Source organism: Rhea pennata, chromosome 2, assembly GCF_028389875.1.
Source record: "Rhea pennata isolate bPtePen1 chromosome 2, bPtePen1.pri, whole genome shotgun sequence".
NCBI lineage: Eukaryota > Metazoa > Chordata > Aves > Rheiformes > Rheidae > Rhea > Rhea pennata.
This window is the reverse complement of record NC_084664.1, coordinates 88,041,095-88,279,057: the sequence shown is the minus strand read 5'-3', so window position 1 is coordinate 88,279,057 and position 237,963 is coordinate 88,041,095. Positions and strand designations below refer to the sequence as shown.

At 40.9% G+C, this 237,963-nt stretch overlaps 2 protein-coding genes across 2 annotated transcripts; one reads left to right on the top strand and one right to left on the bottom strand.

Moving 5' to 3' along the window:
• Positions 1 to 6,836: 6,836 nt before the first annotated feature.
• LOC134136594 (MARVEL domain-containing protein 3-like) lies at positions 6,837 to 36,804 on the top strand. The gene is made up of 5 exons (XM_062568510.1): positions 6,837 to 6,916; positions 18,554 to 18,721; positions 19,582 to 19,737; positions 23,313 to 23,482; positions 36,113 to 36,804. Exons 1-5 carry the CDS (start codon positions 6,837 to 6,839, stop codon positions 36,802 to 36,804), a joined length of 1,266 nt encoding a protein of 421 aa, XP_062424494.1.
• Positions 36,805 to 48,353: 11,549 nt separating this feature from the next.
• PHLPP1 (PH domain and leucine rich repeat protein phosphatase 1) lies at positions 48,354 to 200,563 on the bottom strand. The gene is made up of 18 exons (XM_062568509.1): positions 200,502 to 200,563; positions 198,402 to 199,927; positions 113,730 to 113,926; positions 111,337 to 111,462; positions 96,933 to 97,099; positions 86,221 to 86,367; positions 85,459 to 85,689; positions 82,647 to 82,849; positions 80,905 to 80,965; positions 78,912 to 79,007; positions 75,042 to 75,197; positions 65,976 to 66,176; positions 64,813 to 64,975; positions 59,689 to 59,819; positions 55,992 to 56,096; positions 54,875 to 55,069; positions 52,434 to 52,662; positions 48,354 to 50,407 (listed from the first exon to the last, which is right to left on the bottom strand). The coding sequence occupies exons 1-18, from the start codon at positions 200,561 to 200,563 to the stop codon at positions 49,283 to 49,285; spliced, it is 5,121 nt and encodes a 1,706-aa protein (XP_062424493.1). The 3' UTR covers positions 48,354 to 49,282.
• Positions 200,564 to 237,963: the final 37,400 nt, after the last annotated feature.

Here is a 237,963-nt window from a genome sequence, read left to right as displayed (position 1 = left end):
AATCTGCATTTGTTTTAAAACGCACTCCTATGCTAAGAGTTAATGTAGCTTCATTCCACAACGAAAACTTTTTCACCAATTTATACAGCATTAAGAACGCCACACAAAAAAAATGTATATTTTTATAATTTAAATAGCATATTTTTTTCTTTTTCTTCTGAATATTTGAATTTTAATTATCACCAGCATAAATGTACATAAGCAGATATCGTTTATCCAGTACTTTTGGATGATGTATGTATGGTAATGTAGTTTGTCAGTTTATCATCATTTAATATGATTATGTTGTTCTTTGTCTTTAAAGTGTTATAAGAACATGCTGCCATTAAACTTTCCATGTCTGTCTAGTTAATATTGTGAAGAAATAATAAAGCACACTGTGAGTTACTTGCCTTGCATTTGAATTGTTTAGCATTCCTTGATAAAAATCGACGCAAGCATCAGTGAGTGTAATCCCATAAACAAAACGTAATCGTTCCTTCCTGATCATGCTATTGACACGTTCTACTCTGTATTAACATCTTCAAGATACAGTGACTCTGTAGAAGTACGGCTGATCCATTCTTCTCTCTGCATCAAAATACAGGATGATTTTTGTAAAGCCATAGACTCTAGAACTAAGTACAATCAAGTCTGAGATTTCCTAAAAAAAGAAAAAAACACTCCACCTTTCTAATCTTCTTGGTAGCAGAGATGTTTTAAAAATAATAATAACTTACATCTTTAAGGTTTATGCAATAGAAACAAAATTTTAAATGTATGGTTTTTTAAGCTGTAATACTTTTCAATATAATACTTAAATAATTTAATACTTTTCAAGCTAATATAAAAAAATTTTAAAGATGTGATACATGTCATCAGATAGTAGGTGGAGACTTGCACTCATACTAGGTTTCCATTAAACCTAAGGGGCCCTGAGCAGGAATGTAATTTTAACATTTACCTGTACCAGCTAGCCTCCACAGGCTACTTATAATGTCAGTGGAGGGATAGCTCTTTGAGGGGGTGAGATTAAGAGTAGCTAGAGCTGGTTTTTGCTCTGTCTGGACCAATGAGATAGAAGCTGGAAGAGCTGTATCCTTGCTTTGACAGACGGGAGACTGGTTGAAATGAAGTGCTCAAGGTTTCATAGTGTGACTACCCCTCCCAGCACCCTGTCACACTTACTACAACATTCAGGGCGGTGTGTTGACAAGCCAGCAGCTCCAGTTGCAAGATTATTTAAAGACCATGGTTTAGTCTAAGCTTCTTTTTTACGATAGCTTGGGCTCCCAGGAATCACAGATTTAGTAAGTCAGTCAACTCACATCTCACCCTTTCCAGGTCGGTTTGCCAAGTACTGTAGGTTCCAAATGAGACGCTGGGAAAAATCACGTCTAAATGGAACTTACTACATGCAATACCTGGAAGAACACCAATAAGAACTTTCTATAAATACAATGTAAGTTGTGTACTAACTCCATGCAGAAAAAGCACTTACGCTGTTGGCAGCCAAAGAAGGACAACACTTAGCTTCCATTCAAACACTTTAGTTCTGCTACAGTCTTTCCTCTTTGTCTGGAACCCCCAAAAGATTAGTCAGCATCATGGCTATGGACATGACACAGAAGGACTGTCCTCTATACTGATTCTGTAAAGTGAAAACCTTCAGAAAAAGTCATAATCAAAGAGCTAGCATTCTCCGGTGTTACTCAGAGGCCTCCGTGCATCAAGATGGAATAACCCGGGCTTGATAAGCTGCCGCCATGTGACATACGGCAGAGAGGTGTAACATACACTTCAGGACCTGAGAACAGTGAAGGATCTCATCACAGAGCTTAGCTTACTGCACTCACTTTGAGTGCAAGTACTGAAGACATTCAAAATGGTTTTCTAAAAGCTCCGAGGGATGAAAATGCAAGTGAGTAAAAACCATCAGCATCCAATTTCTTCAGGACTTCTCAACATTCAGGTATACTCCTTGTCATCTTGACATGTACTGAAAAGTGTTTCTGGTTAAGTTTAGCCACCGGGAAGTGCAATGTCTTGATTTGAGTCAGAAACTTTGAAATCACCTAATTCAAACAAGGTCATGGTAATGCAAACAAAAACATGCAGCTGAAGCAGTACTGGTTCAAAGCTTTATAAAAGCCACATGTGACAGAAATGAAATTCAGTCAATCTAATTATTCAGTGATCAAACTGAAGAGTTGCTACCACCCAAGTGGTAACAACTTTCTCTTTCTTTATCCACTCGGTGAGCCACGGGCAGTTACCTGCCTACGTGGTCAGAGATGCTCCTCAATGCCTTACTCAATCACTGTCTTGAGGTTCAAACCTCTCCCCACCTGCACAGTCCCACCATAAAAAGATCACTGCTCCTCAATTTATCCAGTTAGTGAGTTCAAAACGTTCCCTTTTCCTACCTGTGCCCCCAGAATATTAATTGTTCTCACCCCTCCAGGAGGACTAATGTTCCTTCAGTGAAGGAGGTGAAATAGGCTGATGGCACTGTCAGCAGATCATTAACGCAGGCCAATGTGCACGTCTGTGGCCATGCTGCTGCGGTCATAAGCCCTGGCCCTCCACGTTACTTGACCACCCAGCTGTACTAATTTCATCCATATCAGGCAGAGACACCTGATCCCATTTCTGTCATGGCAGCACGTGGCATGTGTTTACTGTGGCGGCAGGAGGACAAATGACACCTGACGCAGCATCATCTACTTAGAATGGCACTAACAGGCTGCAGCTCATTCACCCTAAAACGTTACGGCAGAAGGTTGACTTACCAGAAAAAAAGAAAAGGTCAATTTGACCCAGCAAAGACTACACTTGTGGCGCAGCCTTTTGTGTCCTGCATTTATTTAAACGTGGTCATACAACCACTTCATACTACTTCAAAAAGTATATGAGATCTTGCAAGGGAAGAAAATGGTGCCTTCTGCACTAAAATGAGGAAAGAAGACACGCTGTACATGAGCGCAGCAGCAGAAATAACCATCCATTATATATCAAGAGTTTACACACAAAAACCCGAGACAAACTCATTTGCCGCAAGGCCCCTTGCCCTCGGCGAGGACTCGGCCTCAGCCTCACGAGACCAGTGTGTGCTAACACGTACCTCGAGCTGCCTGAGGAACGCTTAGTGCCACGCCAGCCGCTCTCGTGCCAGCTCACCTTAACATCTTAGCAGCATCTCGGAACCGGCAGGCGGGCAAGAGAGAGGGGGAAAAAATAGTTTTTTTCTTTTTTTAAAAAAAAAGGACACTGTGGGATAGTTTGGACAGGAAGCAGCGGAAGGCCGGAGAGTGAACCAAGCACCGCAGGAGGCACGCCGGCGTTGTGCATGGCAGTTTGCACCTACGCGTCCTTCGGGTCAGTCCCTCTCGAGAGGTCCGGCGCCCGCCGGCAGACCAGCGCGACGCCAAGCCGCCGTCTGCAGCGCGCCGGGGCTGGCGTCCCGCAGCGCGCGGCGCAGAAGGCCGCGGGGCCGCGCTGGCCTGGAGCTGCGCGCGGACGCTCTTCCCCGGGGAGCCGGGGCGCGGGCGTACGCCGCGCTCCCCTCGGGGCGGCGAGCCCCCGGCCTCGCGCCCAGCCGGCACGGCTCCCTCGCGGCCCGCAAAGCCGCTGCTGGCTGCACCGCGCTCTCCCTCTGGCAGTTTTGCTCGGAGCCGAAACCGGCAGAAAACCACGGTGTTCTCTCACGAGGCTCTGAATTCATGTTGCCGAAGGAAACCAGCCAGAGGTTCACGCGGTTCGGAGTTTACTTTCCACCTGGTGTCTAACTCCGAGCTCCCTCTCCACCTGGGAGCAGGGCAGGCGAGGTGTCTGCTCCACTCAGCGCTCTCCACACGCTGCTCATTTCCTCCCATCCAGCCCTTAAAAAAAAAAAAAAAAAAAAAAAATCTTGCTACAATTTTTACAATTTTGAAATGTTACAGTTTTTTTTTCTTTGTCCTTGCAAAAGCAGCTGTTACTTCTCTCCAGCCTTTGCAAACCTTCTTCCCGTTATGTAACTCATTTACTGCTAATAGAACACAGCTTTTCCCAACACGTAGCTCTAAAGGAAACTGGTATATTTTACACTTTACAAAAATGACCGTGAAAAAGAAACAGATACATGTTAAACAAAGGAGCTTACTTTTACCTCCTCCTCCTTCATTATCCTCACAGACGAGGTACCTAGCAAAGCCTCCACTGCAGCTGTGCACCACCTGCGCCATCCCCACGTTGAATCGTCCCCGTGTTTTAATTAGAGGCATAAACTCAGTCTTTAACCGGGGACAGATAGGCGTCATATCCGAGTCACGGCTCCCAGTTCTGGCGTTAGTTTTCACTGCGGCTGTTTCGCGTCAGCTCTTCCATGTTTGCAGCCAGGATGGAGGGGGGAAAGGCAGGGCCAGCCCAAGGGCCACGAAAGATATTCAAGAAACATAAAAGGAAAAAAAAATCATAGGGCTACCTCTGACAAGAGGTGAGACAGCATCAATGGTTCAGACCGGCCCTGTCTCCTGCTCACATCAAGCACTCTTGAAGGCATGATGCTAACTTGATATTAACTGTTCCCACCATCGCCTACTGCAAAACTCCCATTAATACCAGTCGGAGCTCAGGAAGTAGCTACATTTTAGTGCTTGCACTGTAAGGAGGGTTACTGATCACACTGTCGCCCTGGGGTTATTCAACTGCCGGAAAAAAACCAGGGGATTTCTTCAAATATCTTCTCTTCAGTTCAGAATGGTTATGGTGGTGGACTTGGAAACGTCAGTGCACAGGCCCCAGTCCCGTTCATCCCTCCTGCTGACAGAACCCAGCTGCCCCTTTGCAATACTTGTAAGCCCCTTTGAAAGCAGCCCCCAAAAACCACGATACAGTCACGAAGGCATTAGGAAAATGGGACACAACGCACAGCTGTGACACGTACCACAGGTGAGCACAGCATATGCAGACAGAGATGTACCCCAGCCCAGGCGGCACCAGTTTCTTTGCTTATTTTGCACACTTGACAAGGGACATTTTACCTCAGACTTTCCCCCCCAGTCTTTAGGGAACTCATTTCTTCATGCATCTGTAGAACGCCATCAGCAAGGCCAAGATCGAAAACGGCTTCTCTTGTTTTAAAAAAATCAATTTCTCCCTTGTAGGAGAAAAATTAAAAGCACAAAATCCCAAGCTCCTTTTTTCTTTTCCTCCAATTTAGTAGTTACTTGGAAAGAATCCCTGGTCAGAAAATATGTTGCTTTTGGCAAGCAGAGGTATACACACCTACATAAAAAAAATCCTGCCTTGTATTTTAAACTGTACGTCCACTGCCGAGTCATCCTTTTCTTTAATTACAGCTGACAATTGCACAGATGTCTCTAACACAGTTTGCTCATAAAGACACATTCATTGCAATGAGATACATGACAGACTTCACACTTAACAGTTGTCAACATAACTTCATTAATGTGGCTTGAGCATCCATTTGCCCACCCCCACCCACTTCAAAAAACCAAAATTAAAACACGTTTTTCCTCTGTCATCACATCCTCCAACAACTATCACCACTAATTCAAGTGTTGGGAAAATAACGCACCGCTTTTTCCTTAATCTCCATCAACTGATGCTACTTTGAGCAAAAGCAGTGTACAAACAAGCTCAAAACCACAAATGGAAGAAGTCACTTTCACTTCCCAAAGACCACATCTATTTATCTACTTGACCCATCCAGTTAAAGGGTATGATTCACCAATGACTCCTAGACCAAACATCTATTTGTGTCTTGAATACTGTCAAAACACTACCAAAATACACAGCACGGAGCAGCTACCGTTGTCATTTTAATGACGTGCCCACGATGACTGTAGTTGGCAAAACAAATGTTCTGGCGCTGTATGAGCCCCTTTAATACATAAAATATTTCCTCTAAAAATAAGCTTGCATCTTTGGAAGACACAGGATGCTAGAAGTCACTTATAAAAATTATCTTTATTGGGTAGGAGAGACCTAAATGTTCTCACTTATAAATGTCAAGCAAGCTTATCTAATGCACGCTTGGGGCAGCAGCCCCAGATGAAAACAATGAGAGCTGCTGGAAGCTAAGCAAGAAGAATAACTGTATTTTATATTTGTCCAAACAGGAGCTAGGCACGAAATAGTCTAGAAACAGAACCAACTATCCAAAACCAAAGAGATGTTAGCAGGTTTCATTCTTCTAGTGAAGGCATTTATTAGTCAAAACTACTTGTGAGTCATGCTGACATTATGTTTTCTATTGAAACAGTCAATTATTAACCACCTGTTTGAGTCATCACTGAGAGGAACCACAATCAATCTGCATGCGTGAACTTTGCTCTAAAGGTCTATTGACAGCGATAACCAAGAACTCAGTTACAAATGCTGCTCGCTTTTCACACTGTGGCAGGAACAGAAGCAAAACATTCAACTCCAGTACCTTTTTATGCTCACGAGAATTGAGTGAGGACTACACTAGGACAGGGAAGAGCAAGTGCAAGTAGGATGCAGATGTGTGTATGGGGAGGGTCCCACCTTCCTCCTACCTCCCTACTCCTGTGTGGGCTTCAGTTCTGCACAGTTTGCATCTTAAAATCCTGGACAGAGCTAAGGGTGCTGTGAAGCTTGTAGCAGTCAAGCCTTTACTGACCTTCTGAGCAGGGAGAGCACAGCAAACCAAAGGGGACAGAGATGTTGGGAGGTGGTGCGCCAGCAGAAGGAGATTTTCCTTATTGCTGGAGTTCGACTTAGGAGTGAGTCCCTTCGGATCCTCCCACTGATGTCTCACTGTGCTCTTTTTCTGCCTCCCCACTTGTGCACAGCAGATCTCTGCACACACATAGCTATAACTTAAAACCATGGAGCTGATGAATGTCCTCTTTATCGTCAGACAGGTCTCCCTGCCATTGAGCTATACAGACAGAATTTACCATCAAAGGTAGGTGCCCTCACCAAACAAGTAATGTTGTGGAGCAACTTTTTCCCCGAGTTTCCCACCTCACACAGCTTCCCTGCCCTCATCTGGTGGGAAGGTGGAACATAGCAAGAGAAGGACATGATAGACCTGGAAGTTCGCTAGGAAATCTCAGAATAGCTCTCTAGTAGAAGAGGAAAAAAAATCCACGGAAGTTACTGCTTTTAAAACTGGTGTGTCTGTATCACAGAAAGTCTGGGGTGAATCTTTCTTCATGAATGTGATGTGACTATATGTAGGCAATAAATTGAGACAAATTCAAGTTCTGGAAAATGGAGATTTTCTAATATTTTGTATATTCTATTAAGTACCTTCAAAATTACACACGAGATCAAGGAAAAGAAAAGTCATTCCGAAAAAGGTGAAAACTTTGAAAGATTAATTTATTTTTCTAAAAAAGTGCAGTCCATCTAAATGCAAAAGCTTGATACAATGTTAACTATGGTGCTGCTATTCTACCTGTATAACCAGGTTAATGTTTGCAAATTTGAAGAATAGTGTAGCAATTATTGGATGGTGCCTTAACTCCAATTTTAAAATGAAGCCAAAAAAATAGGTTCTGTATATGTCACAGAAACAACTAATTTTTTTAAACTTTCATCTTCCTTGAAAACAAGCTGTAAACTCTCAAATTTCAAAACAGGCAGATGAACCCCATGTAATTTGTCTGCTTTCTAATTATTAAGATAATTCATAATAAAAACTTGGAGGAGGGAGAATTAGGTGCTAAAGAAAGAAGTTTGGGCATGTATCAACAAAATGGACCAAGATTAGATGAAAAAGAGAGAACAGAACTGCTATTAAACTTCTGCTTGGTCTTCACTGAGGCTGTTGTTATAAAACTTTGAGTACAGCTGCATTTAATGAGTTTGTGTAAAAGCAGACATCATACAAATGGGAGAAAGTAGGAACTTCATCCAATTAGATAAGAGAATTGGCCAGCAGCCTTCAATGAACTGAAAAGCTCTTCCAACTTTTCGGATGAGAGCTAATTATAACTCTATTTCTGTGCCTGTGTGATGTTATTAAATTATTAAGAAATATTGCCCTGTCAAAAAAATATGTCATATGCACTGACTTGATTATTATAGATAGAGTATTTGCCAGAGCCAGAACTGGAGAATAATTAACCTTGACAACACGAGAAGTCATTCTGCTGTCAAACTTCAGGGTGCAAATGGTTTCCTTTCTTAAGTTTGTCCCAGAAATATTTCTTTAGTTTAGGCATTTGGGAAACAGGATGTAACAGCAAGAGTTTCTATACTTTTTTTTTTTTCTTTTTGGTAGCAAGAATGCAATGAAGATATATTGACCTGGATAGTTTTACTGAGCGTGTCTGTTTGAGAAAGGTAAGAGCATGTTATTAACGTGTAGCTTAAAATGCATTCACTGTTGAAACTAATTCATAAGGCAAGCTATTTTTTCCTTTTCTGTTTTTGTTAGCACACAGTAAGATGAAGAATGTGATGAAGCGAGCTAGGCATGAATGGAGCCTCACAGCTGCCTGAAAACAGTGAGCATTTTGCAATACCTAGAGTTAGGACTAAGCTATGGAGGAAGTAAGGAAACCGCGCTGCTTCCCCTTCTCCCCCAGCACCCCCAGGACGTCTCCTGCAGATGCTGCACTCCCTGGCTAGTCACAGGGTGACTCCTAGCAGCCATGGCCCAAATAACCTTCTCAGCCATGGCCTGGTTGGTGCCCCCAACACCTCCTGGCAACACCGCCCATCAAGTCAGGCATTTCATAAGAAACAAATGGCATTTTATGTAAGGAGAAAAAAAAAAAAAAGACATAAAAGACATAATATGTGCTCATTTAGTGAAAGTACACACTCAGGGTGGTGGAGGGGAGCAGCGAAATAAGAGACTGTATCAATCAAGTATTAGAAAACAAGTTCATCCCCTGAAGCCTGTTATTTCACTTCAGTAGTGTCTCTTCTTGAGCAAGTGCTTAAGACCATGGTTAACTAATATTCCTTCTGGTAGCCAGACTCCCAGATTCTGTGCTTGCTTACAACCTGGGTAGACAGGCATTAGGTGAGTATAAGGAGTAGACTGTTTTCCTTTTCAGGAGACAGTGAAGCCACCAGCACTCCCTGAAATAAGCTAAAAAAAAAAAAAAAAAAAAAAAAAACGAAAATAAAGAAAACAGCAGACCGAGCACACCAAAAGGTTGAGGCTGCTAATAGGACAACTGTAAACAAGAATGAAAGACTTAAAAATGTGATTAAGAAAGGCAGTAGTATGAATCTTGAAGAGCTGTGTTAGGAAGTATGGTTCAAATAGATTCAAATTAATATATTTAATTCAATTTTCTTAGAAGCAAATAAACTAATTAACCTAGATTTATATCATCAGTAGGACAACAGAGCAAGTAACATCTCAATGGACTTAAAGCAATCTTTTGAACTCTGAATGAAGGCTAGCAGTACAGCTCCTAAACTAATTCAGCAAAAGAGAGGCTTAAAGCTTCTAAACAGAGATTCAGCATTTACAGACAGCAAATAAAAGCAGTGGTGCCTTATTAAATGAAAGGCAAATCACCAAGAAATCAGCTCTCAGTGATCAGCTGAACTGCGGCATTGTAGTTGCATGGAAAATTACCGAGCAGCTTTGTCTGAACTGAGAAACACAAATCAGTTTTGCTCAGCAAATGCATGAGCCAAACTCTTCTATTGTGATGGTTTCAATAGAAGCTCAAATAACTTCGACAGAGTGTGGGGGAAGGGTGTCTCTGACCCAGTTTCTACGTTACTGTGTAGTTTGGGTGATGGTGGGGTGAGTGTTTATGGCAGAACCTCTTTTCTTTAGTTTTCTTCTCCTGCTTGCCCACCATGGCTTTGTTTAAATAACCCACAGCTGTTATTGAGGCCTCAAGAATAAGACTGATTGAGCTTAACGATTGCTGGCGACATCTTATACGTGTTCAGCTGGTGATGTCTTCGGCGTAGAGCCCCTTTACACTGTGCAAGAGGAATATTGGCCTGATCATTTCAAATCCATTTTGAAAGTGAGGTTCACATTTCTTTCTAACTTCTTTGCCCCAAACCTCTCAACACGCCATGAAAAATTTTGAAGGTCAGACACTTTTCACCCATGGAACCTAAGTGATTTTCATTTTTTCCAGGTTCTTGGCCAGAAACCTTCTTACTACTTCTCATGCCTCTGATTCAGTAGAAGATGCAATCTTACTTTTTTGTAGAATAGCATGTGGCTACAAAGGCAGAAAACTGGACTACAAACCAGTGGCATAAGTGACTGAAAGGCTGCACACACACAGAGGTGGCAGGGGAACAGGGATGCCACACATGCAAACACACAAGAGCAGAACGGAAAGTTGCCTCCAGGCACCCGGGCAAGGAATGTGACAGATGAACAGGAATGAAAGCATTGAAAAAGAAAATCGGAGTAAGAGAGGCAAAATCCAAGGGATGCATGTGAAGCTAAAACAATCCCACAGCAATGGCCAAAATACGCTTGTGAGTCTGAATACTCACATTAATTTTTCCTTTCCTTAGAAAGCCCTTACTGTTAACCATGTTTCAATCTTGCTTTCAACAGGCCTTGAACTATTAGGAACTCTCACTTGTCTACTTTTCTATGTTACAAGCCACCAAAAACCTGGCAGGTTTCTGGCAGACTTTCAAGCATCTTCAAAAAGATGAAATCAGTTTCTGCTTCCCCCACTTCCAACTTCTGGAACCAAATCTAATGCAGGGGCTTAAAAATGGCAGAATCAGAAATAAAGTTCACCAACATCCCAATAAAGAAAGTTGAGAAAGCAAAAAATTAAACAGATAAAAGGGGTGCCATAAAAGAGGAAAAGAAAAGCAGAAGCAGTTTTATGTCAGCCTGGAAAACTGTGTAGAAGTGTATATCGCAGCAGGAGTAACGAACCCTAATTGTAGAGGCACGCAAATAATACACGGCACATTCCTGCAAACATTTGCGGTGATCTGAAAACTCAGGGTTTTTTTTAAGAAAATGCTGATGATTAAAACTTGTGACAATTTCTAGTGATTATTTCTTGATGTGAATCCATCCCTGTCCGAGAACATGTTAATGCACCAACTTTGAGACTGTGCTGTTCACTTGGGGCACCAAGGCATAACTCCCCGTGCTGCCACACGCTTCCGATTTGCCACTGGGCAATTCACTTGGCCTCTACGCTCCTCAACCCCCGCTATAAAGTGGGTATTGCAGTGATTTGTACCTTACAAAAGCACTGTGGACACAAAACCACCCATTGCTTTCGTGTACTGTGGAGCAAGAAGGCATAGAGTATAAAATGCTACAGAGGATGACGGACATAACAGAATTACGATGCACGAGTGAGCAAAGTAGCGTTCTTTCCAGAACAACTGAAGCCTTAAGACACTCCTACTCCTGCAAACAGTACCGCAAGATCTCTAATGGATTACAGAGAGGAGGACTTCTGTTTTATATCTCAGTCAGAAGACAAGAATCATTCTGCTGCTCAAAGGGCTAAAAACATGCAGTGGGTCAAATAGACCAAAAGGGAAACAGCCTACACTATAGAGTCAAGACCTATGGAATAAACATCATTATTCCTAAAGCACTTTGATTTTATCTATGGTGGAAAAAAACAGGCTCAGCCTTGCTTTGCTAATGGCATATGGAGTTCACTGCCTGACGCAGTACGTCTGTGCCTGAGCACCATTTGTAGGTCCTCTAGTGCAATTTAAAGCACGTTTGCAGAACACGGCCTCGCTGAAAACCCTTTCCTGGCAAGAGCCAGCAACTAACTTACTCATTGCTCTTTGAAATCTTTCATTTAGACTTACAGTGGTTTAAGTGTTTTTCCCTGGAGCTTCCCTCCCTTTGCACACCAGCGCCCGGCCAGGTGCGGCGGGGCAGGTACCAACCCGTCGCATACAGCTGCAAACAGCAGTTCAGCCACAGAGATACGGGCACTCGGGGACTGAAGAGAGCCCTGCGCCACCTCTGCGGCAGGTTACCGCCGGCGCCCGGTGTCAGAGCCTGTGGGGAAAGGGAAAAATTAGAGAAAAACCGAGCAGAGTGAAACGAATGATTAAGGAGTAAAGCATGGCAGATGAAACTAAAAATAGCCCCCTTGGCAGTTATAAAGGAAATTCGTTTGACAGGAGGCTGCTTCTTTTGTCGAGAGCGGTTTGTTATGCAACAGATGATACCGACACCGGCTCTTCTTATCTTCGTTGTCAGTTCAACTGACAAAAAGAAGTATAGTTTAACATTGCTGGAGCCACGGCGAGGCTTAACATTTGTTTGTTTTCATGCATGTGCGTGTTTTAAGAGACAGCCCAGGAATCAATGCTGGCAAGGATCCGTGGTGCAAGCTCAGTGAAGCAACTGGGAGTTCTCATTTGTTGTTAAAGGCAACGAGAAGGCCCCTGCCCACTGCTGGTCCTGGTCCCCAGCCTCCCACTCCAATGTCCCCGAGAACAGGATCCAGCGGACTTTACTGCACTACAGAAAACTTACCGCCCGCAAGTTCTTCAACACACAAGTGGCAGGAGGCAACTTTGCCCGTAACCCGCTTTTTGCTTCCCAAGGTAGATTGCAAAAAAACATACAGAGCTGGAGCCTTCTGGACACAGGAGAAAAGAGAGAAAAAAAAGCAAAATCAAAACGGTGGAAGCTGGGTTCATTCCCTGGTGAGGTCAGTTTTCCCCCCAGTCTCTCCTAGTGATGAGCGTTCAGTAACATTTACACCTCTAAGTCTGATGTGGAACGCAAGGAGGAGGAAGGAACAGGCTTTGAGACCCCACCTCAGCACCAGAATGGCAGTCACTGTAGACTGGGGAAGGGAAGAGAAGAAGAGCTGCTATCGGCAGCTTCCCGGCAGGGACGATTCGCTGCAGGGCTCCCAGTGAGCGCGTGGGCTCTTCAGTAACGTGCCTGCTGGTGCACCTGCAAGTTTTGAGAAAGCCTGTTGATGACCGCTGCCATCACCTGCAGGTGAGGGGGCAGCAAACACGGTCTGTCTCGGTTAAACAAGGAAAGGAGACAGCTTTGGGAAACTCGGAGACAGACACGCACAGACGGTGTGTGGCAGGAGTGAGCACTCGGGTGCGAGGAGGAAGCGAGGGAAAGCAACCCTTATTAGTCTTTCCTTAAACACTGATTTCTAGGCCAAGTGTACTGCACTGAACAGTGGGTTATTTGTAAAAAGGACACTCTCAGTATCTCCTCTATTCCTCTTCTTACGAGCAAATGTTCAGCAGAACAAAGACTGAAACACCTCAGTCCTGTCTCCTAGGTGAGCAGCCTAGGAGTAAGTCATCCTCTTAGTCCCAACTAACACCTAAAGATTTGGAATGAAAAAAAGCAGCAAAATATAAGGTAAGTTGGTGGTTAGACCACTTGCTGAGTAGAAAGGTCCAGCTGGAATCTGCTTTCCTATCCTGAGCTAAAGGAAAAATGAGGACAATGGTATCTCCTTCAACTTCAACGTTAGCAGTGCTAATGCCTCATGCTCTCTGCTCTCCTTACGCATGAAGAGCATTTCTTCTCATACTTAGAAGCTCTATGTTAAATATACTTTTTTTTCTTACTATCATTTCTGTGAGGTTTCCTTCTTCTATCACTTCAGGGGTGGGGAAGGGAGGGTGAGGTTGCTACAGTTAAAGAAATAGTATTTACCCAATCCAAAAACTATGGGAGGTCAAATGCACTGTATGATGGGGGGGGGGGGGGAGGAAAGAGAGAGAGAAAGAGAGAGAGAGAGAAACACTCAACTTCAAGCGAAAAAAAACAGCAGCTCCTCGTTTTGCACTTCAAGGTGAAAACGCGTATGGTGCATGCATGAAATACTACGCACTTCTCTCGGAAACTTTCTTAGAAAAGACTTAATCCATCTACCACTCTCTAAAAGAGCTCAGTGACAACTTCTGCCCTATGCAAGCCACACCTGTCATGAACTGTTCAGGCCACAGGATGCCAGTGTTGCATTTCTCTATTGGAAGGTCAAACTAAACTGAGACAAACTCCTTGTGTGAACTGGACACCTAAATTTAATGCCTCTTTTCCCTTTTTAATGCACACAATTGCCCATGATGCAGCTCCAGACAGATCAGATGTAAATAACACAGAGCTTCACAGCATAAAGTGTTTTGATCAGGAACAAAATGTTTGGATACCTTTTAAGGCTAGATTACTGAACCCAGCATCTCTGCATGCTCATAAATTTTCTGTGCACAAGAAGTCTTTCCAATGACTGTCAAGAGTGTTGACTCCAACCTTGATAGGTTTGTTTTGACCGCAAAACAAATGTCCACTGTTATTGGATTTTGTCTATGTCCAGATGAGAAAAGAAAAACACTAGATGGAAGAGCAGATTAAATGAGAGAGAAGGCAGACTGCTCATAATTCCTGCCTCTTGAAAAGGAGGCAAGAGCTGCTACCATGTTAATAAAACTTCAAAAATATTTTACTGATATAAACTTTCATATAAAAGTCTAGAATGTGATGTATTCATGCTAGGAGACAGCAAAGTGGCTTGAACTCACAGATAGCTCCTTTTCCTGCAGTTTTTTTGCAATATAAAGGCTGGCACCTGGAGTCAGAGGTCCAGGGCCATTGGGACTTCACATAGGTCTACTAATATGAATTTTACAGAAAGTTGGATTGCAAAGATCTAAAAGGGTTCAAGATACCTTTGAAAAGCAAATTTCAGTCTTGAAATACTTTTACATTTCTGTGATAAAATAATACAGGAAACTTCATGTATGGGATTGTAGTTATCAAGTCTCCGAGATGTATTAAAAAATGAGTTCTTCCTCCAACTTTGGCACAACATAAAGACAGAATTTTTGACAGAGCACGAATGAGGGAAGAAAGGAGGGAGAAATTTTAATGCTAACACTTTCTCAGATATCAAAAGTTGTTTTATTTTTGCTCATCATTTTTGAAAGGGAAAAAAAGCTTCAGCCTACTATGACTCAATTTACAAATAGGGAAAAAGAAAATGAATGATAAGGTTTCAGATGCAGCTTAGGAAACCAATAAAAGCAGAACTGAAGGAAAGCCAGCATGAAAATGGCAGCTGTGGTGATACAGAACACTACAGCAGTTGGTATTACAGTATTACATACTTTAAGTTGATATAAATGTGTTTCCAAAATATGTGAAGGGGCCCGCAGACAGCAGTGGCTTTGGATTCAAGGCTTCAATGGAAACATTCTCACTGCCTTCATTCAGCCTGGTTTGAATGTGTCCCAGAAGCAGGCTATTCCACAGTCTAGATCTGGTGCAGTAAAATCCTCCTTTCCAGAAAATCACTTTGGAAGACCTTTAAATTAGAACCAGGTAGCTGCTCAGGAGACATTGGGAAGGACCCAGCCTTGGAAAAGAAACAACTGCCAAGCAAACAAATGACATGCTACCATGCACAACAATAAAAGAAGCCCAAGGATGATTTCTGTTGCTTTTAAAGATGAATATTTGTAATAGCACACACTAAGGATACAATACTAACATAAAACCACTCACAGCTACTTGCATTTTTTTTTACTGATGCAGTATTTGGTGGTGATGTTTTCTTTCCACTCTGACAGGAAAAAAAAGAATGACCAACACATAACCAATTACTTAGTTTAAAACTCAATTTATGTCCCATTCCAAAGACTTTGAGGATTTCAAAACCTCTTTTCTTAAGGAAAAAAATAAAAGACATAAAAGGAAACCTTCAACCTAAATTCTTTTGCCAGCATTTATAACAATAAACAACAGATTTAATGTAAAAGCAACACCAAGAAGGTAGAAGGAAAAAAGGCAAAGAAAAAGAAAGAGGCAAGAGGCAGGGGCAAGAGGCAAAGAAAAACGAATGTTCCAAAGTTAATTTTAGTCCTGCTGCTCTCAGGAAGCCAGTGTGGCTGCCAAACAGAACAGGCAGCAGTGGTGCCCAGCCTGCCTGCAGAAATCTCTCCTTGGAGATCTGGTGGCTGCACCTACATCTAGATTGGTTTGGGGTTTGGGTTTTTTGACTGCATTGATCCAAGACACAGATGTGACTGACTTAAGTAAATTACCAGGAGAAAAAAAAACATAATGGTTAACACTTCATTTTCTGCAAACCACTCCTTCTGGGCTTCAGCAGTTGGCCAAAATTTGGTCACAACAGTTATTTCTAGTAAAAAGAGGAACTGATGACAGAATCAGGTGTATCTTTGATACAAAACTATTTGTTTACGTACCTCATACAGTTCTTCTTCCTGCAACAGGTAAGCACAAACAATGAGACTTTTTTTGCCCCTTAATGGTTCTCATCCACATTCAGCTGGTACTACAGCTAATCCCTCCAAGGATTCTTTCTATTTTTTCCTCCTTAAAGACATATTTCTACAACTACCACCTCTGGGCTGTTTCTCCCTCATCAGCATCATTTTCTAAGGGTTGTTTCACTGGCTCTTATATCATACATAAGAAACTCCAGCAACGGCCACCTCAACACCCTATGTTTGTTTACAAGTTCCCAGGGAAAACCCACCTGGTCACACAGTTAACTTTTTGATGTAAATCTTACCATGTAATTCTGGATAGATTGTGGCCCTGTTACTTCAGCTACCTGGTTCCACAGTGAGTTTAACCACTTTTTAAACACTCCTTTTGCCTGCCAGCTTCACTGAATTTTGCCTAGTCCAGAAACACTGTCGCTTCAGTCCCAGCAAGTCTTCCATCACACCAAAATGGCAAACTCTTCAGTTCACAAAGAGAAACGCTTTAACAAATTACTGCCAAGATACTTTCATATTTCAAATCCAGCCCCAAATTCTGTCTCCAGCCAAGCCTCCGTGCAATTTTTCTCTCCTCTGGCTAGTTTCTTTTTCTGCCACATCTTCATATGAAAGCTGCTTGCTAGAGTCAAAATTCCTCGTGCCCCAGGGCAGACACCCTCTTCTGACCATGGCCAGAGAGTACTTCCCAAGTTTTATTACCTAGACAGCAGGGCAGAACTCATAGAGGCACCCGGATCTTCTTCACGGCAAAACCTGCCAAACGAGCCTAAACTAACTTTGCTTAGAAACTCAGATTAAGAAGCTCTAAAACACTCCTCTTGTTTCACCATCTCAGCTATGGGGATGACAGCTCCAAGAAGGGTACGAGTAGCAAGTAACTGATAAGCAGTAACATCTCAAGCTGCAACTTCACATTAAGGCTTGAGTTAAATTAACTGCTCATCACTGCCAAGACAGGTACCTCTCTCCTCTTCTCTCTTTTCTCCCCTCTGGGACATGTGCTTCTGCCAAGGCCTTGCTCAAGCACACATTTAATTGCAGCACAAAGTCAATTCAACTCACTAAAACAGCAGAAAGAAAATTATTTTTGGCTGGCAGGCAGACTGAATTGGCTTAGCATGTCAGAGCAGCAGAGCTGGTGCAAGGCAGAGAGAAGAGGAATCGTACAGCTGGGAACAGGAACAGTAGCAGAGAGGCCCGGGTGAGCTGGGAATGGGAACCAGCAAAATAAGTGGTACAGCTGAAGTGGAGCAGGGAATCACACAGTCTTGCTGCGCTTTAGCTAGTTACAAAATGCATGTCTAACAGTCAGTTCCTGTAGAAAGCTCCTCATTTCAGGGACAGCAGGTCCTCAGATGAGGAACATATTTCTTAAAGAGGATTTTGAATTTAGGCCTAGAATATGATTACACTGTAACAGTTGCATATCTTAAACCCAAATCCAAGAGGCACTGGTACCAAGGCATGCTGCTGTGCAGGCCCTAGAAGGAAAGGGATTTCCTGGCCCCAGCACTACAAAGTGTCTATCTCTGTAGGACAGCACCATGGGGCTAGGGAAGCTTTCCAAAACTCAGATTAGCACTGCACTGTGCCACATCCACGCCATCATCCTGCTCTTGAGACCCACATGACTTTTCTGTATGAGACGGAGCAATGAACAAGTAGTTCCTAAGAGTACTGGCTCGTGCGTCTGCCTCAGGCTCTGTGCAAAATAGATTTATCTGCAAGAGCTTCTGAAAAGCATTTATGTTTAACCTGTAGACAGTGAGCATTCTGAGGGGACCAGCATCTCATTCCTTCACTTGGGAAGCTGCCCTGTTTCTGTTCTCCCACACCACAGGCTCACCAGGAGATGAGACCCCCAAACATCCACACAGGCTTCATCAGAGCATGGGCTCTGAGCAGAGCACCAAGAAACACCACAGTCTTCGTTCAAGTGATCAGTTACCTACAAGCCAGCTTTATATTGCAGGGAAGTTGCTTACGTCCCTTTCCAAACCATTAGCTGGATTAACTGTCTTGAAACAGCCTGTTCCTACCCACTTGCTTCTGGGGACAAGTTTCTTCCTTTTTTCTTTTCTTTTTTTTCTTTTTTAGACTCCCCTCCCCATCTTCTATCCTCCAGCTGTTTTTTCCATATGCTCGAACTTCCAACCCTAAGCACTGCAAGTAGAAGAGACTAATTTTGAAACGAAACGAAACAAAACAAAACAAAACCCCTTCTAGTTTCATGTTGTTGCAGACTCGCATTTATCAGATTCTTCCTCAGCAGCCAAGAGGACAGAGGCCTCTTTTTATTGAAAGAAATCGTGTTTCCCCCCTCCCCTCCCTTCCTCTCCCCTCCTGTGCGGCGCGGCCGCAGGCAGCACCTGCGCCCGGGGCCGGCGCGCACCTGGGCGGGGAGAGCCGTGGAGGGGCCGGGCCGGGCCGGGCCGGGCCGGGCCCGTCGCGTCCGTCCGCGCTGCCCGGGCGCGGCCGAGCCGCGGGGCTGCGCTCGGGGACGCGGCGGCGGCGGCGGCGGCTCCGCGCGGTGAGTGCCGAAGCGCCCGGCGGCTCCGCGGCGCGTTAAAGCCGATCGCGGCCCTCGGACGTGGGTGTCGGGCTGCCGCCGTCAGCGCGCCCGCCGCTCGGGACAGCGGCTCCGCCGGGTGCGCAGCCCTGCCTCTGCCTCGTAGCCGTAGAAAAGTCAGCTGTGTTTAGTGGCACCCTGGGGAGGCAGAGGGGAAGTCCTTAGGCAAGGCCTTAACTTGCTCGGTGAAAATCAAATCAGCTACTGGCACTTCTGCAATAATCGAAAAAGAAATGACCGACGATGCCTCTGCCCACAAACTCAACTGCGTCGCCACGTAGTTTTGTGAGATCCAGATCACAGGCTACCTTCTGTCCGTGCTGATGTGTGCCCTCCTCTTAGGAAATTAGAGTAAGGGCCACATCCCGCATCCTGAGGTTTGCCCTAGAGCTGGTGGCGATTACATATATGCATGCTTACGCAATGAATGGGCATTTGCTGTGTTTAAGGTTATGTTTAAGAGACAACATTAGAGAACTCTAGATTTCATAGTCTGTACGGACAGCGTATGTTGTCCTTGCAGCAAAGGTGGTGGTGGGGGGAGTAAGAGCAGACCTCGTAAATAAGTTAAATGCATTGAATGTTGAATATAGAAAAATTATGATTACTTGGTGAATGAGAAAAAGTAGAGAAAAAACTTCCTTCTTTGATGAAGTTACTTTATGAGTAGTTTAAATGCCTTTACTTCCTTCTCTTCTTAAGGAAGCCTTTACCGAACCTTGAATCAACGTGACAGGGATGTGTTCTGCAAGTGCTGGTCAATGAATAACTTAAATTAGAGCTATAAAATGAACTTTTTTTCCCCTCCCCCAATGGCTCAGAAAGCTATTTCAGCAGGAAGGAATACGTGTAAGAGAGGAGATGTCTCATGCTGGGGGACAATACAAAGATAAGCGCTGCTTGAACCGTGAGAATCATGGATCCGATCGATACAAGGAGGACAGCCGATCACGGAAACCCTACCCATGCAGTAAAAGGTATGTCTTTACCACCCTAAAGAAACACAAATCACAGCAGGCCTAAAACGTCGGTTATTTTGTTTGCTGTTTTTAAGTAACGTTCATTATACAGTAGCAGAGAAAGCATTATTCAGCCTTGAAATCCTGCAGCATGATCACACCACACTCAGAATCGGGGAGCTATTTTGTACTTCCAAATTTTAAACGATTTTTGACCTTTTTCTTTGTAGTGAGTTCCAGGGTAGCAGCAGACTGAGAGGAGGGCAGACAGATAGGCAGCCTGATGCAGGCAGAGGTATGAATTTCACAGGGTTGCCCGGGTAAAGGTGGGTCACAGGTATTTAAAAGGGTGGCTGCATTGCCTTAGCACGTGTCCCGAAGGGGTTGGTCAGCAAGTGACGGCAAGTGAAAGCTTGCCAAATTTGCACTGTTTAAGTGAGGATGTTTTGTGACGTACGTTGCATGGCACAGAGACTTGCTGAACTCTCATGTTGGTCTAGCTCAGCTTCGAATAAGTCCATGCTCATCCAGAACAAACGTCCCAGTTTGTCCCAGTAAATCATCCCAGTCAATAAACTAGTACCTGTTTTAGTGTCTAAAGCAGTTTGTGCTACTGGAGAGCAGGGCAGGTCCTGTCCGTACAATAAGCGCATGGACAAATAGAAGGGTTGGTGTGAAAAACAAACTCTCGGGTTGTTACCCTCTCCCTTGCAGGCTCGCCAGCCTGCGGGGTGTCAGAACTGAGTTGAAGCTGTTTGTATTTTCCTCTGGGGGCATGCTAGGGACTGCTGGGTGGGAGACGGGTAGCTTTAGCAGCAAGCTCACTGCGGCCATAAGGTAGTCAGCGCCCTCGTTCAGCTTCTGGAGGTGCGACGGCGATGCAGGGCAGCTTAAGGATACAGGCAAAGATGGGGAGGAGATGAATATCATTAAGATCTGAGAAAAGCTGACATACTAAAGTCCTCTCTGATAATATGCATTTAAGCAAGAAAAAAAAAAGGCCGAGAGTAGAAGTAACAGTAAAGAGCATTGTGTGGACTGGAAGGCGTACTTACAACTAAGTATAAAAAGCTTGGATGATGGTAATGCTAGTGTATTATGAAAACTACCTAATGATTTTTTCTCCTATCTCTGAGTTCATAAAAAATTAGAGAAAAATAAGAACAAAGGTCAGCCTAAGAATCATTCCCCAAGGCTGTCCTCAGCCTTAGTAAAAGGAGCAGTCAGGAGGGGATGTAGTTAAATTATCTTGCACAGATTGGAAGTGAGAGCAACAAATACCAGAGATATGTTAAAGATACTTTTCCAGAAAAGGGACTGATTTTATAGCATGACTTAAGCAATGTATGAAGGATAGCTATAAATTAAGTGACCATTTCTTAGCAAAGCCACCTCTGTTTTTTTTTTTTTTTTTTTTTTTTTTTCCTATTCCATTAATTATAAAGGACAGAGGTCTGGGACAGAGGCTGAAAATTGGTGGAAGGACCATAAAGGCCAGTAGACAGCCCCTGTATCCACCTGGGGCTTGAGAAAGGGAAGCTGCAGCCACAGATTTAGGATAGCCATGGAGACCGTTCTGAGTCGAGTCAAGAATCTGGGAGGCGCCAGCCCTCACTACAGCTGGTCAAAAAACTTTTCCATCAATTGTTTTGACGGAGTTTGGCTTACCCTAGCATTTCCCTTGCTTACCTCCCATGAAAAAAACAGCTGCTTTTGTAAGGGAATTTCAGTATTTTGTTGAGGACTTACAGACATCTTTTTGGCCAAAAGACCTCCCAATACTGTAATTGAAGAGCTGGGAAGAGTTTTGTGGGAGCTGTAATTTGGGTGCCTAGAGCTTTCATCATCTACAAGCAGGACTCTAACCAGAATCTCTCTTTTTCACAACGCATTTGTACCTGAAACTCCTACCCCTCCACCGTGCCTTCTTTCGTTGCAGCTGAGGGTGGAGAAGGAGTTGTGTTACTCTGAACTGGAAGGTCCTGGAGGAAAACAGGAGCAAAGGTGACCAGAAGAGGCAACTGTGAGGAAAACACATCTGAAAGAAAGTTTTTTTCTTTTTTAAAATATCATATCCAGTTGTTGAACATCAGGCTTTTTTTTTTTTTTTTTTGCTTTTTTTTTTTTGGCAAGTAGTAGGACACAATAGAGAGAAGCAGCTGCATCAGAAGTACCAAAGGAATTGCTTTCAAGTTAACTGGAAGTCTTATAAATCACATGGCTTATTTAATTTATGTGACACAGCTGTGCAGGATGCTTTGGTGGTTGCACAAGACCCAGGACAAAGGTCAGAAAAATCAGGAATGTTTCAGCCAAAACAGAGATGTTGGCAACTACACATGGAGATGTTAGGTTTGGTCTTATTATCGAATGTCTTAATTAAAATATAAAAACTACAAAGAACATGATTTAATGTGGATGAATAAGATAATATGCACAGACTGAATCGGTGGGATTGGATGAAGATAAACCTTAGTGAATGCAATGAAACTAGGAAACAAAACTACAGTTGAGGAGAATGCAGATCTGTGGTTAAGTAATTCAAGATAAATTCAACAGAAATAAAAGAAATTTAAAAGTAATAATGCAGAATGAGACTTAAAATACCCTTTAATGAGAAAATCTTCCAGCTGTATCTTGAAAAATGCAAGTTACAAATCTCCTGAAAATTAGGAAGAATATTTAGATTAGACCAAACATCTACAAACCGATTTACGCCCAGTGTTTCTCAGGTTAAAAAGAGCAACTTCTATTTCCCTCACAGATTAACTTAGAATCTCAGCCTTTTCATTTTTTTCTGTATTCTTAAGGCTATTTTTCCAAGAGTTCCTCCTTCCATTTGGGTCAGTCTCTGACATCACGCTGGAGGGTATGGGCTTGAGATGTGGAGCCGTATGTCGTTGCAGTAAAATGGACAATTCAGTTTTGGGATACACAAATGAAGAGACTAATGAGAGACAGAAACCATTCCTTTGTTTGATTTTAAATTCCTCTTTAAATATTGTCAAACTTCAAGGGAGTTCAGAAGAAGAAAAAAAAGAGAAAGATCTAAATAGGCAAATATTTTTCCTGCTTTTAAAACCTTTATCTGTTTTTTTAACAGCTTTCATCCCTTTAAAAGACATCTTTGCAAGACACAGTAATTGGAAATACAAATTTGATACAATATTTACCCATAAAATAGATGTGCTACTTTACAGATTTATTATGTGAAAATGTCATTTTTATTCTCTAGGCTGCTGTAGACTAACTAAAATGCTTATTTTTCATGAAAAATCTGTTTTTCCATGCTTATGGACAGGAGCTCTCCCCACACTCTTCTCCTTGCTACCTTTTGCAAGTTCAATTCAACCAGCCTACCCAGTTAGTACACAACTTTTCGAAACAGCAATGAGTGATCAAGTGAAGACGTTCTCGTGAACACTGATTTATGCAAGGATTTAGGATATTTGCTTTTGAAGCATGCAGCCAAAAAAGATGTGAAGCAAGCTAGGTGATTCCAGTAACAGGAGTGTCTGCCGGTTTTTCTTGTTCAAATATTCAGGAGAAAGCATGACCTAATTGACGTACATTACCCTTTTACGCCATTGCAGAGCAACAGAAGACAGCCGGGGTGGTCAGTATGCAAGGGCTTCCACCGTTTCCTCGGACCCTTACCATAAAACCTCAGGAGCAGCACCGGAATATTTTGACCCACCTCCGCAATGTTATCCTTCCAAGGAAACCTTCTCGATGAAGTGTTCAAAGGTGTGCACGACAAGAGGTATGTGAGATACTTCCTGCTTCCCGTCCGCTCCTCTCTTTACAAAGGCTAGTCTCGGCACTGGTCGTGTGTCCAGAAGCCCCACAAAGGAAAGCTAGGGAAATATTTAAAAAACAAACAAACAAAGCCAGGAGAGTTAAAATTCATGAATGGCATAACTGCAGGATAGCAACTAGTTTTAGGCATCTAAAGACCAGAATTACAGAGGTGCTTAGATGCCTGATGATGCAGCCAGTAGGTTGACTTCCTAGAGCATCTGAATGGGCCAGTGCCTAAACTCTTGGTTCTTGCAGCAAAACTTAACCTGTGTCGCTGACTGGTGGGATTCAGGAGTAAAATAGTCATTTGCATCTCTAGGCTATTAAATATGGCTGCTAAAGCTTTGATGCTAATTCTTGTCTGACACATTCTCCTCAGACCGCTTATCAACTCTTAATTTAATCTAGTCATCACCAATATATCTTTATAAATCAACATTGCAGGAGGCAAAACCATTTTATGGATGTGAATCTGATGGAACAACTCTTGAATAACAACTCTCGTTTTTTCCAAGTGACTACCACATGTGGAGAAATGAACATTAATGGGGGAGGCAATCAGCTCTGGCACTTAATTAACTCATTTCCGTAATCTGAAAAAAAAAAAGAAAAAAAAAAAGCATAGCTAAAATTGTTCACGTTTAAAAGCTTTCCTCTCCCAGGAGAGGCGGTATTCTCACCTGGTTTGTAGGCAGAGCCCACTGCAGTCCATGCTGAAACTTGCAGCCAGGTGCAAAGTCACTGGTCAGTCTCCAAGCAGCCGTACAGTGTTCTCCAGCAGAGACAGAAGTTAAGAGTTTAGTTGTTGGAAGTAAACTGGAATACGCAACATAGTAATATTTCTTTGTTCCGTGAAGGAAAGATAAATGACACGCTCAACTTGATTTTAGTATTTCTCTCTTTGTGAATAAGTGAACAATTTTACAAATCAGTTCGATCCATTTTTGTCTTGTAAATATGTTGTAACTGTGTACTTGTGTGCAGTTTGTTTTTCAGTTTGAGGAGATTTAACTCCAGCAGTTCAGAGAGCATATTTACTGATCCAGAGCTGAGTATCAGCAGTTCCTTCTTCTACAGTATTGAATCATTTTAACCTGATTCAGAGAAGCCTTAAAAAACTCCAGGTCTTAATTTTTCTAAAGCTATGATAAAATAAGTGGCAAGTTATTTTTAGCTTTCAGTTTCACTAGCTGATTAGATTGGTGGATAACTTAATGCAACTGTTTTTTTTCCCCCAGTTTGCTTCCCATTATTTCGGTGCATTAAATATCATTAACATGTTCAAAACCTCTTAGTTTCAGATGCATCAGTTGAAAATGATGCTTTCGTTGCCACTTCTCTCCCAAATATCACTCAGTATTTTCCAAAAGTTTAATACCTGAGCTTGCAGTGGAGGCAGGGGAGATCATGTACGTTATTTTAGTAGCTGTTTTATTTCAAAAACCATATATAATTTGAAGGTTGATAAAATTACGAAACTATCCCCTCCTAATACACGCGCGCGCGCACACACACACACACACACACACACATTTCAACATTTCAGTTTTTTAAGTACCAAGATTTAGCTGAATTTCCTAGAATTGTTTTGTAGGCTTCTGTATTCCCTGCAGTCTGATAGTAAATTTTATAAATGAAAAGCTACACAAGTTGTTTAATAGGAAGTCAGCTACATGTGAGTTACAGTTTCTTACAGCACAAAAATTCCAGGAAGCATCTATTTAACCATCTCTCTCTTCTGCCAATGATCTAGCATTGCTCTGATGAAACCCCCCTTCCTAGCCCCTCCTAATCCCTCCTAATTTCAAAATAAGTAGTATCAAGCATGGTAAATCAAGTGACCTACCACAACCTCCTCCAAAGCAACAACTGAAAAGTGAATCTTGGTCTCTTAGTATGTCTTTCCCTATTTATTTGTCTTCTTTTTGGCCCAACAAATATACTTAGGCTCTTTGCACATGTTGGCCTGCCTGGGAAGTTAGAGAACAATCCTAAACACTGAGAGCTCTAAATTGTTTGCCTCACCCATGTGTATTCTCTTCATCCATCCTTTTCCCCAACAGTATTACAAAAAGCTAAAGCTGAGTTTCAGAAATAGGCAGTTATTTTTGTAGGGATCTTTCTAACACCTGAGCTGCAAGCAGCGGCAGCAGGAGAAAGGAAGTTGTTCTCTATCTTTTGTTATTCTCTCCCTCCCTCCTTCTTTCCTCTTCCCCCCCCCCCCCCACAACTGCATTAAGAACTTAAATGCGACACTAATGCAATGGAAAAAAATACAACTGGTCCCATTTTCCAGGAGGGGCATTCGATACCATCTCTGAAACTTCAGGCTGTTCTGCTCCTTTTTAATCATTTCATCCTGAAAACATAGGGAAAAAAAAAAGATTAAAACATTCTAAGAGCAATACCTGTTCCAAGCGATTTGAGTAGCAGGACACCTAAATAGGACATATGCTTTAGCAGATGTCCTCATTCAATCAAGTTCAAGTCAGGTGTGCACTTCTGAACCGAGGCTCTTAGGAGTCCCCACTTACAGCTCTTTGGGTCATGCTGCAGAGCAGGATGCATGAACAAGATTCCCTTCAGATCAAATTAAATGAGAGGATGGGCTGTAACTGCTAGAGCAGGTGCTCTGTTCTTCGGGCCAAACTAGAGCTAGAATTAAGTACTTCTCACCCCCAAAATGCAAATAGTGTGGGCCCTAGGCTTTCACTCCAAGGGCTTCGCTCTGCAGATCTGCTCTTGTCACACTGCTGATGTGGACGTGGCTAGTGACCATCAGGCAGCACAGGACTAAGATTTGAAACTTCACATCAACTAAGGAACTAGTGCTTGCAATAACCTTTTTCTACAGTTTCTATACATAGCGAGTGTCATTTAAAGCAGCACGGGTTGAAAGCTTGATGAAATTTTTAGCCTGGAGATATTTAAAGAACTGCAATTCTTTCAGGAGAAAACTTCCAGCTTGCTGTTCACAGTTAATGCAGTTAAAGTTTCTGATGTTTTCTCCTCAGAGCAGGAAAACTAAACTAGTTATCACATATTTGCTTAGTGAAGTTCAGTGCTTTTGGCTACCAGAGGGAGTGAGAAGTGATCGAGGCTGGCTGCCGAGGTGCTTCCTTCACCTTAGAGTAAGCAAAATCTGAGCCAAACTTGAGAGGAACTGCTGATCCTAAAATCAGTTATAGACGGTTGGGCAACTGACTTCACAAAAATAAAACCAAAGTTTTTTGATGTGTATTGGTGAGAAAGAGATGGAGTAATGCGATTGCATGACACTGCTTCCTTTAATTTTGCTTAAACAATCAAATTAAACTAAGTTTCTACCATCTTTGGTCAGTATCTGATTCAAAAAACGCTTGCATTTTCACCTTGTATAGAATTGTACTGTGCTAGTCATAATTTCTGTACTACGTAACTTATTTTTTTAATTCTTCAACCCACTTGGCATTAAAGAGAGACAGCACTAAAAAGGTTAGAAAGAAGTTTGAGGGGGAGCAAGTATAATTGAGTCCCTGTTCTTTGGTGCCATGAATATGGCCTAAACAGGCACCATAAACAGTGTCAGATTTCTTAAGCATATTGTAGGTGCTTCCAAACAATCATGTCTTTAACCTACTTTCTAAAATCCACAGTTCTTATAAAGCTTTCAAACCAATTTCCTCTCAGAAAAAGACAACATTACAGTCTGTAACAAGAAAAGTCTCTGATTTCAGTCATAGCCAGGAGGAAATATCAAACTAAATTCATCTGGAGAAGGAAATAGAATTAGGGAGCAACAGTGACTTTCTACAGGATATACTCATGCTTTAACAAGCCAACATTAATTCAAATGTAAACATCCATAAGCTTTTGTTTTCACAAACAGTCCAAGTCTTTTCCTGTAGCCATGCATGCTGGCAAATACTCATAGACAGGAAAAAAATACTAAGGTGAAAAGTCACCCTGAATGCAGAGATCAAACTAGTAGACAGAGGGGTTGAGTTGTGCCCTAGTTCATAGCCATTATACTGATACCACGTTTCAGTATTATGTCCTATACCATTCTTCGTGGTCAGTCTGACATGGGGACGGGAGGGGAAAAATATTTTACAGAGCACTTGAGTCACTTCCAATGCTGTGGAGAAACTGAGGGAAAGTAGTCTGTAAGAATCACTGGGCTGAAGTAGATGACCTTCTGTAATTTCAGTTGCCTTCAAAGGCATTGAAGGGTCATTAAATGTATGTAATACAGGTAACGGTGGATGGAAACAGACATTTGAGAAATATGCTCAGCAGTGAATGTTAGATCTTTACAGCAGTGTGGTCAGTAGGATACATTACATGTGTGTGGAGGCGCCCAACAGGATTAAAAGCTGCTGTATTTTTCTAGTCACCATCGGGAATTTCTTCCCTGTGAGAGTGACAGAGCACTGGAACAAGTTGCCCAGAGAGGTTGAGGAGTCTCCTTCTCTGGAGATCTTCAAGGCCTGCCTGGATGCAACCCTGTCTAACATGTTCTAGGTGGCCCTGCTTGAACAGGGGTGTTGGACTAGGTGATCTTCAGAGATCTTCCAACCTTACTGATTCTATGATTCGGTGATTCATGGTTTGCCTCTAGAGTCTGCTGTTCTTAGCTTTTCTATATTGTACTCAAACCTGTCATGCAGTGTTCATGTGGCAGTTAAATTCAAATTAGTTCTGCTGTTAAAATGCAGGAATAAGTTTCTGTAGCGTCTCATTTATAATTAGTCGGCTTTCCCCTCCTATCTTTTACAAAGCATATTTTAAATACAGTGTGACTAACAGACTAAATTTGCCATCAGATTTTTTAATCCTGTAATTGGGAGGACATTATGCCAAGTAGTGGGAATTGGACAGAGCTGTGCAGATTAAGCTAATCCAGATTATTCAAATTGCTTAATTAAAATTGCCCTTTAACAAGATCCAGCACATAGGTAGCCTTCCAGTTGTGAATTTGCAAAGCATTTCGTTTGGAGGTAAGGCTCATTAGCTGTGAAATAGCTCTGAGCATTTAGCACTACAAAAAGGTGAAGGAGGGCTATGCTAGCAGGAGATGCTACGTTACCCTAGCAAAGTGGTGTCTGGCAGACGTATTGTGCCGTCAACATAGGGGACTCGCTCTGCCTCCACCTCTGCATGAGTTGTTGCATCCACCTTTGAGGGCTGTGCTAATGTATGCGCAACTGCTTCTAGAGAGGGGAGAACCGCGGTGGAGACGCCTTGCCTAAGGCAGTAGGCAGAGATACTGGAAAAGTTCGTGCTAGCTGCTGGGTCTGCATTTGGCACCATGGTCCATGGTACCATTCACTGCTGGGAAACCTTAGTCAAGTCTGGGGTCCACGAGCAGAGAGCAGGATTGCACAGTGATCACCAACAAGGCCGTTCTTCTCTTTAAAAGGCAGCTCTTGAAGCTAATCACTGCAGCAGACTGACTGGGAGTTTTCCTCTTTTACATCCAATGTAGCTGCATTCCTTGAGAAGGTGATCTTAGCTCACTTAAAGGAAGAAAAAAAAAAGTCAGGAATGTTGTTTGCCAGGTGTGACGACCCACAATTTATACAGTGCATGAGAAGCCCCAGCCCTCAGGTTCCCCCAGTCTGGCCTAGCTTCAGCCAGGCAGCGCTCACCGAAAGAGCAGCAACTTCCCCGTCTTTGTACTTACTGAAAGCGGTTCAGTTTCAGTTCAGATGGAAGGAGTGGCTGTGGAAAGTTGGCATGATACCTTAGCACAAGAGTGTTTCATTGTTCTCTGGACTCATTTATTTATTCCTTTCTAAAGAACTCTTGCAAGTTTGTTTCGGTACCAAGGTATTTAATTACTGCTTGAAAGAACTGTGGGTACATGAGGAAGAAAAAAAGATCTTTTCCTGAGATGCAGAACATAAGGTGACCTACTGCCATTTCAAATACATCTGAGGGCCTTTTACAACCATTGTATTGAAATTAGTATGACTGAGAACTACAAGTTAATGCAAGAACTTTTGCTTCCCACCTACTCCAAAATTCTGGAAGATGCCTCGTGCCAGCCTAACAGGAGAGAATCAAGAACGTGCTTAGAAATGATGACTCCAATGAACTGCTAGAAAAAAGATAGACTGGATCTACTGTTCCAAGGCAGATTGCATTAAAAGTGCATCTTGATGGCAAGTAAATCTTACAGTACCACACAGTAATGGGAAACTGTCTGGGGCTAGAGGCTGATGGACTGGTTCTACAGATTAGGTCCAGTGTTTTCTATGAAATTGGGCAGCTCTGCTTGGAGGAGGAAGAGTTTTTATTAAATGGAAGGGGGAACTGCCAGAAGCAACAGAAAGGGTAAGAGATCCTTGTTCTCCAGAGGGCTGAAGTTACTGCCCTGGGGTTCACTGCCAGCACAATGCAGCTGCTCTCAGTGATCTGGCACTGAGGCATGTGCAATAAATATCAGAGGTAGCACCCCTGTGCCCCACAACTTAGGGGTCAGCTGGCAAAAGGGCAAGAGGAGAAGGTTGTGGTGGTAACCATGCCCGGCGTTGCCATCTGAGCATTCCCAAACGTACCATTCCAAGATGTAAATACAGCCTGCCAGGCTGCAGCCAGCAGGGCTCGTGGGCAGTTCTAGAGCGGTACGAGGTGTGGGCCTGGGAGGACCAGTGCAGGTGGGACAGAACAGTAAAGACAGTGCAGGGAGCAACCAGGACCATATGTCTGGATTTGAGCACTTTGTGAACTTAAAGCTTCTCTGACTCACCAGAAACAAGGCTGATCATCCTTTGAGGTTTCCCAATGGAGCAATTATCTTTATTAACAAGGGACAGCTTGTTAAAATATAGTACTAGGTACTAGTACTTCTTTCTAGAGCACATAAATCATTTAGTTTTCTTAATTTTAGACTATTTTTTCAATTGATTTCCAGTAAGATGCATTTTTTTTTAAAAAAAATAAAACAACTAAGCATGTGTTAGGTACTTATGTGCCATGTAAATTTAGTTGGCTCTGGGTATATAGCTCCCTTGGGTCCTTTGAAAAGCCAAGATTCAGTGAATAACTGGTAGTGTTGCCTAACTCACTCTTGTGTTTTGGGATTTTTTTTTCCTTTGAACATTACTCCATTAGGGAGATTTTAGCAGAACTTGGTGGAAGCCTAAATCCCACCACTGGGCTCAAGAACAGAGGTCTACACAAACAGCGGGGATACAGGGGCTTAGCGGGGTGGTGGTGGAGGGGGGTTGTTCGTTTAAGATAAATTCGTCTATTGCCCTGATCCTGCATCACTGAAATTGGCTGAATTCTTTTACTGTTTCCGGTAAGAGTAGGCTCTTACTTTGTGCCTTCATGCATAAGGGGAGTAAAACCATCAGCAAGACATTTTATTGTAGTACTTTGCATCCAGACTTAACGTTTTTAGTCTGTTGCGACTGTTGTCTCTACTTTGTTTCCCTTGCTTAGTTCTCCCCCGTTGTCCTGGTTCCTCCCCACTTCTGCCACCTTTTTGTCCCCTTCTAGAAGCAGAACAACCCTTCTTCCTCTGACATTTTTGTCTCCTCCCATCCTATTCCTCCTTCTAGTGCAGCAGTGACCGACACTGTGCATTGAGCTGTATCTTTACTCTTTCTGGCGTGCAATATCTGCACTGACAAGAGAAATTCTGCATGCAAGATCCTTTTCAGGACTGGCTCCTGCTTCTGTAGGTCACTATATATGGTCAAAATACTTCTTTGCTCCTTTGGGGGGGGGGGAAATTGTCAAAACAGAAAGCTACCCAAACTGAGGGAAAAAACAAAAAGATCTTTCAGGAAGAAAGGCTGGGAGAATTTCCATCAGTCTGTGGCCGTAATTCCTCTCTTCCCTTCTCCTGTAGCGACCCCTAATGGGGTGTGAACCGTGCAGGTTCGCGTGGTATGGGGGCTTGGCTGGGGCGGGGTGTTCATTTAGGATAAAGTTGTCTATTGCCTTGATCCTGCCGGGCATCGCGGGGGCTCCCAGTTGGGCGCTGCTGTTCCCAGGAGTGTCCAGCCTGCAGAGGAATCTCAGGGAAGAAGTGAGCCAGGAGCCTGGAGAAAAAAACAAGCACAAAACATCTTAAAAGCACATAGCAGTGTCAGCTCGAGAGGAGGAAACAATAACAAACAAGATTGGGAGTCCATGTGCAGTTAAGAGAGGAAAAAAGCACCAAGCCACAGTGGAGAGGGACACTCTGAAGGCCCCATCTGTCAGTCAGATACAGTCACACCTACCTGTCCTACAGACAGACCTTTTTTTTTTTTTTTTTTTTTTTTTTTTTTTCTTCTAGCTGCAGAAGCTCAGGAATAACCATGAATTGACTATTTCACTTTACATACATACCCACACTGAGATCCTGATGTCATCCTGCCACAGTGCCTGGATGAAGATGTTTCATCAGAGCCTCCAACATACAGGGCGTCAACACACAGCTGAATTACTGGTTTTATAAGGCAGGCTGTGCAGATTTAACAGGTTGTCTCTCCTGAGCAGGAGACTTTCTGGTCCTTCACTGGCCCTAGCTGTGTTATCTCCTCTGCTAAACTATTGCTCATCAGATCCTTTGGTGACTCACTCTAACTTGCTAAAGTTGCAGGAAAAAACAGCACACAAAGAACAAGTTGAATACTTTCCTGTTATTTTAGTTAATAACAGCTTGTAGAAGGGGCTAATCTTAGGCCAGAGTGATCACTGGCAAGGGGAAGAAAGTGCTGACTGTGCAGCCAGGAGTAGGAGCCATCAGATTAAGTTCAGCTGCGGGTGGAGCTGTGCTCTTACAACCTGGCAGGTTGCTCTGCTGTATGTTTGAGCTCAGCATTTGACAGAAGATGAATCTACTGATCAATGGATTAGTACCATGGCAATAGCGAAGCATGCACCCTATATCAGAAAGAAAAGAAAAACACTGGATAATAAATGATATAAATTGGGAGGCTGCATTTGATAGAAGGTTTGGTTCAGCAGGTTATCAACTCACAGCAAAAAGGAATGGATTTAAATAAAGCTAACAAGAATGACACATCTAAGTAATCAATCAGTCACTGCAGATCTGGATTTTATGGAATGAATGAAGCAGTTCTGGCACCACCCACTACCTTCCAGGTTGCATCAACTCTTTTCACCTTCAGTACTGAAAAGCAGTGCAGGAAAGAAGCATGGGAAAGCAAAAGGGAATCCAGGGAGCCAAACTTGAGTTTTACTACTTGACAAGTGTGGAGAGGGTTTGTTACCAAAGTCACCTGTTCACTGCATTAATTTTAATATAAATCAGGAGCCCAAGATTTTGAACTTGAGAAAGGGAGGAAAAAACCAAACTGGTGGAGCTCTGAATTTTTCAGACCTTCTGACGTTTTATACTGAAGTCTTGCAACATAGTCATTGTTGCATGAATAAAAGACTTCTGCTTGGAAAGAAGCTTTTGGCATAGTAGTTTCTGCAGCTGTAACTCTTAAGATGAAGCGTATAATCAGCTTACGAAAGAAGAAATAACAGTGTAGACTCAGAAGCATGGATTTGAACTCAGCCCTTTTTTGCCTACAGCGCACTTCTTTATGCAGCTCACCACCAGAATGCATTAGTTAGCAAGCCCTGACAGTGTTATCAAATCTTGAGTCTTAGCTGTCCTTTTAGGCTTCACTTCAGTCTGTCTAGCCTAGTACTAGTACAGGAGATTGCGTATCAGCTTTTAACTAACATGGATCAAGATCAGGCAAGGCTTTTGGGGTACCCAGTCAAGATTTGAACATACTGAAGGACTTAATATTTCCATCAAAATCCTAATGATTGCAGAAGACTTTTGAGATTGCCATTAGTTGTCCGTTACTTTCACAGACCCTGCTGGCTCTCGTGATAGGCTTGTAATTCACAGCTGCCCACTTTGGTTGACACGGTGTTCATCATTCAGGATTTTTTTAAAAGACGAGAGTCTTAGTTATTGCACCTTCTTTGTAGGTCAGCCTACATGTTGCCAATAACTGGAAGGGTAACTGCTAATGAGGCTCCCTCTATTGCTAGTCATTTTAATCAACTCTGTAGCAAGCTTGTGCCTGTACAGTTTTTGCACATGTAAAATGTGTCCAACTGAATACCCTGTCTTGAGGATTTCTTTAAGGCATGCCATAAAGCAGCTACTGCTGCAGTTAAAAATACAGTAAACCCAGACTAATCATTTTTCTCATCCTATTGGCAAAGATCCACAATCTGCCAGCCCTACTCTCTTATTACCAGCAGTAAACTCACTGAAGTCAAGAGACTGCAAACAGATTTTGTGTGAATACATAGGAAGTTTTAGAGTAGTGTCATTGAGGATTGAGGTCAGTTATTTTCACACTGTTATAAACATAGGGAGGTTAGCCGCAGGCGCTAGCCACCCTGACAAACAGAAAATTGCCTTTTCTGAAGCTCAGCAAGGTGACGTAGAGCAAAAGGGGTTACTCAGTGGCACAGAGTGTCGCACTAGACGGTCATGGACTAGAAGGAGGTTGAGGACAGAGGAAGGGAAAGCCAACTTGACAGGAATTCCCATCTTTCAAGTTCCTAAACAGACTTAAAAACCTTAAAAAGTGTGTTTCCATTGAAGAGCCTTTCCTCCCTGTAAGTGGTCCCAGAACCACTTCTCGAGGGAGCATCTATGCAATCAGTAGTGACACTTAAAGAGGGAAGCAGCCTGCTGCCTCCAACACTGTCCAAGGGCCCTGAGGTCCTAAGGTGAGTCCGCGTATTTGGAAGGCAGATTGTACAGGTTGAGTGGTGTAGACACAGGATAACCAATCCAGTTCCCATCATTGGCCTACACTGGAGTTTCAGAGTGTTTTGAACAGCCCTGATTAAGTGATGACTCCACACGGTGACACCCTACCTATTAAAAATTCGCATCTTCTGGCTGCATGTTTTAATTTGGTATGAGGAGCCCTGAATCCTGTCTCATAGAACAAAATTTAAATTTCTCTCTACATTAAGCTTCACAGATATTTCCTTTGGGAACCTAGCAATGATGTAACATGCTGAGCCTCGGCTATTCCCACCGCCCTCCTTGCTCCTCTTTGTGTTATAGGGCAGTTTGCAGAGCGAAGCTGTGAACGGGTGCGGTACCTACCACCAATCCACTGGCACAAGGGGAGAGGTGAGATGTCCTGTGGTTGCCAAAGGTCACTGTCAAATCACCACTTAGGCCTTCCAGTGTGGAGCACCAAGCAGCAGCTGGAAAGCATGAGCTACCTCAGCCCTGTGGGGAGGGAGCAAGGACAGGTGGGACGGGAACATCCGAGAACCCATCATGGTGACTGTCACCAACTTTCCTCAGTCAGAAGCTCCTGGCAGCAGGAGGGATGAGTTTGTCCACTTCTCCCATATGCTGATTCAGCCCTTTCTTTTCAAGCCTGTAGAGCCTTGACAGCAGCTGAGCCCTCGGTCAGCAGGGAAGTGCCGTGCGGTGGCAGCAGCAGAAAGTGGAAGTCTGTATGCAAGCCACGGATCCTGCCCCAACTTAAAGCCAAGTAAATACAGGCCCGTTGTGCCAGGCTTCCCACGTCCTTGTGTGTCAGACTGCAGTGGATAAGGCTCACAATTCAGAAATTAATTTCAGCACTTGGGGAGCAGCATGTGTGATGCACTAGAGGTTCTCATTTCCCAAATAAGCATCTCTAGCTTTGCTAAACTTCAACACTAGTCATATTTACTAATCTTTGTCTGACCCCTAGTGAGCTGTCACAGAATAATCAGTTTTATCTATAATCCACGCTGCTCCTGCCTGACAAGCAGCAACTAGAAAAAGATGTCTTTTATCCAGATTCTTTTTTAAACCTTGCTTAGCTTACTCATAGCATAAGAAAAGGAGAAGAAGAGTCAGCTCAGAAGCCATAAGGCTTTTTCTTCTTGAAGTGGACATGGGTTGCGAACCCATAAAGCCATATCAAATTCACTTCACATCTTGACTTACTGCCACGTATTAGGGTTTTTTGTGACTCTCTTTTTTCCTGGAAGTAACTGCTTCTTGAGATGTATTTTCTCTGAAGGAGATAAAGCAAAAGTTGAATCTGTTTAGATAACTAATTTAACAAGCACGTAAAAATACACGAAAGCAGATGTGTAAGTTAAAGCAGTGAACGCACTTTTAAGGACCTAAATAACTTGCACAATTTTCCAAGCCATTAGAAGCTTCTAGGTTTTTGTCTGCTTTAACCTCAGCATTTTGTTCATACTGGATATTTCTTGCTCAGTATATTTATGCCAAGTAGTTACTGGCCAAAATACAATCACTGTTCGCTTTCCTTGGCAATAACACAAGCACAGTAAAATTTTTTATGGATTTTTTTTCCCCTTTTAGAGATCCATTTATCAAGAGCACCGACAAATTAAAAAAAGTAATTTGCCCAGCCTTTGAAATGTACCCAGGAGAGAGCTCATGCCTTTAAAAAAAAAAAAAAAAAGAAATCTTTTTTTTTTTTTTTTTTTTTTTTTTTGAGGCAGGCTCTTCCATGGCTATAGCCAAGAGCACTATCTCAGTAGTAGTTTCTATTTTGCTTTTTAGGGTTTCGGTGCACTTTTACCACCCCCTGCTTTGCCCAGGACGCGCGTGTGACGGCTATTCCCTTCTTTCCCCTTACAGGCATTTTGAAATTCGTGGAAATCACGGTTAACCTCCTGGTGCTGATTTGCGTGGGTGCTGCCCACGCCGCCGTTGCCGGCTTCACGTCCCTCGGGGGCTTGGGCTCCTTCAACCTGAACTCGGCCTACAGCCCCTTTGAGGGGACCGAGCTGCGGGAGGTGAGAGAGCTGGACATGCAGTTCACCCAGATGAGAGCCCCGTGCGTGTACGGCGGAGTAGCCTTCAGCTTAACGGCAGCCTCGCTCACCCTCCTCTTCCTCGTCGCGGGGGCAAAGCCCATCCAGCGCCTCACCGTGGGGCTGCTCGCAGGCGAATGCGCCTTCAGCCTGCTGGCCGCCCTCGGGTACGTCGCGGCCGTCGGCCTCTACTTGCATTTCGTCACGCAGGTGAACGCGACGGAGGTTTGCAAGAGGCGGGAGAGGCTGTACGCGCGCCGCGGTTACACCTCCATGAGTTGCGCGGTCCAGGGCGGCGACGCGGCCGTCGGCCTCTTCGGCGTCGCCGCCGCCTGCCTGTACGCGGCCAGCTCCGCCGTCTGCGTCCTCGCCGTTCGAAGCGTCCGGGCTTTCCGGAGCCGCGCCGCCGGGGCTGGGGGCGGCCCCGGGAGAGACGGCAGCGCCCGGGAGCGCCGCCCGGCCCGCCACAGCCCTGAGCCGCCCCGCCGCCCCCCGGCTCTCGCCACGCTGGTGTGAGGTCGGCTGTAAGCGCCCGAAGACGGGGCCGCCGCGCGGACGGCACAGCCGGCGGGGCCGGCCGCCGGCGAGCTTCTCGTGGGAATGCTGCAACGGCGACGAGAGCAGGCGCGTCCTTCCAGCACCGAAGCACGAAAAGCCCGAGCGAGCGGCAGTAATTGCATGCCCCCGGGGCTGAGAAAATAAATTTAAGAGAACATCTTCCACGAGCCCTTTATTTGAGGCAGATGAAATACATCACGGGACTTCATAGATGACAGAGTGAGAAAAAAAGACTGTTGTTGAAGTACATCAAGATCCCCAGGGTTGTGGGGAGGGGAAAGGCAATTTTCATTCTAGTTGTGCTCTTTCTTTTTGGTTTTGTCTGGCTGAGAATCATTACCCAGATGTGGCTCTTTTGAACTAGAGTAAAGCTTTTTTGTTCTCATTGTTGTGCTAAAAAACCACCCATATATATGTGTATGTATATATATATGTGTGTGTGTGTGTGTGTGTATACATATACACACACATACATATATATTCCTGTCTCTCAAGGAATGCTTGAGATAATATAAGCCAAATGAGGATATTAATATTCTGATTAGATAGAAATGATTACATGAGCCTTACAGGAGGTATTTATCATTTATATAATACTTTAAACAATACGTTAAGCATCTCATTAGTGTTTTGAACAAGCTTCATTAGCGTTATCCTTCTTATGCAGAGAGATGAGTGAGAGCTTTTCCAAACTTGCCATGACTTACCTTACCACCAGAGCCATAAAATTAGGGCTTTTCAGTTTCCAGCTCTTTGCTGAGAACCAGACCTTCACCGCTGTGCTGTAACAGATTGTGATCATCCAGTTGCAGCTTTAGGACCTAAACGTTTATGTTGGGCTGCACCGGATTCAGCTGCCTGCGCCACGTCTACGTCTTGCACGTTTTGAGTGCAGGCTTCCTTACGCGATCACACACACTTACTGACTTAGACAAAGAAAAAAGCAATAAAGTGACACTTTTGGAAAGTTAGAAAAAACTATAGATAAGAACATGTAATTTTTAACCTCGGTCCTTAAATGTGTATGCATTGTGAATTTTAATCACAGGACTTCTTACCCCGTCCCACTCATTCCTGAATGCCTGCTGGTTGTCGCTGATGCAATGGTGATGGCACTCTGAGCCTGGATTCTGTATTTTAGGGTTTTCTGGATTTTTCTGTAGTGTTTCTCCCTTGGACATTTGGGTTCTCCACAGTCAGTCTATTCTAGGTACCCTTCCTGTTGGTTTTGGAGCAACTTTACACGTTTTCCAGGTAAAGTCAAAAAGCAGCCGCTTTGTATAGATGATCAATTAGAGACTCCTGGGACCCCTTCGCCGCCCCAAGCATCTGGTCACCCTCTCCCAGCTCCTCCCTCAGCCTGCAGCCCCACGTTTCTAACCTCCACAGACTCTCCAGTTTCAGCTCCCCTCTCCAGTTTCAGTTCTTCCCTGCTCTAATTCCTGCATTTTCATCTTCAGCTCCCATCCTTCTCCCTGCCAACACAATCCGATCCCTTCCTGAGGCAGCTTGGCGCTTCCTCAGACCTGCCTCTCCATGCCGGTCTCCTTGCGCATCGCTTCAGGGCCTGCTTGCTGGCTCAATGCTCAACCCGCCTTCTCCGTCCATCCTAACCAGAGTTGCAGTCCCCATTTTCACCATGGGTTTTGCTGTCCATCTGTCTTTTCTCCCAGTGTCCACCCTTACCACAAGCTTGGGACACTAGACTGTCTTCAAAAAATGAAGTTGATACTGTGCTTTTGTTTCCCCCCCTCCTTTTTAATATATATGTACATACAAAAGAGAGAGGGAAGGAGGGAGGTTCACACAGCGGCTGCCAGGTGCCTTGGGCAAGGGAGCACTGGCGGCACCGGAGCAAGGCCCTCTCCGGCGACCTTGCATCTGTCCCTCCGCAAGAGCAGGGCAGAGCTCCCAAAGCAGCAGCACGAGCAGAGAGAGCGAGAGTGAGCCAGAGCCCTGCGGGAGCCCTGTGCTTGCCACTGCCTTCAGCGCTCTGCCCCTCACTCTGCTTTCCTTCCTGGGCTCGCGGAGCAAAATGGGGAAGAAAAACCTCGAAGAGGCAATGAGCCCCAGTGCTGTTTCCCCCGCTTACCTGGGTGGTGGAAAGAGTGGGAAATGCCAGGAATACTCCTCAGAAGACCAAGGCAGGTGGCAAAACCGTGCTCAGGGGGTCTGTGGCTGCCCTAGACAGCTCTGACCACGCATGCTGGGCAGGTGCAATACAGGAGGAGATTGCTGTGGTGCACACAGACAACTTAGGCTGCAACAAGCTGCCACCCCCAGCTGCTGCTGCAGGTGGCCACGTCCTCCGGGCCCATTGCTGTTCACCTCTGCTGCTGCGCCTCGCTGCTACCTCTCCACAGGGACTGCCAGGTAAAGTAAGCGACAAGAATCCACATTTGGACCAGTATGTAAGCAGGGCAAACAGCTCCCATCAGCTCTATCATTACCTTAAGCCTTCCTTTGCTCCCCAGCCTGTGCGCGCAGCCTTGCAACCTTCTGCGTCAGCACCGAAGTCACCCATTTCCCTTTGTTGCTTTGAAGCAGCTTTGCCTGCAGGTACTCAGGCCTTGAGCAGCCGCAGGACCGCACACAGTCACCACCCTCCATTCCTCCTTGATATGAGGGATGCTTAAGGTGTATCCCACCTGCCCTTAGGTCCATCATCAGCTTATCGCCTGCACCGACGGGAACGTTCCTGGTAAAGGTCAAGCCTGTGCTCGTCTGAGAGATTCTGCTGCGGGCACGCACGCTGCGTTAGGTGGCAGCTCCAATACAGCAGGCAGCCTTCTGGCAAGCCAAGCCTCTGCAGAGTCCTCAAAAAGAGGAATAAAATAATCACAGCCCCATCCTTTCAAGATGCTAGGGAACTAGTCTGGGTTGCAGGGCGACCTCAAGCCGTCTGCCAGGAGGAAAGCCCCATACAGACAAGTAACTGGCGCATGGTTCTGGGGACAAGTTCGGTAGCTCATTTATCTCAGAGTTACTTGCAAGACTCTCAGCCAGCCCCTGCTGGATTTAGATCATCGATTTGCACCTGTCTTCCTCCATAGAGAAAGAAATAGCTTTAGTCAGTATGGGACTAGCAATTCCAGCTGAGCCCACCAGACCTTCATTATCTCTCCCTCACGGGGAGAGGGAGACCATCTCAGTTAAAATAAAAAAGAAGTTATTTTGCAACAAGATGTCACTCCACGCCTTAATCTTGAGGGTAGAACAGAAGACATAAGATATTTAGGATGACTGTATTCAAAAGAAAACAAAGAAAACATTGATTCTACATCCCACCTTTGAGTGAACTGCTGTGAAATTTCCACCAAGGTGGATTGTGCATCTTTGAACACCTTTTTCACGGAAAGTCTTTTATCCAAATATTTTATATAACTACTTCAGTCTGGAAAAACATCTCTTCCAGAATAGAAAAAAATTAGTATCCACAGACTTAGGCTTGTTTTGTTCGAATGATTGGAGACAAACAAGTTGTGCAACAGCAGAAACTGAATTCAAAGCCTAGCATTAAGAAAACCTGGGATCTCAGTTTACATGCAAAACTGCTTTAAGGTGATGAGAACGCATAGACGGATTACATTGCCAAAGAACAGTTTGAATAGAAGCTGTTCTTTTCTTAATCCACATCTTTTACTCAGAGTGCAGATTTCTCTTCATTAAGGTTAGTCTTCCGATAATTTTCTACCACAACTTTTTCATTGTAAGTTAAGCTATGACTACAAAACACATACTTTCTGCAACTCTGATCTCTCAATTGAATTTGCAAAACTTAAATGTCCTTTTCTTTTTCAAGACTCAGGTAAGTTATTAAATGGGACTATAACCACGTTGTTTATGATGGCTATGACATTTACCATTACTCATCTCTTTCACAACATCCATCTCCAAGAAAAGGTGGCATTTGATATATTAAAGCAGCTTAATGCCAGCACAGCATAAAAAGTCACAGATGCTCACCATCACTCATCATAAATAAAACATTAGACTCCTTGCAAGGCCTGCAGATTGTCAGTATGTTTGATGTAATTGGTTTTGGCGTGTGACAGTGCAAAACTGGCAAGTCACAGGATGCCCTTCATTACTACAAATGGTCTATTGATTTTTGGCGATGCCATTTGCACATAGAACTGCACCTGCTACTGGACTTTCCAAAGCTCTCAGGACATGTTGAAAAGCTTAAGTGAGGGAAATGCATGCACGCATACATTTGACAGGTGATTAGTTCTTCAAAAGGTTGTAGAAAGGCTCATGAGACAGATATACAGGTAAGGACCATATGTTTTAAATAGGCTTTAGAAAACTCAGCTGTGGCTTTGGATACATTACTTTCAACATCCCAAGAGAAAACTGCATATGAAAAGTGGTTAGACATTTATAGATACACAAAAACCTTAAATTTTTGCTATCCCATTCAAACTTCCAAGAAGAATACAGATAATTGAAGCGGGGGATAGAAAAAGATGCAAGAGCTTAAACTTGCCCAGCTGTTTAGTGAAAATTGGAATTTCATCAGCTGTGAAGATCCTGTGTACACTGCATATACATTACTCATAGGCTTCCCACCATACCCAGATTTATAGATTTAAACATAGCTTTGTACTATCATCTGCACACCCACAGCACTCTGCACCCACACCACAGCAGCCCTTAGCTCTGGATGCGAAGGATCCGTGACAGTGACTTCCAAATAAACATTTTTAGAGCAGGATTTTCAGCACAGAACAATGGAAGTCAGGTGATACTAAGTGAAGAGATGGTAGCAGAATACTGTTAAAAAAAAAAAAAAAAAAAAAAAAAAAAGCACTAAGTGGAGATTAGCCAGCTTTCCTAGTCACCATGGGGGCACATAAACAATTCAAAGGTTATTTTCCTTCCTTTGGATCTCCAAAGTAATTCACTGGCAAGATGGCATTATGTTCTCGGGCAACTTAATGAGATTCAACTATTTAGGCTTGGAGAGTCAAGATTAGGCAATTTATTAGCTCAAATAAATCAGGCCGTTTCAGATCAAGGTCTCATCGCTGATTCACTAGGACTACTGGAGAGCTTGCTAGGACCCACCTGCTTGTCTGGGGCCCACTTTAGATGCTCTTCTGAGCAGCAGCAATTCTATCTTCCCTGGTTCACTCAGCCTGTGTGCTAGTCTATACACGACATACTCATTTCTAGGACGTGGGAGGCTTCAGCATGCATGAGAGTCCTTGGCCTTTTTCAAGAAGATACCTGCTAACTAATGCCAGCGTGGCTGCCTAGTTGCCATTTGTTCAGCTGAACGAAAGTTGCTCTGAATATTGATATGCCTGAATAATTTCATGGGACTATGCAGTCAAGGGTGCAAGAGGCACTAATGTCACCTACGCCTCTAAAAGATCAAGATACAGCAAATCTCCTCCTCTCCTGTGCCAGCACAAGGGGGAGCTCTTGTAGTTTTCAATTACCAGCAACTAGTAAGACACGTTTTTCCACCCTTAATACAAAGGCTCAGCTTCTAACAGATAAACGAGACCCGGAAGCCATTTGTTTTAGTTTCTCTCTTCCACAAAAAAAGACCGTTTCTGGTCCAAAAAAAGTGCGAGCCCGAGGTCACTTGGAGAGGGGACGATCACCAGCTGCTGATCCTGCTCCTACACTTCCCTCTTTCCAAAGAGGGGACACCAGGCAGGACTGACTTCTCTTCTGCCTTGTTTTTCCCTATTATTACCTAGTTTGTTGCTTCAAGGCCCTACAGAAGTCCCGTGAAAAGACTTTGCTGATACCTGAGTTGACTCTGAAGAGCTTTGTGGTCGAATTTGGTCCAGCAAAAATGAGAGGATGGGATCTCTTGACCTCACTTCAAATAACTCTACTCCAGGCGTCTTCATCAGCAGAGCTCACAACGCTCTCTTTACAGAGCGCTGTTATTTTCCTTTTAGGAGAGCAGCTTTAGGCCATTGGGGTGCCCACATCAATTCATTTTCATCTTTAAGACGACACAGCATGTTTTATACTCTCCTGTCACACAGTCTTAAATCCAGCCGAGCAGCACACTTTGCTATGAATTTTATATATACAGATATATGTATGTATGTATGTATGTATGAATGTATTTTTCAGGATCAAATTATAAGCACTAACTGCAAGCGCACCTTTTGCATGATTTTCTGCAAAGTGCTGGTGCCTCCTTCCTTTGTAGGGATTACAGTGAAAAAGCATGTTATTCACAAGTCACTGACTCACATAATTCTGCTATACCAGCCTTCTTTCATGGTTACTGTGTCCCAATTTTCTTTAAAGCATTCAAGAGCATATTTTTACTTAGCAAAACAATTCTCAGTCTGTTCTGTGACTCAGTACTGACAACTTCACTATTTAAATCTGTGTATTTGTCTCAAATGTAGTCGTGCTTAATCTGGCGGGAGAGGCGAAGGGCCTGCTGTGCTTTACGGGGCGTCGTGGCAGGTCTCTAGGCTCCCATCATGGGGCTGCGGGCTAGCTGATGCCAGGGTTACCACAGGCTTTCACAGCCCTCCCCAGCTACCATGGGTCCCGAGCCACGAGTCCCCAGAGGCACTGCCGCAAAACTGCTGCTATCAGTGGAGCTACACCATAAAAAGTTCCTTGTTTTTGTTTACTTGAGTTTTGATAAGGAACTGAGAACAAGTTTGGACAGAAGGATTAAACAGGACAAGTACAGCAATGCTGCAGCTGAGACACTAATGGAGACGGGGCAACAACAGCATGATAAACCTCCCCCGACAGCACACACGAGATCCCAACCTTTGTACCAACCACCTCATCCACATGCCCTAGTTCGTGGTACACAAACGCGTGTTCCTTTTCTCCTACAGCAGAAGACCCGAGGCTAACCTACCCTCAGGTCTCACTGCTGGGGAACATACTGGTCCTCTTTTGGCACATAAAGGTCTCAGTTACATTTCAGGTATTACATGACAGCTTCCTCATCAACACAGTGCTGTCAAGCTTCTGACCAGTTCTGTAGACATCCTGCCCTTTGGTTTACAATATTAAGAAAAATGGAAAAACACGAGAAAAACATGTCTCCTCTGTTTAGATCCTGCCTCAGACATAACTTAAAGGACAGAATTAACTCGCTGCATGAGATAAAAGCAAAAGAGGTGGAAGAGGTATTTGAGTAAACCACAGGGAATTCCAACTTTTCAGCTTGGCAGAGGAAGGTGCAAAGGATGAACTATTGAACTCAACAGGAATGGAAGGATAAATAACAGCCTGGAGAAAAGCAAGGACCGATCATCTAAAACAGAGATTTACAGCAAACAAGCAATTTTTCTTTTACCGTGTCTTAGATAAACAGTTTCCTACTTCTCACCTGTGGTTGCTTTTAACCTAAAAGATATTTAGGTGGTTCTCCCTTGCCCCCATTTTTTGATTAAACGTGTTTGGAATAGTTCTATTTGTTCTCAAATAGGAACAAATTTTAACTTTTATCTTTCCATAAAAGCAGCAGTCTAGTATGCATGGCATTGGAACACATCACCATCAGCACAGGATCCAGCGTAACCTTCACCAAAACCCAGGAAAGCAAGAGGAACACAGTGTTCATGCAGCACTCCACAAAATCCTCACTGCAAGCAAGTGCAAGCATGCAGGTAACAGGTAATTAAAATTAGTAAGCAACAAATCAGTTAACCCAACAATAGTGCAATAAGTTGGCCTCAAATTGAAGTAACAAGGCAGGACAGTAAAGCAGGTTAAGAAAGGAAAGAGTAAATGTTCGGTCATTTAACAGACACCTAAAAGTCTTGGTTCCAGCTGAACCAGAAAGATTTTTTGACTTTTGACTCTTGGCCATGCAGCTCCCTTAAGGCCACAGGGGAGATATTATTGTAGAGGGCAATTCAGAACAGCTCAGCTTAAGACTTCACTCTCAGACACCCTTCTCCTTTTAGGAAAGCTCATCTCTTTGTTGACTGCAGGTAATGTCTAGGGAAATAAGTCTGACTAGGCTAAAGTTACCATTTTGCTTACTCTTTAAAGCTTATTGGTCCGCTAGAATCAATTTGAGCACTCCCACCAGATACATAAGCTGTTCACTAGGTTATTCTGACCAGCCCACTCACATGAACCTTTCCCTGCAAGGCTGAACCCAACAAGACACCATCCTGTGACTAGCGCACCTATGACTAGCGGAGAGGTGCAGGTGCATTAGGAGGTCAAGTATCTGCACTTTCAGCTAACTGTGATCTCAATTTATGTGGAAACCACTGTTCTGTCATGTTATCTCACTAGTGTCAAAATCCTAATTTTGTCTTAGCTAAACCACCACAGCTTTCCATTTGAAAGGGGATGGTCAGATATGGTCATTCTTCCCTGTTATTTTCACCTCTTTAGGATTTATGCTCTAAAACTAAACAGGCATCTGTACGATGGTATCTGAGAAGTCCACCATCCACAGGAATGAGGTTTTACCTGCACTGACCTAAGATGACAGAATTACTTAGCAAGAGAGTATCAGAAGAAATCAGGGATGAAGTATTCCATAAAGACTTCAAAGATGCTTTAGTGTGGTTGACTCAGTATTTTAGGAAACATTCCTCTAAACACAAATGAGAAGTTAACTACTTGAGTATCACTGAAGGACGGCCAACTGCCAGGGAAGTTCTCAGAACTGGCTTCCAATGGTGTGCCAAGTAACTTCATTCATTAACACCTAGCACATGTGCATCCAAAGCGGGGGGGGGGGGGTCATGCTTATTCTATTCCTAAGAAAATATGTATTTCCAATTTGCAAGAAAATTGTTTGTATGAATTGCAAGCAAGATGGTGAGAGATCAGACTGAGATTACTAATAAAGGGAATGCTTAAAGGGCAACATAAGGGGCACTGCAGTAACAGCACATGCTAAACGCAGTAAGCCACAAGAAGGCAGGAGCACCACAGCATTGGTTACCAATGAGAAGATTATGCCATGCTTTGAATGCACAAGTAGAGTGCCAGTGGGTTCTCAGGCACAACAAAATGTATTACCTAAGAGCACTGTGACAGAAAGCAAGATTAAAAAAAGAAAAAAAAAAGTTTTATCTCACAAAAAAGGCTTCCATATACAAGCGTATAAGTAGCTGGGTTACTTAACTCCGTCATAACTATTTAAAGTTATCATCCAGTAAATATTAATATGTTAATTTTTCTGCCACCAATCACTTACCTTCTCCTATTGACGCATTTCTACCTGTCTCAGATATGGCTATGAGCAGGTTTCAAAGGACATAAAGATTTGATTATAAAGGTATTTCGCCTCTAGCTTTTCCTCCAGTTCCAAGCCTTCCTCTTCTTTAACCCCCAACCTTTGCCCCTACAACAGCTGTAAGGTTTTGCAAACAAATCCATTTCTCTGAGTTAGACAGTTTCTGGTTGGTCAAAGTCACATGAAATATACTGCGAACTTAATTGTAAACTTGCGTACGATGCCAAGATAAGAACACACTAACCCTGTTTTACAAAAGATGACAGAGATGCTCAAAAAAGTCACGAGCTGCAAAAACTACTACCTGGTTTGAAAGCTGCAGTTTAAAGCCAGAACAAGGGCCCCTTTGCCCTTGTTCAAAAAGAAATATTAAACTGGGAACAAAGATGTTCCCAGTCAGGCAGCTTACCATCTAATTCAGTATGTTATGGAAAGTCAGTGGAAGGATAAAAAAAATTCCCTATGAACCCTTCAATCCTTTGCATCATGACTTGTTAAAACAGGCTATTAATGCAAATCTGTCCTCTATAGACAGCCCCAAAATCCAAAGGTAAGCTCTTCAGCGAAAATCCTGTCAATTTTAATGCTATAAAAGCCCTGTCTCCAGAATGCAGTTGCTAACTTTTTAAAAGGTGCTATGGTGAAAGTGGCATGTTTTGGTGGGATGTTGATTTTCACCAGCAATTTATGCTTCAAGGCCAGGCCAGGAGAAAAACTGAATTGTTCCCTGTAAGCAGCTAAAGCTACAGCCTGGACACTTCTTGAAATTTGTCCTCTAAATGGTGAGAGGACAAATTCTGTATAAAGCCCATAGGCATCCCCTGTTCCTGTTAGGGAGGGGAGCAACAGGGAGTGTGAATTCAGAAGGCTGCTGGGCCAGAGTTGGGCTCATATGAAATGGTTCCTTTTTATCCCTGGTCTGACCTTCATTTCTCTCTCACAAAAGCACTGCATGTGCAGTGTATCAGAGGCATGCTGGTATGAACAGAGACCACAGACAGCAGCAGCATGACTGCTCTAGCAACAGCAGATTCTACACAGAAGAAATCTCCCATTTTTAAGGTACAGAGAATTTTGTAAGTTGCTCAGGAAACCCTAACTTTGTAATTACCTGCCTAAGCCCTGGCTGTGCCCTTGCCAATTAGCACCTTTAGACTCAAGCAGCACAAGGATAGCAGGCAAAAAAAATAAAGTCACAATGTTATTTGCCAATAAACCATAAATCTATTTTGTTTCAATGCATTATTTAATGAGTTTTCTTTAAAAAAATAGTAGTATTTTGAAGCTGAGTTTACAGTCAAGTACGATATTCCCACAGCTGTGCCGGTCCCTGCTGATCTCATTAAAGATTAACAGGCATGTTCAGACTAAAGTTCTGCAGCAGATCTACAGCAGACAGTGCTGTAAACCAAACCACGTATTTTTGCATTTGCTCCTCTTCTCCCAATTGTTATTATTACTTAAGAAAAAGCAACTCAGAAGCTTATCAAAGGCAATCCTACCAGATCTTGGAAATTTCATCTCGGACAAGAACACAGACAGCAGCCTGTTATCATGGTTCTGTTAAAAAATGCAGACTGAATGCAAAGCAGGAGCAAGACACTTATGATCAGACACTAGTTTTACTTTTTAAAGAATAACTGGTGAAGTAGTTGGAGGTAATACTGAAAAAATGGTATGCCTCCTTTCCCATAAAAATCACGAAAAATGCCATTCTGTTCTTGAAGGGAAAATCTGTTACTAAATTCAGGTTTATTCAAAAACCTTCAACCAAATCTGAGTTTATGTATGTAGCTTTAAGTTTGCTTTTCCACCTTTTCTTTACATTTTCCACCTTTTCTCCATATTCAATGTTTTCTTTCCCCCTTTTCTTAGCCTGTACTATCCCTTCATCATTTCTCTCTTCAATTACTCAGTCTCAGTGGAACAGAGTCAGAGCACAGCTCCTCTTCAGTCTTCTAGCATGGTCAATACTGTGGTAAAGGGCAAATCAATAGTGTCAAATTAGTACTAGGAAAGAAAATAAAAGAAATAAAATGTTAATTCCTCCATCAAAGAGTTGTTCAGTATCTTTTAAAGGACATTCTGTGTTTTGAAAGAATATTGGGTGATTTATTAACTAGAAAAATCTAAAAATATACACAAACATCTGCAATTGTTGTAAAAACATTTACACATTTGAAAAAATTATCACTTCCAGTTTAACTGAGTAGCACTCTGATGAGCCATAGCAAACTACTGTTGAAAAACTGCTGCACAGCTACTCAGACACAAAAACAGACATTGTTTGTAAATTTCATATTTATTATAACAAAAATTATGACATGTTCATTTGTGCATTCTGCTTTAATATAACTCTTGGTATGTAAATGTTCTACAGCAAATGAGCTCTATACAATCATGCTGGTTGTGGCAGCAATAAGGAACACAAAACATGTCTGTAAAAGCAAGGAAAAGAAAGAGATCAGAGGAAAAAGATTTTCTTTTTCTTTTTTTCTTCTTCTTTTTTTAATGGTCTATACCATCTAATTTCTAGCTAACTTGTACACAGTCACTCAGTCCTTTATGTTTCAATGACCGTGGCCCAAACAGTCGCTTAAGAAAAAGATCAGTTGTGTCCTTAATGCCGAGGCTACAAAACAAGTAAGCATCACTATACAACACTGAGCTATTTACAGTAATTTCCCAATCAACTGTTCTCTCAGAGAAAATTAGTGAATCTCAGTGACTTAAGTCACCTGAAAGAGTAAAGCAACTCCTAGGAGTTAGTCTCCATATTCTACAAATGTCTATCATTTTCAAGACCAAAAAAAAGCCTTTTCTCTCAAAGAAATACAGTATTACAATATTACTTAAATCATTTAGCACTGGCTACTGCCCTGCTTTTCAAACAAACAAAACAAATGAGCCATTTTAAAAAATATTACATCATCATCTGTTTCTCAGCAATATATTAAACCTTTTCATTATCTGTATTTTTTTTAAACACTTGATATGTTAAGGGAAAGTTAACATTTTAAACCTTACTAGTAAAGTATCTCTAGAAGAAAGTCCATGAATATTAAACCTAACAAACTGAAAAGCTGCAGTCATCTGTAGTGGCAGAATAAGGAAAAGGAAACGTAAAAAGGAAAAGAATAACCCCTGCTGTAAGGTGAGCCCACTGGGTCCTGCACTCAAGTCTCCTTGTTTATTAGTTTATTTCCGAGCAGTCAGTAGAGTGGGTCATAGCGGTGTATCGTAATAGTCTGCCAGGTGGTCCATCTGATACTGCCTCTGTTGCTGTTGCTGCTGCTGCTGTTGTTGTTCCTGGTGCTGTTTCATAATCTCCTTGACCTCTTCTTCAAGCTCCGGTGGGATGATGAACTGGTCATCTGGATCTGGCTGTGCTGGAGCAGCAAAGTAGCCCCCTGTTTTTCTAAGTGGTGCATCTGTCGCAACTTCAATTAAGTTATGGCTCCTCTCCTGTGGTGCCACAGAACCGTTGCCCCGTCTGCGCCCTATTGTGCCCGTGGCAGAACATTCAACTTTCCTGGGAAGGCCAGATTCATCTTCATTGGCACTGATGACGATACCTTCATCACTGGCTTCCACAGGCATCTGGAGTAGTTGCTTTTCCTTTGCTCGGCTGCAGTGGATGTCCACCTCCACTTCCACGAGGCTGCCATTTGTGAACACCCCTTCAATCGGCTCCTCGTCATCACTGTCAAGGCCATTGTCGGAGAAGGCGCTGGAGAAGGTGGCGCTGGAGAGCTGCCTTTGAAAAGAATTAGATAGGCAGACTGGGTGCAGCATGCAGCGCTGTTCTCCGGGGTAGGCCGGACTGTTCTCATTCATGGCTACCTGTGGAGGCTCATCAGAGGCTGTGGATCCCACCTCACTGCTCATTTCGGAGGTAGAGATCTCACTGCTGATCTCTGAAGCCATGCCGCTGCTTGAGGATGGCATCCCGAGTGCATCTGTTGGCCTGTCCTTGATAACCACATTGACAGATTGGGGGAAAATGCCTGGGCTGGGAGGTGGAGCCCCATTAAGTTCACAGCAACAGAAGCTGTCCTCCGTCACGTTAAGCTGAACCACGACAGCGCTGATACTGTCATTGCAGCCATAACTCTGGGCCAAAGTGCAAAGCTTCTTTGCAGCTGCTAACGCATCAGGCACATTTCTGACTGCTTCCACTGCCTCATCCGTTGAGAGGCTGTCCCACAGCCCCTTACTCCCCAGAATGAAGAACTCGTCTTGTGGAGTTAAGGTAATGGACTGGACGTGAGGACGTGGCACAACACTTGGGTGAAGGAAGGTGTATCCCAAGATTCTTGTTGAGTCTGTCACACCATTCACTTTGCCATCCTGAAATGAGAAATGATAGGAAACTGGAAACAAAGTAGACAAGGACACACAGCACTTGCATTGCCTCGTGTTTTAAACGGTATCCGGTTTTGCAGTACCCCAAACACAGCCATTTACAGATGAGAAGATGGAGGAGCAAAGTGACTTGCAGAAAGCTGAGATCAGGACACAGCAATGGCTGGTTTCCAATCTGGTGCTAAGCCTCCTACATCTGACTGATTTGTCATCTGCATCACCTATGCACAGACCAACAAAGTGGAAGTCTGCAACAAAGAGACATCTATTCTACCCCTGCAGCTGTGAGAACCAACTGGACTAATGTTTTACCAGTGAGTCAGACTTATCCCTCCCCACGCATGAGATTTGGTTTTATATGGGACAAGATCACACATCCATTTGGTATAGTGGCAGGTCATTCGGTTATGACTCTTCTTTTGCAGCTGTAACAACGTAGGTTTCATCTTGGCTCATCACTTTGGAAACAGAAGTTCATTAAAAAGAAGGCTTTAAATGAAGCATGCAAGTCAAATGTAGCAGAGTGCAAGTCTGCATTTCTCAGTCAGCTGAGCTGTAGTGAAATGTTTTACATGCCCCAATTACTTACTACGCTTCCACTTAGATATGACATTTCCAAGAGGAGGAGTAATATCTGAAGGGAAAACACTATTAAAAATGGGCATATTTGAAAAGTAAGTCCCATGCATATCCAAATCCCAGGATCCTGTCCTGCTTAGAATCTGAGCTGCCAGAATAAGCAGAGCAAACATCTGAGACAGTAAGCCTGGTTATCTGCCAGCCTGGTGGGGATAGCTGCACCCCTGCTAATAGGGTATTCAAGAAGAGCAACAAATACAACGATTTACACTCATTTGGTCCAGCTAGTGACAGCAGTGGTCATTATGAAGCAAACCACCACAGACAAGTGAATCAAAACCAAGAAAAAAGCTTCTCCTTTAAAATCACTCAAAAGAAAAAAGAAAATCTTGTTGGCTTGCTAACTTCCTCATCAGAAGCCTGACAGAAGTGATAAGCCGAAGTGCATGAAATCAGTGAGTCATCTTAAGATTCAGCACAGAAATTTCCCTTTTCCTCTATGAAGCAACATAATGACAGCGCCTTGGTGATGCACGCTATGTTACAGAGTGACTCCCTTCAAAATTTTCACATTTGAGATTCCAGGCTTCAACTTTCCCTGGCAAGATTAATAGGCACACATTTTGTTTCTCATGCACACCCCTCTTCACGTGTGTACAGCAGTCAGTTTTCTGCCCCCTTCTCCCCCATTAAGAGGATACAATATTTATTTATTCCTGCGTATGCGTTATACAAGGCAAAGCAAAACTGACAGTGGTGGCTTCAAGCTTGTAAAGGAGCAAGCAGCCTTCTTCCTCTCTCATGCTCTGCAGTCAGTCCCCCATGCTGATGCCCTATGTTGACTAGCTGCCTGCTGGGTCCAGGGAAGAAAATAAACTTTTCCATAGCTCCTTCAGTTCTTCCAGTCTGAACACTGGATGACTTCTCCCTCTGGGCTCTCCTCAAGAGCCACATGTCAGAGCACAGCTCTGGGAGCATGTGAGTTCAGACAGCAAAGACAGCCTGCCAGGAGAGACAGCAAGGAGTCTCCTAAGGGAAGGACAGCATTGCTCCAAGTACTCTGCCCTCCCATCCTTTTGGATTGGAGGGGATCTTCACGACCACACGAACATAGCAATTCCTCTCCCGTTTAGGAGGAGGGTCTTGGCTTCCCTGTTTCAATACATGTTCCTAGTTGCACACTCTCCATAGCTAACCACAATCCAGCATGGTAACAAGAGGGAATAGTAACACGATCGCATGACATGAATCACCTTGAAAGAAAAAGAGCCACTCCAGAATCCAAATTACTAACACCACCTCTTACAATTTACTGATATGGACATCTAATTTCACATACTGCTGTGCAAATTCCCTCAAAGGAAGCTGCAAATTGCAACTCTCTCTCTCTCTCTCTCCCTTTTAATAAAAATTAACATTATAGTTTTCTAACCTCTGTGATAATGGCCTTATGCTGCTTAATCCTCTTCAGCTCTTCTTCACAACTCATCACATAACACCTGGACAACGGCAGAGGTTTCCCATTCCGACAGAGGATGGTTTGGCACTTCCCCACATTTGCTGAGGTTAATGTGAAGCATCCACTAGGGTCCATGGGATCATGTTTTATATGGCAAAGGACAGCAGAGCCTCCGAGTTTTTGTCCAGCTGTTCCAAGTTTCCTGGAATTTAAACAAAACAATGATTGCTCATTCATTGGAACCATGTGTTATGGGTACTAAGGAGAAACAACCACAAGCACTCAGGGCATTGACTCCACTGGATCACTGGGACAAAAAAAACCCAAAAGTCTCCGCTCAAGACTGTGACACTATGGCTGCATTGCAGGGTAATCACACACAACTCTCAGGCAGTGTGCTATTTACATGAAGATGTATGCAGTCAAAACTGCTCAATTTCAGAACAGAAAAATCTTGCATTCCTCTAAATCTTAAAGGATTTTGCTTTAGAGGTTGAATGGAGAGAAATAAAGAAGGTTAGAAAAGCACTGAAGGCTATTAAATGAGTTCAGGTAGAGCTAAGAAAAGGGTCATGTCATGCAGCCACAGCTTTGGCTTCTAAGCTACACATTTTATCATAGCTTTTATATTTACATAGCTAATATACATTTTAGCTTCAGAAACTCTCTATTTTTAGGCAAAATAGTAAGTCAGAGGTTCATCATTTTATAGCATGTTTTATTATAGAGCATTATTCTGAAAAATGTGTCAGAAGAGCAATAAGACACAATAGCTGATAACTCTACTGTAAGAAGGCATGCTTCTCATTTATCACACCAGTTACTAACCTATTATACGTGTTGTTAAAAACAAAGCCTGCTGTTCTAGCACGGTTCACAGTATTTAAAATAAAAAACAAAACCCCTCACAAAAACTCTGTGGATAAAGTTTAAGTTTTCAGAATCTTGTCATTCAATACTATTAGCTGTACTTGTTTAAATTCAAACAAGACTGAAAAACATTTATCCTTCCCAGTACCACATTTGCAGGGGCCTTCTCCTTAAGTAATCTCAAAACTGAACTATAGAGCCTGCTAAAATTATATTAAGGCCAGGTACTGCTGGCAAGAACTTTTGATTCAGAATGCTGGGAAGACAGTGTGCAAATACACTTGTATTAAGGAAAAAAGAAAAAAAAAGCACTCCAGGAATGTTGCAGACCATCTGTAATAACCCTCAAGGAACGGTTAAATGCAACGAGAATTAATACTATTTCTGGATCTCTAAAAGACTGGTTAGCTTATTTTGACTTAAGACATCAAAAAACCCAAAAGACAAAACTTTTTTGCAGGAATGTGACATTCCTGTGAAATTCCACTAACAGTAAACAAACCCAGTTAAGCACTTTCAATATTCTGTTTTGTTGTTTTTAAAAAAAATTTAAGTATGCAACATTCTTTTCAGCTACAGGGATAACTGAAGGAGTGTCACAAGCAACAACGGGAAGGAGGCATTTTCTCTTGTGTTTGGAAGATTCAGTACCACCCTACTTCTCCTATTCCAGATATTGGAACTTTATTATTTTTCTTCTCCAAAAAAGCAGTAATTGAATGACAAGTGATGCTACTTTTAACTTGATCCATTTCCCGAGTTTCTAAGCTGCTTGTTTGCTTTCTCCTTTGTTTCCTTGACCTCTTTCTTCTCTTTTGTTCAACTCCCTTCCTCCTCCTCTTTCACTCAGTGTTTCCTCAGGCACAATTCCTTACTCTGCCAAGAACAGCACACACAAACACACACTAGTTCCAAATCACCAGACACAGCTACTATTACAGTCATAACTATCATATCCTTTTAGTTGGGCCTCACTCAAGTGATAGTCCTTCTAAGGTCGATAGATAATACAAAACAGACATTTTTAAGGAGTCAAAATACATGTTTTAAATAGTCATATAGCTTTACATAGTCTGAATCGATACAGAGAAGCAGAAAGGATCATCCCAGGCTTTGCATGTAGTAGTAGTGTGAAAGTTTAAAAGATGATCTAGAGATTCACACCACTGCCTTGGCTATGGTCAATTCAGAGAAGTAAGACTTAAAGAAGATACTGAAAAGAGTAAAACTTCCATTCACTGCTTAGTCATGAACATTTAAGAATTTTGAGGATGTTTAACTCTGTTTGGGTGGGTGAGGAAGTGTTGGGTTTTTTTCTCCCCTACACACCTGAAAGGAACAGAGGGCGTCAATATTCACCCAAAAAAAAAAAAAAAAAAAAAAAGAAAGCAGTAAGAGAAAACACAGTAGTCATCTACCAAGGCTCTCCCCCACCCCACCTCCCATTTTGGGGGGCAAGAAAATGGCAGGTGTACAACCTGAAAGTGAATAAACTGTTCAGTTAGCATACCTAAGGTGAGAAAAGCTACAACTCCAAGACTCACCTCTGCATAACGATGAAAGTGTTGATCATATATTCCTCTTCATTCTTTGTTTTCTGTAGCTCTTCCGCCAAGATGTCGCTCATTGTGCATTGCAGGAGATACGGTACTTCCACGTTGCGGTCGCCATCAAAAACGCCATAGAGTGCTTCCCGGTTGTCGCAGAAGTTATTGGCTGAAAGTGCTGCCACACACAGCCTAGGAAAACAAAGCAGGACCATATAAAGACTGTTACACCAACTCCTCTTCTTGTCACTCTGGCCAGAAAAACACAACCAAGTCTGATAGGTAGCTTTAACATACTATTCATAAGCTTTTCACTACTGCTTTTTGAGCTGTGGAGAAGAATCAGGCTCACCTAACAGCACTGATAAGAGAAGAACACTATGTTGAAAACTCAAGCCCTAAAGATTTCTCCTCCTTTTCAACATGTGAAACAAGTTCCTCATTTAAAGGAAAAATGCAAGTTTAAGAGGAAAAGTATGTTCAAAACTATATCAACTGAAAGTGCACTTGCCCCTCCAGAAGCCATCTTTATGATTTATCACAGTGATGACTAAGTTAGCTGTTACATTAGCTAACACTAAGTAAAGGTTTGCTGGCACTTGCTAGGAAAACCTTGGTAGCAGAAGATTTCTATAGAGGTATTTAAGGAACAAAGAAAGATTCATCACATAGCCAGCAACACAGAGACTGGCAGACTTTTGGTACATTACTTGTCAAATGCTGCCTTAGTCATAGAAGTTCCACATACTATGAATACTCAAGAGTTTTGCCATTCTACCTCTTCCCTTAGCATCCCTGATTTGCTTGGTAAACATCCTTTAGTTCAAGATAAAGCAGCTTTCCAAGCAGAAAAGGGCTTTCAAACATTCAGATCTTTTGCAAATACTGGAGCCTTGCATAGACAAAACGTGTCTGTTACGCTTGTATCTTAGCAACTCCTCTAACAAAGCAGAAAGTTGAGAGCCAAGCAGGGACCCAGTATACGAATTTAAGTCATGGCATGGCCTTCGTGAAGTCCAAAATCTCTCCAAACTTTCCTAAAAAAAGAGTTTCTTTGAATCACCATAGAGGCTGCTAAGATGCTTGTGTAATAAAAAACAAACTCAGGTCTTACTTGTTCTTAACTCCTGACGCTTCGGTATAACCATGACTCCACACTGCTGGAGCTCCTGAAGCATCACCAGCTGAGGGTTGGTCAATCTTGAAACAACGGATATTGCTGCAAGGAGAAAGGAAAAAGGTGTAATTAAATAAAATGCTGACATGATCTAGCTTAAAATGTAAAGAGCAGTTTTCTTCTTCCAGTTCTATCACAGTGTTACATTTAACAGAGTAAAATGAATTAGGACATCCAGAGTGGCTACTTTTATGCATCTGTATACAAAGAACAGAAAAACAGCAAAAATTGAGCCTCTGTAAGGGTCAGCTGCACTGTTTTGCTTATGTGGCTTTTCTTTTTCCCCACTCCCACCCTCTAGCTATATATATACATATATATTTTTTTTTTCGAACTTGGTCCAGTAGGAATACAAGGCACATTTGTCACTAGCTTGAAAGCTGGAACACGGGAGTCATTTTCTAATTCGTATTTCTCTCCCACCCACTTTAACAACAAATCTCTTGTTTTTTTTCCCCTTGTATTCGGATGAAATCTGTATGACCCACATCAACCCCTACGGGGAAAAGAAATGCCTTTAGAAATAGGATCGTGTAGACCAGCTTTCCACAAAAAACACGCACCAATTAGAAACCAGCTCCATCCTAATCCCCTACTAACTTGCAACACCAGGCTTGCAGGCCACGCAGAGAGCACAGCCATTCTGCCTTCTGTGATTTTACAGTCCAATCTCTAGTTTGGCCCTTAATCGTCTAACGCTCCAATTTACTACCAATATAGCCTGAATCTCAGATATCTCACATAGTAAAGTAAAGGCTTAAAGAGGGACCAACCCTATCTGTTTATATCCTTCCCTTCATACCACTGCTTTGCTGGGGAGAGATGACCTCCCCTGTGCCCCCTATTGCTCTCTTCCAAAGGCAAGGAAAGTGAGCTCCCCACACACTGTACAGACTTCAAAGGCACCAAAGCCTTTCATGGACCAAACGAATCATAAAAAGAAACAAGCAGAAAGGTCTAAGTGTTCACTCTGAAGATTCATTTTTCTCTATCCAAACCCCCACCTGAACTAAACACAGAAAAAGTCTTTTCAGCATCTCATAGCCTATACAGCCTCAGAAACCTTCTGCAGATAACCTGGACTGTCACATGCAGTTCAATTGCTTTTACACTAATATAGCAGTAGTCAGGGCATGTATCAGCTAGAAGCATTAGAAGCAAACAAATTCCATAAATAATGTTAGATCCATTGGTGTTTTAAGGCCAGGGTTTTGCAATTGTCCATCCCTCAAATGGAAAGCAAAGGTCTTACCAAGAGCATTAGAAAAGAATTAGCAGACACCAATCAAATCAAAAACTCAGATCTGTTCTAAAGTAGCAGAGACTGTAATTCTGTCTGCCTCTGCAAAGTACAACACACGAGCACACATACTTTCATCCACAATGAATGAAGGCTTCTCACGTAAGGCACTGGACAGGACAGAGGAACATGGATGAAACATTTTTGTTGTTTTTTGGGCACTGTTTTTAACTGGGTTGACCAACCCCTGGTTCCTAAGCAGGTCAAGAATCCAGATTTATCTCAAGGCTTCCCAGCAGCAATGAAAAAAAAAATAAAAAAAACCTCAATGTATTTACCTTCAGCCTCCATGGTGGTACAATCACAACTGGACCACATTGCCCATAAAGAAACAACATCCAGCAGCAACACATACCATGCAGGAAGGATGTGCTCAGATTTCCAAGCATCAGTACTTATTTCCTCCCTAATTCAAAATGACTGTTACAATTGAACATGATACTACTAAAAGTCAGAGTAGCAGCACTTCTTTTTAATTTTAACTGCTACCAAAATCCTTACTTTCTGTAAATCATCTGGCATCATCCTCATGAGCATGCAAGCCTTCTCCAAGATCTCTATACATATTAAAAAAAAAAAAAAAAAGGAAAAAAAAAGCAGCAAGAATGACAGGTCTTTTCTCCTCCTCCTCACCAGAAGTGAGAACAGATATTAACTTGCTACCTGCTTAAATCCTGGCAGGGCACAGATGGAGAGCTGCCTTTCACATGCAGAAAAAAAGATATAAAAAGTACCAAGTGTACAAGTATTTTTGTGTCTGCCACAAAAAAAAGAAGAAAAAAGAAAAAGAAAAAGAAACACGCAAAAGGAGCATCTTAGCATCTTCTCCTTCGAGTTAATTATAGCAGTATATTGTGGAAGTCAGTGTGGTATATTAACACACACATCCATTAAGCAGCTCCCGAAGAGGCCTGAAATAACTGACCAGGGCTAATGATTATTTGCAAGGAAGAGAATAGGTCTGAGGTCTTAAGTATAATTTTTTGGTAACAATTAGAGCAAAAAGGAAGAAAAAAATCTGTGAATTAAATTCATATGACAGTGAAAATATACAGTGTGTAACTAGGATATACTATTCTTCTACTGCTTAAATTTGTACAATACCTGATGACTGAACACTAAAATGGCAAGAGATTGGCTTGCCTACCTTGTCTGCCTGTCGCACACAAGAAAAGTTGATCTTTTGCTTTAAGTTTAGGTACAATTCAGCTAGCCTTTTGACATTTATTTCTCCCCATAAACCAGAGCAACGTAACACACTGCTCCTTCAGGAAGATTTCCTGTATACAGTGAATGACTCTTAACATAAACGAACACCCTCTTGCTTGTTTTTGCCATCTGTTGTGGAACAGGGACTCTTATTTTCATCTGTGAAAACTCATTACTTGAGCTTGCATTTCAATTTGATAAAATGCTATGATTCAAACTAAAAGGAGATTCATACAGTGAGTTTACCTCACCTGTACAAGAAATTGGATTTAATACTTCAGTGTCTGATCTTAACCATTTATAAACAAACCACAGGAAGCAAGTGCTCAGCCTTTTGAAATAAAACAACAGTTCCCCAAATCATTCAATATTTAAGGATTAAACAAACCTCAAAGAGAACCTGGAGGTGGTTCAGTTCTCTTCAGAAGATAAGAGAGGCCCAAGGCTGCACCACTATCCACAGATTATCCATTTTAGTATAACAGTTTCACAACACATTATAGAACAAATCCATACAAAAACCTCCAAAGTCAGTCCTTACAGGGGAAGTAATTCAACTGGTCTTGAGAGCATCCAGTAGGCGTGAGGCACTTTCTAAATTTCACTTATGGATGACACCTTAGTCACAAGTCAGGAAACAAACAGGTAGATGGGAAAGAAATAGAGGGTCTCAAAGCAAGGTAACCAGGAATAGAAATAAGTTATGGAAAAAGTTATTTATAGACAAAAGCAGAGAAGCACAAGAAGGGTAACAAGAAGCAGTACGTCAAGAGGTAACGAGAAGCACAGTATCAAAGATTGACCCAAGTAATCATACAAACAGATAAACTCGAGTTAAAAAAAATATAGTAATAAACTACTGGTATCTCAGTGGTGGAATAAAGTAAATATTTTGGTTAAATCTAGTGTTAGAAGTAAAAGGGAGGTCAAATTGGCCCAACAGAGATTATAGTTGAAACTTTAAGAGTTACAGTTGAAAGCAATTGCACTGAAGTGGGTAAAGGGGTCCCCTTTTATAAAATATTAATTTCTGAATTATCTATAAAATTGGTTACTATGTGATCAGTTTTATCACATACTAATGGCAGGAGTTATTCTGCCCCTCTCCAATCTTATGTTACTTACTTCAGCAGCTCTAGGGTTTTGTGATCCAAGGCTAGTCTGGGATTTCCAGTCAGGTCCAATTCTTGCAGTTTTGGAGGCAGGTTTTCAGGCAACGTGATCTCACTCAGTTCATTGCAGCTTAGATCCACACACTGCAAAAGGAAAGCAGCCAAATAAGCAAGAGAATTCAACTGTCATTAAGATTCTACAAATTTTGATTAAATGTAGTAATACATGTTTCACAAAAGACAAAGGCTGCACCAAAGACCTAAGACCATTCATTTACGTAAGTGGTTCTTACAAAAGAACTTTCATATGGCATTTAGCCATTTTCCAAGACGTCTGGGACACCTGTGAACGTTTGTTCCATTTCTGGTCAGGTATAATCCTGTTACAAAACTCATAAGGCTTCTCTGCTCTTTATAAAGACAAAGATGAAGAGTGTATTTTCATCAACAGACCACCATTTTAAATGTTTCTAATGCTGCTAATAAAACAGTTGCCAGTCTTTTAATAGCTTAAGAAAGCAGAAACAAGAGACAGTGGAGGCTTCTAAGACACTGGCATAGTAGCCTCTCTTCTGAAGTCAGTTTAAACCAGCGTGGGGAAGAGCACACACTCAGGAATTCAATCCACTGAGGGATATTAAAATAAGCAGCGTTACGTTAAACATGGAGGTGAGAAACATGAAAGATCTATCTAAGCAGTTTCAAACATGGTTTTAATTCAAATAATCTTGGAAGGATTCGTATTTAAATACAAAGCCAGTGAAATGAGTAAACAAAAACAAACAAACAAACAAACAACCCCCCCCCAAAAAAAACCTAAAACTGAAATATTTTGGGAAAAAAAACACAATACAAACATGAAGAGAAACTTGCTTGCTACCCACCAGTTAAGAACAAGTTGGCTACAACAGCGCACTAGAATGATAAAATCCTAATATAGTTAAAGCTGCTTATCCAAAGGAAGATCAATACACAGGAAGAAATACGGCATTTTAGAACAAAATCAACTATTCAAACCCTGTTGCAGCACCACCGGTGTAGTGTGTACCAAAACCAGACAAAAATAATTTTTAGAGGATGGAGCAAGTTGGTATTTAGAAAGAGGACAAGAAAACTATCCCCATATCCTTCAGGAAGATAAGGACAATCTATTTCCAACCTGCAAAAAGTGAAAGACTGAAAACCTTAGTGAAATTGAAGAAATATACTTACAGAAATATATTTAAAGAAATTGAGAGTTTATTGTAAATGTCAGTCAAGAACTGGAAGAATATATAAGACAGCCTAATAAAACTAAAAACAAACAAAAAACCCCAGAAAAATCCTAACACTTTATTAAATATATTTGATGTATGCAATTAATTTTTTGACCCTGAAACCCAAGGTTGCCTGATATGGAGGCCTCATTATCTACAAAGAGCAAACTGCAGACCTTATCTAAGCCTGATAAAGAAATCAAAATTTAAATCCGTTGTGCAAACAAAACCGTAGAAAGCTTAACAGAACAGTTATTCCAATGAGCTTTTTTTTTCTTCAGCACAACTCCCTGCTGCTTCCACTGATCCAGTAATTACTTCTCAGATTAAAGAGCTGCCAGCAGGCCTTGCTGTGTTCAACACCTCAATGTCGCTTTAAATTTGATAGAAGGGAACACTGAAATAAGGAGTACCAAATGGGTAATCCCATCGTTCTCATTACATGCCCTTATGTAAAAAGTAGCAACGCTCTATAGCGGATCCCTTGGTCCCTCGGTATTAGTGAATATATGTTATTCATCAGGTTACGATTTCTGAAATTTTACCGTACTGTTTGAGGAAGAGGTTAACAGGGAGTTTCTGCACAGCCATGTTAAATTTAGTTCTTATTCTATTCCCCAGGCAAACAGGAAAGTGTATTTCCTAACTGATCCTAATTTTCCTCGTGTGTCATTTTAATGTAAGCTGTTTTAGCCCAGTCCATGCAGCATCAGAAGAATAATTACTGCCGCTGCATACAGGATTCTGCTCTGGGGTGGGCCAAGTTGGGACAAAGATTTTAATACTCAGCATTTGCTTACACTATGCATACAGCTATGTAACTGTCCATGGCTGACAGGCACTTGAGTTATCTCCAGCTGTGGCTGAAGGTGGGCACTGATCTGCATAATTAGGAGATAAAGTATCACAGATTAATAGTTTCATCTTGAAGATGCCACTGCTATCAGATCTTCTTTCACTTCAGATCTCAACGTAATGCTCCTGCAAAAGGTAAACTTGACCAGAAATTGTGACAAGAAACCTCCATACAATTTTTCTCTGCAGAAGCTCAGCAGATAACCACGAAGTAGAAGCAACTTAACTACTCATACCTATTAACAAAAACTAGAGAAAAGTAAACGCAGGTCCCAGGCTGTGAAAACAAAAACAAAACAAAAACAAGAATAACCCACACTAGGTTGCTGAGCTCTGCTCAAGCTTACAGGAATATCCAATCATTCAATTAAGAAAGAACACCAAAGTGCTGGATAGTTACCTAAAAGTCCTTTTCTACTTTGTAAGACAAGGAAATTGGAGTCAGACAGAAATGCTGCAAAGAAAAATCTGCTAGGACAACTGCCCAGGTATGCTCGTCTCCTGCTACCTGACCATTGACAGAAGGCAATCCAGTGTGCACAGACAACCCTAACTCAGACATCTCTGAACATCTGATTGCTTGACTTCATATCCTTAATGCACTTTTAGCAGATGAGAGTGCACAGAAAAAGGCAGTCTTTTAAGTACGTGAATTAAAAAATGTGTATTACGTGGTTTCTTAGAGGCATCCACCTGACTCATTAATGCAGGCAAGAATTTCAGCTCCACTGCTACCTCACAGGTTATGGAGATGAAAAGGCTAGACACTTAAGCAGTAGGATGAAAAACCTGCTAAATTAGTTACACACACCCACCCACATACACCCACCCACACAAAGCTTTTCCAAACTTGCCTTCTCTCCAGAATGCATTCATTTTCTTCCTGTGAAGTAAGTCTTTTATGGTAATTTAAATCTTGCAAGGGACTATGCATAACTTCCATAGCCTTGACTGTAGTGTGCAAAATCTGCTTAGAGACAACAGTATCACTATAATGACTTCCTTCAGAAATTCCAGAGTTACTTTGAATGCAAAAATCATCACTTATATTAGTTTTCCTTCTGAAATGATTTCAGAGAGCAAAGTAACCGCTGCAACTAACTGTTCCAGTACCATGGCTCCAAAAATCTAACACCTCAGCCTCTCAGGCTAATTAAATGTGAAAGCAGATTGCCATTACCTCAGGCAACAGAGTTTTGCATGAAATTTAGGAGTATCTGAAGGTTATTCAGTTAAAATTAACCACCAAGTATAACACAATCACAAATGTGACATGCTTGGTTACAGACTAAATTCATGGAATTACCAAATCCATTCACAAACACCAAATTCTAAACTTACTTTGGCACTTTTTGAAGGCTCTCGAATGCTAAGGCTGAGCTCCACTTAAGCTAAGCAATGGATACAGCCATTCAATACAAGCTCAGACTCCAAACTGCTAAAAACTAACCCTGACCTAGAGAAATCACCAGGTCAAAAGAATCTCTAAGCCCACCAAGGCTACAGCCCCTAGAAACACGACACCGTATCAACTATTTTGACTTGTTTTTACCAGTCTTGCAACTAGACTTGCACACTGATCAGGCATTTTTCTTTAGGACTCCACCTTTGCTGAACAACTCTGTCCTTTTAGATGGAGTCATGCACACTGTCCCTGCAGCCCCAAAACGATGAATGACTTTCATGCCTCTTCTGGTAAAGAAAACTAAATAACTGTAAGGAACCATCAAGAAGAGAAAGTGCCACATCTTTCAAAAGCATTTTTCTGCTAAGTATTGTGGTAAAGAGTGGCACTTTAAATACTGATGCTTCTATGGAACATTCAGCTTTCTCAAAAAGCAACAAAAGGAAAAAGTTGTTGACTCCCTATCAGCATGTTTACATTATCCTCCTTTTTTGGCTAAAAAAACACCCTCCTACTTTTAGAGAGATGTTTACTGCGCAGAGCCTCACTCCCCAATCCCAATTCTTCCTCTACGAAAAAAAGCTTTATTTCTAATTGATCCTAAATGGCCCTTGGTTTCCTCTGGCCATTGTTCCAAAGAGGGAGGAGTATTCAAAAATCCACAAGTTTGTTTGAGATTTCCTGGCTAAAACCACAAAGCTCATCTTTACATGTACTCACTGTCCAACGGAATTATTGCTCCTGCTGTTTAGCATGACCCCAGACACCGAAGCACACATACCAGTCTGGGAACTCAGCCTTTTGACTTTACAGAGTATGTGAAGGACACTTCAACTGTTACGATTCCAAAAACAAGTTCTTAAACTCAAAGAACTACAGCTAGCCTTTCCTGTGTTATCACAAGACATGTGTGCTATGAATTAACAGCTCCTACTTTCCGATCTGCTGAAATAGCATGAGACCTGAAATGTTCTGCATTATAGCCTAGAGTGAAGAAGTCTAATTCACAAGAAGCAGTAGTATTCTTCAGCATAGTCAAGCAAAGAATGCCTTCCACAAGAAGCTGCATAAAGTTCAGAATTACTTCCAGAAAAACATGCAAGAGATCAATTAAACATTCTTGCAGTTGTACAAAACATGACTGCAATTAGGAAAATTAAAGTAGCTTTCCTATATAGCCAAATTCTCCACTCCTGGAATTTATTTCTGTCCCTATGGTCTATTCTGTTTTGCAGCTTCAGCAGTTTTTAAAACTATAAGCACGAACTCTAAGCAAAGTCCATTTCTATGCAATCAACCAACTGCCAAGGCAGTAAGAGTTAATTATGCAGAGCTCTTGCCAGATGTTTAAGTTGCATCATAACAGACTTGGTCACAGGAAAACTATTAGCACTTATTTGGCAGAGAAGATGTGATCTGGCAAAGGTGAGCACATAATCAGACTCTGAGGCTCTTTGCTTCCACTCTGAGGCAGCACAAGAGAGCATTTCATTCTCTCCTGTCATTTCAGACAAGAAAGCAAGAAAGTTGCTACTCTGTAGCAACAAGAGAGCTGAAGGGAAAATACAATTGATAAAGTGTGCATTAAACTTACTTCTTCCAAAGCACATTCCTTCCTTACCTTTATTTCAGAAAGTTGCATGACTTCTGGGAAGACTTCAATGCAGTTGGAGTGCGCAATCACAGTATGCATACGTCTACAGTTCATGATGGTTGTTGGAATGGCTTTCAGTTTGTTCCCACTAATATCAATCTCCTCTAACTCCTCCAGTTTGGCCATTTTGCTATGGAAATAAAAAGTTGAGAATTTTTCTTTTAATATACATGCAAATTTTATTTTAAAACGATGATAAAAGTAGTGGTTTTCATTATTTTAAAAAAAATGTACACTTTCACCTTTTTTCACCCTAGTGTCCACCACTTCACCTCACATCAGACACAAATGCAGTTGTGGAACAAAACTTGTGTTTCTTCCGTCAATGTTGTTTTAATGTTACTTTTCAAGTGATTTATTTTCCTTACATTCCCCCTGCCCCACAACTCTTTTGCTCTTCTCTCTTCATTCTTTTTTCAACACTAATTTCTCACTTCCCCTCACTTTCTCTCTTCTGTCTTCTAGCTCAACCCCTACTCCACTCTTTACTTAACTATCTCTCTCCCTCCCCCTTGCCAATGAAGCCCAGCTGCCTAAACAGCACACTAGGACAGATATGACTCTATTTACGGGCATCTCTTTTCCAAGGTTGTACTCCAACTTAACAGTATACCTTACACTTGAAAGACTGCAGATTAAAACAGAGTAACCTTGAAGTAGAATAGTTCATCTGAAATTGCTGTTGAGGGAGAAACTCCTTTTGGAGTGAGAGGATCTTTCCCCCAGCATAGTTTTGTCCACTTCCAAAGGACACTTAGAGACTGTTCTGCTCACAAAGGTCCCATAAAGAGAAGTCCAACAGGTATGAGCAAAGTGACTAAGTCAGAGAAAACAGAAAACTTCATGCTCGACTCCAAAAGCAATCTGGTCATGCTAAATTAGTCTGGCTAAAAAGAATTTCAAGTACAACAGAAGTGCACCAACCAACACATAAAACTCACTTGTCTGTGTAATGCAAGAACATGTAGCAATATGCAAAAGGACATAACAGATGAATCCACCATGGCATATCACTATCTTCGAAACAACGTGTGCCACCAAGTTTCTGTGCAGTTTTAAATTAATCTTACTGCAAAAATCTTTTTATGTTACCCATCAGTGGGCCGGCAGCAGGAAAAACAGTTACTTACCTCGCAGGGAAGCTCTGTAGGCGATTGTAGGCCATATGCAAGATTTTTAGGTGTGGATGGCCTGTTAACAATGGTACACATTTATCTGTGAGATTGTTATTCGTCAAATACAACTCCTGTAAGATGCTATGAGTTTCCTCAGAAAGAGTGGCTGGAGGAAGCATTTCCAGTTTGTTGGCTGAGGCATTAAGAAACCTCAGGCTGCAAAGAAAAGTAGCATAAGAGAGTTAAAATCCTGCAGCCTTTGTCTAAAATATAAATGAAATACCCACATATGAATTAAGATGTTTACAAAACAGTTCTCAGAAGCAGCAAGTTCACAGCAATGGACAGAAAAGCCAGAAGTCCAGTAGTATATAAACAAAACTTCTAATCATGTTTTAAATGAACAAATCTCAGCAAATGGAGATTCCTCTAATCACTAATCAAAAACTCAGTACTTCTAACATTGCTATACATGTATCTTGCAGGTCAGAGCAACAATTTCCAAAAGCATTCCACATAGAGATAAAATCTGAATCCATCACTATAGATGCCCTTCCAATGACTAAAAAAAAGTCAGGGGAAAAAAAAACAAAAAACAAAAGACACACACACCCCTACGAATCCCCCCCCCTCCCCAAGACAGAAAAAAAAAATCATTTTAAATACTAGCTAGGTCACAGGTAGCATTTTTAACCTGCAGATCTAGAAGTATGAGAAGGTACTTTTTGAATATTCGGATTATTAGAGATGCACCAATCACAAAAAGCTGAAACTCAAGTAGTAATTTGCCTTTAGGTTTTAAACTGAGATAGAGCTAATCTTTAATCAAAACAGAAATATTTATATATTTGCTTGCTGATCTACACAGAAAGAAAGCCAGATTTCTATGCAGTTCCTCAGTGTCCTTTCCTATTCCCCAAGTCACAGGTATCTTTGTTAATATTTTCTGCAGACCGATTACAAGCAGCAAGGACTGAAGCAGCACAGAAATTAAGTTATTCCTTCTCTCTCAAGGAATTTTTTCCAGGGTGGGAACAAGGTATGTTGAGGTATTGGCACTGCCCACTTTTGCAAGCAGAGTTCTACATACAGAGGATTCACATTCTCATTGTGGAGTCTGGTGATCACAAAGCACTGGATGAATATACACACTAGGCATCTTGAAGGCTAGGCTTTACACAGACAGTTCCACAGAAATGGAAAAATAAGGTCATTTATCTTCAATATCATAATTGTGGCACGATCATGCCTTTTTAAGAGAAATGAAATCTCTTCCTTCATCCCCTTTTTGGAAAAAGCTGCCTAAGAGAACTTGTCATGCAGAAGTAAATCTGTGCATGCCAGTCTGCAGTGACCACACAGCTGGGCTCAAATCAGGCTGCACTGCTCCTATCAACTAATGGGAAATGACAGCTGCAACAGTCAAAGCGATTTCCAAGAAACAAGACTCAGAAATGAGCTGGCTGAAGCCTACAAAGCCAGTGAACAGGACACAAGAGGTATGCGTTCTCTTGCCGTTGACTGATCTTAAGAGAAAGGTATAAAATATTGACAGCTCTTTCCCCCTTTCACCTACACAAGAACTCACACTGACCTTTAAGATCTAATGAATGAAATGGATTTGCAAGAGTTGCAGCTTGTTGAAACTTGCTTAGCTGCAAATAAGGGTCAGGCATGCTACAAAGAAGTCACATGGCACGCTGAAGGATTTAAAGTATTCCCATTAAAAGCAAAAAAAAAATCCCAGCATTGCACAGAACTGAAACTAGGTTAGCTGGTTTATACAGGCAGAGGAAGCTACTACAGAGAAACACAGCTTAATCCTCAGGCTCATTCATTATTCACAAGAGTGGTAAAACTCCAAAGGAGGAGGGGAGGAGAGGGCGGATTAGTATGGGAAAAAAAGGGAACAAGCAATTGCAAGGGTTTTAAAATTATTTGTTTATTCTAAAAAGATGCTGTTCAATTTCACCCTTTGGGTAAAAATCAAAAACACATTGAGCTCAAAGTTGGATTACTAAATGGAAGCATATCACATCAACAGTTCCCCTATTTAATGAAACACCAGTAAGTACACCTATTGCTAAAGTACAGGCAACTATTGCTTTGGCAAGATCATTCTAGTATGCACGATAGTCTCTCTCCCTACAAGAAAGGTACTTTGATTAATACTAAAGCCACAATATCTTTTGTGCTAGTCAGTACAAAATGACGATCTTCAGCATAATCTGGAAGGGTTTAAGCAGTTCTCACTTAAAAAGTTACCTTCTTGTAATCCAACATTACCACAGCTCAGTCAATAGAAGTATTTGATCTAGGTTCCTCTACAATCCCCAGCCTCTTGAAAGACCCTCTCACAGGGAGTTCTCAACCTGGAAATAAAACACCAGCTGCTCCGAGACAGTTCTGGGGAGATTTCAAAGGAAGACATGAGGCACATCTCCTTGTGCAGCTTTCTGGGAAGAATGAACTTTCACAGAGATACGTCAGGGATGAGGAGGTGGCAGTAAAACATTTCTCAAGAAAGGATATGCTCTACCTTGAAGAAGAATCCATATTTTACATATGGTCCTACAGGCTGCAGCAGAAAAACCTGCAGTGTTTCATGGGCACCTTCTTTTAATAATTAAATGGAGTATAGAAGCTACAGAGGCATCCAGCAGCTGCAAAGTTCTTCATGCATAGCACAAACTAAGTTTGCTTAACTACAGCTAGCCCCCAAAACAGCTGCAAGCTTCAGTAAGAAAGAGTATGTTGCTGTGATAAAGCTGCAACTGATATAATGTAGTAAACTGATACCATTTTAAATTCAAAAGAAAAACGCATCCAACAAAAGCTGTTTTTCATAAATTTCAGCATCGGATGGGAGACTACAAGAAATCTCAAACCGCTCTTTCACTGGTATTAAAAGAGGTTGAAATTCTGCCTACTCCTACCCCCCAAAAAAAGAAAAAAAAAAAAACGTTTGATACATACGTCGTCTGTAAAGGAAAGAGAAAAGAGTCATCCCCTCAGCACCCTCCCACTGCCCTCCTTTTTGCCAGATCTTTCAGAGCAAGTGGTATGGCAATGCTGGAAATAAACCTCCAGCATCCTGTTCCACAGTTCAGTGGATGTTATCACCACTAAGGTGGCTAGTAAAATCTTGTCAATAGTTTAAAGTAGGAATTAAATACCTGTCTGTGCACAGTAACAGCCATGTAACACTCACGTGCAGGTTCAAGATAATCTCCATCTGTAGCTGACAATCCAAACTAAACTAAAACTTCTATAAAAAAATAGGCTGCTTATTTACATGTTCTTTTTGACCAGCTGCTACATTAAAACAGTAGCTCTCAGTCAATAATTCTTTCAATAAAGTCTCTGGATTAAAAGGAGAGAATCTTCTTTGGACAGAGAACAGAACGAACTAGCAGTTTGCTGCTGCATAGCTTTGTTAATTCTTTGCTAGAACCTTATATCTGAGAAAATCTGTACTTGACAATCAGGTTTTCCTCAAGCTGATTTAACACAGAAGTCCTTGTCCAGGTTTTTTTCTGCTGTGCTTCTTCATCCTCTTGCAATGCACCAGATGCTCCCTTAGAAGGCAGATCTTAGAAATGCCCTCCAGAGGGGTGGAAATTGGGCACAACTGCTCCTGTCTCTTGAGTGCTTGGACTGAAAATTTGATTAATGTTCCTTGAAGATATCCCACTCATATTGCTTATCAGATGGAAACAGAACGTCAAGTATTAAAGCTCAGTCCAAAATTAATTGTTTCCTTTTCCAATTCCACCCACATGCTATACCACAAGCTCAGAAAGTACAGCATCATTACAGAAACCTGAATTCAACAGCCCTCTCACATACCCAAGTATAACACAGTGAGGAAAGCATGAATTAACAAGTATGAGAGAGTGTTGGAGATTAAGAAACTCTAAGGCACTGGCAGGGAGATGCCAGCATTCTTCAGCTTTGACAAGGTGTAACCTCTCCTCTGGGGTAATAATATAAACATTGAACTCCGGCTGGAATAAGACACCTTCAGTTTTAGGGGATATTAAAGTACAATCTGTTTATAGATTTAAATTCTCCAAGGCTGGAAGGTGGGAAGGGGAGTGACCATCCCAAGTAATACACTAGAATCAAGAAAATGGATCTACTTTAACCAAATAAATCTAATATGCATATAGCATTCCCATGTACTCTCTATTTAAATCAGGACTCTGATATAAATTTTAACTTCCAAAAGCAGAGGAAGTAAATCATCTACAGAGAGTAGTAAAAAGGTTCAAAAAAAATCTCTTTAACACTGATGTCTGCCTGCAGTATATACAAAGGCTAAATATGGACAATCCCTAGATTTCACTTATATAGCTTTGCCATAACTCACCAGCAAGCCAAGTTTACGAAGCTACCTCAGAAAATGGTGGAAAGAGAAAGCCACCACTGGAAAAATGCAAAGGAGTACTCTAAAACACCCAGGAACATGTAACACTTAGAGTAACAAAGAGACAAGATTAACCAGTGAAGAAGCAGTAGAAAGTCAAAACCACCATGCTTAGCCTGAAAGTATGGATAGACGTGGAAAAGCTAATTCAGCTGCAAAAATAAAATGCATCAAGAAACGAAGATTTCTAGTTTAGCCTATGCCCTAAGATCTCCATCAGCACAGAGCCATGAAAATACAAAATTTCCTCTATAGTCCCTTCTGCAGAGAAAGATCCTCAAATTCTGATTATCTAATCCTAAAATAATTTGTAATTGTAGTAGCGAGTGAGAGGAAAATACTTATTAGATAAGCACGTCTGAGGAGAAAATCAAGCCAGTTTTGCCAGCCCATGTGAAGCTGGTATTTCTGCTCCTTTAGATGAAGATGGAAACAGTCAAGTAAATCTCCTTCTGGTTGAGGGGCAGCCTCCTCAGCTCTTACTTTCTAACCCATCTTCAGCTGTTTCATTAACTGGGATTTCCCCAGTTTCTAATAGAACTGCTTGCAAACCCTAACCTACTAGCAATGCAACAAGCAAGTATACAAATGAAGTTAAATATTTCTGCAACTGAACTGTGCGCATTAAGCATTCACCATGGCTCTCTGCATTCATTTGAATTTATTTCCTCTCTCCTATTACATCCATAATATGATCGAAAACTTACCCCCAAAACAAAACAGCCACAGTGGATGCAAATGGCAAGTATCAAACAAGAGTAAGTTCAATTGGGTCACCTTCCAACTCCACAAAAAACACTACCACCACCACCAAAAATCAAACCAGGTAAGAATAACTGAACAAAGCTAGAAACATAAAACATGCAAAAAAGGGCCTGGAGGATAAGTTTTGAATAGCCAGGACTGCCTCAGCCACCATAGCTGGCCACTGCCAGCCACTACAAACCGACAGAAAGCCATTTAATAAACATTTAATCCACCAGTATCACAGTTACAGACCTTTCCCCTACAACTGCTTTAAACAGCTCAAAGGCTGCTTTAAGGGTCTGACTGTACTCAAGACATTCACATTGACTGAAAAGGAAACTTAGGTAAGAGGCAGACCCCCAACCTTCATCCCTGTGTCTCCACTTCTAGACCCCACCTGAGCACAGCCACAGCTTTTCTATACTTGGCTGTAACTACTAAACTTTTGCCTATGTTATATTAAGAACATTTTGTTGAACTACCAGTGTGAAACTGGCTTGCTGCAAGTTGGTCAAGGAACACAGTATAAGTCTGTACTAGAAACTGGATAGACAGAGAGGGACCTGCCATCGTAACAAATTAAGTCTTGGATAGAAACTAAGGCTGCAGGAATGCAGGTGCACAAAAAAAGATTAAGGACGCCACTTGGGAGTTTTTGCCCATTAGCTATAGTGCTTGCATGAATTCTGCATTTTCACAGCATCTGGTAGTGAGAAATGAATGGATTATCTGGCTGTCTCTGCGGTGCTCATCTTGTCAAGAAAATCCCCACCCTACAAGAGAAATTCTAGCTAACATGATCAGAATGTGCATACTTTTCAGTGGAATAAACAGAACCAAATTCTGTCTTGGTCACAGGAATGTTCTCTAGACAAGTCCTCAATTCTCCTCAACTGAAAGTTTAAAACAGAAAAAAAATGAGATCAACGCACAATATTTCTAAATTACACTTTTCAGCAGAGAATTAAACCTGTCCACCTATTCCTTAATCTGTTTGAAGGATTAAGGTTTAAAAGTGATGTCCATGGATTCTACTGTGAAGAGAACAGAGGTTTTCCAGTATTTTTTCCTTTTTCTTGGTGAAAGTGATATCCCCACTGGGGGTACCAATGCATTGATTGCCCCATCTTTCTTAGGTGTTATAGACAAAGCCAACCAGTGCCTGCGCTAAAGTTTGCTCAAGACACTTCAGATCCACTTAACCAAATATTCAGGACTGAGCAGAAAGTGTTTACAATTCACAGCATGAGACTTTGTATCAAGACAAAGTATTATCTGTCATCTGCACAGACATGTGCACCTTTCCAAAAAAAAATAAACTAATCTTTTCAGGCTCCAAAGAGTTTATAGAAAGATAAAGGTTCTGTAAGGTGAAGTGATTTGTCCAACATTACACACTGGGAAAGATCATGGCAGACCTCATGGGGAAGCCAGCTCTCTTGACACATCTGCCAGTACAAATTGTGCTTCCCAGGGAATGCTTTCAAAACAGCAGCATTTCACTTCTGTCTTTTCTTTTTGAAAAACACTTCTGTCTTTTCTTTTTGAAAAACAACTACAAAACCCCAAACCCTAAATACCTTTCTCTGGCTCAGACTCCTTTCTGTTGATACTTAGCTGCTGACAGATGCAAACATTTGAAAAAAAATGCAAAAATATTTCCTGCAGCAAATTCCAAACTTAAGCTCTCGGGCTGTACACTATCTGCACCAGTATTTTTCCTTCACATTTGTCACTTGTTCAGCAATGACAGCCACACCAGCATGGGCCAGACATTTTACAGCCAAGCCATCTAAACCAATAAAGGGGTATACAAAAAGAAAAAAAAACAAACCAACCAACCAAATCCACACAAAGTAACTGCTTCTGTCGTTCTCACATGTGAGGGAGGCTGCACTACTAATGGTGAAGTGCCAGACTGGGGAAGATCAGCGCATCTCCTGAACACATGACTGTGTTAATACCTGCAGAAAAGCTGGAAAACATATTCCCTTTACTGCTTGAAAACAGCACAACGTTAATGCAGCAGGCGAGGGGGCGAGGAGAGGAATCCCAAAGTCTGATGTGGCTATATCATATCATTATTCTATTTATTTTTAATTCTACCTCTTTTCAGCATGTTTAGTAAACATCTGGAAAGCTATCCTCAGTTTTGATTTTAGCCTGTACTTGCTTATTTTGGTGTCATAAAAAATGAAAGCATCTAAAATTTGGAGCTCAGTTTAAAAAGGTGAGTTGGAGTATAAAAAAATTTTATGCAGCTTGTATCTCCCTACCAAATTGCACTAATCCACATTCTAAACCTATATCCTATAAATCCAATTGAATACAGTAGTTCATTTTTTGCTTTTAAAATACATATAGCTTTCTGAAGCTTGAAAGGTTTCTTTCCTCTCCAATTTAACAACCAGGATTTTCAGCTCAGGACCTGCAGATAATGTTATTTGTTCTGTTTTTAACTGACTTAATCTCACAACCTCCTGTAAAGAGCTTTTTACAAGCTTTACTGTTTTGAAGTTCAAACAATTTAACGTAGTTTGAAAAGTCATTTGCAAGACCATTACAGCTGCTGTAGCTGCTGATGTGAAATATCTGTCAAATGAATAGGCTATTAACTTCACCACTTCTATACAGAAATATTAATCACAATCACTACAAGAGCATTGCTGAAATTCCTTGTTTTTACTGTATTTTATACAAAACCTCACATAACAATAAATTAGCATCAAAAGAACTTTGCTGATCAGTTGATTTGTTCCAAAAGTGGTACCCCTATACAGGGTTAAACATGAAATGATAAGCAGCAGTAAGTTTCAAGGGGGCAGAAGAGAGAACAAAAACCGTTTTAAAGTTTGTATAAAACAGACTGAAAATGCCATGCTAGTTACCAAAACTAAAACCTTGCAATAGTAAAATTCATTCTTTGCATTATAATTTTAAACCACCTCAACCACCAAACCAATTCTACAATCTAAAACACTGAACTCTACAGAATTTAAACAGAGGTTCGTAACAGATGACAGCAAGGTTACCACTCCTCTTGCACCTCCCCACATCTCATGAAGCCCAGAGCCACGCACTACTTTTGTTGCAGTTAAAGGAAATAAAATCCCACAGCACACAATCTCACTGCCTATTAAATTATGCATGGCCCAAACATCCAGGAATCCCACAACCATTTGTCGAAGCTCAGAGGTACAAGGAACACCGGCACTAAGCAAGACAAGACCATCTCCAGACTGTGCTACTAGCCTCTGATATTTTATCACATGCTATTAAACCAGAGCCACCTTACAGAACACATTTATATCCAGGAAGAAAGATTATGAAGACTTTAAGACTCAAGAAACAGTAGTATAAAAATAAGATGACAGAAATTGGATCAAGTGGTAACACTAGGTAAATTAGTGACAAACATTTGAAAGGCATAAAAATTTCACATAGCAGGGACAGGGGAAACTCCTGCAACTGAGTTACTCTGCCAGCCTTACACACAGATTTTGCTTTGTTTGAAAGGTATAAATAAGTTCTGGCCTGCAACTGATAGGAAGAAGCTTTCACACTATCAGACAAGGCTAAAATAAGTAAAGAAACTGCCACTAACCCATCTCAGCTTATGTAGCAAAAAATAGCATGTGCTTCACTTTATAGCTAGATTTCACAAAGTAGGTGTACAGCAGGAGCTTGTGGGGAAAAAAGCAACCATATAAGGGAACAAAATCAGAATAAAAAGATTTTCTGTTTTGGCGAGTTTGGCAGACATCTGCTCATACAACTGAAGGCTTGGCAGTTTTCAGATTCGGGGAACCTCAAATTACCCCTAGTTATTCCTTTCAGCTGAGGAAATAAAACACAAAGCCAAGTTCCTTACACACAAGCTGAGCTCAAGATAAGCTTATATTTACCTGTCTGCTTTCAGAAGCAGGTTAGATGGCAGCTCAAGGAGCTGATTGTGTTGAACATCCAGGACTTCCACTTGTGTTCGTTCAAGCCGATCTGGTAGCCTTACTAACATGTTATGTCCAGACAGCAGCTTACGCAAGCTGCTGTTGTAAAATAACCTTTGAGAAATAAAAACATCCAAAAATAAGAAAAATTTAAGCAAACAGATTTTCGTTGACAATTTTAAGGTGAGATATCGCAGTTTGTTACAAGAAAAGCATTCAGTCAACTGATTAGCAGACATGGTATTAATTACACACAGATCTGAATATCTTCCCACTCTCCACCAACCTCTTAAAAAGGATGAACGTTCAGAGACTGGGAAGGAGATTTAAGGATGATTAAGGACTGAAAGTAGTGAGAAAGGGTTATCTTATTGTACTGTATTAGACATGAATATAGAAGCACGATGGCGAGGTGGATAATTGCTAACAATGGCTGTGGAAAACTGCACCTTGTAGGATCCCTCTAGCTAACAGGAAGATTTAAAAAGCATAGATGAAATCACCAGCCACCCCACAAACTTCACAGTATTTTACTTATCACATGCTGACTCATAATCCAATGCTTTTCCCCCCATCCCCCTTTTCCCTTCTTGTTAATACCAGACTAACATAAAGCCTCCCTCCCCATTCTACCGCAAATGAAATTCATCTAATCCGCTTTATTTTCTTGAGCTTTTACAAACGATAAATGACCCAGAGTCCCATCCTCCTGCCTCCTTTTTTTTTTTTTTTTTGGGGGGGGGCAGGCAATGTAATGACAAAAGAAAGAACTGCTGCTCTGATCAAATAGTAAAGCTAAAATTCACACTGTAAACAACTTCATAAGGACTTCAAAATCTGGACCTAAGGACCTCAAACAAAATGGAGCAAGTCTCAACTTTGAGCAGAAAGCAATTTCAGCAAATTAAAAAAAAAGGTTATCTTCATCTGCCACCTGTTTTGCGTTCTCACTACTGTACTGTTTAATGCTGACCTGTTTAAATCAAAAGATCCTCAAACTACTCAGCATTACAGGAGAACTCTCTTCCCTCTGTTACAAAGATGACCCATATACACACAAAAAGCCTTTCCTTCCCTGCAATACGTAAGGACAAGATGCAGTAACACTGTAGGTCATTGGACTATTGTGCCAAAATAATCAATAAAGTATGCTGAGTTTCTCCCTTGACAGATACAGTCATACTTTTATCTGTGTGCCAGTGTTAACAGTTATCTCAGTTGGATGGATTGTCTGCATTACGACCATGGATACAAGTCAACAGCTAGCTGTATCAGTCAGGAAGGCTCAGCACTGTGCAAAAAGACAACATACAGTGATAAGCACATTTATTATATTTTATCATTTAACCATTTTAGTTTCATTTCACTTGTATTTTAAAATACTCCAGAGTTATGTGTCTGCCTTTCTATTCTTCTCCTTTCTTAGTCAAGACTAGCCAGTATCAAAACAAACAAACATTATAAGAAAAAGCAGACCTGGATGAGAGCACCTACCGAAAAAACAAGCACATATATCTTTTTTTAATTTTTTTATTTTTTGCATGGGGTGGGGCACACATTGTTTTTAAATTTAAAAAACGTTTAGCCTATTCAGGTATTCCAACCTACAAAAGCACCAAAGGAACCAGGCTCCCTGGAGAGAGCTCAAGCCACCAGCATCCAACTAAGCAAGCTCCTGATGAGCCTGGGATACCCAGTTTCCAGAGTGGGTGAGGAGCGCCCAGGGGCCAGGGGCCGCTCTTCCCTATGGGCAGCCGCTTGACTCCCATAAAAAATTTAGATGGAATCAAAAAATTCCCAATATGGTTTGGTGAAAACATTCAAGCAGTTCCTTTTGTAAGCAACTGTTCAAGAGAATATAATGTTGAATACAAATAGATCTTTTGTATTTGTCAATAAATATAGGAACAAAAAATGCATACACTGACATCTCTTCATTGGTGGTAACAAGGTCATTTCAACAAATCCTCAAAGCGTTTTATTTGCTTTGGGATACCTCTGGCAATGCCAATTTCAGAAAAATGAGTTTGTCCTGTATAGTCAAAATATAAGTGCCTTTTTTGTCACTTTTCAGTACTTTTAAATCAGAAATGGCTTTATTACATCCTAACAGTGTACCTAGTTCCCATTTTCTTTAACCAGGGCACCACAGTCCTGTAACTCAACTGATCCTAACTCCTTGGCTTCAAGGATTGCTTTCCTGTTACAAGAGGTAAACTCAAACAGCATCAATTGCAGTTTGTTTTGAGTAGCTATGACCTTCATCGTTCTGGGAAACTTAGTCAAGGCTAGGACATTCGTGGTTAGGTTTACATGCATCTTCTGAGGAGAGTGTTGTTCATCCACTTCAGTTTGTTTTGAGTGCTCTTTCATATAGAATCAAAAGCAAGCAGCAATGCACATTAACACACTTTCTAGGCGCTGGTATTCAATACCTATAACATTTGTATTTGAACTCAGACCTAAATTTCCCTAAAGATTAACAGACGTTCAAAGCCTGAGTTTTGAACTGGGCCCTAAGAGGAACTGACTTATTAGGAGCTAAGTTATCTAGACACATTCTACAAAGAAGAACTTCCAAAGATAAGCCATTTCCTGGGGTTAATGATAAGATGGCAGGAGAGACAAGTGGGATGTTGACTGTACCTTATTTCAGCTAATCATTAATCTCCCAGAGATATCCGGTATGCCTTGAAAGTCCTTGCTATTATGAAGTGCAAATGAAAAGCAAATGAACTTTTGCTCCTCCACCTTCTAGGTGCAGTTTCACTTTGTGTGAAAAAACAGACTGGTATCATAACCAGCACATTAGCTTGTTAGTTTGTCTAGTGTATCATTACATCCTTTTCTGTCTACATTTCCAAAATCTACTCTCTTCCCATTCTCAACATTAAAATTGCCAGTTTTCACCATATTTCTCTTTCATCTGAACCAGACAACTATCTTCCTGGTTTCTGATGTTATTCTGTCCTATTCAGCTATGTAAGGAAAACATTTAGTATCATCATACACTAGTTGTCTCCAATTTTTCTATGGCTCTGCCTATGTCCACACGATTTCACCCTTTCTGCCTGGGGGTGTTCTCCCTCTTTCACAACACCCTTTCTGAAGGGCACAGAGAAGCACAATAGTTCTCTTCCAGGGAAGTCAAGTACTTAGACATCCTCAATACCATCACTTGACCAGTATACTCATCTGAACCAAGTCTCTCTAGAAAAACAAAAATAAAAACAGTAAAAGCCATTCATAATTTAATTCTGATTCCTACCTAAAATCTTTCTTCCCTGTTCACTGGTTTTCCTATTGTTTGTATTCAATTTTAAGTTTAAACTGCTGGAAAAAGAAACTATTTTTCTAGTCAAGGCAATTGCTCTACTTGCAGAAGCTTACTTGATTTATGAGGCTTTATCCTTGCCTTTCAACCCCTTTTCTTACCCAATACTCAGACAAGGCTGTGATCTGGAGTCTCTAGGCACCACTGAACCAGAAATAAGTTATAACTTCTGGATCTCTGAAGCATCATGCAAAGTTACAGCTGTAAATATTTAATATTCAATATTAAAAATGAAGCACTTTCCTCTATGAACAGCAGCATGAACAACTTCAGAACTTCCATTTAGAATTCAAAGACACTATTTTCTCTGCACGAAAGTAAGAGAAGAAAGGCTGCGTGGAAGCTTGTGGCATGATGACACAAGGTAAAAATAAAATCAAACAAAAGATAAAACGGGCCCGATTGTCACTGAAACAAACTAAACATTGAATCAGCAACTACTTCTGAATTGCTTATTCTGTTCCACATTGTGCAACTTCTTCTGCACGACTTACCGGGCAGGCAGCTCACGTATCTGATTGTGGCCAACATCCAGCACTTCCAGTTTTCTGCTGTCACATACCCACTCAGGCACATTTTCCAGGTGGTTTCTATGAATGGAGAACAAGAGGTATGCTAAATCACAATGTAGATTTACAGGTTATTAAAAATACAGTCTCAAGAGAGGTACAGATACCTGCAGAAAATACACTTGCTACCTATATGCTTCCGTGAGAGTGTATATTCCCTCTTCACTAAGATGCAATGAGATTCTGGCTGAAGAGGTAAGAAAGGCTCAGTCTCTTCTCCCTAGATATGCAGCCACTGACCAAGACAGGTAAGGCTAGTGCCAAACTACAAGTGTCAAGAGCATCAGAGTATCAATGATGAAGACGTCTTTGCAACAATGAGAAAGAAGAAAACTGCTCATTTCATCATCCATTTGAGAGACTTCTCAAAAAAATTATTCATGTCCTACACAGTTACAATGTGCCTCTTCAATCCCCCAGAAACTCAATGCTGAAAGCCACTCTACTACTAAACAATCTCACTGAAAAGCATTTTTAAAGGTAAGGGGTTTGTTCTTCTTACATTTGCCTCCACAGAAACTAATCAGTTTAAAAATTGACATTTTTAGAGCTAAGTTTTTCCAAATACTGCACTGAAAACATGTAGTTAGGCATAGCTGGGCACCTGAGCTTCTTCCTGCCTTAAATACAAACATTAGCAGTGCAACACACATGGAGGGGATTGTTGTTTTATGTTTGTGCCATATAAGAATCTGAATCCTGAACTTTAAAATCCACATGTGTCTATTTATGTGATTTGATGTTCAGTTGCGCATCTGTGTATGTTAATTAAAGTAATGGATATGTGCATACACATGCACACATCCGGGCTCTTTCATGCACTTGTATCCTCTGCTTCATTCACACAATAGCCTTCAATCAAAGTATCTGGTAGCAACAAAACCCTTCTTTTCCTGAAATAGCTTCCTTTTCAATCTGAAAAAGATTTCCCGAATTCCAAGTGAGCCAAAAATGTCCAAGAAGCCAAAGACTTCCTATCCAGTTAATAACATGCCATCAGAAAATCGAGGCACAGATAGGCTGATTAAAAATTCATGCAGCCTTTGTCGACATGATCTTTAAGTTAAGAATATAGCTTTACGAAAAGCATTTTTCAGCAAATCACACTCAGCCACACATGTATACTACACTTAGGAGCACAGTGACAGTAACTCATGATTGATGCAACTTATAAATTGATGGCCGCTGTTCCAGGTTAACCCATTAATTGTTATGGTCATCCTCAACAGCTTAGGTGTGTTTTAAGGAGGCTTTTTAATATATCAAATTATCAATCTAATGTGCAGATGAGCAATTCCTTAAATAAGGAAGACATTAAGCATATGTGCAAGGTGTTCCTGATTGAGCCCTTAAATTGTTAAATAAAACCAAAATAATCGCTTTTCCATTTCTTTCCTAATCATGCCTTCCTTTTTTATATGGGATTTATTGATATGTTCTGACAGAAACTGCAGACAGCCCTGCAACAGGCAGGGCATCATGGAAAAAGGATAAGCTGCAGATGCTGCAAAACTGACAAGCAAACTATCAAACCATGACCCACGTCAGGCTTGTGATACAGACACATTCAGAAAGTAACTTGGGTACATGTCTCATATTGGTGCTTATTTGAATAATCCTGTGTATCTGCATAAGTACAGAAATCTTAAATCAGTGACATTATTTTCCATTAACTATAAACATGCATTATGCTTTTCACAGTACAAATGAATTAAAAAGGAACAGGGAAGAGTTGGCCAGTAGAAGAAAGACCGTCTTCTGACTCTGAAAAATCAATCTTTTCATCTCTCAGGATTCAGTTCTGGTCCCAGCTTCCTCTCAGTAAAATACCAGTGAATGTTGTTTTTCATGATCTTGGTTGATGTATGTTCTACAGACCCCATGAATAAACAAAACTAAAATGAAAACATACTCTTACCTCGAAATATCCATATAGGTCAGGTAGTTAGGAACTGGATACACATCAAGGTGAACAAGTTCTAGAGAGTAAAATAGACAGAAATAAATGTGATGTCTCAAATACAGAATAGCCATTTAGGTGCAGATCTTCAAGGGCTATTGTAAGCAGCTAACATTCATAGATTTCAGTACAAGTCAGTAACCTAAAGAAATCTTCTCAGACCTTTGTGAACTGAGCTTTGTTTGTCTATTATGTCCGAGTATATATTTGCTGTATCAGGCTGTACTTGCTACGACGGACACTTCTTAACAGATCAGAAAGGAGAAACTAGAGGATTTGAACAGTTTCACATCAAATTATCATCTTTGTCCTACTCAGAGTTATAACTTAACCTCTGCCAAACTTATTTATCTACTCCAACCAGAAGAATCACACACAAACCGACTCTCCTTTTCTCACCAGTCGCTTTTAGTACAGACATGAAAGTGAGACTCCCCACGCTGAAACAGCAAGTCATGAATAACTCTGGACTCCTCCAGGTCATCATAAGATACAGAATACTTTTCAATACTACAGTACATGAGCATCTGTACTGTGGAAGTTTTTGCTTACAAGCAGCCTTACAGATGGCATAGCTCCTTAACTACAGCTACTAACATTACATTCTGATTTCTTAAATTATATTTCATATCTTAAAGTCTCTAGGTACTATTTAGTGTTAAGGTTGAAAGAAAAACAGAATTTAAGCTTGCAAAAATCCACTGAAGTGAAAATGTAATGAACATTTTAGTCCCATCGTCCAGAGAGGCTGTAAAAAAGTGGCCAAGAGTGCTAAGAAAGGTTAGTCAAGGGGGAAGAAAAACTCTCTTATCTGACCAAATAGGCAGTCAACTGCAAGACCCAGGATGACTTGGATTCTCAGCTCACAGTGCAAAGCACATGCATAAGCTATGTTAACTTTTCTTAGCTGCAAAGATCTTGGCATGAATACTTAAATGAAGGCATAGGCCTGGGTAACATCAAGATGACAGCCTTTTATAGGCACTGCAAACTGTTCAGTAAATTCACAGCTCTCTGAGCTTCTGTTTGGTTTATTCCATAACAACCTACTCCAAACAATAAAAATGGCAGTGAAAACTGAGTATTTCAGTTATATAAGTAATAGCAGCTTCTAGAGACAGATCAAACAAATCCTATTAATGGAATATTGGAGTTATTCAGCTGGAAAAAGTTGCATAACTTTTATTTTAAAATAAAAATGAAGTTACTGATCACAGATTTTGTAGCTTTTTGGCTAGAGTAACTAGATACTGTAGTTAAATATATTGTTTTAGTCTGTCTCACAAAAGGCCACTTGAACAAGCTTCCTTAACTCGAGGGAGAAGCAGTAAATTCCTTCATTTGCCTTGGTAGAGCAATACATTTATGCAGCACAGAGAACTGATGCTTTCAAGACCTCTCCTGGCTGACAGAGAGAGGAATTTCAGTCTAAATTTTAATATTTCCATGGTTTGGAGACCTTCAAGTGAGCAATATAGTGTTATCTTGAAGTTGTATCTGAAACTCAGGGCTACCAATAATGTGACACAATGTACGCAGAACCCTCTAACAAAGCGTCATGCTGTCTGCCCCCTCCCTGACTCCTCTTGATTACGTGTCTTTTATGCCATAGCTGTGCCACAGAGAGCCAGCTTTGAGAATCAGAACCAGGAAACCACCAGGAATCAGATGACAGCTCAGTCATCTGAAAACACTCTTACCATTTGAGGAAGCATAAAGTGCCTTGAGAAAATATCCACTGATTTTGAGGGTCACCAGCTGATTTCGTTCACAGTGTAACACTTCAACATTGTTAAACGCTGTTGCATCCAGCTCCCCAAGTTTGTTGTCTCGGAGATCCAACTGGGTCACATGATGCAGAAAGTCTATTTCATCAGCCACCAACCTCCTAATTGAATTCAATCTTGCAGATAAAAAAATAAAAGACATTAGATGTAGTTCCATGATAGGCGCATACTGCCAACACAATACTCACTCTACAATCAGTTGCATTGCATTGAACTAGCATGCGTCAAAGTTCTGGTCAAGTTTGATTTTTAAGTATTTTTCTCTTCAGAATGGCATTTTAAGAGGGATGGATCAAGTATTTTGTTCTACTGTCATGAAAAAGGAATTGTGATATCAAACTGCTTTTCAAACCACTCTGAAAACTACTGATAAAAAGTTCCAGAAGAAAGGAGGTATTATTATTATTGCATCTATAAAAATAAAAGATGATCTGGTTGTTATTTTTGCCTGATAGTATGGAAAAGAAAAATAAAACCTCTACACAGCTCCTGCTGGGCTTCAAAGAGCTGTCAAGAGCATCTGCTGGAGAAGCCTGACAGACACAAGTAATCTGCAAATATCAGAGTACTGAAAGGCTACATTTAGATTTATGAATTCCCATATTTTCTTCTCACTTCACCATGTTCCACAGTGGGTAAATTCAGAAGCCAAAAAAATGTTGAAGGAAAACAAAACAAAACAAAAACAACTCAAGAAGCATGTGCCTGGAAAATGAAGAGCACAGGCTTTACCACATCTTCACTGCAATGCACTGAAGTGCTAATTCTCAGCAACTTCCCCAGACACTTCAGTTCAAATGAAGTTGATCTAAAACTCACAGCAATGTTTGAGATTCCAGAGCATGTCAAAGAGCTCAGTTTCAAATTCTCAGCTCTGACCATAACACTTTAGAATCACAGCAGTAATTTCTATGGATCCATTAAATCCCCTAGTGAGAATCAGAACATACACCTGTAGTTCTGTCATTGCTTTCTTTTGAGTACTCTGCTCTCTGTATTATAGCTTTATGTCTGCAAATTAACTACATTTTCCAATTATGAGAAAATAAGGAATATGACCCCTCCACCACTGCAGCCTACTTCTTCTATTTTTAATTTAGAAAATGATGTTTATTCATGGTTTCACCGAAGCAAAGCGCTTTTCTGTGCAGCAAATACGGTTTGCAAATACAGTTAACATAAAACATCCAAGGTGGCATTAAAAGGAACCAATGTTCACTGCTTGGTGCAGAAAGGAGATTGCAGACAATGAGAGGGCTCTCAACTGCACAGTGAAAACTCATGGCAAACTCAGCCAAGCTCACAATATTTCACAGCATCTCTACTCTGATGCCAAAAGTGATGGCCTTGGAGCCCCTAATCGGTATCACTACGTTACTAAAAGCTGAACTGCTGGACTAGCTGGTGCAGGCCTCAAGATCCTCTTGCTCTTTTTGAGCTTCAAACCTTGGACACCTGGGAAGCAGAATGTCTTTGACAAAAGCACTGACAACAGACTGGGCCCAGGATGTGAAGACTTCTGTTTCCCTTCTGGGATCAGGGGCTGCTTTTCTTTTCCTCTCCTTCCAAAACACAATTAAAACCCAACAAGTCAGTTCATGTATGTCTCCTACCATGCTCAAAATGAACCAGAGCATACATAGTTGAATTCTAACCAGAAAAAAAGAAGGTAATTTAGGGATAAAAGTCACTATCCAAGATGCTTGTTTTTTCTTCTTCTATACTTTTCCTGACCCTTGACATCAACCACTAGCATCAGGTGCTCTGATAAGTCATACAACCTACTTCTACTGGGTTTCATACTTTCACAATAGATAGCCTTTTGACTTAGCTACGCAGACTGCACTGATAAAAATATAGGCTTTAACAAAGGGGATGAGAAAGCAAATCAACACAAAAGCTAAAGCACAGAGGTTTTGTTGCTGCTAAAAACAACAGATATACTCAAAGACACACATATTTCAAGCCTGCCCAATACATCTCAAAATTCATCAATTTTAGCTATTTTCTTAACTAGCTTATACTTATGCTGGACCCTCCTGCATTGCAAAGGCTACACAGCATTATGGTAGGGCTGCAAATTTCAGCTTCAGTAGCCTAATTTAACTAGATAGTTCTGAAATTCATCATTATATGGACCCCACCATCCAGGCTATGAAATAGCCTAGTTCAGCAAATTACAGGAGCTGACTTCCCTGAAGACTAAGAGAGCCACCTCACACCAAAAGAGCCATTCATAGGGAGGATTGATTTACACTCTGCTGAAGGCATCAAAAATATTACTATTCATGGTGGATTTGGCTTTGTAACAAACATACAACCAAGAAATATGTTTTTCTCCTCTCACCTTTACTGCTCGTTTCTTCACCTCACTCATCTGTAATATATCAGACAGAATCTCTTTGGGTCTGGGACTATAATTTATATTATATTAGTCTGCATCAAATAGAACAAGGAGTCACAAACATCCCAAATACTTTTTCATTTATTCAGTAAAAATCTTAATTTTCCCCAAAACTCATTTTCCCAACTAATAATTACCCTAAACACTACTTCTGAATGCTAAATCACACTAATCACAGAGTTATATAATACAGTCAGATACGTGGTTCAGTGGACTAATACAACAGAGCCATACCCAGGGGCTACTATGATAGCCAAAGAGAAATTGTTTCAAAACTAGTAATTCAGATTCACTTATTTTCCTCCTTTTTCCAATACCTACCTTAGATCCACATGTTTAATATGAGGCATCCTTTTTAACACCTGAAGGTTGAGGGTATCCAGGCAGTTCCCTGACATGCAGAGTTTATCCATAGCAGTTAGTTTCTCTAACACTCCTGGAATGTCAGTGAATTCATTGAAGGACAGACTCACATAGCTGAGCTGATGCATATGCTCCAATTCATCAGGAAGGGACTGGAGAAAGTTACCATCCAGCAAAAATGTCTGCAAGCTATCAAAGGGAGAGGTGGAGTTGGGGGAGAGGAAGGAAACAGAGATCTGTTCAGTTATTACAAAGACACAAATCAACTGTAGTTATGGTGAAATAACAAGTATAAAAGAGTAGAAAAAGGTTATGGAACAATGCTTAAACATCATCTGCTAAAGAAAATATTGACTAAATATTTTTAAAGCCTTGTCAACTATGAAATGCAGAACATAAAAGGTCTTTGTATCACATCTTCAAACACCCCCAGAATTGCAACTTGCATGACGATGACTGACGCACAGCAGCAAGAAGCAGGTTTGAAGATTGTCTTTAGCATGAAGATGACCCTTGTTTCAAATACTGCAGACACAGACCCCAGTGTCCAGACACAGACCATTTTCCCACCACCCGCAACTCACAACTGCTTCAATACAAATCTACGAGCCAGCTTGCTGTGATACAATCCAACAGAATTTAGGTTATGTACAGAGTCATGTAACTGTTTACTGTCTTTATCATCAGGCTGTATACATTAAGTTTTAAGAGAGTACTTGCTTGTGCATATCGCCTACAACTGCTGGAACATTTCTGAGCGCATTGCAGGACACGTTAAGTTCAGTCAGGGTTGGGATGCTGCAGACTGCCAATGGGAACTCTCCTAAATTATTGTTAGAAAGGTTAAGGCTCTTCAATTTGGTGAATCTACAATGAGATAAGGGAAAAAAAAGGGAGAGGGAAGGAAGAGACATTTTAAGGAAACAGAACATAAACATATCAAGTTACTCTACAATAATTATTGCAAGGTAGGGTTGGTTACTTAAATGAAAATGGCAGGTATTTTTATTTTTTGTGCTCAATCTTCAGAACAAGCATGGAAACTATCAGACAAGTTTGACATCACTTGCAATAGTTCATTGATCTTCATCAGGCACAAGAAAAACATGCCCTCCTGAACAACAATTGCTAAATATATTTTCCTATGAGTGTAGCACAGAACAACAGATCCTTGCTGTCCTTATGAAATTTGTCATTTCTAATGAGGTCTTCTGTGGCATATGATCCTGTACTAAAGCACTGCTGTATTTCTGAACACAATACATTTCTTGCTAGTAAGACTACCCATATAATTTGTGACATTAGTAACAAGATGCAGGAATTTCTTAGCATATCTGAACACAAATTTCTCGCGGGTTAGCTCAGCTCCATTTGTGTGAGTAGACACTTCAACCAAAAAAAACTCCTTAGAATATTCAAGTTGGTTTGAACAGAACTGGTAAATATGTCAAAGTAAAGCAAAATTTAGCAAGACTTCTGTAGCAACAGAGGCAAATTCTTAAACTCTCAGTTAGGCAGTATTGATCAGTATGCCGCAGTTTGCACTGATTTCAAAATTTTGTCCTTGACACATCACGGATCTCCTAAAATACCACCTATTTGTCAAGTCATCCAAAGAGGTAACTTGCATATTCTTGCCTCATTGCAAATGACCAAAAAGACCACTTAGGATTTAAAAAAATAAATTAAAAAAAAAGAAAAGAGAAAGAAAAAGAGAAGGAGAGAGAGGACAATCCAATTAGTGAGCCTGCATGTTCAGCAACATTATTATGGTTGCCTAACAACCACTGCGAGGTGTGCCTAAAGGCAAATAAATGGATGAATGAAAAGATCTGTGTCAGATTCCGATACATGGAAGGAAGTTTCTTTTCTGACATGGTTTACGCCAGGGAATTTTATTTGGATTTCATTTTCCCTTCATTAGGTCTCAAGTCCTTTATTTGTGTGAGCAAGCTTTTATATAACGTTAATGTAATGAAGGTTGCTCCTATGAACGTTTACATTTTACGTGAAAGTAATCTCTGACAGCATATGCCAAATGCATCTACATCCTCAGTATTGGCTCAACATGTTCCTACCTCATTCAGAAAACAAAGACAGAAAAAGCATCAGTCATTAAAGGGATTATAAAGTTTGAATGCCAAAAGAGTCTTAAAATAAAGCTCACAAGCTATTCTAATTAACTGACATGTGTCTTCATTATTGCCAAAGTTAAACTCATGCAACTGATCAAAACTCAACATGAAAATACAAACAGTGCCTTCATGCCACATTTGAATGGGCGTTGTAAGTAAAGTATGGTTTTTATCCCAAGAGACAGGCTGCAAATACACTGAATATTTACAAAGATTTCCAGCAAGCACGGGAATGCTATATTCTCTATTGGTGTTCAGGAGTAAAGAAGGTAGGGAAAGCTAAGGAAAAATAATGGCCAAATTATCACAGATTTTGACCACCCTGTGCCATGCTGGAGGCAGAAGTACTTTGGAACAGACTTGTATGGGGACTGAACGAAATCCTGCAATCAAATTACTGCTGCAGGGGAAAAAAATGCTACTGTGCAGAAACAATGACTAATGTATCTCTAGAGGGAGAATTGTAAAATAAAAAGGAGGCTAAGGGTAAACTAGCTGATGTTAATGAGGGTTGCCAGCCAGAAAAAAAAAAGAAAGCCTTCCTGTTCCTCTACTTTGAGAGAAAGGGCTTAAAACCCTTGAACCTAGGTTTTGAACTAAAAATTTGTAACATTGGGTATAAACCACAACTTGGCATTTCTTTTAAAGGTAGCTGGAGACTTAGGTCATAGAGATATTGGCTTGAAATTTGGGGGTCAAAGCCTACCATATGATAGTGTCTGAGTAAAACTAATCAAAATTTCTTGTGAACATCTAACTTTTGCATACACTCAGCTGGGGAAAGAAAAAAAAAAAAAAGCACCCCTACCAACTCCAAAAGGCTGTACTCGAGAGAGAGCGAGAGCGAGAGCGAGAGAGAGAGAGAGAGAGAAGCCTTAGAGGTAGGGTGCATACAAGTGTATGCTTGCACAATGAACCACACAACCTATTTCAAGTTTTCAGCCCTGAAAATCTGGATATCATATGTGTATGGTCCCTTATCACCTTAATTCTCTTCCAATACCTTCTCACTCCTCAACTATCTCAACAAAAAGAGGAAGGAATGTATGCGCAGTACATCTTTTACTACCCTAATGTAGGTTTATTAAGGGTCTTCCGTGAGTTAATTGGTATGTTAAATTCCCAGTGAATTTAATTATAAAGGATAAAATGAACTGGTCAGCAGCCCTATATAATAGGTAAATAAGGATAAGTAATACTTCTCCATACTGGAGATACTCAAATAGAAGCTGAAAATGCACTTAAAAGTGTATGTCAAATAATCCAGAAGAGAGCTTGTTTTTAAGTCACATTTAAGGAGAAGCTGGGAAATGAACACTTTAGTTAGAGCAAATGGGCTAGCTGAAAACAACTCCCCCCTCTTTTGTGAGCATCCTCACAGAACAGCATCAATGACAAAACATTATTAATTAAGACTGGAAGGCATTTGCTCAAAGTTAAGATCTGAAGTCTACTTCTCATCTTTGGTCACTCACCTCACATTATCAGCACCACAAACTGATTAGCCTATCTTCACTATGGAGCACTGCCATGTTGCACATTTAAAATGCTGAATTGCTTATAGTGTTTTTTTATATCTAAATAAATTTGCAGTCAGTAGCACCAACTGCTTTTTATATCTCGATAAATTTACAGTCAGTAGCAGCAATAGCATTGTAGCATCAATATAAATAAATATGAAAGAAATATTTTACAGACTCAAGCTTTCTGTTGCTGCTGTGCTTGCAATGCTGGGCTTTAAATAGGTTTTACAGAATAACATCCCTGCTGTTTTCTCACACTCAGATCTTTACTCCTAGTAGAAGTAGGAGCACACAGATGCTGCCACCACAGCATTTCTGGGAAGAAGAAAAGATACAACACTGCTCATTTGTTTGAGATATCAGTGTAATGACTTCATATCAAGTACCTACATATGTCTCCTTCCTCCTCTCCCACCTTCCCCGGTTCTAGACTTTGCTGTCCTTTAAAAAAAATAAAGCTGAATAGCTGTCAATATGCTATATTCAGCTAGCTTACAAAGCTATTATAATCTATTATAATAACCAGCACAAAAACACTTATTTCTCTGCCCCAAATCAGTTCTACTCTAAACTAGAGCAAAATGTTGACATGTCAACCCTGTCTTTGAACATGCAGTACAACTGAACACTAATTGCCATAATTGAGCCAAATAATACCAACTTACTTAATCCTGAAGCTGCCACTTCAGGAGTGGTTTTAGTTTGACATACGCAAAATGAGGAGAGGGGATAACAAGAGGAGTTTGTATCATGGCAAAGCAATGAACTCACATGCTAACATCAAATTCAGATCGACTTGACATGCACAGCAAAGGAATTTGCATTACACAATACAGCATTTGTGTTCCTATACGTTGAGGAGGGGCAGGCGAGAAAATTAGAGTGGAACCGGCCATACACTGATGCTGGAACACAGCCACAAAAACCTAGCCTGACAAAACCAGGCTTGTTCTACTCTTATCAAAAGCACTTAAAAAGTGATCCTCTACAACACCCAGAAAAGATTATGTGCCTTAATAAGGAGCTCAGCCTAATGAACACTACCATTTTCCCAATGCAGTCCCCAGTGTTTGGAGTATCTCATGATTAGGTGGTGATTATCCCTGAACATTATCATGTCCAACTGCAGCAGAACCATCCCTCAGCTCCAGCACCACTTCCAGCAGAGCAGCATATAGCAGGTAAGTGTTGGAAATACAGTCTGCCACCTTCATAATGCCTGCTTTGGCCACTAGCTCATCATGAAAAGAATTTACTTATATTTACTTATAATCTTGACTCACTAATTACCATCTTTGAAGTAAGTACTCTGATTTACTGCCTTTTTGTGGTCGCATCAGATTCCCCCCCCATCTCCACAGTGTTATTGCCCATGAGAGTAGCTAGCTTAGTGCCAGAAGCAGTTTCATAGCATTTCTCTTCCCAGAAAGGTATAGCTCTGAAAGCTTCCAATTAGTTAGAGAATTAAAAGGAATCATTCCAGTCCTCTCTGCCCTGCTAAATTTGTCAAGACCAAGCTGAATAGGGGTAGAGAGTTTTTGGACAGCTAGGGAAATTCATTTGGATGCTGCAGGTGACGTTTTACCTAACTGAAGTCAGTAACGGTATTTTCCACATCAATACAGAAGAGTTTTTGATACATAGAGAGGAGGAGGAAGGAGTTTTGCTCTCTTCCACTCTTTCCGGGCTGGACTCCTGCTCATCCAGAAACCATGGAGCTTATGTCACACCACAAAAAAAGTGGAATAAAGTGACCTCAAGAGTCGATAACTTATGTTGTGGGCAAGGATCAATTTTAGTCAGCTCTAAAAGAAACTTGAATGAATTTTCCATTCCTTATCAATTTCTCCATTAGCTGAATGAATAAATGAAAACAGTTGTATTGGATTTCCATTTTCTTCCTCCTCTACCCTTTCTTAAACTCCCATGGAAAAAAAAAGGAGACTGATAGTTGCAATTTTGCTATCTTTATTACCCTTTGTGGCAACACACCAGTAAGTCATTCTCATATTTCTTCTTCCTCTTCCCACTTTAAGCTATAAAAGGCCTAAGAATTCTGGACAACAGATTTAAGACTATGTGCCAGAATTAACTGTTAGATTGTCTTTGGGGGGCAGGGGAAGGAGAGAATGGACCACACTATATGAAAAGGAATAAAATTAAGCCTAGGCAGTTATTTTTCAAAATATACAAATAATCACAAATGTCAAGTCAAACAAGGACTATATCCAAACTTCAAGACAACACTACAGCCCTTATGACAAAGTTGGTAAGATGGCTATAAAGACAGGAAAAACAAAAGTATGTTTTGTTAGTGGAAGTAATCTGAACTTAACTTATTTTACTCTGCAATTATCAATTTCTGCATAAACCTAGTACACATTGCTTTAATAGGGGGAAAACACTGCTCTCTGAGGAAGAACAAAATTCCTAAAAGAAAAATGAGAATGTATTCTCCTTCTCTGTATTGGAAATTTATTTTTAAAATGCAAAAGCATAAGCTAAGAGTGGATTACTGAACCAAAAGTTATGATAGACTGTTCAGAAACATTTCTTTTTAAAGCTGAATGTGTGTGCCTATTTGCAGAATAGAAACAGTTACCAGGCCAGCCTTTAATATACTGTCAATCTGCACCACATTCTTCATGCAAGAGGCTGTGCTGATAATCTCCAAATCTTCCTGGCTAAAACAAAACAAATGAGCTTTTTCCTCACGCTGGGTGTCTATTGTTAACAAGCAGAAGCAACAGCCACTGCATCGCCAAAAACAGAAGTGCTGTCCATTGGAGCTATTACATACTGTTACTAAATACATATTTAAAAACATGAAAAGAAAATGCTCACTTTGGAAGCCATATCGAAAAGCAATAGATTATAATAAAGAATATATTCACTATTTTTTAAAGTGGTATTTGCAAGAGTTACTGCTATATTTAGTTTAATAGTTCCACTAAACTGAACCCAATTAAGCATAATAATTTCTATATTTAGAATACATTATTTTTAAAAGTTGTTTTCTATGGCATACTTAGTGCCATCTATTTTTTTTCCTAACACTATCAAGTAGTTCACTGTTTCAGAATGAACTGGAAAACTCAAAGCAATTTTGCAATATGCCTTACTTATTTATTCCAACTCGATTCTGAAAAATTTTTAAAACAACATCCATGAGTTTTTTGGAGTATTCATATTAGGGGTACTTTCTTGATTTCTAAAAGCTATACAAATGGTACATGGAAGACTGGCTGATGATGACACAGATCCTGAAAGATGCATCAACAAAATCCAAAACACTTCCTTCAAATTTACAAGTCCTTTACAAACTAAACTACAAAAAGAAAAAAAAAAGCAGCAGATTTGCATAAGGGACATACTGCAAGCATCGTCCTTAGTATAATAAATGGCAAAAAAATATTCTGAGGCTACAGAGCTGAGGGAACCAATGGAGCACCGGAACATAGCAAACATTGGATGGAGTTTTTTTTTTTTTTTTGTTTGTTTGTTTTTTTTGTTTTTTGTTTTTTGTTTTTTTTTTTGTTACCAGCATACCTCCGGTTGCTAACATCGTGCCAACTGCTCTGCCTTGCTTTCTGCTTAGAGGTCTATGTTTCAGTCCTTGGCTTCAAACAAAAGAGGACAAACAAGTATAAAAGGTCCTGGCTCTTAAACTGTCAGAGAGCGAGAGAAGCCTTCCAGCACCTCCCCACTCCGTGTCACGCAGCGGCACTCCGCTCCTCGTGGCGGCACACTCACCACTTTAATGGATGCATTTAAACAACTGTGTCCATTTGAAAACAGATTTTTTTTCTAGGAGACCATCCTTAAAAAAAAAAAAAAAAAAAAAAAGTGAAGCCAAGAGAAGGAGGAAACTCGGATCATCTCTGAATATAGGAATTACAAGAAACACAAGGGGCATAGGTTTTGCTGAAGCAGTAGCTGGCTCAGTTGTCTTCCTCTAGGACATCTACTGGCAACAACATTTGGGGCCTGGCCAGGGAGGTGTGTATTTGTCAGGTCAGGTTGACTTTATTCACTAGCCTTGGTTTCATATATATGTACTGACAGCAATAACTTCAAGTAGCATTTCATTACACCTTGACACCAGCCAACTAGCAGACTGGAGACTTTAATCCCTGCTCCTGCTCAACCCCTAGCGACAAGCTAGGACCAAATTATGTCCAGCCCCAAGTTCCAGCCAGCCTTATCTATTCAGTTCACACTGGTCAGGTCATTAACACTGCTGCTCATCCCACTTAAGCAGGGCTTCGCTTAAGGATCCCCAAATTACACGTTTTCAGATTAAAATATATCTTTATATATATCTCACACCAACATCTCACACTAAGTCCTCTCACTTTTTCATACCCTACAGAATCCAATTTTAAATTGCTGCTACTAGACTAGAAGCATTTCAGCTAAGATTCCTGAGAAGAGAGAGGATTTCTAAGGAGGGCTCTGGGGAGAAAAAAAAGGTATAAATTGATCTTAAGATAAAAATCCATATAATCACTGTTAAAAATTAACCACCACAGATAGAATAACTTGATCTTTAGATAAAAGAGATGCGTGATAAGCCACAAGAAGTTTATTTTAACAACGAACAAAATGATGCTTGCCAATTTTATCAACCCTGCACTTTATGATATGCTTATGTTAAAAAGTAGCAGTGACATGTAGTGACAATTTACTGTTCATTGACTCTATTTTCAATAATTAACAAATAAACAGCATTCTTGGTATGAGGAGTTTTTTTTTCCTAATAGTACTGACTGAAACAATTATATAGAAATATAAAATGTGCTTAGCCCAATAATATAGAGCAACAGTGACTGGCTCATTCATTGCTTCAAGTGATAGCACCCTGCAAAACTACTAAACCTGAATATCTGTTTGCATTTCAGAATGACAGTTATGAAGTTTCACTGTAAATTAAGGAAAAGAGAAGAGTTTGGAAAGACAATATATATGCAAGTCTCACCTTTATGATTACAAATCTACCAAAGAACTTTAAAAGATGTGAAATAAAACCTGTGGCAATTTCAGACTACAAGTGACTTCAATCTCTCTATTTGCAGTAGAAGGTAGCCAAAATAGCAAGGACTTTAAGGCAAATTCCCACCATATGGGGATACCATCATGAAACACGCCAATTTCTAATACTCAAGAACTAGAGGATCTCTTTCAAGGGGAAAGAAATCCTTCAGCTCCAAGCATTCAGTGGGTAACAGAAAAGCTATTATTTTCTTCTACCTTTGACATACCTTTTGTTTTGGAATCCAGCATTCATAAGCATTTGCTAAATGACCACCTGAAAGTGATTTATTAAAAGCAACAGCTAGCACCAAGAGCTGCTGTTCACATCCAAGCATAATGTTATTTTGGAGTCTTAAATACTTCTGGGCTTACTTCACTGATGCTGTGCCCCAAGTGCAGCTGTATTTGCTTTGAGAATTTGGTATAAAATCCAACAGTATCAAATCAGAATGGCAGGGATTTTATGGCTGCTTTTCGGTGATTCAAATGAAAAAACAAAAACAAACAAAAACACACCACAAAACTCCTGCTTTATCAAGGTACGTGCTACCTCATGTAAACCCCCCAAAAATTTGAAAATGGTTTTGTTAAATTGGATGAAGGAAGGAAAAAAAATTGGCCAAATAACAACCTGTGTCCCCAGAAATGACTGAGTTTCCCTGAATTTGCACATGCTTTCACGCTGGCATTCACCAATAATTTCCAAAAGATACAGTGTTCCCTTTTTGCTAGATATTTTTGCATTTTGCTGCTAAGCTAGATCTACAGCAGCAGTCAGGCTGGCTCAAGCTCTCTGGCAGCACAAGTAAAATTCAGTTTTCGTACCCTAAAGATGAGAAGCTAGAACTGCACTTCTTAGGATAGTAAAGCACGTGGCTAGGGAATGTACTCCAGAGAGCCAGGCTTGTTGCTTTAGCTGCTGCTGGGAGAATAGAGCTGGGATGCTGTTCTTCCCAGCCTGCAGTAGTAATCACCACCTTGGACAGTCCTTTCCACTGGCAGGGCTGTGGGAACAGCAGCAGATGCCAGCTACATACAGCTCAGGGCAAGGCCACCCACGCTGGTTGGAGACAAGGCTGGAAGACATCGGCAGAAGCCTCAGAGACCAGGCAAAGGGAAGGACAGAGCCATGGGGCAGGTGTCGAGAAGACACCGCCCTGATCCATGGCACTGTGCCTTGTAACCTTCCTAATCATTCATTCTCCTGCTCCAAGTTCACAGACCTTCGCTGACTTTTTGGCAAGCTCAAAGCAACGGAAGCAGAGCAGACTATCATCCCCTGGCAGAGTAGGATCAGTTCTCAGAAGAACAAGAGACTTACCTGTTTTACACCACCTCAGGCATAAGACACTTCTCCAGAAAAAAGGAGAAGTTTCATTTGGTGAATTGAACTCTTTCACTATTGCACTTCCAGGCCCAGGCTAGCAAGGAAAATTTTAAGCACTTACTCATGCTGACTTTCAGTAAGGCTCTTTAGCAGTTCCTACCACCGCATCACCAGGAAAGCATTAAATACACAATGATATTGCTATCATGCTATTTTAAAATGCTTTCTAACCCCAGTCAGAACCAACTGTACATACACGGAAAAAATATAATTGTCTCCTAAACATTTTCTGATATTTTAAAAAGGAAAAATGGTTAAAATGATAAAATAAAAACATTCATTATTTGCCCATGCTCATCACTGAACTTCTGCTAAAATTCCACTTGCTATCTGGAGATATTTACTGATATTCACAGAATCCAGTATTTGTCTCCAGGCTGTGTTCATCTGCTCTTGGAACTGCTGCCTGTTTTGTTTGTGAAGCAGGCTTGCTGAGATCCTTCATCTTCCATTATGCCAAATTTTGTTTTTCCAAAAGAAAATTGGAATTATGTAAAAATGCAACAGCCTGCATAATCCATCTTGTATTTTTTAGTTATTTTTCAATGAGGAAAGATTAGAAATGTGGTTTAAAACCTTCCATCTGAAGGGGACCATCCACATATAAAATCTTGAGGTACACTGCAATTCAGTTACCACTGAAATTAAAATAAGTTTCACATTCAGTATGGAAACATTTGTCTTTCTGAATACAAAAAGCCTGCTGATTCCAGTTCTGACACACACACACACACACACACTAAATCATTCAAATCACTGTTACTGCCACTATCTATTCATTTGCAATACTCTTGGATGAGAAGACACTGCAGTGAAAAACAACCACATAATAATGAAGATCAGATATAAACTTGAAGGTCACAGTTACCAAGAAAGAGGAGTAAGGGTAGGACAGAGAAGAAATAGATACCAGGCACAATTTATTAGACGAGGGATTTCTTTGTTTAAGAGTAAAGGAAAACCCTTTAGCAAAGTCCCACACAGTAGTCTCCCTACCTAGAATGCATCTCTTTGATAGGCAGCTCACAAACTCACTCATATACTCATGTAAGTAACAGAATGAAGAAACATGGCCTGGCTTCGGTAGTTAGATGGAAAAAAATGCATTTTGAAAACTGCATTTTGGATTGAAAATAGCCTTCTGTTTAGAAGACAAACAAGTAGCAGTCTGTTTCTAGCATATAGAGTTAATTCATTTCTGAAAAGTGTAACAGCCTGGTCATTCCTTCACAAGAGAAGGTATTAAGAGTTAAACCAGCATTACTTTATTAAAGTTCCTGCAGATCAAGAGTCCTTAGAAGAAAGACTGTACAGGAAGAACAGAAGATAACAACTAGAACCATATGACTTTACCTTTGCAATTCACTAAGCGCTCTACTTGTGGATGGGCTAGGGTTCAGCCTCAGAAAGTTCTGCTTTAAATTGAGATGAGTTAGGTCTTGGCTATAAAACAGGTTGGCAGGCAGATGCTCCAGGCTGCAGCATGAAAGATCCACTGAGCTTATACGCTGTGATGCAACCTAGAAATCAAACAAACCAGTATGTTAATAGTGCAATACAAGAAAATATTTCCTTCACCCCCTACCAGCACACGATAACACTTAATCACTTTTCTTAATCACAGCAGAAGTCAGCATCAGCATGTGAAGCTGATCCAACACGGTTCACATTATTGGTGCAAGTTATTACATGGCTTCTTTGGCTCTGTGCTGAAACTAGGTCCACTGAGGGCCAGCAGGGGCAAAAAGGCACAGATTTGTCAATCTAATTTGTGAAATGAATTCATTTTCATCAATAAAGTTATGCAATACACTAAGCAGAAAAAAAAAGATAGGGCATTTGACATAAACATTTCTGTTAATAAGCAACAGCAACAAGAAGGCAGAGCTGAAGTCCTTTGTTGCTGCATGACTGGTAAACATACCAAGGCAAAAGCAAGTGGAGGTGAATCACCACCCTAGCCCAATTTCAAGAATCAAAAAGATATATAAATGGAGTAACTTTTCATTTGCCATTTAATCTTGGGAGGTGGGTACTTTAGCAGCAACAAAAAGTTAAGCACTCAGTTCTTCTCACTATGAATTAGAAAACTGTCCAAGAATAACCAGTAAAAACATGATAAAGAAACAAAACAGATCTGGGGGTTTAGCCCTGTTATCCAGAAAGCAGGAGATGAGACAAACAGTCTACAGCAGCTGGAGAAATCAGGCTACCTAGCATTATATATAGGCAGTTTGTTTCACAAAGACCATATCAAGTAACAGCAACTCTGTTCCTTGCCACATCTGTTAAGACAGTGCTGAGGGAGTGGACTACATCCCGCTGCCCTTCATTATCATTACTTTAAAAAAGTGATGCAGAGCAGTTCCTTGTATTTTCTGCCCAACACTATTAAAAAATCACTTCATGAAATCTTACTTATAAAGGTATGGAGATACCCACATTACAAAAGCATGATCATAGCGTAATGTAATACAGTGAGGAGAGTGGGCAAGGATGAAGGGTCGGACACCAGCTTTGCAGGAAGAGAGGTGTTTCAGCCTTGTCAGGCTCAAGGAATGAAAAACAAGGAGCTGCGCCCTACTCTCGGGCTCGAAGGGCAGCATAAGCACCACACGAGCAGTTGCAGAATCTGGCAGCTGCTCCCTGCCACGGAAAGGATCGCTTCGTTTGGTCACTGGCACAGTTAGCTGCCTCCGGTGCTAAGACTCCGCAAGCACAAACAGCACATATAAGGGGAAAAGGAGAAAAACCTCACAGCAGCGCATGGTGATGGCATGTAAGAGCTTCTGCGCTCCTGTCAAGGAGGTATCACCCGATCTTCTAGGCAGGAATATAGCCCTGTTTATAGGGTACCCTGAACACAGAGTATTTTTTGCTGACATAAGGCAAGTAGATGACACTGAAAGGAAGGCCAAGGACTCCCCCCACCCCTTTTCTCCCCTTCCTGAGCTCAGCAGTCTCTTTTGTAAACACGCAGCCATACGCTGCAAGAGGAACAGGCTGCACAGTGTTTTTCTCAGATGCGACCGTTAATAATTCAGCTCTCCCACAGTCATTGAAACGCTTGAATTTTGGTTACTCAATTAGTTCACTCCTTTTGTTACTGTTGCCTCTGTTTTTCTTCCCCCCTGTAATACTAGACAAAAAATGTCCACGGGCTATTCTGGGCAGCCCTTTCTGAAAGCCAGGTAACCAGTCTATTCACGGTGCCAGAACCAGCCCAGTATGATACATTTCCTATCACACAGGAAACATAATAGATGAAAGAGTTGACACCTGTTAAATTAAAAAAGAAGAACATGTGGTTTCAGGTATGCTTACATATATTGCTGTTCAACTCCTTGCTTGGGATGCAATTCAAACAGTAATAAGCAACCCAGCAGTGCTTAACACAGCATGTCACGCCAAAATACTGGAAGTATTAGAACGATAAATCTGACAGTGAATCACGATCAAGCAGCTAACTAATTTAAATTTTAATCTGGTCTCAAAAGAAAGGATGGAGATCCTTTCTTAAAAATCATCAAGCCCTGTAAAAATATTAATTAATGGTAATTACCACGACAAGTTATGTCTTTTTTTTTTTTTTTTAAACAAATCACTCTGTTATGTGAGGAATTCCATTAAGGTTTTTATGCAATTGGCAGATATTTAATGATGTCTCTATCATAGAGATAACTGTAAGAGGTTAAAACCATATATTTTGAAAAGGGTTGGTTCTGGAGCCAACTACAATTTTATTGATTTTTTTTTCCAGCAAAACAGTACTCTAACAATTAGTTTCTGAATCCTTACAGGAAATACTCATATAAACAAATACAGTTATTCTCCTGCGTGGAGATAAAGTCTTCTCTCTTTTCATTGCTCAATACTGTTCTGTATCAAATTCCAGGAGAACAGAAGGACAAAGACAAACAAAAAAGAAGAGAGAAAAAGATCATCATCCTAAAAACACTGTCTTTGGTTCACCAGAAGCTTTCATAGTTGTTCTGAAGTTGAGTATTAAAACTCAAATGATATTGTTCACAAATTGAGCAATGAAGGGATACGTCAATCTTGCATTTGAATTGATCTAGATATAGTAAGGACTGTGCACATCTGCTTACTTCTTTGTTTGCTACTGTTTATTAGGAGCAAAGCATTTTTCTAAAACATGGCACAGCTTTTGATAAAGCACTGGGTTTCCTGGACTCACTGGGGGGAATCATCACAGACACAGGCTGATAATGGATGTGATCAGAATACCCCTGACACTTGGAAGAATAAAAAAAAGTCCTGAGGAAAGGACGTATCTGAGGAAGTAGGTCTCTCTAGAAGAGAAAAAATTAAGACATCCCACTGTAAGTAAATACCCCAACAAGTTATCCAGGCTGGGTTCAACAGACCTGTGTTTCAACAAAAATACTGAAGAGTCAATGTGGGTAGCATTACTAGCTAGACTTGGGGGAAACATTTCTTAGATATACGTGAAACAAGCATCAAATTCATTGTACCTTCCTCCCCCCTTCTTGGGAAACTTAACTTTTTTTAAAAAAGTGTGTATACACACATGTACATACGTATGTAAGAACTGCAAGCGTAAGATCACCAGTCTCTCTGGAATGTTATCTAACAGCATCCTACACTGAACACATCCTTAATACTTGTTCTTGCGTGAAATCCTTGGTCTCTTTCCTATATGGAAACGGCTGGGAGAATGACACCCTTGGAAGATGGTGTATGATACCATTCCAGACACTGTAGCTGCACACAGTACGGTGTACAGTTAAAGTCTGGCTTTGCCAGAGCTACAAGACTTGCAACAGTTTCACAACAGTATTGCTCTAACACATAGCAAGTTACCTACTTGATAAGTATCAGTTTTCATTAAGTTTTTTAAACCAAAAATACAAAGGAATAAGATGAAATATTTTGCTCTGCTTCATTTCCTGAATATGATTTTTAAAAAATTGTGCGTTATTTATTTTATTGCCAAGTCTCCCATTGCAATATTACAGAAGTAGAACATAAGGCCAAATACAACCTTATATATCAAAACAGCAAAGTTCAGCAATGGAAGACTATCAGTTCATGTAGGAGCCTCAGTTATGTAACCCAGGCCTGCAAGGTTTTTGGGTCTCCATTTGAGAACAGCATACTGCAGTGCAGTTTCTAAGAAGTGGTACACAACTGCAGCAAGTGCACTACAAAAGGCCCTTTATCTTCCCACTGCAAATATTAAGAAGTTGTCATCATGCTTTTAATTCTTCCCCAACAGCAATAAAATGCAGCTTTATTCTGCAAATACCACTGCAAGTACTAGTGCCAGAGAACTCTCCCTCCCGCAGGCAGTAAAAGTTCTGTTATTCCCCACCTAAGATCTGCACACTTAAAGAATTAAGACTCTCCCAAACATGAAAATTCATTTTTAAACATTATTTGTCCCACGATAATCCTTACAAGTATAAACAAGAATTCACAACAGCCAGTGGTGTTGTAAAAAAATTTCTGGCAAAAGTCTTTTTTTTTTTTTTTTTTTAATATAAAGGAAATAGTATTTCAAGACCAGTTAAAACATGGTACGGGTTCACCATAAATCTTAAGCAGTTAGCAATAAAAATTCAGGAAAATTTTTGTATCAGCAGATATTCCTGCCTCTTCTTGCTACAGAGCACGTTGTTTGGCCCGGCAGAATAATGCCCCCTCTGTCGCAGAGCTGCGCCGCGAGACTGACGACCGCCTTTGTTTTCAAGCCTTGGCTACGCTTCAGAAATGATCTGTTGCTGACAGTGGATGTCAGCAATGGACACAGCTGAACCCAGCTGTACGGACAAGCACAGGCCTTGTTTACACAAGAACATCTTTCTGTATGACCTGCGGTGTGAATTTAAACCAATGTAATTATGTCGTCTTCCTGTTTTCCCTCATCCCCTTCCCTATAGCTCTATTCAGATAAGAGATTACTATTTAGGACTTCAGAAGACAATTAAAATAACAAAGCAGCCCACAACGTAAAGGCAGCCAAATTCTCAGTCTGTCTGAACCGAACTGATGATGTTAAATTACATCTGCTGCAGAAACGTTAATATGAAAGTATTATAATTTTGCTCCTTCTTTAGGATTTGTTTTTAAACTGGGTGGTAATCATCACACCCCTCAACGCGTGCACAAGGCTCAACTAAACACTGACGCTGAATAGTTGAAACATCTAAGCTAGGCACTTAAAGCAAACAAGCTCTCCTCAAAACTTACCTTCCTTCAAATCCTAGCGCTCTTTTCTATTCAAATACCAAAGCCCCACGCAGCAGAGCAGCCCACTGGCTCAAATTTCACAATAAGGCAACAGATCTGAGCCCTAACCCCCTTCAAAAACTGACTCAGACAACATTTAGGGGGGCAAAGGAGCTAATGCCAAAAACCCTAATGCAAGAAGGGGGGGGGGGGGGAAGAGGATAAACAGGTTTTACAGGTTTTAATTTTTGTTGCTTTAAAGCAGTAGTGCATTTTCATTTTAAAATGAACACTCCTGTAAAATGGGTACAGCCTACAGGTGAAAAGGTAGTCTTTCCTCGTTTCACTCATCTTTTTATTTTCTTTTAAATATTACATTAAAGGCATATCAACTCAAGCTAAGGGTCTTGAAAAGAGAAAATAAAACCTGGCAGAGATTTGAAAACATGTCTGTCAAATTCACAAAACCAACAGGCAATCAAACAGGTAAGAGCAGTAATTGCCTGCTGAGACAAAAGGCAATAGCACACGCCAGTACGACACCATTTGGTCATGCTTCTCATCCTGTTTCTTCTCTGAATGCAAGACGTGCCAGGTTACACAATTACGCAGCCGAAAAGTTCCAATAAAAAATGTCATAGCAGTGTGATTAGGGAATACAAAATTATTTAAACTTGTCCTCACTCTCTTCTTCTTAACTCTGCCCAAAGATTTAGGCAGCTTGTAGAAATAGCTAATTTTATTTTTGTATTTTAGGCAGAGCTATAGCAACATAACCAATAGGAGTAGTAACAAATAGGATGGGGGGGATCAGAAATACGCAAAGGTAATAAACCAATTACACACCCTTGCCCTTTGTGGTAAATGTCTAAACGAATTTCCATAGTTATGCAAGTCAATGTTCCATTCTTGGTGTCAAAATCGTGAAAGTAAGAATTTGTTGAAAAGATGACATTAGACACCTATCATCTGGAAATGTCTGGAACTATCCAGAAGAAGTTAGTCCAGACTAAGAATATTCCCTGCTCCCTCTCGAGGAGAGGTGCTCATCTTTCAGAGACCACACTGTGCTACCAGTATGGCAATTGATATCATACAGGCAGTGATCTCAATGCTGCTACCTTGGTGGCAGTCACCTCAAGATGTTCACACTGGTAAGATCCCTGCAAAGGATAAGCCTTAAGATGCAACTCTGAATTAAGGGACAGGAATTAGTTGTAGCATTGAGCTACTTAGAATTCTGGCATGTGAAACTCCATTTGGTGGGAGCAGGTAATGTCCTTAAAGCAACTTGACTGAAAATAATTAGTCTGTTATTCTCCCCAGGAAGTGTTGCCAAACAGGTGACAGTCTCTCAAAAATTGAGAAATATCTCTTTTCATACAACTCCTGGTATACTTAAGATGACAAACAGCTGTACTGCCAAGTAAGCATACTTTACAATGAAAAGCCCTCCAGCAAAGATTTTCTTCCAGTGTTTGCTACAGATTTCAGACTCTATTTCAGACTCTTGTCAGTGGGACTATCAGTCCCTCCAATAATTCTTCCTTGCCTGAATCTCCCCAGGTTTTTTGTTATGTTTTATTATTGTTATTTTGTTATTGTTGTTCCTTTTTAAATGAAGAAAGTACTGCCAGGACTCCTATTTTTGACCCAGGTTCTCCCACACAGCTGCACACTCTGCATTACATAGATTAATCCTGCAACAAGAAACTTCCCATGCCATTATTTCACAGCAACTCAGAAAGGCCTTCTGATCCACGTATTCTACAACACACACACACACAAAAAAAAAAAAAAAATACACACAGCTCTACTGGCCTGGGACCTAAACCTGCACTACAGCACTGATTCCCTCTTCTTCTAAGGGGCCCTCCTCTCTCTCCACTGACTACAGAGAGAGCTAAAGGAGACCAAACCTCCCTAAAATTAGTTTGTGCTAATATCTCCTCTCCTCCCCCCCCCCTACTAGATCGGTTGAAAAGGCTCTCAGTTTCAGCCACTCACTGTCAAGACCGAATCAGTTATCAGCTTGTATGTATTGGAGCACTGTGCAACGCATCAGTCCTTGCAACTTCCTATAGTCTTGTGCGATCTCCTCAACAAAGGCACCTAGTTCGTTTGAACTGCATTAAGAGCAAATTTACATTTCCTTGCTCACTCCCACCCCTATTCCACCAGAGATAACTGAAAATACTTTGGAATCCTCTGGAAACGAGCATATTTTAAAAGGTAACATCTGCAACATCTGACTGAGCTTTTTAGCTGTAAACATGTTTATGTTATCCTATATTATATGAGAACTGTACAAATTCAGCTTCAGTATCAAAATCTGACTTAAAGGCTTCAAGTGACGTTACCTGAAAGCTATTCCGGATGTGTGGGCAATACCTGGTTTTCGCATTCTCATTCTTGGCTGCAACACTTTGATAACTACTAAAAATAAGTAAGATAGTGAAGCTACAGCTTGGCTAGAACAGAAATTAAAAGAAAAACTAAGTTACTAATTACACACTTTGGAGTCACCTGAATTATTTTAACATAGACAACTAATTACAGCTGAATTCAAGTACAAAGCTTCACTGATGAGCTACTAGGAGACATAGTATAAGGAAACACACGGAAGACGAGTTCATTTCCAAAATGTCAATTACTCTCTTGTGCCTTCTCTTATTAGAGGTTAAGTTTTGCAAGGGGAGAGAAAGAGAAACACTTTCAAATGTTATACTAGAAAGAGAAACAAAGCTGGCCTCAAGTTTGCTTTGCCCATTCCTCTGTTCTCAGGCCTGAGTTGACAAGAAGTTGCCCACACCAGAATGCCAGATATTGCAGGGCAAAGGGGTACCAAACATTAAAGACTTTGCAAATGTGCAAAAAAAGGAAGTCAAGTTCTGTCATTGATTAGAGTATTAGTAATCATTGCTAAAAGGAAGCTGTGGTTTATTTTTAGAGATCTACTTTTAGAGAAGCATTATCTCAATATTGTCTGTTTGGGGTATTAGAGGAAAAAATGTTTTCCTCCTACTAAATTTGAAGTTACCAAATTTCCTATAAGTACTGACCAGCTCAAAAAATATTTTAAAATGAGAGAATCTTTCAGGGGTCTTTCCTTCACTAGAAAATGAAAGATGAAGCAATGGTTACAAACAACGTTTAGTTTCATGAACTTGAGGAAACTTGGACATTTGTCATTCTCAAAGAAAACAAGTTCTTTGTAGAGTTTTGGAATTGATTAAAGGCTATTTTCAAAGGATGCCACCCATGTTGGCATTGTACTAAGCTCATTTCTAGGTCAAACTAGTATATGGACTCATTTTCAAGCCTCTAAACACTACCGATGCAAGAACCAAACCAGCTACTGCATAATCACCCTTTCAGTGATCAGCACGTGATTCCCCCACCAAGCCCCAACACATGCATAAACACAGTAGCCCAGAGTTCAAACACACAGAATAAGACTACAGGTTCTGAGAAAACATCAGAAATGAGTCACTGCAACACGCTTGGTCTGTTTGCTGCATAAAACAGTTTTCTGCAGAATTTCTGATACTCAGTTATAACCTAAGGTAAAAGCAAAACCACGTGTCTACAAATGGAAGACTTTACCTTAATTTCCATTAGATCTGAATGTTTTCCCTCTAGAAAAGGGATATATATTGTATAAGAGACTGAACCGAAACCAGGGGAGAAGATAAAGCATCTAGTAACTCTAGGAAGGCATAAAGAAGGTATTGTAACAAATAATAGCTTGGAAAACGAATTTTACGTTTGCATACAATCTCCTCTCCCTTTCCAGTAGCTCTGCACTGTTGGGCAAAGCTTTTTTTGGGGGGAGGGGGTGGCAGGGGGGTGTTCAGAGCTGGTTCTGACCAGCAAGCACTAGTACAGTCTGTCCTTAACATCTCCAGAGAAAACTGAGGTTTGCTAATAAAATTCCCTGAAAGCATGGAATGGTACAGCTCATTACAGAATCTCAAAACATATGAAACCAAGTCAACCAGGTAGTGGGCAACCCAAGGCAGGTACAAACTAGGGCTAATCTATCCACAAGACTACTGGCTTTAAGCCTCCTTTACAGATTTTGTATTAGACCACAATCTGTATCAGAAGGCTCTGCAAAGCAAAAGTTTTCCATACTGAAGTTTGAATCTGCATTTCAGTCTTTCTGCTGGCTGACCATGCCTAATAGGAGTTGCACATTAATATCTGACAGTATTTGAAATAAAGTTTGAGCTATATGCACAAATGGAGATGGTTTATTACATGTCACTTTAAGGATATGGTTTATTACATGTCACTTTAAGTAACAAGCAGTCCTCTGTCCTGAAGGAAAAGGCAGTTGAGCATCTTTAGCTACCTCAGAGGAAGATGAAGCACAACTGACAAGCAGGTACTTCTCTACTCAGTAACACTCAACAGATTTCTTCACGTCTCCTCAGCACCATTCCTGTGAATCACACAAGCTGATCGGCTTGGTCTCCTATTTTGCAACAAAGCTTAAGAATTATTTCTTAGATTCTACCGAGTTTCCTACATATATAAATACGGTCTGTAACTCCAAGCTACTATGGCTCAGTCAGAACCCAGACAGTTTCTTCCTCAGTAGAAATAAAAGTCTTACTATTAGAGGCATGCATCACCTTCTTCCTCTTCACACAATTCAGACTCACACTGCACAGCTTATTCTCCAAATATAATCCTGAACCTGCTCTATTAAAAAGAGAACTGAAAGAATGATCGAGATAGCTAGTCAGAAATAGGAAACTTTAAAAAGTAAAAGTTAGTTCAGTATTGCTTCTTCTGATAGGTCTCCACACAAATTCAAGGAAGATGGAGCATACTTCTGTAGAGGCTCATGCACTACTTAATTGCATAGTATAAACTAAATTTGCTATTATTTTCCACAAGTTCAACAATGCAAGTAGTTATAAACAAAGAGCTCTGTTCTAACGAGAAAGGAATAAAGCCATTACAACAGCATGCCTATCACCCTTGAAAATGATATTGTTGCTATTTGTAGCGCTTTGTGAACATAACAGACTGAAGTACGGAAGGGAAAACAAAGGCACACAGAAGACAACTCTGAAGTTTGGTAGTTTTTCCACTGTCACTTCTAAAAATTCCTCACATTTTACACAGGAAGAATTTCTTTTTTGTGCGTAGGTGTAAACCCACACAGGCATTTAAGCCCTACACAACAGTTTATTCCCCTCTAACCATGCTATCGCTACAGTTACAGTAGTGCAATTCAGTCTGGGAAGTGTCCAGTGAAGAACAGTGCCCTATGTATTTTTATACATATGTACACACGTGTGGGGAGGTGGGAGAGGGCGCATACACACAGATGCATGCCTGTACATCTGTATCTATCTGTACATAGTATGGCCATGCACAGAGAGCGTACACAAGGCAGTCATGCATTATTTAGTCCTCGTGCCTCATCACCTCTTTCTCTACCTGCCCCATTGAACTGAGCACACAAAAGCAGGAAACTATTGCCTGCAACAAGCCATCACTGCAGCTCTTGTTCTTCCAAATCAGAAATGGGGGAAGGGCTGTGGGAATCAGGTAACTCATCTCAAAGTGCCCAATAACATACACCATTTCCAAGAAGATAAAATTCTGTAATACATCCCTATTTAAGTTATGCAGTATTTCATTTCCAAGACAGGCATTGATGGCCCAATTTTTATTGCATGCCTTGAAGCATGGAGGGCTGATAACCCTTTTATTTTGCTAGCTAAACTGTACATGTCATTAGTGATGTAGTGGCCAGCACTTACGTAGCAATTTCACATATTCCAAAATGTTAAACTCAGTGTGGCTGTTAAAAGTGTCAAACAGCTGAACACACCATCACACCCCAAACATAAGCCTCATGACAGCAAGTTCCACTACTCGGTTACATTTTATACATAAAAGCCCTCCTCTCTCCAGCTACATTGAGGGTATAGCCTTTAGTTCTCTTAAATCATCCACCTTTCCACAATTTTGGAGTGGCAAATGAGGAAAGCCCTCTTCACTGTCTCTTCGCTGTCAACTGCACGTTCTTCTTTGTCCTGCTGCAGCTTACGCTCAAGTAGTCAGCAGCGGCAGTTCAGGATCCCTCTGCAAGTGGCTGTGCATCCTCCAGCACCATCGTGCCAACTTCACACAGACAAAATTCTGTGAAGCCATAAAGATGTCCCTTTCTCTCTCCCTCCACTCTCCCTCCCCCTGATTGCATAAGCTTATTTTCAGCATTTGGCAGGAGAATGAATGTATTAGATCACAAAGGACCAAATTTGTTGTTGTTGTTCTCCTTTTGAGCTTCCTTAATTAGGTCTCCAGTATTTCAAAATTAAAAGGGGGAGGGGGGAAATGCACGATGGTGTAGAAAACTATCAATATTAATGAATAAGCCACACTTCCAGTTTTTAAAAATATTCTGTTTGAGGCTAAATCAGCATATCTAAAACTGACCTATTTGAAGTAAGTATGTCACCAACAAGTTCACAATTTCTAGCTCAGCATTTGTGTAATAATTCTAGTCCGTCCTGAAAATGACTGTTGACCTCAAGACACACAGAAACACAAGAAAACCAAACCAAAAACCTATTCACCACCTCCTCCAACAAATCTATTAGGGTAATGCTTGACAGTTGTCTTGTCAAAGATGTATTTGACTGTTAGAATGAACCAGATTATACAAGAGATGTTCACTTCTAATTAAATCGAGCCCAAGTCCTTGCAAATATGAATTAAAATCTTTTCCCTAGCATACTTTTATTTATTGTAAAAGTGATGCATTGGGATTCATCTCCTCATTCTGGAACACTACTAAAAAAAGGTCCCATTGTAGGGAGAAAGAGTGCAGAACAAGCATTCTTTGTAAAGTCTCCTTTCAAGATTAAGCTTGTTATTTAAAAGCTAAAACATCATCATCTTCCAGCTCTTCTGATATATACACAAGACTGAAACAACAAATTTTTTATAGTTGAAAACTGAAGTGAGAAATTTTAATGAAGTATTTTACCAGTGATCTCCTCCTGTGTTAAAATTTATATTAAAACTTGTACTACCCTTGTAACAGCAGAAACCTGTTTTCAGTAGCGTGTGTCAACAGCATGAAGGATTGCAGAAACAAAATGATCACTGAACATTACTAAGTTATCATGTGTATTAGTTTCAAAATAAATAATATTATATAACAACTAGGTTTAGAAAAAGTTAGACATTGTTCATAATTCAGAAAGATGCAAGCATTATATCATCTACCACCATTAAAATAGAATCTGTAAGGAACATGTGACCAAGCTCATAAAAAACAACTAGAAGTTCAAACTTGGAGAGACAGAACATCTTCCATCCTAAATTTGCTATTAGGCCTACAAAACTTTATGTATTTTCTTGGTTAGCAAGAGCACTTCAACTACTTTGAACTGGAGTAGCTTCCAAGTTGGCAAAATCCAAGGCAAACTATTTACAGAAGGTATTATTTTTTTCCTGCATGAGAACTCTATCTGAACTACTGAACTACTACTGAAACTTTCTATCATTTATTTGTACATGTATACCATGAACAATCCATCATATGTTTAAGCATTTGCACAAGGACAGCATCCGCTGGAAGAAATTTGAGTTACTGCAGCATTACTAGTTTCTCTGTTTCTGTTCTCTAGAAACAGTGTTATTGCACAGTCCTTCCCACACAACTGCCTTGCATACAATCATGTCTGTGTCTGTCTTTCAGTCTAAGGATAGAAAACCCAAACATTAAAAAAGCAACTTGAAGTGGCAATATACTGAATTCAAAACCCATGAATCCATAAAGTTCAGTCTCAGTTTTTGGACTAGAAGAACAGAGTATGGGGAGTGGGGAGATGTGGAAAATTAAATTTCTTCTGTATTTTACCAAAACCAAACATAGCAAGTTCCCTCAGTTCTGACAGTCTGAAAACACATTTTAAACTATGTAGTTTCTTGCTCCTCTCACATAAGAAAAATGCAAAGATATCATGACTACATGGGGACATGTTCTCATACTGGCTATCTTCCCAATGTTGTTAGTCATTTGGGTGAACCAAAGAGAGAAGCACAGCATGGCACAGAACAAGCTTATTCTGCCAGTAATTCAGAAGGACTTTCTGACCATTTATCTTTACTTCTGAAGTTCATTGTTTTACACTGTTTTTCTCCCTCATTAGATCTGTCTTTCATTCATCCAGTGTCAAAGCCTCTGGAGATGAAAGGACATTGCTCTCTCAGAGAGAGCCACAAAGCAACAACTACTCAAACTGTGACAGACCGTACCTTACAATTTCATAAAACACGCACTGGGGATTTTTGCCTAGAGGCTTAGCATACCCAAGCAGGGATGTCAAAACAGAGTCTTTAAAAAGAATTTTAAAATTTCTTACTAGAGAAAACGTAAAAAGTATTTAACATGCTGACGCTGGGAGATGCAGTAGTTATCGCTCAAAGAAAGTGTGACGTAATAATCAAACCTCTTGAAACAAACTCCCATCCTCCCCTCCAAAAAAATCATACCAACAGCCTGTACCACTGGCAATAGGCAGGTCTATACATTACTGCAAATGTAAAACAGATGGTCAGAAAAGATCTGGTGTGCCATATATATCTAAGTAATACTACATAAAGCAAGATGCTTTAACATAGTAAAAAACATGAACACACAGCCCTCTCAAGTGTAAAACCAACGCACAGTTTAGGCATAGCAGATAGTCAAAGAGACAGGTGCCACCTGCACAATAGAATTTTTATGGTAAAAAAAAATAGTCAAATTAAAAAAAAAATCAGTGGTTCAAGACGCACAATTACAAGATGCTTTAGATATCATGAAAATTTATCTTGAAATGTAGTAAAGATTAAAAGGTGAGAGAATTGCAAAAATAATCTTTAAACAATACAAAATGGAATTGGAAAGTCAAATGAACATAATGGAGAACAAATTCTCATGGTAAAGCCTGCTTTAAACACAGTATAAAATTTAGTTTATAAGGCTTTACTAATTAATATAAATGATGGGTTAAAAAGATCAGTTATGAAACTAATGAGAGATTCAGCTATATTTCCAATAAAAAATAATTTCCTTATTCTAACAATTTAATTTTTGGGCTCTGTGTAGGAGATTAATTGAAAAAATCTGATACTATTTTCAGTTTTTATTCATACTGAAACAAAGCTTTTTAAACTGAAATGTTGACACTTATATTTTCCTCCATCTCTGTTCTAATGATCTCACTCCATCCAGCTTTATCAAGATGAGAGAAGGGAGAAGTCTAACACAAAACTTTGCTTACACAACAACAGCAGGACTAAGTCTCAGTATGAACACAGAAAAATTGACCTCACCACCGCCTATTATCAAGAGCTCCCAAACTGCATCCTCTCGTGCACCACTGCAAAGAGCAGCAGCAGTTCTTAACCATGCAAGCCCAGAGGAGGGACTAGAGTACTCTGAAGGACAGAACTGGTGGAAAATGCACAAAACACCCCATCTCACTGCAAGAAAGAACAGGTCAGGAGTTAGCATTCCTCTCACCTTTGACGCTTGTCGAAGCCATCGCAAGTATTCAGTGAAGTTATCAAAACAAATGTAATAGGTCTGGCTTTGAGGTCCAGAGGAGCTAAATGCTAAACAGTGCTGGTGCTTTTTCACTTCTTCCACCTGCAGTAAAGGCACAAAACAGTCAGTAAATACAAATCAAAAGCTCTTTGCTGAACTCAGGGCAAAGTTAAAACATGCCCAGAAGGAGCTCTTCAAACAGAGTTGTACCAACCCTCTCAAGCACTCGAGCTGTATCGAATATTCATCAAACCTATATAAGTAAAGAATCAGAACAACTACAAGCAGTTAAACAGAACTTTAAGCCCACCCACGTCTGTTTTCCAAAATAATAGGAAATCTTCTTAAAAAAACACAATAAAGACAGACACACAGACTTTAAGGCTGAAAAAAAAAAAAAAAAAAACCCAAACCCCTCCTAGCCACGTGTCTTAACTTCATGTCACACGAGCAAGAGATATGCAAACCTGAGATGGTGCCAAGGAATTCTAGTTTGAGTTGACAGTTGTTAAAACTAAAATAAAATCTGTATGTAGCTGCTATTTTCAATGTCTGGAGCCCTCTGAGGTTCATTTCCTTTCAACTTGATCTTATTTTTAAAAGTTTTTATTCTGGGTATTGCAATCTTGTTTTTGCTCACTATCCTTAGTACGGTATGGAAGATGTGCAGAGACTTCCAGGTCTGACGAAGGAACCAAAGAAGGAAAGCACCAAGAACGTCAATATTTTAAGACAGAGTGAACACCATAAAAGGTGTCCTAGGGAGAGGCATTTAAAGCTGTCTTTGGACAACCTAAAGGAGCACAATTTATACTCCTGACTAGCAGCAGGCTATTAAAAACAGGCTTAACAAAATGCTTCTCTTACACCCCAATTAAATTCATTAGCATTTCTCAACTTGCTAAAAACCACCCCAGAATACATCATTCTGTTGCTGTACACGAGGAGTCCCACACAACTTATGGTCTCCGTGTCTCAGCACTGCATTCTGGAATGCCTTCACAAACCAGGAAGTGCAGAGTATTTATGGGGTTGAGGAAGAATATTTTTGAGCGATAATTTAAAAAAACACTTAATTCTGTGCCAAGCATCCTCCACCCAAGCTTTGTCAGTAAAAGCCCTCAGCACATTTTTCCCAGCTCAATTCTCCTTTTCTTTTTAAATTTGCTGTCAACTTTCAGATTAACAATCTGTATGTTTCACATTACAGGAGGCATTTTTGTGCCAGAACAACTTAGAAATTCCATGTTAAGTATTTAAGAAAAAACACACAACCCTTCTTTAAGGCAAAAAAGAAATTTTTTAAAGAGAAGGCCTATGAGGGCCAGGAATACCATTCACTGTCAGAGTGTGTGCACACAGTCTCTACTTCAGTGCATCCAGGAACGAGTTGAACAGTCATGTGAAGAATCATAAAAAGGGATGGGAAAAAACTCCTAAAAGCAGGGACTGCTTTTCACACTGCTAGCATAAAATATTAATCAATCAACTCCAGTCTCTGTATGGAGCCTTACGAAGTTTGTTTCTCTCTCAATGACCCAAGTGTTAAACTTATCAACACGCAAAGTCAAACAACATTATTTCAGGTGTAAATTCAACCTCAGGCTGAGGGAGTAAAATGGATTCTTTCCCCATCACCTTGGGTAATCAACCTGGTAATAGTGATCTGAACCCATATGTAAGCTGAAATTGTTAATGATGCAATCCTACTATCTTCACTGAAGTTTCACAGATGTAATTAATCAGAAAAAATTCAGCTTCAGCTTTTTAGAACTAAAAATGTTTGCTACTGTTCACTTACATTACACCACTACTCAATATAATGCTGAATGTTCAAAAAAATCCCAGATGTTCAAAACAAACCCATGCCCTTTTAGGTTGGTTTTCAGATCTTGCAAGTAACACGGCATGGATAAAAACCAGACAAAGAGGTATACTATAGGTCATACACAATATGCAATATATAAAAATACATAGATACAATAAACTGTGTATCATTTAGCTGTGTATGAATGCACATATAAAATTATTTACCACTGCACACAAGCAGAGGAGACTGCAGTCCATAGAAAACTGAATGCATTTCCATCATTGCTCTTTAATATTTTAATCCAAATTTTGTAAACTGTTAAGTAGGAAGCTGACTACAATCAGAAGTCAGTTATTTGCTCTGATGATCCAACCTGCAGAACAAGTGTGTGTGTGTGCGTGTGTTTTTTTTTTTTTTTTTTTTTTTTGGGGGGGGGGGCGGAGTGGTGGGGGGGAGGGAGGAGAAGAAATCATTGTAATGGAACATGATCTTCTCTGCATAAAGAGACAGGGGTTAAGTGAACAGCATTAGCAACCAAATACCAAAAGCAAAAACTTACTTTTCCACCAATTAAAGGGAGGACATGCATCTTTCCAGTCTGACTTTCTTTTACTGATGAGACAATTAGGCATGTTCCACAAAGGATAGCTTGGCGTCTTGTCCATCTGTTAACTGGCAAATGTATTTTCCCTTTTCGAACATTGTACATTCCTGAGAGCTGAATCCGTTCAGCACTGCCAATGCTGTGGGGCTTTCCTGAAATGGAAACAAAAGCATCTACTTATCACAGAGAATCTTTGCTATATTCACTGAAGTCTTCTGAATACAGTCAACCGTGTGACAAATGAAAATCAGCTTAGGAACCACACAAGCAGATGATAGAATCACAGAATCAGTAAGGTTGGAAGGGACCTCTGGAGATCATCTAGTCCAACCTCCCTGCGCAGCAGGGTCACCTACAGCATGGTAGGCAGGGTTGCATCCGGGTAGGCCTTGAAGATCTCCAGAGAAGGAGACTCCTCAACCTCCCTAGGCAACCTGGTCCAGTGCTCCGTCACTCTCACAGGGAAGAAACTCTCCCTCACGTTCAGGCGGAACTTCCTGTGCTTCAGTTTCTGCCCACTGCCTCTTGTCCTGTCACACGGGACAACTGAAAAGAGTTTGGTCCTGAAATAACGGAGTATCGGCTTCAGTAGTTCCTTCATAGGTTGAAGTATACGAACAAGTTGCTATCATGAAGAGTAGACTAGTCTTGCAGTTCCATAACCTGCAATAGTCACAGAAGTACCAATTAATGGTACCAACCTTCTTTTGTGGGACCTGGCAATCAAACGTTCATTCTCAACAGTAAGGTACTACGCTAGGTAGCTTACTGCTGAGTTCATGCTCACCCTACTGTAACTGCAAAAGGGGGTAAAGTACTACTGCATGTTCACTCATACCTTCGCATTTCACTGTCTCTTTTCTCATTATCCTTAAGGTCACGTTCGAATAGCTTAAATACAACTTCCCATGTAGCATAGTTCCTACTCCCTCCAGTTCACCCTGTTCCATCCAAACCCACAGCAGAAGTGGTGCATTAAGCCAGAACGTAAACAAGAGACAACCTAGATGAAACCCCCAAATGACTCTGTTTCAGTCTAAATGGAGCTCCAGAAAGAGTGAAGTACTTTTGTCTATATTACAATGAATTCACTATTTATAATAATTCAGATAATTAGCTAGACTAACAATTAGACCAAATCTATTAAAAGACTCTTCATCTCTAAATGGCTCAGACTCTACTAATAGGATTGTGCTTTCTACAGAAACAACCATTAACAATGGCAATATGATGAAAACAAGTATCCATCTCTTCCTTCTGTTCTTTCATGGACCAAGTTCTTTCAGGACATAAATGGGAAGAAGCACAATTAGCTCATTTTAATCCAAAGAATGTATCCCCATCAAGTTACCATATCAAATCCTAAATAATCAGGCCCAGATCAGAATTCCCCCCAAAAATCCTGGAGTCTCCTGCAAACAGAGACAAGAGGTAATCACATTTAAGTTAAATGGTTTGAGATTTCTGGAAAAACATCAGTGGCAGTGAACCTTCAAAAGCAGCTCCCCTCAGAGAAGGGATAAAAGCTGCATTACCTCTACAAAGCTTCCTGATCATGACACCCAAGATAAACCACTCATCTTCCTACACTGACCTTTAACAAAAACCCTTCAGAAACAAGAATTATCAACAGGCAAGGACTCTAGAAAAGCAGAAGGCTGAATATCTCTTCTAACCCAGATATTTCAGAACAGTGCCAGTTAAACTGAGGTACTGACAACTGCTGCACACTATTACTCCAGCTTGCTCCTACTTCTTAAATGACAGCTCATTTGTCTCAATGAGTCTGCTCTTCCCTTCAAATTACCTCACCGAAGATAGAAGACACTTACCACATGGCCAGTACTTCTCTGAACCCCTCCACCCCAATCCTGCATTAATTCTTGCCCTTATCTTTAAAAATAGATATCTTGAATCTTCTTGCCAGTTTAATGAGCCAAGACCTGGCTCATAGTTTCTTCAAACCTTGCTCTGCTCTAATAAACATTGGCGTTTAGGCTACCAATGTCTGCCAGGTTGGATATGCAGGAACATTATACTAGTGCTCGTAGCTAAAAGACAAAATAATGCCTACAGGGTATTGGCATTTATTAAAGGAAAAAAAAAAAAAAAAAAAAAAAAACCACAGCTGCCCCAAGAAAGCAATAATTTCACTGCCAAGCAAATTCAAATCCAACAACAGGAACTGTGGATAAACACTTTTCTTAAGGCCAACAGAATAGTGGAAGTGGAGAATATCCATTGTACACAAAGTTACGGAAAGACTGGTAAGAAATACAAGTCAGTAAAACAGAGCAACTCAGCATTAGTTAAATACAGAAGTTGAATCAAATAGTACACTCAGAATATGCAAAATGCTGTTGCAAAGTAACTGATATTTTACCTAGCTTGTGCAGAACACTGATGCAAAGCATTAATGAAAACATTAACCACGCACAAAAGCAGTAACATCTCTGTAATAAAAAGTGCCCGTTAAACGCTAAAAGCATGGTTGTAGGAAAAATGGTTGTTAGGAGTATGGACAGTTTCACCTCAAAAGCAATGTTTTAAGCAAGAATGTCTCCCAGAGTCTGTTTCTGGCTGCTTGCTCTAACTTTATCACCTGTTGGAAAAGCACATCTCATTGCTGAGGGAACTTTTCAGGACTGCAAAGCCCAGTCTGAATCCCTTGGAAAGCCAAGACCATTCAGCATCACGTATTTTAATATAGCTGAATGCAACTTTATCCCTGTAGGAACAAAGAACTTAGGTCACACCTAATACGGGGAGAACTGTGTCCTGGACAACACCGGTCCTCAGAAGTTCTTTGGGATTATGGTGGATAACAAAGAACATGAGCTCTCACTACAGCCAAACAGCCTGGGATGAAACATGAGAACATTCAGTAACAGCAGAGAAGTAACATTATCCTGTCTACTGCACTGGGAAAATGATTACTAGAATACCACATTAGCTGTCTACACTTCAAAAAGGGTGCTGAAAAATTAGAAAGCCTTCAGAAAAGTTACAGGAAAAAAAAAATCAGAAGCCTGGGAAATCTGCTTCCTAGGACAAGACTAATCAATTACTCTCATGGATTAACCCCACAGCTAGAGATACCTGGACAAGTGAGTACTCATAATTTGCAAAAAGGCAGTTCTGCAAACTTTTGATAAATTCAACTGAGGTTATAAATTGCAAATCACAGTAAATTATTATTGTTAAAAAAATTGTAAATTATTATTGTTCTAAAGCTAGAACAGACCTACGACTTAAAATATTTATGCTAGGACTGAACTGTACTCTCTCAAACTACAGGTTTGATGAAACAATCACCAGGGTAAAATCTTCAGATATTCACCCAAAGACTGTTGCAACAGTCAAGTCTGAATGATTTAACCAACTCTAACCAACTGAGCTAAACCTGCCCCCCTACGCAAGACTAGCAAATTCTGCTCCTTGCTACGTGAAAGCTAGAACAATCCTCATGAGAAAGTATAAAATACTGAACCTCTTTCATTAAAACAAGCTGTTTCTATCTTCATATTCTTGCCCACAGCACTACATCACTTGAGAAGTCTACATTTAATATTGGATCACATGTTGCCTGAAACACAATCTCCTCACGTATCATTGTTTTCTTCCTCTTAAGGGTTTCAATGGCTTCCTGTAGCCATTGAAATTTAGTAGTATCACAACATTCTATTATTATGCAAAATTCACCAAATGGCAAAAGCTGTTGACTTATTCTGAGTTTAAATAATGGTTATTCAAGGACATATCAATTAATAGTGGAACCGGATCCCTAAATCCCCCAGAAGTGGTGCAGGTAATTTGGAGCAAAAGCTGTCTAACAGGAAGCAACCCTGCCTACTGAAAGATAAGCTTGAACAGACTGCAGCTTTAAAAAGCTCAGCTATTTGCTGTCAGAAGAGCATAAAGAACAGGAAAAGTTTAAATGACAGTAAGCTATGGAGATATGGCCACAACAAAAGAAGAATGGGAACTGAAAACAGTGCAAAGCAATCCCAACACTTGCTGCTCCTCACTTCACTGCGGAAAGCAGCAGGTGGCAGAGTCGCCCACTGCCCCAGAGCGCAGCTACTGCCAGAACGCACACCAGCGACAGGAGAGAGCAGAAAAAGGAGCTAAGACTCAGAGGTACCCTAGTTCATTTTTACAATCTGGGGGGGGAGGGGGGTTCAAACGAAAAGGCATCCACAATTGATGCAAATGACCTTTTTCTTTTTCAGAGTTTAGGAAAGGGACAAACAATTAAAACCCTACCAGAACTTCTTTAGAATAAGGATCAAGAGGTAACGAAGTGTAGGAATTATTAGATAGTCATAATGTCACCAGTAAAATAAATCAGTTGTTGAGGTAACCTACTAGTGCTGGTAAAAATACTGTTTTCAAGTAAAGGGCTCAGCAGTTCTGAAATTACCTTCCTCAGTCCATCTGACAGACTTCCCATTTGCGCTTGAGGAAATAGCGTGAGATTCACATTCAGATTTTTCTTCAGTTTTTACTATACCCAAAGGGAGCAGATGAGTTTGAGAGGCTTGTGATATTATTTTGAAGCTGACAGTTCTGCAGATAAAATGGTAACTATGATCCTTTGTGACTTCAAACACAAATTCAGTTCCTGCCAAAAACCCAAAGATAATTATTGCTGCCTTGATCAGAGTGGAGGCAAGTATGCCAGAACATCCAGAAGAGCTGCATACCAGAAAATGTTTTTCAAATGTTAAACCCAACCAGAGCAGTTTGAGTGTTTCAGCAAGAAACCATGAAAAGATTATATTTCATTCCTGTCAGGACTCCAGAACTACAGCAACTCCTAAACACAGAACATCCACAACAAGACTTTTGTTCTACACAAGGCATTAGAGGAGATGCCTCAAGGAACTTCGAACAGGACATTCATTTCGCTATCTTGATGTTCATGGTCGAGTTCCTCTCAGTTTTAGTTTGCTTTAAGACCTGGAAGGAAATTAGTGGTATTCAGAAAAAGGACAGAGAAAAGCAGAGTATCTGATTTAAAAGGCAGGACTGTTTAGACCAAGAACCATACTTGACAGGAAGCATGGAAGGGACACCAGTGATCCTTCTATAATGTCAAAAACAAGGTCTCCTCACAAGCAGCTTGAAGCAGCTCTGGGTACACAACATACTGACATCCTGCCTGGTGCAAAGACTTCTTCAAACCTTATTAAATACCCGCAGTCTCTTGCTGTGGATTCTGGAATAAAGCTCTTTATCCCAGCAAGGGAAGGCATATGGAATACATTACTACAAGAAGTTATAAGAGACCAGATCATTATGGGACATAAAACTATTTGAAAAAAAACCTCTGAAGTTATAAAGCTAATTAAGTTGCAAGTACTTATTATTCCACCCTGTTTGAAAAGTACAGCCAATACAGTCTGCCTGTAAAGAGTTATTTAAGACATTGCCAAAATAAGAGTGAGGAAAAGTGTTGACATAAGAAACATGTTCACTTCTGTGCAGTGGGTTTTATTTTTATTACTAATATTGGCCTGACAGAATGAAAACTAAAAATTCTGAGGCTTGTATGACACAGTCAGCCTGGCTAACTTGAAAGATTGCTCTCTCAGAGCTGTCTTAGGTATTGGCTAGCAATAAAATCTAGTTTTGCTGTTCAAAAATACAATTATACATCCTGTCACAGGATGTATTCAGGAGGAATAACGCCTAAGTTTGAGGATTTTCAGAAGTGACAGAATGACTCAGTTTTTCAGTGCCTAATTCAGGAATGTCCTTTTCCAGCTACAGCTGGACCAGCTAAAGAGGTCATCCTTCTCATCTGTTCCTTGTTGGGCCCTTGGCCTGAGGCCCACATTGCATCAACCCTCCTGCATCAGCTGCTCGTGGTAAGCAGCCCTTAAGCCCTTTCAGATAAAACAGGCTGCTTTAGTTCTCGTGTCTCTTTTCAATTGAAAAAGCTGAGGGACAGTGCATGGTGAGTAGTTCAGCATGGAGAACAGAGGGACGGCAAGCAGTGGCCAGAGCTGTAACATGGTAGCTGTGCTGAAGGAGATATGTAATTAAGCCCTCCTGCAGCTTTCAGTGAGTAGTTGCACAAGTAAATCATTTCACACACTAGCACTTTGTGAGCTTCAAGTCTCTTCACAGTATACATTGGACATGGACACACACCCAAACCTACCAGTCAATTCTGAAGACTTTGTTCAAAATCCATTAAGAAAAGTTGAAGTATTTCCTCGCTGACCTGGTGAAATCCATTGAGAGGGCAGAAGTGTCTCAGCTCATCTCTGCAATATCTTCTCAGGCATACCTCTCAGCAGAAATCAGAAGCACTTTACACTGGCCTTGTCTACCACCCTGCCTCCCTTAGGCACTGGTAGGTGACAACTGCACTGACCCGTGTGAGGGCAGGCAAACAAGCCCAATCTAAGGCTTTGTCTAATTACAAGTGCAAACAGGGCTCAATTAACTTAAAAACACTGACAGCCCTCGAATGTCTTTGCCCACCTTCAGGAGACAGCACTGGAATGAATAGTTATTGCTGAATCCATACTACCAGATCACTGTCTAGTTCTACTCTTATCCAAGCTCTTTCAATAAAGACAGAGAAAGCTATGGCCTGGGATATTTTGGAAGCTTCTTAGTCATTTAAGGCTGCTTCCTCCTGCATTCTTGTCAAAGCAAGGACAGCAGTGATGACTTCAGGCAAGGCCTCAACACAATGAGATGTATAAAAATAAAGCAGCGAGTTGGATTAAAAAAGCTGGAGCAGGGCAAAAGCAGCAGAAAAAAAATCATAAGTAACATAATTCTGAAACTGTTGTACTGCTCTCATTTTTTATTTTAAATTCATGAAGAAAGACTACACAGTTACAAGCTTAATAAAAAAAAAGCTTCAAGTGGATTTTCCTTGCTGAAGGTACTACACTGTCATAGTTTAAGAACAAAAGCACAGAATTAGCTATTCTTAAAGTTAACTAAGACAAAGGATTCATCTAATCTAGTATCAGCAATCAGAGGATGCTTTTGCCAAGATTACAAAGTAGTATTTTACCTGGTAAACTATCCTCTTCAAAAACAAGAATTTGCATCTTTGCATTCAAATCTATGTAGATCCTTAAAAATTCATGAGACTTACCATGTGGCTGCTGATTGACTCTGTATTGCTCTGCTGAACAAGGACTCAAGGCGCTATTACACTGGTTTTATGGGGATGTAACTACTAGAATAGACTTTACTCACTCATTACACTCCTCATTTTGTTGCATTCTGTTTTAATTTGGGGGCTGGAGGAAGCTCTAAGGTGGTTATATTTTCTCTACAGATTAGCAGTTCAATTTCTAATACTTGAGGACTTACCTTCTCACCCATGAAATATAGGCAGACCTTAAAAGCTAGATTTTAGAGTTGTGTTACCTCAGCTTTTTCTTTAGAGATGTTTATTATGAGACAAAACAGGAAAGATGGACAAGCTTTTAGTAATTGTGAAGTATGTTCCAACTTTAGAACAAGATCTTCCTTAAAGGGAAGTATTTATCACTACATAATGCAATAGAACAAAACGCATCTATTAGCTTTATAGCAACAATCCTGCCTTCCATTTATATTAAATCCTTGCTGGAAAAAAGGTTTGTGTGCATTTCACAATGCAGAAAGTGTCCCTCTATTCTTTCTTCCATTGAGATTATAGTTCAGTTTTTCTTCACTGGATTATTCCTTTTATCTTGTTCTCACAAGACTCACCACCTCCACAAATAAATCCTAATAATACAGTATTAACACTTGAAAGATACTATAGACCAAAAAAATGACTTTTCAAAAAAGCATTTTTATCAGCTGATATTTACCAGTGGAAAACGGCTGCAATTGCTTTAGTGTCAAAAGCTAAATCAACCTGTGTAAGCCAAAAGCTTCTGAAAAAATTAACAGTGACTCAGCAGAAATCATTATTAAAAAAAAAGTGTTAACCTAGCATGATTTCTGTGCTGACGCAAGTTAAGAAAGGCAACAGGCTCAAGTAGGAGGTACAATATTGAACAGGATGCTGCTTGCAATTAAAAACGTGAAGCACAGTGAAAGGTCCTCTGGATTACTACATAGAGGCAGTGTACCCTAAGTCTTAGCATCCAGTTCTTGTGACCATAACAAGCAAGTTCCAGATGTAGCAGCACAAATATTTTGAAAGCCTTTAGAGCATAGCGTGCATGGGGGGTGGGGGGACAACCCACTCCCTTAAACTCTTCATCTTATCATTCCCTACAGAGCATTCCTGTGGCTGAAACACAGGTCCATCACATTCAAACTCCCAGCCCCAAGCATTCCTATCCCCCTCACTTGTCTGCAGGAAATTAAAGCAAGTTACGTGCAGGCAGTCTGTTCATTTACTGCAGCAAGACAAAGAGACACTCAAGGCTCCCTTGATGTCCTGACTTTCATTTGCATGAGGAATATACGGAGTCCAAGTTGAAACCTATTGTTATGTCCGAATACTTCGGTTTGAAGAAAGCTTGTAAAGGGAAGAGCTCTTCCTGTTCTTCAGCAGTAAATCTCAATACTCACTCCTCTGGAAAATTATCGTATGTCACCACTGCATGAAAAAATAATTGAAATGCAATACAGAGAAGGAACCATCAAGAGAAAGTCTTCTTTCTCCTGTGCTTTAACAAGGTAATAGAAGGTTACAGCATTGGTCTAGAGCCTCTAGGAAGTCCTATCCAGAACAGCTTTCTCATCTTGAATTTAGGATTCATTTAAGAAAGATACTGAAGAAGATTTTTGATTAATCTTCTACCAAATATTTCTGCCAGAATTTAACATAGAATAAGCCTAATATTGAGATTTGTGCCAGTACATGATCACATTTTTTACTAGTATAATTCATAAAAATAATACTCCAGCAATAGATTTCATTTTGTCCCTTATTAAGATGACTTCAGGAAGCTCAACTTCCTGAACAGTTCTGCAGTTGTGTGCACTAATATTAGAGCTAGGAATTTAATGGATGGAGCCAAAAACCTAAGCCTTACAAATACATGACAGTAGTAGTATCCTGATTTGCAAGAGAATCTGAATAATTTCAGTAGGATAGGACCTGATGACTGCTCAAGCCTGATGTTCTCCCTTTCTCTCCCCAATTCCCAATCTCCATAACATACAGCTGAAGAGTATCCTGGAAACATGCATTTATTTTTGTGAAGTCATGCAAAATTGAATTCTACTTATTATATTTCCAACACATCATAAAGCTACAAGCACAGTAAAAGCCCTGGCATCCCAAAGGATACTTACCCTGTTTAATGCAATTACTATACAGGCAAAAGCTCTGAGCTAACCAATTGTTTTAGGCAAAGCTGAAGTCTTGATGGAATTTAAGAGCAAGACTGCACTGATAACTCCACTGAAGTTAACAGCAGCCTTCAGATTTTATCAGTGTTAGATGCTCAACATGAAGTACAGTAATCTAAGCTCAAAATAACTACTCGAACACACACTCCTCTGAGAAGGAAGGATGCCAGCCCTGGCAGTAGTTCATCTGTATGTCTTTACCATGACAGAAAGATGAAAATCCACAAGTTTTGCCAGGAAAAACAAGACATTCCCCTCTTCTCCCCATCCCTGCACCTATCTTGTCCTGATCACAGTAAGACATGGCTGGTCAAATGTAAAGACATGATCAATTTAGCTGAACAGTTCAACTTACAGAGCTACAAAAGTACAAATACTTTTACACATACGAGCTCAAGGATAGTTTCACATGAGCTTCATACATAACACAAATGCCACCTCTCCCCAGATATCCTAGGCTAAGATTTCAGCAACCAGGAGATGATCAAACTATTGTCTGTTAAATGTATTCAAGTTGTTAATATAGCAATTTTCTCCTTGCTCTTGCATCAGAAGAAACCAGACCACCAGGTCTGGTGACCAATTCTGTAAGATTTCTAAATGTATATGGTGATCTAAATCTTTGTAAAAATAAAGTATTTTAGAGTCTAACATTTCCTACAATACATTGCTGTACCAATATAATTGTACAGATCAGAATCTAAACATAAGTTTTATAATAAAGCTCATCTGATAAGCAGTTTTATGTCAAAACAATTTTGTACAGTATTGCAAGGCTATGTCTAGCACAGCTCAATTAGGTCTAGCTTAAAGATCCCAAAACATTTTGAGATGAGACAACACAAAGATGTTACACACTGGTCAAGTCTCTCCAAAGTTTAGCACTATAAAAAGAAAGCCAGAATAATGGATTTAAAACTATCAAGCACCTACAATCAAATGATGCATTATCTAATAAATATAAATAAATATAAAAAGTAGAACAAGTAGGTAAAAAATAGACTGACTACTTCAAGCTGCAGAGACAGAAAAATACAAAACCCAACAGAAACAGCATAAGCACATTAGTTGGACAGACTACCTGGCACAGCCTGAAACACTAAACATTTCAAATTCAGTTTCATTAATACAAGGTTTCCTTGCTAAGATGAGAAAGAATTCTTGCTGGACAATGTCCCTGCAAGACAGTCTTACTCCATTACGCAAGCCAGGCTGCTCACAGCTCGCTATGTAAGCTTGGCTCAGGCATTTTGTATCTATGCCTGGGCTGCTTTCTCCATACAATAGTAGCATGTGTGCATGTGCATATGTGTGCATGTTTAAGTAATATGCTTATATAAACTTTTTTAATTGCAAATCTAAGTAAGAGCCTTTCTGGTTTACAGCTTTGACTTCAGTAAATGGGATGGAGTAGAACTTCAACTGCAAACGAGAACTGCAACAGGCCAAGACTTTCTGGTTGCACCAGTCTCCCCTTCTCTCGCATGACTCCAGAGCTAGAGACTGTTCCTAACACACCCATGACAGCCTTTCATCATCAGTTTGCTCTTAGCAGCTTCAAATAATCCTACAGAGAAGGCTGGATGCTGAAAACAGAGCGAAAGGACCAACAAGTACCTTTAGAAAGGTACTTTGATTTTTGCCTGCTTATAGATGACAAGGTTGTTTTGTTGCTGGAAAATACATGCCCTTCAATTATTCTTAAGTAGAATTATGTTATTCATTTTTTTAATTTACATGACAAGAACTGGGTTATGCTGACATTCATCAAATTTGTCTATAAACACTTGAAAGTATGCAGCAATAGAAGACAACTTATATCAAAATTCTGTAGTTCAGACTAAATTCCAGAAAAAAACAAAGACTAGAAAAAGAAGGCTGGTTACACAAAACACAAGAACACGGAAAGAGCAAGGAGAGGGAGATATGTATCACAAAGACACATAAAAGGGAACATTTTCCCAATGCCTTTCTAGCCTTGGAAAGGGAGGCAGATCAGATTCATCATATGCCCACAGATACCAGATTTAACACTGTTTCTTTTCTTTTCTACCACAGAGACTATAAGGAACTGGATAGCATATGGGAATTGTCTACAAGTGCACGTTATACAATTTTATTACAAAAGGCAGGAGAAAAAACAGAAAAAGAGATCAGCTTTTTCCATTCCCTCTTTAAATTAAATCAACTTTCACACATCTGAGTCATCTCCAAATCCATCAGTTTTCTGCCCAAAACATTCAAAGGATCATCACACCTGCTAGCTAATAAGCCTCACTGAAAACTGTTTCATGTTGTGTAGCTTTACAGAAAAAAAGAAAATATCCACATCCACATTAAGAGGAGAAAAAGCCTGTGCAAAAGTCCAGCTGGACTGCTCACTTTTACAAGTACGTAGTTTGATTTAGAGCACCTTAGGTCAGTGTTAGGTCAGGAAGTTGTCTAAGTTAAATCAAAACAAGTTTGTAAATTCAGCTTTGGCAGGAAAGTAAGTGTGCTAAAAACAACCCAAGGAACTTGAAAGTTCATCAGAGCGCCACATAAAACTTGATTCACAATAATTCTATAAAGAACTCCGTTAGTACTCCCTGTGAATGCTTTCTACAGCACTGATGGAATAAATCTGAAGTTAGGACTAACTGGCAAAGCCATCTCCTCTCAGAGAAATGCCATCACACAAGAGTCTGAAGTGCCTAAGGATGTATCTGAGGCACCCACCCTGAAGGATGGGCACCTTCTTTACTGGTGTTTTAATCCAAGATCTCTCAATATCAAAAGATAAAAACAGTCCAGCTGGACAGAGTTCTACATAACCCACCACGATAAAGTATTTACATATTTTGATCACGGTCTGACCACAGTAATATTTCATATCTTTACCACAGAAATTAATACTTTCTCTACCATGGGGAAAAAAAAGAGTGGCTGAAGAGACATAACGTTTAAACTGTCTGCTTAGAAAAAGCACTGCAACTCAAAGAGTTTCACCTTCAATACCAGCACCAAAAAAAAAAAAAAAACCAAAAAAACAAAAAACGTGACTACATGAGGGCATATGCACAAGAGACAGAGTATATGCAAAAGAGAGCGTATTGCTTGAATTCAACAGGTATTAATCTCAACCAAATCTGCAAAAAAAACGTAAGCAGGGAAAAAAAAGACTAGAACACACAAGATTTAGTTTATTCAAGATCACTATTTTGATCCACCCAATCTATCCCATCTTTTAAGTCTTCAGGTCTCTATAAAGTAACAGATCACATCAAAGAATCACAGAATGGTTGAGATTGGAGGGACCTCTGGAGATCGTCTAGCCCAAACCCCCTGCTCAAGCAGCGTCACCTAGAGCACGTTGCACAGGATCGCATCCAGGGGAGTTGTGAACACCTCTAGAGAAGGAGATTCCACAACCTCTCTGGGCAGCCAGCTCCAGTGCTCTGTCATCCTCACAGTAAAGAGGTTTTTCCTCATATTCAGATGGAACAACCTGCGTTGCAGTTTGTGGCTACTGCCTTTCATCATGTTGCTGGGCACCACTGAAAAGAGTCTAGTCCCCCCCCCCCCCCGCCCCGACACCCTCCCTTTAAATACTTATACACATTGGTAAGATCCGCTCTCTCTTCAGAGGAGATAACTCTTCTCCAGGCTGAACAGGCCTAGCTCTTGTAGCATTTCCTTGTAAGAGAAATGCTCCAGGCCCCTAATCATATTAGCAGCTCTCCACTGAACTCTAACAGTAACATCTCTCTTGTACTGGGAAGCCCAGAACTGGACACAGTACTCAAGATGAAGCCTCACCACGGCTGAGTAGAGGGGCAGGATCACCTCCCTCGACCTGCTGGCAACAGTCTTCCCAATGCACCCCAGAATCATAGAATGGTAATGTTAGAAGGGGCCTCTGGAGATCATCTAGTCTAACCTTCAGCATAGCCCATATAGTGATTGAATCCGTGACCTTGGCATTAGCAGCACCACGCCCTGACCAACTGAGCTAAACCTAACCCCCAAACCATTGGCTTTCTTGACCACAAGGGCACATTGCTGGCTCATGGTCAACTTGCCATCCACCAGCACTCCCAGGTCTTTCTCTGCAGAGCTGCTCTCCAGCAGGTCAGCCCCCAGCTTGTACTGGTGCATGGGGTTATTTTTCCGTAGGTGCAGGACTCTGCACTTGCCTGTGTTGAACCTCAGGAGGTTCCTCTCTGCTCAGCTCTCCAGCCTCTCCAGGTCTCTCTGAATGGCAGCACAGCCCTCAGCTGTCTCAGCCACTCCTCCTAGCTTGGTATCATCCGCAAACTGGCTGAGGAGGCACTCTGTCCCCTCATCCAGGTCACTGATGAAAAAGTTGAACAGGATGGGACCCAGGACTGAGCCCTGGGGGACACCACTAGCCACAGGCCTCCAACTGGACTCCACGCCACTGATGAGGACCCTCTGAGCTCTGCCTTTCAGCCAGTTCTCAATCCACCTCACTGTCCACTCCTCCAACCCACACTTCCTGAGCTTGTCTAGGAGGATGTTACAGGAGACAGTGTCAAAAGCCTTGCTGAAGTCAAGGTACACGACGTCCACTGCTCTCCCCTCATCTACTCAGCTAGTCATGCCATCAGAGAAGGCTATCAGATTGGTTAAGCATGATTTCCCCTTGGTGAATCCATGCTGGCCACTCCTGATCACCTTTTCCTCCATATGTCTGGAGATGACATCCAGAAGGAGCTGTCCCACCACCTCTCCAGGGATGAAGGTGAGGCTGAGCAGCCTATAGTTGCCTGGGTCCTCCTTCTTGCCCTTTTTGAATGCTGGAGTGACATTGGCTTTCTTTCAGCCTTTAGGCACCTCTCCAGTTCTCTATGATCTTTCAAAGATGATAGAGAGCTGCCTAGCAACAACATCCACCAGCTCCCTCAGTACCCATGGGTGCATCCCATCAGGGCACACGGATTTGTGAATATCAAGTTTGCCCCAAAAGATCTCTAACCCAATCCTCCACGACCAAAGGAGTCTTCCTTTCTCCAGAGTTTCTTGCTCACCTCCAGGTTCTGGGATTCCTGAGGGCTGCTCTTAGCAGTAAAGACTGAAGCAAAGAAGGCATTCAGTAACTCTGCCTTCTCTGTAGCTTTCATCACTAGGGTCCCTACCCTATTCAGCAGCGGGCCCACGTTTTCCTTAGTCATCTTCTTGCTACTGATGTATTTGAAGAATCTCTTCTTGCCCTTGACATCCCTTGCCAGACTCAATTGCAAATGGGCCTTAGCCTTCCTTGTCGTATCTCTGCATACTCTGATAACATTCTTATAATCCTCCCAAGTGGCCTCTGTGTACTTTCTTCTTCTGAGTTTTACCAGGAGATCCTTGCTTATCCATGCAGGTCTCCTGCCACCTTTGCTTGACTTCTTACTCATAGGGATGCACCAATCTTGAGCTTGGAGGATGTGATCCTCAAATATTAACCAGTTGTCTTGGACCCCTCCCCTTTCCTTCTAGCGCCCTAGCCCATGGGATTTCTCCAAGTAAGTCCCTGAAGAGGCTAAAGCTTGCTCTCCTGAAGCCCAGGGTTGTAATCTTACTTATTGTCCTACTTCTTCCTTGCAGGATTCTGAGCTTCACCATCCTGCGGTCGAGGCTGCCCCCAATCCTCACAGTTTTAATCAGTCCTTCTTTGTTGGTTAGGACAAGGTCCAGCAGCACACCTCTACTTGTTGGCTTCTCTGCCACCTGTGTCAGAAAGTTATCATCAATGCTCTGCAGGAACCTCCTGGACTGTTTGTGCCTAGCTGCATTGTCTTTCCAGCTGATATCAAGGTGGTTGAAGCCCCCCATGAAAACCAGGGCCTGCAATTGTGAGGCTAGTTCCAGCTGTCTGTAGAAGACCTCATCGACTTCCTCTTCCTGATCAGGTGGCCTGTAGCAAACACCCACAACAGTATCACCCATGTTAGCCTGCCCTTTAATCCCTACCTATAGGCTCTCAAATCATTCTTTATACACTCCTTTCAGAGCAGAGCTTGATACATTCCAGTTGTTCTTTCACATAAAGAGTATCTACACCACCTCACCTTCCTGGCCTGTCTCTCCTAAAAAAAAGGACATAGCCATTCATGACAGCATTCCAGTCATGTGAGCTATCCCACCATGTCTCTGTAATTGTAATGAGCTCATGGCCCTGCAACCACACACAGACCTCTAATTCTTCCTGTTTATTCTCCATGCCACATGCATTAGTGTATGAGCATTTCATAGAGGTAATCGTGCATGTATACTTCCCAGGAGTGGTAAAAGAGGATGCTCCATAATTATGTCCTGTATGCACTTGCCCAGCAGCACGCACCCACTGGAAGCATCCTGACTTGAATCACATTTTGCTGACCATCCTGTGTCTAACCCTCCCCTTCCCCCATCTTTCCTAGTTTAAAGCCCTCCTTACAAGGCTGGCCTACCTGCTGGCAAAGACATGTGCCCTACTTACTGAGGTGGATCCCATCTCTCCTCATCAGTTGTCTATCTTCAGACAGCGTCCCATGGCTGTAGAAACTAAAACCCTGTTGCCAACATGAGTGGTGCAGCCAGCTATTAACCTGGAAAACCCATCTACTCCTCCTCCCATCCCTTCCTCTTCACTGGAAAGATTCAGGAGAAAATTACCTGGGCTCTCAGACCCTTGACCATGATCCTCAGAGCTCTGAAATCCTGTTTGGGTTTCCAACGGTTTCCAATTTGCCCTCGGTATCATTAGTGCCCAGATGAAAGAGCAATAGAGGGTAACAGTCTGACACACAGACAAGCCTTGGCAATCTTTCCATGCCATCTCATATTCAAGCCCCTGGGCTCAAATCACATTACATTTGTTTTACCGAAAATCATTTTGTAGATTGCTCTGATGCAGTGGAATGCAAATGGTTTGTACTTTACAACCACACTAGCTCACAGCAGAAAGTCTCCCCCGTGCTGTCTCACCTGCCATTCCAGTAAACTGAGCAAAGAGGGCACAAGAGAACAGGCACCAAAGACCTCTTCTTTCCTCCCTTTTTCAGAGCTCTGTTCTATTACGGAATATAGCAACACATCTACAACACAAAGCCATTCTTCAGAATCACCACTAGTGTTGATCCCTCTAACACGTATGAAGCATTTGTTAGAAAACTCACAGGAAAAGCTAATGATGATATCGCATTCACACACACTCACATTCACAGGATTAAATTTTAGAAGTCTTTGGATAAATTTTGAAAATAATTCTCCTCCAAATGCCGTCTTTGATTACTCTGTCCGTTTACCTTCCTCGGACATAGGAGAATAGACTCCTAAAGACTTTTTTTTTTTGGGGGGGGAAGGGGGTGCCATGACACTATCTATTTATGTTCCAAATATCTTCATCTCCACCCCAAAAAAAGGGAAGGAAGAGGTCAAGAATATATTATACTTGCAAGCTGTTTGTTACTCCTTTGTGGATTGTCAGTGCTTTAGTTTCATTTATAATACTGTAGAAACAAAAATAAAGATCTATCCAGTGAAGTTTATTATTAGGAGCAAAGAGAACATTAAGATTAATTACATTTGAATGCTTTACTTTGCACAAAGAAAGTATGTTGGGTACAAAATGCCAAACATATGGTGAATATCCAAGTTGGTAACATTCTATTTTATTTCAGATCAGTAGTGTTTGTATTAATGATTAAAAAGTTCGCTATATGGTACTGTCAAGTGAACTGATTAATACACAACCTAATTTTCTGGTGTTTTAAGGATGGAAAGATTTCTTGTAGTTAGATCACAGTTGACTAAAGAACAATGAAACACCATAAAATTATTCAGTGCCAAGTTTTGCCACAATATTAAAGGATGAACAATTCAAACAAATTTTCTCTTGTACTTCATTACTATTCTGGATATGCACACACACACAAAAAAAAAGATACATGCTCGAAAACAGCTTCCCTTAAAGCTGAGGGATCTTACAGAAGGAAGTAAACAGAGAAGAAAATATTTTTGAGAACATACATTGGCTTACCAGAAGAGAGAGTACACTTGGGAAAGACACTCCAAGAGGAGGACCAGACAAAATAATTTTATCAGTAGCAACTGAAATTAAGCCTGATTGGCCAGAAGACTGATGAAACTACTCATGAAATTCTGCTAGATTCAACTTGTTTAAGTCACCAGAGCTGGTTCATCAATCTGCCGATTTAGGTTTGAGAGTTTGTTGTATGGGCATCAGCAAACATGCCTCATAGCATTAGGCAACAGGCCAAATTTTGCTGACCAGGGGTCTTGCTTCCCCAAGAAAATGGGGATCAGCTGCTCAGTCAGCTATTGCTATCTAAATAACTGAATTCTTTCTCTATTATAACTGAGCTTGGAACTGCTACTGCCATCTTCACGTAGGGGTGTGAGGGTGTGCAGATATGTATGGATGTATGGGTACAGGGAGAAGGATTTAGGCCCTAAAGCACGCCATCTCCAGTACAAGCACCAAGTAGGGAGCTGTTACTGCCACCATCAGTAGAACCGATCCTACAGGATTTTGGAGAACCAAGTGCTTGGTGACGCAGCTAAAAGGAAATATTTTGGTGGAGACAAATAGTTGTTTTCTGCTTCAGCAGACATCAGTTGAAGGATTTTAGCATCGCTGTCACATCTGGACTTACAAACAGGAGCTCATCCCTGGAATGCCTGCAATGGTTCAGCAGAACTGAGGGAGCAAAGGAGGGAGCATTACCTCTCCAGTGCAGAAAAGTGAAATGCATTTCTTGAGTCCCCAGTTTGTCTTGCCCAGTCCTATGCAAAAAAATATATTTTATATATATATATATAAAAATAAATGTTTTTGTACTGGTCTCCTGCTGGTTTTTGAAGCAAAGTAAACCAATGACCTGGAATGTAATTACAAGATAGGAATTTTATAGTTTACCTCATCCAATTTGCATTTTGCATACTCAATCAAAGTATAAAAAAGCTGTTTAGACACGCTTTGTCTTGCTGCTCCACTGAACTATTTGTCATTACAATTGTTAAGGTAAAGTGAGAATCCATGAAATGAGTTTAAAACCATTTTTGGCTCACATGTTAATTATTTTGTCTTTTCCCACAAGAAGGTACAGTTGTCTTGACTGTTCAGAAATGAGAGGCTTTGAACAAGCATAGTAGTTGTACTCAAATATTTGTACAACTCCGTATTTGAACAAAAATGATTCCCATAAGTTTCTCTGCCTCCTTTTACAATGAGAGCAAAACCTTTTTCCTACAACTACTTTTAGTTATTTTTTTTTTCATAAATGTTTCTGCCATTGCTTTGACTTGGTGAATTCTGCCCTTTAAGTAGCAAAAACTATTGTCTTTGTAACCTGACTTCAGCACTGATTCATGCTTCTTTGCTTTGGAAAAAAGGCACTAACATTTGTAAGCTACCTCTGAGGAAAGAAGGCTAATATATTCTGCTACTTTGAAATACGCACAGCAAGCCAGCCAGACTTGCTAAAGAGAGAAAACTGACCATTCACCTCCAAAAATAATTTTTGAATGAACTTCTGACTTGGACCTGGAGAGCTCAGCTTCAAGGCGGTGATGAGTTAAAAATCTGTCACTGAGGTTTTGTCTCACTGAATCATCAGATGATCAGAGTCCAAGAATTTCAAGCTGTTTAAAAACAACCTATGACCACCTTCGAAAAATAAACTCAATCTATCCAGAACCTGATCATTAGACCAAACATATAACTTTTTTGGATTAACTTCTTTGCTTCTTAATTGAAGAAGTTCTTTCTGTCAAAATCTAAGCTAAAAGAGATATTGGTAATAGATTCTTAACTTCTCACCTCAGTTTAAACAGTCAAGACTACATAACCCAGTCTTTTTAAAATAAGAGTGTAGACAATATTTGAAACTATACAATAGGGATTTTTTGAATAGAAGTAGCCAGTAATAAACAAAAGTTACTCCTTTCCAATACATTTTAAGCTAATACAAAAGGACATTCTGAATCTATCATGGTATCACCACATAGGATTCAAAGCATGTCAAGCAAATTGTTCCCTTAGTAAACGTTCTTTAGTAAAGTTCACTTGCAGAGAGCGTGGAAATGATCTGCATGCGCTATGCTAGGCCTCAGGATACTGAACTGAAATGCAAACTGCTATCCCCAGCTTTTCTGGCCTCCTAAATTTTATGCTTTATTTAACATTTCAGAAATAAAGCACACAGACAAAATGTTTTTTAAAGCATTCTATACAAGCTGCAGGCAGAGCAACTGTGTTCATCCGATCTCATTAAGGGAAAATCTGTTTGGGAGCAAAGTAAATAGAATTCAATACACAAAGTCAGAATCTCTTCAGAATCTATTTGCAAACTTAATAGACCTAACTAGGTACTGCCACAATGACAACCTCCGTACAGTAGCTCAGGATTACTCTTACATTTCTTGGAAATGGTTGCAACAGATATTTTCCCCATGACTAAATATAATCTTCCCAGAGATGCCTCAGATAGGGTTATAACTCTTCCATCAAAGTAGTCTGCTGAAAGGTAAAAATGGTTCAGCAGCAGTTTTAGAGACGGATCTGGCCAAAAGATTGCAAGGATGAAAAAAGTGCACTCAAAGTCTGTCTTTTCAAAGCACACAGCTCCTTACCAAGGCACCTTCAGCTCTAGCTACACAAGTCTTAAACAATAAGATTTCTGTTGAATATGGCCAAATCCACAGGATTTGGTCTACTCTTCCAGCTTCCTCCTTAGACTACAGGTAGCAATGGTCCAAGACATTGCTAAATTTAATAGAAATGAAACAGAAACAAAAATATATTTAAGGCCATTTCTCCTAGACATAGTACTGAAAAATGGAAGATGATATTTAAATGTAGGACTTATCCACCACGACAGACAGCTTCTTGTTGCTTCTGACAAAAAAATAAAGGCCATATCAAGCAGAGAAAAAAAAAAACAAAACATGAATGCTACAGGCTCCTTTATGCTGCACACTTCCCATCTAACACAAGTCTGCTTCTGGTACAGAGTCTTGTTATGAAAATTTCAAAGATCTCCCCAGTTTCAATAGAACTGGCATAAAGCAACTGTAGCAGTCTTACTGACAAAAGGTAGCTTCAATTTATCAACATTTATTTAAAGAAGAGACTTGATCATATCTATGTGTAAGCTACTTGATCCCTCTTCCTTCAGAGTGAGTTAGCATTGCACAGTAGCACGTCAAAAGTAAAGTTTTAAAGCAGAAAGGCCAACAACATTACAGCAAATTTGTAGAGGAAAAAAAACCCACAGACACATATTCAGTCTAATCCTGTTATCAGAGATTCAGCCTTCTATGTTGCGTAATATGCTAGGAGAGTAGCACCAGAAGTACATGCTTAGAAAGGTAAAAATAGCCTGTGAATCTACAAAATACAGAAATAGCTAACCACTGGATTCATCAGTCTGGCACTAACCCAGATTTATATTAACTCTGGGGAAACCCAGCTACACTGGAACTTACGACTTTTTTCAATTTCCTAGTTTAAAAGTAAGTTATCATATATCTAAACTTTTCAAATGCAAGATGCAAAACTCTCTGTAGGTGGGCAATAGTGGTATTACCTCTTCCCCAACACACCTCTTGTATCACTACGCATCCCCAATCCTGTCTTCCCTTCTCTTCTCTGTCCACTGATGATGCTCCAAATATTTTCTAACCTGGAGTTATAATGAAGTTGATTGGTTCTTCCCCCCCCACACACACTTTTTATTAGTGGACTGCCCCAAGGCTTCTCATCCCACTGTTCTGAAACAAAAATAGTATGCTTTTGAAGAGAACCCAGCTACTTGTTCTCTTAAAAAGGAGATTATCGTGCTAACGCAAAGGTTGTTGTTTCTAAACGAGTTACTCAAGCATCATGCAATAACCCATTCAGAAGTTCATGGTTACTTGTCCAGATAGATTAGTCACGTTAGTGCTGAAGCAACAGCATTATGTAAAAAGCTGCTCCTCTCTGATGTGCTTCATTAGCTCCAAATCGTATTTGCAAAATACAACAGGCTACTTCAGCATGTCCACAGCAATCAGTGGTTAAAACAATTTATTTTAATATCATCCATGATACATGAACACATGAGTGGCCAAAGTACAGCCCACAGGCACTAGGCTCACCCAGCTGCGTACTCACTCAAAACACAAAGATGCAGCCCATGGAGACCATAAGACTTAGCTCTCACCACTCCATCTCAATTTTAGTGGGTTTGTAAAGAGGGGCATCCTAAAAAGATAAGGGGCAGCAACATTGTGCTGCTCCATTTTCTGGAAACTGTGGGTCATTTATATCTGCTGATGAAACAGTGATTCTCCAGCGGACAAGATTTCCATTTATTCAACCTGACAGATTCAAGTTATTTAACAATAGGAGGAGAGCAGGGACAGAATAATGGGACAAGGATGTTAAGTGGAGAAGCAGAATAAATACTAATATATATCTCATTGCACATCTCAAACACACACTATTAAGTGGATCTTTGGTAACTAGGACAAGTGACCCGAATAATGAACAAAGGCCTTCAAAAATATATACTGCCTGCATTTTGTTTGTATTTAAAGAAAGCAAGCTGCTTCCCTGAGCTAGTGAATACATTATCAGACTTCTTCTGTTAAGAATCTATTTCAATATATTTAAGATGGAAAGTTTTCCATAGAAAACAAGCAACAAAGTTAGCCTGGGGCTTGTTTGCTGTGAGGAACCATGCTGGTTATGGATGTGCTTACTGGATGGCAAGTTACAGTATTTAGGCCAGATACAATGAAGAGAAGGAAGAGAAGGAAGAGAAGGAAGGAGAGAAGGAAGAGAAGGAAGAGAAGGAAGAGAAGGAAGAGAAGGAAGAGAAGGAAGAGAAGGAGAGAAGGAAGAGAAGGAAGAGAAGGAAGAGAAGGAAGAGAAGGAAGAGAAGGAAGAGAAGGAGAAGGAAGAGAAGGAAGAGAAGGAAGAGAAGGAAGAGAAGGAAGAGAAGGAAGAGAAGGAAGAGAAGGAAGAGAAGGAAGAGAAGGAAGAGAAGGAAGAGAAGGAAGAGAAGGAAGAGAAGGAAGAGAAGGAAGAGAAGGAAGAGAAGAGAAGGAAGAGAAGGAAGAGAAGGAAGAGAAGGAAGAGAAGAAGAGAAGGAAGAGAAGGAAGAGAAGGAAGAGAAGGAAGAGAAGGAAGAGAAGGAAGAGAAGGAAGAGAAGGAAGAGAAGGAAGAGAAGGAAGAGAAGGAAGAGAAGGAAGAGAAGGAAGAGAAGGAAGAGAAGGAAGAGAAGGAAGAGAATGAAGAGAAGGAAGAGAAGGAAGAGAAGGAAAGAGAAGGAAGAGAAGGAAGAGAAGGAAGAGAGAAGGAAGAGAAGGAAGAGAAGGAAGAGGAAGGAAGAGAAGGAAGAGAAGGAAGAGAAGGAAGAGAAGGAAGAGAAGGAAGAGAAGGAAGAGAGAAGGAAGAGAAGGAAGAGAAAGGAAGAGAAGGAAGAGAAGGAAGAGAAGGAAGAGAAGAAGAGAAGGAAGAGAAGGAAGAGAACGGAAGAGAAGGAAGAGAAGAAGAGAAGGAAGAGAAGGAAGAGAAGGAAGAGAAGGAAGAGAAGGAAGAGAAGGAAGAGAAGGAAGAGCAAGGAAGAGAAGAAGAGAAGGAAGAGAAGGAAGAGAAGAAAAGAGAAGGAAGAGAAGGAAGAGAAGGAAGAGAAGGAAGAGAAGGAAGAGAAGGAAGAGAAGGAAGAGAAGGAAGAGAAGGAGAGAAGGAAGAGAAGGAAGAGAAGGAAGAGAAGGCAGAGAAGGAAGAGAAGGAAGAGAAGGAAGAGAAGGAAGAGAAGGAAGAGAAGGAAGAGAAGGAAGAGAAGGAAGAGAAGGGAAGAGAGGAAGAGAAGGAAGAGAAGGAAGAGAAGGAGAGAGAAGAGAAGGAAGAGAAGGAAGAGAAGGAAGAGAAGGAAGAGAAGGAAGAGAAGGAAGAGAAGGAAGAGAAGGAAGAGAAGAAGAGAAGGAAGAGAAGGAAGAGAAGGAAGAGAAGAAGAGAAGGAAGAGAAGAAGAGAAGGAAAGAGAAGGAAGAGAAGGAAGAGAAGGAAGAAGAAGGAAGAGAAGAGAAAGAAGAGAAGGAGAAGAAGAGAAGGAAGAGAGGAAGAGAAGGAAGAGAAGGAAGAGAAGGAAGAGAAGGAAGAGAAGGAAGAGAAGGAAGAGAAGGAAGAGAAGGAAGAGAAGGAAGAGAAGGAAGAGAAGGAAAAGAGAAGAAGAGAAGAGAAGAGAAGGAAGAGAAGGAAGAGAAGGAAGAGAAGGAAGAGAAGGAAGAGAAGAAGAGAAGGAAGAGAAGGAAGAGAAGGAAGAGAAGGAAGAGAAGGAAGAGAAGGAAGAGAAGGAAGAGAAGGAAGAGAAGAAGAGAGGAAGAGAAGGAAGAGAAGGAAAGAGGAAGAGAAGGAAGAGAAGGAAGAGAAAGGAAGAGAAGGAAGAGAAGGAAGAGAAGGAAGAGAAGAAGAGAAGGAAGAGAAGGAAGGAAGGAAGAGAAGGAAGAGAAGGAAGAGAAGGAAGAGAAGGAAGAGAAGGAAGAGAAGGAAGAGAAGGAAGAGAAGGAAGAGAAGGAAGAGAAGGAAGAGAAGGAAGAGAAGGAAGAGAAGGAAGAGAAGGAAGAGAAGGAAGAGAAGGAAGAGAAGGAAGAAGAAGGAGGAGAGAAGGAAGAGAAGGAAGAGAAGGAAGAGAAGGAAGAGAAGGAAGAGAAGGAAGAGAAGGAAGAGAAGGAAGAGAAGGAAGAGAAGGAAGAGAAGGAAGAGAAGGAAGAGAAGGAAGAGAAGGAAGAGAAGGAAGAGAAGGAAGAGAAGGAAGAGAAGGAAGAGAAGGAAGAGAAGGAAGAGAAGAAGAGAAGGAAGAGAAGGAGAGAAGGAAGAGAAGGAAGAGAAGGAAAAGAAGGAAAAGAAGGAAAAGAAGGAAAAGAAGGAAAAGCATTGTTGCTTATAGTGCAGTAGTATCAAATCTGGGATCCTAAACCTGGGTCCCATAATGTTATATACCGCACAATTTTTTTTAAAAAAAAAGGCAGATTAGGTCTGTGTTGATGCACTATCCGATACTGTCAGGAGAGAATCATGCTCCTGCAACCAGTTAATAACATGCTTGGCTCTGGGCCAGGCTGCATTACCAAATTTAACCAAGTCATTCCTATCCTTGCTCATTTGAGGCAAACAATATTTTCAACAATATTACTGTAAGAATTTCCTCTCAAGGCCACCATGTCTTCTGGCAGATGCAATGAAACACATACTTAAGAGCCTACACTGTCTATAGAGATTTACCTTCCCCAAAGAATCCCTGCTGGCTTTAGAGGAATTAGTTCTACTCTTGTTCCAGTCCTCAAGAAGGTATTTCCCTCCCACTGTTCCCACTTCAGTTTTTACTGAAGAAAAAGCTGTTCAAAGAAAAAGGCTACCGAATAGCTAACACTAAACAACATTTTGAACAAAGCAATGCTCTTCTAGTGAGTTCCACCCTGTAGAGCATTCAGTGCTGCTCCCAACATCTCTATACATAAACATAGACGTCACTGACCCTCAAAAACCCTGGAAGAAATGTTCTACCTTCAAGATCTGCATTTTGATTCAGCATCACTTGGCCTCTTTTAAAAAGGACGAAATGCATAAGAAATAAGACATACAACTTTCAGGATACCCCTTTCTGGTGGTATTAAAACCAAAACAGAACTTGCATACTTACATACTTAGGGCTCGCTCTTTCCACTTAGGATTGGGAATTTCAGGGCAGAACAGGTAACATTAGATTTTGTTAGACACCGATTCAAGACTACAGGAGTAAATATTATCTCATTTCATAACTTGCATACTGCAAGAGAAGTTTTCTGTTCTTCCTTTAAAGTATAAGGCTCCTCAACTTAAGAGCACCCATCTACACATTCAGTAACTTCATCCAGGTTGATATACAACACAAATAGTGAATCGCAATAACTGCAATTATTTAAAAAACAACAAAAAACCCCCATCACTTTTAATAAAAAGAATTCTTAAATTGAGAGCAAAATACCATAAAAATTTTTAGACTTCATGGGAAAGATTATCCCGTCCTCAACTGTTAACTAACTTAAAGGAACATCACACGCAATTCTTTCCTCAGAGCACAAAGACCTACAGATATCACAATTTCTTTACAGATAATATAGCAGACAGGCATCTCAAATACCGATTCTGTGAGCAGCCTGGACTATTTCTGGATCACTCCTTTTGGTATGTTCCATTCTTGTAACCACATAAAAGTACTTTCCACATACCACAGGACACAGCCTAGCACCTAGAATACAAATGCTATGTCAGGCCACGTGACACCAAGACAAAAAAAAAAAAAAATAGTATTACACAAACAAATTTATCACAGTACCCTTCATAGCCACAATTGCCCTGTGTTTCCTTTTTTACTTTTTTCAGCACTAGGTCAGTCACTCACTGTAACATACCATAAAGCTGCTACAGTTTTACAACACATGAGAATATTGCTTCAGACTTAGAGAAACTTGACAAATGCTTCTATATGTGCTTTAGATTAGCTTTCTTGCTTTGTATCTCTAACTCCTAAACAGCAAAGTTTCGTTGTTTGAGATCATGTTGCTACTGTCCTGCATGATCACCAGGAGGGCAAAAGCTCTCAAGCATGCAGGAGTCAGCAACCTTCTACCACATGCAATGGGAGATGCGTGCCACGATGAGAGAAGTAGCGCTCAGACAACAGGTAATAAACCACACAATTTCAGTTATCAGAAAAGCATACAGATAAAGCCCTATTTGCAAAGTCTGTTCTATGAGACATACTAATGTGCTGTTTTGTTCAAGTATATAGGAGTAGAGATTAAACTGTTACAAGGAAGTGAGAAAATGAGAAGAATCATCTGCTTCAAAATAAAGTTCTCCTTGAGACTGATTGCCTATGTCTCTTGCAAAGCCTATATAAAAAGACAAAAATTACACAAACTTAGAAATCCTAAGTCAGTTTACCCACGTACATATCTTGACCAGGAATTTCAAGGGAACAAGTCCATCTTACTTGCATAGCTACTGACTCATTTGCTCTAGAAAAGACAATGAAAGACTCAAGCGTTAAACAGAGGAGCTCCATGCTCAGAAGAAAGACGCTTTTACTTCAGGCAGCACAGATGACATTCCACAGCACATTTTGTAGTTTTGAGGAGTAGAAAACATATCTGTCACTTAGAGACAGATAAGCCCTTCTCCTGCATGGCCTTGACACTGACAAACTTCTGCAGCTAAGACCCAGCTCAGATACTGTTTCTCTTCCTAAAGCAAGCTACCTCAAAATATAGCATGAAGTACATTCGCAACAGAACTTCAAAGCAGCTGTGTAAACAAATTCACTTTTCCTTATCAAAAACAGCCTGCACATAATGCTCACACTTATCCCAAGTTTATGGCTTACATGAGAGCACAGCCTCAAAGCACATTATTTTAAGGACTAGATAAGTACATTTGAGTTACAATACAAAAATAAACTTATTCAGTCAAGCACAAACAAAAAGGAACCACCTGCAAGTCTGAAGTGCTTCAAATAGAGATCTTTGGCTATAGTTTCCTGAATATACATTCTTCCACAACATCCACAAACCATCATTTTGTCCCCAAGCATATGCAAATACTCAAGCCAGAGGAGTAGTAGTGAGTCTCAGCAATAACTTAAAACAATGCTCCTAAAAACATTTTGGTGACTAAAAATGATCAATTTTCATCATTTTAAGGGGTTAGGGCAACTCTAAAACTATTTTTTGAGCCATCTTGAAGTTGGCTTCAGCAAACGCTGTCTACGCAGAGGATAACTGGTCCATACTGCAGAGGAAGCTAAATTCTCAGCTGAGCCAGATTAATAATGTTGCAACCCCAAAACTCATTTGTTTACATCAGTTGCAATTAGAAATTTTAAGAATTTAAATACATACTGTCCTTATTTATGTCCCAAGTGAATGCTACACATCGGGAAATAGGCTACTCTGATGCAAATACAACTAAAATTTTGTTGAGTTTGGGTAACCGATCTCTATTTACCTTTTCTTCAGAATCTTTCAAAAGAATGAATTGGGCATTTTCCAATTTCAGCTTAATTTTACTATTGAGTTTGATGTTAAAAAACATAGCTTCTATGGACTGAAAAGACTTCTATAGACTGAAAAGACTTGGAGGATGTTTTCACATAATCTAAAACCCCATTCAAGTCCCATAGCCTGTTGTTTCCCCATTTACAGCCAAAATCCAGCAGTGAAACACCATGATCAGGGACAGGCTGAACATATTTAATCTTCTAGATTTCTCAGGGTCTTTATCATTAAAGCAACAAAAGGATTGCTGCATGCAAGGACATTCATGGTTGTACTCACACCACCTAAAGGGTACAGAACAGTAGGACCAACTTACCAGTGAAAACAAAAGCCCCACAACTGCATCTCCACTGCGATCTATTTTTTTTTTTTTGTCTAAAATTAAAGTGCAATTTAAAACACAAGTCTGTTCGCCTTTCTCAGCCTTCCTACCGAAGATCTGTTAGAAGAAAGATTTCAGATGCTTTGTCTTCTAACTTTTCTTCCACAATTCTTATTTTAGAATGTAGACAGAAGCAACTCAAGGGAAGTGACATCAATATACACCAAATCAGTGGCATCACTTAGATGCAAACATCAAAAACATCAATAGCAATGAGACACCCTGCACATACAAGGTAAGAAAGTTTTGGTGTGAACCACAATGCCATCTCTCTTGACCTAGAGGTCACTTTCACTAAGTGAAAGGAAGAAAGAAAAAATTAAAAACTTCTGTGATAACAAATTAACCATTCAGCAGCCTAACAAGTATCCACAGCACTGTCAATCTAATTCAGCTTCCTATGTAAGGGAGAAAGTTCGCTTTAAAATTGTTCTAGAACTGATATGTTCTTAACACACTTACAGAAATACAGATTTCTGAAGCAGTCAACTAATAGTGTAGGTAGTTTCATGTTAATGCAATAGGATGTAAGACTAGCTCCTCATTACAACAGGAATAAGCGTTTGATATACTCGGCATCAACCATTGCAGATAGAAAATATTCTAGTTTTTCAAAACAACATGCATTCACATTCTGAGAAGCAAGTGAGTGTATACTTATGCTACTGTATCTGTTAGGCAGTCTGGATTGCTGTATCAGCTGTACGATTGTTTCCTCAACAGCAATATTATAGTATCATATTAATCTTTGCACAATATTTCAGTTAAGCACATAAGCTAGGTCTCAGTAGAGCATCATCAACAACGTTAACATGACTTTCGGAAATTGCCCCAATTGCCTGTATTTATGCCCAGGCAAGCAATCACATAGGCTGTGTGGATAAGTGACTTACGTCTGGCTCTTGCTCTTTAATAATGAGCACTTCAAATGGTTCCAGCACAGAGCTGCTATCACCCAAACTCACTTCTGAAACACTTTCCCATGCCTACTTCTCCTGTCCCAAAGAATTACTAACAGAGAGGTTGCTTCTTGTTACTCATGCCTGACCGCCATGAAATGCCCAACTACTGGCAGCATTTTACTTACCAACAGTTGCAAAGTTGAAGGAGATAGCTAACTTCAACAATATTGAAATAGAACAAACAAACAAGCCTCTGCCAATTCATTTCCTACATGACTACCTTGCACACTGCCTCCATACTCTGACTACAAGATATCAAGCCTCTGGGGTTCCTCCTCAGCCCAGAGTTTCTCTGCATCAACGTGTCTGGTTCAGCAACAAGACCATCTCAAGGTATTCTGATCTCTCCCACCTCTATTTCTGCAACTCTTTTCCACCCTGTGTCCTTTTCCCTTTACCACTCACAGTAGTGACACTACATCTTTGTTGCACTGTGTTGTTGGCCAAATCATGAAACTATCCTGCTATGAAAGAGCATTTCTTTTGAGGTTTTCTAAGTTACTATTGCTTACTGAATTCTTCACAACTCAACACCTTGTTCAACTCCTTCCCATCTTGTGACATCCAAGCTTTGCAGGGGACCTCTTCACATGTAAAAATTCAAGTACATAACAATAGGTCAGGTAGCAAACAAACGAACAGAATACATTTGATCTAAATCCCCAAACAAACTATAATCACTACACAAAATTTAACTTAATTCCTCCCACAGTACAAAATAGTAATGCCACAATCAGTCTGCAAAAGTGATGGAAATTATGGTTAGACATGGTAACACTAGGAGAAGATACAGAAGAAGCTTCCACTAATTGGGCATGTAGCAGGAAAACACTAGGCAAGAAATTCTGGAGCTGTATCTGATGAGTCATACACTCATTTGCATGTCAATATCTAAATCTCTTACAGTTTTCTACAGCTGAAGTAGTATCTTTAAGATCTGGCAACAAACTCAAAATGTAAAGAATAAAAACCAGTTGCACATAGCATACCCAAACCACATGGGCTAAATCTGAACCTTTCTCATGCCAAAATACTGCTTACGGCATGAACAAAGTGCACACTGGTCTCCAAACAAGCACTTCCACAAAGTTATTTCAGATTTAAATGACTTATTTAGAATACAAGAAGATCAGAAAATCTATACAAGACGGTGCTTCAAAAAAGGAATCAGCAAACCACAATTCTTCATTATATTATTATTTCTAGGGGAAAACTTGTCCAACAAGATGCTTGCCTGTGAAACAAAGCACCACTGAATGTAGTAACAGTAAAGCCAGTACATTCCAGACCCCAATTCCAACACAGGTCTCTATTCCTTAGCAACAAAAGTCTTCATGTTGGCTCTCTCCAAACAAATATCCCTCCCAACTGATACTCTCCACCACAGCTTGCTAATTTAAATATTTGTCAAACCATTCTCCAAAGTAGAAAGGTTGCTGAGCTTAGAGGCCACTCTGAGCAGCAGAAAGTTACGTTACATGAGTGCTCTAAAATGAGCTTGTACCCTGCTTTTTGAATACTCAAAGGGCTCTTTGCCCATAGGTTTAGTGCCCTGATAAATGCTGTGCCAGAAAGCGCGCTATTGTGTCAATCTACCAGGAGAAAAAAACGACAACAGTTAGAAAAGTCACTGAAAAGCAAGGTCACGAAAGTTAAATATAACCGTTTATCTACTCCACTAGATAGCTCACAGATGCCTGACAACATTTGGCTCTTTCAGTTAAGTATCAGATACTTAAATTTCAGTTTATATTCTCAGATTAATAAACACTCAGATTAAACATGGACAGTGTAAAGCTCATGTACTCAAAAATAAAAAAAGATGGAAGATAAGAGAAAGAAGTTGGACACACACTCCCATCTAAGCAAAATGTGCCCTGACGTGGTTATTTTTACGCTTCTGTAAACAGACACATTCCATTCCACGTGCAAGGTTAGAGGTGGCATCTTCATGCTCCCTTCTGCATTTGTTTGTTCTATATTTGCTCTGAGTTGGCTTTCATTTAAAACTTCTCACAAAGAATTTAAAGCTTATTGGTCTCAGTACAAAAATGGAAGTGGGGAAAAAAGCAGCAGTCTGCAGTATACAGTCAGATTAACAGTCCCCAAAATGACAGACATTTGTATTGTGGGGTGTTACATTTATTTATTTTTATTTAGGTCATCCAGGAGCAGAACTGTACGGTCTGCAATTCTGTTTTAGTTGTTTCAACTTCAAGCACAACAGAAGGACCAATGGTAAGAAGTTTGTTACAAGTGCTTTTCTTAGAGTCCAGTTTTCAGGTTGGAGAGACACTCCATTGGAAAGGAGGTGGCAGCAGGAAAGCTGTCATTCTTTGCTCTCTAATAAGGAAAAAAAATAAAAGCTAACAAAATGCAGAAAAAAGAGCAAAAATATTAAGTTCTTCATTTTCACTGTAATCTCAAAACAGTTTTCTTATCCTAATCTAAGTGGGTAGGCAATAGCTTTGACAACTTCCTCTACTGGTAGAGTCATCTTACTTCATGCTCATCATTCTGCATGAATCAGTTTACAGAAGTTTTTTAAAAGATAAGTTGCTAAAGTTTTCAGTTTTGAATGTTATGCACAAATAAATGAAAGTATTATAATTTATTGGGTTTTTTTTTTTTTTTGGGGGGGGGGGGGGAGAGGGAGTAAGTCTTAAAGTGCTCCCTCTCCTCCATCAACCACCCCAGAACCTGATGTCTGTTCAAGTGTCCTTAAAAATCAAATGAAGGATTTTCTCTTCCACCTAAATAACAATTTCTTTGTCAAATTGCTGTGATTAGGGAAAAAACTATCACTGGATTCAGCTATGATTTACAAATATTCTCCCTAACCAATGACAAGTTTATCAACTTAAAAAAATTAAAAATCAGTATCCATAAAAGAGTTGAAAGCTTTCATTAATACTGTCAAACCTGAGGCATGCAACTTGCTCCCCCAAGACTCACAAAAGTCTTAAAAATATTGTTCCTCTATTTGTAATTTATTATTTGAGCCCTTAGGTTGCTTGCTCTCAAACTTTTTGGAGCTGTAGAATTTCAAGTCCTATGTCAAAGAGATAGATTGAACAGACACAGCCCCCTACTCCCATCCCATTCCTAGTTAAGTTTATTTTCAAGTATTTAGCTAAGTGCAAACAGAACAACACTCCTGCAATTGAGTTACAGTTGCATTCAAAATTTGGGGCCAATTATACTCTTAATTCCTTCCTTTCAAGGTGCACACAATACAGGAAAAGAACGAAGAAAAACAAAAACACTGCATCAGAGAAAAAAAAGGGGGCTAGCTTTTATGCATACTGAAGGACTCCAGTGTTAGATACTAGACACCTTTTCTACCCTGCAGCACTACTGCTTTGTTAGCACCACAGCACACTTCTGTGCTGCGAGAACGGGGTGAACCTGAATTGGTAACTTCCCTGAAGGCAATACGCCTGAAAAAACTCTCGCAACGCCATCCCCCACATTGTTCATTATCCCCCACATCCTAAGGTGCAAGCATGAGCAATAGTATGGAAGGGCAAGGCTATTAAAGTACAAAGATTCACTGCTTTTGGTAGTCAAGGGCTTGCCTGCTTTCCCTGGCACTGAGCTGCTACCTCATTTTTAGTCTATTCTGGAAAACTACAAAGGGAACATTTGAAATTGTCTCCCTTCCTCCATCATTGATCAAGGAGAGAAGGTGCAACTAAGATACAGAGTACCAGATACAAATGTCAGTTTTCTGGCAGGACAGCAAGGTTACATGTAGAAGTCTGCTCTACCCAAAACACAGTAGTATTTAGTTTTAAAGGCTCAGACCTCACCTCCCATCAAAGATGTAGACTTCTACATAATATATTCATATAAACAGGGAGAAGTATCATGCTTGACCTACAAACCTATTGAAAAGCAAATGACACTAACTAGTCTGGTCACTCTGAAGGGTTGCCTTGTTAGGTATACAAAACAGACTTAGCACAATGCGGTCAGAAAGGACAGGCGTTATTTCTCTGAAGTTCAGTGTGTGCATCTACAGCAAGCGATGTTGTAGCGACTAGGTATTTTGTAAGTTACGGATGATAAATATTAGCATCCCTTTTGGAACAAATAAATAAAATTACCTTAAGACATTTCAACAGCAATTAGATAACATTAGATAACATTTTAGTGATTCATCTTATTATAGGTAGATCACAGGAGAGTAGTGTTCCATCACTAGTAAAGCAATAATGATTCACAATCACCACCAAAGCGACCATTAGGATTCAAATGCTGGCCCGGCCCGTACAAAGAAGAAATGCTCCAGGGAAATCTCCATGTCCCACAGAGCTTTGGTGCTTCAAGGTTCACAGCAGCTTGATGAAGAGGCAGAAGGAAGGGAAAATTTAATTTTCAATCCTTCAGCAAGTCAGTTATTAGTTATTAGACACTGGCCCAACTCCACATTGATCAACCTCTGCCATTTAACGCAAGCTCTTCAGAAACATCCTTGCCACAAATTTGCCATTTGTGAAATAAGCAGGGAATAAGGTATTTATTTCTCAAATATCAAAGAACGATGGAATGAAGGAAGGGTTGGAGGGAGACTCATACGAATAATCAACTGCTTTTAATCACACCAGGAAGTGCATAAGGATAACCTGTTGTAAATAGCATAATCATTGCCTCTGCTTCTCATAAAGGATTAGTTTTTCCTAATTACTGCAAATATTTACATTGTCACAACTCAAACTGAAGTGTAAACGATGCTGGGAAATAGCTTTCACAGTCCAAAGGAGAGAAGGCACATACCTTACAGTGCAGTCTCTTCAGGCTGTAATAAAGCCATGGGCCTCATCAGTTAGTCTGATGCTCTCTTATCCTCCTCCTCCAACTCTCCTCCTAATATACTGACAGACTCCAGTTTGATTCTTAATTACAGTGATGACATCTTCTCCACTCTTTCCAAATCAAATTCCTCCATAACTGACTGCAATATGACTCCCATCCATCTCTTCTGCTCCTCAGTAGCTTGCCTTCACTTCTTTCCATTAAATTACCCACACTCAATCAAGTCCAGAAGGTAAAGCAGCTGCATAATCACCACCTTTACAATTCTGCTTGTTTATGCTTGCTCGAGCTACCTTTTTGTCTTGTCTGTACAAAGATCTCAAAGGCAGTAATTAATATTTTGTACCATGCTTAACATTGCAGGAAGTCAATCCTCACAAGCACTCAAAACTCACAAGCACTTCTGTAGCAGATGTTATTAAATGTCAACTTGCCTATGTATCAATTTTTTCTCCATTAACAGTTAGGCAGATAAAACACTTCTAACTGGTTATTGGATAAGCCAGTTTAGACTGAAAAGCTTTTGAGAAGCCTTTTCTCTTCCCTACAAACCCTAAATTAATACCTTTGCCCCAAAGGTTCTTCCTCTTCACTCCCATTTTACAGCTATTATGATGCCATTGAATTAGCAGCAATCTCACGCCTCTGAGAAATCAGAGAAATAAGAATAGCATGCGGTTTTCCCCCTTTGAACAAACTTCTCACATTTAACTGTTCTCTTCCTCCAAGTCAATAATCCATAGTTAATCTATCCACGTTATTGACTAGGTGTTCATTTGTTTCAGTGCCTAAAATGTCAGCTAGGAGGGTGGGTTTTTTTTTGGGGGGGGGGGATGGGGGGAGGGGGGCGGGGAATGCACCAAGCAAATACACAAAAGCAATGCTAAGTAACTATGTGCTGCCTGCTGTTCAGCTATGGACACCACAGCTTCAAAACTATACAGACAGATTAACCTCTTCCAGACCTGGGGAACTATCCTGACACCAGCTAAAGCTGGTTTATGGAGCAAGTTTATGATTAAACTTTATTTGTTGAGATTAAGTAGTATAAAGGTAAAGAGGAATGATTAACAACATCAGTGATAGGCTTAGGTGCAAATGGTGATGACTTGTTTACATTTACTACACAGGAACTGGAAAAATTCAAGTGAACAAAGGAAGTATTTGATCCTTCAAAAAGACCAGCTGTGGCACTGAGAAATGATGGCACATCAGCTAGAAGATCTTAATATAAGCATACAATAATAGAGAGCTAAGAGTATTTTATTAGAATCCCCTTCACATGCATAAGAAAAACACGTCAGAAGTTAAAGCAGCTGTGAAAAGCCAAAACAGCTGAGAAAGAAGGATGTTATAGAGAAAAAAGTTAGAACTGTGAAGAAAAGGCACACTCTGCAGCGGAAGCAGAAGAATGCCAGTCAGACTGTGGTCAACAGAATCAAATCTCTCAGGAATCTCTGCAATAATATTACACTCTTAGAGGATTCCATATCAGAGGATGGAAATGGGTTATCAACACAATTGCACATATGTTAAATATTACTTGCTGAAGAAAAGCTATACTACATTTCATACTTAAAAAAGAAAAAAGAACCTCCCCCCCAAAAACAGCTCTAAATCAGTCACATCCAAAAGATTTGTAGAGAGCTGGCTGAGCTTTCTGGACTAATATTATTGATTTTGAGTAAATCTACAGGTGTCAGGAAATTTCTTAGAGACTGAAAGCAAGCTGCTGTTGACCCATGATTTTAACCAAATCAACCAGATATTTAAGGCTGAAATCAATAGGTCTCCAAACATGCTGGTTTTGGAGATGGGGGGGGGAAGTCATACCAAATCAACATGTTAACTAAAATGGATGTAAAAAACAGTGTTTCTAGGGGGATAAGCTTATAAATGTATATATTTCTGCTAAAATAAGAGACTCGTAGCAGCCTTCTGACAGACTGTTTTCTGCCTATTGTGCAGTGAGACAATATAAAATAAACTAGTCAAAAGGCCATAAAATACGCAGGAAATTCAAGGTGAGCAATTCCAGTGAGGTTCTGTAGGGGATGGCCTCAGTGACCACAACAAGAAGGGAAATAAGTCAGAGGAAAAAAACAAATAACAGAGGACTGGTCCAACAGAGCTGTCGAGATTAGTCAAATAAGCAAGACAGGAACAAACTATACACCGATCCACAGGCACAATCAGGTAAGTTTGTGTGACAGACCAGCTGACCCCTTTGACAGGCATCAGAGCCCAGTATACCCAAGCCAGCTCTAACACATCCGGCCCACATGTAATTACTTCCCCAGCAACTTCCCAGGTTAGCTAACAAGCACCTCGGAAAGTGCCACCTTCTCAGGCAGTGACAACCTGTCCTAAGGAAAGTGTTTCCAGTGACACATGAGTATGAATTCAGGAAGAGGTGCAAGGAATTGATCTTTTAAAGGCCTGAATACTGTCCGGCCAAGAAGAGAAATGCACTGTCTACGGAAGAACTAATCAGCTTGGGGCTATGTAGAGACCCTGGCTTCCAGAAAGCAATTAACAAGTCTAGATGAAATTCAGATCTCTTTGGATAAAGAATGAAGGCTGACCATCAGCCAGTAAATGAGATGCTTTAAAGCTATTTAGAACAGAAAAACCTGAAGTTAGTTCCAGGCAGCTGCAAGGGGGGTGGGGAAGGTGGAAATCAGTGAAGAATGTACGTGCAATAGCTAACCTCAGAAACACATGGTAGTCTCTCAACAACAGGTCAGATTTACAGGTCTCTCACATCCCAGTATAACAGTTTGGGGCACATGAGTCTGGTCTGTCTTCTCACTTGAACCTGAAAAGCTCCATGCAACACTAAATCAAAGGGGCTAACTATATCCTTGAGAATATAAATAGACAATAGCAAATAGGATTAAAAGTGTTGTATTATTGCTGCAACTGCTAGTGAAATACTACAGTCAGTTCTGGAATCCACAGCTCAAGGATTGAAATGAGATCAGAGTCAAGAAAAAGATGCAAAAATGAGAAGACTGGAAGACAAATCTTTAAGTGAAATTCAATGAGAGCTTGCTTAGGCTACTAAAAGGTGAAAGGGGCAATTTAAACTTAGTCTTCAAGTCTTCTCTATCCTGGGGATAAACAATTTAACAATTATAGTCAAGTCTGGCAAAACGTAAGAAGATCCAATGATGGAAGTTGAACCTAGTATAGCTAGACTAGAAAACAAAGCAAAATGCATGCCATTGAATGAGGAAATCAGTTAAAACCCTTAAGTACCCTATGGAATATAGAAGTACATTCCTCCCTATCCAACTGCAATTTTGATTGGGTACTACGAATTTTTCTAACAAAACAAGTCTTTCAAAAAAAAAAAAAAAAGAAAAATCATTTAAAAGAGCACAACAGTTAAAACAAGAAGCTAGACTAGATGACAGCAAGTTCTTTCTGCCACATAGTTGATAATTTCTTTCTTGAAACATCACAGCAGAGAACCTTGCTTATCAGCAGGGAGCCAAACAGATAGCAAATCTTGTTAATGCAAAAATAGTGTTTGCGTCCAAGCACTCTGCAGATCCTGAAAGGCTGGGCTTTCAAAAACTTATTAACCTAAAAGTCATCACCAGCCAAAGAAACAGTGTATGTTGTCACAGTGATTTTTAACACCGATACTGAAAAAAATTATTGGGAGAATGTACATGTCTATACAAGCGCATCTTACCATCACAAAAGCATCTTTTTGGTTCTACCAACTGTAAAAGTATAAGCATCCAGATGTGCTTTGTTAATAATTGTCTCCTTCCAAGAGTCTACATCATTACAAACTGTAATGACAACAGCAATCACCTACATAAAGCAATGCAAAGGAATGAAGCTGGGAAGTCATTCTGAAACTGGAAACAGTATTATGGTATGTGCCCTACTTGCATGGCTGATTCTGATTTTGCACTTCAAAAATCTTTTCCCTACGATAAGATTTGAACTTAACGCCCTGTTTAATTAAAAAGCTTATCCCTAATTTTAATATTCTCCCCTTTTGCAGCTTCTCAAAAAATACAGAGATGAAAATCATTATGGACAAGATAACACACAGATACACCGTCAGAATTCAAAACACCTAATCTCCTTATTCATCTTCTTACCTAGCCAGCATACAACGTCCTTTGTTTCTTCCAAGATGTGGAAGACAGCAGTACCACCTCTGGTTTCAAACCCCACTGCAAGAAAGAATCCAGTCCTTTTCAGGTATCACGAAAGCAGTTTTTTCATTAGTTAAATTAAAAGTATTTGGGTGTCCACCAGCCAACACAGAGCATTGCAGATTATAATTATTTTGGAATCAGCGCACCACCTCCCATTACTGTAATGGAACTTATATTCAATCTTCCTTCCTTAGCTCTATTATATCAGATACATTGCAAGTTAAAAGCACACAATAACACCAGGAACATAAAAGAAACCTCAAACAGCTTAAGGAAAGTCTCGCACTTTTCCATTTGTGAAGCTAAGAAACAATAGTCTAAGCCACAAAGGCTAAATTTATTGAAATACTTTTTTTTTTTGGGGGGGGGGGGATGTGCATGGTCTGTTCTTCAAAACCGCTGTGATTGTGAATAAGACATCAACAGGGTTTAGAAGGATGTCCCGTCTACATTTGGAATCCCAGACCATTATGTAACTTCAAAAAAGCCACTGCAGACCAGCTCAGAACCCTTCTGATCTCTTTGAAGGAGGAAAAACACACACTGGCAAGGTATTATTTGAGGTATTTCACTACTCTTATCCATCATGCTCTTACCGCATTGCTCCTGCCTTCTCTGTTCTGACAGTTCTCAGCTAGGCCATCTGCTTCAACTGTTTCTGTGTCCTTACCTCTCTCTGTGTAACACCTAGGAATTCTAGTCGTGCCACAGGAACCCACTATGCGAAGTACTATCTAAACACAGGCAAAGTTACACCCACAAAGGCAAAACATGCAAAAGGCAAGTCTGTCCCAAACAGCTTGCTTTTTGCATGCTGCCTCTTCCCCAGCATGCCTCCAGAATCCTGTGAAGAACATGACAAACTTGGATCTTCACAAATCTTGGAACTACCAAAATAATGGTCAGGCAAAAATCAATCCAGCTTGTACGTACTTGTATCGAGTAGTTTAAAACATTCGGCATGTACAGTCAGGCCTTCAGGTTCTTTAAAACTATCAGCTAAGACTTAACACAAGCACACGAGGAAAAGATCAGAAAAGAAAGGCTGCAAGAGTCTTCCAACCTACAAAAGTGTCCTCGCTTCTAAAATATAGCGGATTTTACCTGCGTGAAGTGCTAATCTCAGAAAAAGGGGATCTTGCCCTGAAAATGAGATAAAACTATTTTTTCTTCTTCCAGTTAGCAAACTCTGCCTTGTTTACTCCACAGATGCACCAAGCACTCCATTTCTCCAATACCACATCAACTGTTTCACATGCTAGCAATTACCACCACGAGACAAGTACCTTCCTCCTCATTCTGCAGATGGTTAAGATGAAACACAGCCTCGCCTGAGGCCACAATGAGTCAGCAGCAGAAGCAGGAGCTCTTCTCTCATTCCTCAGCTCCCTCCTTCAGACAGCGAAGTTTTACTACTCCCACTGACTTAATTTGATGCAGAAGTGCATCAAGATTAAAAAACAAAAGAGAGAGAAAAATCTAGAAAGCAAGGAACAAACAAGTGGCTGTCTGCAAAAAACGTGATTTAAGTAACTTGGTAAGTACCTTGAGGGAAAATAAGGATAAGAAGCAAGTCTATAAAATTAACTACCAAGCCACGCTCTTCCTGCGGTCCCAGCATCTTGAATTGCTATCACAAATAAAGTATGATTTCAACATACAGTCTGTTTGACAATATAACCCAATTTGTGCAGTCTTCTGTAGAGCCTGCATAAAGTGGACAAAAATGTTCATTATCACAAATTATCACAATACATACAGAACAAAAAAAAAGTAATGGATGTTGCAGGCTTTACTTTGTTTTCTATGTTTCAAATGCTGACTGCAATAGTAACATTTTTAGTATAACTTATGTAATAATTTCAAGAAAGCTGGAAATTGCTGTGCTACCATACAGAGAGACCTGGAGAGGCTGGAGAGCAGGGCAGAAAGGAACCTCATGAGGTTCAACACAGGCAAGTGCAGAGTCCTGCACCTACAGAAAAATAACCCTCGGCACCAGGACAAGCTGGGGGCTGACCTGCTGGAGAGCAGCTTTGCAGAGAAGGACCTGGGAGTGCTGGTGGATGACAGGTTGAGCCATGAGCCAGCAATTTGCCCTTGTGGCCAAGAAAGCCAATGGTCTCCTGGGGTGCATTGGGAAGACTGTTGCCAGCAGGTGTAGGGAGGTGATCCTGCCCCTCTACTCAGCCCTGGGGAGGCCTCATCTCGAGTATTGCATCCAGTTCTGGGCTCCCCAGGAAAAGAGAGACATGGAGCTACTGGAGAGAGTCCAGCGTAGGGCTACGAAGATGACCAGAGGGCTGGAGCACCTGCCCTACGAGGAACGGCTGTGAGAGCTGGGCCTGTTTAGCCTGGGGAAGAGAAGACTGAGGGGGGATCTGATCAATGTGTACAAGTACCTGAAGGGAGGGTGTCAAGGGGATGGGAACAAACTCTCTTCAGTTGTCCCGTGTGACACGACAAGAGGCAATGGGCAGAAATTGAAGCACAGGAAGTTCCGCCTGAATGCGAGGGGGAATTTCTTCCCTGTGAGAGTGACGGAGCACTGGACCAGGTTGCCCAGAGAGGTTGTGGAGTCTCCCTCTCTGGAGATCTTCAAGACCCACCTGGACACAATCCTGTCTACCATGCTCTAGGTGACCCTGCTGAGCTGCAAGGTTGGACTAGATGATCTCCAGAGGTCCCTTCCAACCTTACTGATTCTATGATTCTATGGCTCTGATAGCAATGGTATCTTCCTGGTGACTATTTATATGCAAGACTGTATATCTAGTTCTTGCACCCTTTTAATTTATCTGCAAAGGAGAAACAGAAGATTGTTTAAAATAAAAACAGCAAAGCCTTGCTCTAGACAAACACCACATTAAAATGAAGTTCTTAATGTCAAATATGCTGTTATTGAAAAAATGCTTTCAACTCTCTAAAGATTACATTCTGATTTGCTCTTTCCAACACACACTAAGATGGCAATTGCTTTGCATATGATGGAGTTGACAAGGCTTTCAGTATCAGTGTAGCACTAAGAGCTTTTACCAACTGATTTACAGCTTTGATGTGGCTCATCAGACTTTATAGGCTTTTCTGACACAGCGCAGCAATGATACCTCTGCTGACAGAAATAGTCGGAGTCTCTTCAGTAACAGACTTTGGATCGTTCATTTTCAACTGCAGTCTGCACGAGATTTCCTCATCAGCAGAAGTCTTTTGCTGGCAACAATCAAAAAAGTGCTTAAAAACACAGTATTTCAGGCAGACTGGATTACTTCTCTCTTTTGAAAGGACAGCATTGAAAATAAGTAACAACTGCTTTCATTATTTCTAGACTGAGAGGAGAAAGGCTGTTACCTCTTTTCCTTGTCCAGCAAAGCACTGCAACTTAGAAGCCTCTACAAAGAGGTCACGTGAGACACAAGACACCTAAATTAAAGCAGTGTTAACAAATACTGCCCCAAAATAGAATCACAGAATCAGTAAGGTTGGAAGGGACCTCCAGAGATCATCTAGTCCAACCTCCCTGCTCAGCAGGGTCACCTACAGCATGGTAGACAGGGTTGCATCCAGATAGTAAGAGCTGCTTTCACAGGTAGTGTAGCTCCATGCTCTGGGAATCAGGTATGTTTAGCACAGGTTAAAAACAAACAAAAAAAAACCCTCTTCTCAGCAATTTGTATGCTTATTCATATTCCCTTCCATCTTTCCCATCTGTTTTCTTCCACACCCTTCACCGCAGCTTTCCTCCTTTTTAGAGTCCCAGCTGTCATGAAGAAACACCAGAAGTTACGCTAGTTTTCCAGCTACAACTGTCAACCTTTGTTTTCCCCACATGCTATCTCTACAGTGTCATGTGCACTGAAGAACACTGATCATTATAAATAGAGGACATGAATTTGACTTGGAAGATTCTTGCTAGTTCTGCAACACAAAACTTTGTTATTTGCAAGAGATAAGTCAAATTATGCATGTTTACAAGCAAGTAAGCTATACAGAAAGTCAGCTGCACTGCTTTTATACTGATTTGCTTTTATACAGTCTATTCAGGTTTTCCTCCACTAAAAGCTACAATACAAGAGACACTACTAAAAAGCCTGTTCCTTCCCCTTCAGTTTTGCCCATGATGATGTATGTGCTGTTACTCACAGCTCAGGAGTAGGCACAGATACACGCACATAGAAACATGCCTCTCCCCATCTGCCAAAAAGCCAGCCCAGCTCAGAGAGACAGCAGGGTACAGGCTAATCAGTGCAGCCCACCTCACCGAGAATTTCTGTAAAAATAGCAGAAGCTTTGCTGGTCCAGGATCCCTGGTGAGAACTACTCTTAGAGGTGTTGGGGCTGATAAGGGGATACTCCCCAGATCAGTAAGCAGCACCAGTGGTTACTTCATACTATCGCTTTAGAAAAATAGTGACTGTTCCAACTCTGCCTACCACATACTAGCGACCAGTTTTCTATTTACGAGCATTTATTTATGAAAATTTTAGAAGTCAGTCAGTGACATACCAAAGCCTTTCACATAAGGCTGTAGAAGATTTTCTACTAACTGATTTCATGACTTAGGTGAAAAAAAGTCTGCCACACAATCAAGGAATCCACATAGATTATCAAAGCACAGAAGCCTCTATTAAAAGTTAACATTAGAAGAGTCAACTAGAGATCCACTGTTTAATAAATCAAAGCAAGAAAAAGTGCGTATCACCTCTCGTCACCCGCTTTGGGAAATCCCTTGGCAAGATGTAACAATCAGTTCTACCAGTTCATGGCTGGGCTGAATGCAAAATGAAGAGACATTTTAAAAAAAAGAAAAAGAAAAAAGAAAAGCAGCACACAGCACAGGAGCAGGCTTAGTTGCACAACGCCTGTAAACTCTCTGGCTTCAACTACAGGAAGCTGTCTTCAGTCACTTTTCCTGGAAAATTTCTTGTACAACTGAAAGAGGACTAGCAAACAGTATAATACTCCATATTCTGAGTGCTCCTCTCCTTTACTAAAAGAATGGTAAAGTTTTAGAAATAGGGACTTATCTCATTAGCAGTTCTGCTTTTGTCCAAAGTTTAGTCCTTATTTCTAAAACTTTACCCTTCCCTTACTAAAAGAAGGGTAAAGTTCTGGGCTCCCCAGGAAAAGAGAGACATGGAGCTACTGGAGAGAGTCCAGCGTAGGGCTACGAAGATGACCAGAGGGCTGGAGCACCTGCCCTACGAGGAACGGCTGTGAGAGCTGGGCCTGTTTAGCCTGGGGAAGAGAAGACTGAGGGGGGATCTGATCAATGTGTACAAGTACCTGAAGGGAGGGTGTCAAGGGAGGGACGGGAACAAACTCTCTTCAGTTGTCCCGTGTGACACGACAAGAGGCAATGGGCAGAAATTGAAGCACAGGAAGTTCCGCCTGAATGCGAGGGGGAATTTCTTCCCCGTGAGAGTGACGGAGCACTGGACCAGGTTGCCCAGAGAGGTTGTGGAGTCTCCCTCTCTGGAGATCAAGGCCCACCTGGACACAATCCTGTCTACCATGCTCTAGGTGACCCTGCTGAGCTGCAAGGTTGGACTAGATGATCTCCAGAGGTCCCTTCCAACCTTACTGATGAGTCTATGATTCTATGGCTGAAACCACAAGCAAGCTTTGGAGCAGCTGTATTTTCATCACATCATGGTTCTGCTTGTGAAATATACTTGGTATTCCTCTTTCACTTTGTAATTACATGCATCTATTTAACTCACAGCGTTTTCAGGCCTAGAAGTTATCCGCTCAAGTTTCCAAACCAGGTCAGATCACTGTAGTTCCTCCCCCCGCCCTGCTTCTCCAAATTAGCAGCCTCCTCAATACAAAATAGAACACAAGCTAAAAGCAAACTTAAAAATTTGTCCAATATTGGCTGAGTTATTTTGATAGGTTCCGTAAAATCTGGTCTTGATATTGTGTCACAACAAGCTGCAGCAACTATGATGGACATGGAATAAAAATTAACCTTAAATGCTAACAATAGGGAGAAAATCTGGAGGAGTTCACACAGATTCTCTCCATTTCATGCTAAAGATTTTGCTGAGACTTTTCCAAGTTTCTCTCACCCTCCTCATAAAATATAATCTTGAGGACTCTCTGCATAGCAGTCAATATGCCACTGTTGGCAAAACTGTCTTGTACAGAAGAAAACTCTATCCCAGCAGCTTAGAGAGTTCTTTAAGAACAGGCAGACATGACTTTGCAATTAAATTTTAAAACCTGTCATTAGCCTCTGCAAACCTAAATAGGAAAGGCACCAGAGTTCCCCATACTCTTTATACTGCTAAATCTGAAAGAGCACACATTACTAAAAACTCCAAGGCACAGATACAACTCTTCTCACTGAAGAGCTCCAGAGAGGCTGAAAGGAGTGATTTTTCCCAGCATACCTCTGTTTTCCAGGATTTTGTGACTCAATTTCTCAAAGCAATCATATTCCACTTTCTAAATTATAGCAGCTACATCTGAAGAGAAACCACACAATTATTTAACAAAAACAGAACCCTATAATCTGCTCATTTTAAGTGTCAAGGAGAGTGTAGCTATATTCTGAAGTGTAATCCACTCATTCTGCGAGTAAGACACTAGTATTTTTATAGGTTTGTGTATGAAGAATCTTACTCACAAAAGTTCTGCTGAGCAAAGTACTACACTATAAACTACACAGAAAACCACGTTTTGTCTTTCTCAGGGCCACCTGTCTTACATTGTGCTGGAATCAACTGTTCTGTGCTTGAAAATTTTGAGATGGCAATACAATTCCTCTCCTTCCTCCCCCAAATCTTAAGACACTTACAGTCTATAGACCCTACAGGAAAATCTTTAGACATAACTGAAGGATCACTATTTGAAATTCCAGCAATATTAAAAACTCCAAGAATAGCCTAACTGAAATGGCCTAACTTAGGAAAAAAAATCTTATTAAAAATTAATCTAAAGCCTGCAATTGACTATTTTTTGCCTATAATTGATTTTTTTTCCTGGTAAATAAAACTAAACTTAATTCTAGTCTTCGAATAACACCAGGGGAATCTTTTTCATAACGAACATCAAGCTCGTTCTCATTTTGTAAGACTGCATGCAAGTATTTGGCCAGAAATCATGCAGGGACTCTTCATCTTGTTTTAGAACAGAAGATCTGTTACTCTATGGACCCCAACAGCTATAGCAAGAGCAAGATTTTATCATTTTGACACTGTTTGAGAAGTGTAAGTCACTTCCTAACCTCAAAATATGCACAACAGTTAATGAGATTCCAATATGGGCAAAACACAGCACTAAAAGACATTCCATCCAAGGAAATTGGTTACACCTCAAAACCTTTGCTGAACATTCAAGTAAAGATGAAAATACAGGAATAGGATATACACATTTGGGAAATGAAGTTCTGCAACCTGCCAAACAGTCTGGCAACAGAATAGTCACTACAGAAAAAAAGTCTCTAATCTAGAGGCAATGCCAAAATTGTTTCTTATCCCCTTTTGCAAGCAAGTCAACATGTATAACCCCCCAGTGCTGACTTTTAAACTGGGACAGGAGCAGGCAGTGAAGAAAGAAAACAAAGGATATCCTGGTTTTCACTTCTTGCATCCTAGAAAAAAGCAGTGCTTTTTTGGATCCTGTGTGCAACCACTGAAAGCCCTTTAGCATCTCAGGGGCTGGAATCTGAATGTTTCCTACAGCTGTTATCTTCCCAGAAGGCAGCTTCCAAACTAAGTTTCCTCTGAGTACACACACAGCAAGATTTTCAGTAACTTGAAAAGCTGTGCAAATATTTGGAGATTTTCACAGAAAGAGCAAAATGAGCATTTGTCTGGCACATTTCTATTTCTCCAGAATAAAGAAGCACTAGAGCTGTTAACTCTCCTCCTCCCACCACACACACACCCCTATCTCTTCCATAGGGGCAGAATTTATTTCCCTTAATCTTTCCTGAAAATGGCTTAAGTATTTTGCTTGAGGTTTCCTAAAAGTAATTCAGCACAAAGCAGACACTCTGTATGGAAAATGTAAGCCCAAACAGTTTGACAACTTACTAGCAACTGCACCAGTTTGTGTTTTAATGGAAAGTTGCCTGACAAACAAATGGAGGAGCACCACCAGTTTTGACTATATTGTACAAGTCATAGAAACAGAAAAGTATTAGTCATTTCACGCGTCAAAGACCCTGGTATTTTCTTTGCTTTCTTAGCTATTTGCTGCAAAGGATGTAAATCCAGACATCATGGCTGTATTTACTAAAAATTATTCTCCAATTTCTCTTTTAATTTATTGAATGAAATCAATGAAAGAAACCCAATCAAAAAAGAAAAAGTACTTAACAATAGGTCCTAAAGAGAGAAGAATCAACCTTTGACTACCTAAAATAAGAGCAGAACCATCTTTTGAGCTGAAGTAGCAGCAAACAAAGCCTTCAGTGTGCTCTTTGGGCAGTACGGAGAGCTCAGATACACCAGTACCTGCAAGGACATCTCTCATCTACCCTTAAATGCTGATCACGAAGAGCTGAACAGCAAAATGTCTACAAGAGGCATTAGAACAGAACTGCCCTAACATAATACCTTCAATTCCTCTCAGAATAGACTTCACACAACTCGACAGTGACAGCCCACGGGGAGGGAAGAGACCTTGTCCAGCACAATCGCCCCACGTTCTCCCTCACGGCCCTTTCATAGCACTTGGGGACAGGCAGAATGCCCCACAGCATGTATTCCTATGAGCATCCTCATGTGACAATGATGATGCTTCCCTGCACTCAGATGTCTCAAGGAAGTAATAAAAAATGAACTACTGTCTCTGTAAATCCCAGTAATTCCTCTGTTTGTGGAGGAAAACAAAAGATAATGTTCTGAAGAACCAGGGAACTGCTTGAGAGCATACGATCACCTATTAAATCGGCTTAGTTGTGAGCCTTCGAACCTCCAACTAGCAGAGACTAGAAAGCCTTTTAATCAGTCTTCAATAAGACTGTATCTGTTTCTCAAGAAACAGAATTACCACCCCAATTGTTATTTACTTAGACTAAGGATAACTAATTGGCATTTCAGTGCTGCTATGACTGCAAATCTCAACCAGGAGAGTACATACCCACTGTTTTCACCCTGTTACAAAGTATCCTAAGATGACAAATTGTCTTATTTGCAAGAACATTTCCAGATTAAAAAAAAAACAACCAACCAACCAAACAAAAAAAACACTATTCTTTTATCTCCAAGTCAGCTCCTGGGTCGTCAACGCCCTGCAAATAAACTACGATCAAAAAATTCAGGCACTGAGGGTCAGATGTTCCCAACCACTAAGCAATATTTTAGAATCAGACCCACAGCTTGACTTGACCACCCCAAATTTGTGAGCAAGAACCAGATTACTGCAGGCAATCAGCTGCAAAGCCTAAAGCTCAAGCCCTCCCTTCCTCCCTCAAAGAGGCAAAGACTTGGAAGCTGTGAAATTCTCAGGAAGCTGAGCTACTTGCTTTAAAAATCTGCTCAGTAGACTACACATTTATCATTTGGAAGGGTGACTAAATATTCGTTTCTGGTCTGTGTAAGGCATCCGTCATGCCATCTGGATGCCTGTTAGTTCTTGCAGGGGGTAACAGCTAAGGAAGAAAACAGAACACTAGAAAGGAGACCTCCAATTCCCAGCTATCAAATGGCCGATGTGAATGCTCTCAAGAATCAATTCCCCACCATCCATACCGCACTCCTTATCTTTCTTCAACTCAAACTAGCATATAAATGAATGCCTAAGATTTAAGGTAACAAAGGAATGCCTTTAGTGAAGACTGCTTCTGAGAATATCATTCTGTCATGCTGTTTGATAGAGTTACTAAGGAAATAGTGACTAAAAACATCCATTGAAGATAAGAAGCCCAAGACTTGATGATCATTTCAACTGTCCTGATGGAGAAGTCTTGCAAGATCACCTTCTCATGTCTTAAGAGCTGCAAAAGGCTGGCCTATACCTACTGCGTTTAAGCAGTCACACAGATTTTCTGCAATTCTGGCTGAAACCAGAAATCAGTAAAGAAGGCACTGAGAAATAGACCCCTTTAGACTGGAGTACTTACTCACTCAGGTCCAGGCCACAGTAAAAGGTAGGGGGCTTTTTTGTTTTGTTTTTGATTTTATTAGCTTACTACATGCAACCCCCCGTCCTCCTCCAACAAACTTGCATGAGGATCCCACTACACGAAGGCCTCTGCTAGACAAACTAAGCAGAATAAACTGGAATCAATCTGTCTCATATTCCTGTGCATAAAATGATGCAACACAAACACTCGGCTCTACAGTCTGGAAGACAGTTATCCTTGAGAGGTAATGAAAGGGATGCAAAAGAAAGAAGCAGAAAATGGCTTACTTTAAGAACTCAAGTGTCCTCTTTTGCCCTACTAATTACAGCACACAGCAGACATTCATTCTGAAGAGCAGAGCACAATAGTTGTTTGTTATGAACAGCGTTACAATCTAGCATTTATCTAAGCCTATCACAAGCAGAACAGACAGCACAAAAATGCCTGAGAAAGAACTGCAAGTACAAGTACCATCCACAAAAAATAACACGGGAGGAGAAAGGAAAAAAAACAAAACAAAACAAAAAACCCAACTCACTACACAGAGTACCACGACTAGGCCCTTTCCACAACTCAATTTAACTATCTGGGAATCTATTCGTTGAGTGTATATTCATCCAACCAACACTAAATGTAGCTGGTTAAGAGTAAGCTGCACAAAAACATTTAAATTACTTACTCTACTCCTAATAGAAAAAAGTCTACAGGTCTGACAGAAGAGAGGCACAACCTGGTTAAGAACACCCCATCTATCTCTAGCACCAGAAAACAAAAACGATTATGAACTCAAATCTACGACCAACAGAACTGAAGTAGTAAGAGCCTGCATTTACAGAACTTTTCAGATACCTCACAAAATCCTTCACATTAAAGTCTAATCTCAAAAGATTTTACAAAGCAACAGGCAATACTCTCCCACATCCTTTGCAGTTGAGAAGTTCAGCTTCTTTTGCTCTCAATGCATCTTTAAGTTGGGACAATTTAGATTTCTCTAAGATCAAAGATTTTTCACTCACACTCGCAGACCTCACACAACGTCCACTTTGTTTTAAAAACACCCCCAGATCCACTTAGTAAGCGAGAGTTTAAATTGTGAAAAGTTGTCATCCAAAAACGCCAGATACGATTTTAGAAAGCACCAGACTGAGCCTTTTGAAATGGCATGTGGTATTTTAATAGCTACCTTGTTTACCTGAGCAAGATAGAAAATTACTATTTAAGCTACTGTGAGCTGCCAGTCCCCCCATTACTTGCACATCTAAACTTCTGTGAAGGACTGCTGTCCCACAACATTGAGGAACTACAAGGGAAACATGAAAAAGCAGCATCTATCCCATACTACAGGAAACACATAGGACTAACATCCTATCTTCAGATGACGACAAACAATGAGAATTTCAGTAATATCTAGTCAACACATCCCTGGATAACCTCTTACCCAGAGTTTCTAAGAAACTCAAGCATTATACTTCTAATAAATGTTCATCCATTTCCTCTATTACACAAACATGCACAAAATTCCTAAGTGCTTTTCTACACAAATTCTGTTCTAAATTACAAGATTATTTAACTGCTCTACTTAATTTACTGAAGTAAGTGTAATTTATTTATTAAGTTACACACTGGCTACAGGAATGCAGCCAGCTAAATACAAATAGTTGTTTCAACTCTTACAGAGCAGCAGCACATGTTTTCAGAAGGACATGCAGGCACATTGGGTTGAACATGTAATTACAAGCTCAACCATAATAGTACAAACACACTAGACTCACACTGTTCAAATTAGTCATGCTAATTTTAAAAGTTTGACCCCTGAAGCCAGATGTACATGCACAAAAGAACCAATTTTTCCATATAGTCACAAATGCACACAAGTTTAAGCAAGCCTACAAATCCTTAACAGTCAAAAAGCACAATACCATTTGTCAAGGCTAATTTCACCATCTGAGAAGTTTCAACTCAGACATAGAAAAATCTTATTACCCTTCCCAGGGCTTATACATCTCAACAGCCTGCTATCAACAACTGCTCTGCTAATAGATAATTATTCCTTTTTATCTCCTTCACTATTTTTTTTTTTTTTTTTTTTTTTTTTTTTTTTTTTTTTTTTGTAACCGGAGCCAGACTTCCTCAGGACCCTTCTCACAGAAGTCCTGAGATAACCTAAGTCACTCCTTTCACAATTTACTGCCCACAGAGAACAGTCATAGCTTCAGGAGACAATTGTCTGTATCTGATTCTTTCTATGAAGAATCAGAGCCAAACCACTTGCAGCTACAGCTCTTACCAGGATTTTTTTCCAAAACAAGTATCATACTTTTATCTAAGGTAAGCCAGCATTTGCAGCAATATACACAGATGAAAGATCTTTAATCAAGTCCACTTTCTGTATGTTTTATTGTAGGTTCAAACCAACCTTATTCTGCACTTAGCAGTAACGTAGCCCCAAGAATTTTTATGAGAACTATAGTTCCGAACTAAATCTGTGCAAGGATTACCTTCTCAGTGAACCAAAGACAAACACTGATAAAATTAGATGCCCAAGAGTATTGCTATTTTGAGTCTTCAGAACAACTACATCTAAAAAAAAGTCCAAGAATGGCACCACACAAGTGAAATAATGCTCAGATCTGGAGACCAGAAGTGCCAAATCCTCAGAAGTTCTAGGTACCAGTAGCATAAACGGCAACAGGCAGTGCCAGGTCTACTGGCAACCCCACTGACATAGACCAGAGGTGTCAGCTGAAACGGACCTCTGGATGTTGCTAGCCCAACCGTCCTGTTGGAATGGCAAACATCTCACACATCTGCAAGAACCACCACAACCCTCAGTCATTACAGAGCCAATCCTCCTGGAAGCCATTTCTGGGTGCATGAAAGACAAGAAAGCGACTGGGAATAGCCAGCACAGTTCTGCCAAGGTTGGTTTGCACGTGACTAACCTGACTGCCTTCCACAATGAGACTGAGTGGGTGCAGAGACAAAGGGAAAGCCACCCATATTGCTTACTGACTTTAGCAAGGCCTTTCATGGCATCTCTCACAGCATTCTCACAGCTAGCTGAGAGACAATAGGTGTCGATAAGGGACAATAAGGTGTTTTACCATCAGGATCAGAGGTTGTGATCAATAGTACAAAGGTCAGTGAGTGGTCATATACTAGTGGAATAGCCTTGTGGAATATTTAATGTCTTTGTTAATGACCTGTACAATGAACGATATGCACTCTCCCAAAGTTCACGGGAAAACTCCAAGTTAGGGAAAGAGTAGTTTGTACACTCAAGGGCAAAGCTGCTCTGAGATGCCTCAAGAGGCTGGGGGAAAGAAAAAACACCAGGCTAATAGGAACCTCATGAAGTTCTGAGGTAAACACAAAGTCCTGTACGCAAAATAGAATAACCCTATACATGAATACAACTGGCAGGAAACCGCTTTGCAGAAGAGGACATGGGAGTCCAGGTAATCAATCTGAGCATAAGTCAGCTGAGTGCCACCCTTGTGACAAGAGAGGCCAACTGCACACTGGCCCATATTAGAAGAGTGCAGCCAGCAGGTCAAGGAAAACAGTTTCTCCATATTCCTCATTAACTGTGAGTCCAAAGTTAGATACAGAATACCAGGTACAGCCTCTTCAGCACCACACAGAGGGACATCCTTCACTCTGCTAAAGATGTTCTTAACAATGTCGCCCATTATGAAGTGCCCATTATTCACAGCAAGAGTGCACTACTGGCTCGCATTCAACTTGCTATTTGCCACAAATTTTAGGTCCTTTTCAGTTTTCAGGACAGGATTCACACCTCTTCACTGCCCTTCCTCTACCCAGGGCCTAGAATCCATCCAGAAGCCAAAAGGACACACAAGATACAAGACTAATTCAAAGTGTAAGTACTAAATTATCCCTACGTGCAAGCCATAAAATAAAGAGTCAGGAAATCTACAAATACCACATTAGCCCATATGGCTTATTCCCTCCCCCCAAAAAACCCATCCTCTTTTTATTTATTTACCCCCCCCAAAAAAAAAAAAAAAAAAAAAAAAAAAAAAAAAAAAAGAGAGAGCGATCTGCTGGGATCTGGGTTTGCTTCAGGTTATGCTCCGATAACTCTGCTACCTTCAGCAGACTAAGTGGATAAAGAGCCCCAAGAGAAACTGGATGAAGAGCCCCAAAAGAAACAGAAGCATTGTGGAGAAAAACAGCAGTTGCTCTGCCTGAAAGATTCACACTTCATTCTGACACAAGCTTTAGTGCTGTATTCCTCAGTAAATACTCTCAAAAGCCAATTCCTATTAGGGAGTAACATGAAAGAAGAACGTAAGAAAAACAAAAAACCCCGAACACCTTACCCCTACGCAGCTGCAGCTGACATGCTTTGAAAGGAGAGAGTACTAAGTTTATTAATGGACTCTTGCAATAAAGCCATTTTGTTAAACATGTTAAATGTATTTAGATTCATAGAGGTGGGGGGGCATACACAAAACAAGGTTCCCAGTCAAGGTTCAACAGTAGAAAAGGCCCCAATGTAGAGGTCATGCATTAATTAAAAAATAAAATATAATAAATACCTTGATTGTCTGCACACCCAGCAGAGATAAGTAAGCATCCTGAAAAGGCACAGACCAAACCCCACAATTTTCCACATTACATTTTTAACCAGCAGCAATGTCTTCTCTGGACTGCTAAACTGAGCAGATACCACTCAGTTCCCCCTCCTCTCTGTTTCCTTTTATTCATGCATAAGTACTCTAATAAAAGATTTAAAGCATCAGAAGTAAAAAGTCATGGCATCATTTGCTGGATGAAGGCCAGAATCTCACATATCCACTCAGGCTCATATCTCTGGAGACACTGCTTGTTCTTACCATAATTGAGTTATGTTCTGTGCAATGAGAAGGTGAATCAATTATGTTCACCACTAAGCAGACAAGCTTAAGTATCCTCACAAAGGCTTAAAATCTGTGCAATGATGCTTCCAAAAAATGTTTTTATATATATATATATATATACACACACACACGCACATACACGTATATACACAAATGTACGTGTGTGTGTGTGTGTGTGTGTGTGTGTGTGTATTACACACACTTTTTTTTTAAATAAAGAAGCAGACTTTGTTTCAATCTCTTGTGGTCCTGGAATTTCCTGAGCTCACAAATCAACAGAGCATATTCAAGTGTTAACCCATTAATATCAGGTAGCCAGGGCTCCCCATTTTAAGTTTATAGTAACTTTCTAATTGATTTGTTTAAGTTAAAGGCAGTATCAGATAAACCCGACACTTCAGCTTTTGCTGAGACATTACAAAAAGTCAAGCAATATAAACAATCATAAGGCTATGTTGCAGGATAAATTACAAATCTTCTCAGACATTAGAGTTCCAGTCAAAGGGAAGGTTTTATTGTATTTAAAGGTAAGTATTGCTCATGTAAATCTAATGAAAATTTATAGTATTAGAGCTTAATCTGTATGTGCAGTAATATTGTCTTATCACTTTGAAATAGCTGTTAATTGGATTAAACTACCATCAGTACTTTAGGTGCCTTCTATCAGGTGTCACTCATCTGGACCTCTTCAGACAGAATACGCAGGTTGTCTCTTACTCTTATTCAGAAATCATTAATTAAAAAAAAAAAAAAAGCTAAATTAAAGAGAGATTTATGTACTTGGACTTAAATAATTAAAATAATTAAATAGTTATTTAACTATTAAGTTTGATTTTTGTTTAGTCACAACAGTCGGTCAGAAGCAACCCCAGTAAATTTCCTGACAGTCCAACAGCTGTAGAGTTAGCTGTGTGTGTTGTAAGACAACATATGCAGGTAGACTTTTTTTGGATCAAATGTTTAGCCAGAAAAAATAGAAGTTTTCAGGCACACAAGCTCTTCAAGCAATGCATTTTCAAGTGTTTTTAAGACAGACTAAGTTCACCTTTATTTGAATTAGACATCATTACTACTCAATTTTCAGAATGGAAACCAACTATCACTAGCATTGCATTTTTTATCCCATTTTAGTAGTTGCTGAAAATGCTACTGGTTTATCTAAGATACTGTTATCACAGCTCAAGGAGTTGAATGCCCTCATCATGTTATCTCAGTTAAGACAAATCCTAGAGAGGTCCTCAAAGACTCAATAACCTCTTATTAGAGATGGCAAGCTGTTTTAAAGAGAGTTTAGATCATCTGTGAGCACAAATCAAAAGTAACTTCTTTGAAGGAAACAGATTATTATACTGTAATCTCCCTAGTTTACTCTCCATTTCTAACAAGGACACAATTCACAGAATTAAGTCATCAAAGTGAATGCCAATTCTCTACTAATCCTGTGTATTACAAAGCACCTCAACAGGGTCACCTAAAGCAGCCAAACATCAGCTTCACAAGATGTGGTGTTTTCTCTGAGAATGCCAAGTGACTTACCTAGATTCTCCACTTCAAGCTTCTGTTATTAAAAAAACATCTCCTGTGTATATTTTTACTACTAAAAATGGAGAACAAGAGCTCCACAGGAAATGCTGCAGGTATGGATGGAGCCATGGTGTTCTTCAATATACAAATGACACAGGATACTTCTCAACTCCTTTACTTCAGCAAAGCAGCTGCAGAATAAGAGAAGACCTACAACAGTTGTCTGCTGGAGAATGAACCCTGCAGTTCCAACTACTTGTCCAAAAGTAGTAGAATGAAACCAGAACGCTTCTGTAAGGTTTGCCAATGTTCCACAAAGTTAATTCAAATCTCTTTGACATATTTGCTCTTCAACTCTGGAATAGTTAATTTCTTTGAAGGCAGAATACCATATTCTAAAAATATCAATAAATTAATCCATTAACATGCAAAGTTTTGCTTAAAACAGCTTGAAGGAAGTGTTACACATTCAAACACATACAAACTATTTTGGAAAGGAAGGTATATTTTCCATGCAGAACTGCTAGTGAACTTTAACTCTTAATTCACAAGACAGTTCATTTCCAAATCATCAACAATAGTGGCAATCTAGAAAGATTTTCTCCATGCAATCTTTCTTTCATAATCTAGGTTAAGATTTTTCTTTTGAACATTAAATAGTACTTAAATGCATACACCAGGTCAGAAGCCTCACCACTGGTCAGTACTTAAGGCTTTTCAAATATACCTCATATCTAGATCTGCCCCATCCAGCATCCTGCATTCCCTCAGCTCCATAGATACAACTGGTTTTCCTCTTGCTTTCTATGCTTGGAAAAGCCTCACAAGTGTCTGTCCAAATCTGCCTCCCCTTCTTTCTGCATTATATTTAGAGAGCTTCCATCTACATACACAGCTGATTTGTAAGGAGTCAGCTGAAAAGTAAGTCTACCTCTCCATTCACAAACCCATCATCCTGCTTATTTCTCTCACACACACACACTTTGATCACATTTACTTCCTCCCAACTCCAGAATTTTTCCATACAACCTCTACACAATAAACTCCTCCTTTCAACTGGCTAAAGGCATCACTCATCTGCCAATTTAAGTTCCCCCTCCCTTAACATAATATTTTGCAAGACTACCAGAAATTTAACAGCCCCAGTTTGGTTGAGGATACTTCTGAGCCCACACTTGAACTGATGGCCTCAAAGACACACTTGATCTGTTTCAATACTAACAAAAAATAACATTTTAAGTACCAAACAAATCCAGCGGAAACAGGACAGTGGAACACTTCTCAATTTATCTGTCTTTGAACAAGAATTAATTTGAGGCCTCCTTAGAGAGAGTTTTACTGTGAGATACCTGCTAGCCGAAAAACTAAGTACCCAGATATCCTTAGAAGCCTTATTTTATCTTTCAATAAAGAGTATCTAGGTAGAAGCACAAAATCACTCAGAGCTGACAGGAGGACTGAAACAGCCCTAGGCATCTTTTCCACAGAAAGAGAGTTTAGAGCAAGAGATAACCTGTATTGGAAGAACAAGTCTTCCCAGCTGTCCCAGCTACACTACATGCAGTTCAGCCTCTCTACTCATAACACTGCAGAAGTACAGAGTCGTGCTGCATAAAGGCCTTTGGGATTAGCAAAGTAAAGAACAAAAAAGAGCCTGCTTACTCCTAATGGAAGGAACGCATGCAAATTTGATGCTAACAGAGATCAAACACTTCAGTGACCCCTGTTCAAAACAGCTATAATGGCACAGTTTGCTTACAAAGTGAAGCAGACGTGACTCAAAAGAACAAGGAAGTTTCACCTCAATATAGAGGTTTCTTTTGGTTTCCACAGAGTTTTGCCTTCTTGCAGCACACCATTTTCTACATTTACAAACCACATCTGTGAGGCTACCTTCTACCAATCAGCGTCCGGAACATCCAGGTTAAAAAGAAAAAAAGCTCTCAGAACAATGAAGCACCTTCTCCTTGCCTTGCTTGAACAGAAGAAAGCATTCTGCAAGATGATAGGTAAATACTGATACTTTTAAAGTGTTTAACTCATGACAAAACACTGGACTGGCAGGAGAGAGAAAAAAAGTGAAAAATGCAAGTCCAAAAGCACTACCAACTTTGTTAAACCAATATGACACCACATACACTCTTTAAAGACCGTGACCTGGCAATATTTTGTTCTCAAGTTAAACTCGTTCTCTGTGTTTGTGTGAGACAGTCAAATCTTCACCTTTGTTCACAAGGAAAATGAGTCTCTATCTGTAGACAATGCATTTGTCTATGTCACCAAACCTATCACCTGCTACAGATAGCAAATACCTAGTAAACCAAATAGAGACAAACTGTGGTATAACATAAAAGCCAAAAGCCACATAAAGTATTAACACCTATAGAAATATCTGTGCAAAATGAACCCTGTCCCCTTTTCAAAAAGGCTAAGGCTCTAGCACCCCTATCGTAAGTCAAACATCCAGGGGGACCTAAGTTCCTTTTTCTGAATATAACTTACTCTTCATAAAAGGCTGCCTCTGCCTTTATGTGCTCCTGAACAGTCAAGTGCTCCTGAGTACCTCAAAAGGTCAGAGATATGAACTCTTTGCATGCAAGAGAGCATTAGTAAAACAAAACATATCAGATTAACATCTTAATTTTATACTTAAATTTTTGTTCCCCCATAAACAATACTCTCAGTGTTGTGTACATTCCCTTTCTATCATCACAATTAAGAAGTTACCCAACTCTTCTTCCTAGCACAGTTCTGACACACTTTGATTTAGTGGCTAGACATTGTCTAAGACATCAAAACCATGCTGCTGATACAGATGCAGTGGATAGCAGGGAGATTTTTGTCCCCATGACACTCACCTGTTAAGACATTTTGTAAGCTACCTGCCTCCTCCCCCAGCCACTGAAAATTAAAAGGCTGATTAGAGTCTTCAAAAATAATCAAGAGAAAAAAGTTACACAAGAGCCATCAAACCACATTGGGGGACACAGGAGAGACAGGAATAAGTAAAACATGAGATTATCACCAATTGCTTCCTGTAGGTATAGCAAAAAAAGCAAAACAAAAAAACAAAACAGAGCAGAAGAGAACTATTAAAAGAATATAATAAACCTACTACAGTATGAAGCTAAACCAGAAATATTCTACAAGCACATCTGATACTCAAATGCTTTCTATGGTGTTTGTTCTAAAGGGGGCATCAGAAACACCCACAAAATAAAATTCAACTTCCCAGATTCAGCCACTTCATGGAAGTTTCAATACACACATTCTTATGTTAAGCTGGCTATTTGAAGTACTGTCAAAGAACAGTTAACGTTTACTTTTAGTTTAAAAATCCATCTTCAAATCCGCTACTAAAAAGTCAAAGACTTGAGTTCACTTAGAGAAACAGCACAGAGAAAATATTGAATCAATTTTCCACCAAACCAGTCACATATGCTCTAAATTATTTAACACATGAAGGGCATACAAATAAGTTATTACATTTATGCAACATAAGTAGTATGTAATCTATTCAGGCTTTCACATATTACTGAAAGCATAGGCATGGAAACTCATAGTACAATAAATCCAGCCTAAATTATGGTCATGCAAACAGTAAGTCTATTTACAAAACCAAGATGCTGTCTAAGGAGGTTTGTTGCTTGCTGGAAGCCTGAATTTCAGATATTGCTGAAGCTCGTCCAGCCCTCAGAGTACTACTCTCCACTACATATTTAGGCAGGCAGTGGTATTTCCAGAGGAGACCTTGTCTAATCACTCCTGATACATACACGGCGGGGGGCCGAGGGTCAAGGTCATGGTGGTCCAGATGTTGTCTCCTCAATCCTGCCAATGAAGGAGAAAGGCTTAGGGAAGAAGTGGAGAGATCTTGCAGGCCAACATCTGGCTGCACAGCTGAGGTTGTTGAGGATGGAGTGCTGCAATAGACAGAAGCACATCAAGGAAGACGGGGGGGGGCTACCTTCTATGCAAAGGAGACACTCAAATGTACAGAGCTCTTAAACAACCACCTGTCAAGTATTTGAGAGCTTGTGAGTCAGAATCCGAGGAGAGGCTTGCGAGGATAACACTGTGGAGTGCAGTGCATTACAGATCACCTGATCAGAGTGAGAAAACGGACAAAACTTTCTTTAAACAAACCTGAAGTCTTTGGATCATGGACGTTCATTAACCTCCTTGACATCTATTGGAAGGGGAACACAGTAGGATGCAAGCAGCCAAGGTGATTTCTGGAGGGAATTAGGAATAATTTCTTAATACAGCTACTAGAGAGACCAACCATTGGTGAGACACAGCTCAATCTGCTATTCACTAACAAAAAGAGCTGCTTAGGCACATGGAAATCAGCAGTAGCCTTGACTGTGATGACCATGAAACACTGGCATTCTAGATCCTGAGGGGAGTGAGAGATTAGCAAAGTACAGACCCTGGACGTCAGATTTTGGCTTATTCAAGAAACTGGTAGGTGGGATCCCATAGGAGGCCACCCTGACAAGCATGGGAGCTCAGGAAAGCTGGCAGGGTTTTAAGGACAGCACCCTCCAAGTGCAAGAGGGGTCTACTCCAATACTCAGGAAAACAAGCAGACTTATTTTAAAATAAGTGGCTTATTTAAGCAGGGAAGTCTTGACAGAGCTCCAGTGCAATGCAATATACATAAGGTAGCAACAGTGACAGGCTATAAAAAAGGAATTTAGAAACACTGCCCAGGCATGCAGAAACAGTGTTAGGGAAGCCAAAGCTGAACTGGAATCGAGACTTGTAAGGCTGCATTAACAGCAGCAAAAGGAGGTATATTGCTACATAAGAAGTAGAAGACTGAACAAAGAAAATGTGGGTCTCTGGAACTAGAAAGGCCTCAGTGAGAAGAGACACAGACCTAATACCACCTTTGTGTCAGCTTTCAGTGAGAAGGTATCTCAGACCTCTGTGCATGACAAAAGGCTTCAAGGAAAAGAACTACCAGGAACAGGAGATGAGGATCAAGTCAGGATTACTTGAGAGAACCTGACCCATGTAAGTCCATGAGACTCAAGACACTGCATTTAACAAAGCGATTGAGAAAATTAGCTGATATCCTTGCAGGGCTATCATCATCTTTGAAAGGTCACGAAGAAGGGTAGGTATCTCCCATAATGGGAGAAAAGCAAGTGTCGCATTCCTCTTCAAAAAAGGCCAGAAGGTCAACCTGAGGAACTATAAACTGCTCAGGCTCATCTCAGTCCCAGGAAAAATCACAGAACTAGTCCTCTTTGAAAACCAAGGGTAGGTCATACCTCAATCTGATTGCCTTCTATAATGAAATGACAATATTTGTAGATGAGGGGAGGAGCAGAGTATATCAGTTACTTCCCCTTTAGCAAGGCTTTTTATGCCATCTCCCACAATACCTTGCATCAAGTCAGGACGCTACAGACTGGATGGGTGGACAACTGGTTGGATATTCAGGCTCAGAGAACAGCAGCTAGTAAGCTGTACGCTACTTAGACCCTGGTAATGTGGGGTAGTCTATCCTGGAACCTCTCCTGTCTAACATTTTTACCAATGACCTCAAGGAAGCAATGGAGTTCACTCTTGTCACAGAATCACATAATAGTTGAAGTTGGAAGGGACCTTTGGAGAGCATCTAGTCCAAACCCCCTGGCTCCTGCAAGGTCACTAAGAAGAGTTTGCCCAGGACCCTGGTCAGATGACTTTTGAGTATTTCCAACGATGGAGACTCTACAACCTCTCTGGGTAACCTGTTTCAGTGTGCACTAACCCTCAGAGTAAAAAGAATAAACAAACAATTTAAGAAGTCCTGCACCTAGGAAAGAATCCCATGCAACAATGCAGGCTGGAAACAGATTGGCTGAAGAACAACCCTGCTGAAAAGGACCTGGGGGCCTTGGCAGGCACAAATTGAATATGAGCCAGTGGTGTGCCCTGGCAGCCCAGACAGCCAATATCATGGGCTGCATTAAAATAGCCAGTAGATGAAGGGAAGGGATTAACCCCCTGCAATGAGGGCTGGTTAAACTGCATCTAGAATACTGCATCCAGTTTTAGGCCCCCCAGTACAGGAAAGACATTGATAAACCAGAGTGAATTCAGCAGAGGGCCACTAAGATAGCCAAGGGGACACTTACTCTGTAAGGGAAGACTGACAGAATTAAGCTTGTTCAGTCTGTTCAGTCTGGAGAAGACACAGCTTCTGGGGGGGAACTTAACAGCAACCTTCCTTTCCATATCTACAAGGAGGCTGTCAAGAAGATGAAGCCAGACTCTTCACTGCAGTGCACACTAGCAGGATGACAGGCAACAGGCACAAGTTGAAACATGAGAGGTTCAGAATGAACATAAGAAAAAGCTCTTTTACCCTGAGGACAGTCAGGTAACAGAGGAGGTTGCCCAAAAGGGCAGTCTCCCTCTTAGAGGTTTTCAAGACCTGACTAAACAAAGCCCTGAGCAACCTGGTCTAACCTTGTGGACAACCCTGCTTTGAGTAAGAGGCTGAGCAAGAGACTTCCCAAGGTCCCTTTATTTTCCTGATAACCACTGAAGTCAACTCTCCTTCTTAAAAAAATAGAAGAAAAATAATCCTCCATCCCTCTCCCAAAAAGGTATGTTTTCCACTAGTGAATAGAAAGTAGTATCATCCTCTTGAAGATGTTCTTTCCTTAAGAAACAGTTTGCAAACCCCAACCTAGTAAGCAGGCTGCACTTAATGGGATAAAACTGAGACCCAACAACAGAGTAATGCCAGCTTCAATTTTTCTCCAGTAGAAAAGGAAAACCTGAAATTAGAGTTCTTAAATGGGAAAGATAGTAAATACTAGGAAGTAGCTAACCTCCTCTATCAGCCCTTTGCATCTCCTAGAGAGCATAATAGGCCCAAACAGATGTATGCCTGTTTTTCTACTGCATAGCCCATTTGTCTCAAAGGCAGGCTAATTCTGAAGATCTCTTTACAAAAAGTGGCTGAGACATGACTTAAACATGTTCCTAAGGAATATCTGCTTTGAGAATCAAATCACATTTATTTTGCTTACAATTAATTTCATCAAAATTCAGAAATGGCTGAAACAATGTTTTATTAGATGGGGTAAGAGCACTAGAGTTTTGGTTTGTGTTCAATCCAATCATCTGAATTTAGATCAACTCTTCCTAAGCTTCCATTTTGCTAACCTCAAAAGTAACAAAGAAAACAACCCCCAACTTCATTAGTTCATTTTCCAATTACTTCAAATGTTCCTTTTCTGTCATTGTTACCCACACTCAGAAAAGAGGCCTGGACCTAGCACAATATGCAGCAGTTCTGGAGGGTTCCACACAGCAGCCAACTCCTTTCCCTTACCATAAATACCTTGCTATCCTAGGAGAGCGCTTGCTTGCAGGCTTTACAATGGAGCTCACAGAGTTGAGTGAGGATAAATGTGCAATGCAACACTCCCACACACTTTTTTTTTGAAAAAAAAAAAAAAAAAAAAAGGGTGTAATTTATGCTTAAGTCCTCTTCCTTCCTTCCTGGTGTCTAAAAAACTTTGGCACAAGAACAAGCTGGTAACAGTCCACCCCCAATTCACTGCAGCTATAGCTTGGAGGAAGGTTTCAGGCAGAGCAATGAAGGTCTGGAAGGGTCTTTTAAACAAACAACAAACTCAGCTTGTTTCAAACTAGTGTCTGAATCTATATAACTCTCCCTACTGAGCAAGTCACATGGTTGCCCTGAGTAGCCTGTTCTCCATCTCACCATGCTTCCAGTGAACTCGAAGCACAGAATATATGCAACTATGCTGGCACAGGTACCCCAACATAGCAGTTTTAGTATCAACAGAGAAAGAAGAAAAGCTTTAAATCATCAGTGATTTAAATTTGAGTAAGCATATCTGATTAGTATAACAACTTATTTTTAATTCATATTTTAAAATTCTCCGAGAGCCAACACTTTCCATTCTAGAAGTGAACTCTCCATGCAAGAATTTCATTTGCATGTCAAAAAAGCTGCTGCAAAAGAGGTTACAAAATTATATTCTACAGCAACACCACTTTGTAACCAGTCAACTTACACCAGCATGCTGAATTTATGATAAACCTTAGAAAGATAACAACAAGGTGAACAAGACTTTTAATCATTTTAAAACATTCCTGTACCACAAGTATCACCCAAATCAAACTACTGGTAAAATTTTATCTTCTTCTAGTTCAAAGTTACAAAGCCATAGAAGTCAAACCTATTGATTTGTCTTGGTGATCCACAGATGACAGCCTAATAGTTGCATGCTACAATATGTACTTTTATGGGGATATTACAGCATGTCCTAGCTGAAATACAGAACTCCAAAAGATTTAACAGAGACATCTTTGCTTCCTGGATCCCAATGTCAGCAGACATGTCAACATGATGTTACCACTGCTGTGCAAAATACCCTAAAACAATTTTCTGATCTGCACCAACAGTGCTACTTTAGAGAAGAGTAGGCTGAATTGTTTTGTTTATTTCTATAACTTAAGTCTTTAAAAAAGTTAGGGCATCCAGGCTTAACCTTCAACTTGTGTGTATAGGAATGCAGCCTCCTTCATTTTAAATTCTTCCACATCATTAGTTCATATATAATTTACATTTAAGTTTGAAAATGTCATCTTTAACTGTAAAGAATTATTCAGTATTCTGCAGTAGGAAAGCCTTCTGCAGACTTAATTGTATTTCAAAAGATAATCACTCACCTAGCAAAAAATCTGTGCAAAGTGACAACACCTGGAGGGAGAAGGAAAGATCAAATTTCTCCTTGATGAGAGTTTCCTAAAAGCAGGAGGACAACTTCCTTTTACTCAAAACACACTGATCTAGTTTCCTTTGTTTTAGAAAGGATATTTTTATCTGCATAGCCTTTACGAAAACTTTGACTCCTGTATAAAAAGTCTGGCTGACAGAAGGGCCTTACATATCAAGAAGCAAGGACATTATGAACTTCACATTCAAGTTTTGCCCCTTTGTAACTCTACAGGAGCTACAGAATTGCATGCAACCCTTGTCTGTCTTCAACATCCAGGCAATAAAATTAACAAAAATGAAGAAGTCTCAAATTGAAAATCTCTGCTCAGCTAGGGCTAAATCACATTATCATACTTAATACAGAATAACTGCAGAGTTTCAATACATTACTAACTATAGCCTGAAACATGTGGCTTGGATGGTATGCAGCAGGAGACGTAGGAGGACACTCACTGAAAAAAAGGTATCATGTAAATATTTACACATTTATTTTTAAGAAGGCCTTACACATTTATTTTTAAGGCGGCCTTAGTTAGAAGCCTGTTAGAACTCAACTGCTAGAGAAAGCCAGCAAACTCCTCACTTTTTAAATATATTTCAAAAATAAGACGTCGCATCGCTTCAGTCACTGATTTTACAGTCTCAGCACAACGCACATTGTACATAACCTTTCTAATAAAAAAAGACATATGCACAAGTGGGTGCAATTAGACACCATTCAGCTATCCAAAAGATGTCCACACATACAGGTAACACAGAGGAGATGACAAGCAGCACTGCCTGCTTCATCTCTGAACACCTAAAATGCTTTTCAGACTTGATGTCTAACAGATCTTAGCATGTATTAACCTCACGCCTTCAAGATTTGAGCACTGTCCTCTAGTGAAGAGTCTATGGAAAGAAATTCTACAAGTTGCAAGACCCAGCAATCAGTGTCAGACCCAAGCAAACGCATAACAGCAGCTGCACCAAGCTCAGCAACAGGCAGCATTTTTTGAGTGGCTCCAAAGCAAAGCTATCTTACTGCAACTGCAATGCACACACACAGCATCTCTACATACACCCGCTTGTAACAACCAAAGATCCTTCTTTCAGAAGGTTTATCCCACTCTTGTGAATTTATGTAAAGAAGTAAGGATCATAAGATTATTCAAGTCACAGATCACATACATTTTAATTAACTATGTCCAGCAGTCTAATAAGCACAAGATAGTGGTGGTTTTCCTTTAGTAGATATCTGGAAGAGTTGAGCAAAAAGCCCTACTTAAAACCAGGCCTTCGGAAAGCTGTGGCTTCAAGAAGTTTTCTAGAAGTAATTTAACAGAGCACTGTCTTCAGTACAGCAATCTCTTGAAAGGAAATAGATTTCATCCAGCACTGAGCAGCCCTCGGGCACACAAGAGTCAGATTTTCCTGAAGCTGTGCAGAAAGCAACAGGCTCCCTACAGTCACTAAGAGCTGTAGTTCAGCAGAGTCCATCTCTCCTAAGAAACAAAACAAGAAACAAAAATCAAGAACTCTCCTCACTGTCTAAAAACCAAGCTGTTCCCAAGAAAAAGGGCAATCTGCTTAATTAAGAACAGCTATTGCCAAGCCTTTTACCAATAATACAGCAATCATGACAGCAGAGCAGTGATCAATCAACACCAAGTCCTACATCTGCTTTCAGGGTACTCTGCATTCTTCACTTGTCTGCCCCCAATACCGTTAAAATAATGCTACAGTTGCCTATGCTACATGCCCACATTACAGAGCCATGGTAAAACAGCAACAATCACAAATACTTAATATTGGTAACTTAAATAATTGCTTCCAATCTTGAAAGCAGCACTCTGAGGTCTAATTAAGGTTTAAAGTGTACAAAAATTAGAATAGTGTACTTGATTGGTATTGTTTGCCTAGACTGTTATGAAACCTAGCTAAAAACAAAACTTAAAGACTTTTAAACAAGACTTATTTCCTTTCTATTTTAGAATCCAGAAGTGTTTTTTTTCAATCCCCCCCATTTTTGATATCCAAAAATTCTCCATTTTTAAGTCTCCATTATTGCCTTTCTATTTTAGAATCCAGAAGTGTTTTGTTTTTTTTTTTTTCCAATTCCCCTCCCTGTATTTGACATCCCAAAATTCTCCAGTTTTAATTCTCCATTTTAAGATCAAAGATCCCAAATGTGACCTTTTTGGCAGAGGGGAAGAAAGACAGATCAATCATTAAATCAATAACTTGGGTCCTGAGCAAACTGAAGACTCGGGAAAGAGCTCCAGTGATTTCTCGCAACTAATTACATGCTGGGTAAGCAGCCAACAGGAAGCTAAGAAGTTTAACAAAACAATAGAGTTGGAGCCATTAAAGTTTTATATAAGCTAGCCTCACAATCTGCTAACACAAACTTTTAATAAAGTTCAACATCAGGGCCACCTCAAACCTCTGTACCAACACTTACAATACAAATCTAGATCTGGACAGACAAAGTGTTCAAATGGAAGAACACTGAACTCGGACAACTGTGTGGTGTCACAGCATAGTGCCCAGTCAATTCGTCTGCAGGTTTCCTCAGAGGATAGGTTAATGTTTTCATTTCTAGCATTTCAGTATGCTACAGGCCCACCTGCGCATTACAGAAACCAAAAAGGCATTGAGACTCCTATGACAGTAGGCGACAGTAGTGACAGTGTCAGTGTATGTGGGGGGGGGGGGGGAAGGCACATCAAAATTTCCACTTCACAAGCAGTGTCCCACCTCCAGGACAGAAATCAGAGGAAGGAAAGAAAGCCCAGAGTTTACTGAATATGCTACAGAAAATTCCAGGAGAAGCCTCTGGGGTACTCACAGAGCAGACTGAGCAATTCCACAAGAGGATGCAGCACTAAACATGAGGAAACGAGCACTGGTGTAAATACAACCAGCAAAGGGTGAGACAGCTGAAGACTAATGTGCTAACACAATGTGTTTTCTTTTATGTGCAGCCAAAAAGTTAGCTTTCTGTTAGCATTCCTGTGGCACGCAGGAATCCTTGTACTAGATGCAGAAAGGCACTATACATATACCAGGTAAGAAGTTTCAGCAGAAAATGAACTTTGCACTCAAGCACTTGCGAAGCAAAGTATTTCAATGCTTATTTTACAGTCACCAAAAATTTAGAGATTGTATAGCCTAGAGACACTTCTTTCATATAGTCAGGCTTTCCTAGTGCCATCTGGAATCTACCTTGCTTGTGGCTGCAACTGTTCTCTCAAATCATCATGTTACCTTACTTCATTCATATGCAGCCAAAGAACACAATTTTGTCACATCAATTTTTCTAATGTTCAACTGTTCAAGAAGATAGCGCTATCTTTTTTTGAGGGATGCTTTATGATTGCCAAAACAGCACAACACTGCAAGAAATGAAATAAAGACATGAAAAACAAGAGAGAAGCACACACACAGTTGCCCCTCACAATTACAGGATATAACTGTGGAAGAAATGTATGTGCTAAAGCAATGTTATTCACAATTCTCAGCAGTGCAGAAAACGAAAGCCTGTCAGCCTCAAGATACTTAAGCAAAAGTTAAGCATAATAAAACAAAAATAAACAACTGCAGGCAATAGGGTGTATCCACTAAGATTGCCAACACAGTTTATTCTACAAACATAAGCAGACCAAAAGAAGAAACAGCACTGTTTTATCAAAAGGAAAGGTTATAAGCTTCAGCCTGTACAAATACAATAATCCTAGGAGAAGTTAAGAGTTCCAGCTAAATCAGTGTATTTTATACTCATTAGTTACAAACAGCTGCAAACATTGAAGACAAGTTGCACATTAAAAAAAAAAAAAAACACTGAACAAATTGAAATTCCATCTTTAATACTGTGTTTTTCCAACTTTCAGAAGTTTGAAGTAGAAATATTAAAGCACTTTCAAGAAATGATGCTGTGCAACAACCACAAGAGCTTTCAACTTGTGAGGAAAACAAAGAAATGGAAGAAACCTGCCAGATGCTAGAACATTAACAACAGAACCTCTATCTGACTATCCTCATTTGCACCAACTGCTACTGGTTTGCACATTAGGCTTTTGCAGAGGACACTGCATCCCTAACATTAGAAGTAAAACAATGTCAGATGCATTATCACCATAATGAAAGTGTGTCTAAGAGTTAGCTAGTCAGACAGGACTGGAGGGAAATTCCAAAGCCTAATTTTATCCTCTTAAGTATCTAGATTATATAGACATGTTTGCAGAAATACTTTCCATTCACATGACAGCTGGAGCATTAATTACTATCTTAAAACATTCTGCTAAATAGATATACACAGACACACACTTACACACGTTTAATATTACAAAGGCCTACGTTACAACAAAGCAGATCCTACACTAACAATGGAGAGAGGAGAAAAGCATGAAGTGGCTTTCATTAATAGCGAAGACTTTTTTAATGTATAAAATCTCATCCACACAGTAAGTCTTTGACAGCAAGTTACCTCTGTGATGAGTGCCTAATCTTGGATTAGGAAGGCAGAGGGAATATCAGAATGCTATAGGGAGAGATATTTGAAAGCACTAGTGTATCTTGCACCAAACATCTTGTTGCAAATGCTCAACTTACTCATATAAAAACTTAGTATTACAGGAGAAAAGGGTTACTCTTAAGCATACATCTACTAAAAATTCTTACGGCCCAGCGGATAAATAGTATCTTTAAGTGATTCAACACCTCATCTTGTAAGAGCAGTCATTAACTTAACATGTCATGCTATAATAATAAAAAGGGGAGGGGAATTACACTTCCATTGCAGCCCATCTCTCCTTTTACTACTCAGTACAGTTAGGCTTTTAAAAGATAGCTACCATTCCTTTAATACTCTATTCTGAAAATAGAAACAAGCTAGTTTAAAAACATTCCAATTTCTCTTCATTTTCTCCACTTCTCCATTGTCCACTCTGCTCTGAATCCAACACATAATTTGCTCTTATTTTCAAGTAATGCCAACTCATTTCTTGGGCTGCCTGGCAACAGCAGTTCTATTTAGCCTGTGAACTCTCCCTCAATTGACATATCCCCTTTCTCCACTCAAAAAAGTGTAGAATAGCTGATGCTATTTATCTTTGTTTTGTTAAAGACCTTCACATGCAGTTACTCCTCCCACCCCCGCAAAAAAACCAACAAAAAATGACCCTTGAAGCAAATATGTACCTCCACATACTTTTCAGTCTTGTTACAAAACTGGTCTCACAAAATCAGTTTAACTAATGGCCTTCGATACTCTAAAGAGATTAAAAACCTTCTGCTTGCCTATCTATATATAAAGCAAAGCTGTTAACAGCACTTCTATAGCTTACCAAATGGTAAACTGTTTTAAAAGCTGCCATACATAGTCAGTACCATTATTTTTAATGCAAAACAGAAATCAAGACTCACAGTTCTAAATTAAAGAAAAAATGAGGACTGAAGAGGCTATTCAGTGACAGTATTTTACACCCATTTCCTTATTTTTGCATGAACAATTCAGACATTTGGCACTACTTTCACACAGCGACACATGTAGTAATGCGTGCCATAACCTGTAAGTATATGTTCTTAACAGACCTTTCATTCTAGAAACTACAGCACAGTAAACTTCCATTTATGACAACCTTATTATTTAATGATGAGGATTTTAAATTGATTTCCAAAGGTTGCAAATTTGAGGACAGAAAGAGAAAAAGGGCAGAGCACGGAAGTTCTTTCTGTGGACAAACTGAACTATATTAAGAGCCTGAGGGGAATACCTTTCCCTGTAGGAATTACAGAAAAGGAACACTGCTCAGCAGACACTCACTGCAGCTTTCAGAACAGGAAGCTGTAGGTCAACACCACAGTAGCAAATTAAGGCTTGTAACAGGAGAATCATCAAGTCCTATGGCATGACCACAACCCAATAAAGGAAGTATCGTATAAAAGCGATTACACCGCTTTAAGATAATCTAGGCTTAAAGTGTTATTTGTAAGGGTACACAGACTTACAAGTTTCATACCCCGACACGTAAAAGCATACTTCAGGGCATTTGAAGTGCCGGAGAGGAGAACTTTGGGTTCCCCTCCTCCAATCCAGTTCCCAGATGGAACACGTTAAACGTAACTTGCCTTGTCTACACGAGCAGGTTTTCAACTGTGGGCTTTCCTGCTCAAAGTTAGAGCAATGTATACCCACTGTTCTGCCAAGCACCTCCCGCCTCTTTCAGTTTTGCAACAGAGGATCCAAACACTGAAGTTTAGATGTGAATATGTAACTTGCAGAAGAGGCTGTACTATCACAGTTCCTTTCATTTGGTGAAAATGCAACTTGCAGATTATCTGCTGTATTTACTACCTATGTATTTCCCAAGATGCAGTAGTTTCATCAGCAGAAATTTCACATTCAGAAGTCACATTCAGAAACATCAGTTACGTCTATCGCTGTGGTATTTGGTTATAAAGATTACATACCACAGATTAGACATGTGGGACAGTTCCTGGGAAGTGAAATGAATGCTTAAATTTGCAAAGCATTTTGCACTTCCTGTCTACTAGCTTTGATTTATTCATTGCTTTCTCAGTTTTATTCCATCTTTCTCTCCTCTCTGCCCTTCCCTTGTCCAAAAAGAAAGCTTCTGTCACCTACTTCCCTCTCACCGGGCAGTAAATACACTTTCTCCACCTCTCCTTAAGACAGCATTAGCAACAGCCTGTAAAAGAACATGAACATGCCAGTTAGGACATTACAATTCCAGCAGAGAAACAAATTATTTAACTTGAGCAAGTTAAGTATAAGCAGCCAGCTAGCACATACTAGAGTAAAGTTTTCCTTAAATTCATACTTCAGAATACATTAGAAGAATACATTAGATTATATGCGCTAACAAAAAAAAAGTACTAGTCTATCCCTGTTCAGACAAACCCTAATGCAGTGTTCAGCTATCCCAGGGCTGTGGGCTGTGAACTCATGATTCTGTGCTCCTTCTCAAGAGCTGTCAAGTGTATAAACTGTTCCCATTATTTACTCACAGATTAACAGTTGGTAAATTGGTCCCAGGGAATCACTGAAGATTTTTCCTTATAACCATTTCCCTTGGTGGGGGGAGGGGGTAAGGGGGTGAAAGGGAGGAGGGGTGCCTGCCATCCACCACCCCCCTGCCCCCATACACACCCCCGGTCCTGAATGAATGTGAGAACTTCCTGCACTCAGAACAGCATGAATAGACCTGGCAAGTAGTCAGGGAGATAGTACAGACCCATGAATGCTCTGAATTCAGCTTCTGTGCAGCCGCTAAATTAAAGGAATTCAGGAGCCTCACAAAGGCTTGGTTATTTAATTATATTATAAAATAAAAGGCTGAATCTATTAGCCAGCATACGAAAGAAACCCTTTCCCAAGGGTGCCTGTGCAGAACAAGCAGCCCTAGTGACTTTGCCTGACCTTCTCCCTTTTCCTCCGGGTGATGTCACCACTACACTTCTGCTGGTGTCTAGAAGAGCTAGCTGTGCTCTGAGAGCACTGCTCTACCTGAAGAGACAAAAGTCTTTGCTAGCTAGTTTGCAGACAAGACATGCTTCTTCACCATGAAAGGGGGGGGGGGGGAGACAGCCACCATTCCCCCCCAACACACACACAGTCCTTTGCTCTTAATTCACTGGGAAACTCCTGACATTCCTAGGCAAACTAAAAATTTATTTGCCACTGTACCTTCAATCCCTGACCAGATACTTACATATATTTGGAGCGCTTTTACATATAACTGAGCATTGTAATGTTACAGAAGTAAAATGAGATCTTTGAATACAAGCACCTTAAAGTGCATGTATTAACAAGAACTGTGGTCAAACACTAAGATAGTAAAATCTCTACTTTTTCAACCACATGCCACCTTCCTTTCCTTGACAAAGAGGAAGTTTGCCTTAAAGATTATAGAAAACAAAACCAAAGCAGCTTCTTTTTACTAGTGACACTGCTTCTCACCACATCTTCCAACAGCTCCATACATTCAAGAAAGTGGATAGGATAAGGATAGCAGACAGTCAAAAGGATGAGAGCAGGATGCAGCACAGCCCTACTCATTCCTGAGAGTTCGGCAAGCCTTGCTTACACTTCAGGAACTCACCCAGTTACAGGTGATGTCTCTACTAACAGACTTGATAACAGTGCCAGCTGGAGGAGGATGGCCCTCCACCAGTTCAAACCATGTTGCTTTAAGATTGGCATTGAGATTAGCAGCCATTCTGATATGGCTAAATGAGATGCAAAACTAGCTACTACCACGCTTTTCACTAATACTAACAAGAAGTGAAGCAAACACACACACACGTATTCAAAGCGAGACAGTCAAGGCAATGCCATGCATCACGCAGTTTGTCATTTTCTGTCTGCAGACTGTCCCACTGGGATATATTCTTTTGCTCATAAGTAGCCAAAAAGGACAACAGTAACTTCAGAGCTGAGAGAACATATATATATATATATATATATATATATATATATATATATATATATATATATATATATATATGACTGGTCAAGGTTTACCTTACTTTTCATCAGGTAAATAAAGATCCCAAGCTATCTCCCTGCTACTGAGAATGAAGACAACTATATTCAGACCTTTCTGCTACAAAGAGGATAGCAGGTATTAACTTTAAGCCTGGAGGTTTGTTTTGGTATGGACAGCTTCCATATTAGGCAGAGAAGTTTCTGACATTAGTTTCTGACCTTCTTTGAACACCTATACTTCTTGGTGTGAAGCAGGATATCAATACCTGCAGAGAAAAGTTCAAAGGATTTTCCAATCAGCATACACCCTACATGTTCAGAAAAATGAGTGAATATGAGCAATGAAGGGCTCAGCAAAAAATGAAACTCTGAACATTAAATAAAGCCTGTGCCAGAAAAAATTCATGAGGTGCCAAGATGCGAGGGCCAAATACCTGTTCAGGAGGGTCTCAAATAACACCATCTCTGATTTAGGCTTGCCAATATGCACAGCATCTTAAGAAATTTGAAAGAACAGTTCCAAATCTCGAAAGGCAGTTCACCAATTTAAGTGTGCTGCATTTAGAGACCTCACAGAACATAGACAATATATAGACACAAGCACAGTGCACCCCAATTTAAAAAAACCACATTCTTTTACTTACAAGTGATAAGTACACAGATACCATCCTCCCCCGGATCAGCAGACACAACCTGCTTACTGAGAATCCATCCTTTTTCCAAGTTACCAGAGGAGACTAGACTTGTTCTATACTGTTTTCCTCAGCAACACCTTCCTTCACAATTCAGAAGGAAAAATGACTGTTAAGTGTAGTTTCTAACTTGACTTAGTTTCTAACTTGATCATGCTTAGTGGGTGACAGCAAGTAAGAGAGAACTGCCAAGTACCAAAAGTCCTCCATATTCAATACACACATTCCTAAAAAAAAAAAAAAAAAAAAAAAAAAAAAAAAACGCCTTACCGAACGCTCCATGTAATACCACTGCTGGACAGTCAGTCTGATGTTAAAGATCAGTACATCCAGTTTAAGCTTCAAAGACATTTAACAGCATGAATTCTACTTTCAGTCATACTTCTTACTATGTAAGATTAGCCTTCAATTTCCTCTTTTAAACTGGTTAGTTTACAAAGTCTTCTTGAAGGCAAGCATTTTGAGAGCATTGAAGAGGCTACAACAACCTTTGCATCCTAATATCCTATGTTTGAAAGAGGTACTTGTCATATGCTTTTGCCCTTGCACAGCAGTATTATTCTGGGTTCTGTGTTTTTTTTTTTTTTTTTTTTTTTAAGGGGGGGGATTTTTTTTTCCACATGCTTGTTTCTATAACACAAGGTGCAATACGCTAACCCCTTTAAGACTTTGCTATTTTTATCTGAAGATTTCATGCTGTAGCCTGATCCTATACTGTTCACAGACAGAGAAACTTCTATGTGCTGTCACCTTCTGGGCAGAATTTTACTGCCTATTTATTGCTGCCCCACATTAGCCATGCTAGAAAGAATGCTCTTCTCCACAATTCAGTGGTACATTTCCTTATAGATATTAAAACACCCCACACATTCTCTCTCATACAGCCATACAGGTAAGCGGCCACTGCAAGAGACCTGAAAAAAAATCTTCCAGAAGAGAAGAACTAAAACAGAACTTGCTGTACAAAGTGGATGAGTGAGGAGCCACAACCAAGAACATCCAAAAGCTTTCTAGGGGACAAAGTCTGGTCACATATTCTATGCAAAATAATCTATATTTAATCTATACTTTGTGATTTACTGAAATTACAAATAGGACTGTCTTGACACTGAATACACACCTTTGCATTCCCCTATTCCCACAAACGAAAGTAACACTGGTTATTTGCCAGGAATCAAAATATGCCTTCTATTAGTATAAAATTAAAGCAGAGCGATCTTTTGAAACTGCTCACATTCCAATGGAGCATTGCACAAAGGATCATAACCTGCCCAGTGTTGCAAACTGAATATATATAACATACATCCAGGCTCCAGTAGAGCATTTCCTCCACAGCAACATTTATTTTGGCACAAATGAAGGGAGCATGACTTACTCCACTGCAGGCTACAAAGCCTCTAAATCTTTGTATCATAACTATCAATACTGATCAGCATCTTTTCATTCCAAGTTTTATTTGTAGAGGAAAAAGCAGGAAGTTGAAATATAAACCAGTATCTGTTATCTCATGAATTGGGAAAACAAACACTCTGACTTTTTTTTTTTTTTTTTTAGAAGGGACATGCTCAAGCTGAAATCTCTAAAGCAAAACAAAACAAGGTATTCTTTTTTTTTTTTATGAACAGAACTTAAAGTCACCATTTGATTAAGAAGATTAAAAGAGATAAGTCAAGTAGTTCTCAGTGCTATAGTCTAATCTTAAGTGCAATGAAGACATTGAAAAAATGCAGTATTTTACAAGTTATGAAATACAGAAATTTCAGCATTTTGCAGTCTGAAATGTATCATACCAACCTTCAGTTAATTCACATGGAACATTTTTAAAAAAAAGCAAGCTTGCATAGCCTCTTGGATGGACACTTCAGAGAGTTCAGATTCCAATTTCCGCCAGTCTTGTTTTATTAGCTAGGACACCCAACAAAACAAAGTTAACTACTTGCTCTGAAAGGATGCTGGCCCAGTTGTTCACTTCCAATCTTGAAATTTTAATCCACACAACTATGCTATGAGCTACCTCTGTGCTTCCACCAAGGCAGTACATTACAAATCCATTCAACTACAGGACTGACACAGGGAATCGACAGAAGAAAAAAATATATATTACACATTAAGTAGCTTTCAACAGGCTCATGTTGTTATTTCTGAAATGTTAAACTGTCTTTCCCAAACATGTGATTGGCTTTACTTTGAGCAACATCCCATATGCAACTTGCAAATTACTTTGCCTTTAGGAGCGTTTATACCCACATAATAACTGGTATAAGAGAAAACAAAGAAACAAACAAGAGCTTTTATATCATCCTGACTGCATTATATGTGCTAGCCTCCTTCCAATGGAGTTTCACACTTCATTCATAACAGTTCTTGTTATTAACTTTCTTATTATAACAGGCATGTTTTACAGCATGAAAGTCAATATACATAGATGCATTAAGCAAGTAGTGACACACTAGCTGGTCTCAGATGTAATTAAGTTTCATAAATAAAATGACTGCTTATGGAGACTATTGTCGCCTAGAGGTCTGTCTGTCCCACAAAGCAGTAAACAGTAAAAGGAAAAAATATGCTCCTCCATCACTTATCATTTGAGTCAATATGTACCATAAAATACCTGGGATAAACAGCCACTTGTAAATCTCACCAATCATCTTATGAAGAAGTAGCCTGTATGTATAGTTAACTTCTCAGCTGTTTACAGGACTCTTACTGTAAACCCAGCACTACTACTTGCTGTTGTGTTTGCTTTAGAAAGGTTAGACAGGACTAGACAAGACCAAGCACTTCACTGAATGATGAAATGTCACTATATGTAGTTCTCATCTGTAAACTCACTACCCACCTTACAAACTTACTAGTTTCAATGTAGCTTTAAACTGATAGGCTTCTTGTAATTATATATAATATATACATATATATACACACACACCACACACACTCTCAGATACAAAACTGAGCTGCTTAGATAAAGCCCATCTATGCCTTATATAGATTCTTCTAGCAAAGATTTTTACAGGTTTTCTATACCATTTGCTTTATGGCAAAGAATAGGTTGAACTAGGCATAGTTGTTGTTTAAATAAGCATGCAGCTTTTTTTCAAAAGAAAGGAGCCAGTATTATTCTCATCCACTGAAGGTGTCTGAATCACAAGTTTTGTTCTATTCTAATGCTGCCTCTAAAATTCTCTCCTCACCAGAGCACACTTTAAGAAAAGGAATGGTCTGCTACTTATCTTAATTACAGGTCTTACTATCTCTTTCTCTTTGGACACAAAGATTCATAAATCGGACAAACAGGAAGAGAAACAGCATTCAGGTTACATAATTAGGTTTATGTAAATTGCACCTACAGCCTAAGGTCCGGATCTTCAAAGACATTCCAGCCCCTCATTACCCTTTGGAAGAAGGCCCATTGCTTTGTTTTTATTTAAATAAGTTGGCATGGCACTTGGAGTGCTTGCAGATGAGAAGAACCGGTTAATGCAGCTATTATGGGTTGGCTTTTTTGTTGTTGTTGTTTGAGTATTATGAATACAATTCAGAGCTAGTGAAGTTGATTTGAAGATTTCCATTGCCATCAGATAAGACTATGAGCAATTAATAGCCTATGAAGTTCAAAGGACCAAATTCACCTTTGGCCCACACAAATTAAAGTTTAAAAATCCTCCCTTTTCTATTTAGATGCTTGAATCTACATCTCACACAATTTCACTTTGTTTTCCTCCTACACTTAGAACTAAGACAGATGAAGTTTGAGAGAAAAATCTCCTAAAACTTAGTATTTCAAATTAATATTCAGAATAGAACATATAAGTAGTTATTCTTAACTGTCAGATCAAGGAACACACGGTTGGTTGGGCAATGAGTATTTTCAGCATCACTCTAAATAAGTCAAAGCCAGCTGGAAGGAATTTTACTTCTCCATCAATAGAAAAAGCTTCAAAGATAATATGCTATGTTGTGAAATTAAATGACTCTTCCCTCTAGGAGATCTTTCTTCTCAAGTCATCATTTTTTAAATGCTGTGTTCTTCAAAGAACAATTTTCCTTCTTAAACAAAAGAGGGGTAGGGGAGACACCACGAGAGTTTGCATCATTTCTGTTCTTCCACATGCTTTAACCATAGCCATAGGAGCAGAAAGTCACAACAATCCAACTAAGAGGGTTGGATCCTGTTAGTTAGCTAAACAGGGAACCAAAACTGTGGTGACTGGCATAAGGAATTTGCACCATCAGCTATGTAACTAGATGATTCTATGTGACAGTGGCAGAGAGTATGGACAGCCACCCTAAGGATGGTATCTCACAAAGAAGAGTCCAAATGATAACTACTGTCACTGTTTTTTTTTAAAAAAGCACACACCAAAGCAGATATGCCAGCATAGACAAAAGAGGGAAAAAAAGGTTTTACTATTAAATTCTGCCCACCTGAAATCCTGATCTGATTTTCAACAGCAAACAATACTGTTATTCATTTAAAAATCCACATATGCTGATCTACAGTGTTAGGACAGCTGCTACATTCCAATAGGCAAGTGATGTCTATTCTTTGAATGTAACATTTTATCATAAAGTAGACACAAAAAAAAGTTAGAGTTATTTAAAATATACTGTAAGTCAAGATTAAAATTCTCCAATACCTAAGCTGGCTTAAGTGTTTAATATTAAACAGCGGGAAAATGTTCAGTTAGAATTTGACACTAATTACTTTTGGAAATAACATCTATGTTAAGATAACATATTGAACAAATGCCAGCATTAAAAGAGAGAGAGAGAGAGAGAGAGAGAGAGAGAGAGAGAGAAAGTAGTATTCATAGTGAAAAATGAGTAAGTTATTCTCTCCAAAATGGTAATGCTGCAACTAACATAGCTGTCCAGAAAAGATTTTCAAAAGACAAAAAGTACACAAAGACTAAATTTAAGCGCTTTTGTTGAATTTTAGAGTGAAGCAGAAAGTTGAAAATTTAGACTTCATAGAAACACTTTCTTGATGTAAGATTTGCAGTACTTGATCACTTCAAACCACAACTTGGCCATTACCATGCAGCTGTAATTTTAGCTTAGGTTTCCTACCTCAGATGACTAATCCTTTGCTTACAATATTTATTATTTTTAAATGCAGGCATCATATTGCTGTAAAGTTTCTTAAATATTTTGCAAAAAGCTAAATGCTTCAGAATTCCTGGCTTAGAGCCAAATCTAGAAAAAGTTAAGATATAAACATTCCTGAGTGAGTTTAAAAATTTAGTTGTTTACAGAGGCTGGATGCATTTCTCTAAAACTTCTTTGGTACAGAAAAATAAACTGGAATTACATAGCTGAGATAGTGAAGCTTACCAACATTTAAAAGTCATTTTTACTTAACCAAGTCAGTTCCCTCCCCACCGACACTGCAACTGAATCCAAGCATTAAAATTTATTCCATTAAAACACACAAAAAAGGGACCTCACCAAAAATCTTGAAGGTAAATGCAACATTGAATTCTCTTATTCAAAGAATACAGATTTTTTTCAACATATAACTTTAATATGACTTCCACAGGGTGCAAATCCTCAATGAATTCTAAAATACAGCAATAAAACAGAGCCAAGGGAAGCTGAAAATATATATACATGTGTGCAGATTTATTTACCTAAACTGAAAATATTCCATAAGCAGTGAAATAATGAAATACTGAAGACTAAGAAATGTGTCTTTGCTTTTACTGTTCAAGGCAAATAGAAAGCTAAAAGTCACTTCAGGGTTTTTCAGTTTAGTTTTCTAAATTGCTATAGTAATAGCTTAAACAGTTAATCCAAAATGACCACCCCTCAAATCCATAGGAAAATTGAAGTGTGAGCATCTGAGGTACAGTGTCCCTCCAAATTGAACAGTGAGTGTAACAAGTAGCATTCTTCAGGATCGCCGACTTTAGTTCTTACAAGGTTCTGTGTGCATGCACTTTTCAAACGGACCTTCTCCAACACAGGTGCTCTACACTTCCTACTTTTTCAAAGGGCCATTTGGATAATAAAGAAGTCTCCTTATATAGTTTTATTAAAAAAAAAGTCATTTCCAGTAGGTAAGAAACATATTGGTTGCTAGAACTGTTTCAAATTAGTGTTGTCTCTTTCTCGTACTATTAAGTAGTGCCTTCATAGGAACAATGTAGTGCTTCAGATGGATGCCAGTCTGTCAGTGTCCTAATAGAACAGATGGATGGTTTAATTGCACAAGGTCTTTTAGGTATATCAGCAATTCTATCATCAAAAGGATGTGTATGCACAGATTAAAAAAAGAAAAACACAAGCAAAGCAATAGCTGCTAGTGGGTTATGGAAAGCGCAATAGTATCAAAATACACAGAGAGTAAGAGGGAAGGGGGAAAAAAAGGAGAAAACTGTGTTTCATACTGCTGCAGCGAAGAAATTCAGCCCCTGGATGCACCAGTTTAGCTACTATATATTTAGTATATATAGGAACTCAGGTACATCACATTGAGATCTCCTGCGTTTGTACTTTACACCTACTTAAATTGTGGATGCTAGCCAGGAGTACATCAGAATTTAAAAGTTGCAGAAACCATTGCACTTAACAGCTGTCACATACCAAAGCTTAGCTGCAAGTCACACCAGCATTCCAGCATTATCTGCACAGCTCCTCCTGCGCAGCAGAGGCCCAAGTGCACTTACTGCCCCAGAGCCTCACAGCACTGCCTACCTTAGGGAGAGGCCACGCCAGCTAGAGCTAGATAAGCAAACTAGTATGTACACAGACAGGTGGAGCAAGACAACGGCAGCTCAGCCGTTTTAAACTTTCCTACAGAACAGGGCTAGGAACTTCACAACTTTGGTCATGGCAAAGGAGGTTAGATGCCTGAATTTAGAAACACTAGATGATCCACATGAACCAGCTTCCCAAAGTAGGAAGCTTCCGGTATTTCTTCATCTTGCAGGAGATGGACACACAAATGATTACAAAGAAAATAAAACGTACGTCAAAGCCGCATAAGGAAGGAAAAGATTAAGATCAAGGTAGCCCTAGGGAGATATGTTCTTTTTCTTTTAGTTTCAAGTTCACACACCAAGACCTCACTTTTCCAATCACATCTGTAGGAAAAGTATCCATTCACATTAGCATGGATTAATTTACAGGTTAGATGAGCACACAGTGAAGTGTATTGAAAACTGGCTGAATGGCAGAGCTCAGAGGGTTGCCATCAGTGGAGCAAAGTCTAGTTGGAGGCCAATAACTAGCAGTAGAGCCCCGGGGCTCAGGACTGGGTCCAATCCTGTTCAAATTATTTATCAGTGACCTGGAAGAAGGGACAGAGGGCACTCTCAGCAAGTTTGCTGATGATGCCAAACGGGGAGGAGTAGCTGGTGCACCAGAAGGCTGTGCTGTCATTCCAACGGACCTCGACAGGCTGCAGAGACGGGCAGAGGAGAACCTCATGAAATTCAACAAAGGGAAGGGAAGAGGTCTGCACCTAGGGAGGAATAATCCCATGCTCCAGGACAGGCTGCTGGGACGCAGCTCTGTGAAGGACCTGGGGGTCCTGGTAGACAACAAGCTGACCATGAGCCAGCAATGTGCCCTTGTGAAAAAGGTGATCATTGGTCTCCTGGGTTGCATTAGGCAGACCTTTGCTAGCAGGTCAAAGGAGGGTGATCCTGCTGCTCTACTCAGCCCTGGTTAGGCCACATCTGGAGTGCTGTGTCCAATTCTAGGCTCTCCTGTGCAAGACAGACACAGAGCTACTGGAGCAAGTCCAGTGGAGGGCTAAGATGATTAAGGGCCTAGAGCATCTCCCCTATGTGAAAAGGCTGAGAGAGTAAGCACCATTGAGCCTGGAGAAGAGAAGCCTAGAGGGAGGGGGCGATTTTATCAAGGTGTTCTAATACCTGAAGTGAGGGCGTAAGGAGGGTGGGGACAGACTTTTCTCAGTGCCACCCAGTGACAGGGCAAGAGGCAATAGGCCCAAACTGAAACACAGCAAATTCTGTCTGAATACGAGGAAAAACATCTTTACTTTGAGGGTGACTGAACAGGTTGACCAGAGCGGCTGTGGAGTCTCCCTTCTTGGATAGATTCAAAAGCTATCTGGACACAGTCCTGGGCAACCTCCTCTAAGTACTCCTGCTGGTGCAGTGGGGTTGGACTAGATGTTCTCCAAAAATCCCTTCCAACCTCAAGCGTTCTGTGATTCTGTCAATTTCTTTCATATTAAGTAAGATGTTGGACTTCTGACTTTGGAGCACTGACCTAGTTCTGAAGCTCTTTAGAGCACAGCTGTTGTCTTACCCTAAGTCAAGAAACAGTTCCCTCTTTGGCACCCCCCCCCCCCTTTAGGGGGCTTAGTCATCTTGAATCAAATATATCTATGTATTAAACAGCGGCACTGAGTTATTCATTATTTTTACTACTAAAAAGCACAACAAAAGCTAGTGGTTCAATACATATCACATCTCATAAAGCTCAGTATTGCTAGGCCCACAATGTTTTCACATAAGATTAAGTATCTAAGACTATGTTCTCATTCACAGCACTGTAAGCTTTAGTGTGACCCCAGCTACCAACTGCATTTTTTTTTTTTTAATTTTGCTGCTTAGATCACTGCAATTGATCCTGACACCGGATCTGCCCACTCTTATCTCCGCATTGGAGAAATTAACGTTTTGTGTAATAAACTTTAAGACAAAGCTGGATTCATTTCTCCTCGGAGCTTCCTAAAAGGTCACACAAGCAAAAAGCACCTCTTCACAAATAAAATCTGACAGCCAGTTGTAAAATTAACACTCCTAACTACAACTGGCATTTCTTACTATTTTGCTTACAGACAGTCATCTACTGAAAAGTGATAAATTTGATAACACCATCAGACGCAGAAGCCCTATGTCACATCAGAGAACAGAGGATTTAACAACATCTAAGTGCTGGAATCACAAATAAAAATCACCTTTCAGCAGTAAAACTGAAAAGCCTCAAATATCCATTGTACTGAACTGGGCTTCAAGACTGATTTCATATTTCTCATACTCCTTGTTGTGCAGATGCTTCAAAACATAGCACCAATAAGATCCCAAGTTTATTTTTGACCTAAAGCCTCAAAAACAAGTAAGCAGTTTTAACACTAATCTAGTCATTTGAAAACTGTATTAGTCTATTTTTCCTCTACATGCAAATTATAGAGAAGTCAAGGCCACTGGGACAAATTATGTTTCACAAAAATTATTTTTACAGAGCAATAAAGAATACTGTAACTTGTATTCAAGAAGCATGTTGGATCACAGCCACTCTTACGGTTTTAGGAATAGTTTAGTGCGTCTGACCTAATCTGTCTCCCAGCTATGCTATCATGACTGTAATCGCACTATGGATTCTTACCCAGTTCCATAATCCAGTAAAGAAATATCTCAGTGGAAAACTATTTAACCATATCCTTTTTAAATAGATATTAAATATTTAAAACTTCAAGAACAATGTCTTTTCTCAAGATAGATTTCAAAGGGGAGAAAAGTTAACATGCATGACTAGCCACTAATGCCCAATTCTCAAACTGATGTTGGGCTCAGATCCTTAAGTCTGTAAGGGAGTCTGCCTTAGCAAGTGCTTTATCTGGGTAAGGCTCAGAGGCAAGAGAATGAAGACAACCAACCACACTCACACCTTTAAAAAGAGGGGGTGGAGAGTGGGGAAAAGGTGGAGGAGGAGGTGCCAAAATAAAGATATGCTAATCATAATCATATTTTGGAACAAACCAATACAACATGCAGGAAGCACATCTACTTTCTGAACATCATCTTTTGAGTCTTTTAAACTTGGAATTCTGCATTTAAGAATATATTTCATTTACAGAATGCTTGTGGATTGCTATATATTTTTAAAAGTGTTCTGTGAATAGAAAAAGAAATATGAATCTCCAGATTTCTAATTTTTTTTGAAGTGTATCTTTTACAGATTCCACAACCACAGAAATTATCAATACAGTAAAATTACAGATATTACCAAAATACAGTAATCAACATACTAAAATCATTGGCTATATCATGTTATCTTGTTTGGAGTTTTTAACAGTAGGTTTTAGTATAATAATCCTCTAATTTTATTTCCCAACTTCCTTGATATCCTAAAGCCAATAAAGCTGCCTGAAAGTCACCTTAATGCTCTCTTCTCTCCTTACTCCACAGAGATTAGGCAAAAGAATTCTTTTTAGAACAGATGCAATAAATCCAGCCTAGGTTTATGCCATTTTACATGACTACAACTCCAGGATCACCAGATCCTACTGAGACAGCTTGCAGGAAATTTCAGGGATAGAGATGCTAGTTGTTTTCTATCCATACGGGCAAGCCAGTCTGCTTAAACCTATGAAGTATAGCAAAAATTGGAAAGTATGGTTTTAAATCATTCCTTAGGGTATTCTTGGAGGATCATCTAAGAAAGCTACTTCTCTTAACCAAATACCCTAATTTGGGGGCCAAAACCACTCCCCTTTCCAGTCTGATCAGAGGAAACCCCTGTATTTAAGTCTGTCTCCTTCCCTCCCTTTCATCAGTGGGAAAGGTGAGGGAATACAATATGGAAGCAGAGGTAAGCTTTCAAGGCAGTTACATAGAGTCAGTATGATGTTGATACAACTTTCTTTTGCTGTTTTTGGCTAGCCTGAGACATTAGATGCTGCAACCACTTTGTTACAAGCACCTGATCACAGGTGCTTTAGATGTTAATCATAGATCTGCCAAAAAAAAGATTTCAGAAAACCTGCACTTTTGAAGTAGAGAGGCATACTAAGTATATGAACTTGCTAACAAATTTGCATTAATTCCATGTATGCTTGTAGAATAATATTTCAATTTAACAGTTTTATGCAAGGAAATTCAGATTGCACAAGCTATATTAGCAAACAAATATATCAACTTTGGAAGTTCAGACATTGAAATAAACAGTTGGAACATCAGCATTTAAGAGTTAATACTAACTGTTTAATGCATAAAAGCCACGTACAAATAGGCTTAACTGTAAAAGATTATGTTTTCTTTAGAGTACATCTTGTTAAAATGGGTCAACTGCGTGCCTCATCTTCTAAAACATGTCTGTGCATTCCCATTTGACTACAGGAACAGGAACCATGGAAGCAATCTTTCTTTCAAATCATCTGCTGAATTCCACCCTTATTGGCACAGCTGAGAAACATTCAGACCACCACTATTACCTGAAAAACTGACTTTTAGCTCCTTTTCGAGCCCAACATATCTAACATTTCTGTCAACTCCTTAGCTGAGTAGCACTCCTGCGCTTCTTACATGGGGGCGTAATTAATACAGCCAAGAAAACTGAAGAAAAGCTGAACTGACCATTAACCACCACTCCCACGTTCTCAAATGAAGAGCACTTATCTAGCGTACTGTTCTCCTTCCCATCACACCATTAAAATCTCTATTTAACATTCACTTGTATTCATAAGAGACAAACCCTCAGTATTTTTCTGAGTCCTAAAGCACTGAAGTCTCAGGGTTCAGTTAAGAGCCACACTGCTAAGCCAGCCCAGCAAGGGCATGTCATTTCTTTCTACTTTGCTAGCCCTGTATATCTTCTGCCTTATCTTTGAATAACATTATTTCCTGTGAAATAGGTAAAAGCAACAAGTATTTGAAAATATAGTTGAATACTAAACAATTTTTTCTTTTTAGATAGCTAAGACAGTTAAGAAAATAAGCAGTTCCCCAAGATTACAACAGGTATTCTATACAGAGCAATTTAACTGGCACAGAAAGTATTTTTAAACCACTATAAAACTGCAAAGTGCTGCTAATTACAACGTGGGAGCTGACTTTTCCATCTCTACTCCCCAAAATCTGCACCACAAGTCTAACAGCAAGGTTGCATTGAAAAGCTTTTGAGTTTTTCACGATCACGATTTTGATTAACCTGTTTCAAAGGCTATGCCTTTTATTGCCGTACTTTCCTTTGCGAAGCCCTTGATCTCGCTGGGAAGCGCCGCCACCCTAACAGACAGTTCCAGCTCTAAAAATCGGTAAGTGCTGGCAACTCAAGTAGAAAACTGGAGTGCAGGGTTTTGTTTGCAGGAAGGCATCACCCTCAGTTCAACAGTACAGCTACAATTTATTTCAGAAGTTAAACTCTGAGGATCTTCCCTTATATCCCTTCTCAGTAACCCTACCTTGCCCTCAGCGCTGTTATTAAGCAATTTAGAAAACGCACCATAGCAAACAGCTACGCGGAGCCCCCAACGAGCTACCGGCGGCACGCAAATAATCTGAAACAGCCTTTGACCTCCCTCCCTTAAACCGAGGGGTCTCCATCTCCCTTCCCTGAACGGCGCAAGGAATCAAAACCGATGCAGCCTCCAACGCCGAGCGGCGCTGCCCCAACGGTCGCCCTCCCCCCCGCCATCCCAACGGTCGCGCCCCAACGGCCCGCCGGCCGCCACGGCGCCCGCCTCACCTGCGTAGAAGCGGATGAGGCAGCCGGTCTCCGAGTCCATGCCCTCCTCCTGCACCCGCCACAGGTCCCGGAAGCCCAGCTGGGAGAGGTAGTCGTTCTGGATCTGCAGCGGCTTCTCGTGGGCCTCCAGCCGGCGGCTGGTCTCGCCGTGCAGCTGCACGTACAGGGCAGGCGGCCCCGGCGCCTCGTCCCCCGCCCGCCCCGGCGGCAGCTCCGCCGGGCACGGGCGGCCCCGGCAGGGCCCCGCACCTGCCTCCTCCGCGTCGGGGGGCACCGGCTCCACCTCCAGCTCCTCCGAGGAGGACGAGCCGCCGCCGCCGCCGCTGCTGTAGGGGTCCAGCCTGTCGGAGACGCTCTCCGCGCTGGGGCTGAAGCTCTCCGTGTCGGAGCCGGCCGGCCCCAGCTCGCCCAGCAGCGAGGGGCAGGACAGCAGCGGCCCGGCCAGGTACAGCTCGGCCGGCGGCCCCGGCGCCGCGGGGCTGCAGTCGCAGGGCGCCGGGCTCGGCCGGCCGCCGGCCAAGTTACCCTCCTCGGCGCTGCCGCCCAGTGGCAGGCGGCCGGGCCGCGCCGCTTCCCCGCAGTCCCCGCCGGACAGCGCGCTCCGCGTCCCCCGGTGGTTCCTCGGCTTCTCCTCCGGCTGCGGCCGCTGCCGGCGCCGCTCCGCCGCGGGCTCGGGCGGCGCCCCGGCGGGTGCGGAGGGCTCAGCGGGCGCCGCCGCCTCGGGCAGGGGCTGCGGCGGTGTGCCCGCCTTGCCCAGGACCCGCACTACGCTGCTGCCGCCCCTGTGGCCGAGCTGCTGCAGCCGGGCGGCCACCTCGGCCGCCGTGGTCTCCAGGGTGCAAAGCACCGGGCGCAGGTAGCAGTTCATGTGGCGCTCGTAGACGTGCACGCAGCCCCGCTGCAGGTCCCGCCGCACCCAGTCCCGCTCCGGGGGCTGCAAAGGCTGCAGCTGCCGGGGTGGCTTCAACAGCAGCGCTTTCCTGTCCAAGCTGCGGGTGCCCAGCGAGGCGGCGGGGGCAGCGGCGGCGGCCGAGGAGGGGGCGGCCGAGAGGTTCCTCTTCAGCCTCCCCCTCCGCAGCAGCAGGGAGTTGGCGCTGCCGGCCCCGCCGGCCGCCGCCGGAGTCCCGGTGGCCGCCAGCGCCGCGGGGGGAGCGAAGCCGCCCGCAACCCCGCGCCTGCTCCGCGGGCCGCCAGCTCCTTTACCGTCCAGCTGCCCGGCCCCGCCGCTGCCCGACGGCTCCACGCTGCTCTCCGCCGCCTGACTCCTCCTGCCCGGGGAGCTGCTCTCCGGCTCCCCCCGCCCGCTCCCCGCCGGGGCTCCTCTGCTTCGCTGCTGCGCGGGCTCCATTGCCCGCGGGGCCGGGGATGCCGCCGTCGCCCTGCCGGGAGCGCCGCTCGGCGGCTCGGCGCGGCGCGGGGGGAGCCGCACGCAGGGAACGCGGCGCCGCGTTCCGGAGCGATTACGTAGCAGCAGGGAGCATTCCGCCCGTGCCGCCGCCGCCGCGCGCCTCAGCCCCGCTCCCCGGCTGCCGCGAGCGCCATTAGGGAGGCCGAGAGCGGGCCGCCTCCGCCCTCCCTCCCGCGCTCCGGCATCATGAATATTAAGCAGCCTCCGCCCCGTCGTTACAAGCGCCGCCGAGCGAGGGAGGCTCGCGACAGTGACGCCACCGCTGGCGCGGGGCGGCGGGGCGGCGCCTCGCCCATAAACACACCGTGACCGCGCCCGCCGCTGGGGCGGCGCGCGGCGGCGGCTGGGAAGTGCAGTCCAGAGCTCGCCGGCCGGCGCCGCGGACTACAAGTCCCGGCAGCCCCTGCGCCGCGCTGCTTCCCGCCGCGCCGTTGGGAGGGGCTGGCTCCCCGCCCGCGCCCGCGCCGGCCACTCCGGCGCGGCGGGCAGGTTGGCTGCTCCGGCAGGCCCCAGCCGGCGGGGGCGGTTGCAGGCTGCAGCCGCAAGGGCGGCGTGGGGCGCGCTGTGCCGCACGCCCCGAGGCTGTCGCGGGTCAGGGTTGCGCACTTGTCGCCACCGAGTTTCACTTCCCCTTACTTCCTTCCCTAAAAGCTCTGCGTAGGGGGCTCCTTTGGGGTTGACAGCCCGCTAACCCGACGGCGAGAGTCCAGAATGTGCTAGAAGTGTCTTTGCTTGCCCAGAAGAGGTGCGGCATGCTGTGACTCCTCAGGGCACGGGGCTTAGGCCATTTTAAAATTATTCTAGGACTTTGTACCATACCTGGCGATTACGTTCTTGAAGTCTTATCTGAAGGTTTTACAGAAAGAGCTGATCAAGGGAAACCACATGGCCTGGAGCGCTGATCATGAGACCTGTGTGCAGTCACCCTTCTGCTGTGCCTCGCTACAAATGCCAGTGCTTAACAGTAATTGCTGGCAAATAGCCATCTGGCAACATACACAGTGTAGTTTTACAGGTTCATTGACCATACCCATGCTATTCTTCTAAGCCTGACGTGCCCTCCTTATTGGCAGTCTCAGCTGGGAACCCAAGCACTGAGCCTGAGCGATCTTCTCATCCAAGAATGTCTCTTTCAAGTCAAGACAGAGACAAACAAATAAATATGTATGGGACATCTATCCATCTATATAAAATACATGTATATGTATGTATTTTAGAGAGAGTGCAAGACTGCTTTGAGTGGATGCATAAAGTTTCTGTGCTATTAGCCAGTCATTGTGTTTCAGGGACTGAAATTCTTGAAAATACTGTAAAATTTGCTTAGTAGCAGCAATTAAATAGCAACATTTCCCCCAAGAATGTGATTTTAAATGAATTATAGAAAAGATATATTGCGATCAGCTAAATATAATAATTTATCAGGCTGAAAGCATCAGTTTTTATGCTGTAAGGATGTAGTATTTATTCAGAAAATTCTCTTAAACTCATGGGGATGTTTTAGCTGAGTAATGTCAGTTGGATCAGGCTGTAACTGCTTGAGGTCTTTTTAATACATTTTGTAAAATTGCAATGAAATATCTTGGCAGATACTCATCAGAAATGCTATAGACCGCAATAAAGTAGGAATTCTGGTCAATTAACCAGTTATGTCAATGCTAAGGGAGATAAATCTTCATCACTGAGACCCTGAGATAAATTCTTAGAGAAATAGTATTTTTGGTTGTTTTCTTTTTAGTACATACATATAATATATGAACGTAAATAAACCAGAACCATAATAAAACTAAGGTTTTACCTCTTCAAATAAAACACTCCTCCACCTTGGACAGTATTATCTTCACACCCTGCACGAGTGAGTTAAATGCATCACAGAAAACAGAGTTATTCCTCAAAGAACCTGCAAATGAATATATGTATGTATTTGTTGTTGTTAAGTAGGTATCTACCCTTTAAAGGTTGTTATAATATCGAGGCTCATGTTTTACCTTGATATGGAAACCATACACTGTGGACAGAACAATCTGTAAATTAAGTGTTATGTTCTGACCCTGCTGCTCACGCATCTTTATCTGGAGTACCAATCACCAGCAAAAGCGTCTTTGGATTTCTGCCTACGCTAGATAGGCAGAATCACATCCAGAACAGAAACTGACAGAAGGTGACGGCAACACTTGGCCATTAAAGGATTAAACTGATGTCCAAAAATTCCAATGACAGTCTCAATATATACTATAAAGGCAGCACTGAGTGTATTACAGTCTGATTCTGACTGCTTCATACATTCTCCTGAATTATTTCTACTGATTTCACACCACCGTAATGCCACTACTTTCACTAAGGTTATTCCAGGTCTCCTGATCTAAATGTGAGAAAAAAAGACTTACTTGCAAACACACAGAGACACACCTAGAAGGAGAAAATAAGCTGTACATTACACTTTTGTTAAAAGTAATTCTTTAAATAAAAGACACTTCCTAGAAAAGTTTCTGCCCTGGAAGAAAGTTTGTTAATATTTTGCCTTGGAGAGATAGGGAGGGAGCATTCACAGTTAAGATCAAACTGAAAAAAAAATCCAGAACACAGAGATTCTCAAATATTATTTAGGGACATAGAACTGGAGAAGAGGTCTCATGGGGACATCAAGTCTTCTCTCTTACATCTGCAGATACCATATCCTATAGCGCTGCATGTTTGTGAGGGCTCCTAACACTGCAGATTAACTTGTATATCATTTTGAAATAAGCTGGGTTGATTTGCCTTCAAAATGGAAGACACTGCCCTAATGGTTGGGCATTCACACATGGGTAGCCTGCGCTCATCTGCTCACATGCCCTTTGACTCAAAGAGCTTTTCTCACTTCACTCCTGAGCGTTTACCCCTCACACACCCAATGTGCTTACAGGCAGCAGTTGTACACCCTAGCAGTCTTCATACTCTGCCTTTGTCTGATAGACTAAACAAACCAAGCTCTTCTTGTCTCCTCTGGTGAGATAGTCTGTATAACATAAGAACACACAGCTAAGGTCATTTAAATAGCCTTGGGTCAGACCCTCAATGGGGTGAACAGATACAGCTCCTGCTCTGATTTACTCTGAAGTTTTCCCAGAGCAGCAGCAATCTGCCATGCAGCTCTGAGAACTGGCGAGTGACTGCGCTGACCTCACTCTTCCTGTTGCTGGGCCAATTTACCACTGCCAGGGGCCTTACTAATGAAGGGCTTTATGCAATTAAAAAACAAACTAGCAGTACTGAAGTCCCAAGGGTGGAAAATTGTTGGAATTACCACTGCTCTGTGAAAACTGTTCAGGAGCAGAAGGCTGCGATGAGGCTTCCAGCATCCTGTAAGACCTGAGCTGTGCCATCGAGAGAAAAGGGACTACACTGTAGCTCTTCATAATTTTCTGAACATGAAAGTAGTGATTTCTGCTGTGACCCTGCCTCTCTAAATGTCAGTGGTACAAAACCAGGTTATTTTTGCTTTATGCAGGGAATAGCTTTTCACCAGCAATGTCTTCCTGTATTTTCTTACATATATGTGTGTTCAAAATCTGTAATTTTATATATATTCAAATTGAATTCTCAGACATATGACAAAACTGTGCTACTATTCACTATTTCCCAATAATAGTATTTCCAGATAGTTTTTAGTTGGAATGGTGAATTTTGGTGATTTTTGTCCAGACAATTGGAATGGTGAATCTTGATATGGATTGACTGCTGCTATGAGATATGTGAATTGAGCTGATGAAATTGATTTTTGTCAGGAGGAGGTGGATGGATAAAATATGTATTTCCCTTTTCCAAAGTTTGATTGATGATGGCCATTTGGAAAAAAAGCAATGGATGATTTGTAATCTTCAGTTTTCTGACTAGAATCTGGCAATCTCAAAGAAGAATTTTCTGGTTATAGGAGCTGTAAACAAAAAACTAGAGGAAAAAAAGAGATTAGCCACAGATTACTACAAATGTTTCCACACCAGAACTCTTTTATACTAAATGGACAAATTATACACTGCCACAGATAATCTGCTAGGAGAATACCAAAAGGCCTTGAAACCACAAGATGAAACCTCTCCAGTACAAGAGAGACATGGAGCTCCTGGAGAGAGTCCAGCGTAGGGCTACAAAGACGATCAGAGGGCTGGAGCACCTGCCCTATGAGGAACGGCTGCGAGAGCTGGGCCTCTTTAGCCAGGGGGAGAGAAGACTGAGGGGGGCGGATCTTATCAATGTGGACAAGTACCTGAAGGGAGAGTGTCAAGGGGATGGGGACAAACTCTTTTCAGTTGTCCCATGTGACAGGACAAGAGGCAATGGGCAGAAACTGAACCACAGGAAGTTCCTCCTGACCGTGAGGGGGAATTTCTTCCCTGTGAGAGTGATGGAGCCCTGGACCAGGTTGCCCAGAGAGGTGGTGGAGTCTCCTTCTCTGGAGATCTTCAAGGCCTGCCTAGATGCAACCCCGTCTACAATGCTCTAGGTGACCCTGTGTGAGCAGGGGGTTTGGATTAGATGATCTCCAGAGGTCCCTTCCAACCTTACTAATTCTATGATTCTATGATTCTATGACTTTGGTGGACTTTTTTACCTACGCAGTTATCAGAGGCAGAGTAACAGAGCAGACCAAAGATTAGCTGAAGTTAATCTTCCAATGCTCCAGATGCTGGAGCTGATGCGATGGTTACTGGCTTCACCTCTGCCAGCAGTTAGCACAGCTGCAGCAGCAGACATCAGGCTGCCATATACCCTCTTAATGCAGCAGCAACCACAGAGCTGATTGAGTAGCTGTAGTGGTGCTTGGAGTGTGCTAACTCATATTTTACTATTTATAAAATCTGCAGGAGAGCAGCCTCCCTTGTTTCTCACAAATTCCCGTAAAGCCCTTGGGGACACACTATACTAGTATTAGATGTTTCTATAGGGTAAAGGGCAGATTATGGGCATCAGTTGATCTCTGTGTTTTTACTCTCTCATTGCAAGTGTAGAGGAGTGGACCAGGTCCACCTTCAGTTCATTTTACTGCTAGTTCTGTTCTATGTTAACATTGTAGAACTTCAGTTTGTGTAATCCTTGGTGTTAGCTACAATTAATATTCAGCTGACAGGCAATTCAATGACAGTTTACTGTTGCTTTTGTCTGAGTTTACTGAAATACTTCCAGCTGTAACGGGTAGTACAAATGTATACCACTTTTGTGGAAAAAATACTTTTTCAGTTTTGCCATGAACTATTTTTAAAGAGTTTTTTTTTTACTCTATCAAATATGTGATGATTACCCAGTCTGATTTGTATTTTGAAAGGTATCATTTCAAAATAGTGTGACCTCACTAAACAGGAATTGCTTACTCTCCAATCCTTGACTGTAAAAAACTCGACTGAGAAGTCAGTTCTGGATCAAAAGCTGATGAGCACTGAGAAATGCAAATGTGAGAAAGATTGTCCTTTCTCTACTGTAAGCACCATCATCGATGGTGCTGTTAAATGATCATCTGTGTTTTAAGGAGATACAAATCATTGTAGTGATTCTAGGTAATGTGAAGGTGAGGAAAGCGTTTAGGAAGGAGGAATTTAATGTCCTTCCACCCTGCAAAGTGTTAGGGAATTTAATCAGCTCTATTCTTTAGTAGCCTGTTTTCTAATAAGAGAAAATTTCCCTTTGGACAAGGAAGCAGAGGCTTACTTCAGTGACAAAATATTGAAACAATAGACAAAACATTTGCCACTGTAAACATAATTCAAAGAGCAGGGGAAGGATGAGCGAAGAGACCATTTCAAATAAAACAATATATTAATATCCTTCTTTATAAAGAGCAATTGAATGTCTTCAAATGGAAACTGTTCTCAAAATAATACTTAGGTTTATCAGTAATGATAAATTTGAGTTTTAAGAATGTTAGGTATGCACCTGTACCCTTCCTCCATATCTGTCACAACTGTAGGAGCAAATTAGATATGCTGAAAACAAGGAACTGAAAGTTCGTGTTGACTGCTGTTGCAGCTGTGAGCTTAAGCACAAGAATATGTATATCAAGCTCTTTGGTAGATTTGTACCCATCTTGGAGTGCAAGGCCTTCCATGCGGTAAAGCATTTAAGATGGTGCTTATTCAAGGAAATTCTTAGTTTTAAACATGTGTTTAAGATTGAGCACAGGATTAAAAACCATTCCTGAACAGGGATGTTTCCATCAATTGATGCCTGAAATAGAATTAGGCTATAAATTATATGACAGGTTGCACTGTGTTTATATGTTAAGGAACAGTGCAGGTTCTGAAGCATTGCCTGGAAGATTATTTGTATTTACAGCCCCATGCATAGTTTTCAGCAAGGGTTGATCCATATTTTTGACTCCAGAACTCCAGAACTACTTCCATACAAGTATATACATACATGCCATACATTCCCACACTACTGAATGTTCTTCAGCAAAACATCTCAAAGCACTTTACAAAAATGTTCAAGGTAGTGAGCAGCTGACTCTGAGTTAACCATAGGGCTGAAAGCCACAGCCAGAGGAAAAACATTTGAGAAACACCAGCTTTGTCACTAGGCTTAATTGCAGGTTTGTGTTATATAGTCTAATGTCACGTTAAATGCTGCAGTAAAGTGAAAGCGATATATATTACAGATTTTATTTTTCATTTGTGTTGATATTAATTGCAAACATAGACCTTGTAACTGCTGGTAGACTCAACAGCCGCTATATACTAGTCCTCTTATTGTGTCTTCTGTTCTTCCATCTTGAGCTAAATATTTTGTTTTATTTTTTAAAGGAAAGAGTTTCATTGCCCGTATTAATGCACTGAAAGATTCCCTTCCAGGAGAGTATAAATCCTGTAATTATTTCTTTTTATCTTTCATGCAAGTATGGCTTCTTAAGCCCTTTTTGGTTTAGAGCCTGACAACTCCTTGAGGTATAGTCATCACTATTGATAGAGAAGAATTAATGTGGATTCAGTAAACCGTAACCAACACATTGACTTGGATGCAATGCTTTTGCATAGTATATAGCCATAAATGATATGACTTGCACATCTGAAGTGACTTAGGAGATTCAGACATTTTTTGTATCATTTTTTCATGAATATATTCAGCTCCCATTAATTCATTTGTAAATGTCTTAGCTGAGAGATGTCACTGTTGGTAAAAGGTGGCACATAAAAACTATGTGCCACCTTTTCAGACTTTTCATACAAGACTGAGGATATGTTTCCACTATCCAGTAGGTTTGGCAACAAAGTTGACTCAGAAAGTTCATGCCTCTATCCACTTTTATTTGCCACTTCTGCACAACTGTTGCCAGCTCCACTATGCCAATATGACTTTGGAGCTGTGCTGTCAACCTAGTAATGGAGATGCTCTGTATTATAATGAACTATGCCTCAAGAATTGCAGGTATTACTTTAATACAGTAAGAATCTATCACATAAACATCCATTATTTATTTGTGAGTGGAATAAGCACTGATGTTGGAATAGCATAGTTGACAATAAGCTTTCAAAATACATATTACTGATGATTTGTACTAGTACAGAGTGCTATCAACGCTGCATCTACAGTAATTTAATAGCAGTATAAACAAAGATGCGCATTATGCGTTTGGAGAAACCATTTTATTTCTTGAACACATAACATATATCTTTTTAAAAGTAAACACACAAATCCTCCAAGGAGATTAATAAAATAAAGTCTTATAAAATTAAAACATTGGCAGCATCAACCTAAAAGTTAGTACTAAAATAGCTTACTAGCATATTTACAGCTCCCCAAGCATCCCTCAAGCAAACAGCTCAGGCTGTCCAGAAACAGACAGGGAACACATTGACCTTTTTTTGATGAACTGCAGTACAAAGAGTTAAATCTAGGATTTTTTTTTTCTTAGCTTACTGCAGTGCCAAAATTCCTATTGACTTCTATGTGAGCAGCTTTGCACCTGCATGCAAAATGCCATCATGCCATGTCAGTGGCACCTGAGGATGCCTACTGAAGATCCCTCTGATTAAAATTTCCACACTTCCCTTACTCACTTGCTTAGCAATTTCAGCTATGATTATATAGTCATAGGGCTCTGCCAAGCTGTTACTTAAGATTAAGAATGCTTTTAGTATTTACTCTGTAACAATGTGAATGAGCCCAGTCTTCAGGGATGAATCTCAGGAAAACTTCCAAGAAAATGAAACCATTATTTAGCCTATAGACTTACTTATAGCTCCCTGCTTAATAGGCTAGGTCACTGTTCAATCCTCTTCCTTGCTTTCTGTTATTCTGTGTAGAAACTAGCCCAGGAATGGGGGGAAGGAGAAGAAAGCAAGGGGGAAGCAGCTAAGGTTTAATATCCAGATTTAACTGAAATGAAAATTTACTTCCTTACCTTTGCAGATGTTGGCCAGGGCACAGCGAAGTACAATCGCATATATCCATTTAGCATCGAACCCATTTCAGAGTCAAATCATTCTACTTTCAGCTTTCCAAAGGCATCCTCTGTTGTTCTGCAAATACTAGGAACAGAGCTGAATGCTCTGCTTTGACCCCATATACTCTGGTCAGAACAAGGATAAGTCAGATTCTCCAAAGTAATGTGAGTTCTGCTAGAGCAGATTAAAGTCTCATTTTTTTCCAGCCACATAAATGCCTGAATTCCTCAGAGTGTGGCCACTGTCACATCACTCTCTTCAGGGGGTCCGGGACCTGTGATCCACCTGTTCCACCAATTGAGACATGTTTTGTAGTTAAAATTTTCATTGCTGTCTTTGGGAAGACAGCTGATAAGCACATGTAAATCCATCAGTGGCCCCAGTGCAGCTGTGAAATGCCATGCTTTGAAAGTCAGCTAGATTTTTAAGAACATTGCTGCTGCCAGCAGATAATAAGCTGTTTTCATAATAGCAGCATGAACTTCAGCCTCCATCTACTTGACACATTTCTGTGAGACACCAAACTGGTTAGTCTTGAATTGATCGTAGGTTTGAAATTTAATACTGTGGGGAACTAAAGCTTTCGAGCATAAAGTTTCTGACGAAGGTGTCGTCTGGAGCACATGTGATGTTTTTTTCTTACAGAGATAAACAGGCAGAGAGAAGGATCTAGGTTGGTAGCTGTGGCAGTGGGCAATCAGATTTAATCCTCCCCCACCCTCTCGCATACAAACAATGTTGAAGTTTTGCTTATATAGCTATAGTATAGCAAATAAGACTTTGCCACAGAGATCTTCTCCACAGCATTGGCAGACTGGCTGCTGGCAAAGTTCATATCCACAGTGATATAACACAGCTGGGTTGTGTGGATTCCTATGTAATAGCCGAATATTCTGTGTCATATTGTTATTTATTGGCCTTCTACATTTTCTCCTCCATGGTATATGAGGAACTTTCACAGGATTCTAAGGCGATCATCAGAAAACCATTTATCACATTATTCCCCCACTGGTGGTATTACTTGCAAAAAATACCATCTAATCCCCAGCGTATGATGCCTTGCCTTCAGTTGCTTTAGCCAGGGCTCTGTTGCCTTGATACAGCATTTACCTTCAGACATATCTTCTCTTCATCACTTTCTCTGCAAATAAAATGGTTGCATATACTGACTCTTCCAAATTAGACTGAGCACGTAGCCCTCCAAATGCAACAGCCCGAGTCAGGCGTTCTTGAGGGAGCTGTGCAGGAAGGTGGAGCACGCCACGGCCAGAACAGCTGCGCCAACCCTCCTTGTCTCCTCAGAGGCTGTGGACCAGCTTTTAAAGGAAATGATCACACTGAGCCAGAGTGGCCATGAATGACAGAGGTCATGCAGGTAGCAAGAAGGCCTGATCCAAGTATGGAGAATGCAGAGCTATTGCTGCAGACTGAAGGAAGCCACAGAACTCAGCCTCCACACAAAACTTGAATGCATTTATTGTAGAGGGGAGTTATTCCTATTTGTGGGAATGATAAGCAACGAAAGCTAAGGTCCTTTCAGATGAATGAATTTAATTCACTTTTGTATAACATCCCTATGCAGCAAGGCTTTGAACAGAACGATAGAAAAATTTAGGTTGGAAGGATCACTGGAGGTCATCTTTCTCTGAGAAGGGCTAGCTCCAAACTTAGATCAGACTGCTCAGTGCCTTGTCATACACAATACATAAGCGTGGCAAGGCTCTGGCTGCTGCCTGAGTCACACAACAAGAAATTTGTTGTTAATGCAGTCACTATTGAACAAGTGTAATGACAGATAGTGAAATATATAACCAACAGCTTTTTTGCAAGAGTTGATAGAGAAATGGTTTATAAATACAGATTCATGTTTGCCACATTCAAGCAATACAAATATCTGTTCAAGAAGTTAAGATTTCCTACTCTCATCTTTTCAGGAATATAAAAGATACTATAATGGATTAAACCCACTGGTCCTTCTAGATAGGGTCCTGCAGCAGAGCAGTGGGCTAGCACATACTTCAAGGAAAGATGCAAGGAGCATGACGGCAGATAGTGTGGGACAGGCAGCCTTACAAGCCTCTTTCCAGCACTGCAGTACTCAGATGTTGGCTTCTCCTCAGAAGTGCAAGAGGGTAAATCCCTTAAAAGCTCTTGTTTATTTTAATGCCTGTGTTACCAGTCCTCTTTTGATGCCTGCTAAGATTTCGGTTGTGATGATACCAGGAAGAAAAGGATTTTGCTGAGTAATTGCATGCTGTGCAAAAATTTATTTCCTTTTTATCAGTTTTAAATGTGCTCCTTTTCAACTTAATTGGATAATCCATTGTGCTTATACAGTGGAAGGGAAACCAGCAGCATGTATTTACGAGAGATTTTGCTGGACAGAGGCTTCGATTGGCTTCCCACAGTTTCAAATCAGTGGAAATCACAACAGAAAAGAATAAGCAAATCAAGGGCTCTGTTTAATCAAACTCAACAGTAATTTGCAACAAAAGGAAAATCTTATCCTTGAACATTGTCTCAGAAAAATTAGTCCTTGTAATGTACTAAAGATGTTTTCTATTTTCAGAAAAGCAAAGTGGGCCATTCATTCCTTCCAGGAATGATTCAGTACAACTTTCTACGACTAGAGAAAAACAAGTAAACACCGAAACCGAAAGACCTCTGTTCCAGCTGTAAAACAGATGCAAGAACACCCCTTCCTGAAGGGACTAATTAAGTATGTGGTCCCTTCTGCCTTCCTGTAACAGTTGTTGGAAACCAGCCTAAACAATGGGTTTATTGAAGTTTTGTTGGGAAAGCTCCTTGCTTGGCAGGGGAAGGGTACTTGTGATAGCAAGATTATTTCCATTCCCAAATTCCCTGTTGTGCTGGGTCAAGTCATATGTTTACACTCGGCTTTAACAAGGAATAACAACGTGCACAGAAGTGTTTATTTTCAGTGACACTACATCTGAGCAGATGTTACAGGCTCAATTATCCTGGTACTTCAGCTGTAACATTGCATTATTTTTTAAGCTACATTTATTTGTCTGAAAAACTGTTTTGTTGGGAGACGGTGCTTTCTGTAAGCTGGTGCTCCCGCTCTTCAGTGTGGTAGAGCTGGACAGCTACCATCAGTAAGCAAATTTATCTTTTCGGATTATTTCTGCAGTATAGCTACAAATCACAATCGAACGACAGCTGAACAACACATATTTTATCTTATACAGAATAATGTATCTGCCCATTCTAGAACATTCAGCCTTTTAACATAGGATCATTAGTCAGCAAGCAAAATTGTCCTTTATCAAATTCCATATAATTTAATATTCAAATAAAGCATAATTCTGTGATATGGTAAAATTCTACATTCAGCAGCCTTACAGTGAAGTGAATATCTACATATGTAATAACATTGCGAAACACAAAGATGTGTCCCTTAGCCCCTGAGTCACAACTTTCAAATGCAGTGTGACAATTATTTCATGTCTGGGCCAAATGTGATGAGCTGTGTTTAGAGTGGCAAGTGATTTTGAGCAACAGGGATCACTTGATTCATCTTCCTGCCCTCACCAAGTCCTAAACATACCTTTTCAGAGTGGAAAGCCCGTGCCATTTACTTACATCACCTTATACTGCAGTTACATTTGTGAAAAAGGCCTGTCCATTTTTTATTTAAAGTTTTCTTTGCAATAATATAAGCATTTTAAACACCTCTCCAAGAGCATATGTAAATTAGAATTCATGAATGAAATTGGACATAACTGAAAATAATGAGCTGAGCAAATAAAACAGGCATAGGAATTGGCAAAATGTTAGCACAAGCAAGATAAATCAGATACTTCAAAAAGAATTGAATTATTTTCTTTAAAAATATATCTGAATACACAACTATTTATCTCTGTCACATAACATGCATGCTTATGTATATAAAATAACTGACTTTCTACTTTACGAATATGTGTACACTTTGCTTGGAGGAAAGGTAGAATCTCTAGTTTTAACACATTACAATTTTTGCAAGATGCAGCAGCTTTGCCCTATTTCTCAACAGAAATTCAATAGTATTATAATGAGGGAGGACTTGTTAAAATTTTATTATTTTAGTAAAAGTATTCTCCAGAGAAGATATTAATAAATTGTTGTCTATTCACATTATCCAACAATTACCTATAAATTATTAATCATTGAGTGATTCAGAAGCCATCCAGTAGCTTTCTAGTGCAAGAATTCTGCTTTTGCAGTATAGTGATAGGTTTTTTCCCAGTTGTAGTTTTGCTGTGTTAAACCGTACGAAAGGCTAATGAGAGAGAGAATGCTAAGTTTATGCAAATGTTTAAGGTTATATCTTCCCTAACTTGGAGCAGGTTATAAAAAAAGTAACCTGAACAAGTTCAACAGGGAGATACAGAAAACTAGTCAATTTACAGATTACAGCTAGAATTGAAATGGGAATTGAATATGTTTTAAGTGGTCTTTGTAAGGATTAATATAAATACCTTAAAATAAACAAATAGGTAAGAACATCCTTTCCTGCTCTGTTTCCTAATAATACCTTCTCCAACTCAGTTTCTAAGTGGCAAGACTGAGAACTGTTATTTGCATTTTGTGTGTGCATCCTTGGCTGTACCTGTTTACTATGCAGGAATACAAGATTGATTTCTCATTCTTAAGCACATTTATAATGTCTGTACAAATTGAATGTAGGGCATACCCCGTCAAGATCAATATTTATGCAGCCTACTTTAGAAAGAGCAAGGGAGTTGATTCAGAGCAGCAGGGGATCTTGTCATTTGTTTTGCTACAGTTTCCTCTTTTCCCCCTTTTGAATGCAGTTCATTTGCATAAGCCTCCATGCTCACGACTGATTAAAAGGAGATATAACGCAGGGAGACCCCCCTCAGCCATGAAAAGCAATGAGCTACTGTACGGACGCACAACTGAATGCAGCACTCACTTTTATGAGTGTCCAGGAGACCTCATCTGGGACCCACTAAAATCAAGGATGGCATATAAAACAAGGTGTCGATCAGGCCCAGCACGGCAGATCTGCATGATGAATGTATGGTTATGATGGGCCTCATCAATCCGCTTATCTTTGGCCCTTGGCTTTGCACACTTCATTCCACATGCAAAAGAGCAACAATTAATTATTATCCTAATTAAATATAATTACAGAATATTGAATGCTGTGGTTAATTTCATACTTTAGAAGTTCAGCTCGCTTTCCCCATATTGCTCATCACAGCTAATCCCTTTCACTCGTTTTGTGCAGTAAACAGAGAGGAGAGAGAGAAGGTTACATATAATAAATGAAAAGGCAGTAACAACGCATTAAAAAGAACCAACCTTCCAGCAATATGCCAGCATCAATGTTTAAAAGGATCTTCCTAAAGAGCTGTTTTCTCAGTAGCTCAGATTTCATTTCCGTAATTCTTAGGATGCTGCAACTTCACTTATCCTCTGGAAAACAAAAGAATCCCAGATACTAACCTAATGCAGCAGTCCCCAGCCCAGCTCTCTTGAGCAATGCTTTCTTTGCCCGTGAGACCTGCTGGGATACATCTAACTCACAAAAATTAACAGCAGAAGCTGAGGCTGACACAAAGTATGCTGGTGACTACAGCCTGTGACTTGCTTATTTTTAAGCCCAGAAAAAGTTGGAGGATTGATTTTTTTTCCTTCCCTTTGCAAGTCATGTGCTGAGAAATCCGGAGACAATCCCATATGAACAACCTTTGCTTTCTTCTGTCCTATTTACCAAATAATAATTTTACCCTGACTTGAATAAACTTGGAGGCCTTCAAATGACCCTGATATTGCAGGTTCCTGCATAACTGCATATGTCTTTAAAAAAAGGTGTAGTTCAGTATCAATATCTTTGCAGTATCTTTGCCCTCTGATTCACTGAGTCAATTTAACGTCCATCAAATAATAGAATACACTTTACAGATATAAAGCACGTTTCCTGCATGCATTATTTTTTTTCTATAGGGGTTTCACCATGATTCAAACACTGCAAACTCTAGATTATTAATGATTTTTTATTTCCATGGCTGTAACACTGAAATGCAATCCTACAAATACAATATATTGAATGCCTCTGTTGAAAATAGTTCAATTTTCCTGGGTAACTAACGAGGCAATAAGAACCCTGTCATTTTTATGTTGACAAAGTATCTTAGTTACTAAGTAACTATAGAGATGTTTCCCTTATGCTTGAAGTAATTATAAAATGCCTCTCATTAGCTTGTGAAAATGCTAGGGCCTGAAGCATAATTCCTAGAGTGTAGCTCACTGACTATGGTGGAGTAAAAATTAGAGCAATCTATACCAGCTATAGTCACATCACCCACAACCAAACAGATTTTCAATTTATTTTTGTTGCCAATATCCCCTTAGAAACAAACCAAAAAATCTATAGCCTCCTTCTAAGTCCAATTTCAGATACAAGCTGTCTTGGTCACACGCATAAGAAAGAGACAATATCACAGGCATGTCCTGCTGCCACAGTTACATCACGAGTCACAAAACACCTTATTTCTCTTAAAGATCCAGCTCCAGGAGTCATTTGGTTTGGTAAGGACTTAAATTTCGTGTTTGCTCACAGGCTTTCCACTGGACTTCACTGCCTACAGATCCTGACTTGTTTGAGTCTCCGACAGACCTTTCCAGACTGGATGTATCATGTGGCCAGGAGAGCGCCTGCTAATGCATGGTAGTAGGTGATGCTTCCCTTACTTGGCCCTCTCTCTACCTTATGCATAGACGATTTCCTCCTGCAAATGGTATGCAACACACAATTTCCATCTGAATACAGGCTGGAAGAGACCCTAACTGGTTATTTACTCTCTTTCACTGACTCACAGTATAATCAGCTATACCGACATTGTTCCTGATGAGTTGGTAGTCCTTAAAGCTGTGGAAGGATGGAGGCACCACTGTCTCCTTGGACAGCCTATTCCCTTGCCTCGCTGCCCTTATCAGTTACAAGTTTTTCCTAATGACTAGTTTGCAATTTCCTCACTGCCCAACAGCCAGGGAGAATAGTAATTCGCTTCTGCATTGCAGCTGTGCCCCGCATATTCAAATCCTCTTCTTCTTCAGGCAGCACCACTTCAATCCATTTGATCTTTCATTATAGGTCACGTTCTCCAGACCTCTCGTCAGCCCCACGGCTGGCCTCTGGGCTGTGTCCAACTACAGCACACTGTTTCTTGGGGTGCCTCAGCCAAAACCAACTGTCTGATCTACAGCTGAAACTCTAGCAGTGCAGAATGGAGGGAAGAAAGACTTCTGCCCGCATCTCGCAAGCTACGCTCTTGCTTGTATACCCAAGTGTGGTATTTGCCTTCGTCTCATATATACGGTACTCTCAGGGTAGCCTATGAGCCATGATGCTGCCCAGCCATCTGCCGACCAAACGATTGCCCAGCTTGATTTGTTGATCATTCCCACTTGACAGCACTGTCTTGTACAAACCTGTCCCTGATCTGAATTGCATCCCATTTTTCTGCCTTCCAGTGCACTTCCAGTCACACCCCACTGGGTGGACTGGCAAACCAGCGTACCTTCTCTGCTGCCGTCTGCATCGCTAACGACAACACCGAGCAGTGCCAGGCCTGGCACAAACACTTCCTTTTGTTCATGACACGTCTTTCCACTTTGGATATTGCCAGTTACTCTCTTGCCACAATTTTCCAACCAGGTTTGTGTCACACACTTATAAATCTCTCTTAGGCTGTGCTTTTCAGCTTACTTATGATGAGAATGACATCAGAGACATCATCAAAGGTACCCTGCAGACAAGATACGTGACATTTACTGCCTCTGTGCTTTCTGTGAGACTGTTACTGTGCTGGAAAAGCAAATTAATCTGCTCTATGCCTTTTAATGCAGACTCATTTTATCAACAACTGTCTGTTTGATTATTTGCTCCAATATTTTTCTGGCAATTGAAATGAAGTTGGCCAGTCTTTAATTCCGCAGTTTCTCCTCCCCACAGTATTAAAGCCCCACAGCCCCCCCCCCCCCAGTATTAAAGGTGTCTGTTTGTCCTTTTCCATACTGACAGTATTCAAATTGTCCTCCATCAGGTCTTACAGACGACTAACTACTTGTAACTTTGAGATTTCATCAGCCAGGTCTTTAAGCATCTGAGGTCAAAGTGTAGCTGCCAATTTGGAAATAATTAACTTTTCCATGAACTCTCTCCCCCATCCCTTCCTTGTTAGAGGCATCTATCCTACCCTTTTGCCACTGCTACTATTTGCATTATCCACCCACATGCAGTTGACATTTCAGAGAAGAGAAATAGAAACTGAAGGCACTAAACGGTTCTCCTCCCCACTGCCATCTGTAAAAGCTTTCTCATTTTAGTGAGCAGAGGACAAACCATTTCTCAGCCTTCAGCTTGCTGCCCATGTACTTGCAGAATGATCTCCGTCATTCTTGATGTCCTTGACAGTTGCATCTTGTTTTACACTTTGGCCTTTTCTGGCCCCAATATGCTTGGGCTATACTTGGTGTTCACCCTTAGTCAACTCACTACCTTTCCACTTCCTGTGCACTTCCCTCTTGTGTTGGAGATCAAAGAACGCAAAAACTAGGGAAAAAAGGAGGAGTTTCTAGAGAGCAAATAGGTGAGTCACGCCTGGGAATCTGTTGCAAATCAGACGATAAAATGGCAGATTTTTGAGAAATAAACTGGCTCAGGCAGTGCTCCCAGAGCCAGAACAGCAAGGACAAATACAGTCATCCCAAACATTCAGTATCCATGCTAGCTTACAGGACAGACAGGATGAATTTTTCCGAGTTCCATTTGCACTGGGAAGAGTCAGTCTGAAGTGGAAAATGCCCTTCTACAGCAGCATAAATCAGCCCTCGGGAAACTCTGTGCCCAGCCGTACTGCTAACATCAGGGCTGTTGTGCTGTTCCAGGCTGGGTAGCAAGGACAGCCCCTAGACAATGCGTTGAGAGGTCTGGAAAGGGTAACAGGGATGACAGTATTTGCGATGAACTTTGAAAAAGCTTAGTGACTGCTCTTTGCCACTCACCCGTCATTTCTTTCTCTCTGCAAAAAACACGTCTTGGCAACAGTGAAGAGAAGGAAGATGGCTCTTGCTCAAGGAGCCATAGCTACCCGTTCCCAGATGTGCCGTGAGCAGCTCAGCACAGGAGCACGATGGTTGATTGACCTGAATCCTGACTTTTGACAGACTGGAAGAAGAGCTGCTGGGGGGCTTCGTGCAACAGAACTGAAGGTTATTTTTGATTGCTCCTCCCCCTTCTCCCTGATTTTGACAAGTGCAGAGAGTTCCTTCCTCTCAGCAGCACACTGGCAAACAACCAGGTCCCTGCAACATAAAAACCCTTCTGCACCCTGGAGATCCCACTGCCTTTTTTCCCCTCCTTTGTAAATACTAAAGGCATATAAACTGGATAAACTCTGAATTAGTACAGAATTTTTCAACTTTGGAAAGAATGATTTCGTATAAAATCTAAGAAGAGTTCCACCATACTTCTTACGTAGTTTTGTATCAATAAAGTTTGTGTGCATGCAGTTCCTGGGGTGAAATCTCAATTTTTCTTTAGGAGGGGAGAGAAAATTTGATTCTTCATCTACTGTCATCCACAAACATTGCTGTTTTTATCTCTACTGTTTCTGATTTCCTGACACTTAATTTGTCTTTTCCTTTGCCCGCGTATCACTTTCCCCTTTCCAGGCCTGGTTCTGTTTTACATTCCCCTTCTGTATCTTTCTCTTCTGTTCCTTAGATGTAAAATCAGTTTTGCTATAAGTCACTGTCTAATTCAAAATGCACAAATAATAGAGAAAAATAGAGAAGCCAGTGAATGCCATGGTAGGAAAAAAGGGATAAAATAGGTTAGCTGTTTAGCATTTGGCAAATATTTAATAAGTGGTACAAACTAAGGCCAACTGAACAGGATTTGGATACATTTTTGCTCTGTGCAACTTCATTAATTCCTCCCAAGTCTCCTGGGTGTCCTCAGTAGACAAGTCCCTGCAGAGCGCAGCAGGATTACTGTTGCTGTTGACCTATATTTTGCAACACAAGCGCACGCCTATCTTTTCCGGAACAGTAAAGCTGATTTTGGAGTGGATTTCTCTCCTGTTTGAAGGCACCAATAGCCTGGTGCAAACAGACTCCTTGCAGCCCTCTGCTCAAGCTGGTTTTGCTCTGAGTTTAGGCAGGTACTTAAGCCACAGTGGCAGCGCTCGTTGGCACGCACACTGCAGTTTTATGTGAGTTTTGGTAAGCTGTTACTCTAAAAATGTCAAAGTTTCCTCTTTTCTTGTTATACCCTCCCGTTAAAAGACACTGTTGTGAGAGGAGCCAGCGCTTCCCGGTGGTAAGATCCCTTAAGCCAGTGCAATTTTCCTCAGCTGCACTGCTGGAGGGTTGGTTCCACCTCTGTTTTTTTCTTTTCTTTTTTCTTTTCTTCTCTTCTCTTCTCTTCTCTTTTCTTCTCTTTTCTTCTCTTTTCTTCTCTTTTCTTCTCTTTTCTTCTCTTTTCTTTTCTTTTCTTTTCTTTTCTTTTTTCACCTAAAGCACTAAGGAAATATCCTGTGAAAGCCAGGCAATGGACTAGGTTCAAACAGGCTTCAAAAGTGAGCGAAAGGCAGGTGAAGTCAGCAAGCACTGTGGGAACACGGCTGTGTCCTGCCATCCAGCAAGCCACAGCGAGCCCAGGACTTCCAGGGCTCCCGCACGGGGACCTCGGTGGTCCCCAGCGAAAGGTGAGGCTGGGTCACCGGCTGTCTTATAATACAATGAATTGGGGCCGTCCTGAACCGTTAAATACAAGGACCTGGAACAAACCTCCTGCCTTGCCCCGTCCCTTAAGCCACCCAGCGTATCCTTTTCACCGCAGCACTTTTTTTTTGCCCTCCCCCCCTCACGCTGGCTCTGAAGTTTCTTTGACCTTATTCAGTGACGACTTTCCTTAACATCTCCTTGCTAGCGGTGGATTCCTCTTTCTTGCAGCGGGACCGAGGCTCCTGATGGCCTGTCTCTTGGTTGTCTCTCTGTACCTCAGCCGTTGTTTACGTACAGGAGAGATTATGCAAACGCAAGGCACCAGGCTCGGGAACACGCTCTGCTCTGATGGCCCGCCGTGGCGGGAGGGGAGGCGCGCTGCGTCGCCCGCCTGCGATGCGGCATCAAAGCCCCGCCGCACAAAGGGGAGAAGTAACAAAATAACTTCGGGCATTTACAAAGCACGTAATAAAAGTGGAGCCAGTAGGCAAACACAGCCTAATTTCTCCAATTAATAATTAAAAGGCAAATTTTAGGGAAAAATATTTATCACTGTCCATAAAAGAATTGCTTTTCTCTTTTACTTCAGGCTATAAGTATCAATGGAGTTAAATATTTATTGACTCCTGCGCAAGCACAACCAGAACAAGAGAACGGAATAACGGCAAAACATTTCTAGAAAGGAGCAAGAACACTTTGATGTTGGCAAGAAGATACAGCGTTCGAAGGAAATTAAGATAAGCAAGATTGTGAAACTGGTATGCCTGTACTTGCAAATTATTTGTAACAGGACCAAAAATTACTTATCTAGTGCTCTTGCTTTGCCTTTTACCTACCACTAGGTAAGCAGCTAAACTCATTAAAGTGCTGCAAGGAGTCATATAATTTGTTTACAGCTGGTTACTTCCCATTATAATAATAATAGCATGGTACATGCTAAAGCACGCTCGCATTTAGGTGGTGCTGTACATGCGCGCCTTGTGACTGCAATTTATGCCTGCTGAGAGCCCAGTTGCAAAATATCGTTTAGTCCTATTAGCAGTAATTTCAGTAGTGGACTGGGGAGTGTGAGTCCTCCCTTTGCCACACACAGACAGACTCAGTATACACTTGTTTCCCTCTTAATTGTGGGTGAGCAAAGTACAGGCACTTTTCCTTCCATCGGGATTGTTTGAGGTTCGAGAATAAGAAAATGAGGAAGAAGAGAAAGTATAACATCTGGATTATAACATATCCTTCCACCTACATGTTACACATCCAACAAGCATTGCCTGAAAGCCATTTTCTGATTTCTCAGCTATTACCCCGGACATAACACTTACAATCCTGTAACTTCTCTTATAGCAGGAGCAGGTTTCCCATTCGCAGCAGAAGAGCCTAAGCAATTCCTTTAGCTATCAGCTCAGAGAATTATTACTTTAGTTTGACCAAAATCTTTAAACTGACCCTGTGTGCTGGGATAACAAAGGCAGTGAATCAGCTGGAAGGAAGGACAAAAAGGGGGGAAAAAAAGGGTTGTATTGCTGGCTGAACTTCAAGTGCTAATGGGAGCCTGGCCTGTGTAAGGCTTGCCGATTTGGACTGTTACATTGTAAATCCTGGTAACATCCTCATCTGGCATTTGATGCTTCTGCTGAAAAAACAAAACAAAACAAAACAAAACTTTGTAAAGGATTTTTGCAAAGTTTTTAAGAAAAGGAAAAAAAAATGCGAGGAAGTAAAAACAATTCTAAGATTTTATATACAAAATAAGCAGAAAGCTGCATTTCTTTTGACCAGCCTTAATAACTACAGCTACATTTTTACTGAGGTGCGTAAGCCCTTTTTCAGAATAAAAGCATTTTTTTCTGATAATTAATTATGTTCTGAGCCTGTCATGAAACACAGAACAAGTGTCGCTAGCATGCCCTGTGAACACAAAAATAGGGATAACACATTATATTATTGGGTTTTGTCTGTCAAATGTTCCTCATCGCACTGAGCACTGTTTACCAAGAGACAGAAGAAATAGAGAGAACAGGTTCTGTTTGGCACTGTAATATACCTGGAGCAATTATTTTATGGTTATGGAAAAATCCTTGTTTTTTGGATTGTGTATCTTGAGAGAAATTCTTTCTTGCCCAGATGTTTTACGAATAGCTCAGGCCATCCTATAAAACTGTGTGGTATGCTCAGTTTGATAATACAGATCTGATATAAAACACAAGGACTGAAAACACAAGATGAAGTCTCATGGCTTCATGGTAACCCCCTCTTGTGATGGAATACAACTGATGACTTCAGTTTTTATTGTAGTAATGCACAAGTCCCAAAACATATTTTTAGTTTCTATTTATTAATAATTGCTCCATAAAGCCCATACCAAAACAGTGGGCTTTCTGTCTTCATGGATACCTCCTCTTTAGCAGGGCATTTGGTAGCTAAATGCTGCAATCGCTGGCTGCGGCGGTTACTTTGGAGTGGGGCCTCTGTCCTGGTCCTTGCCACCCAATGCCATTGCCAAACATTGGCAGAAATAATCTGATTTTTCTGGAGTAGACATTAACTTGGTCTCCATGTAACCCTGCTTTCTTCTTTCATTGTTTGCTTTTGCTCTAAAAAGCCTCAAATCTGGTGTGTGTGGGGGGTTGTTTGTTTTTTTCCGTTTGTTTTTTGTGCTAGTGCTCCTTTGCAGGGGTATTTCTGCAGCGAAGGAAGAGGCTGCCAGCACTGACTGTGGCAGCTCTGTTACATTTGCTAAAAGCCTTGCAATTTGTGATACGCAGAACAGGTCTTTCTTCAACTCTCCTCCTACCCTGGGGTTTCTGGGGCTCCTGGACAAAGCGACGTGTCTCTACCTCTCAGCACATGCTCCCCAGGAGAGGCTCTGCTGGGGACCTGTCAGGAGACGGCAGGTTCTTGTGTCTCCCAGAAATAACCAAAGGATGTTCAGAGGGTTTCCTAGAGGCAGGAGGAAGAGCACTTCCCTGAGGATGGGGGCGACCTCTCACCCTAGACAGCCAGACGCTGCAGTGGCAGAGCCGGAAAGCCTTTGCCGGCTACAAACCTTCCCTTCTTCTCTCCAAAGCACAGCGAGGCACCCTGCCCCAGCAGGCAGGCAGAAAGAGCACTGATAAAACATCTCCATTTCTATAAGCCCGAGGAACAGGAGCTGCTGGTTTTCTTTATTCATTTCTCTAGGACGTGCTCCTGCTGCAGCATGAGCGGCCCTAGAAAGGTGCTGTGACAACGTATCTTGTGCAAACCAGGTTTGACAGGGACGACTATGCAAAAGTGGGAAATTTTGGCTCCAATAGGACCACATCTAAAGGTTTACTTTATCAAGGTGTTACTGTTGGCTGATGCACTTTGCAGGGATTTTGCTCTTGCTTCCCCCCAGCCTTATTTTTCACAGATGGGACCTTCATCTGTGATGAGGATGAACCAGGGAGCCTACCTGGTTACCTTAAAACAATTAGTCAGATTTCCTTGATTTCTCACTCTGGAAACCCCTTCTATTATGCCATATTATTTGGTGTCACCTCCATCTAAAATACAACTGAGTAATCAAAGCTGTATTGAGAACACAAGCATATTTATACCTCATACATACCTATCCCTAGCTGGCTGTGTACAGATATACATACAGAACATAGCTTGCTTGTTTGGGCAAACAACGAATAACCCTCTTATTTCCACAAAGTCAAAAATGCCAGGAAAATTAGGGGAAAAGCTGAAGTAGGTCACTGACCATCTTGGCTTATATTCGCACTGTAAGTGTGGAGGCCATTCTTCAGATGGGACAGGAGACAAACCCTTGCGTCCTAAAGTGCTTAAAGCCCTGCATGCTCCATGCTCAAAATGAATGTTTCAAAAAGAAAATACAATTAAAATAAACAATTATGAAGACAAACTGCAAATACATGTTTCATCACCCGACTGGAAAGAAGGTGTTCTTGCAGGCCAGGGAATGAGCAAAGCAGCCCAGCTGTACATACTGGATATAAAAAGAAGCAAGAAAACAAAACTTCCTCCCTCTTGACCTTTCTTTCCTCTTCCCACAGACCCTCCTCTTCCCTTTGGGCAGCAGCTTTTCTGAAAATAGCGCCAACATTGTCATCATGGATCTATAAAACACCCAAGAAAGCTGAGAAGCACCTCAGAGCCATAGCTGATACAAAATGAGCACGTTCCCAGCTAGCCCAGCCTGCAGCCACCCTGACCCAGGGGGCCGTTAATAAAGACTTGAGAACTAGCCAAGTGACAGCAACGCTTGCCTGAGTTTTGATACTTCAGAGCATTTTGGCCTCCCTGCAGCCCATGTTGGTACTTCCCCGTAGCCCACGTACAGTTGTTAGCACTGAAGCCACACTTTACACCCACAGGTCCCCCGAGTGGGTCAGCAGCACAGGGCACATTAGAAGCAGGGACACCAGCATGTGGACATCAGACTCCACATGACATCCCTCAGAGAACAACAACAGAGTCTAGAGTCTGTCATTTCATGGACGCACAAGAACCAGTCCTCACCTGGGAGCTCCTGTGACATCTATGAGGTGAGCAGTCAGCAAGGGCAAGAGACAGAACAAATTGAACATGCAGATTTTTAAAGGCATTTAAGTTCTTCGCTCCCATTAAAATCAGAAGGGGGGCACTAGCCTTGAAGATGTACGTATTAAACGTAACACGAGATGGTCCCACAACAGGTTGCATAGCGGTAGAGAAACAGTAATGCCGAGTCTCCTGAGTCCTGGCTCATTTTTCCTAGGTTCATGCCAGAATGCTTAATCTTCTAGAAGCTTATGCTAAGATTTCCATGTTTGTTTAAAGCTTTAAAATGAAATCTAATCCCTTGCAGGGAATTCTACACTTTCTTTTTTTTTTTTTTTTTTTTTAAGCTCAAGTGCAAAACAGCCTTGAACACGCCCTGTAGATCTGCTGCCACAGAGGAGATGAAATACATTGTTGTTGTTTTCTTTAAAAAAAAAACTTATCAATTTTTTGTGGGGTTTTAGAGGGTTTACAATTCAAAGTGATGGTCCTTTGGGTATGACTCTCTCTTTTACTTGCCTTTTTTGCATTAAACTCATAAAGGGCAAGACTGTTGTAAGAACAATATGGACAGGTGCACCCAAGGGCTTGTCCATGCCCAGAAGTCTCACCAGTTTCACTTAAAAAGTAATTTTCACCTGATTTAGTTAAAGCAGCACAATGGGCTATGTGGAGGCCATAGCCATTTTAACCAAGCACAGTACAGTTTAGTTCAAAGAGCAGTGAATTCGACTGGCCTTCTGTGTGGGTGAGAGAGGAAGATGTTCTGATGCTACTGTCCCAGCTCACTTTATTATTATGGATAGATCTTCTGGACACCAGGAGGTTTGGCTCCCTGTCCCCTGTGCACGGATAGCCACAGCAGTAGCATGCAAACCAGCATCTGCTGGACACCAAAATGTGGAGACTGAGGCCAGATTTTGGAGAGGGTGAAACACAGCTCCCACCAACAAGTAGCAGAAACCCATGTGCAGAGCTGGCAGTGCCTCCACTGCAAAGAGAGGGCATCCACATGATGCATTTGGACAAAGGAGCCCCAGGAACTGTGTTGAAGTGTGGACCTTGCTCATCCACAGAGCTGAAGTGTTGGTCACCTAGGCTGGGACTGATAACTCTGTAAGACAAATCTGATGGAGAGGGATCCACGCAACGCTACTTGATTTCAGAGCCATCACCTCACTCTTGGTCCTCTCTTATTCTGCAGTGTGGACACACGGACAGGGAACGCAGAGAAGGCACTGGCTACATTCCTTGCCTTGAATGGCCTCTGGAGCAAACTGCAAATCTCTTGTGATACAAAGGTCATAAATCTTCAAATCAAGATGGCAGCAAGATGTTTTTCATCATGCTCGACAAAATAATGAAATTTTCAGTAGTCTTGTTCTTTGAAATGGTTAGAGAGTTTCAACTGGAATGGCAAAGAGATGAATGTACTTAAAGAAAAAAATGCAGCCCAAAGAAAGTATCTAGCAGTCTCAACCTAGAGAAATGCAGTCCAGTAATATCACAAGAAAATTAAAATAGGGTCTTATTATGGCAAACACTGGACAACTGACTGTAGTTGCACTTATCTGAACTACGGGGCATGTAAATAAAAAAAACCAGAATCATGGAGTAAGTAAGGTCAGAAAGGATCTCTGGAGGTCATCTGGCCCAATCCTTACTCAAACCAGCAAGGCCAACTGCAAAGTTAGATCAAGGCTTTGTCCATAACTTCCAAATATCTCCAGCCTCTCTGGGTAATTTGTTTCAGCATTTGAGCACTCTCCCTGTGAAAATTGTTTCTTAGTATCTGACTGGTATTTTCTTTGATGCAACTAGTGTTTGTTACCCTTCATCCTTTCACTGTGCATTTACAAGATGACTCTGGCTCCATTTTTCCTATAACCACTCATTAGGCAGCAGCAGATAGCAATAAAATCTCCCCTCAGCCTTAAGGCTGGAGAAATTAGGAGAACTGGGTTTGTCCTCACACAGTGTCCTTTGACTGGGCTTGCCCCTGTACGTCAATGCCTTTCTTGTATCAAGGACCCTAGAACTGGGCGTAGTAGTCTACATGTGGCCTCACAAACATTATTTGTAGGTACATTTTCTTCAAGAGAGGCTGTTTGTCTGCTTATATTCCTGATTTCTTTTAATAAATTCAAGAGGTTTTGCTTTTCCTGTTCAAATATGCTAGAGACTAGCACAGTACATATATTAGGCAGAAAAATCCCTGATCTGACCCAGCCTGGCAGCTCCCATCTTCTCGCCTGGTTTCTAATTATTAGAGCAATGAGGACCTGGCACAACCTTTTACTGGGAAATGTGGGACAATATCTAAGCTTTTTACTTTTATAAGGGAACTGGGATAGATCATGAAAAAAGCTTATAATGAGATGTGTGGTGGCAGGGGTTATAGTCTCTGACTCCAGAGGTCTTCTCAGTCCCTCTTTACCATTTTAAAATGCAAAACCTTCTTGGTTCTACCTTGGCTCTGCGAGAATGAAGCGGGCTTCAGCTCAGCATGTCTCACAGTCAGGGCTGCACTGACTGTTTCCCTCAGCACGGACTCTCTGCGTTAGCGTGAGGGGAAAACACCATAACAAAAAAGCTCGCCGGTGTCAAAGGCTGAACCAGCTTTTATTTTGGTAAATATCCAGACTGAGTAAACCTAATAGGAAATGCTCAGTCGCGTGATCCCTGCAGGCAAGCACTTCTATCAGAAAGGAAATGTTCTGTCTGTTAGCAATTGATAGAAAGTCCCTGCTGTACATCACAGATTGCTACAATACTGCCAAATGAAGAGCCTGGAGACCATAAAAGCAGACGAAGCCTTGGGTGTCCGTCTTCAGATCTCAGACGAGCAATTGTAATCCACCAGACAGATGTCCTTCGGTAGAAAACCCTGTAGGAAGGGCCACGAAGCTACATATATAACTTGAAGAACTCCTTGATACAGCCAAGGCTTTGCACTGTCCGAGGCCAAATCCTGCCGCGTTTGAGATCACGCTGCCCAAGGGAGCGTGCCAGCCGTGGTGACACGACTAAGTGACTCATCGGCAGCTTCTGTGCAGCTTGGGAAGCAAAATACCGGAGGCTAGAAATGCACAGACACAGAAATAATTTGGGAGAAGAGACCACGCAGCAGGAGCAGGAGATTTGAAGTTTTCCAGTGGCACTGATGATGCAAATGGCTCAAGGATTGATTCGAAGCCATTTTCATCAGACCCTGGCAAACTGAACAGTGCACAGGAGGGAACCACTTGCTCTCTGGGCAGGCAGGAGAGGAGTGGGGCAGCCGTGCCGGGGGCCAGCGTGCCAGGTCTGTCCTCTTAGGGTTCTGTCCTTCCCCCAGGGCTCCCTCCATCCCTCCTCTCTGTCGATGCCAGGTTTGAAGGGAGTCGGAGTGGAGCTGGTGCAGACTGGCACCATTCAGCCGCAGGACGTTTCCCTGGAAATAGCTTCACAGCAAAGACTCCACACTTGACAAAACCCAACTGCACTCGCAGTCTGCATCACAGGGACTCACCCGCTAGCAATTAAAACCTGGATTCAGCTTTAAGTTAAGCGTTTGGCCTTGGCAGAGCTGCAAACGTGGCCTCCTTGCACAGGAGCAGGTTCCTTCCTACACGGCTTCAACTCCTCTGCCCTCAGGATCTTACACAACAACCCTGCACACACAGGATGTCTTATAGCTGAATTGCACCTTGGCAAGGCTGCTTTGTATTCATCCAGCCAATTGCTGGCTATCATACAGAGCAAAGGCAATTCACAAGGAAGAAAGGGCATCTTTTTAAAAAATAAAGATTTTTTTTTCCTCTCTCCAAGGAAGTCTGCAGGGCAGAATGACAAGATGCATGAAGAGAACATTTATACAGACAAGCAGCGTGGCCTATTTAAGAGGAAAGTGAAAGAGCAATTATTCTGGAGGTCCACTCTGAAGTTAACCAAAAATAAAACATGTCAGGATTTGGCAACAGGACCACACACAGTCAAGGAAGCAGCATTGGCAGCAGGGAGGTTATGCTAGCAAATGGACCCTGAATAGGGGAGGCAAATGAAAGCTGAATCTCCTGTTCACAAAATCATCAACGTAGGACTTCCAGGAGCGACTGACATAAGTAAAAGCATTAAAACATTTCTGCAAGGCAGACCGATGGGATACAAAAATTAAGCCGATTATTGTTTTACATTTTCCCCCCATTCAGGAAAGGTTGTGCCTAGTGAGGGCTAACTCTGTTCTGCATTTCTGGCCAGTCAAGACCGTACTACCTGCCACACACTTAGTCTGAGGTGCCATGTAGAGGTGCCTTTTATTATATAGGCCTGGTCCCCAAGCTCTAAGATAGAGAGCTTGGGAGCTTTGGCAGAAACAGGCACCAATTTTCAACCCTTAAGAGAGAGAAATCAGGTTGGCTCAGAAGGCAGTAGCAGCTTTCCCCTCCCAGCCTCCCCTATGCTTCTTCTCTTTTTGGAGCACTTAGAGGAGCTTTTCTTGCTTCTTATTTCAGGCAGGGGAAGATGGGAACTAAGTCTGAGGGAAGAGGGTACGAGCTTTCTTACTTGCAGTGCAAGTAAAGCAGGTGCACCAACCCTTTCTCAGCAGCTGAGTCAACACTTACAGCAACACAGGAGGAAGTTAATTTGATGGGTCTGAGGCAGGGAATTAATTCATTTTGGTATTTGAAACATCTGTATCAGATTTCAGAGTGGAAACCTCACCAGGGTGAGCAAGAATAGCTCCCACAGTGTCAAAATATCTGCAAGCTGCAGCATGGATAGCTCTCCATCCCCACTTACTCCATTCTCTTTCTGGTAGACTTTCAACAAGAATTTTGAGCCAGAGTCCAGAGTTTCTCAAATTGGTGCCTGAAATCAGGCACTTGACTCAGCCTAGCTTGATATGAGATGTCTGATTTCAAACACCAGATTGGCAAGCTTTGGCTGTTTAACATCCCACTAGTGCTCCAAGGAATGGTGATGCAGCTGCTAAAACACCAGCCTGGAGCTTGAGACTTTGAAGACTTCACAGCTTTTGTTTCAGGCGTGCAATCTGCGGCAGAAGAGAATCTGCTCCATTAGACATCTAAGGCAGGTGCTCTTATCCCCCCCGCCTCCGCCAGCTTCTATTAAACATTCTTAAGTGCTCAGATTCTAACAGTTGTTAGGACCCTTCTACAAACCATAGTTGCATCCTGTAGGCCTTGTGTTTTTAAAACAACCAACCAACCCCCTCCCCCCCCCCCCACACACACACCCTAATGCATTCACACAACTGCATATTTGCAGGACACAACAGCACAACTTTCCATATAAGCAAGACATGTAGCTCTATATGCCCTTCTCATAATGGAAGTGTTCACAATGAAGGGAAAACAAGAGAAACAGAACAAGAGTGTGCAGAATTACAGATACAAAATAGTAATTTTAAAAGCGCTGGTGCCAAGCATCTCTGTCAGAATGCAGCAGGCACTGCTCCATTCAGATTTAGTTCCACTTGTAGCTAGTACAATAAAGGATAAAAACTGGTAACAGATCTAGTTTTGCCTATTGTTCCCACTGTAAAGCACATGCAGCAAGGTCTTCATTCAGTCACTTGCACCTAGCAGTCTTGTGCCATTTGAGACACCCTGAGTTATCTGTGCCAGCAGCACCGGGCTAGAAAAGATGGCTCAAGATCTATGGGAGATCTGTGCATGTCCGGACACCAGATAGGATACACCACAGGTCTCCTCAAATGAGGCTTGGTATCTATGTGCAGGTACTGAATCAAGTTCTCTTGATTCAGTCTATATTGATAACAAATACAGCATTGGGTAGAACAGACAGAATAGCAATTATTAAAGGAACAGAGAAAGGAGAGTTACAAGAGGCACTATATGAGCAAAAGCCATCAAGCATCTCAAAGGCTGGACAGAGTAAGAGTGACCTGTACTCCTTAGCTTGTGATTCACCTGCACACATTCATTTGAAAGTCTTTCAGCACTATTCCGTTCTCAGCCAGCATTGCAGCCTAAGGACATGAAGTTTTGGAAGAAAAGAAAAGCTTTCTCAGCTTGTTTTCTCAAAGACAATCTTTTTTCTTAATAGAAGACAAGAAAACTCATCAAAGGAAGAGAAACTGAACCCCCTACTGTGATGACTACTTCAGGGGCCCTTTCCCCCAAGCAGACATACTAAACACCCCGCACTGTCCGGCAGCCTGGGGAGGACAAACATCTTGTTTCTAGATGGTAGAAACAAATAGGTAAAGGGCACTGTAGAAACACGGAAATGTACTTGTTTGACCACATGGGATTTCTATTCCAGCTCATGGAACGCAGTCTTGCACTTCCCATTGGTTATAATGGAGCCAAATTCAGCTGTGCTTTGGTCTCTGGGATAGCTGTGGCAGCCCAGATAAACAACACCTTCATCTTTTTTTCCTCACTAATCTAGAGGTCTACCATCTTCCTGCTACCTACTTATTTTCAGGCTGGTGACTGCTTCACCTGTGTCCAAGTTCCCGCTTGGATACTGCTACAGACAGAAACCACATCCGTGCTCTTTCCCAACATCTTTTGCCCCACTCATGGGTGGGCCTTGTCCCTCCATTGTAATTATGTTCACTACACATGAAAAGATGAGCCCAATTTGCTTGGTGCTCGGAAGAGAATGAACCTGGAGAGTCAGCTTATCCCCAATAACACTTTAAAAAAAACTTTTAAAGCTCTTAGAGTAAAACACAATATCATCCTAACATAACGCAATGACAAAATAAGTAAACCTGAATAAGAATATATAACTAAATGAAAAGATAGCCCTGAGAAGTAGCTTATAGCTAGGCTAATGATGAAATCAACATAAGAAAGATAGAGCCAGTTCTTCATGGATGCATGGAAGGATGCATGGATGAAAACAGCTGAGAACAGCATTCACAAGGTGATGAAATGGAAAGAGGAAACAGAAAAATGGTGTAACTGGAGAACAGAAAGCATTGTCCAACACACACAACATCAGCAAGCTGGGAAGAAGGGATTCTGAGATTGACCCCATTGCCCCTCTGGAAGTGAACAGGTAGAAAAACACAGGTACAGAAGAAGGCAGAGCAGAAAGGTCTGAGGCCAAAAATTAGAAGATGAGAAGACCCAACAGATGCAGTGCTACAGAAACAGAGATGAAGGGATAAACAACGTTGCCTATCATTTGGGTAACTATGCCCAGCTAAGCCCGAGTTGCTCATTCTAGGCTTCATGGACATACCCTGCCTGCGAGTGCCAGCACTGAAGCCGTTATGTTCTTAAGAGATGCAACGAAGAGCAGGCAAAATTCCAGACCAAGTAAAAAGCAACCTGTAGGCTAATACCATCTCCAGCAATAAAATAACCCCCACTGAAACTGCATTTGCAATTACATTTCCAAACTAGTGCTACAGTATCATCACTAATCCTCTTCTTGGAGAGGGAAAACTGACATTTTAGACCTCATGTAGTGACTAGTTCTGACAAACAAGCTTTGAGTTGAGACTTAAGGATAAGGTTGTATCCTTAAGATATATATATATAAAAAAATGTATTTTGCTTTCTCTGATAAGGCAGAAACAGCCCAAAGCAAAGTCTGCCCTCTTTCACCTGTCCCTCCTGCTTCAGGCTCACTATGTAATACCTTATTTTAATAGGTCTCAAATGAGCAGTGAAATACACAACCACATAGTTTAATGCCTTCTGCTTTCCTGCAAAAATGCTTGCCTACAAGGGTAGCTGGAATGCCCATTTGCTTCACTAGAGAGACACAGCAGGCGAGATTCAACACATATTATTTTATCTTTGTACTTGTAGTATGACTGAAGTTAGTTCAAGAGTATCCGAGACCAAATTTGAACCTGAAGCAAGCTTAAATAAACAATATTTTATGACTCTAGGAGCCACATTTTAGTTTATTTTTTTCTAACCTCTCTTTCCCTCTCCCAAGTTGCATTTTCTCCTCTTAGGTTTTCCCGCAGTTATCAAACATTTTAAATGACACTGCTTGCAAAGCTGATGATCTCCATCTCCCTTCAGCTGCTACCTGCTGTCCTTAGGCCCATAGCTAACAAAGAACCAGTAAGTAAACCATTATCTGGAATGGGTTTTCATGCAATACATTGCAAAAAAAAGATCACACATGAGATGAGAAGTTAGTGAGAACAACGCTGATACCACCCCACCATCAAGTTGAACTCGGCTCAGTTCAGGCAAGGCCCCAGGTGAGGCCAGTTAGTACCATTAAGACCTATTAGTGCTCTCAGGGCCTGGACATTACCAGCTGCTCATTTTTACATCAACTTTGACTTATATTTTTTCTTGTCCCTTATGGAAAAGTTCAGTCACTGGTGTTCTGGGTGGCAGGTCTGCGCCGCACAGCCCAGCTCAGGGACAGCACAAACAGCTGCTGCTGATCCCCCACTAGCTCCCTCCCTCTCAAACACTAACATTTCCTTGCATCAAAGGCACAGCCAGCTGTAAAAATAATATCCTGGCAGAGATAAAGCAATTACTGCAAATATGCAAACACCTAAGCAAAGCAACATTATGTACAGCGTAAGAGAAAGAGCATTTGAGGCAAAATGAATTTGACAAAGAACTGAGGGCGCTTCCCAGCTTTCAAGTGGCAGTCAACTGAGCCTGGCATATACCTCCCTCAAAGAAAGACAGAGACAGAGACTGAAAGAGCGTACTAACAAAAGGGAAACAAGCATATGGAATATGTTACCCAGATTAGTCATGGAAATAAGGAGCTATAATGAGATCAAAAGGAAACTAGATACATTTCTAAACAATAAAACTTTGAAAAACATGGGGTGACTGACAATGCATGCCAACGAAGAGAGCAAAGAAGAGGCCTCACATAGCCCTTCCTTTTGCCTAAGTAAGCCTAGAATATTTTGAATATGAAAGTAGTCTAAAAATAGCCAAAGTAAGCTGGTTAAAGATGTGTGCTGAAGATCTGAAAGATGAAACTTCAAGCCAATAATCATGGATTTTTGAAAAATCATGTAAGGGCCCAAATAACTGATTAAACTTTCTAGGTACTCATGCTCTGGCTATATGTGCAATGGTCAAACCGGCCTGACCCACTCTCCTAGCCCCTGTTGTATTTGCTGGTAAGATGACTACTTGTTAGGAAGGTTTTGCTTTTAAAATGGAGCCAAAAACCAGAAATGACTTAACAGTTTGAAAACAAAACTTCTGCAACATAGACCAACACCAAAATCTTGGGAAGTTTTAGTACTTCTTGTAGCTTGTAACACAGAACCTCCTGGATCCCAGAATCCAACCTGCTGCCATTATTTGCAACATAACATACCCACAGCCACACACAAATCAAAGCCCATTTTAAAACTGTTTAGCTGGAGGCACTTATGTTTCATCTGCCACTGACCCGGAGGGGCCATTTCCCCGCTCAAGGGTGTCTGATGTGCTTTGGAGAGAGGGTGGAAAGGTGCAGACCATGAGCTGAAGGAAGGGTTAGCTGTAACCTGTAAGTCACAGGACGGTCACTGTTGAAGAAAACTAATCTTCCAATGCTAAGTACCTGCTGCTCCTGTTGTCCTTCCCAGAAACGATGGGGCTCATAATGCAAACGAAAGCACAGGTCACTTAAGTGTCTGAAAAAACTTCAGAAATTGAACATCAGGATCCTATTTCTTTAAAATCCCGTGCCAATCTCTTGGCAGCTGTTCCCTTGTCCTTGGTACGTACAGTGCTGATCGAGAAATAACTGCCCTTCTTCTGCCAGTCTTTTAGGTCTGTGTTAGGTCATGGAAAAGCGCAGTATACTCACTCTGGTTGAACCATCCTGGCAACACCTTTAATAACCTGCTGGCAATAGATGGCAACAAAAGCATTACAGTATTCTCTTACATGATGAAGAAGTAAATTTATAAAGTCATAAATCTTGAGCAACTCTGTTGCTTGGACAAAGAGACAACCATGCCAAGGGTCAGAGAAGCTGCTCCCTCCAACAAGGTGCAGGTTTTGGAAGCATGACAGCCATTGGATATCAGTCGTAACTCACGGGCTTACAACAAATGTAGCCAAGCACATTTGGTTTTTTTGCTGTCCACCTCTGAATTAATGTCTCATTCTTTGCCTCCTCCACCTAAAAGCTTTCTTGAAATGAAATATCCTTACTTAAAAGGACAAAAAATGTGATGGCTTTGAAGTAGAAGAGCTACTTTAAGTCACAATTCCTATTTAGCCGTCTTTGGAAAGACAGATGCTGCCACTCTAAAGCTGAAATAGTTACTCCCTTGTATAGGTTAGCTTATTTCAGATCAGCGAGTTTTCAGTATTATTGTTTGGAGGTTTTACATACTGTGGATTAGAATATTTCAAATGGTCCTCCATCATATTATGTTTCTAAAATGCATGTGAAAGAAATTTTGAAGGACAATCAGCACCGAAGCAAGGTTAAGGAAAAAAAAAGGGGGGGGCTAACTTGAAAATGGAAAACAAATCAAAGGGATCTCATGCTTTAAAGGGTGTGTTACCTACCTGACAACTCTCCATAGGCTTAAGAATTATGAACTCCTTAAGATTTTACATGTATTATCGCAGTCTATTCTAAGTCCACATAAATTAGCCTTATGTCAGTTGCAGGAAGTGCCAGGCACTTCTATGAGATTCTAACATGTATTTGATACAGTCAACTGGTCTGTGATTAAATGCAGAATTCAATTAGTTTTGTATCAAATAGATGCAATTGCATTTTGAAGTTCTTTGCTATGAACTGAATCTGGGCCGAGTTAAAAAAAAACAATCTAACGAAATGTGAAAACTGGCCCCTCCCAGATACACCCCAATGCCTGCTAGTATTCTGGTTGCTGCGCTTGCTTTCCCTTCCCCTCCTCACACGTTATTGATCTTTTCATTTGAGATTTTTATTTGATACGTTGACAGAGGCCAAGATTTACTGGTTTATACGTGCAGTTTGAAATACCTAGAAATCATTGTCAGTATGCATCTTTGAGCTGATCTGGTCTTTAAGAAGCAATTAAAATAAGTTCCATGATGTTTTCATCCAGAAGTCTTGCTACTGATAAACTCTCCACAATTTGTGCTGCAGCATGGGCACATCCTGTAAAAAACTTAAAAACAAGAAAAAGAGTGTTTTGTATAGCAACACAATTCACTTCATATTTAAATTGACTACCTAGACATGTCATCAGTTTCAAAACTTAGTTTCTGTCAAAACAGACCTGAATTGCTGAAAACAGTGTAGTTTAACTTTCAAATTACAAGTGTTGTAAAATAAAAATATTATAATGTAAACATTATGCAAATTTTAATGTAAAATTACTTTACATAATATTACTTTTTCTAAGAAGTCTGTAGTCAATATTTTAAAGCTAATCTTAAATGGCAAAAATATTTTTAATGCAGAAAACCCCATCATTCATTAATCACATCAATCAGCATCTTATTACTTAATTCTCAACTCTGTATCAGCCATCAACATCCTCTGTCTCAAGAAAAAACATACCTCAGAAGCCAATAAAACACTATTATTTTAAAATCAAAGGAAAGAGTTCTAAAATAAAGGTACCAATGATATCTTATTTACTGCAGCATTAAGATAAAGCTATTCTATCATGTTACCAAATTCAACATTTTTTCTTGTATATTGTTTTATTGACACAGTCACACAACAGTGACCCTTCACACCAGTCAGGGAGCACGTATCAACATAGAAGGAATGACTCAAGTATGGTGCATCTCCTGGGCAACATGTTCCTAAGCACAAGGCATTCCAGATAAATATAAAATCTGATGTTCGATACTATATTGTGGACCTTCAGACACAAAGAGAAATTATCCTGAGAGACAACCAGACTTCCGCAGGAATTATTCTAGTTTGCAAAGAAGCTACGTGAACTTCAGAAAGCATTCCTCACTCTACAAATACAAGTATCTAGAAACATCTCTAATCCTCTGTAGTTCTTGAGACACAGCTTCCACATTTGGCTGCAACTCACTAAGTCTTCAATCTTCATTAGGAGACTTGGGCTCTCCTAGCTCTAGGTAGTTAAGACTTCAGATAAAAGCATTTAACATGCTTATTTTCTGAGAGACGACAATTAGTATGCTCTTCATGCTAGAAAATCTATCAACATGAGAAAACCCTACAGAAATCAATGTTACAAAAATAGAGTCAAAGAAAGCCCCTCAAATAAGACTACTCTGATAGCAAGAAGATGCTAAAAGCAAATTAAGCTGAAGCATATTAGACAGTATCTCAGAAGTTACAGTAATTCGACTGGTAGAGTTATGCTGCCACCTATTGTGAAGATGAATTTAGGATAGATTCATTTAACTTTGCTAGGAGGATATACTTGCAAGAATTATCTTTTTTTTTTTTTTTTTTTTTTTTTTAAACAAAAAATACTTTCTTCCCAAGTATCCACTACTGGCCATTGCTGGAGACAGCATGTAGGCGCAGGTGGACTTTTAGTCTCAGCAATTACAGCCATTCTTACATTTTGATCTCCGATTTAAATAAGATTACATAAGTTTCAATAAGTTTGAGGAACTCAACCATCTGCAGTTGTTAGCTCAAAGACTGGATCAAAAGTAGAACTCTGTTCCTCTACATTAAATAGTAACTGAGATGTATAACAATTAAATGCACAGAAGTAGCACTTTACATCAACAGGTTTGATGTCAACAACTCTCTATGATTATTTTTTTTAATTTGTATTTTCTTTCTCCCTTACTAGCAGATCACAGAATTGTAGTTAATATCTGGAGCCTGATCCACCTGAGACAGTCTTTGAACCCAGGGGAAACTAACAGGACAGCAACCTTCAGGAAGATTCCCATTAAGTAACTCCGATCTTTTAAACAAGCTTGCAGGAAGGCAAACTTGAGAAGCCTTAAAGGGTCCAAGCCAGACAAAAACTATCTTGGGAGGACTATGATCCTCCCAAGGCGGTAACAGCGCAGGGGGTTGCTTGCTTCTCATATTTGATGTGCAGGTTTGAGATAGAAGGGTTTCACAAAGGAAGAAGGTTGAACCAGGCCTGTCAGACACCTTCACTTCCTTTTCATAAGCACAAACACAATCCACTTAATCTTTATATTTACTTGTATTTATATTTTTTATATTTACTGTGGATAATGCTGGCAGCCTTAATTACTAGCTGTGAGCAGGAAGACCTCTTGCCCAATGCTGCTTTTGTATGTGTGCGCAGAATTCAGGCAACCTGATGTTGGGAGCGGAGCTAGACGAGGCCCAAGTGAGCACACTTCTTGAGGTACACGAGCCAAATTGAAATGAACTATGATGGCACTTCCAACTCTGTAATTAAAAGCAGCTTGTCACTGGTCTAGTTTCAGAATTCTCAGTACAACTGTTTGCACCTTTTACTTCTGACCTTTCTTGGCATGATGCATAGGCCCATCACACCTGAAGACGACCTCTTTCATTTCTCACATAGCATCTAGGGTCTAAATCAAAATCTAAGCATTAGGTTGTCACTATCACCCTAAGGTCATTTATCAGGGAAAACTTCCTTTTCATCAACAGCAGCAGGCAATACAAACCAGGAGCAGTGCTTGGGAGCTGCTCCTGGACAGTATGAATGGTTGCTTTAGGGCCCATCTGCTCGTGGAATTTCCTTAGTCATCTTTAGGGCATTCTGCTGTTTCTAGGGCACTTAGCAGAAGAGACGCTCTCCTTGAACTGCAGTTGTAGTTAAACCTGAATGCTCAGCTACCAGTGTTGTGGCCAAAGAGGATAGGCAGGTAAGATCTCCAATCAAGCAACAGAGCAACAGGGCATTTTATATAATTTGCTGTGCCAGATGGCATGCTTTTTTAGATTTTTGAATTGACAGTTCCATCTAAGATCTATTCAAGCGACAACTGCTTGCAACATATACAGATGGTGCTAGTCAGGTAAAGTAGATTATCAGCATTTCTGATGGTACACCAAGTAGCAGGTTCCCTTTTCAGAGGCAGTATGCACTCCAGAGAAGAGGGAGGGGACACAAGATAGCCTGCAGAAATGGAAGCTGTGTAGTCATGTTAGCCTGATGTCCAGCCTAAACAGCTCCCTGTTATTACACAAGTTGGAAAAAAAAAAAAAAAAGTTCATTAGAAACTTTGAGAGAGCTCATAGTGTTAGTTGCCCAGGAAGTAGGTTGTTCTGGGTGGTAAGCTGGGATAAAGATCTAAGATAGTCTGCACTCCTCAGCTGTGGAGATAAGCTGCTGCTAAGCACTAGGAATTAGACGCTCTGAACATACAGTAGAGGGAAAGTGAGGTGACAGATTAATGAGTATCCTTTTGTTTCTCACTACTACCCAGCTCATTACATTCATATCAGATCCTTCAGCTGCTAATCCACACATTCCTAAACTGCTTCCCTAGTCCTAGCCATTCCTGTCGTCCTATCCTCCTCAGCCAATGCAAGAAAGATCTCACTTCCCAGTTATTACATGACTAGG

What these genes read in the sequence shown, in the direction of transcription:
- LOC134136594 (XM_062568510.1), top strand. Translation starts at nt 6,837, where the DNA reads ATGGAGCTGATGAATGTCCTCTTTATCGTCAGACAGGTCTCCCTGCCA. An exon ending in GACAGAATTTACCATCAAAG is followed by an intron (nt 6,917 to 18,553) that starts GTAGGTGCCCTC and finishes GCGCGGCCGCAG; the next exon opens with GCAGCACCTGCGCCCGGGGC. An exon ending in GGCGGCGGCGGCTCCGCGCG is followed by an intron (nt 18,722 to 19,581) that starts GTGAGTGCCGAA and finishes CCAATGGCTCAG; the next exon opens with AAAGCTATTTCAGCAGGAAG.
- PHLPP1 (XM_062568509.1), bottom strand. Translation starts at nt 200,563, where the DNA reads ATGCCGCACCTCTTCTGGGCAAGCAAAGACACTTCTAGCACATTCTGG. An exon ending in ATACGTGAGCTGCCTGCCCG is followed by an intron (nt 75,198 to 78,911) that starts GTAAGTCGTGCA and finishes TATTTCTCAAAG; the next exon opens with GTTATTTTACAACAGCAGCT. An exon ending in ATAAGGCCATTATCACAGAG is followed by an intron (nt 50,408 to 52,433) that starts GTTAGAAAACTA and finishes TTCTCATTTCAG; the next exon opens with GATGGCAAAGTGAATGGTGT.